Source organism: Vipera ursinii (genome assembly GCF_947247035.1).
Source record: "Vipera ursinii genome assembly, chromosome: Z".
In the NCBI taxonomy this organism is placed as follows: domain Eukaryota; kingdom Metazoa; phylum Chordata; class Lepidosauria; order Squamata; family Viperidae; genus Vipera; species Vipera ursinii.
Window position 1 is genome coordinate 28,608,644 of NC_139517.1, and position 288,358 is coordinate 28,897,001.

At 40.2% G+C, this 288,358-nt stretch overlaps 6 protein-coding genes and 1 long non-coding RNA gene across 10 annotated transcripts in view; 2 read left to right on the forward strand and 5 right to left on the reverse strand.

Moving 5' to 3' along the window:
* Positions 1–338: 338 nt before the first annotated feature.
* FBXO47 (F-box protein 47) lies at positions 339–22,580 on the reverse strand (the record flags this gene model as incomplete). Its single annotated transcript, XM_083376096.1, has 10 exons — positions 339–448; positions 1,869–2,028; positions 5,209–5,351; positions 12,417–12,563; positions 12,814–12,990; positions 13,188–13,296; positions 13,640–13,717; positions 13,824–13,900; positions 18,905–19,072; positions 22,403–22,580. 10 exons carry the CDS (start codon positions 22,578–22,580, stop codon positions 339–341), a joined length of 1,347 nt encoding a protein of 448 aa, XP_083232222.1.
* A 26,797-nt stretch (positions 22,581–49,377) lies between these two features.
* On the reverse strand, positions 49,378–125,676 carry PLXDC1 (plexin domain containing 1). Its single transcript, XM_083376230.1, has 14 exons — positions 125,519–125,676; positions 105,470–105,633; positions 88,979–89,122; positions 75,475–75,544; positions 73,052–73,174; positions 71,518–71,636; positions 71,258–71,348; positions 68,947–69,042; positions 65,426–65,507; positions 60,168–60,228; positions 57,740–57,878; positions 53,640–53,672; positions 50,668–50,831; positions 49,378–49,671 (listed from the first exon to the last, which is right to left on the reverse strand). Exons 1-14 carry the CDS (start codon positions 125,622–125,624, stop codon positions 49,561–49,563), a joined length of 1,503 nt encoding a protein of 500 aa, XP_083232356.1. The 5' UTR covers positions 125,625–125,676; the 3' UTR covers positions 49,378–49,560.
* A 12,273-nt stretch (positions 125,677–137,949) lies between these two features.
* Positions 137,950–170,965, reverse strand: ARL5C (ARF like GTPase 5C; the record flags this gene model as incomplete). 2 transcript variants are annotated; one of them, XM_083379072.1, is made up of 6 exons in its annotated part: positions 137,950–138,147; positions 140,175–140,326; positions 147,836–147,919; positions 157,216–157,363; positions 159,339–159,399; positions 170,920–170,965. In XM_083379072.1, 6 exons carry the CDS (start codon positions 170,963–170,965, stop codon positions 138,099–138,101), a joined length of 540 nt encoding a protein of 179 aa, XP_083235198.1. In that variant the 3' UTR covers positions 137,950–138,098. The 2 variants fall into 2 exon arrangements, with proteins under 2 accessions (XP_083235198.1, XP_083235197.1); XM_083379071.1 differs by lacking the exon at positions 137,950–138,147 and having other exon boundaries at positions 139,984–140,326.
* Positions 170,966–183,791: 12,826 nt separating this feature from the next.
* LOC310648719 (parathyroid hormone/parathyroid hormone-related peptide receptor-like) lies at positions 183,792–207,475 on the forward strand (the record flags this gene model as incomplete). The annotated part of the gene is given in 14 exon segments (XM_083376734.1): positions 183,792–183,869; positions 194,180–194,285; positions 194,866–194,976; positions 196,434–196,558; positions 198,500–198,594; positions 199,013–199,202; positions 200,302–200,455; positions 200,945–201,005; positions 204,012–204,078; positions 204,871–204,965; positions 205,799–205,940; positions 206,026–206,067; positions 207,087–207,240; positions 207,243–207,475. Coding segments are annotated over 14 exon segments (1,653 nt in total).
* Positions 207,476–239,161: 31,686 nt separating this feature from the next.
* On the reverse strand, positions 239,162–245,190 carry LOC310648709. Its single transcript, XR_014494132.1, has 3 exons — positions 245,174–245,190; positions 240,726–240,825; positions 239,162–239,195 (listed from the first exon to the last, which is right to left on the reverse strand). It is a non-coding gene; the product is annotated as an uncharacterized lncRNA (long non-coding RNA).
* A 4,495-nt stretch (positions 245,191–249,685) lies between these two features.
* Positions 249,686–275,345, reverse strand: DDX42 (DEAD-box helicase 42). 2 transcript variants are annotated; one of them, XM_083377240.1, is made up of 19 exons: positions 275,165–275,345; positions 274,944–274,990; positions 273,741–273,977; positions 272,672–272,822; positions 271,918–271,979; positions 271,424–271,460; positions 268,059–268,208; positions 267,397–267,501; positions 266,029–266,148; positions 264,605–264,781; positions 259,378–259,506; positions 258,970–259,069; positions 257,298–257,345; positions 255,473–255,570; positions 255,050–255,326; positions 254,114–254,340; positions 252,713–252,823; positions 252,524–252,622; positions 249,686–252,138 (listed from the first exon to the last, which is right to left on the reverse strand). In XM_083377240.1, exons 3-19 carry the CDS (start codon positions 273,959–273,961, stop codon positions 251,464–251,466), a joined length of 2,787 nt encoding a protein of 928 aa, XP_083233366.1. In that variant the 5' UTR covers positions 273,962–273,977; positions 274,944–274,990; positions 275,165–275,345; the 3' UTR covers positions 249,686–251,463. The 2 variants fall into 2 exon arrangements, with proteins under 2 accessions (XP_083233366.1, XP_083233367.1); XM_083377241.1 differs by lacking the exons at positions 271,424–271,460; positions 273,741–273,977; positions 274,944–274,990; positions 275,165–275,345 and having other exon boundaries at positions 272,672–272,744.
* A 1,649-nt stretch (positions 275,346–276,994) lies between these two features.
* CCDC47 (coiled-coil domain containing 47) overlaps positions 276,995–288,358 on the forward strand; it is a 38,167-nt gene continuing 26,803 nt past the window's right edge. Inside the window, exons 1-2 of one of the 2 annotated variants that reach the window (XM_083378179.1) lie at positions 276,995–277,095; positions 284,163–284,419. In XM_083378179.1, the coding sequence (XP_083234305.1) occupies positions 284,168–284,419 (252 nt within the window). In that variant the 5' untranslated portion in view covers positions 276,995–277,095; positions 284,163–284,167. Of the gene's footprint in view, positions 277,096–277,149; positions 277,276–284,162; positions 284,420–288,358 lie in introns of those variants that run through there. The other variant, XM_083378180.1, reaches the window with a different exon arrangement.

A 288,358-nucleotide genomic window follows, 5' to 3' on the forward strand; every position in this document is an offset into this window, starting at 1 on the left:
TGGCCAGTTTTTCCATCTTCCAGTTAAATAGAAATAAATGTCCAAAATTCCACAGTAAGTGCAAAATTAATAATAAATAAATTTAATGCTATAAGATACTATGTTTCCCTGAAAAATACGACCCACCCAGAAAATAAGCCCTAGACTGATTTTTTGGCTTGCGCCTAATATAAGCCCTACCCCCCAAATAAACCCTAGTTAGGAGCCCAATGAAATGTGTATTTAGAAGGCAGATCAGAAAGCATTCAGCCATACATGGAGATAAAAAAAGATAATGGGCAAAGTAATTTTATTTATTCATAGGATATTTTTTCCAAATTCAAAGCCAAAAAAAAAAATTACACATCGTTGTTCATGGTTAAATAAAGGATTTCTTTATGAAAATTTGCTTGTGCATTGACCAGATGGAACAGATTTAAAAAGCTGGTCTCTTCTTCATCATGCTCTCCTAAGTAAAATAAAATAAAAAAACAGATAGAACAATACATATTTTTATTTGACATATAGATGTTGCTTAGTTTGAAAATCCCAAGCTAACATATAACATTTTATTTCATCAATATATTTCATCAATTATATTGATGAAATTAATATAATCAGGAATTATGTATGAGTGACATGTTATTAAAACATGGATCATATTTACTTCTCTTGTTTAGTTATTATCTGATTCTATTTGTTTAGTCTATATTGGTTGTATTTATTGTAAATACATAAGGTTTGTTTGTATTGGAAATACATAATATTTGTTATATAAGGCATGTAATATTTCATATGCTCATAGTAATTTGTGAGTAGTCATATTATTTTTCATTTCTGAATTTTCTAATATGACATGCAGAAAAATATATGTTTATATTATACTTCAACCATATGAATATTCATCAGAATTAATCAGAACTAAAGCAATAGCAGTAGCTTTTAGACTTATATGCTGCTTCACAGTGTTTCACAGCCCTCTCTAAGCAGTTTTTACAGAGTCAGCATGTTGCCCCCAACAATCTGGGTCCTCATTTTACCGACCTTGGAAGGATGGAAGGCTGAGTCAACCCTGAGCCGGTGAGAATCGAATTGCCAAACAGCTGGCAGCTGGCAGCCAGCAGTACTGCAATACAGTGTTCTAACCACTGAGCCACCATAGCTCTTAAACTTAAAAAAAAACATAAAATCTTTTTTTTTAAAGAAATGCTTATTGACATTTCCAGAAATCCAGTTTTAATGTTATATTCTCACTGGAATTCTGATATGCAAAAATATGCATACTATAGAGTGCAGTCGTGCGTGTATTTTAAAAAGAAAATATAAGAAAGAAAATCTGTCTTGGAAGGAAACTGCACAAATCAAAGGCATTTCAGTAAATATACTAAGGCCAAATTATGTGACTACATGATTAAATTTCAACTGAAAATGAGAAATGAGATGATCTTTAGCTATTTGCTTAGATGACAGCCTCTTTCTTGTGGCATAGTGTTGGTTTTTGACAGGACCATAATACATGGAGAAAGAATTAAACCAGTGCTTCCCAAACCTTCTCTTTCAGTATCCCAAACCACTTATTTGAAAGTCCTTTTTACTCAGTGTAGATAAAATACTTTAAGTCAGTTTAAATGCCCCTGTTGATATTGAGTAATGGGTTAATGTGCTGTTATCCAAAGAAAAAGTACTTTTACCCAATTTTGGGTAATTCACCCAGGTCTGGGAAGTAGTGGATTGAACCTTTACTGTACTCCTCTTTCAGTGTGATTTTAATCCTAACCTCTTTACTCATAATATCTATGAGTATATCTAAAAGCAAAACCTAACTATATACTGCCTAGAAGATTCAGATAATCATGATTAAGGTGTGATTATAGTAATTGATTTCTTACCAGATATCACCAACTGTAGAGCATCCATGATAATTTGTGCAAAGGCATTCTCTACACTCTGCAAAAAAATGTTCTTTTCACTTGAGGTACGGAAAACGTTGCAGACTTTCTGCATCATTTTTACAGCCCACTCCATGCAATAGAGGTCCTTCTCACATACCTGGTAGAACAGAAACTTCAGCAAAATGAAATGTCCTTGATGATAAAAAACCAAACAGTTCTTTGCTCCTATCTTTGTGCTCTTCAATCCGAAATAATTCCATGGAAGTTTTGGGTTGAAAGACATACTCACAAACAGGCATATGTAAATATAGTAATGGCAGCTTTCAAAGGGCTAGAATCTTTAAAATTGTTGTTTTATTGGTTTCTGATGGTTTGACTTTTCTTTACTTGGGTTTTTTTTTTTACAAAACGTAGCTTAAATTAGATAAGGTGGTATATCTTTGCTGTTTAAGGATTCTCTGTGATTCATCCTGACTCTGTCTGACTCTATGACTTTCCAACCAGAGGCACAGTCCTGATAGTTGAGTATCCCTTCCTCCTATCAAATAGTATTATAATTGCCACCGGCAAGCACAAATAATTTCCAGGTAATTTTAAACCAATGGCATTTTATCCATGTATAAGGTAATGAATGATATGTCAAGGTAACAAATAGGTAAAGGTAAAGGTTCCTCTGCACGTGTGTGCTAGTCGTTTCTGACTCTAGGGGCCGGTGCTCATCTCCGTTTCAAAGCCGAAGAGCCAGCGCTTGTCCGAGGACGTCTCCGTGGTCATGTGGCCGGCATGACTAGACGCCAAAGGCACACGGAACACTGTTACCTTCCCACCGTAGTGGTCCCTATTTTTCTACTTGCATTTTTACGTGCTTTCGAACTGCTAGGTTGGCAGAAGCTGGGACGAGTAACAGGCGCTCACTCTGTTACGCGGCACTCGGGATTCGACCCGCCAAACTGCCGACCATCTGATCGACAAGCTTAGCGTCCTAACCCACTGAGCCACTGCGTCCCTTGAGGTAACAAATACAGTACCATAAATAGTAATATACAGTATTGCTGTTTGGTGCTTAAAATGTCAATGCTTCCTTTGGAAGAGTTAGCTTCTGCCACTTCCTGGGGTTTCATTATAGTATGGTGGTAAGCATGGTTAGGAAAAGGAAACCTGACTTCTGGAATAACAGCATTAACAGCTTGGAAGACACTAAAAGAGCCTTGGTGGAGCAGTAGGCTAATGCCTCAAGTAACACCAGCTGCCTGCAATTAGTGCAGGTTCGCATCCCACCAGGCTCAAGGTTGACTCAGCCTTCCATCCTTCCGAGGTAGGTAAAATGAGGACCCAGATTGTTGGGGGCAATTAAGCTGACTTTGTAATAATGCCACTTGGGGTGTGTGTGAAAGCCCTAATAAGCAGGCATATACATAGAATGAAGGCTATTTCTAAGCTCATTGATTTGTGCTTCTTAGATTGTAAGCCACCCTGAGTCTTCGGAGAAGGGCGGGATATAAATGGGATTAAAAAATAAAAAAAATATTTGGAGAAATGGAGACTGGAGAATTATTCTTAGTGGAGTTGTGGAGAGAAATGGGAGGAGTGTATGCCCCCTTGAGCTTCTAAGGAAAAATGGTGCACAAGCTAAGAAAACGATCTATTATCTCTGTCTCTGGTGAAATGTGGGAGGAATGTGAGTCTACTGTAGATACAGACTTAAGTAAGGGGAGAAGGCACAGTTACTAATGCTAATTGGCTTATACTTCTTTCTGTTTAGCTATGGGTCTAAAATGGCAAGTGCTGATTGACTTGAGGTGTTTTCTGAGAACTATAAACTGACAAGCAAACATATAAGTTTGTCTCATAGCTCTGATGAAAATTACATATGTTAGACCTGGATGGACTGGGGGAGACATGTAGCAAACAATGCCTGTTGATTGATTATGTGCCATCAAGCCACGTTGACTCTTAGTGACCACATAGATTTCTTTCCACAAAATGATCTGTCCCTAACCTGGTCTTTCATGTCTTCCAACAGTGCATTCATCACCTGTATAACTTAGGCTGAGTGGAGATGTGTGTGTGTTTGTGTGTAGAAAAATAGTTGCCTTCATTTAGGCATAGGAAGATAAGGTAAACAAACTAACAAATGCCAGCTTTCAAATAATTTTTTTTCATCCCAGTGTCTGAAACAAATCAGCTTAGCTTCCCAAACCAGTAGATATCAGGAGATCAGGCAAGTTCAGAGCTGATTTTGAATTATTGCAAGAAAACCTTCACAGAGAAGTGCTCTCAGCTGTTGCAGTGCATTCATTTTACTTAATATATACACAAAGAGCTTAAGTTAAAACATTTCTCTTTTCCTGTACAGTAATTAAAGCTATATGCGGTCATCCCACATGGCTCACAACCTGAGATAAAGCAGGAAGGTGGCCATATAATCTGTATCAATGTATGATGCTAATATTAATATACTGTATACCCTGATAAATATAATGCAAGCAAATGAGGATGTTTTGACACATCTGATGCCTCAAGTTAGATATACTGGTTCTGCCTGCCTGTCCATTAATTACATCAGGCCAAGAAGTTAGGTAAGCATGGCAAAATCCCAAATGTCCTATTCCTTCAAGGACTGCTGTAATGGAAGTTTAATAAAAATGCTTTCGCTATTCACATACAAATTGACATTATACAAGTAGCACTAAAATAACTGCATTTATGCACATGCTGCCATAGAAACTCTCCTAAAGCAAGGTAATTAATTTGAAGTATTTTCAGACATATATTAATTTGTCTCTTTTAAAATGTTATTCTGGTTAGTTAATTTTAGTGAATTGCCTGAAACTGCTAAGGAAGAACTGGTATCTAAGGGCAAAATTAAACAAGACATCAAATACGTCATTGTGCTGAACACGTTTAAGGCTTTAATCATGTTTAAAGAACACCGGGGAGAGGGGATCCAAATAAGAGTATACGAGAATTTAAATCCTTATTAAAAATTATTTTAACTCAAAAGAGTTATTGGCTCTGGAACTAAATTTCTTTTATTGACAGTGACAGCTTTCTCTACATGCCAAAGTATAGTTCTCCCCTATTGGAGATGGAAGATTTTCAATTAAATTGTATGGAGCAAAGAAAAAGACTAAAATAGAAAAGAAAGAAAAAAGAGTCAGGTTCTAAATACTGTTCTCTCATCCTGATTATTCTCATTCACAGCTGCTATTCTTTCACAGAAATATACAACATACATTAAATGCATTCGCTTACTTTGAGTGCATGTGGCCCATTTATAAGTCATAACACAGAGAAGAGAATACTACATAGAAAGGGAAAAATATCTGTTAATTACCAGTGCCAGGAACACCACCAGTCTTGCCAATTCAACAGCTTGGCCATTCACAGCTTTACTAGCCATAAATGGGAAGCAGATGTTGTTTCCACACAAAATAAGAAATCGAGCACTGTTTTCAAGATGCCATTCCTGAGGGATTACTATAAAAATAGAAAAAAGATTTTATACATACACAAGCACAAACATAAATCCTGCAGACACATAGAGTTCACATATGCATGTTTAACTTTTAACTTTTTTTTTTTTACATTTGAAAATATTATTTCAAAATAGCCAGAACACAAAACCAATTTATCTAATCCACAAGATAAGCAGTAAAAAAACATTCAACAAAGGTTAGCTACTTTGGATTTTCAAAGGGGTTCAGTGATAAACTATAGACCACAGGTCTGCAACCCGCGGCTCCGGAGCCGCATGCGGCTCTTTCAGCCATGTCCTGTGGCTCCCATTCCTCTGCCATGTGCAGTCCAAAAAAAAAAAGTGGGACTAAAAAAGTTCAACCAATCAATTCAAATATGCAGGGTAGGTACATATCTCGCCTTGGTTCCACTCTTCAGTCAAACCCTGTTCTGCGCATGCGCGCATGTATGCGCATGTGCACACATTTTTTGCGGCTCCCAGTTTTTCCTTTTATGAGGGAACCGGTTCCGAGTGGCTCTTTCACTGTTTCAGGTTGCTGACTCCTGCTATAGACTTTTAAGATTTAGTTTCTGTGGTTTTCAGTGGATAATACAATGAGCAAGAGTACTACGAAGACTAAAGAGTTCAACCACTTGTTCTTAAAAACCAGATGTCTCATGGCTTGTTAAAGTGGCTGGAAGGTGTCAGGTGAAGAGTTCTAGCAGTGGTTAATTCTTCTTTTGAGTGAGGGGTTTTTCTTTTATCTCTTAAGAAGGCCTTTGTCTAGCCTTTCCTGTAGAAGCCATCACTAGACCCAACCAAACTGGTGAATTTACTTCCATTATCTAACCTTCCCTTTCAGGGGGAAAGTGATCAAAAAGGTGGTTGCACAACAGCTTCAGAGGACCATGAATGAAATGGATTACCTGAATCCTTTTCGGTCAGGATTCAGACCTGGTATGGGATGCAAATTGTTTGGTTCTAATTGACGAGGACTCAGAGTGGTTAACACTGAACGAGTTTATTGAATACACAAAGTCAACTGTCAAATGTCAAATGTTGCAACCCTTTTATAGAGAAAGCGTTTGAACTGTAACCAATACAAACAGTCTGTTTTCCCGCTCCTTGGTTGTGGCGTCCAATGATTGCACCTTATTTTCCCGCTTTAAACCTTGCAAAGCTGCACAGTGTTTGCAATATCTTTCATGGCTTATTGCTAACTATTTACATACACAACACCCCTTACCCCCCAGTTGGTGTCATTTCTTTACAAAGTCCATTAGGTATTTTGGTGGCCTATGTATTCTAGAAGGGTATCTGTTACTTTGGCTGCTAGGGACCCTTCTTCCTGGTTGACTGCTTGGCTGCTGGTTACTATGCTGGTTACTACTAGACCTGGGCTCAGGGTTACTGGCTTCAGATGTACTGCCTTGTGTATTAGGTTGTGTTTGGGATTCAGTTGTCACTGGCCTACTTCGCAGGGGTATTTCCCAATCAATTGGACTGAATTGTTGTTGATGGGCATCAGGAAATATGTCATCTTGCCCAACCACTACACCACTTTCTGGCCTAATGTTATCTGTACTGTTTGCCCTAACTGAGCTTTGGTCCCCCTCAGCTGGCACACACCCACTAGATCTTTTCCTCAGCTGGTCTATGTGTCTTTTACAGACCCTATTCCCTTCCCCCTCAATGATGTATGATAGGGGACCTAAGATTTCAGTTACCACCCCAGGAATCCATTTATCCCCTTGGGCGTAGTTCCTGGCCCAAATCAAGTCCCCCACTTCAAATGTTCTGTTAGGAATGTCTAATTCAATGTTTGGTTGGAGTCGGTCGGGGTGTAGTCTGTCCAACTTGGTCAAGATTTTTCTTCCCCACCTCATTTCAGCTGGACTTTTCCCTGTAGCCGAACAAGGGGTTGTGTGTTGAGCCAACAAGAACTCAGCTAGTCTCTGATGCCAGTCACCTCGAATGATTCTTTTAAGCGCGTCCTTCGTGGTCCTCACGTTCCTTTCAGCCAATCCGTTGGTGGAGGGGTGGAAGGGTGCAGAAGTCTTATGCTTAATCGAGTTGGCCTTGAGGAAATCCTGAAATTCAATAGATGTGAATTGTGGCCCGTTATCAGACACTATTAAATCCGGCAACCCATGAGTGGCAAAGAGGCCCCTTAATGCCTGTATTGTTCTGCCTGCCGTTACTGAACTGACCGGTACTACTTCTAGCCATCTAGAGTAGCTGTCGACCACTACAAGGAACGTTAACCCCTGGAAAGGTCCAGCGAAGTCAATATGAATCCTGGACCAAGGATTCCTAGCTAGCTCCCATTTATGTGTGCGGATGTGTTGTTGTTCAGGCCTGGAACGTTGGCACAGATGGCAATTGGCAACGCATTCCTCAATGTCTTGGTCCAATCCTGGCCACCACAAGTGACTCCTAGCTAGGGCCTTCATCCTTACTATTCCAGGGTGTCCCTCATGCAATTCAAATAGAATAGCTGATTTGTGGATTCCTGGGATTACTACACGAGTTCCCCAAAGTAAGCAACCCATATGAACTGATAGTTCATCCTTCCTTCGGAAAAATGGACTGTATTTTACGTCTGGGTTGGCGTTGGGCCAACCGCTCATGACCCAGGCCATTACTCTCCTTAAGATGGGGTCCTTATTGGTTGCCTCAGCTATGTCTTTAGCAGTTAGGGGCAGATCAGGAATATCTTGTAGGGACATTACTTGTCCCACTGGGGCAGGGTCCTCCTCTGTTGTGCTAAGGGGCAATCTGCTAAGAGCGTCTGCATGACCCATGTCTTTACCTGGTCGGTATTGGAGGGAAAATGAATATGCTGAGAGGAAAATGGACCATCTCAGCATCCTGGGAGACATAATTTGGGGAGTCTGTTTATCTGTGGTAAACAGTCCCAGCAGGGGTTTGTGGTCTGTCAGTATTGTAAAGTTCCTGCCATACAGGTAGTCGTGGAACTTTTTAACTCCTGCCACTATGGCTAAAGCTTCCCGGTCAATTTGAGCATAGTTCCGCTCTGCCTTGGTTAGTGTGCGGGAGTAGTAAGCAATGGGTCTTTGCATTCCCTGGGTGTCTAAATGGCTGATTACTGCCCCAACGCCATAAGGCGAAGCATCGCACGCCAGGTAGATTGGTCTATTTTCTATAAAGTGGGTTACAGTTGAGCTACTGGAAAGGATATCTTTTAAGGTCTGGAAACTCACTTTGTGCTTGTCTTGCCAATGCCAAGGGGTCTTCTTATCTAAAAGCCTGTGCAGTGGTTCTGCAATGGCAGCCTTATGTGGCACAAAAGTGTGATAAAAATTTACCAAGCCTAGGAAGGCCTGTAGCTCAGCCTTGTTCCTTGGTTCAGGCGCCCCTTTTATTGCTTTGATTTTTTCAGGGGTAGGGTGGACTCCGCTTTTGTCAATCCTGAACCCCAAAAAATCAGTGGACTTAACCCCTATGCTACATTTTTCCTTTTTTAATTTTAATCCAGCCTTTCTAAATCTACCCAGTACCTGTTCCAGTCGCTCTACTAACATTCCTTCATCTTTTCCAGCTATTAGGACATCATCAAAGTAAGGGCATACTCCAGGTATGCCCTTTAAGGTCCTCTCCATCACTTCTTGGAAGATGCCTGGAGCAGCTGCAATCCCAAATTGCAGTCTGTGGACTCGGAACGCCCCCTTGTGGGTAACAATTGTCTGCGCCTCTGCAGCCTCCTTGGAAACAGTCAACTGTAAGTACGCATGCGCCAAGTCGAGCTTGGCGAAGATGGCGGCGTCCTGGATCGTGGCGAGGACCTGCTTCACCGTCGGGACCGGGTAAGCATGCTTTTTCATTCCAATGTTGAGGGTCGCTTTATAGTCGGCGCAGATCCTCACATCCCCATTGGGTTTGAGGGGTGTGACGATCGGCGTCTCCCATAAACCGCCCTCAACGGGTTCTAAAACTCCGAGGCCTACAAGCCGGTCGAGCTCGGCCTCGATTTTTTCTTTTAAGGCAAAAGGTACCCTCCGGGCCTTTAGCCTGATTGGATTTACTGAGGGGTCTAGGTTAAAATTAATGGGGGGCCCTTTGTACTTGCCTAGAGATCCATCGAATACGTCTGCAAATTCTTTGCAGACGGATTCGAGGGTCTTATTTCTAATCACAGAATTTATTCCCCCTATCCAAATTCCCAGGGCAGGAAACCAATTAAGCCCTATTAAGCTAGTCCTATTCCCCTCCGTAACTACCACATCTAAGACCCCCTTAAATCCCTTAAAATTAACTCTAAGGCTGGTCTTTCCCTTTACGATTATTGGACTTTTTTGGAAGTCCATTAATTGAATATTTGTTGGGCTAAGTGGAATTCTTTTTCCACTTAGTTGTTCAATTTTTTCCAGGGTTTCAGTGGAAATTATCGACACTGAAGCCCCAGAGTCGATTTCCATTCTGCAAGGAACCCCTTGCAGAAGGACTGTGATTTTTAATTTTCCGTCCGGAAAATTGTGCCCCCTTCCCTGCCTTTTCCGATTGACTCGGGCCACCTCCCCTGGGTTTGAAAATTTCGCCCGGGATCTAGGGGTCTCCTTGCCACTAGCATTGGGGGTTACCTTACCCTCTGGCCACACATCGACTTCATTCAGACGGGAGTCCCGGACGCGGTTTCTGCAGATGGCCTGGATGTGGCCGGTCTTGCCACAAGCCCTGCACTTGGCGGTGCGGAATCGGCAGGAAGCGCGGGGATGGTTGCCGCCACAGCTGCCACATCGGTTCTGGGTGTCGTTGTCGCGCGGTCTGGTTGCGGTGTCCCGCCACGGTCGTTGTGCCCCGGTCGGTGGTCTCTGCGGTGTTGCGGGTTGTTGCCGGCGGCCGGGTTCGGGCCCTTCGCTTCTAAGTTGTCTGGGTGCCATCTTCCCAAATCGCCTGGAGACTTCGGCGATCTCTTCCTCCCACTGCTGATCCACCTCCCCGCAGTCCACATAGCCCTCTTGGTTAATTTCAGGTGCTGTCGCCATGCTACTGCGGGGGGGGTCGCGATACCCGGTTGACTCATACGTTAGGAGTTCGTCGAGCACTTCCTGTAAATCGCCAGTAGGTTTGGCGATTATTCTGTTTTGTAATTGTTCATCGCGTAAGCCCAGCACAACTCTGTCCCGAATCCTAATTTCTAAATTATCGTATTTGCAACGAACTGCGGCTTCCCTGACGGCAGCGACGAATTTCTGTATGGACTCCCCCGGTCTCTGATTTCTCTTCTCGAAGATGCGCCGCCAAAAAAGTTCGGACCTTCGGGGAGTAAAGTGCACCTTTAGTTTTGCAAGGAGGTCGGCATAGGGCACGCTGGAGACTGGTTGTGGCTGGCACAGCCCGACAGCGACTCTGTAGACCGGTGTGCCGCAAATTGTCAAAAGTGCCGCCGCTTTTTTTCGGTCGTCGGTGATTCCGTTCACTAACAGGAATCCTTCGACCTGACCAATATATTCTTCCCAATCTTCGGGGAAGTTAGGGTCAAATTCCTTCAATGACCCGATTTGCGCCATTCGGAGAATTTTTTTTCCTATTCTGCCGCGGCCGCTCGGTTGACTGTGACTCGCTCAGACTTTGCCGCCTTCACGACAATTCTTCCTAATCTCTGGTCTTCTGTCAATCCCACCTTCGTCGCCAGTTGTTTGGTTCTAATTGACGAGGACTCAGAGTGGTTAACACTGAACGAGTTTATTGAATACACAAAGTCAACTGTCAAATGTCAAATGTTGCAACCCTTTTATAGAGAAAGCGTTTGAACTGTAACCAATACAAACAGTCTGTTTTCCCGCTCCTTGGTTGTGGCGTCCAATGATTGCACCTTATTTTCCCGCTTTAAACCTTGCAAAGCTGCACAGTGTTTGCAATATCTTTCATGGCTTATTGCTAACTATTTACATACACAACACAAATGGCATCACTCACACTTTTACATGACCTCTGGCAAAGGTGAGATGGGTTTGTGGATCCAGCTTGCCCTACTTGACCTCTCAGTGATTTTTTGATACCATCAACCATGGTGTCCCTCTGGAATGAGTCAGAGGATTGGGGGTCAGTGGCACAGTGTTATACTGGTTTCCCCGCTTTCTCTGGGATCAGTTCCAGTCACTGATGACTGGGGAGAGATATCCCATCCTTAACCTCTACTTTGTGGGATGCTCTGGGAATCAGTGCTCTCCTTTATTTAACATCTACAAGACACTGCTAGATGAGTTCATCCCTTATCATGGGGTGATGTACCCTCAGTACACTGATGATAGTCTCTGCCTCTGGCAAATTATGCAATGCTGTAAATCCCAGGAGGCTGTGAGGATCTACATAGGAAACAACGGGTTTCAGCTAAACTCTGGCAAGACTGAGTGGTTTTGGATTTGGTTCTCAAGACTTGCCATCTTTAATGCTGGGTGGGATTGCACTGCCCCAGAGAAAGCCAATGTGCAATCTGGGATCCTCCTTGACTCATGACTCCTGCTCAAAGAGCTTTCTGTTGTTCACCAGTTGTGCCTGTTCCTAGATTGGGAGGCTCTGCTGACAGTCACCCATGCCTTAGTCACCTCCAAACTGGATTACTGTAATGCACTCTATGTGAGGCTGCCCCTGAAGGATTTCCAGAAGCTTAATGGTGCAGAATGCCAGAACACAACATATCATACCTCTGCTCCATGAGCCGCATTGGCTGCCAATTTGCTTCTGGATCTAATTCAAAATAGATTTTAACCTTGAAGGCTCTTCATGGCATGGGGCCAGGTGTTCTGAGGGACTGCCTCTCCCTGATTACATCAACTGTCCCATTAGATCTGGGAGAAAGGACATTTGGTGGGTACCATCATTACATTTGACGGGTCCCGGGAGGTGGGTCTTTTCTTTTGTGGGGCACCGGCCTTTTGGAACATTCTCTCACCCTTCCCCCAAGTCAGGTTAGCTACATTCCTATTAATCTTCTGGAAAATCACAGTCACTATCATGTGACTTCCCACTTAGTGATCACTTCACTTAACGATAGAACTGCTGCTCCCAGTTGTGGTTGATAAAGACTGGGTGATATCTTGGATTCAAGTGTGCAAACAAACCTGCAAGCTCATCCACCAGACTGATGACATCATTTGCTGTCCACTCCTTTGCTTCTGTATCATATAATAGTTTAACAGCGTCTGCCAGCCCTTTCAAACTATTTTCATCTGTTGGGTCTTGAATCATATTCTGCCAATCAACATGTCCTGAATGATATTAAGCATAAGAGTTACTGAAGGAGACTTTGTCTTGAGATATCAGTTAGCCATACTACCTATTTCTTGAGGTTTAAAGAAAGGCAATTCTAGATTCAGAATTAGTAATAATGGCTATCTTGCTAGAAAATCATTAGCAGGATTGCAACTGATTTTTCTGCATGCTTAATATTCCACTTCCTTTCCTATTTTCAGGCTCCTAGGTGAATACTTCTGTGTTTTATTAATTACAATAGCTTACCATCCTGTGTAGATGCAGGTCCAAATATTAGGTACAGCAGCCGAGCTTGATTTACCATTGGCCATGGCTTTAAAATACAGGTCAGCCAAAATGCTGAATCACTCCGATGAGTCCAATGGTTTAGAAGTACACTGCAGCAAAATGTCCTTATCCTCAATTCCAATTTACGGAAACTTCCTAGACAAACAGGTATTATAGTCTGCATTTAGAGTTTTCTAATGTTAAAACCTGTAAATTGTGTGAAAGATAATTATTTTGGATGGCACTGCTACAAGTTTAAACTCAGTAGTCAGTATTGCTTTCTCAATTATTAGGGGTGTCACAAGACACAAAAGTCCAAATTTATAAGATGCTCACAAACATGGATTATTTACCAGGCTTGCTGCTGACAACTCTCTGCATTCTCTGAGGTAAACTAGTAAGCTCACAGAGAAAATGGTAAACTCGCTGACATTCAAATTCATCCCAACCGGCTGTTAAGGTCTGAAAACATACAGAATAAGCCAACAGAAATATAAAAAATAATATTTTAGAGTTTGAAGACAACATATGATACAACTGTTTTATTTTCCTATTTTTGTAATATGAAATTTAATGAAAGTGGTCAGTGAGAAACTACAGAAGATGATTTATCTTGCGATACAGAGACGGTCCTCCAAATAATAAGATCTGCAATGTCTTTACCCAACTTTGAACAGAATGAAACTTAGAATATACAGCTGTAAAGTTTACACAGCATGCAGTAATGGACTCTAAGGCACAAAAGCTTATGCCATAATAAATATATTTATTTTTAAAACATTACAAAGGTCTCAGTTGCTTTTACCTGTAAAAATACTCCATAACATTGTAATCCCAAACAGTGCAAAGAATCTGAGCAGCCATTGAATTTGAAACAGGAAATCTATAAACAAGCAGTAGAAAAAAGTTATCTTTTAATTTACTTATGTTATTCAATGGGATATAGAAATTAACAGATCCAATATTTTTTGGAAAACATCTATGCTTACTTCTGAAATTATTTTGTGTATGTACTTCAGTCTCTCTTTTGTAGGGAGCAGTAAAGTGCACCTTTTAAACAATAAGCCTAGAAAGAAAAATCATGCAGAGTTATTTGAAAAAAGTTTTTGTGAAGATGCTGCTCAACTATATTGAGTTAAGAATCAGGTGCCCATTTTTTTTCAAATTAGAGCATTCAGATTGGGCTGCAAACATATTGACAACTACCAGGTGACAGCAAAAACAGAATTTTTTTTATTTTTGCCATCTAAAGATTGTTTAGACTTTTGCAGCTCAAATTTAATAGCTCTATTTTTAATGGGCTATGATTAATCTTATTCATGCTTACGGTGAATATAGTGCTTATGGGCAGCTAGATAGGTTTACCAGGAGGAAGAAATCCTTCAAGTCCCACAAGATCTTGCCCAGTGTACCTTTTGCTAGTTTAAGCTTACAGTAAATACTCCATTACCAATCTATATTTCTTTTCCAGTGCGTCACGGAATATGTTCAAACAGAGACTCAACAGCCATTTTTCATCTATAATTTGGATTTCTACAATGAGCAGGGAACTTAAATTCAACAGTCTAAATGGCTCTTTCCATTTAATGATTTAAGCTCTCAGAATTTAGGTAAGGTAAAGGTAAAGGTTCCCCCGCACATGCGTGCTAGTCGTTTCCGACTCTAGGGGCCGGTGCTCATCTCCGTTTCAAAGCCGAAGAGCCAGCGCTTGTCCGAGGACGTCTCCGTGGTCATGTGGCCGGCATGACTAGACGCCAAAGGCACACAGAACGCTGTTACCTTCCCACCGTAGTGGTCCCTATTTTTCTACTTGCATTTTTACGTGCTTTCAAACTGCTAGGTTGGCAGAAGCTGGGACGAGTAACAGGCGCTCACTCTGAGCAAAAGTAATTCCACATATCTACTTTGTACAAAGTATCCTACAGATACTAAATAAACATTTGCTATGTGCATTAGAAGCTGTAATTTGATTTGTTGCCATATATTTCAGATGAATGAAAGGATTTAAATATTCAGTTTAGCTGCAGTACTTGGTTTCTGAGGTTATGTAATTTTCAGATTTTCCCTTTAGTGGTTGAAGCGAGAGGTAAAGCTCGGGGAAGGAAAACTGATGTTAGAACTTCTTCCCAGACTTCTCCAGATATTGCCAAGGCTAATGTTGCTTCATTAATGGCATGGCCCGGATTATCTGAGGGAGCACTTGCTGCCAGCGTCAATTTCCCATCATCCTGTTCACTCCCACAGGGAGGGCCTCCTCAGGGTACCGCCGGTCAAGGATTGCCGACGGGCGATCCCCAGGGGGAGGGTGTTCTCTGTGGGCGCGCCTGCCCTATGGAATCAACTGCCAACGGAACTCCGAACTGCCCCCGACCTTCATTCATTTCTCCAGGACCTAAAAACCTGGCTCTTTGAGCTATCTGGTCTGGACTGAGGGGTTTTAATGTTTTTAAATTGTGATTTTAATTTTTTGGGGCTAGACTTAATTTTATTTTATTTTAATTTTATATTGTATTGTTTTTTAATTTTGCCTTGTAAACCGCCCTGAGTCCTTCAGGAGTAGGGCGGTATATAAACCGAATTAATAAATAATAAATAATAATAAATAAAACTGGAAGCCCAAAAATGAGACAAGATATTTAAACCAATCCAATACTCTTTCATATAATCTCTCCCCATCAAGAGAACTACATGTCAACTCTAAATGAAGAAGAAGTGAGGAAAAAAATCAAAGTTCCCTGCTTAATTCTATTTAGTTTATGTTGACAGGTTCAAATGTTCATATGACAGCTTATGCTTCCTAAGGGACAGAACCAAATTGCTCCATATGAATGGTTTTATGGATCATTCTATGAAAATGAAATTTCTGATGCTTCTTTCAATTTTGATGTCTTGCACTGAAACCTGAATAGCAAAATATCTTGAAAATAAATCTTGTTTTAAAAGACCCTATGCATAACATCCAGATCTTGAAAACAAGATGATGTCATTCTTCTAGTAATAATTACAAAGATGTCCACAAAGGGGTAAAAAAAATCAAGATGTTAGCCAAAACCATGTGATCTGAGCACATTCCTTTTCTGTGTGTGCTATGTTCTGATGGTTGCGATTGCCATCTTGATTTTTTGACACCTTTGGATAAGTATTAAGCATATTCAAGTTGAAAGAAAATTGGAACTTGAAAATAACAAATCACAACTACTATTTTTTTCTTTTAAGAAAAGAGTTTTTTCAACCATTTCCCCAAGCCATTGCAAAGGAAAGAACATTTAAAAGTTGTTTAAAACACACATAGGTAAGTTGTTAAAATGGATGTGTTTCAGTATTCCAAGATTTAGAATTTGTGAAAACTTATAATCTTATAATGTTATATAATTCATAATTTTATAATATATATAAAATTGTCTAGATATTGGAAATATACCTAATGCAGAAGGGGAGAAAGGGCAAAGTAGGCTATGAGGGATAAAATTTTGGAAACATATTTTTTTTTCAGATCAGAATTGAGAATTATTGCATGATCCATTAATGGTAATTGATCCATTAATGGTAAAGGTTTTAGACAAGAGGAAGATCTAAGTCATAATAATCACTAACTCATGTTGCTATTCAAATAAGACTAAATTAAATCATGTCCTTTTATATCACTTTAAAATATTAATTTTCAATTATCTTTTGATCTCATTACAATCTACCTACCTGTATATATAACTCTTATGGTCATTTTCTTATAGATTAATTTAATAAAGAGTAAAGGTGTAAGAAGAGATTAGTGGGAAATATGCGTAAACTATATTTATAGTTAGGATTACCGTAGTTAAGTCTGCCATATTCTGTGCTTCAGAATTATCAAATGATGTTAGTATACATCTGGAAATTTGGTTTGTGTCACAACTACCATATCTAAATTACAAAACTATAAAACCAGTAGACTGCAAAGAGATTTGTCTTCATTTTTATGGCTGAGATGATATTCGGTACTGCTCATGAACTATATGCACATAATATAGCTAAAGTTAAGTTAGCACTAAACAGACATGGGACCCTTTGGGACTAATACTAATCTTCCTAGATTAGTTGTGGAGTTCTTTAACTGCTTTATTTATCTATCTATTGAAAAAAAGGTAAAGGCTTCCCCTGTCCAGTGTGTCCAACTCTAAGGGGCAGTGCTCATCTCCATTTCCTAGCTGAGGGAGCCAGTGTTATCTGAAGACGCTTCCATGGTCTTGTGGCCAGCATGACTATACACTAAGATGCACAGAAAATGTTACATTCCCATCAAAGTGATACCTATTTATCTACTCGCATTTACATACTTTCAAATTGCTAGATTGATAGGAGTTGGGGCAAGTCATAGGAGCTCACCCTATCACGCGATGCTTGGGTCTTGAATTGCCAACCTTTTAGTCAACAAAGCCCAGTGTCATAACTGGTAGGCTACCGTGCTCCCATTGTATCTATATTAAATACCAAATGCAAGCTGATAACGCTCCACTTTGTCTCCATACTGCATTACCTATATCTACTGTTCTGTGTTGATGCTATAGAAATGAAATTGAAGCACTTAATTCCTTTCAAAATCAAACTGGTAACTAATTTGCATTGAACAATAATTGTGTTCACAAAATGCACTTCTCTAAATTAACCTGTTTTGGGAGATTCCACAATATATTGAATCATACACTAACCAAACAAAAGGCTTCTCACCGTAAAATAAGCCTAAATCAATCAATCAACATAAAAAAATAAAGCTATCACTAACTGGTGAAGTATGGCATATGCAGATTCATAGGGACATTTGTTATTTATTGAATTTATTTATTTATTTATTTATTTGAATGGCCCAGTAATCCAATTTTACCTTTATCCCAAGACCCATATGGTCTTTTTTCATTCCTAGACTATAATTTAAATAGGTATAATACTTCTGCTTTCCATAGAACGTTATCAAACATCTAATCCTTGCTCTTTCAGCCAACACAATTCCATGATGTTTAAAAGAGGAAAGTAAGCATACATGTGAAATCAACCTAACCTTGTTTGTGATTGGCAATTTCCATGGTCTGTTGCATTTAAATGAGGGAAGTGAGTACTTTAGGTGGGAGGATGGGACAGAGATGCCATTAGTTATTCATTAACTGATCAGCATCCTGAAAATATTAATTCACTCTCCATGTAGATAATATATTTTGTTAGCCTGCTGAAAACCTAAGGGATAGTGTTGAAAATGAAGACTATAAATCATTATGCCAACAAGATACCTTATAGCTACAGTGAAAGCTTGGTTTTGTCAAAGTTTGGTTTTATGGAAATGCTCAGAGTGAAAAGGCTGTCACTGCAGATAAATGAAAAGAGAAGCAGGGGGAGGGTTGCAGAAAACCAGTGACAAAGACAGAATAAATTGCATGGAACAGAAGAAGAAAAAGAAGCTGTAGTAACTGGGATGATGAACCCTGGCAAAAATTCTAAAAACATCCAGAGAGATATGTTGACATAACGGTATGGAAAGATTACTTGGCAAAGGCTCCATAAATTCTGTAAAGCAATACATATTTCAGATTTCTGTTCCCATTACACGCCACTCCCCGACCTCCAAACTTAAAATGAGAGTGTTGCATGGGAGAAGATAGCTCTTCTGCTATATTTAACTATTGCAGTTCCCTTTTCCTGGTCTATTTGTCCTACAGTAGAATTCAGACATAAATTTGAAAAGATAAATATACATTTGAAATTTCACAGGGAGAAAGAGCACCAAGAGTATTACAGCAAAAAACAGAGATGGAAAGGCACGATTAAAGATTCTCATTGTTTCACATACACTATCAGTGATATTTTCACAGACTACAAATTTATCAGTTCTTAATAATACAAATACAAAAAACACAGAGCAATTGGGAGAAATTACAATTCCTTTCCTGTTATAAATGTATTTTCTAAGAAATTATTTCTTGTATTTATGATCAAGTTAATTTTTGTTCACTATATTAATCTAGACACTGATTTGACATGTACATTTTTCCATGTAGTTAGACTTCTGTTTTGGAATATCTGAAAAGGACAAGGATTTGATCACCTAATGATTTGTAGTGTTCCAGAATGAAGGATCCTGTACTGCCAGATTGTTCATGGTTATGGAAATCCTGTGGAAAAAATCTCCTATTTCCAGAAGGAGCTGAGATGTAATTAACAACACGGTTGCTGATAGTCTTTGATACCATACTCATCATGCTGATATCTATCACTGAATAAAGAAGAAAAAAGAAAAGTAATTCTTAGGTTTTATTCACTTGGTGGTTCTTTTTCTTTCATTCATCAGACAAGTTTGGGACTGCTCTTAAGCCAACATAGACACATGGTCATACACATAATTGTGTATGTATGACCTTTTCATATATATGTAGGAACTCAATTTTATTTAAAAAAAGGTTAAATCTTATGTGAATAACAAAATATTTCATGTTTTTGATATTCCCATGAGATCCCAAATAAGATTTTTTGGTGAGCCACACTCATAAAAATAGACCAGGCCAATACAAAAAAATTAAGTTAATGTAATCAAATTAATTTTATGAGTCATACTCATAAAAAGGACAGGGCCAATACAAAAAATAAATAATGTAATCAAAATGCCCCATTTACAAATGTAGTTCATCTCCATCTGTATATACCAACCATTCCCTTTCTCACAAGTTATATTCTTGTTTTCTTAATACATTTTTTTAAGAAAAAGAAATTCCCAAACACAGAAACATAGAAGAACATGCACTCCTCTCCCTTCAATAGGAGTCTATGAGCAAGTGACAAAACTTGTATCAGAATATAATCTCCAGACCTTTAGGTACTTGTGTGCAACGGTGCAACACAAATACAAAAGGACTGAGCTTGCATCATGATGTCACATTTTGTAATTTTTGTGTCACTGTGGTTAACAGCAGCCACTTAAACATCCTTACAGCAGAAACAGTTAAAAGGAAAAAAAACAGGAGGGAAAAGAGAAAAGGAAAAATGGCATTTAGAATAAAGAAAGGGAAGTGAAGTAATGGAAGGAAGTAACTTTACAAGAGGAATAATAGCCAATGGGGAAAGATAACAGGAGAGTTCTTTATTATTACAAAACAGTTAAAATTCACTAGGCAAACTACTTTTTTTAAAAATTCCATTTATATCCCGCCCTTCTCCGAAGACTCAGGGCGGCTTACAAGCCTAGCAGTAGCCTTCATTCTATGTATATGCCTGCTTATTAGGGCTTTCACACACACCCCAAGCAGCATTATTACAAAGTCAGCTTAATTGCCCCCAACAATCTGGGTCCTCATTTTACCTACCTCGGAAGGATGGAAGGCTGAGTCAACCTTGAGCCTGGTGGGATGCAAACCTGCACTAATTGCAGGCAGCTGGTGTTACTTAAGGAGGCATCAACCTACTGCTCCACCCACTGCTTCTCCCAAGCCTAATCTTCAAATGCATCCAATGCATTATTTACAGTCATCTACATTTTATGTTTGTTCAACAGTTTCCTCTGTTATCAGGTTGGGAACCAATCTCTAAAAAAAACTTGGGGAAATTGGTTAAAAACCCCCTCATATTATCATATGTAGATTTTCACACTCCATCCCTCTGTGATTCCATATTGTCTTTTTTGATGGATAGTTGAGCCAATTTAGCTCTGTCTAATTAACAAGTAAAAAAGCTTTGAAGACAATTCTCAAGTAGTGCTACTTGTTGTTGTTAGCTGCGAAGTCGTGTCCGACCCATCGCGACCCTATGGACAACATTCCTCCAGGCCTTCCTGCTACTAGAATCCAGCAATCTAAGACTGGCTGTGATAAGAAGAAATCTGAACTGGCATGTTGTTCTTTAAGGGCCTAGGAAGTGAAAATTATGTTGGCATGCACACAAAGGTCCTAAACTGAGTCAATTGGTGGCTCTGGAGTTAATTCAGATACAAGGGTTTGCTTTCTATCTCCTCACATATTACAGCTTAAGCATTTGTTCCATGTCTTCACATGGTCAAAAGCTTATTTTTAAGGCTGAGCAGTACTTGTGATTGAAAGAGTGCTATGTTCATGCTTCCACTTGGATTCACTCTGGAGATTGAAGCTGAAAGTCTACACAGCCCTACTTATTTTTCTTTCACATATTCATTTAGATTTAAGAGAGGTTAGTAATTCTTTGTTTGGTGTGAATTTTAGTTGCTGAACTTCCTAAGACAGAAGCAGGTAGCAAACAACTGATGTACCTAAAAAGAGAATAAACCTACAAAATGGTAGTGGGGGAGGGGAATGAGCTGAACCGGTGGCAGCACTGCACAAGCCTGAGCGAGAGACATCTGGAGCTGCAGGGCTGTCAGGGCTCAGCGGAAGCACCAGCATCAGCACCAGGCTCCAGCTGGAGCTCGGCACTGATCCTGGCGCTTCTGCTGAGCCCAGAAGAAGCACCGATCAGATGGAATGTTGCAGCATCTCCAGGGTCTTGTGATTTGCATTCAGATGCTTGGCGACTGATTCATATTTATGACGGTCATAATGTCCCAGGATCATGTGAAGTGACCAAAACCTGCTGCAACCACCCAGCAGAGGGGGGGGGATAAAAACCAAACACCCCCCTCACCCCACCCCCACTGCCAATCCTCAACAGAAATGCTCACAACAATGAAAACCTCAGACAGGAGGAAGAGCGCCACCAGGCAGGCAGGCAGGTGTCTTGCTCAGCTGTGGCTTAGGGGGCACTTTTTTCAGTGCCACTGTAACTTCGAACAGTCACTAAGCGAACTGTTGTAAGTTGAGGACTACCTGTACTTCATCACTTTTTTCCCTTTTTTTATGGTCAACGTGTTTTTGACACCTTGCTAGGCGATTGGTGGTACTTGGATGTTGCCTTATCCTAAAAGTGGTACAATGGGTGAAAAGGTTGAAAAGCCCTGCTCTAAAGTGTATTCTGGTTAGTCACTAACCAGTCATTCTGTGATGCAACTTTTTCACACTGATATTTATCAAAACAGTGATTGTGGAATAGCTATAAGGTAAAGGTAAAGGTTCCCCCGCACATGCGTGCTATTCGTTTCCAACTCTAGGGGCCGGTGCTCATCTCCGTTTCAAAGCCGAAGAGCCAGCGCTTGTCCGAGGACGTCTCCGTGGTCATGTGGCTGGCATGACTAGATGCCAAAGGCCCATGGAACGCTGTTACCTTCCCACCTTAGTGGTCCCTATTTTTCTACTTGCATTTTTACGTGCTTTCGAACTGCTAGGTTGGCAGAAGCTGGGACGAGTAACAGGCACTCACTCTGTTACGCGGCACTCGGGATTCGACCCGCCAAACTACCGACCATCTGATTGACCAACTCAGCATCCTAACCTACTGAGCCACCACGTCCATTTTGTGGAATAGCTATGCTTACAGTTAAAACAGCTTTCACAGATACTTTCTCTCCAGCCAAAGAGAGAGAGGTTTAAAAATCCTACGGCTTCTTGATTGTCCTTTCAGGGACTTAGAATTCCACCCTCAATTTAGATCCTAGTTCTATATGGCAATGTGGTTGCCATATTTTATATGTGGGATAGAAGTGACTCACCTGAAAGATATCCTAAAACTATTTCAAATATTTCCAAAGGAAGGGATTTAAAATCCCCAAGTGTGGACAGATATGCAAAATCTGTTTGCAGGGTATTACTAAATTTGCTGGAATGTTGATAACTACACTGATGTTTTTGATTAGGAATCAAAGTACAGCTACTTCTCGTAGATGTCATCATCTTTTCTTGGTTCGCAGATATATCCTGAAGAAAAACAATTAAAATAAAAATTATTTTAAAATAGGAAAATTAAATCAATAAAACAATAGAAGTAGGCAGGAAAGTGGCAGAATTATGCTTAGTTGATGCATAAATACAGCACATATAAATGTTATGACAATGATGCATAAAATTAATATTTTCTTGGATTCCTGCAAAAAAAAAACCCTGAAAAACAGATTTAGTATAGAGTTGGATCATTTAGTCTTAGACTTCTCATTAGAAATCTAAAACCTCAGATAATTAGAAGCAAGGGAAATATTGCTCACAAATCAATACATTCTAACTACTTAATTTGAAGAAATGATGCAAATAATAAGGAGAACACTCCTTCAATTCATAATGATAATCAGTGAAACAGCTGGGCAGCATTTTTTATTTAATCCCAAAAAATGTACATAGTGAGAGCAAACATAGCATCTCTTTAGAAGACTTTAAAGCAGCTGCGCTATCTCTCATAGACAGAGCTGCTGAGATAAAAAAATGTGGCTAGAAGACAGATGTGCTGAAGCACTTTTTGAAAATGTAATTTGAAATGTTACCAGCTCCTAGTAAACAGTAACCACCCTTAATTTGTAAAAAATCCTTCCAAATATTTTCCCCCAAAACATTTATGATTGATGAAATATTCTTCTTTTTCAATTATGTCAGTTTAAGTTTTATTTGTTTATTCGATTTCTATAGCTACCTATCTCAATCAAGTGGCATGGGGAAACTTACAATCCTAAAACTATAAACCAGGTAAAATGATTAAAAACAATAAAATAGTAAAAATGTTCAAAAATAAATATGTACAGTAGCCAAGGTAGTTAGCCAGCTAACAGTAAAGTCAACAAATGGAGACCTCAATATATTCAAAGCCTCAGGCTTGGATACATAGCCATGTTTTAGAGCCTTGTGAAAGGCCAACAGGGTTGGGGCCATTCTAATCTCTAAGAGGAGAATATTACACAAAATAGGGGCTACTGCAGAGAAGACCCATCTTCTAGTTATCGTTATATTGTTGTTGTTGTTGTTATCATTGCACAGTCAGCCAGATGTTCAGCCTGGATTTGGCATTTTTGTTTACCTATCGAGTCCTTACCAAGGACCTAGGATAGGCAGATGTGGATGTTTGATGGTATTACAAATATTGTCACAGGATGGAAGCAGTTCCTAGTAAGGCCGCCTTTTGCAATTGACTAATGGCAAATTGTTCAATGCCAATGGTGCTCCAGTTGTTTTGGGATTGCACCCAAGGCACCTATTACTATTGGTATTACCCTTGCTTGCCTTTGCCACAGTCTATTTCTATTTCTATTTGTAAGTCTTTGTATTTTGTTATCTTCTCCAGTTCTTTCTCATCTATTCTGCTGTCTCCAGGCACTGCCATGTCCACTATCCAGACTTTTTTGTCTTTCTTATCGACAATTGTTAAATCCGGGGTGTTATGTTACAGGTGCTTGTCTGTGAAGTCCCAGAGCAGTTTAACTTTATCATTTTCTATGACTTTCTCTATTTTATGATCCCACCAGTTCTTGCTTACAGGCAAATGATATTTCTTGCAGATCTTCCAATGCACCATTGTTGCTACTTTGTCATGCCGCTGCTTGTAGTCAGTCTGTGCGATCTTCTTTCAGCAGCTTACCAGGTGGTCCACTGTTTCTTCAGCTTTTTTGCATAGGTGGCACTTACTGTCTGTTGCTGTTTTCTCAATTTTGACTTTGTATGCATTTGTTCTTAAGGCTTGGTCTTGTACAGCTAGAATTAGTCCCTCGGTCTCTTTCTTCAACTTTCTTGCTCTTAGCCATTGCCAGATCTTGTTATTATCTGCTTTCCCAGCTATTTTTTAAATATACTGGCCATGTAGTGCTTTGCCTTCCCCTGCTTCTATTCTGTTCTTCATTTGGTTTTTCTTATAGGCCAGTTTGGTCTCTCCAGTAGTCAGTAAGCCTTCCTGATATACTGATTTCAGTGCATCTTCATCATTGTCCTTCAGATATTCTTCCAAAGCCATTTTTACTTCTTCAAACATCTGATGTACTTGCAGCATTCCACGCCCACCTATTTGCCTTGGTAGATAAAGTCTGTCAATGTCACTGCGTGGATGAAGGGCATGATTCATTGTCATTATTTTTCTGGTCTTCCTATCCATTGCTTTTAGTTCTGCTTGAGTCCAATCCACTATTCCAGCACTATATCTAATGACTGGAATTGAGGTGTTGATTGCCTTCACGGTATTTCCTCCATTGAGTTTGGACTTTAAGATCTTCTTCACTGTCTTGATGTATCTTGATGACTTCAGTGTACTTGATGTTGTCAGTTTGAAGGATACCCAAGTATTTGTAGTAATCTTCCTCATCCAGACTCTTAATGTTATTTTCGTGGGGCATCTTTATTCCTTCAGTTTTCACTATTTTTCCTTATTTGAGAGTAAGTGTGGCACATTTGTCCGAGCCAAACTCCATCGCAATATCTTGGCTATATATACGGATAGTGTTCAGCAGCGATTCTATGTCAGATGATGTTTTTCCATACAGCTTCAGATCATCCATATAAAGGAGGTGGGATAGTCTGGCAGATGTTTTTGATGTTTGATAGCCATGTCCTGAGTTATTCAGTATTGTTGACAGAGGAAACAGTGCAATAACAAATAATAGTGGTGATAATGAATCTCCTTGAAATATTCCTCTCTTGATATTAACCTCTCCTAGTCTTTCACCATTGACCTGCAAATGTGTCTTCCATTGTGCCATCGATCTTTGCATTAATTTTCTGTTGTTGTTGTTGTTATTATTAATATCTTCAATTCAATTCACAATCTGGGACTGATAAAAACTTAACAGTTCAAGTCCTAACCAAGGATGATGATGATGATTATATTATTATATTATATTATTAATATTATTATTATTAACAACAATATTACTATTAATCTGATAAATCTTCAATTGAATCTTAAATAAACTGATTGCAGGATGAAGGCATCTTCATTGAAGGTTATAGATGGGCTGTAATGTAACACATTGGTCTAATACACTTAAGTAGACAGATGTTCTTTGACTTACCAGTCCAGGACTGAGAGCAATAACTGATTCAAAGTTAGGTTCCACACCTAAGGGAGATCTAGATGATCCATCTCTCCATTCCAATGCAGCACTTTAACTACTAGACACACTGTCATATGTGTGTTCTGTATACATATATATGAAGTATTTTAGCTATTTAGCTGCCCCCCCCAGTGTGTGTGTGTGTGTGTGTGTGTGTGTGTGTGTGTGTGTGAGAGAGAGAGAGAGAGAGAGAGAGAGAGAGAGAGAGAGAGAGAGAGAGAGAGAGAGAGAGAGACCAGGCCACCTACCATTAAAGTCTCAGTGTCAGGTGGCTTGATCTTCTGTTTCTGTTTACCAGGTTTCATTCTGCTCATTGTTGATACCCAAAAAGCTGTTTAAAGTTTCCACCACCTTGTCAAGATTTAAAAAAGACATAAGGGAATATCATTAATTTACAGGTAATACTGAACTACAAATTTTCAAATATTATCTCCCTGCATTATATTTTGAGATGAAACCTTGCAGCTCTATATTGATTAACTCCCATTGCATGAGGTAGTCTTTTATCCCCATTTTTGTGGAATTTATCTGTTAGAATGGATGTATTGTCAAATGCTATTCCCCTCTTTGGCTCTCCAATAATTGATGAAAGATATTATAGCAAATATTGAAGATTGCTGATAAAACTGTTCAGGACAATCAATAGGAAAAGATGTCACTGTCACATTTGGTTTTTTAAAAAAGTTATTTGAGAAATGAGCTAGTCTTATAAGGTTAAAATTTGGTTATTCTGTTCATACTTAAAAGGGGCATTTTTTCATTTTCAATTTGTTTCTGTTTGGGATATACATATATATTAGAACACTTGGTTGGTATTATATATTGCAGTTCCTGCTACAGCATCATCCCAAAAATTGGTTTTTGCCTCTAAAATGAGCTTTCCTTTTTTTTTGAGAGAGACTAAATTTAGCAGTGTTCACAAACCATAGGTTATTTTTCAGCCCTACCAAGAAAATTGGGCAGGTAAAATGAGAGAAAATATCAGCATCACCAAATATAATGGAATGTATATAATATACACAAATATTTTAGCATTGTTATTTTAATCTTACTTTGAAAGCTCTCCCTCAGGGTGGAATGTGGTTCATTAATTTGTATGAGGCAAAAACACATAACTTCTGAAATAGGGGAGAGGAACATAGTGGATTATCTTAAAATTTTAATATATATTGAACCAATTTACATCCAAATTCCTCTATAATATTTTAAACAATCTGCATTTTCTAACCAGAATTATAAAAGTATGCTTCTCTGATAATTAAAGTATTATGAACTTAACAGGGTTAATTAAAATGTGAAGTTTGTTTTTTCATAGCATGTAACTCAGAATCCCCAAGCACAATCTTTAATTCAGAATTAATGAATTGTTATATAGCACTAAAAAGAAATAAAGAAGCAATATTTTCATAAAAAACCTCCTCTCCTACAACCTCGTCATTTTTATGTTATTCTGTGATTATTTGCAACACATTGGATCATTTACTTCCTCTTAGAAATACAATGAATAAAATATCACTGAGAAATTTAGACTGTTTTCCCATACATGTTAAGTATCCTCTTTTCTTGTAGAATGTTCATTTTGTTTCTATTCAAGAGATGCTCAGAATAATGAATTTCTTCTTTGAAATCATAGGCATCTCACTTTTCATCTTCAAAGGCTTCCAGAATGTTATGTGCCTAAATACAAAGGTTTTGTTAAAAAGAATGGCCTCATACTGAAAATCCTGGGATTGAATATTCACGCAACTGCGGACATTTATTTACCACAGGAACGTTATTTCTCTCAACAATAATTCATCTGAAATAGTAAAATGTGTTATTAATTCTCCTTTATATTGCGAGTTGTAAATTTCCCGCTCCCAACCCCCACCCCGCCTTCATTGAGCCTCGTACAATTGCACGGTCTTACGGAAATCTCCCGCCCTCCTACTTAGCCCCGCCCCGCTCATAAATAATAAACAGGGTCGCTCTCCTCAAGGCCCGGAGGATGTTGGCTTGTCGTGTGCTTTTGATTTAGAATGGCGGAGTTGACTGGCTGCCTTTCCCATATGAATAATAATTCATGAGAAGAAGGCTTGTTTTTCCAGAGGGCGCCAAATGGCCTCTTCCGTGCCTGCTTTCATCAAATCATGGTGTTCTTGCATTTTGAAGCAGGCGTTCCTTTCATCTTAAAAACTAGGACCAGGGAAATGAAAGTCTTCCTGCCAGACAACTAGGTCTGAAATAGCCTTCCTCAGCCGGCTTCTTCAGAGCTGCCGGACTACAGTGCCCATTGCTCAACATATCTGCACCAGTCAGAGACGGATTGGTCTTGACGTCACTTCAGGCTTCATGACAAGAAACAACTTCCTATATTTGTACTACTGCGCCGACATAATGGAGCGTTTTCCAGACATTTCATGAACACGTGGATGGAGAATAGAGATTGCATCTAATTTCTCTTTTGACCTCACCTGCTGAATTATCTGTCTTCTGGTATTCATTGCAAGTATGGAACAGATTCTTTTGTAGCAGTGAAAGTCAATTGCAAATAATCAGGAATTGTCTGTTGAAGACGCACACCCAGATTTTTCAGGCACGTTTTTCTTGGGTCCCCTAGACACCGCGCCCCCCTTCAACCCTAAAGCATGGCTTAAAGAAATATGATAAGTATTGAAAAGACTTATCTACAGTAGTACTGTATAGCACATAGAGCATTTTTGTAAGCGTTAACATTTCCACAATGATTTGTAGATGTCCTTAAAAGAACACTAGAGGTCCCTTCAAACCGAAAATAATGCTGGATTGAATAATGGATAGGAATTTGATTGCCAAATTTAGGCATAATTTTCCTGCAAATGAAAACACTTAAATCAGATGAGGACTGGATGTTGCCTTTCAGACTAAGTTAAAACAAATAACTCCAGTAATATTTCTTATCCGGTCTTCTAGGAACCCAACAGATGCACAATGTTCTTGACTGGGAGACATTCCAAAACCTTTGATTCTTATTATATTAATATCATTCTTGTGGTTGAAAACAACAGAAGAAAGCCAATCTCTGATCTTAGAAAAATATATATAGAACTTATTCACCTGAAAGCAAAGTAAAGACTCCGTTTTAGGCAAGAACTTATGCTACAATGCCAGACACCAATTGAATTTCCAAAGACTGTTCATTATTATTACTCTATAATTCTATTATTATTCTAACATAAATACACACATAGAAATTTATGCTTGTTATGTAAACAGGTTTCATAGAATTTTTGATTCTGATAAGAATTTCTACAACATCCCCCCTTTTTATTAAAATGCAGATAAATTTATAGAAGTATATTTGCATTGCTTTTTTAAAAAAAATCCATGTTATATCTTAAAACCATGGAATGTTGTTTCTGACAATTAATCATTGGGATTATTATCTGCTATGTTGATTCAGATGGTCAGATTTACTGCAGCATTTGGCTAAATTTTCAGATTATTTATTTATTTAGTTATTTTGATAATCTCCTTTTTGTGCTTATGTACTTGGCCAGTGCTGTTTAAGTGAATCTCTTAGCAATTAAGCTGGCCCATACAACTCTTGGATATTTTCCTTGTCTGTTCTTGTCCTGATTCTTTAGTTTAGAAGTTTTCAACACAAATCAGAAACATAACACAGATGCCTGGGGGGAAAAAATCCCTGAATCATAGTAAGCACATATCTTATATCACAGAAGATTAATGTTTCCCAGGTAAACATCAGTTATTCAACATTCTGTGTGAATACTTATTTCACTGCAGGCTCATTAAATGGCTGTTTACTACACAAAGAACTTCATTTTCTATGACTTCATGCAATAAAACTATCACACTATCGCAATTTCTATATGATGTATAACGTGTAAAATATAAGCTAAATGTAATTGTTTTATCAGTTATCAATTTATAACTCTTGATCAGTCCAGTACATTTGCTTGGAGAAATTTTCTCCTGTTCCTCCTCACAAAATAGCTTCAGTTTAGGAATATTGATAGCTTTCTCATAAGAATTGCCCATTTCAGATCCTTCCATAATATTTCTATAGGATGATAGAAATGGCTTGGCCATTCCAAAAAATTAATGCTCTTCTGCTTTAACTATTTTTTAATTGTAGAACTGCATGATCTACTTTCTCTTGAGCTTCAGTTCATGGTAGATGCCCTAACATTTCCCTGTACAATTTGCTGGATTAATCCAGGATGGCAAGCCATCTTGGTTTAAACAAAGCAGGCCCAAAACATGATACTGCCACCACTATGCTTTGCAGACGGGATAAAGTTCTTAAGTTGGAATGTAGTATTTGCCTTTTGCCAAACTTAAATGTTTTCAACAAGACAAAAAGTTCTATTTTGATCTCATCACTCCACAGAACGTTCTTCCAATTGTTCTCTGGTGTATCCACATGAGTTTTTGCTCACTATAGATTGGCAGTGACATTCTTTTTGGAGAGTACTGTCTTTTCTCCTTGCAACTCTGCTATGAATACCATTGTTCAGTGTTGTTCTGATGGTAGTCTCATGAATATGGACATTTCCCAACCCAAGAGAAACCTTTAGTTCCTTAGGCATTACCCTGGGATTTTTTGAGACATCTGAAGTATTAAACACTTTGCTTTGGATGTGATCTTGATTGTTTGACCTCTCCTGGAAGGTAACAATGGTGTTGCATTGCCTTCTTTGTACGTAGTGTGCCTGACAATGGACTGCTAGTATCCAAACTCTTTGGAAACAGTTTGTAATTTTTTCAATCCTAGTGAGCATCAACAATTTTTTTTGGAGGTCCTGAGAAATCTTGGTTAAAGCCATTGCAATGCACATTTTCACTTATCTATATTGTGAAGATCAGACTTTAATGGCAAATACCCAAAATTCTATTATATTCAGTGTCCCCACACTCACTGTGTACTATATACAGTATATTATAAAAATACTATATATGTTGAACTCTACTTCATGGTAATTTAACTATGCTTATCAATGAACGTTTCATAATGCTGGCAATATTCTGTTGCAATATGTTGCCCAGTTCTCTAGCTGTTTTTGAAAACCAATTTTTAATATTTCATTTCAGGGAAGGATAGCTCTATAATGGTTTTTGTCTGTATGTAGGCACTTTTTTTTTCTTTTAGAGAGCTCTGATGAAATAATATCTCTACAGCTTCCTATCAGGAGAAATGCTTTTTGCAAACTAGAATATGTGGGTTGTATGTGTATTGGTTGAGGTAGGGGAAGAGAACCAGTATCAACATCAGAAACCTTTCTGATTTTTTTTCTTTCTTGTTTGTTTTTAATGAAGAAAAGCCAAAACACTTTATTATTTGAAAAAAATACTGGTATCTGGACTGGGACATTATATTTAGTTATTAGATAGTCTGTGGTGGAGAGAATAAGCATTGCTTTGCTGGCAGTGTCTGCTTTCAGCTATTGGATTGCTTGGACTGAGCAATGATTGGCCAAGAATGCTGTAGTGAATATTTTTTTTATTAAAATATATTTCTTATACTGTCTCTATCTTACCTTAAACATTAACAGAATTCAGTCTCCCTAGATAATGGACAATCAAGCTGAAACTAAGTTAATCATATAAAAATAGCAAAAGGGAAAATAAATTACCAAATAACTTCCCAAATAAATTACCTAGACCTTAATCCACATTTCAAAGAGACTCTATAACATAGATTGAGTTAATTAAAACTGTCTCCCACTGAAACTGCACATTCATTAGGATAAACATCACAAATTCCTACTCAAATTCCATGCCCCAGAAAAAATCTGCTTTTCCATAAAAAGATATGATATCTGTACCCCATTTGTAGCCTACCTTTCAATCCTTCCTTGCCTGTGAAAGAAACCAACTCCTTTCCATGCAGCAGTTTGGCATCTTTCTTATGAAACTCCAGCTTGGGACCCTCAAACTCTCTGCACAATTTGTGCCCAATTTGGGGCCCAAAACTAACAGCCAACAGACTGAGACCAGCTGATATTGGACCATTTTGTCTGGGGGTTCTGTTCCTGCCCTTTGCCCCCTTTGGGGTCCCTGAGATTCCCTTTGCACCACAGCAGCTGCTTGAAAAGGAGATATTTGATGAGTACCTTAAATATCTGTGTTTGTGCCTAGGGACTGAGTGTGCCCCCCCCGCGTGGTCTGTCTGTCTGTCTCTCTCTCTCTCTCTCTCTCTCTGTGTGTGTGCTTCTCTACCTCTTCCACTGCAGCTGGATTTACTCTCTGACACTCAGTTACACCCAAATTCCTGCAAGCCATCCCTGGCTGTGACCAGGAAAGCAAGGGAATGTGACAAGAGTTCACAGAATTCCTGGAGGTCACGAAAGATTTAAGTGTGTGAGCAAAGTCTGTGCTCTTACCTCTGCAGTCACTAGCCTGATCTCTGAAAAAAGCCATAATTTAGAAAGGAGGGGCCCTTACTCTGCATAAGAAGAGTCCTCCCCAGCACTGTCGGTGGAAGGACCCTTACTTTTTGTAGTGTATGCCTGTAAAGCATACACGGAAATGTCAGCACAGCAGGGGGCTGGACAGCTCCAGGCTATAACCGCTTTTGGCGGGAAAGCCTGAATAGAGCGAGTCGTTGACAGCCCCAGGGCATGGTCAGCTTTGGCGGGAAGCCAGGGTTTAAATCCATTGGCCACCTGCACTGGCGGGAAGCCCAGGTTTAAATCTATTGGTCACCATTCACCTGGGCAGGTATAAAGAGACGCCAGGTAACCCCTTTGCTCCAGCTTCATTTCTGACTCAATAAAGAAATACTACCCAGCTCAAGTGTCTGCCTCTCTGTACAACCACGCGACATTGCACTGGCGACGAAGGTGGGATCCTGCACCGGACAATGCTAGCTGTGGACGGAATCCAATCAGCAGCCCCGGACCTAGACGCAGGACGACCGAGACGGCGGAATGGCACAACTGGGTCAGTATCCCCTTTTTAATAGCAACTGCCCAGAGGAGTGGGAAGCCTTCGTGGGGCAGCTCGAGTGCTACCTACGGGCAAACGGGGTGAAAGATGACCGGCAGAGAGCGGCGGCGCTACTCTGCAGCTGCGGCACGGAAACGTACCAGCTGGCGGTCGGTCTCTGCGCACCCGATGACATCCACTCAGTCGGGTACGAGTTGCTGGCAAAACTGACCGAGCACTTCAAGCCCGAGACATCCGAGATCGCCTGGCGGTATCGTTTCAAGAAGCGGGACCAGCGGCCGGGTGAGTCTGCCAAGCAATACATGGCCGCCCAGAGGCAGGCAGCTCGCCTCTAATTTTGAGAATTTAGAGATCCGGCTGCGGGATCGGATCATCTGCGGGTTGAGGGACAGGAAGCTGCCCCAGAAAATTTTTGCAAAGCAGAAGCTGACCCTGAGGGATGTCCAAGAGGAATTCCTAGCCTGGGATGCGGCTGAGGAGTCCGACGCGAGAGAAGGTGGATCCATCCACCAGTTGAGCGGTTGCGGCGACGCAGACGGGGCAGAAGTGGACGTCATCCACCGACAACAGCGACCCGTCACCTCCAACCAAGACAACGTGAGGGAGCCAAGACCAGCTGCGATGGCCGCAGGATGCCAGGAGTGCAGGTGCGGAGCAAACGGTCCCCGGTCTACCCAACTCCATGGCTACAGCGCAAATCGGCCCCGGTCTACCCAGCATTGCGGTTGCGGGCCCTGGTCTACCCAGCACAGCGGCTGCGGACAACCCCGGTCTACCCAGTGTTCCGGCTGCAGCACGAACAGCTCCCGGTCTACCCGTTGTGCCAGCTGCGGAGGACAGCATCCCCGGTCTACCTGCCGTTTCAAGTCGGCCAAGTGTCGGGCATGCGGGAAAACTGGGCACATCGCGGCGGTCTGCAGGAGCAAGCAACGGGATAGCCTGCACGAGGTGGAGGCAGAGTTCCAGTTCGCTACAGGTACCGAGGAGCGGTTGCCGGGACTGACGGTCAGCCACACGGCGGGACGGCTGGACGTTTATCTAACAGGGGCCCCTGCGGCGCTAACCCCGAAAATAAAATTGAGGGTGAAGCTGCAAGGGGTCCCCTGCACGATGGAGCTGGACTCAGGGTCAGCCGTGTCCATCATCTCCGCCAGAACATTTAAGGAGATTTGCAAGCGGAGCGGCCAACAGGTTCCCTTGAGGCCATCCAGACTGACCCTCTCTGACTTTCAAAATTCACCCATTAACGTCCGGGGGGAGGCGTTGGTGAGAGTTCAGTACAAGGGGTTCGAGGGCAAATTAAGTGTACTGGTCGTCGAAGGCCAGCGGACCAGCCTTGTAGGGTTAGGGTGGTTCAACGCGCTGGGCATCGGAATCACGGAGATTCACCAGAGGCGGAGCTGCCTTTCACTTGAAGCTGTCTGCAAGGATTTTGCGGACGTGTTCGACGGACAGCTGGGAAGGTACACAGGTCCCCCAATCTCATTTAAGTTAGACCCCCAGGTGCAACCCATAAGAATGAATGCTAGGAGGGTCCCATTCGCACTAAAGCACAAGATAGAGCGGGAGTTGGATAAGCTGGTAGACCAGGGGGTGCTAACACCAGTTGATGGTGCGGAATGGGAAACCCCCATCGTAACACCGCTCAAGGCAAACGGCGAAATTAGAATTTGCGCCGACTATAAGGGGACAATCAACTGGGCTCTGAGCGCTCATTCATACCCGGTTCCTGCGGTAAACAGCATTCTGACGTCCCTGCAAGGTGGGTCGGTGTTCGCTAAACTGGATCTTGCCCAAGCTTATCAGCAGCTGCCGGTAGACCCGGGGGCTGCTAGAGCACAAACAATCATCACACACAAGGGGGCGTTCCGGGTAGACCGGTTGCAGTTCGGGGTCAGTGTGGCTCCTGGAATATTCCAGGAGGTGATGGAAAGGACCCTCAAGGGAATACCAGGGGTTTGCCCCTATTTCGATGACGTCCTGATCGCAGCCAGCTCCGAGGACGTACTGGCAGCCCGATTGAAGGCAGTACTTGAGAGGTTCAGGGGTGCAGGGTTGAAGCTCAAAAGGGAGAAATGCAAGATTGGGGTAACTGAGACAGAGTTCCTGGGGTTCAGAATTGATGCTCAAGGCATCCACCCATCTGCATCCAAAGTCAGGGCAATCAAAGAAGCCCCTACTCCCAAAAACAAGTCTGAGTTGCAGGCATTCCTGGGCCTCCTCAATTTCTATCACGCATTCCTGCCACACAAGGCTATGATAGCAGAACCCCTACACAGGTTGCTTGACAATCAAGCACCCTGGGACTGGTCTGACAAACACGCTAACGCATTCAAAACACTGAAGAACCTGTTAGCAGGCAATGCCACAGTCACCCACTTCAGGGAGGACCAGCCAATCTACTTTGCTTGCGATGCATCCCCTTATGGGATTGGAGCAGTTGTCAGCCATTTAAGGGAGGATGGAACTCAGGCCCCCATCGCCTACTACTCCAGGACCCTGTCAGCTGCAGGGCGGAACTATGCCCAGATAGACAAGGAGGCACGCAGTGGTCGCAGGGGTAAAGAAATTTCATGACTACCTTTATGGTAGGGAATTTCTAATTTATACAGACCATAAGCCATTATTAGGGTTATTCACAACAGAGAAGCAGACACCACAGATCGTGTCACCCCGGATGTTACGCTGGTCCATATTCCTGTCCACGTACTCATGCAAACTGGTACACAGGCCGGGCAAAGAGATGGGGCACGCCGATGGCCTCAGCAGACTTCCCCTAAGGGACACTGAGCCAGACCCAGCGCCGGCTGTCCAAATACTGGCAATACAGGAACTGCCAGAATGCCCCCTCAACGCAAGGGACATAGCCACAGAGACCCCCAAGGACAAGGTTCTGAGCAGGGTACAATCATGGGTGAGCAGTGGGTGGCAGGACAAATCACCAGGGCCAGAGTTCATTGCGTACTTCTCCAGAAGGCATGAACTGTCCACACACAAGGGATGCCTCTTGTGGGGAAGTAGAGTCATCATCCCCACAAGGCTCAGAGAAAGAGTCCTCCAGTCATTACACGAAGGCCACCCAGGAATAGTAAGGAAGAAAGCCCTGGCAAGGAGCTACCTGTGGTGGCCAGGGTTGGACAAGGAGATAGAAGAACTAGTAGTGGGGTGTTACACATGCCAGAGGACACGGCCAGAACAACCACATGCACCAGTCCACAAGTGGGAAGAAACTCACTCACCATGGTCCAGGGTGCATATAGACTATGCAGGCCCATTCCAAGGTCACACATTTCTGGTAGCAGTAGACAGCCATTCTAAATGGTTGGAGGTGGTGCCTGTGGGCAACATGACCTCAGCAGGAACCATTCAAGCATTGAGGGGGATGTTTGCTACACATGGTCTGCCTGATGTAATTGTGTCAGATAATGGAACACAATTTACCTCCTTGGATTTCCAGGTGTTCCTGAGGACCTTGGGGATTAGGCACGCCACCTCGGCTCCCTTCCACCCTGCCAGTAACGGATTGGCAGAACGATTTGTGCGGACAACAAAGGATGCCCTCAAGCGTATAGTACAGGGAAATTGGAAGCAAAGACTAGCCACATTTCTCCTACACCAACATGCAACACCCTGCACCGCCACTGGCAAAAGTCCAGCAGAACTCAGATGGGGCAGACGCCTCATAAGAACATTGGACAGGCTTTACCCAGACAGGGTAGCAGCAGATGCTAGGACCCCCAACATCAAAACAAACTTCAACACAGGAGACCCTATCTGGGCTAGGAACTATAGCACAGGTCACCCATGGGTGCCAGGGGAGATATTAGAGCAAACAGGACCCCTTTCCTACAGAGTAAGGGTGGAGGGGGGGACTCCTTTGGAAAAGGTACCTGGATCAGCTGAGGAAAAGGGCTCCTGAAAGGGTTATAGAGGACACACTGGGGGCGGAGGAGGAAGAGCCAACGCAAACGCAAACACCCAGGAGGGTTACCAGAGGGGCACAGTGGCAACCCCACCCCAGGCAGGAGACTGACAGAGAAACCAGGCAGTCACCAGAACCCAGCAGAACACAAAACCTGGGCACCGCAACACACACACACACATACCCCAATCCACCACAACATTCACAACAAGGAAGAGAGCCTAGACATAGCACCACACCACCAGGTGAACCAGTCCCAAGAAGATCAAGCAGGCCACACAAGGCTCCAAGCTACCTCGCGGACTATGTGCGTTCTTAGGGGGGTGGAGAAGCAACCGAGGAATAACAATTGTAAACTCTTGTATATGTAAATTTGTGTATAGTGTAAATAAGTGTATATGGAGACAGAATGACAGAGGGTAATTCCTCACTATGGGGGAAGGGGTGTAGTGTATGCCTGTAAAGCATACACGGAAATGTCAGCACAGCAGGGGGCTGGACAGCTCCAGGCTATAACCGCTTTTGGCGGGAAAGCCTGAATAGAGCAAGTCGTTGACAGCCCCAGGGCATGGTCAGCTCTGGCGGGAAGCCAGGGTTTAAATCCATTGGCCACCTGCACTGGCGGGAAGCCCAGGTTTAAATCTATTGGTCACCATTCATAAAGAGACGCCAGGTAACCCCTTTGCTCCAGCTTCATTTCTGACTCAATAAAGAAATACTACCCAGCTCAAGTGTCCACCTCTCCGTACAACCACGCAACATTGCACTTTTACTCTTTCTTGTGAACTTTCAGTAGAAGGAGGGGCCCTTAATCCTTGGGGGGGAAAATCCTCCTGAAGGAGGTGGGAAAGGAAAAGATAGGGGAACTGCTTACCTCACTGGGAGGTCTCCTGGGATGGCTGTGCCCACCCAAGGCAGTTCAGGGATATGCATATCAGATAGGAAATGGGAAATTCTGCTTTGGAGATTTTCCCAGTTTGCCTATTGGGGAGATTCTTAGATACCCGGGATAGGAGAAAAACTTACCTGCCAAGGCAGGAATGAAAAAAAGGGGGGGCTCTTTAATCACATTTCATTCTGCAGCCTATTCTGACTGCAACTGCTAAGCCTTTCTTCCTTCTAAATCTCTAAGAAATGACTGAAATAAGCTATGGGGAATAATCTCTACGGAGATTCTCAATCATCCAGGTCATGGTTGTCCCAAAGGTGTTTTTTTCTAAAAGGCAATTGGACTTTCTTAATTTTTTTTCCTTTGAAAACATTTTGCTTCTCCTTCAAGAAGCTTCTTCAGCCAGCAAAGCAAAGTGGGAGAAATCTCTTTTCACCTTTTCCTTCCTTTTCTTATCCCTTCTCCCAAGAAATTTCAACATATAAAAAACAAGAAAAAAAGCCAGGGAAACAATTAGTCCATTAATGGGAGAAAATGGCAAGAAGGTGACAAGAAGCAGAAAGAAAGCAGAACTTCTTAACTCATGTTTTGCATCTGTCTTTACATAAAACGAAAAAACAATCCATCCTATCAAAAAAATACCCCACTGTAAAATGCAGATTAGGAATGCAAATCATAATGAGCAAGAAAATGGTAAGAGAACAGCTATCCACTCTAGATGAGTTCAGATCACCGGGACTAGACGGATTAATGCAGGGATAGGCAACCTCGGCTCTGTTATGACTCATGGACTTCAACTTCCAGAATTCCTGAGTCAGCTGACTCAGGAATTCTGGGAGTTGAAGTCCATGAGTCATAACAGAGCCGAGGTTGCCTACCCCTGGATTAATGGAATAACAGAATAACAAGTTAGAACGGACATTGGAGGTCATCCAGTCCAATTTTCTGCCTAAGCAGGGAACCCTATATCGTTTTAGACAAACAGTTATCCAATCTCTTCTTAAAAACCTCCAGTGTTGGAGCACCCACAACTTCTGAAAGAAGGTAATTCTGTAATGTCAGGGCTACCTCCAGCTTTTCCTCAGACTTTACCAAAACTCAGGAAAGGTGTATATAAATTACCCATAAACTTTGGTAGATTTGAATACAGTTTGGGAGAGTTTCTTTTAGGTTTTAGTGAAAGCAACCGCATAATGTGCTCAAACACTGTAAAGTTAGAAATTGGGAAATGAGCCTTTGTTGAGTTGTGAGTTTGCAGTTTCTTCTAATTAGTAGGTGTGATAACAAACAGCAAACAGTAAGTTAACCAGGAATTAATTGAAGAAACCAGCTAGTTAAAGTCAGGATTGATTAAATTATCCCCAGGATTAGCTTCCCCTTCTTCTGAAGGTTTCCCTTCAACATTGGCAAATTATAGACAGAAACACTTATTTGACTACAACACATAAGATTTTCAAAATAGAACTCTTGTCCCTTTTCAGAATAACAGAGTTGGAAGGGATCTTGGAAGTCTTCTAGCCCAACCCTTGCTCAAGCAGGAGATTCTTCATTATTTCAGAGAAATGATTATCTAATCTCTTAGAAAGCTCCACAACTTCTGGAGGCAAAAGCTGTTCCATTGATTGTTCCCACTGTCAGGAAATTTCTCCTTAATTTTAGGTAGGTTTTCGCTTTGATTATTTTCCATCCATTGCTTTTTGTTCTGCCTTCAGGTACTTTGAAAAATAGGTTGACATCCTCTCTTTGTGGCAGCAACTTAGATCAGGGGTCTTCAAACTTGGCCCTTTTATGACTTGTGGACTTCAACTCCCAGAATTCCTCAGCCAGGCATGCTGTCTGAGGAATTCTGGGATTTGAAGTGCACAAGTCATAAAAGGGCCAAGTTTGAAGACCCCTGCCTTAGATATTGGAACACTATCATTCACCCCTAGTCCTTCTTTTCATTAAAGTAGACATACCCAGTTCCTGCAATCATTCTTCATATCTTTTAGCCTTCAATCTCCTAATCATCTTTGTTGCTCTTCTCTGCACTTTTCTAGAGTCTCAACATTTTTTTAGATTGCAGTGACCAAATCTGGATGCAATGTTCCAAGTGTGGTCTTACCAAGACATTATATAGTGGTATCAACACTTCAAGTGATCTTGATTCAATCCCTTTATTAATGCAGCCTAGGGCTCTGTTGGCTTTTTTGGCAGCTGTAGCACACTGCTGCACCATATTTTAAGTAATTGTGCACTAGGACTTCAAGATCCCTCTCACAGTTACTACTGTTGAACCAGTTATCCCCTATTCTGTACTGTTTGTTTTTTCTTGCCTAAATGTAGAACTTTTCTCACTACTGAATTTCATTTTGTTAGATATGCAAATTTGATGAATTCCCGTTCTATCCCCTCAACTAAGTCATCGATGAAGATATTGAAGAGTACCGGTCCTAAGACAGAGCCTTGGGGTACCCCACTGCATACTTCCCTCCATATAAATGCAGTTCCATTAAGGAATACACTTTGAGTGTGGTTTGTCAGCCAGTTACAAATCCATTTGGGGTGGTGCCAGTGGTGGGATTCAGCCGGTTTGCACCACTTCAGCAGAATCGGTAGCTAATTTTTTGTTGCCTAGGCCCAGAATGGACTTCCAGAAGTGGCAACCACACAAAGAACCAGTTGTTCACATATTTGAATCCCACCATTGGGTGGTGCTGTTTATCCCACATTTTTCTTGTTGATCAAGAAGCTGGTAATGGTCTACTTGGGTTACTGAAGTCCAAGTAAATTATATCCACATCATTTTGCTGCTCCCCTGATTTTAGCAGTTTGTCAAGGAATGCAATAAGATCTGTCTGGCATGATCTATTTTTGAGAAATCCATGTTGGTTTCTGGTTCACAGATTTGTTGCTTGATTATCTTTTCCAGAATCTTTCAATATTGATATCAGGCTTATAGGTCTGTAGTTTCTTGTGGATCTTTTTTTTTGAAGATGGGAACTACATCAGCCCTTTTCCTGTTGTGATTGGAATGACTGGAATAGGCTGATGTGGTTCCCATCTTCAAAAATAAAAAAGGATCCATAAGAAACTACAGATCTTATCAGTCTGACATCAATACCTGGGAAGATTCTGGAAAAGATAATCAAGGAATGAATCTATGAACATCTAGAGGCAAGCAAAGTCATAACCAGAAACCAACATGGGTTTGTCAAAAACAGATCATGCCAGACAAATCTTATTACATTCTTTGACAATGTGACAAAATTAGTGGACCAGTGAAATGTTAAGGATATAATCTACCTGGACTTCAGTAAGACATTTTTGTTAGACTACAACCTACTACTTGATAAGATAGAAAAATGTGGATTAGAGAACTTTACAAAGCACCAGATGCTTTGTAACTAGCTGACCAATTGTACTCAGTGTGTATTCCTCAATGGAATTGCATCTACATGGAGGAAAATAAGCAGTGGGGTACCACAACCAGTATTCTTCAATATGTTCGTCAATGATTTAGAAGGGGAATTAATCATATTTGAAAATGACACCAAACTGGCAGAAATATCCAACTCTTCAGAAGATAGCTCAAGATACAAAGAGATCTTGACAGAATAAATAGTCCCTATCTAACAAAATGAAATTCAATGGTGAGAAAAGTTCTACATTTAGGAAAGAAAAAAAACAATAAATGTACAGCATAGAATAGAATAGGAGGTATCTGGTTCAACAGTAGTAACTGAGAGGGATCTTGGAGTCCTAGTGGTTTGTTGTTGTTAGTTGCAAAGTCGTGTCCGACCCATCGCGACCCTATGGACAACGTTCCTCCAGGCCTTCCTGTCCTCTACCATCTTCTGGAGTCCATTTAAGCTCATGCCTACTGCTTCAGTCCTAGTGGACAATCAGTTAAATATGAGCCAACAGCACACTGCTAGGCTGCAATAACAGAAGGATAGAATCAAGGAATGGATGGAAACTAATGAAGGAGAGAAGCAACCTGGAATGAAGGAGAAATTTCCTGATAATGAGAACAATTAATCAGTGGAACAACTTGCCTCCAGAAATTGTGGGTGCTCCATCACTGAAACTTTTAAAGAAGAAATTAGACAATCATTTATCTGAAATAATGAAGAATATCCTGCTTGAGCAAGGGTTGGGTTAGAAGACTTCCAAGATCCCTTCCAATTCTGTTATTCTGAAAAGGGACAAGAGTTCTATTTTGAAAATCTTATGTGTTTTGTCAAATAAGTCTTTCTGTCTTTCTGTTGGAAGGAAACCTTCAGAAGAAGGGGAAGCCAATCCTGGGCATAATTTAATCAATCCTGACTTTAGCTAGCTGGTTTCTTCAATTAATTCCTGGTTAACTTACTGTTTGCTGAATGTTATCACATGTGCTAATTAAAAGAGAAAACTGTAAACTCACAACGCAACAGAGGCTCATTTCCCAATTTCTAACTTTACAGTGTTTGAGCACATTATGCGTTTGCTTTCACTAGAACTCTCCCCAATTGTACCCAAATCTACCAATGTTTGTGGGTAATTTATATGCACCTTTTCTGAGCTTTGGTAAAGTTTGAGGAAAAGCTGGAGGTAGTCCTCACATTACGGAAAAGAGAAGCAGTTAAGAACAGCTGCTATAAAGAATATTAAAGTTAATGGTAGCTCTATTCTGCCTCTGTAATTGTAAAAACCTGTATTGTGATTAATGAATGACATGCACAGCTGCCATGCATAAAACTATGATTTTTATAATTGTAAAGAAAGTTAATGATTTGTATGTAGAAATGGAGATTTGAGAAAGGAATGCAATTTTTAGAAGAAATTAGAATGGTTTAGATAAGATGGAAGAAGGAAATAAGAGAAACTTTTTATATAGTCTATTAAGAAATGTGATTCAGAAGATTTGAAAGTACCATATGTTGTTTGTTAAAATGTGAGTGATTTTGCATTTCAGTGTGGATTTATCCTTAATAATGCATTTGGAACTTTAAAAGAGGTGACTAGTTGTTGCTAAATGATGTATACTAAAGTTTTCTGTTGAAGCCAAGGAAAGGAAGGTAAACAAATTTGTGAAGAGAGTCAGTTTGGTCTACTCATTAAGGAACCAGGCTAGAAAGCTGGAGATTATGACTTCAAATCTTACCTTAGGCATAAAAGCCAACTGGATGATTCTGTGCAAGTTGTTTTCTCACTCCTAGGAAGAAGGCACATTTTTGCTTTCCTATTGCCTAACCCGCTGTGTTGCCTCCAAGACAGATTTGTATTTCAACTTCTATCAATAATTCCATCATCTATCTTACACAAAAACATTCTAGCATTGTTGTCACAAAGCAGGCTAATAAGAAAAAAAATTAAGGCAATGTGACTTTTTACCTTTTACCTCTGTGTTTTACTTTAAAATTCCTAAATGGGCCACTAGAGCACATTTACTGGGTTTCATCTTTGTCTCTTAACATGGCATCTGAGTGAAAGGAGGAAGGAAAAATAGAAGTTTGGCAATATATATTAGAGCTCTATGGACAAGTCTGTCTAAAACAAGAATTTCCCCCCCTCAACTTTTGGCTCTGGAAGCAATTCAGGAAATACATACATTTTTGTGTATTCTCTCAGCTCGTTAAGTTCTCATTCTGGGAAATTATTAAGAAATGGGAAAGTATTAAATACCTTTGCAGCTCAAGTAATGGATGACCCAACTCTTGCCTTAAGGTATATGTGAATGCAAATAATCCTATCACAATGGTATCCTACTTTCTGGAATAGGGCCCTTCACGCAGGAGTTCCTATGCATTGCTACAGTTTGCTAATTCTCCTGTTATATGTTCTCTACGGTAGAAAAAAAACCCCAGCCTAATAGCATCATCTTACGTTGCATAATGTAATTAAGCCTAATAAGGCTTAAAAACCAACTGTGGCTAATTTTAATCAAATAATTTAAACTATTAAATCAATTTATGGAGACTGGTTTCCATCTCTTGCACCCAAAAGAGGTGTTATACAAGAACCTGCTTTGTTGCTGGTGGAAATAACTGAGAGCTACATAAACAGACCTGAAAAATACCTAATGACATCACTAGGAATAGATGTATGTTGAGTGTTAATAGAACTCTGGTTACCCAACAATAATGGCTAATGATTGTCTTTTGATTCAATAGACTTCAACAGGAACCTATCAGGAGAAATTGCAGTGGCTTTAGGAACAGAAGCTAAAGCAAACTAAACAGCATTGGATTTGATTAGCCTTCACCAACTAAACGGCCTGTCTGACTTTCTACTGCATCTCTTCCTTCTAATTATAACAGATGTCAAGACCAATCAACATTTCAGCTATGAGACTGCTGCCATTGAACAGCCATACAACTGACTGAATTCATACTAGGACTCATACAATATTAGGTTAGTGGAATGGGTGTGTGTGTAAAAAATTGGGTATTCATCTGTATGTTTGTCATTATTGGTATGCTTTAATATGTGTATTTATTATTGGTGTACCATGTATCACAAAAATGGGAAGACAAGACTTCAGTAAATTCCATCAGGTTAAACCCAGGGAATACTTGCTGAAAACTGGGTGTGGCAGATTGTGAGGGTAGTAACTTGTTGGGATAATTGGCCTTGTATTGACCCTTTTAAGTCATTTTTCTCCTGAAAGAATTTCTGCATAGCTTGGAGCATGCTAAGCAAGATAGCATACACTACACTATTGTTTTCTAGATGAATCCCTATTTTTATGCTTATTATTCTAAAACCTTCCTTTTTTCCATCTAACAAAGATCAGTTCCTTTTTCCCAAGCAAGCACTTTTCATAAGGAAATCTAGGTGACAGTTCACTATTGGCCAGAAAGAAATCTCGTTCATGAAAATGCGGATAAATCAAAGTATGGTTTCCCTGATAATAAAAAGTATGCAAAAGAGTGGCTGAAGTGTAGGGTTTAGTTTAATTGCATTGGAAGTTATTCACAGATATAATGAATGACAGAATGCCTATGCAATCTTATAGATTTAACACAAATCCATCCAAAAATCAGTCACAATTTTGGTTTTTTATCCTGAAACTTGAAGCAATCTGAAAAGTATTTTAGTACTTAATATTATGTATTAGTATCAACATTGCATTCCATGCAAACAGTCCATACTAAATGTTTTGCCTGAAGCTTTCCTACTTCATCTTTCCCAAAACAGAAATATACTATAAATTCAAGTATGTAGAAAGAAATTAGGTCTTGCATTGCTATGAGATAAATAATAATAACTGAAAGTAAATTTTTATATACATAGGAAATTGCTGCAAGGATTCTTTATAGATCAGATATGCTCAACACATCTAAATTTGGCAATTTCCATGAACCCAATCTCTAGCTACCTATATGTTCCAAGAGATGCATGGTCTGGCCTTACACATTATGCTAACCCATGATGTAACTAAACTACAACTGGCTGGGTTTGCATAACATCCTAAACTTAAATATTATGATCTGCAGATGACTATGGCTGAGTTCACACAACATGCTAAGCAAAAGCCAACTTTTATCATGATGTGTAAAACCAATCCCAGAATAAGTACAGACTCTTTGGTCAATATTATGATACATACACTCACATGTCGCACTAAATCAAAATGCATATTTTTGAATTTGCACACTGAATGCAAACTATAATTTGTAGATTGTGGTTTATGGCTTAGCATTTTGTGATTTATTTAATGAACTGTGATTAAACAAACTGAGTTAGTGTGATGTTTTAGCAAAGGAACAATGTATTTGATTTTACATTTTGAACTTGGAAACAGGAAATTGCCCCTCAAATAGGTTTATAAAATATCCATGTAAACCAGTATGGAATAGGGTTAAAGAAAAATGTTTTTTTTAATTGCATTCTTTTGATTGTGAGACATCTTTTCAAAAACAATTGTGTGCAATTATTTAGGCCTGTGTTATCTCTTCCTAATATATCTCTTTGCAGAATTACTATAACAGTTGTGATTAAATAATATATTTAATAATGAATTCTTTATAAATATTTTCCAAGATGTGATTTTGAGATATGTTAAATCATATTTGGTTTTTCTTGTTGCTATTTTTCTTTTATCTTTTCTTTTTAAAAATGTTCAGCAAAGATATATAAAATACTGGTAATAGCTCCAATTTCATTGTAGCACTTTCTTCAATTTTGCATTGCTGTGCATTCATTTACAACTAAAGTTTGCTCTTCAGGAAACTTCAAAACTGAGAAATGCTCAGTCTAACCTCAGAATCAGGGAGCTGTGTGCAAAGGGGCTGATGTAGGATGCATCCCTGCATGTAAAATTAGAGATGATGAACTCTCTTGTCCCACCTTCAGTTAAGGGAGCATGTCTATTGTACACATTTATTTTCAGTATGTGCAATCTCTCCATGCAATATGGATAGTATAGAGCAGGGATGTCAAACTCAATTTCATCGAGGGCTGCATCAGCATTGCGGTTGTCCTCGGGGGTGGGTGGGGGGTGGCCAGGGTGAGTATGGCCTACTGGGTGGGCATGGCTGGAGTGTGTGTGGCCTACTGGGTGGGCATGGTCAGCTCTACATCATTCATGTCAAGGGTGCCTATGGGGGCCTGGGCAGGAGTGGGACAGATCTGAGGGTCTCTGGCAGAAGGAAATGGGACCGGGGCAAGTGCCAAGGCATGGCCCACTGGAGGAGCCTCACTTTTCCTCTCAGGCCATGTGGGGGGGTGGATGGTGGTGCGGAGGTCAAATGTCCAGCCTAGCCCTCAAGAACCCGCAGCACTAAGCCCAGCCCCATTTCCCCAAGGGGGCACCCAGCTGCACTTACCTCCTCCTCAAGGCTGCTGCTGCTGTGCTTTCTCTCCTTAGCCAGGTTGCTCATGATGGGTACGAGGGCTAAGTCAAGAGGGAGGCCCAGTCCCTCTCCATGTGAGGAGACCTGGCTTTGTATCCAAAGCTTCCTTAGCAATAGGATGGGAGACCCCCCATGATAGGCCAAGAGGAGGGGGCAAGGGGATAGTGAAGGGGCAGCAGGGCAGGATTAAGGCAGGACTTTCCTCAGACCCTCCCTCTCCTTCCTTCCTTCCTTCCTTCCTTCCTTCCTTCCTTCCTTCCTTCCTTCCTTCCTTCCTTCCTTCCTTCCTTCCTTCCTTCCTAGAACACAGTGGTGGGAAAATATTTGAGATGAGGGAGGAAGAAAAATAGGCGAGAAACGCAGCTGGGGAAGTGTCACCCTTCGTGAGGAATGAAGAAATGCACCATCGCCTGGAAGTGGCCAGCACATGGCCCTCGCCTACTTCACATATCCAGCTTGGTGGGCTCTGGGGAAGGGGATGCCCTGAGCAGTGTGAGAGTCAATGTTACCTGTGCAATGCTGCCCAGCCCCCAGCCTGCCCGGTTTGGGCAGGCAGTGGGGCGCTCTCCTCACATTGCTGAGAGGCTGAGCTGGGTGGCACGAATCTGAAGCGAAGCACAATGCTGCCCAGCCCTTAGCCTGCCCAAAGTAGGCAGGGCCATGTGCTGGCCACTTCCAGGCGATGGTGCATTTCTTCATTCCTCACAAAGGGTGATACCTCCCCAGCGTGCGCCTAGGGGGCAGTCCTGACGCGGCATGGGCCAGTCCCTCGCTGTTCCCAGAGATGGCCTTGTGGAGCTAAGACTGAATGTATTTCAGCATAGATGACCACCACAAAATTTACATTGGCTCCTGGCCAGCCGGGGCCAAGGCAACGGGGGCCATTCCCTCACTGCTTCCAGGATGGCTTCGTGGGCCACATGAAACCACTTTGCGGGCCAGATCTGGCCCTCGGGCCTTGTGTTTGACATGTCTGGTATAGAGTATTTAATATATCTGGGGATAAAGTACAGCAAGTTATCTTTAACTTACATGCATGGCAAATACACGACAAATAACTCTGGCTAAGTTTCTGGTAGTCTTTAATTAAATTAACATGTAATGGATTACCTGTCCATTGTATGTTTAATTGCTGTCCCCGCCTTTTCTCTTTCCCCTGCACATAGCAACCAATAGACAAAGCATAAATGGGAAATTCAAAATTTTATGTAAGTTATACCCATATAAAATATTACCTGGAATAAAGGGAGGAGATGTGGGTTGTGGTCTACTAACTTGTATTACTGTATTGTAGCTAGACAGTGTTTCATATTGATGCTCCCTAATTCTGGTTGCAATCTGTATTAAGTTGGTGGGAGCAACAGAAGCTGACATGGGATAGATGGAGAAAAGATCTGGATTGATAGCCAATGTACATTGTATCCCCTAAATCATATTTTAAAATTAAAACAAACAGTATTTAGTAGAACAGATCTGACTATTGGAAAATACGAAAATAGTATAGACTACTTTTTGCAAATCAGGGAGAAAAAACAGAAGCCTTTCTGTAGCAATAGATGGATTAAAAATGTCTTAAACAATCAGTGTTTCTTTGCCAGCCAGCAAGGAAAATAAAGCAAGATATATATATATATATATATATTTTGCATCTGTATAAAAAGAATGAAATTTGGGAATTTCATGTGTTTATGGTGTTGACAAGCTACTGGGTTGCTTATTCTGCTATATACTGTGGTAAGTCTTTTTACCCCAGTTCTGACAGGACATTCCTGCCAATGACTGTATAAAAAGCCAGTGCACGGCAAGATAGCGCTGTTTGTACAGTAACATTCATTACTTGTAAATGGGAATTCCCTTCTTGGCAAAACCTTGGGAATGTTACAGGAAGAAACCACTACTTTGTCCAATGCTAAACCACTGGCATCAGTGCCTTACGTATAGCAGAGTCAATCTGATTCATGTTCTGAGTTTGATTCCCATCTGGCTGTAGTGTTTTTTGGAATGCATTGTTCATGGAACAACAAATTGTTTAAGGGAGAAATAGTTGTAGCACTAAGATCTATTCTATCCTTTTAGAGATGCAGTTATAATCCTGTTAAACAAGGGAAAATAGGGAAATTGAGCAAAATCTAAAGAATCACACAATTTTCAAAACTTTTTAAAAAATGAAATATCCACAATTTAAAATGAGCCTGGAAATTATCATACTTGCAGTCCTGATTCCTTTCTTCAGTGTCATTGTTAATTGAATCAGAAATTGAATTAGAAGAAAAATGAAGAAATGGAGATAAAAAAAATCTAGTAATAAATTTTGCAAATTTAGTATTTCCTTCATGAAAATAAAACAGGTCTACATCCTGTTGAGAAAATTCCCCACTTGGTTCTGCTACAGAAATCAATGACCATATTTGTCTTTTAAGTCTTTAAAAAGAATACAAAAGATAACTACGGTAAATCATAGAACAATTCATAGCAGAAGTCATATGAGTTTGCTTGGTACAGAGTTGATACATATTTTATCTTCTGACTTATTCAATATCAGGTAGAAAAAATTACTGTCGGTGGAAACACCTCTAATTAACTTCCCCACCTCCCTTTTTGGCTAATTGTATGCCACCATTGTATATAAATATGAAGGCTGCATTTCAGGCCCAGCCCAAACTGAGATGCTTCATTCAATAACTTTCATTCAGTAGCTTCATTCAATAACAATAACCATGTAACTTTGGTGACATGGCTGAGGTGTTGACAGTCAAGTCAGACCAGCTTTTCCAAAATTCTCTAATTAAAAAACCCTTCGTATCTTTGAAAGAAAATTTAGCAGGAAATCTTCAATCTTAACTAGAAGATTTCTCTTTCCTAATCTGCATTTTGGCACTGTACATTTATGGTTAGAGTGCCTACAAAAGCTGGGTTGGGCAAAGGATGTTTCTTATAGTCCATAATATCTGTGGATGGCTATACTTGGCAATATTCATGCAAGATAGTCAGGTACTATTACTTCTGCAGTGAAGTCATAACTTTTCTTGATAGGTTACCCAGCAACCCTATGCTACGTGTGCCTCTCTTTTTAATATTTTTAGGCTTGATTTATTTTGATTTTATTTATTTATTTATTTACTATGAAATTAATTTGCCGCTCATCCCATTCCAATCCTCTCTTGGGGCTTCTTTTTAATTTTGTTTGTTTTTCACTCCCCTCTTCAATTGTGTCCATCACAAAATAAAACATTAGACGGGAGACACTTGATGTTTTAAAGGTATAGGAGCAATAAAGGAGGTATACTCTTTAGCACTGATCTGCTTCAACAAAACTGTCCTTTTCCTGACCAGATGGTTCTACTTCAGTGTAAGGTGAGCGGTTTCTGAATTTCATGGTAGGCCACTGATGTGGTCTTCGCTGTAGTGCAAAAAAAAAAAAGAGAGAGAGAGAGAAGTTTCAATTTGAGGATTTAAATAAAAAAAGATCAGGAACACACACACACACACACACACACACACACACACACACACACACAAACTTCTATCTGCCTGCTTTTTATCATGGCTTACTAGTTGCAGTTCTCACCCTCCAATGTTAAATGCTGTACTACTCTTCCAAAAAAAACATTAGGAAGTATTTCTTCTCCAGTGTTATCTTTATTACAACACTATGTGGTAGACCAGGCTAACGTCCTCTAGAAAACTTCATCTGAAGCTGCACTTTCCCTGCATCCTAACTGAATACTCTTCTAGCCATTGTACAACACAAAATCTTAATCAGGGGTGCTATTAGATTTGAGGAGAGCTTCGATAAAATGCTTTCTGCAGTTACTGACATACTCTTGGCTTCCAAATTCTTTTTTCCAGATTCTTTTTTCCTTCTTTAACTTTTGAAAGAATCACAAAGTGCTGTCACTTTTTCCCCTTCTTTAATATTTCTCCATACACCTCTAACAGAGGTAGAAGGAAGGGTTAAAACAAGTCCTGTTTTAATTTAGAGTAACTTTGCGCTGTTAAGTTTGCACACCATATACCTGCACCCAGTGATTCAAACTACAAAATTGTTATTGGTCTGAAGACATAGTGAGTTTTTTCAGCAAATTGAAGTGGATGGGACACGATACAAAGCAGAGCCTTTTGGGGGCCAGTTTAAGTGATAAAGACTTTAAAATACTGGACATTCATTTTCCCTTTAAAATTCCCCAACTTTGCAAAATGAAAAAAGAAGAAGTTTGTTTTTATACTGTCCGCTCTGGAGAGATTCTGGGGCACACCAAAGGGGTGCTAATAAATTGCATATATCCTGTGGGATCTATAGTCTTTCTTTTTTTTCCTGCTCTATTTCTAAATCTTAATAAGTCCAGCTTTTTAACAAGACAAAGTATAAACAAGAAGAGACTTCTCTTAAGCTCACCTCAATGAAGAACAAAGCAGCACTTGAAGTAGGATTACTGGTGATGTAGATGCCAGCAAGAATAATAGCAGCAATCAGAAGAACTGCAAGGAGGATTCCAACAATTGTTCCTGTATGGATTTGGGTTCCCCCTTTTTTCGTAGGAACATGATCTCTCAAAACTTCTGGAAAGATTATTATAAGAAACGGGAAAAGAGACAGAGTGAGGCTTCATAATTCACCTTCCAATAGTGGCCTCCACCCTTTGGAATATCTTCTCCCCTCCCCTCCCATGAGGTATAGTGGGCTCTAATGCTGCTTATTTTTCATAAGCAAGTTAAAGCTATTCTGTTTGAATGAGATACTGATATTGTTCAAGGGCATCCTTCTCTATCTACTCTGATTTATGTTTTCTTTTTTTATGTGTTTGGTGTTTTAATCCTAGAGTCTGTTAGTAGAGGATATTAATCTTGGAAATCAATAAATTAATATGCACTTGGTGTAGTTTCTACATTGTGCAAAGTGAAGACAAAGCAAACATATTACGGTTAGCATGATGTATGAGCCCAACCACTGACTGACAATAGTTTCCTATAGTTTTAGGCAAGATTTTGTTCCACTACTAACTGGACAGAATGCCAGGGATTAAAAATGGTGTGGTTGGGATATTGGTTCCATTCTGTGCAGATATAACTCCATAATATGTGGAATTCAACTCCGGATCTTGTGTAAGTGGCCTGTCTTACTGAATTGCTATCTTAGTCATGGTGTCATTAAGCATGAAACTAACAAATTTCTCTCTTTTCTTAATGAGGTACAAATTCCATGCATTAAGAAACTGGGAGATTCAGGTTTAGGTACACCCTTAGAAATGCAAGCTGATTGACCATCTGTAGGACATCACTATCTCTTAGCCAAATGAATCTTGTTGGGCAGGCAGAGGGAATTTGAGTTTAAGTTCCTGGAGGAAAGGTGAATCTAATAAACAACATTCTAGTAGCTCATATTAATAGAACTTTTGCATTTATTCAGCTAATACAATGTAGCAATGAAATTTGAGGTATAAAATTACTGCTCTGAATAAGCTGTAGATGCGGAAAATTGCACTTGCAGCAGCAAGGCAAGACAGAAATTATTATGGGAAATATTTTCTCATATAGTAAATTTGCAAACTGTTTTAAATATAGGTATGTTTCTGTAGCTATACTTTGATTCTTTCATGGAATGAATTCAGAAATAGAACAGAAAAGGAAAAGTGGAAAAAGGAGGCAATAGGTACAATAATTGGCAAAAATATTAAAGTCTGTTACCAAAATAATATGATATTCTTTCCCAGCCTTTAAAACAATAGCATTAAAACCCAAGAAGCTAACAGGACAAATGACATAGTGTAAATAAGCTGCAGCAAGGCAGAAGCAAAAACCACAGAAGTGTGGACCATATGGTGCTATTTGGAACATTAACCATTGGTAAAATAAAAAGGATAAAGTGCAACTTTCAGAGTGTTGGGAAAGGTTAACACTACATTATATTTATCTAAAGAGGAGATTGCTAAGGTCTTGAAAGATAGCTGCCAAATCCTTTCTAAAAGAAAGTTTCTGTCATCTGTCAACTGCCCCTAACTGCTGCCAACATCCGGTCACTGATGATGATCAGATAAAACAAAACCATCAATTCAACGACATGTGTCAATAAAGGGCCTGTTTTTGGTAGAGTGAGATGACTATCTCTTGTTTGGTGATATTGATGCCATAAAAGAATAGGAAAATATTACTTATACAATCTGTGATTGTTTGTCCTTTTAATAACTCCAATAGACAGGAAGCAATTCAATTAGTTTAGGATACAATGTATTTTGATTTGAGCAAGGAAAGGGGAGCATCAGCTCCTCCTGCCACAGATTAACAAAATGTCTAGGTTACTTCCCTCCTTTGTGACGGCATCATGGATGCCTTCTCTTTTATTAAATAGAATAGAGCTGGAAGGGACCATGGAGGTCTTCTAGTTGAGCCCCCTGCTCAAGTAGGAGAACTTATACCATTTCAGACAAGTGGCTGTCAAGTCTCTTCTTAAAAATTTCCAGTGATGGAGCATCCATGATTTCTGAAGGCAAGCTGTTCCACTGGTTAATTGTTCTCACTGTTGGGAAGTTTCTCCTTAATTCCAAGTTGCTTCTCTCCTTGATCAGTTTCCAACCATTGTTTCTTCTCCTGCCTTCTGGTGCTTTGAAGAATAATTTGACCCCCTCTTTTTTCTGGCAGCCTCTCAAATACTAGAATACTGCTATCATGTCATTCCTATTTCTTCTTTTCTTTAGACTACAAGCCAAACCCAGTTCCTGCAGCCCTTCTTCATACAAAGAGCCTTGGTGGAGCAGTGGGCTAATGCCTCCTTAAGTAACACCAGCTGCCTGCAATTAGTGCAGGTTCGCGTCCCACCAGGCTCAAGGTTGACTCAGCCTTCTATCCTTCCGAGGTAGGTAAAATGAGGACCCAGATTGTTGGGGGCAATAAGCTGACTTTGTAATAATGCCGCTGGGGTGTGTGTGTGAAAGCCCTAATAAGCAGGCATATACATAGAATGAAGGCTACTGCTAAGCTTGTAAGCCGCCCTGAGTCTTCGGAGAAGGGCGGGATATAAATGGAATTAAAATAAATAAATAAAAAATAAATATACCGGTACTTTAGTCCCCAGGCTTTTGATCATCTTAGTTGCTCTTCTCTGAATTTTTTCCAGTCTCAACATCTTTTTTGTAGTATGGTGACAAAAAAATGGTTGCAGTATTTGAGAGCAGTGTGTGTTATGTCAAACTCCTAAGACATTTTTCTTCAACCAGGTAATCTCCACATGTGTTGGACTATGTCTCCAATAACTATTTTGGCTGGAGATCTTGGTAGCTCTAAATAATCTGTCTGGAGAATGTCAGATTCAAAAATCTGTCCTAGTGAGATATACTGTATTTTCACAAACTTTGGTCATAAGAAAGCACTTACCTTCTCCTGGGTTCTGGTTCAACTTTGTGTCATCTATAAGAACAAAGCAAAAAACAAAAAAAGTAAAAATGAACTAAGATAACAAACTTGTCTTGACAATTTAGATCCCTGTCTGCTGTCTGCTAACAATCCTTCCAGAAGAAAATCCAAAAGCATTATAATTTAAATTAAGTGTCTGCTTAATTAGCAGAGGCTTGTGTTCATTTTAAGGTGGTGTAGCTAAGTCACTGAATTGCTACTGAATTAGTCAATGCTTTAAATACTGCACAGTGGAAGATATAATAGGAGACGTCTGTGTGACTCAAACCTGTGTGACTCAAACTCAACTGGTGCAGAATGCGGCCGCGCGAGTCGTGATGGGGGTCTCCCGATACTCCCATGTAACACCTCTACTCCGCGAGCTGCATTGGCTTCCAGTTGCCCTTCGGGTGAGATTCAAGGTGCTGGTGATGACCTATAAAGCCCAAAATGTCTTGGGTCCGGGATATCTGAGGGAAAACCTGCTGCCGGCATCAAGCTCCCTTCGTCCAGTGCGCTCCCACAGGGAGGGTCTCCTCAGGGTGCCGCTGGTTAAAGATTGCCGGCGGGTAACACCCAGGGGTAGGGCCTTCTCAGTGGGTGCGCCTGCCCTGTGGAACCAGCTGCCTGCGGAGCTTAGGACTGTCCCCACCCTCCGTTCTTTCCGCCGGGACCTGAAGACCTGGCTCTTCGAGCTCTCTGGCCCAGGCTGAGAATATTTTTAATTTTAATTTTAACTGGGTTTTAATTTTCTCAGGGTTCTATTTAATCTCTTTTAATTTGTTTTAACATTTGTATTGACTGTTTTTTAAATGCCCTGTAAACCGCCCTGAGTCCTTCGGGAAAGGGCGGTATATAAATCTAAATAAAATAAAAAATAAAATAAAAATAAAACCCCCAAATTTTCAGGAAGAATGGACAGGCCATTGGTGTTACCCTGTTGTAGGACATTTGAGATTCTGAACAAGGCTATTGCAAGGAACAGGAAAGTTACGTACTGCCTTCCTCCTCTTAGTTATCTTTTTCATCTCCCCTCCCCCAACAGCTGGAAAAACAGCTGGAAATATTTGTGCTCCACAGAACACATTTCTGCATTTAGGGGACCCATATGGGCTGTAATTACTCCTGTTGTGTTTTATGACATTTCCTATAATTTTTTAGTTTTTATCTTGTCTTTTTATATATAATTCAAGATGGTAAACATGTTGATAATTCCTACTCTCCTTGAGAGAGTGACTCGCCCAAAGTCACCCAGCCAGCTTTCATGCCTAAGGAGAAATTAGAGTTCACAGGCTCCTGGTTTCTAGGCCAGTATCTTAACTACTACTTCTAATCAGTATATTTATCTATTTGTTTTTGAAAGGAAACAAAAACATGAATTTGTTTTTTATACATTGCTTACTGTTAAATGGCAGCCGAGGTTTTTTTTTTTATACAGTAGATAAATGCAGAAGGAGTTGCCTATAACAGTTGAACCAAAATGGAGTTGAACCAAACTAAGCTTAGTGTTGCTTTGGTGGTAATCTGCTTTCAATTCTTATTCAAGATTTGTGGAATAATAATTGAATTGAATTGAATTTATTAAATTTATATGCCACCCTTCTCCCTAAGGACTCAGGGTGGCTCACAACAATAAAAAGTTAAAAAACATAAAATACAAAATTTTTAAAAAAGAGTTAAACGATAAATGTAATAAATACATAACAATTAACCCAATGAAACCAAATTTAAAACTATAGTCAGTCCAGGCCCGATTGTTGGAACATCCATGTCTTCAGGTCACGGCGGAAGGACTGAAGGTCAGGGGCCATCTGCAGCTCCGGAGGCAACTCATTCCAGAGGGTTGGTGCGCCCACAGAGAAAGCATTGCTTAGCCGACGGAACCGTGAGGAGGCCGACTCTGTGGGAGCGAACCGGGCGATGGGAGGTTGACAATGGCAGCAGGTGGTCTCGCAAGTACCCTGGGCCTAAGCAATGTAGGGCTTTAAAGGTAATTACCAGCACCTTGAATTGCACCCGGAGGGCAACCGGAAGCCAATGCAGCTCGCACAGGAGTGGTATAACATGTGAGTATCGAGAAACTCCCATAAGCACCCGCGCGGCCGCATTTTGCACCAGCTGAAGCCTCCGGGTGCACTTCAAGGGCAGCCCCATGTAGAGAGCATTGCAGTAATCCAGGCGAGAAGTGACAAGGGCGTGGGTGACCATGCATAGGGCATCTCGGTCCAAAAAGGGGTGCAACTGGTGCACCAGGCGAACCTGTATGAAGGCCCCCCTGGTCACAGCAGTTAGATGATCCTCCAAGTTAAGCCGTGAATCCAGGAGGACACCCAAGTTGCAGGCCCTTTCTGAGTGGGGCAATACCTCCCCCCATCAAAAGTGATAGAACATGTTGGACAATACAAGATGCCGGTATCCACAGCCACTTGGTCTTGGAGGGGTTCGGCCTGAGCCTGTTCCTTCCCATCCAGACCTGCACTGCCTCCAGGCACCGGGACATCACGGCAAGGGCATCACTGGGTTGGCTCGGGGTGGGGATGAACAACTGGGTATCATCCGCATATTGGTGATACCTCACCCCAAAGCCACGGATGCTCTCACCCAGCGGCTTCATATAGATGTTAAACAGGAGGGGGGAGAGAACCGACCCCTGAGGCACCCCACAAGTGAGGGGCCTCGGGGTAGATCTCTGCCCCCCTGCCAATACAAACTGTGAGCGGCCCGAGAGGTAGGAGGAGAACCATAATAAAAGGGCATGTACCATTGAGAATGCACAAAGCTTTTCACGGGTGCACACTTTTCAGTCTATTGCACAACAGTTCCATCATTGATAATGTATTGGACTGCAGCTGTCATAATATCTCCCTAGCCTGATCTCTGGCCTCAAATGAATCCCTGAGGTCTTTCAAATTCCACAGTTTGTTTCTTTTACAAATGAAGACTTGGCACAGCTTTCTGAACACATTTGCACATACATACATATACATACAGTATGCATGCACAAGCCTTTTTACTGATAAGATATAGGTTTTGTGTAGGTATGTGTGTGTGTGGATATGCATTATGCATAAAACGTGTATGGATACATACATCAAACATTTTTTTCTTCCCTGCCACAGTTAAAAAAATGAACCAATAAATTTATAGTTTTTCCTCATTTTTTAAAGTCAATTCTGTCTCAAAAGGATTTGTCCTCTCTTTCCTTCATTGCTGAAGGACAAATATTAATGATCTTTTTGGTTTATTTTAATTAGCAAATGAAGCAGACACTATTAAGTAGCACAATTTAATCAGTACCTACCACTAATCTCAGAGGAGAACAAAATTTGGTGTAATTTAGGCACATTGCACATCTAATCCTGAGGACTAGAATGTCACTTTTAAAAAATGGGGAAAACTGAGTTAAATTGGAAAGTACAATTGGGACCTGTGATGAAATACTGCACGGCCAAGTACCCTAAATGCCATTGCAGGAGTGAGTATATAAAGGAAAAATCAAGATGGCAACCACAACCATGCAGTCTAACCCTACCTACTTTGTATGTGTATATTAAAAAGAAGCAGGAATTAGATACATGGTTGTGACTGCCATCTTGATTGTTTTCCCCTCTCCTTGCATAGGAAGGCTTACTTTATAATTCTTCCAAATTTACATATCCTAGGTGATGGTTTTCCCAAATAGCAGAAATTGTGTCTGCATATGGTGCAAGTAAGACAGTTTTGGAAGGTGAGAATTCATAGCTTTGTGAGGAGGAAAAAAAAACCCAAGCAAATCCTAAATCAATTTCAGAGAGGCTAATACATGACTTGTAGCTTTCTTTTATGGGCTGGAATAATGCTGAACAGTCTGTAAAAAAATTAAAAGAGCTGAGTGTATAGTTTCTAATTACATTAGTCTCTGATAGCCTAAACCAGGGATAGGCAACCTTGGCTCTTTTATGACTCATGGACTTCAACTCCCAGAATTCCTGAGCCAGCTGGCTCAGGAATTCTGGGAGTTGAAGTCCATGAGTTGCCTAACCCTGGCCTAAACACACAAGAATTATATGGCATGGCATGTTTTAACCCCGGATAGTGCCTACCTTCTGTAGTCAAGCTATCTATAAATTGGGAGGAGGATGTGATGGTGTCTTCTGGAAGTGGTGTAAAGGCACTATGATTGGGAGTTGAAGACATATAGTGTTCATCCTCTTCAAAATCTGCACAAGTCTTCTCCTCTGACTGAAATGACAATGCAAAAAATAATTTCACCTGAAGCCATTCCTCTCACTAATGGCAATTACACTAATCTCATTGGCTTGAGAACCCAACAGTTTCTCCTCCTCTTCCTAATGTCTTTTTCCTTTGTTGTGTCATATCTTTTAAATTATAAGTCTAAGGATTATAATACTATCAATCTTCAGAAACCGTATACCAATTTTTCCCTTTGCTGAAGAGCAAGGTAAAATATGTTTTAAATACCAACTTTAAACCTGTAAACCCCATTTTCTGTTTACATTTATCTATAATATTCTGGAAACACAGAGATATGAAGTCTTTGAGATCTAATTGTAAAGGCTTAGTCTTTCTCCCTTGCCTCACTCCCAATATAAAATGTTTTTTAACATTTGTTTTACTCTGAATATATTATTTACCCTCTGCCCCCCCCAATCTGTTCTTAGTTGTGTAGTGTCAGTGTTAACTTCTCTGTAGACTCAACATTTTACATCTTTTCAATTGGTTCTTTCACATGGTCTTTAGTTCCTAGAAATGACTGGTCATTGGTTGACAAATTATAGCCACTTTTCTAACACTGTCTTTTGTTTTTTCATCTTTCTCCAGAAATATAATCCAGAGATGTGCATGCTACCTTTTTTTTGATACTGCGTTCTATGATCAAATGCTCCGGACATCTGGAGCTGATTAAGTAAAAATATTCTTTCATTTATTCTCCCAAATAGATTTTTAGCTGAGTGGGCTATACTGTACAGTGTGTGTACAGTGTGTATACAGTGTGTATACAGTGTGTACCAAAAATCAAACCCGATATACTAATCATAATGCAGGTAGTCCTCGAATCACAAACACAGTTTAGTCAACATTTCTGCTGCTAAGAGAGATATAGTTGTTTGTCCCATTTTATGACCTTTCTTACAGTTAATTGAATCGCTGCAGTTGTTAAGTAATACAATTGTTAAATGAATTTGGCTTCCTCCTTGACTTTGCTTATCAGAAGGTCGCAAAAGGTGATCACATGACCCTGGGACACTGCAATGGTCATAAATATGAGTCAGTTTCCAATCATCCAAATTTTGATAACATGATCATGGGGTTGCTGCAAGAATCATAAGTGTGAAAAATGTCATTAGTTACATTTTTCAGTGCTATTGTAAATCAATGATTGTAAGTCTGAGACTACCTGTATGCTTTATTGTTATTTTCCTCAGAAAATGTTATTGTACTTAGGAATATTCAAAATCGTGCATCAAAAAAATAAAAAGATGTTTGGAAGAAAATGGTAATTAATTCAAATATTTAAATGTAATGTATGTAATAATAAACTGTTTATGGGGCTGAATTTTGGTACACCATATATATTTACCTATTACTTCAAAGTTTCATAATCTCTTCTTCTGTTTCTACACTATCTTTATTTTTGCTCCACTATCTTCAAACTTCTACTGGACTTGTGCAGTCAGATAGTTTTCCTTTTTTCTTTTCCTAGTTTAAATATCATGGGAATCCCTTAAACGTATCTCTACAATTTTCTTGCATAATCTGTAAGAGTCATTAGAAACTCCATCTTCCTATCTTCACGAGCCCAGCAAATATGTGTGTTAGATTGACATCTCACTTTTTCTCCAGAAAGTCAAAGTGGCATACATAGCACTCACTCCTCCAAGTTTTTCGCCATGGTCACTTGTGAAAAGGTTGAGTTGAAAGAGCATTTGGTCCACAGAGCTTCCATAACTGAGAGTGGACCTACACTCATCTAATCTCTTAGCTACTACATGTCTAGGAGTTCACATTGTTCTCATATGATTCCATGCCACCACTTATCTTTACAACGCTGGCTCAACTGAAGGAACTTCAGGTGGGAATAATATTGTTCTGCTATTTGGAGGCAGGAATTTATACTTATAATTTATATTTCAGCTTCTAAATTTCAATATACTTTAGATCCTATAAGGGAAATGCTGACGTGATAGTTTTGCCCCACTCCCTCAAGAAAGGAAGCTAAATAATGAAACATGAAATTGACAAATTTCATTCTTCTCTTCATGCAAAGAACCTTTTTTCAACCTTTCTTTTATTTCCCTTTATTGAGGAGTGGGGGTGAGGAAAGTGATTTTTGATACTTGTTCTCAACATTTCTGGTTTGATAGAAATAAAGATGAATGTGGATCATTTTCAATCTGCAGTTGAGGCTGGACAGAGAGAAGAGTGGGAATGCAGAGTTGCCTGTTGGTAAGCATTAAGCAAGGACTGAATATTTTATCTTTTACATCTTCATTATCTATAACCATTTACTTCTTGGCCGCAACCATATTCCAGCCACTCTTCATGGTATCGGTCAAACCCACTGGAGCACCTATGGAAAAAGAAAGCATAAGAGCTGACACTAAAACAAAAATGATATGGTGATGCTTGTTAGATGTTTTTACTGGCAATGTTTTTCATAAGAAATCTAGGAAAGAGTAAGATATTCTTTGTCTCCTTCTGTGGCTGTTGCTAAAGTAAGCTAAAGCTTAGCTAAGTGGAGCTGTTTATTATTCAATGTATTGTGGGAATGCAGTATATTATATGCAGAGAATCCCAGTTTAACTTACTAAGTGAACCAAACCGCTAGGTAGCACTTTCTTCATGCTTCCACTTTGCTGCATAAGGGCTGCCTGAGCAAATGTACACCTGGAAAACAACTGCAAGTGTAATGCAGGAAGAAAACATATAAGAGCACTCTCTTTCTCATGAGGAATTATACCACCACTGCGTAGACTAAGATTTGTAATATTTTCAGTTAGGTAAGCAGGAGATGAATCAAAAGTTGGAATTAAGATTGCCGGAAGAAACATCAACAACCTAAGATATGCAGATGATACCACTCTAATGGCAGAAAGTGAAGAGGAACTAAAGAGCCTCTTGTTGCGGGTGAAGAAGGAGAGTGCAAAACTTGGGTTGAAACTAAACATTAAGAAAACCAAGATCATGGCATCTGGCCCTCTCAATTCCTGGCAAATAGATGGGGAAGTAATGGAGGTAGTGACAGATTTTATTTTCCTGGGCTCCAAGATCACTGCAGATGGGGACTGTAGCCAAGAAATTAAAAGACGCTTGCTCCTCGGGAGGAAAGCAATGGCAAATCTAGACAGCACACTAAAAAGCAGAGACATCACCCTGTCAACAAAAGTGCATATAGTCAAGGCTATGGTCTTCCCAGTTGCAATGTATGGCAGTGAAAGTTGGACCATAAGAAAGTCTGAGCGCCAAAGAATTGAGGCCTTTGAACTATGGTGCTGGAGAAGACTCCTGCGAGTCCCTTGGACTGCAAGGCAATCAAACCAGTCAGTCCTAGAGGAGATCAACCCTGACTGCTCTTTAGAAGGCCAGATCCTGAAGCTAAAACTCAAATACTTTGGCCACCTAATGAGAAGGAAGGACTCACTGGAGAAGAGCCTAATGCTGGGAAAGATTGAGGGCAATAGAAGAAGGGGAAGACAGAGAATGAAGTGGCTGGATGGAGTCACTGAAGCAGTAGGCGTGAACTTAAATGGACTCCAGAAGATGGTAGAGGACAGGAAGGCCTGGAGGAACGTTGTCCATAGGGTCGCAATGGGTCGGACATGACTTCGTAACTAACAACAACAACAAGCAGGAGACTTTTGAAAGATCCAGACATGAGGGATTTAACTTGAAGAAGTCTACATCAAAGTGCCAGAATCAAGTCTTTATGATTTCTCTCATTCTCTGTCCAAATTCTTGAGGCCTAAAATTGTAGCTTCCTGAAGAGGCTGTAAGCTTTTTGCCTAAAAGTCCTGCTGGCATGTCTTGTACCAAACTACAGCTGTCCTACCTTCATAATAAAAATGCTGGAATCAGAGTAAAAATTTGAAGTCTCCATCCTCTGCATATTGAGGAAAGCCCTAGGATCATCTGGTCCAATCTATGCGGGAGAGTGAAGTGATTTTCTTAAGTATGGTTTTATCATCAGAATTCCCAGCTGGGTTTAGTACACCAGACACATGGATACCAAATAAACAGACAGAAAGCTTGCTTTAAGGAACTAGGGATTCCATTCCAGTGCAGCTGGGTTCAAAGCATGTAAATATTCCCTTAGCTACTTTGGAGTCTTGGGTCTGTACTGATAACAGCGTGTCTTGATTCCCTTGAAGAACCCTAACCCCACCACAACCAATGGGGTCGTGATTCCCAATGGAGCCAAACCCAGCCTATTTCTCCTGCATATTCATTAGACTAAGTGTGATTTGCTGCACTCTGAGGAGCTGGGGAGGCAGAAGATGTAGCAGAAAACCAGTCTCTCCCAACACACTCAAAAGTCATGAGCCACATGTTCAGATGTGGATTGTTCCTGATACAAATATGCCCAGGAAGAAAAGAACCTCATTTCTGATGCTTGCAGAGCAATCATGATTCAGGCTGTTACCTTGCAGCTCCACAATTTTAGGCAGCCTGTTGAGCATGTTGGGGAGTATCCTGTAGCAGATGTGGATATTGGTAGGATTCAGCATTTCCATCTTCATTTCTGAATGCATCAAAGAAAGTATACTTTTTTCTGGAATTTTCTTGAATTTTTCTTGGAATAATTCAAGTTCAAGTTAACGCTTGGATATGTATCATATGGGCATAAATCAAATGAATGGATCTCTCGTCTTAGTTAGTCATAGAGCACATTAATTCCTCATTTTTCAGAGTGCATTACAAAAGTATATCTAGTTTATCAGGTATACACTACTCGGGACCATATGAACAGGGCACACTATTAAGCTAGCTAAAATGTTGCTGGAAAATACTGTACTGTATAGAAAGATACTGCATTTACTACCAGAAAAAATGACTACAGGTTTGATTTGTTGCACAAATGCATTAGTGTTTTTCAGGGCTTTTTTTGTCATAGAACTCCCAGAACGGACTTCCGGCACCTTTTTGGATGGAACCTTGTAGGGTAGGCAAGGCGGGTTGTATGACGTGTGAGTTCCGGCACTTTTTTTTTTTTTACAAAAAAGCACTGTTTTTATTATTATATTTATATTATATTTATTATCATCTCTCCGGAAATTTGATTGGCCCCTACTCTGACATTCTTTCGGAAGGCGCTGAAGACTTGGTTCTGCCAGTGGGCCTGGGGATGGAGCCCATTAAATGGCTAGTATGAGTGTGTGTTGTCGCCCGGGGGGGGTCGGGCTTATTATTTTATTATCTTTATTTTTATTTTGTTTATATTGTGTTTTTATTTCCTGTAAATTGCTTCGAGTTGCCGTGAGCGAGTAGGTGACAATATAAAATTTTCCAAATAAAAAATAAAATAAAACTGGAGAACAGATATTGAGGGCCTCACTCCACAGAAAGAAAGAGACTCTCAAAATGCAGCTTTTCTTCCAAAGCACATCTAGTACTATTCTGTTTTATGGACCATAAAGAAAGAATAGGACTCAAAACTTAAGAGAGAACTTTTACAAAATGTTTTATAGGTGGCATTTAGATCCTAAAAAGCTTGCAAGTATGTATCCGAACTACCAAACTAAATGTTGGAGATGTGGTGGCGAAGACGCAACGTATTTTCATATATGGTGGACCTGCAAAAAGGTTAAAGCTTTTTGGATTAAAATCTGGTGGAATATGCAGAAGATATTTAAGCAAAGGATAAAGTTTTGTCCGCAATTGTTCTTATTGGGCATAATTACAGATACTACTGTTGTTGACACCAAGTTGATGCTGAACTTAATTACGGCAGCAAGACTTTTAGTAGGTCAATATTGGAAGAAGGAGGAACTGCCGACAATAGAAGAATGGACTCTAAAAGTTTCTGACCTGGCAGAAATGGCAAAGATTTCGGCTTATTTGAAAGACCATTCGCAACAACGTTATATTATGGAGTGGAAAAAGTGGATTGATTATATCCAGAACAAATATGGGACCAAAAAGTTTCATTTAGCATTTGTATAAGTTTTTTTATGTGATATTAGTATTGCTTGTAGTCATTTCATATGAGCTAGAGTGCGATAGACTTAATAGTTTATTGTTGTTAACATATGGTTGTTTATGATTGTTTTTACTTTTATACCTTGTATTTAGCTCTGGGAAGTCGGGAAGGGGGGAGGGGGGAAGGGCTGGGGGGAGGGTTAGGGAGGGTTAGGAAGGGTTGGGTGGAGGGAGGGGGGGAGGGATTGTTAAAGATAAAATGTATTGTAAAACTTTTCAATTAAAAAAAAAAGAAAGAATAGGAGCCTTGAAGTCAATCATTTCACTGTACAAGTATTTCTCTCCAACTTTACGACATCTGTGTGTCTGTTGATTCACGTGACACATTCACCAGCCTGTAATTTTGCTGCTATTTTCCCTCAGTGTACCATAGGCCTTCCCAAAAACCCCTGCCTCCCCTGGCTTTTTCTGCTGCTGTAGAGTTTGGGGGAGGTCTCGCATTCTGCCAAGCAAAATATATTTCAAATATATGTTAATTTCTAGATATGAATGATTTCCTCCATGAATAGATGCGAGGACAAGTCATGTCTATGAGTGATTGGAGCTGAAAAAGCAGCATAATGAAGAGGACTAAAGAAAGCAAGTTGTACGTATAGGCAAGCTGAGGCAAAAATTTAATTGCTTAGCTCTTCAGTGGAGAAGGGATTTCTGGACAAGAAATGATTGTAATGTTTTGAAAGTCATCTCAAATGTGAAGGAATGGGCAGCACCATTCCTTGCAGTTTGTTCTTTACAACATTTCCTATTTCTATCTTAGCTGCAAGATTTTGTTTTGCTGTGGGCATTGTGCACATTTTAAACAGCATATAAATAGCAACTGAGTTTCAGAAAAATTGCATCACCACGGTGTCTCACACATGAAAGAGGCTCAAGGGTCAGTCCTGCCTAGATAGTAGACTGAATGAAAACCTAAGGATTTATTCTCCATTTATCTTGTATTTCTAATTTAATAACAAGTGATAAGTTTTAAATAACTGAGGGCACCTGAGAGGGGAGGGAAACACAGAAAATGAGTGATTATGCAGAAAAGATAAGAGTGATGTCAACACATTAGGCCTTGGAGAGGATATTCTTGGAAATATGCTAGCCATAGAGTATTTTACAGGTTTTTTCCCCCTAAAAGGCTGGGAAAAGAAATTCTATAATGCAACTGGAACAGATACAAAAAAGGCAGATGGAACCATGGCTCACCAATTTATGTATTCCATTCTTGAGCTAAAATTCAATATTTTATTAACTTTATATTTAATGGCTACATATCAGCATAAATAAATTTCAAGATGTTCTCTTTCTTCTTTGGTCCTCTATTTTTGTAAATTATCAGCATAGACTTCTATATACCTTGAAACAGTTTTTTATACTTTGTAGGAAGAGGACTCATACCATCAAAAAACTTGAGTGGTATGTGGAGACTTCAGACTATTAAGTCTAGATATTAAAAGTTACCAATTTACATGTGACTGGGGTAGACTACAGAAATTCTACAAGTTAAATTTCAAGACAAGAGCCAGACAATATTAACTTTTTTTGAGAAGTGAATGTAGATTCCCCCTTGGATTTAGAAGACTTACCTCTGTAGAACATGGCACCAACTACAGTTGAAATTTAGGCCAGATGTCATACAGGCCTCACAGTTGTGAAGCTGGAGACAGGCTACAAGTAAAAAAGATGTAATGAATAAAGAGTGTTCCAATCTTTTCTTTCTAAAGATGGTTTGAAAGGTATTCTTTCTGTTCTTGTTCCCCCTCAACTTGAGTAAGGCAGACTGAGACTACAGAACTCTGTTACTTCAAGTCCTCAAGATGAAACTAGCTCAGGGTCATTCTATTCCAGCTCAGTATGCTCTCATCATAGTATTCATTAAAAATAATAGGTCAGGTTATTTTTCTTTTCTTTGTCGCATCAGTTGCTTTTGAAGCAGAAAATCACACAGTGGACTGTATTCTGACCCTGTCAGTTGATAATATGCTGTTGCTGAAAATTCCTTAGGAATGTGTGAGGAGTTTGGAAATATACAAGTTATTCTGTAATGTTTTTTCTCTCCATAAATGGCTCGCCTCCTGCTAGTGCTTGTCCTGGCATGAACCCCAGAATTCCAGAGAAATTGGGAAGGCTGCATTGTTTTCTATCTTAAAAGTAAATCTTTTTGTTTTAAATTAAGTCCTACTTTTTATATTCTTGACACAGTGTAAAAGAATTTGCAAGAACCTGGAATCACTTGAAGTTGAATTCATAATAAATATGATGTTCTTTTCCTGTCCTGGTCTAACTACACCTGAAGTCCTTCTGACAGTGATGGCTTCATTACTAAATGTGGTAAAACTTGAGTAGGCTAAATAATCCTTTACAGAGTCCAACTATTTCACTTTTAATACTGATGAAGGAATCGTTGCACTATTAGCAGTCAGGGTAATCTCCAACAAAGATTTGATAGCCACTAACTGATTTCACATCCAAAAAATAACCTTGATATAGGCATCAAGGAATGCTCTAATCTGAGATCTAAACTACTCTTAAAAGGTAAAGGTAAAGGTTCCCCCGCACATGCGTGCTAGTCGTTTCCGACTCTAGGGGCCGGTGCTCATCTCCGATTCAAAGCCGAAGAGCCAGCGCTTGTCCGAGGACGTCTCCGTGGTCATGTGGCTGGCATGACTAGACGCCAAAGGCGCACGGAACGCTGTTACCTTCCCACCGTAGTGGTCCCTATTTTTCTACTTGCATTTTTACGTGCTTTCGAACTGCTAGGTTGACAGAAGCTTGGACGAGTAACAGGCGCTCACTCTGTTACGCGGCACTCGGGATTCGACCCACCAAACTGCCGACCTTCTGATCGACAAGCTCAGCGTCCTAACCCACTGAGCCACCGCTACTCTTATGCATCCTCAAATTGTTCTAGGCATCTAGGGCTTCCATATATGTTGAAAAGTCACTTTTCTTAACTTTAATTAAGTTAAGGAATTCTGGGAACTGAAGTCCACACATCTTAAAGTTGCCAAACACTTGGTTTATAGGACTTCAAGATAATTAGATTATTGTATAACTTTGATAAATAAATAAGTGTTTCCATTGGAAACATTCGGCTTTCTATTTTTGTTATTTCCTTCTCCTTTCTCCTATTTTCCCCTGCTGGAAAGGTGTTGCCATCCCTTTGACAATGGCTTGCCTTCTAAAAGTTGTCTTGCCTTCTTACAAAAAATATGGGGAAACAGAAAGCAAAGATGGAGACAAAGTTTTTTTCTAGCTTTGGGTGCCCTCCATTGGCTGACATGGGACTGCTGGATTCAGCCCTGCACAGTTAGGGCAGTGATGACGAACCTTTTAGAGACCGAGTGCCCAAACTGCAACCCAATACCCACTTATGTATCGTCGGGTGGCGGGTGGGCGTGGCCAATTGGGTAGGTGTGGCCAAATGGGTGGGCATGGCCCATTAGTTGGGTGTGGCTGTGGTGGTAACGGCAGACTGGGTGGGACTAAAAAGTTAAATCAATCAATTCCAACTTTGCAAGATCTTTTTTTTTCCAGCAAGAAGTTGAAATTGATTGATTAACCTTTTTTTTTTGCATGTGGCAGAGGAGGCCTAAAGCGAAAAGGTTTTATAAAACCCAGCTGAAGCGCTAGGACTGGGGCGATGGCTTGTGTGCCCATGGAGAGGGCTCTGCGTGCCACCTGTGGCACGCGTGCCATAGGTTCGCCACCACGGGGTTAGGGTTAAGGAGTGAAGCTACCAGTGATATGGAAGAAGCCTAATGTTTAACTGATAATGGCCACTTAACCTAGCCTGATGATATATTTTGAACCCCAAATATGTACTGAATTAGTTCAGTAAAAATATTTGATGTGAATCTGTTTAGGATTCAAAATGCTACTTTTTATTTTGTAATAATAATATTAAAAGAAAATTGCAGTCAAGAGCCTGCATTTGGCATCAATTTTAATAATCCTCCCCTTTTTTTATAGAGAAATACTTTAATGATGATTTCACGTTGCTTGTTGACCATCCATTTCTTTTCACTTATGCTTGGATCCTGGATTTTATTTTAGTCTGTTATAATGTCTGCCAATCTGCTCTACCTTTTTCACCAAAGAAGAGAAAGTGTATGATGTATTGGAGAGGCTCTTTCTCAGCTCCAAGTGCTCTCAGCTCAGGCTCTGAGACAAGTGCCCAGAAGAGCACCCAATCAAAGGCGCAGGAAAAAACCCAGACAAGGGGAAGAGAGCTTGCAAAAGAAATAATGCGCATATTGCTAGCCAGAGACCTATCATTCGACCCAGAGTCCAAAAATTACTTTTCTCTATAGCTCTTAAACAAAAACAACCCTCCACCAATCAAAGTCTGCCTGATTCAGCAAACAAAGAAGGCGAGAAATTGCTTCCTCGGTTCTTTTTTTAACCAGAGGCAAAAAGATACCAGTTACTGTTCAGTTTGTGTTCCAGTTTTAAATTTTTCTCTTTGAACCTTGCTGAAAGCTGACATATGGCATCTTTTCAGATAGCAAATCATTCAATGATACCGTCAGCAAGTGGGAAGAGTTAGGGCTATTGTTCATGGAAAATTTTATTTACCTGAAAAGTCCGCAGGCTTCTGTAAAAATAGGGCTCAGCTTCCATGAAAATAACATCATTATGTTTACATTTGTCAAGGATTACAAACAAACATAAGCATATATTAGGTAAATGTTTGAGGGGAAATTTGAGTTGTAGCCTGGTATGCAAGAAATATGCAAGTAATGTTGTAAGACATAACATGCACCCAGCAAGATTTTTTTTTGGTGTAAAATCCAGAGCTGTCATGGCCAAAATATTTGTCCTTGTAAAAAATTGTTTAATCTGTTTGCTATTTCACCTAATGTGTTAATAACTATAGGGAAACATTGTGAGATCTTCTCCACAATGTTCTTCTTACATTTTTAATTTTTTTCTTCCTTCCTTCCTTCCTTCCTTCCTTCCTTCCTTCCTTCCTCCCTCCCTCCCTCCCTCCCTCCCTCCCTCCTTCCCATCCACCCACCCCAAGCTTGTAGATGATTACTTCCTGCCTTTGCAATGAACAATGCCTAGAGAAAGCAAGGCAATGCAATTTGCGGTGAGAACTTACTGGGTAGGGGCAAAAATTCCACAGCTGATGCACTAGTGATCTTGCTGGTATCCAGTTCCACTCTGTGGTATTCATATATGGTCCGATGCTGAGATTCTAAAATAGTTAGGGTAGAATATTAAATTAGGTCAGGACTCCACACTGTCTCTTACAGGATGTGGCCATATCACACATTTCCACCAATGTTTGCATAATTAAAAATTAAGATGAAACTAACAGAAGAGAATATATGTAGCTGATATTAAACAGACAAATGACCGAGCTCAGAGAACACCAAGGACTCTATAAGATGTAACAAGCTACCTGCTAGTTCTAAAGACTAAAGGAGCCACATTCACACAATAATCAGTGCTTGGATATAGGACACGAATTTTGGTACCTTCCAATTTTTTTAGACTGCAGTATCTATAACCCTTTAGCCCCCACTCTACAAGTAGTCCTCGACTTACAACAGTTTGTTTAGTGACCATTTGAGTTGCAATGGCACTGGAAAGTGTGACTAATGACCATTTTTCATACTTCTGACCATTGCAGTATCCCCATGGTCATGGAATCAAAATTCATGTGCTTGGCAACTGACTCATATTTATGACCGCTGCAGTGTCTGGGGTCATGTGATCACCTTTTGTGACCTTTTGACAAGCGAAGACAGTGGGGAAGCCAGTTTCACTTCACAACCATGTTATCAACTTAACAACTACAGTGATTCACTTAACAACTGTGGCAAGAAAGGTCATAAAATGTGGCAAAACTCACTTAACAACTGTCTCAGTTATCAACATAAATTTAGGGCTCAATCGTGGTCATAAGTCAAGGACTATCTCTACAGCATTTGGTGGAAGTAAAAAATATCTAGAGAGCTTTACGTTTCCTAAAACCCAAGCTATCTCACAGATTTGCTTCTGAAGTCAGACTCAACATTTGTTGGTCATTAATGGTAACAGTAGCAGAATTATTTCATTGTGGAATTATCTTGTTTGGAAAGTTTCTCTGTCTTTATTTGTAGCTCTGTACTTGGATTTGATTATAAACAAGAATTGCTGAGAACCGTGCCCTTTGTCCATTGTGTGCTTCCCAATTGTCCCTGCCAACTGAGGCAGCTAAACCAACTAGAAACCAACAAGGAAGCAAGCAACTTTCCCCGTCATCCATCCCCAGAATTTAACATGTCAATGTCTAAACAAATTAGGAATACAGAAACAATTGTTGTTCATGAACAGCAAGCTAAAATTTTCAGCAATTCTGGTTGATTCTTAGGTTTGGTAGCCGCTATTTTTATTCCTTTTAAATGGGCTGTTCTTTAAATTAGCTTTTAACCAAAACTGTTAATTGAGTGGCCTTGCAGCTGATGGAAGTCATTTCGTTGTAATCAAAGTTTTTTTTTTATCATGTTGTAGCTTGGAAATTAATATGCTCTGCCTTAAGCAGGCTTTCTGCCCAGAATGGGATCTAAGTGGTTGAATGGGCTTTACATGGTAGAAATTGCAGTAGTGAGTAACAGTGGTTCAGTAATAAAATGAACTAATAAGGGTGGATGACTCTGAGATACTTCAAGCAGAGGAAGGAAGTCTTTCCTGGATGGAGGAAGTGATTTCCTTCTTCAATCTAATCTTCTTGATACATTGAACTCATATGTTTGAATGGTATCAGTACGGAGAAGGTTGGGTTTCAACTCTAAGGCCTATTAAATTAATGCAACATAAGCCATAAACATGGTTTACAAATTATAGTGGCTAGGCTTGCATAACATTCTAAACCAAAGGGAAGCAAATCATATATAAAATATTAAACTCTAAATCATGATTAACAAATTATGATGGCTAGGTTTACATTATATGCTAAGATGAACAAACAAACCATGTTATGGTGTAATGTGATGGTCTGGTTCACTTGACAAGCTCAATTCGTTTTGGTTTGCAAATCATGGAATTATTGTTTGTGTTGTTTGAACATAGTCCATGATTAATTAGCATATCATATAAAACCAATGGATGCTTTATCAGTATTTTTCTATGAAAGCAAACATATTGAAAAAGAAAGTAATCCTATCAGGTAGAAACTACAGCAGTATTGTTTTTTGTTAGGAGGGCATTTTAATCAAGGAAATGGTTAAGTATGTGATTTCTCTATCTGCTATCTCATTCTGCTTTGTAGGTCAGACAACAGTCCCAAATGTTCATATTTTTAACAAGAATTTTGCATCTTAGAAGATAAGAGCTGGTTTAGTCAGAAACAAATTAGTGTATGTACAATACTTCTGTTTTCTGTCACCCTGTTTCTTTCCCCCTCCACTCATTGTCTGCAGACTCACCAGGGGAAGAGTTAAGGATCATAAAAGCATCTGAAAGACCAGCTTTGACAGGATGTTGTGTAGAACTAATTTCAAGCACTGACATGGGGATCTGGAGTCAGAAAAGAGAAGGCATAGAAATGTCAATTACTAGTATCAAGGAAATTCCAGAAAGCCAGTCCATTTCTGCCAATCCTTGAAGTCTCATTATTCTTGACGGCCAGGACCTTGATGAACATTTGAGAAACTCATCTTTTCTACACTAGACTGCGTACACTCACCTCCTTATAACCAAAGACAATTCTGCCACTGTTGTACAAAGCTGCCTGGAAGACGAAGCAGCCTTTGTCTTCTTTCCCTTCTAGATAAACTTGATCCCACTGGACAACAAACATGGTTCCTTTGGAAGTAGAAGAGTAAAAGAAATGAAGTACAGAGTGGGAACTAAGAACTTGAACTTAAAATCCGGGAAGGAATAGATCTGACCAATCTATATAGTGGAAGAACCTTTCCAAAACCCATTCTTTGTCCTTCTACTTGAGCAGGAATAGAAAGTATTTATTTATTTATTTTATTACATTTATATACCGCCCTTTCCCGAAGGACTCAGGGCGGTTTACAGGGTGATTAAAAAACCAAAATACAAAAGTTAAAAACAAATTTTAAAAGAAATTATATGTGTCCCTGTCTAAATAAAACCCCAGTTAAAATAAGATTAATCCTCAGCCTGGGCCAGAGAGCTCGAAGAGCCAGGTCTTCAGGTCCCGGCGGAATGAACGGAGGTCGGGGGCAGTCCTCAGCTCCACTGGCAGCTGGTTCCAAAGGGCAGGCGCCCCCACTGAGAAGGCCCTATCCCTGGGTGTTACCCACCGGCAGTCTTTTGCCGGCAGCACCCTGAGAAGACCCTCCCTGTGGGAGCGCACTGGACGAAGGGAACTTGATGCCGGCAGCAGGTGTTCCCTCAGATATCCCGGACCCAAGCCATTTAGGGCTTTATAGGTCATCACCAGAAGATTTTTTACTAAAAAAGGAAATAGCTTTCCTACTTGTTGAAATATGCTTCCAAGCATGTACAAAATGTTTTTAATAATGAGAAACCAACAGGCCATCAAGGAATCATTGAAAAATTCCCACTGAAAAAATCCTCATAGATTTGAACAATCTGTTTCTTCAGGCCCTCTTAATCAACAAAATATAAAGTAGGTGGGGAAAAAACCGAACTGAAAATACTTTATGAAAACACTAGTACAGACTATGTGGTAACCCTGGTAACAATCATCCCAGGCACTCAACCGTGTGACAGGCACATAAACTCAGATTCCAAGCACTAGCACAGATAACCGACCCTCACTTATTGCCCCACCACCACGCACCTCCTATTCCTAATTCTATACTTTTGCCTCTTTCTAAAAAACCCGCAGTATAAATCAAACGTACCTGGTACAACTGCACAGATGATCACAAAAAGGCTTTTATGAGTTAGTCATCATCAGCCAAGAACAAAACAGCTAATTAACCTGATTCCAACCATCCTCCATTATCACTCCCCAATTAATAAATCCTAAGCATGAAAAATAAAGTAAAAACATCTACGGGAGAGATTTCTGCCAGCCTTCATATATAGGTGGAAGAGGGAAAGAGGAAGGGGTGTGTGTGTGTGGGGGGGGGGAAGCTGAGACTTTCCGGAGTTTGAATTTCATTTTGCAAAATAAATGTCCAGTCCAGCATAAGTAGCAAGCTTGCATGGATGTGGGCTAGAAATGGTGATCTAGTCCTGGGAAGGTTACAGAGGAGGGAAATATCATAAGAGCTCACCATTGTCAAAGTATTTGACAGTGGAGTTGCGTGAATAGCCAGGATTGAAGTTTGCCATTAGAGGGGCAATATACTGTGTAGCTGTCAGCATTCGATGAATGACATCGCCCATGAAAATGAAACCTGCCAAAAGAACAATTGGGAGGAGCACGTCATATTCAAAGTCAAATAACCTCATCAGAGCTTTTTGTAAATGTTGGGTACAATCCATAGTTCCAAAGCTTTCTCTTTCCTACAAATCCCAGAGCCAGTGCACTGCAATGCATAATAGAAGGTAGCCAGTGGTTTAATCATTGGTCATTGGTCTCCATTTCTCATCCTAACCTCACAAGGATGTTGTGGAAAAAGGAAAACAATATGATTTATACTAGCAATCTCCAGGCTGATGCCTTTTAAACATATTGGACTGCAGCTCCCACAATCCTCATCTTCCATCTGTATTGTTGTGGGGAATGGGTGCAATTTTCTGTTCTCAGTCCAGTGGGTTGGGTTATGGTTCTGCAATCTACCAAAGCCTGATCCAGATATTTGGGTATGTAAGAGTGAAAATACTTAATCTGTTTTAACTGCCTCATAGTGGAAATGGTAAGAATTATCGAAAGCTAATGGTTGACTGTCCTTTTAATTCACCAAAAAATCAATTGATCTTCACATCACTCTGTCTAAAGGTAGGGTTGGATTACTAGTTCTCGCAAGAAGAAAGTCATCGTAATCTTTGGAGCTTGGCTGTGAGCACAACTGTGCTAATTTGATCATTGTGGTGATTCCACACAAAATGAAAAAAAAGAAAATTCAGAAATAGATTGCAGATGTCCCCAGAAGCAAGTTAGCTGAATGATGGAAATCAGAAATGGTATCAGATCAGAAGAAAGCAGGCAGGTCAAGAATAAATTATCTAAATAATTTATGTTGGTTTTAAAGTAATTGCAAGTGAGAGGCAAAGGTGACTTAGCTGGGGCCCTCCCCCATCTATGGGAAATGCTGTATTCAGAGTCTCTTCTTCATACAAGTCCAAACTATTTTACTGTGTGAAGTAAAGTATAAAATAGTATCCCTCTCTCATTCTCCATTCAGAATCTGATAAAAAGTTATTTTTACTTCAAGGCATGTTTTTATAGCACCAATAATATGCTTAGGCTGTGCAAGGGAAGGTGTGAAACACTGAGAATTCTGCTTTTCAGCGCCATCAGTAGGCCTCCAATACAAATTTCAGTGGGTACAAATATGACAAAATGTGCATTTCAGTATCACAGTACTATCTTTTGCATCTGTGTCTCAATGTCAGATTCAAATCTCATATGTACATCATGACACTGTTGCCATTTCCCCCACCCCCTTTATTCCACTCATGGAAGCCTATTTCTGTGTTTAAGCATCTAGAACTTGTAGGCAATTTTTTTACTCTATCCCTTCTGGGTATCATTGAAGGGCAGGATTCTGGCGTGATATTACTTGGTCAGTGAACTTTTATACTGTACCTCCATTCTTGCCTGCAACAAAATTCTTAACTAGTGGAGCCATATCTGTGGGATTTCTGTCAGATTTATCAGATGAGCTGAACTAAGCTGAGAAGTGTCCTGAAATCTGTGATTTATTTCCAGGTTCTGGTTGGGAGAGCCTGACAGCTTTTTGTCTACTACTCCTATCATTGCAGGAAGAGAACCACTGCTTAAGCACCCAGAAGGAACACAGTGGCTGTTGACCATATTATTCCAGTATTAGAACCAAATGGCAGCTCAGATGAACAGATTAGCCAAAGATTTGCACCAATGTGCTCAACAGGTGGGACAAAATCAACTATGGATCCCTTGCTATATCCATTGTTGCCTCCTAAATTCCTCCCTTACCCAAACATGTAATTTCCAAGATTGTATTGCTACTGTGCAAGACCAGTCTGTTTGAATGCTCTGGCATTTGGGGCAAATTATGACCTATAAGCACAAATCACATCACAAGGTTGTCTTGAGGATGAAATGGTGGGTGGTAAAGGGCAGAGAATGATGTACATCACCTTGGTCTCTTAGAAGAAGATGACATTTATAATGGTGAGGAAGAACGGTAAGCTAAGGCAAACATGAAAATAAACGAATGATCACTTCACAAAATCACATTGATGTCCCTTCTCCTTTTTCTCCCTATTTTAGGAAAGAAGGAACTAGCACCTGGGCCTGTTGCTCAGCAACAATATAGTGGTTGGAGCAAGCGTGAACCGGCACTTTCCAGTCGCCCGCCTCCACTAAGTGACTGCAGTTAAAAGCCCACAGGCTCAGTCAGGTCAAGTAGCTATAATCATTTGAGAACCACAGTCTAAACCATGTTTTCAAAATGCGCCAAAATGCATGCTGCAGCTAACTCTCCATGTCTTGTAAGCTTTTTGCAAAAACAATAACTCTTATGACCAGTGTAGTAACCAAAGTGCTCACCTCCTGTTGCTATGGTGACCTGTCGCAAGTAATGGCCATAGAAAGGGAAATCAAAAGACAGGATGATTCTCTGGAGAAGAATAATGAGGAAAACAACATTAGAACCAAGAGTTGTCTTGGGTGAATTATTCCCATATTTCCTAATGCTTTAAGATGGACAGTGTCAGTTAGGCTTATACTCACAGACACACACGCACACACACAGACAGACAGACATTGAGAGAGGGGGGGAAAGAGAGAGGAATCAATTAAAACCCGGTGACAGTGTACAAAAGATCAAATAGCAACACTTAGCTGGCTTTGGTTAATCTTGAAAAACATAAGTAGAATTAATGAAAGTGTTATATACTGGGTTCGATGATTGATGAGACGAGGTGAGTGAGTTCAGCAAGAATCATTCTTTTTTGTTGCAGGAACTGAACTGAGAAACAGGGCTCTGAATGCAGCAATTTATACCCTGGCCTCTAGATGGCGGCCAATAGGTTTAAAGCAACCTATTGCCGCCCAAGAAGCAGCCAATGGTGGCACTGGAGACGGGTTGTCTGAGAAGCTGGGAGCCGTTAGCCAGCTTCCCTGCTTAAGCAACCTTCCAGCAATTAACCCCACCTGATATTCTTAAGTAGGACAAAGCCCAATGCATTACACCCCTCCCCCCTAGAATGTACACACATTATAACAACAAAGGAATGATTACATCAATTACAAGTTTTACAGAGATACAGAAGTAGTATGCAACGTACACATTTTTCTGTACTTGCTAATACAGAGGCTCTCCTGGCTAGCAGCAATTCAATGACGCATACAACATTATAGCTCAGTTATTTTGGAACAAAATCTTGTAAATACACAGGAGGCTTGCGAACCCTCGTGGAACGCCTGGGAGAGCCAGGCACTCTCCAGTCTACCAGCTTGCCCGCCAGGTTGGGTAGACCAGGGTCCATAAGTTCAAGCGAGTCTGGCTGACTCGGAATTCTCTGGCTGGCCATTCCCAGTCGGCCCACCCCAGAGTTTAATCCTTCCACAGAGTTAGCATAGCGGCTGTAGTGTTCTGGTTGACTATCTCCATCAGGGGCACCATGTTGCACTCCTGGGCTTTGCCCCCCTACGACCACCTCCCCATTGCTCTGACTGCTTGGGACCTCAGAGCATATGGATTGATAGGCCTGGCTGCCAGTTTGCGGTCCGTGGATGGGACCTGGAACTAAGTCCTCGATTTGTGGCCGTTCTGGAAAACGCTTTCTAAGCTGATCGATATGGTGACAAACTACTTGCCCGCCCTCTAGGCCCACTTCGCATGAGAGAGGGCCCGATGTTTTGGTGATTTTCCTTGGCACCCACAAGTTCCCATGCCCATAGTTCCAGGCCCACACCCCGTCGCCCACTTGCAACCCCCTTGGGGGTCTTGGGCAAGAGGCCTCTGCTGCCACCTGGTCTGGGTGCAACCTGTCCAGTTTCGTGATTAGTCACCTCCCCCAGCACAGCTCTGCTGGGCTTTTGCCCGTTGCCATGCACGGTGTGGAATGTTGACAGAGCAAAAAGTCGGCCAATCTGTGGTGCCAGTCCCCAGTCACTATGCACTTCAGTGATTCTTTCATGGTGCGCACCATTCATTCGGCTTGCCGATGTTGCATGCCTAATGAGGTTTGCCCTCAGGAAAGCCTGAAATTCTGCCACAGTGAATTGGGCCCCATTATCAGACACTACGATATCCGGTAGCCCATCCGGTAGCCCGGTTGCAGAGTTTCCTAAGCACCTGGATGGTCCTAGCAGTAGTCATATTTGCGATTGGTATAACTTCCAGCCATTTAGAGTGGCTGTTGATCAGTATAAGAAAGAGCTGTCCCTGAAAGGGCCCAGAAAAGTCTATATGAATCCTCGACCAGTGTGTGTGTCCCACCTATGGGCAGGAGCGTGCGACATTTCAGGCCTTGACTGCTGACATGTGTAACACCTGTGTACTTGAGCTTCAATGGCTTTATCTAATCCTGGCCACCATAAATAGCTTCGTGCCAAAGCTTTCATGCGAACAATACCTGGATTTACCTTCATGAAGTGATTGCAATACCCTGTCCCTTAATGAGGTGGGAACAATGACCCTGTTCCTCCATAGAATACAACCCTTATGAGCTGAGAGCTCGTGTCTCCTTGTGAAGTAGCTCTGGAACTCCGAGCCAGGGCTTTTTTCTAGCCACCCCGTGTGGACCCAAGATAGCACTCTGCTTAGAGTTTTGTCTGCTGCCGTTTCTGCGGCTATGTCCCCCGTGTGGAGGGGAAACTCCGGCATGTCCTGAATGGACAAAACGTGGGCCGCTGGGGCCAGATCTCGCTTACTTTGAGGCAGTGGAAGCCTGCTTAGGCCATCTGCATGGCCCATATCCTTGTTGGGTTTGTGAATTAGCTTAAAGCTGTAAGCCGATAAAAAAAATGAACCATCTTAACATTCTAGGGGATAAGATGTGGGGTGTCTGTCTGTAGTGAATAACCCCAATAGCAGTTTATGGTCTGTGAAGACTGTGAAGTCCCTGCCGTATAAGTAGTCATGGAATTTTTTTACTCCAGCTACTATGGCCAATGCCTCCTTGTCAATTTGTGCGTAATTACGCTCAGCGGAGGACAGTGTCCTGGAATAAAAATTGGGACTTGAGTCCCATCGTTCTCCAAGTGACTTAGGACAGCTCCCACCCCGTATGGGGACGTGTCACATGCAAGGCATACCAGCATCAATTCCTTAAAGTGAGTCATCGTAGAACTGATGGACAGTAGAGTCTTCAATTCCTGAAAGCTTCTTTCATGAACACTAGTCCATTTCCACACAGTATTTTTGTCCAAGAGCTGGTGTAACGGCTCTGCCACTGCGGCCTTGTTAGGAAGGAACGCATGGTAAAAATTTAGGAGGCCTAGGAATCCCTGAAGCTCTCCCTTTATTTTGGGGCTGGGTGCCATCTGAATGGCTTTTACTTTTGACTCAGCAGGATTGATGCCGGCGGCATAGATACGAAAACCCAAGAACTCAGTTGAAGGGACTCCAATACTACACTTATTCTTCTTAAGCTTAAGGCCTGCTTTGTGCAGCCTTTGGAGGATGGCTCTAAGCCTCCTTGCCTGCACCTCAGTGGACTCACTGGCAATGAGCATAGATTGGCGTGAGGCAAGACCAGGAGACAGCAGGCACGTTTCTCAGACGTTTATTTAGGGGAAGCACCGGCTTAAAACACCGCCGGGACTCCTTGCTGTTTATACATAACTTGGACAAGAAATAACCAATAACATTGCGGTGTTCTCCCGCCGCGTGGCTGCGGCCAATCAGGTGTGGCGAGCTTTGACAGCCGCGAGCTGTGAAAGTGCCACGCCTCCATTCAGCTGGCAACATTTGACAGCTAGGCGCTACTGCGCATGCGCAGCCACCGGCAACCTGACAGCTGTCATTGAGCTGCACCTGCGCGGCTGCTTTGACAGCTGTCATTGTCAGCCGGTCGCCGCACCTGCGTGTTAGCGAGCAGCAGCCCGTTTGACAGCTGTCAGTGGGCTGCCGCGCTTTTCTCCTCACAGTCTGTGTGAGGAATAATAACTGTTTAATACACAACAGAGCACGTCATCAAAATAGGGGCAAACCCCCGGAATGCCCTTGAGTGTTCACTCCATAATGCCTTGAAAAATGCCAGGGGCTACGCTGACCCCAAATTGCCTGCGTTTTACTTTAAACAGCCCCCTGTGGGTTACAATTGTCTGTGCCATGGCTGTGGCCTCAACAGGAAGCTGTTGGTAGGCCTGAGCCAAATCTAATTTTGCAAAAATTGTACCACCTTGCAAGGATGCCAGGATGTGGCTTACTACTGGTACCAGGTACACATGCTGTTTGAGTGCACGATTAATTGTGCATTTGTAATCGGCACCCTTTTGGACTTCCGGTGGCGACACGACGCCGAAGACAGCCGTCTCCGGGCTGTCCGCTCCGCAGCTGTGTTTTTTTCATCGTAAACAGCGCCGATCAGCTGTTTAGGTGGATCTGAAGCCCCCTCCTCGGGAGAAGAGGAGGGGGTGAGGCCCCAGGTAGGGGTTGAGCTCTCCGGGGCTGCCTGAACTGAAAGTTTGGGCGGCTGAAGGATCGAGCCCCCCCGAAGCCTGGGTTAGCTCCGAGCTGCGCAGCATCTCTGCTCCGTGATTTTTGGGGCAGAGCCAGGCGTTAGCAACCACCCCTGCCAGAAGGAAAGACTCTTGAGTATCAAAGTGCAGGCAGAGCGGTACAGGAGGTCAAGGTGAAGTGGACTTTTATCTTTACTCTCTAGTTCAATGGATTTTATAGCTTTAAAGTGAAAGTGCGCAACAAGTGAAAGTGGGGGAAGATGGCGGCTAAAACTTCTAAAGTTCTCTGGAGTGCGGGGGCTTCCCTGGTGCAACAGACCTCGTTGCAAGCTTTGCTTCCTCCTGCACCTCCTCCGGCATTGACGCTTAAGGATTTACAAGATGCCTTTGAAAAGCATTCACAATTAATGTCAGATATGATGGATGAAAAGTTGGAAAAGCTGGAGGAAAAATTGGAGGAGAAGATGGAAGAGAAGTTTAGAGCAATGAGGGTAGACATTTTGTCTACAATTGAAAGTGTGGCTGAATGTGTGCAACGTTTGGATGAAAAAGTGGAGGATCTCAGTCAAAAGAACTCTATATTAGAAGTAAAGGTATTAGAGAATGAAAATATAAGGGACAAAATGGACGGAGAATTGAGCCTTGTTCAGTACCATCAGATGCAGTATGCTATTAGAATCAGGGGCTTAAAAGAGAATCCTAAAGATTTAAAGCAGCTGATCTCTGAGGCTTTGGAAGCGGTATTGGGCCAGCCAGCATCTGAAATTGAGGGAAGCATGGATAAAATCTTTCGTGTAAATTCATGGATTGCAAGACAGAGGAAGTTACCTAGAGATGTGGTGGTCTATTTTACAAAGAAAGCAATTAGAGATGAAGTCATTCAAGCTGCTTATGATACTAAATTTGTGGTTGCTGAGCAAGAAGTTCTGGTTTTAAAAGAGATTCCTCCAAAGATTTTAAGGAGAAGGAAAGATTTTGCATTCCTTGCACAGGAACTTAAGAAATGTGATATCAAGTTTAGATGGGAGATTCCAGTCGGAATGGTGGTGATGCACGAAGGTAAAAGACATCATCTGGTTACTGTGACTCAGGCACGTGATTTTTACAGCAATGTGTTAAAAGCAACCCCCCTATCACTTCTGGAAGCTGCAAAGGGATATGGCGAGGGAAAGCCTCAAGACGCTGAAGGTAGACAGACAGAGGAGAATGGTGCTGGAGGGGATCAAGTTACAGTCTCATCGGCTGCTGCTGGAGAGCAGAGGATGACGCGTGCCGCCCTAAGACGAGCGAGGCAAGAGCAAGACCAGCAGAAAGTTATGGAACCTCCAAAGCGTACTTACAGTGAAGCTGTGGGAGGGGCGCGGCGCAAAGAAGTTACAGGGGTCATTGCAGACGTGCTCCAAAAGCTTCGGGACGCCAAGAATGGCGATTAAATTTCTAACTTGGAATGTCAATGGATTAAATTCACCACAGAAGAGAAAGAAAGTTTTTCAATATTTAAAACAATTTAAGACTGATGTTATTTGTTTGCAAGAAACGCATATTAGGGTTATGGACCAAAAGTACTTATCGAACTCAAGATTGGGTACGCAATTTGTTGCTTCTGCAATGAATAAGAAAAATGGAGTGGTTGTCTACGTTAAGAGTACTCTAACAGCGGAACTAATTGAAGTAGATAAGCAAGGAAGATATGTTATGAATGATTTGCTGCTAGAAGGTAAAAAAACGCTTCTAGTTGGATTGTATGCTCCTAATCAACAACAAGCTGACTTTTTTTAACTTACTACACACAAAGGTTACCCAATTGGATTATAAATCTTTTATTTTTATGGGAGATTGGAATGGTGTCCTAGATGTACAGATGGACAAAGCTGGTTTTTTTAAGCGTGCCCCGAGTCATGTTAGATTGCCTAAATCTTTTTTTGAACTGAAGGATGATTTGGAATTGCGAGACATTTGGCGCGATACACATTTACATGAAAAGGATTATACTTTTTTTTCTGATAGTCATCAATCTTTTTCTAGGATTGACTTTATATTACTGACTAATGACTTTTTTTCTAGGATCAAGAAGGTAAAGATTTATGCAAGAACTATTTCTGACCATAGTCCAGTTTGGTTAGAGATCAACAAGGACATTAGAGATAGGCGCTCTTGGCGTGTAAATGAGAATTTGTTTAGAAATCAGAGAAATGTGGAAGAATGTAAACAGCAGATGAAGGATTTTTTTGAAATTAATATGAATAAGGATACCTCTATGGACATGGTTTGGGATGCTAGCAAGGCCTATATGAGAGGGGTGTTGATATATATGAACAATAAATATAGACGTACTTTGGAAGCTAGAAGGAAAGAACTGGAGAATGAAATTAGGGAAAAAGAAAAGGCCCTAATTTTGAACCCATTGGATGTGAAGATTAAGGAGGTCATTAACCTATTAAGAGGACAATTTGATAAGTTGATGGGTGACCAAGTGGCAACTAATTTACGGTTTGCTAGGCATAATACTTTTTGCAATGCTAATAAGCCAGGCAGATGGCTAGCCTACAGGTTAAGGAAAAAGCAAAGGGCTTCTAATATAGATAAAATTGAATACAAGGGAAAGGTTGTGTTTCAACAGGAACTCATCAAGGAAGCTTTTGTGGATTTTTACTCTAAACTATATGCTAAGGAGAAGATTAATGAAACAGACATTGATGTATATTTGAAGAATGCTAGCATCCCGGTTCTTACGCAAGAACAAAGGGAGGAGATTAATCAATTGATAACAGAAGAAGAAATTCTTATAGCAATTAAGGAACTGAAGGTGGATAAAGCGCCAGGCACGGATGGTCTGACTGCGGCTTATTACAAAAATCTACAATTGGAGCTGATAAAGCTGTTAAAGGAATTGTTTCAGACAATTCAGAGGGGGGGAAAGGTGCCTCTTTCTTGGAGAACTGCTTTTATTTCTTTGATTCCGAAGGAAGATCAAGATGCTACTCAAGTAAAAAATTATAGACCGATATCACTTTTAAATACAGACTACAAGATATTTGCCAAGGTGTTAGCTAATAGACTGATGAGGGTTCTGCAACAGGTGATTCATGGGGATCAAACCGGGTTTATTAGTGGTAGACAAATGAAAAATAATGTGAGGCATATAGTTGATGTGGTGGAGTTTTTGGAAAGGAACAACCAGATCCCTGCGGCGCTAATTTTTTTAGATGCTGAAAAAGCTTTTGATCAATTGAATTGGCAATTTTTGATGAAAGTTTTACATAAAATGAATTTTGGGGACAAATTTTTACAACCAATTAGGGCATTATATCAAAAACAAACTGCCCGAATAATAGTTAATAATAGTCTGACTGAAGTATGCAATATTGAGAAGGGTACAAGACAAGGGTGTCCGTTATCACCTTTATTATTTGTTTTAACATTGGAGATACTATTGATAAAAATACGGAACTCGGAAAAAATTAAGGGTATTCAAATTAGAGATCAAGATTATAGACTGAGGGCGTTTGCAGACGATCTGGTTGTTACGGTGACTCAGCCAGAAAACTCTGTTGTGGACCTGATGGAGATAATAATGCAATATGGGAAGGTTTCTGGATTTAAGGTTAATGGACAAAAAACCAAAATTTTGGCCAAAAATATGATAGTATCGCAAAAGGCCCTTTTAAAAGGACTAACTGGATTTGAGATTGTTAAAAGGGTCAAATATTTGGGGGTGTATTTGTCACCCTCTAATACAAAGTTATATAAAAATAACTATGAAAAGTTATGGGGAAAAATTCAAAAAGAATTGGAGAGCTGGGAAAAATTGCAATTGTCTTTGTTGGGAAGAATTGCAGCAGTGAAAATGAACGTCCTGCCTAAATTCTTATTTTTATTTCAAATGATACCGGTCCTTAAAAAAGATTCTAATTTGGAAGAATGGCAACGGGGTATCAATAAATTTGTCTGAGCAGGGAAAAGGCCACGAGTTAAACTTAAGATTATGCAGGATACTCGTGAAAGAGGTGGTCTTAAAATGCCTAATCTTAAATTATATTATGAAGCTGCTGCGTTGTCAGGAATAAGTGACTGGATTAATTTGACACAAGGGAGATTATTAAATCTTGAGGGCCACGACTTGTTATTTGGCTGGCATGCATATTTGTTGTATGATAAGAAGGTAGATAATGTGTTTAAAGTGCATATTTTAAGACAGGCATTGTTGAGAGTCTGGAAGAAGTATAGACATAAGTTAGATTACAAGATGCCGTTGTGGGCAATCCCAAAACACGCAATAGAAAATATAAATGTTGGCTTCAAGCATGATGTGACAACGTATAAGGAGATTTTAAGCTTGGAAAGAAAGGTCTGGTGTTTGAAGCCGTATAATCTCTTGAGAGATGAGAAGATCGTTCAAACTTGGTTTCAATATACTCAGTTACGGGCCAGGTGGAAAGAAGACCAGAAAATTGGTTTTACAATGACTGATGAAAATTTGATAAAGCAAATTAGAAATCAGGGTCCAGCACATATCAAACGGATATATCTTGCATTGATAGAAATTGACTCAGAAACAGAACTCGTTAAAGACTGTATGATAAAATGGGCTCAGAATATTCAAGAAGTTATTACAATGGACACGTGGGAAAAGATCTGGGTTAGGAACGTAAAATTCACGCAAGCCCAAAACTTAAGAGAGAACTTTTACAAAATATTTTATAGATGGCATCTAGACCCTAAAAAGCTTGCAAGTATGTATCTGAATTATCAGCCTAAATGTTGGAGGTGTGGAAGCGAAGATGCAACGTATTTTCATATATGGTGGACCTGCAAAAAGGTTAAGGCTTTCTGGATAAAAATTTGGTGGAATATGCAGAAGATTTTTAGGCAAAGGATAAAGTTTTGTCCGCAACTGTTTTTGTTGGGCATAATTAGAGAAGCTACTGTAGTGGACGTTAAGCTGATGCTGAACTTAATCACAGCAGCAAGACTTTTAATAGGTCAATATTGGAAAAAGGAGGAATTGCCGACTATAGAAGAATGGACTCTAAAAGTTTCTGACTTGGCGGAAATGGCAAAGATTTCGGCTTACCTGAAAGATCATTCGCAAGAACGTTATATTATGGAGTGGAAAAAGTGGATTGATTACATTCAGAATAAATATGGGACTAAGAAATTTCATTTAGCATTTGAGTAAGTTTCCTTTTCTGTTTCCTTTTCTTTTTATATGTAATATTAATATTGCTTGTAATCATTTTATATGAGCTAGAGGGTGATAGAATTAATAGTTTATTGTTGTTAGCATATGGATGCTTATGTTTATTCTTTGTTTTTATACCCTGTATTTAGCTCTGAGAAGTCGGGGGGGGAGGGGGGAATGGGTGGGAGGGATAGGGAGGGTTAGGTAGGGGTGGGGGGAGGGGGGGATTGTTAAAGTTAAAATGTACTGTAAAACTTTTCAATAAAAAAGTAATCGGCACCCTGTTGGCTTTTAGTGGCGTGACGATTGGGGTCTCCCATTCATCCCCATCTACTGGCTGCAGTACTCCCTGTTCTACGAGTTTATCTAACTCAGCGTCTATCTTGTGTTTAAGAGCAAATGGCACTCTACGAGGTTTAATCCTGACCACCACTGCAGTAGGATCTAGTTTAAATGTTATTGGCGGGCCCGTGTACGTCCCTAGACCTGAGTCAAACACATCTGCAAATTGCATACTGTCACTAGATTCATGACTTGCGTCCGGTTGATTCCGGTTACTTGGATGCCTAGTTCATCAAACCAGTTGAGCCTGATCAGGCTCGTTCACTGACCCCCTAATACGACAATGTCCAGGTGTCCAGAAAACCCCTTAAATTTGACGGCCAGTGTGGCCTCTCCCTTGACTGCGACTATGGCATTTTGGAAGTCGGTTAATATAATGTCAGATGGCCTCAGCTTGGCCCATCTCTTGCTGCGATTGCAGACAAAATTAAATGTCTCAACTGAAATAATGTATATGACTGAGCCCGTGTCCAGCTCCATCTTGCAAGGGACCCCTTGCAGTTCCAGCTGAAGTCTAAACTTCGGTTTAATAGGGCGGTGAGCTCCCATGCAGCAAATGCTTCTGTGGCTGGAGCAAAACCCTACACTATACTGCCCGGGGGCACTGGTACCTCTCCTAATCGGAATGTCCAACTGGCGATTCGATTGCTGGTCCCTCTGGCAACCTCTGCAGACGAACGCAATGTGGCCAGTCTTCCCACAGGCCCAGCACGTGGCTGTCCAGAACCTACAGTCCATGCGTTGGTGGCAGCCACCACATCCTGGGCACCTAAGGAGGGGATCTGCTTTGTAAGTTGCCCCTTGTTGCTTGTCGCTGTGACACTGTTGGTTGTTGTGTCTTTGTAGCTTGTCAACTTCTGTGTTGTCTTCTGGGTCTTCCCCGTGTTTGGTGTCCTCATGGTGGACGGCTTCCTCGTGCTGTGCTGTTTTGGTGGGCCGCATGGCTTGTATGGCCCCGCCGGTGGCTTCGTCTGCCATGATCTCTTTCAACACATCTGGGAACGACAGAGTCTCTTTGGCGAAGAGTTTTTGCTGTAACTCTCGATTCCAGAGACCGCAGACAAGCCAGTCTCAGAGCCTCTCCTCTACATTGGAGAACTGGCACAGGTGTGCAGCCTGCCTCAAGGCTGTGATGAATTCAGATGCTGTTTCACCTTGTTGCTGAACTCTCTGTTCAAATGCATGGCGCCAAGCGATTACCGACAGATTGGTCTGGAAATGGTCGCCAAGCCATTTCTCCAAGTCCGCGAACGTTACGGACTCGAATGGCATTGGGGCGAACAAGTCCTCCACGATACCGAACGTGGCTGGGCCACACACACACAGGAGCATAGCGGCCTTCAGACTGCCCTCGGCGACTTGATTCACGCATAGTTAGTTCTCGACCTTGGAGAGATACGAAGATCATCTTTCCAGGTGAGCTATATCAAATTCTTCCAGCTTTCCGTCCTTTGTCATTTCTGCTGGTCTTTGCGGCTGGGGCTTGACGTCTTCTTATCCTGCTCCTCCGTATGCCCAGGGACTGGTCCTCTGGGTGCATGGTCGCTAGTGTGACTGTGCTAGGCCGACCGTAGGGGGGGAAATTGCTTTTCCTGCCAGGTGCGTTCGGCCTCCCCCCTAGTGACTCTCAGCTCTGTTGGAGAAGCAGGATCCCACCTTCATTGCCAGTGTTATATACTGGGTTTGATGCTTGTTTGACGAGACGAGGCGAGTGAGTTCAGCAAGAATCATTCTTTATTTGTTGCAGGAACTGAACTGAGAAACAAGGCTGCGAATGCAGCAATTTATACCCTGGTCTCTAGGTGGCGGCCAATAGGTTTAAAGCAACCTATTGCCACCCAAGAAGCAGCCAATGGCAGCGCTGGAGACGGGTTGTCTGAGAAGCTGGGAGCCGTTAGCCAGCTTCTCTGCTTAAGCAACCTTCCAGCAATTAACCCCACATGATATTCTTAAGTAAGACAAAGCCCAATACATTACAGAAGGAGAATATTTTTAGCTCAGGGTTGAAATGAGGGGTCCTTGGTGCTCCCTGAGCTTGCTTGTTTCCTTGCAAATGTTTCATTACCCTAACTAGGTAACATCATCAGTGCTAGTAAGGAGTGCTGTTTGCTGTCAGTTTATATTCTGATGTCTTGCCTGTCTGGGTGGGTGGAGGGTGGTTACCTCCAAGGTCAACTTCAGATGAACAATCAAGTAAACAATACCTCAATCAAGAAACTGCCAAAGAGCCATTAGTAAACAGCCCAACCAAAGATTCCTAAGACCACCTCCAATCACTTAGACAGGCAAAATACCAGAATATAAACAGACAGCAAACAGCACTCCTTACTAGCACTGATGATATTACCTAGTTAGGGTACTGAAATGTTTGCAAGAAAACAAGCAAGCTCAGAGAGCACCAAGGACCCCTCATAAGTAGAACTGGACCCACAGAAAATTAATTAGGGAAACCAATCCTAAATAAATAAATCTTGGAAGAGGGCAATGGTCTTTATTTCGTTCAGTATATGGCTGAGCATCTCAAACATATGACTCTGGGTGGCTTCCAGAGAACAAAAAAACAAAAGAAAAAATATCATAAAATCCATGAGTAATGAAGAGGGAAGCTGAGATAAAACCAACTGGATACCATCAACACAACCAAGGTATGATTCAATCATATATACTATAGTTTTTATATTGACTGAACATGAACATGCCCGTAATGATAAGTCTGACTCAAAAGAGGCTTTACCTCAGGGGTATCTGCAATATATATCTGTCTCTCTATCTGATGTTTATATGTCTCATTTTTCTTCCCAGTGTGATAGTAATGTGAGTTGTAGCACAGTATATTTGGGCAAAAATTCAAAAGTGGAATAACTAAAGCATTTGGATAAAAAAGTTAAAATCACAGTGTCAGTTTAAAATTAATTTCAAACCAATTACTCAGTATTAATGTTGTAGTTATAACAAGTTACTTATATATTTTTTTGGCATTTTTGTTTTACTTGCAGTCCTCCTGGAGTTTAGGAAGACTATGATGAAGATTTTTGAGCTCTGAGGCACTTCTTTTTTAAATAATTACCTAATTTTATAAAAAAAACAACTGCTTTACGTTGTTGCAAAAGTTAAGATAAGATGATGTTCTGTATTAATTTGCTGACCACATCTACAGGTTATTGGAAATAATGCTGAAGAATAATAGTTACTAGAAAAACAATAACTACTTTTCCTCATGCTGATCCAGTATTTAAAAGAATAGAGTCTTCTGACACTGAGAAGTTCAACAAATTTATTACAATCTAAAAAAATGTTATGGATTACATCCAAGAAATGTAGATCATAATAAATTTGTGAGTATTTAACAACACAGTATAAGACTGACTGGATTCAAGTATATTATGCTTTATTTAATTCTTGAACAATAGTCAACAATCAGTCAACAGTATAATTGACTGGATTCACATAAAGACATAAATTATGGCTTACAAATCACAATGGTTGGCTAAACCAAAATCAAACCACTTTATAGCTTAAGGCATGTGTAAATCAAATCCTTATGTTACTTTTGCTCCCAGAAACACATTACGACCTCACTGGTTGGATTAAAGATGCGTGGCTATTAACCTCTTAATACTGACTTTTTTTAATCACTGGAAGTTGAAACAATTACCAAGACATTGTAATTACATATAAAATTGATTCTCTGGTCAGGCTGTTCTCTGATTTTCCTTTACTATTTTTTTATTGCTCTTGCTGTCCATTTTCTTGCTTGTCCTTCTATTCTGTACAGCAGAGAAAGAAAATGGGGCTTGCAAAACAAAATATACCTACAGAGCTCAGGTAGCAAAAGTTAAGAAAATAAGTCAACATAATGCTGGTGGATTGGCAAGATTAAGAGTAAGGATTGCTCACCGAAGCCTGTCTGTGTGTATTGGACAGGATTCCATGGATTTTGACTTGGCTCCTGTTTGCTTCAGCCACCTCGACCCAAAGTTCCTTGGCTCGATTCTCTTGGGGACCATAAATTCGGGATAAATAGTAGCTGTGATTGTCTTCCTGTGCAGAGGTAAAGAGATGGGATTATTTTAAAACAGCTTTCCCTCAGCCAGACTACCTGAACACACTGGATTCCACTTCCACAGTCTCTGAACAGTATGACTACAATAAAAGGATAACATGTAGTTAATGTCCTGCTACTTCATATTTTTCCCTAAAAGATCATCAGTTAAATATTTTATGTATCAAGTAGAAATGATATTTTTCAAGCAAAAAGCCAACTTCCTGTTTTTAAGAAACAACTGATATTATTTTAAAAAACAGATTTCTTTTTATAAAAATAGGCCGTCCCCCAGAGCTTTTATAAACATAATTTTAACAGTTATTTTGTTGCAAAACAATTGCCCGGTACATTTAACCTGAAAATTTTTATTGAACCATTCAATTGTGTATTAACATCATCGCCATTATTCTGTGTCTAAAAAGTCTAATGGAGGTATTCACTAGATCACAGGTCTGCAACCCGCGGCTCCGGAGCCACATGTGGCTCTTTCAGCCGTCTCCTGCGGCTCCCAGTCCTCTGCCATGTGCAGTCCAAAAAAAAAAGTGGGACTAAAAAAGTTCAACCAATCAATTCAAATATGCAGGGTAGGTGCATATCTCGCCTTGGCTCCACTCTTCAGTCAAATCCTGTTCTGCGCATGTGTGTATGTATGAGTATGTGCACACATTTTTTGTGGCTCCCAGTTTTTCCTTTTGTGAGGAAACTGGTTCCGAGTGGCTCTTTCACTGTTTCAGGTTGCTGACCCCTGCACTAGATAGTGAAACCATGGAATAAGGTCCAAGGTTTTAAAACAGCTTCAGAGTGATGGGTTTTGTAGTCAATACTTTTGGAGGCCACAGATTGAGGAAGTCTGACCTAGAGCTATCATTGGTAGTCCATTCCAAATTAAATGCTCAAGGACAAAAATAATAGTAAGAGAACAAATCAAAAATAGCTTTAATTTGGGTAATCTAGTCATATCTCCCAAAGAGATTTCTTTTTTAAAAAAAGTTTGGAGATATGGAACAGGACAGCAGTTCTATTTATAAAGTAATATTTAATATGGGAGAAGCTTCCCTTTCTTGTTTTAGCAAATCTTTGTTCATTGAAGGAAAGGCAAATGAAAGTCGGGTAGGGGGTGGGGATAGGAAGCTGTCTAAGCATAACAAGAAAAAATTCTATCATATTTGGCATTTGTCTTTATCTTCCTACATGTATTAATTAATTTCTATATCAAGGAGAACTGTGAACAAACAAGTAATTTTATTAAATGCATTCTCTATGTGAGCTATCCTTTATAACAGAGGTGGGGAAATATGACCCCTTTATGACTTGTGGACTTCAACTTCCAGAATTCCTGAATGAGTGTGGCTGGCTCAGGAATTCTGGGAGTTGAAGTCCACAAGTCCTAAAAGGACCATAATTATCTCACCTACTTTATAAGGATAAAATCTTTGTACCATGTATAATCCCACTATAACTTTGTATCAGTATTGCTTATGTGGTTCAAAAGATGCCATGATAATTCATGATGCAATTATGCAAATGAGGTAAGTTTGTAATTTGTATCGTTTGTGCAGTGATATCTTGATACTCATGATGATTATTGATTCCTTTCCCTCCTCTTGCAGATATCCACCCAGTGTTCCCAAGCAATTGCAATACTGAATTTTTAAAACAAATAAAATATTGACCAAACTCTTTTTGAGTGGAAATTTGATCTTTCCAGGCAAAGTCCTATACTGCAAAGTCCTATACTGCAGTTTAATGCCAGCTAAGTGTTCTTTGACTACAATTCCCATAATCACTTGCTCCTGACTATCTTTGCTGGGAGGAAATCTAAAATATTTGGAGAGTGCCAGGTTGCCTAACTATGATTATGGTTGCACAACATTGAGCCATGGTTAATTCAACTGAATTTCTCATTAGTACAATGTATTACCTACCCACACTGGTGGGGTTTTACAATAAATTAAACAAAAATGTAGCTAATTTTGGTTCTCATGTGAATATCCTCTAACCCAAAGCTGTAGAACTTGTGGTCTTCTAAAATGCACTGAATCTGGCATCCTTCCTTACTATATAATTGCTGAGATTGCTAGGCATTGTAGTTCAGCAATAACTGAAAAACTGCAAGTTCACTTCACTTCTCCACCTCCTTTAACCTTTATATACATTAATAACATAAAATGGCTATGTCACTTGATTTAGTCGGATCATTTTGTTCCGCTGCTTCTACTTCAACAGCAGATAATCTTTTGCCACAGAAAAATTAGCATTCAAGATAATAATTTGTTGAACCTTTTCTCATATAATGTAAGACATCTCTAAATATAGTTATTGTAATTCAGGTAGTTATAGTAATCCTTAGTACATCTCTCCTCAAGATTTTTAATTCATTATTTGCTAAAGACTTTTTATTCTTGTACTATTTTATAACACCTTTTTGTTTAATAGTTCCAAAAGTTAACACTACATAACCCTGCAAAAATATGCTTGGACTTTGGTACCCATTTTTTGTGCAGGTATTTTGTCTGCATAAACACTGTCCTAATCCTTATTGACTTTATGCTGCAGAAGGTTCTGGCTCCAGTTAAATAATCTTGTAGTCAAATTTTATCCTGGAATGGCACCAATAAAATAATGTGGATTTCATAGCAGTCTTGCTAATAGCAGAATTTCATCTTCATAAAGAACACCAAGATTTGACTGTTATTCTTAGCAAGATATTGGCCAGGGTTTGAACTTAATTGGTGGTCCTTCAAGACAAGAGTGCTAACGTGGAGATCTGGGCTCATTCTCTCCCGTTTTTAATTAGCAAGGTCTGTTAACAAAGCTGGAAGACAAATTGTTAAAGAAAACCAGTCAGAGAATAATTGCTTTTCTGCTACATGTAAGTTCATAGCACCTAACCACTACAAAAATGTGTTGATGTAGAAAACCTTTGCCCTTAATCTTTCAACTGCATGATCTCTTAGATGTTTTCCAGAACAAATATTTTTATGTCACAAACTGTGCCACAACTGGCCAACCTCATTTCAGCCTGATATGATGTACCAACTCAGTCATTATGGTATAGCATATGTGTCACTGCGTTTTTCTGTTTTCTCAGTAAAGCAAGGTATAGTTTGTATTTTTGCAAGCTTTATCTTATTGTAACCATGGTGAGTGTCACGTGTTCAGCCAGTTTACTACTGTGTGCGCATGCCTAAAGCAGGGGTGTCAAACTCAATTTCATTGAGGGCCGCATCAGCATTGCGGTTGCCCTCAAGGGGCCAGGTGGGTATGGCCAGGGTGGGTGTGGCCTACTGGGTGGGCGTGGCTAGAGTGGGTGTGGCCTACTGGGTGGGCATGGCCAGCTCTGCATCGTTCGCATCAAGGGTGCCTATGGGGGCCTGGGCAGGAGTGGGACAGATCTGAGGGTCTCTGGCGGAAGGAGGGTCTCTGGGCCAGGGCCGAGGCAGTGGGGGCCGTTCCCTCACTCTTTCCAGGATGGCTTCGCGGGCCACATGAAACCACTTCGCGGGCCGGATCTGGCCCCCGGGCCTTGTGTTTGACATGTCTGGCCTAAAGCAAAAGTTACTTTCTCTTTCCTCTTCTTTGTGTTCTCTGGTGAGATAAACATGTAGCCGTGAGTCTTTCTGTGTTTTTATAAGTTTTTTGTAATTAAAAAGTTTAATAGTAGAAGATATGCTTCGGGTTTTCTTTGTTTATCATGCATCAAAAATGAACCATCGATCCATCCCCTCTGATAGAGTTTTTTACTCTTCTGACATGGTAGCAGAGGATGGTTTATTTTTTTTATTGAAAAGTTTTACAATACATTTTTTAAAAAGACAAAACCCCTCCAAATCCCCTCCCCTCTCCCCAACCCTCCCCAACACCTCCCTCCCTTCCCCCTCCCCCCTCCCCGACTTCCCAGAGCTCAATACAGGGTATAAAAATACAAGCAATCATAGTCTACCTTATGCAAACAACAATAAAATATTAAATCTATCGCACTTTAACTCTTATAAAATAACTACAAGCAATATAAATATCACATCAGTACTTATTCAAATGCTAGATGAAACTTTTTAGTCCCATATTTATTCTGGATATAATCAATCCATCTTCTCCACTCCACAATATATCTCTGTTGCGATTGATCTTTCAAGTACGTTGAAATCTTTGCCATTTCCGCCAGATTGGAGACTTTTAAAGTCCATTCTTCTATAGTCGGCAGTTCTTCCTTCTTCCAATATTGCGCTACTAAAAGTCTCGCTGCCGTAATTAAGTTCAACATCTTTGTTTATTTTTGATGCTGATAATAGTTAGTTCAGCTGATTTACTGCTGTTCTCAATTTACTGAAAATGCCGATGCCAAAGGGAGACAGAAAGGAGTCTGACGAGTCTGATGAAGAACAGATTTTACTTGCTTCTGCCACGGGTCTTGGAGAAGAAGATTTAATGTCAGTTACACCGTCTTCTATTTTTACAAGCTCTAATGCAGCCGTCTCAGAAAGTTTTCACACTCACGGAGCTCATGCTGAATATGGGCAGGATGTAATGTTTTATTCTCCTTGTACCTCTGAGAAAAGTTTTTTTGAACAAATTGAGGTTTTTGAGCAAAGGCTACAACAGGCTAAAGCATATGCCTCAATGATTAAACAGCACAAGAGGGACTCTACTGTTATGCAAAGCCCAGAGTCGGCCATATTGCTTTCTTCTTCCAGGCCTTCTAAGCCACACCCACCAGTGGGTGTTATGTTAGACAAAGGGGAACAGAAAATTCAAATGGCACACAAGGCTACAGTGATGCCTGAATCTGATGTTATAGCACCATCTGCTGGTGAATTTGTTTTACAAGATAGAAATGATTTATTATATGGAATGCAAGAGCAAATTAAGAGAATGCAAAATGTGTTTTCACAGATGTCTATTTATCAATCATTGCTCCAAGGTGATGATGCTAGAATTCCTATTAATACTGCTACTAGCCAGGTTCCTGTCCCAGATAGAGCAAAGCAACAGTCAGCCCAAGTGCAGTTACCACTGGGTTCTCAAATACAAAGGCCAGTGCCAACTGCAGGCCAACTTAATGTTGCGGCTCAAGTGCCAGCGCCTCCTGCTGGCCAGAGTGGAATTGCGGCTCAAATGCAGCCACAGCCAGCACCAATACCAGCAGCAGTCCCAATGCATCTGCCCCAATTCTTGGCACAGGAGCCACCGGTGCCTCCTGCAGGTCAAGTCCGGATGGCACAACCTGCACAGCCAGTACCTCAAATGCATGTTCCTCAACAGCCACCTCCTATTGTACCACTGGCTGGTGATTCAAAATTGAAGCGGTCAGGACAAAATTACAGGGCATGGGTCAGTGAAGTTGGACTTTTGCTTTGCAGAGAAGATACTCATGGCATAGTATTTTTTTTAATCCCATTTATATCCCGCCCTTCTCTGAAGACTCAGGGCGGCTTACAATCTAAAGCACAAATCAATGTGCTTAGCAATAGCCTTCATTCTATGTATATGCCTGCTTATTATTAGGGCTTTTGCCCCCCCCAAGCGGCATTATTACAAAGTCAGGTTATTGCCCCCAACAATCTGGGTCCTCATTTTACCTACCTCAGAAGGATGGAAGGCTGAGTCAACCTTGAGCCTGGTGGGACGCGAACCTGCACTAATTGCAGGCAGCTGGTGTTACTTAAGGAGGCATTAGCCCACTGCTCCACCAAGGCTCTTGATCCTCCTGACCAGCCATGGACTCCTGATATATGGGACTTGAATAATAAAGCATGCACAACATTATTGATGTCAATGACACTGAATTGCAGCTTACGTTTTCACAAGATGCAACTGCTCAACAAATTTGGACTCAATTAGAAGCATGTTATCGGCCTATGTCATTTGAGTCTACATGTTTGCTTTTGTCCAAGTTCCATGGCTCTAAATTTAAACCTGGTGAACATATTGGAGAACACTTAACTAAAATGAAAGGAATAAGAAGAGAACTGGGTGAAAATGGCCATCCTATTGATGACTTTCAAATGATCAGCATTATTATTAACTCATTGAACTATGAATGGAAAGATGCTATTACCAAGATTAATCAAGTGCCCATTGCTCAACGCACAGTGGATCTTGTATGCAGAATTTTAACCGAAGAAGAGGCACTTATGCAAGCCGCGCCACATTTGAGAGGACCACCTGCATCAAGAGCTCCAGTGAGGCATTCCTTCAGTGAAAGAGCCTATGTTCCAAAGATGCCAAGATGCTACATCTGCAATTGGGTGGGACATTCCACCCGGGATTGTCCCCAACAATTTTCAGCGCCTGCCACATACCAGCCCAGAGGAACAGATTCCAGAGGAGGCAGAGGTGGAGGCAGATGACAAAGTCATGGTTGTGGTCCCAGGCATGATTCACAAGCTCCACTTGCCACATTGGCTTTAACCAGCGATCCACAACCTCAACCAGAGTACGACAGACGACTTCTTTGGACTTTGGACAGTGAAGCAGCTTTACATGTTACCTATAGAAAAGAGCTTTATACAGAGATGCATGAGACTAAACCTGAACTTCGTGAACTTTACTCTTTTTCAAATCATCCTGTTCAGGTCAAGGGAAAAGGAACTGTTTATATTGAAGAGCTCGATGCATACATTTCTGATGTTTATTATGTACCATCAGCTAATAGTAATTTGCTTAGTCAGAGTCACTTGTCTAGGGTGTCAAAATTCCAGGTTCATCATCTTGAAAAGGTAAGTTATGTAGTTAAAGACAGAGATATTGTTGCTGAAACCATGTTGATTGGTGGTGTTTATTACTTAAAGCCAAAATCTAAGCTGCAAGAGCAGGCAAGTATACAAGATCCAAAAAGGGGGAGTGCAGGCCCATAGAGAGATGTCCCAGAGAGAGATCCTGTTGCTTTTTCAAAGGCTCCTAAAGCTAACAGGAAGACAAATAAGACACAGGTTGCTCACGGCAAGCCTGAGGTTCCTAATAAACATGCTGATGTTGAGAATTCACTAACAGGTAAACCTTTGCATTACAGGTGTATTCATAAGTGGCATAGAAGATTGGGTCATGCCAGTTTCCGTGTTCTGAAGAAGATGCCAGAGTTCGCTAGAGGTTTGGATCTAAAGGGGTGTAAGTTGTTCTTGGACTGTGCTGTCTGCAAGAAAGCCAAATCCAAAGCAGCAGCAATTCCAAAACGCGCTACACGCCTGTCAACACGCATTTTTGATTTGGTACACACTGACATAGTGGGTCCTTTTACACCAACAATTGGTGGCAAAAGATATTTCTTGACAATTGTTGATAATTACTCTAGATATGGATATGTATTTCCTATGAGAGAAAAATCTGAGACTTTTCAGATCTTTAAAGACTTTGCCGCTTTTGTGTATACCCAATACGAAGTTAGCATCGCCAGAATTCAGAGTGATCGCAGTGCTGAATTCATGTCTCAGCGTTTTCAGGGCTGGATGCGTAAGAATGGCATACTACACCAGACCTCAGCTCCTTACACTCTGGCTGAGAATGGAGTGGCAGAACGTAGAAACGGGGTTCTGCAAACGATGCGTTGCCTACTTGAAGATGCTAATCTCAGTCTCCCATACTGGGGTGAGGTTATTAAATATGCTAATCATATCATCAACCGTACTTGGAGTAGTGTAATAAATCAGACCCCTTATTTCATGTTATATGGACACAAGCCTGATCTCACGCATGTCCATATTTTTGGTTCATACGCTATGGTGAATATTCCTTTAGCTCAAAGAAAGAAAGGGGGTCCTGCAGCAAAATGAATGAGATTTATGGATATTGATGATATTCAAAATGGAGCAAATATATTGACTCTCATCATGTAATAGTGATTTCACAATCCGCTACTTTTGAGGAAGATGCTGACTGGTCCAGGATTCATTGTAACCATGGTGAGTGTCACGTGTTCAGCCAGTTTACTACTGTGTGCGCATGCCTAAAGCAAAAGTTACTTTGTCTTTCCTCTTCTTTGTGTTCTCTGGTGAGATAAACATGTAGCCATGAGTCTTTCTGTGTTTTTATAAGTTTCTTTGTAATTAAAAAGTTTAATAGTAGAAGATATGCTTCGGGTTTTCTTTGTTTATCATGCATCAAAAATGAACCATCGATCCATCCCCTCTGATAGAGTTTTTTACTCTTCTGACAGTATGAGTATTTTTGGGTTAATTGAGTAAATAAAGTTGTTAACCAGGGTAATATGTGAATATGACCCACATTGGATTTATTTCAGTGGCTTCCTTTTACTGTTCTCTGGTCTTTAAACAACTGCGTAATATTCCTGGTCAATTCATATGCAATAATGATGGGAACATGAGTAGAATTTCCACTTTTCCATTTCTTTCCAGATACCTCAATCCTTGGGTTATCAGCTGGTTTTCGTTAGTAAATGTTGCAATGATCATACTCCTCCTAGGAAATTCTGTTTCCCAGAGCTATTAAGCTAGTTCCTCTCCAGACCTTAGTTTCTTTCAGCCAACCCTGCAGAAATTAATTGGCAATTATTCTGGATTCATGCGTTAACCTTAGCCATCGTTCGTTCAATCATATTTCACTGAATAAACTGCAGTTGGTTGCACTCACACAACACACTCAAGGTTATATCAAGGAAAATCAAGGTTATAGCAAATCTGACTATTAAAAGATAGATGGAAAGGAGGCAAATAGTCCACAAGGTGGAACAGAAAGAAAAAAATATTATTATACAACTTCCCCATACATGGTTAATTCTTAAAATTAGAGCAGTTGCTGCAGTTCTTTTGGTAATAGTTTCCTACTTGCTTGAACTAATGTTCCTTCTCTGAATGCCTTCTTGAATTTCTTGTGAGCATGCTTAAGGAGTTCATTCCAGTTTGTGGAGAGAAACCTGATGCAAACAGACCATACATTTCTTATCCAACTGCTTTGGGTACCGGCCCTCTGTCATTTTGACATGAAATGTATTCTTCAGCATCCATTGGCAACCCTTTTATTATTGTTCCTTTATTAGCAGTTCACCTATTCAGAGCTAATTCTCAAATATGAACTGGAACACGCCAGCATAAATGAAGCCCAAGGTTATGTCAGGACTATATTTTCATTTTCAAAATCTCTTGAGAGAAGCTCTTCAGAGCTACCAGCATTTGTGATGTGAACAATCAAAAGTGTATTTGTTCCACAGTTGTCACCCATGCTAGTCTATTTTCTCATTTCAGGATTCACATGTTAAGGAGCTTCCAAATGTGTTCTCAATAAAGTGAGGGAAAACAAATGAAAAGAGCAAATGCCGGGACTGGGTGGACTTGGCTGCTTCTACATCTCGGATTGTGCTCCATCATGACCTCATTACTGGATCTTTATTATGTCCCAATCCACCACCTTTATTTAGTTACAGCAAGGCTTAAGAAGAGAACAGAAACAAAACAAGCTGAAGGGAGGGAGAAGGAAGGAATTCTGAGTAAGGTTTTGTAATCTAATTGTTTTGCTGAATATTTTGGATACCTTTTTTTTTTACAGAGGTATACCTAATTAAAATCCTCTACAAAAGGGTAGGAGATAAGAGGAGCCAGGCAGACTTAGCTTTGATAAGAAGGAGGGAAAACGCTTGAGGCCCCATTCAAAATATAGTCCAGTACGGTATTTGAAAGGATCTATGTATGATGTAAGTTGGGCTAAGATTATTTATTTATTATTCGTTCATTTAGTATTAATTCATTTAGTTCATATGGCTGCTAAATCATCAAGAGATTTTGCAGGTAAGAGATTCTGAAAGAAAACATCACAGTATGTAAATAGATAAAATATATAATGTGTCAGGAACAAACCACAAATCACCAATATTTATAGTGGGTTGATCAAACATCTTTGCTCAATACCTGGGGGAAGAACTTAGTCCTCAGAACTTTCTTAAAGGCTGGTAGGTCAGGGCCAACTGAATCTCAGGGGTTTGAGGGAAATGTTTCATAGAGCAGATACTGGAACAGAGAAGACAAATCTCTTGGATCCCATGAAATGATCCTGTTGAATTGATGAGATGTGGAGTAGGCCAACCACATATCTGCTCCATGTTTTCATGACCTAACTGGCCAAGTAAGTTGCTCCACAGAGCAGTCAATTCACCCTTATGGAGCAATATACAACCATGGTGGATTCAAATAACCAGCAGCCATTTTTTAAAAATAATAATAATAATCTTCCTAGCTATTGAAAAAGAAACTGGGAAACTGTCGCAACATTAGATTCTTGTGAATAAAAATAGGTGATCAAGTGCCAGTTCAGGTAAAGTTGGGGAATGTACTGACTCTCATACTATTCTGCCCTTTACCAACCTGCCTACCTACCCCCAGAAGTGGGGATGAAAATGGAGGCAGAGATAGAGTACTTGGTGAAACTTGGTTTTTGCAATACTTCTGTCACATCTCTTTTTCAGGGGGCGGGGGGGGGGAAATCATTGCTTTATTAATCTCAATTTGTCCACAGGATCAGGAGGAGTTAGATTTGCTCTAAAATGTGAGGGCATTTCAGACTGAAACTGAGCTTGGTATTTTCACAATATAACACCTCTCTCCTTGAGGTAGCCATGAGGCTAATGGGACTGTTGGATTCTATGATTAACTATTATTTATTTACATATGTTGTCATGAACCTGAATATATTACTTGCAGTGGGATTTTGGCAATAGGAATGTAGCTGTGCTTTCCTATGCCCCCCAAATGTATATTGATTTTCTATTATAGTAAACAAATAATCACACAAACACTATATACTCAACAGACATATAAAGAAAAATGCTACCTTAAAAGGAAAAAGGAAATAAAAAGTGTTAATTCACTTCAAATAGCAGTTGGCATTGAATAAAATTAGTTATATAGAATTTGGTTAATTTCTGAAAAATACCTGGATATTGAACTAAATTAAAATATTTTTAACTTCTCTGGCATTTTTTTTTGTTAAAATAGCCAGCAGCTAGATGAGATGACTATCCCTATTCAGCAGTTGGACAGGAATATGTGAACCACTGTTTGTATTTCATTATTTTGCCACACCAGGTGCACTGAGAGAAAAGTATGTCACTCTTGTCAAGTAACATACTTTAAAGAGTTGACTGTAATAAAAAAATATCAATGTGTATGGGAATCAGATAGGGAGATAGATTTTACAAAGCAGTTCAACATTTGCTCAGCTCATGCAACAATCCAAAAATGACACATTAACACGTCTATAGATTAGCCCCCTCCAAGTATAATATCATTTTTCAATACTGACTGCAGCATGCAAGTAATAGCATATGAAAGATTTGAAAAATCGTGGTTGAGAATGATGAATATTTCAGAACTCAGTGTGAGGATGAGATGAGATCCAGGCTTTTCCCAAGAAATGATAATGAGGACGTTGTCACTTCTACAACCAAGCTGTAATGTACTCCCCCCTCCTTCCCCCACTTTTTTTTCTTCCCTCTCTACGGAGATACTCATGGCCTCTTCTAAGTCATCCGTTAATAAGTTTTGGAAAGCAGCCTTGTTCTACTTGGCTCAGTTCACCTGAAGATTCTGACATGCTGCCACCCCACCATCTCAGCAAAAGCTGCTAAACTTGGCTCTGATCTTCAGAGATCAGTTAAGGTGGTATTGTGGTATTCTTTGCCTGCAGTGCAAATTCCCTCATACTACTTCTAACTTCCAATTGGGGTCAACTAAAAGGTACTTTTGTTGTTAAATGTTTTTCTAACAAGAATCTAGTTGTGGGACAAATTCCCTAAATTTTGGAATCTATTCCTGGCTGGCAGAAATTAAGGGGACAAAAACAGCAGGCATGTATCAGATGTTTTAAAAGCATAATTTATTTTAAAAGTATTGCTTACATTCATGCACTTCCACATGTCTGTGGAGCTTAAGTGGTATATTTAAGATTATTTTATATTTTGTCCTCACAACCAGCTCAAAATCACATAGACGGCTCTATGGCTAAGTTGGGAGAACCTGCCAAATTCCATCTCAACACTCTAACCATTACATTATGTTCATCTGCATCATAGACTGAATTTATGCATGATTGTTAAGCTGTTTTGATTAAATCATACTCAGAAGTATTACACAACACAAAAAGCCATCATTCACAACACAAACCACAATTGTTGGGTTCACACAGTATACTATGCCATAAACAAGAAAAATACCTAATTTAGTGTATGAATCCAGCCACAGTGAATTCAATTTGAGTGCTACCTAATTCCCAAATTACAATATAATAGCAAAACATAAAAACTAAATATCACCCCATACAAGATAAAATGTGCCCATTCCATAACAACATGTGTAAAACACATTCCATAAAGAACTGTGTGCTCTCTAGACCAAGGCCTGAGAAGACTGTCAGCCTTTAAGTCCTCCTTAATTAGGATAAAATGTCAGGGGACACCATTCCAGAAGTCAAGTGCCATGACGGAGAATGTATGCTTCATGGGTCACATAATATGGCATGAATCAAAGTGACCTGTGAGCACTCACTCTGCTGGCCCATATCAGCTGGCAAAAAACTTGGGAGAGGGTAATCTCTCAAATAACTTGCCCCTATGCCCTGTAAAGATTTATATTAGTCGATTTATATTATAATTTTTTTATTATAGTCAAAACATTCTTAAAGACTCATCTCATCCTGGACATTCTTTTATTTGAAGTATTATCCTCTGGTAGATGGTACAGGATAATAAAAACAAAGACAAATAGGCTGAAAAATAGTTTTTATCCAGAGCTGTAAACATATTAAATATTACTGTATAGTGCAACATCCAAGTGCAATATTAGGGGCAAGACAATAGAACGTGGTGGATGTGTGTATATAATGTAAGTTTTTGTTCGATAGAATTACACACCTCCTTAGACATTCCATTCACCACATGAAGAGATCTCTAAATATTTCTCAAGCTAGATTAAGGAATATCTTGACTTTCTTGCCTCTTCCAAGGATCACACATTTAAAAATATCCTTTATTTGTTCCATTGGATCTCTTCTCCATTATCCAGCCCATGGCAGTTGTACATATTTAACTTTATTTTGTAAGAAAAATAGAATTTAATTAAAAAGACAAAGTAAGCTCACTGGCACTGAAAAGAAGTAAATAATGGAGTAAAACTACGTATATGAGGCACCATAGAGGCAGGAGAGGGATTGCCTGACATAAAGCAATCATGTGGTTTGTTTGGTTCTACTTTAGAAGATGATCTTAAGCATTATGATTTATAAAAAATGACTGTCTTACTTCAGACTATGTTACTATTGTGGGTTATTCATAGAGTTACTGAGTTGGAAGGGGCCTTGGAGATCATATAATCCAACCCTCTGCCCAAAACAGGAATCCTGAGACTATCACAGACAAAATGACTGTCCAGTCGTTGCTTGAAAACCCTCCAGTGAGGAGAATCCACAACTCTCGAAAACAGGCTGTCCTACTGCTTAAGAATATCTGCAGTCATTAAATTCTTCCTAAGTCTGAGTTTGGATCTCTCATGTTAAAGCTTCCATTCATTAAAGTCATCTTTAAGAAACAGAACCTGAAATTGCTTTAAGCAGCTCTTGGCATGTAATAACAGCAGTTGCATAGAATGTGTTTACTTTTTTCAGAAATATCTGGATACCGATCTGATGAAAGGTATGTGGTTTGCCTGGCCTTTCTGTTCAGATAGATACAATCTATGTGTCTCCAGTAGGAGTATATGACCTACCATCTTTACGTGACCAATTCTGCAAGAGCAAGTGTGCTTGAAGCATGCACGAGCAATTTAATTGTATGGAGCATTTTAACTGCTTTACATAGAGGAGCTCCACACATACTCACAGCTCTTCACATCAAATATATAATTCTAGACAGATCTTATAAACAGTACTGCATTGCAGAATTTATTTTCATTAAGAAGATGGTTTGGAAGTGGATTAAATGCATTTATTTTAAAGCTATTATTACACTTATTTTTTTAACACTCTCAGAGAGCTAAACAATTCCCAATGTGCACACATTTTTAAAACCTTCATAACAACCCTGCAGTGCAGGCTATTTATTTGTACTTATTTATTACATCAATTTATATGGCTGCCCAACTCTCTCTTGTGATTATGATAGCAAACTAACCCTACAATATCAAATGTACAGTAGAAAGTAGTAAATCATATTCACAGTCCATAACTCAATTTCCACAAATACTAAAACTCATGAAACATGCTCAGCTGACATTTTGGTCCTATGTTCTAGGGAACATTCATATATTTAATGTTTTGCAACCCACCCAACCCTGGCAGAGTCAGGACCATGTGGGGAGGGTGGGGGAGTGGGAGTTCCACAACAGAGAGCTGCCACAACAGAGAAAGCATACTTCCATACTTCCTGAGTTCTAGCAGAAGCCATTGTTTAATAGATAAGACCTGGAGATAGGCACTCTATCAGATCTGGAGGGATCAACAGAAATAGTTGAAGACAGGCAGTCCTGCAAATAAACTGTTTCTATGCCCCGAAGGGTTTGTGGGTGATAGCTTGGCACCTTGAAACCTTTTGGAAGTCAGCTAAGCTCATGAAGTAGCGGTATGACATGATGCTAAAACACCCGCAACTTCCTATACTGCTGTGTTCTGTATCAACTGCAGATTCCAAATTGTTTTTAAGAGCTGCCCTATACAGAGGGGCTGTAGTAATAGCCCACCAGGCAGTATACCAGTCCATCTGGGAGGAGAGCAAGCATGAGTGACTTCATGAGGAGTACCTCCAGACCCAAGAATTGGAGCAACTGGCACACGAGATGGATCTGTGCAAAAGCCCTGTTGGCCCTGCTGCCACCTTCTCCTTGAACCAGAGCCCTAAGTTCAGGAGGATCTTCGAATTCCACATCAGTTCTGGCTGAGGAGTACCCCATTGAGTACTAAAGATGGAAAGTCATTGGATTCAGAGGTCACCTACTTACTAAGGTTGAATTGAAGCCTGTTATTTCCCATCTAGACCCGCACAGCCTCCAGACTCCAAGAAGGAACCTTGATAATATCACTTGGTTCACATGGGATAGGAATTTACAACTGAGTATCATCAGTGCACATCAGCTTCTTTTAGATCATTAAAGGTATGGGGAGAAGTATGCAGCCCTGAAATAATACTGCAGAGCAGAGGCCTGGGGCTAGAACTCTGCTTCCTCCCCTCTCAAAGCTAACTGGAAACCAGCCCTGGTGGAAAAAAGAAAAACACTGCAACACCATCCCCCTCATTCTTAACCCCACATGACTGATGGTACTGAAAGATACTAAGAGATCAAGGAGAGCCAGAATGGATGCACCATATATTCCTATTCCTACTCCCACCAGAGGTCTTCCATAATGCAGTCAATGCTGTTTTGGTACTGCCAAGGCCCAAAACTGCCTGAAATGGGTCCAAATAATCTGCTTCCCTAAGTACAGTAGACCCCATCCCTACAAGGGTTAACTTATCACCATTTGGACCTAGCTGTATGTCATCTCTTGGGAAGCTTTAGCTGACCAGGAGGAACAAAGACTAATGTACTGGTGGCTGAGTTCACAGCCTTCAAGACCCTATCAGGACTAACAAGTTCAGACTCTTTTTAGGTAACCAAATCAGACACTGCTATGTTTGATCAACTCCACAGGGCCTGCACATCTTTCATATGGATATTGGGGTTAAGCTTTTAAAAAGGATGTGGGAGAAGCAGACTACTGCTCCAGGGAGAGAGAGAAAGTGATATTAATTAGTGATATTGAATTAGAGTGATTTTAGGAAAACAAATACCTAAACCCTACACATGGAGTGGTCCCATTCAAAACATAGTTCATTATTTGACATGATTTGATTTGATTTGATTTGATCATACAGGGTGAGAAATGTTCTATTCAAGAAACTAAAACTATCTGTTAAAAATAATCCCTGATTTTAGGTTCCTCCATATATTCCCACTTATGAACCACTGACCTCAATGGACAAAAAATAACGGAGGAAAAATGGCATTTAGATAGGATCCAATAAGAAAATGGAGAGCTAAAAAGAACATTTTATTCCCAGGTGTCTTAATTTTACATGACTTTGATAAATATGAGCTGAGTCAGGGAGGGATTAGTGTACATCTCTTTTTCTGTGTAACCTAGGTGTGGTTTTATAATGAGGATGAAGAATCTGTGGCATTCCAAATACTAATGGAGACAAAATTCTATCCCCTGCAGCCATCAGTCGAAGACAATGGTGTCTAAAGTCTTCTAGCACCTAAAGGGATCCTATCCCTCCATCTCCACACCCTTTTACAAGGAAAATTTCCTTAAAGGTTTCTGTCCAATCAAAACCTCCTGAAGATGTGAATTATTTCTTACATGAGACTCACCACAATCTGGGTTTCATTGTCTGTCAGAGTGTCAATAGTCAAACTTCTTCCTGAAAAATCTTGGCTGATCTGTGTCCTTTTATTTTCAGCTGTGGTTTCCCGAGTCTTTCGCTCCCCAATTTGAGAATGTTCTCCAATGATAGCTCCAGGCCCCTGGATCCAACCTTCAGAAAAAGAATTAAAATTATGAATTATATATACAAATAAATATATATGAGCTATTTCTAAGAGTCAGAATAGAATAGTTCCAGGATGAGTCATCTATGGCCCTGAATCTATTTTTGATGGTCACTGGAATCTTCCAACATCATGTCACTAAAATTTGACAGTCCAAAGGTACTAAGAGCTAAACTTGGTAGGACTTGATAGACTAAAAACCCTACTTTGAATTGTATCTTGAAATCTACTGAAGTCAATGCAGTACCCACAATATAAGTGCAAGGGCCTGTAGCAATGTACTCATCAGCAGGTAGGTTGCTACTGTCTTTGTCAACTGTGATTTCCAAATAATCTTCAAAGGCATCTCTGTTAAAGTACTTTGCAGAAGTCGAGTCATCACTGAGTTGCCCATCTCTTCTATTCCAGGCAGAGGTGCGGTAATGCACTGGCCAGACAAAGATGATGAATCCAGCAATAGCTGAGAGTCCGAGAGGACTCCCAAGTTGCAGATCTGCTCCTTTGGAAAGGCAACATGCACTCGAGTTAAAGTCACAATAGACAGGGAATCAGTGGTGGGATTCAAATATGTGAACAACCAGTTCTCTGCATGGATGCTGCTTCTGGAAGTCCATTCTGGGCCCCATCAGCCCAGGCCCAGAATGGACTTCTGGAAGCAGTATCCATGCACTTCCAGCTAGTTGTTCTGGGCCTGGGAGGCTTCCTCTGGGCCTCTGAGGCCCAGAACAGACTTCCAGAAGTGGCATCCACAGACTTCCAGAGTGCCATTCTGGGCCTTGCGAAAAAGGGCTAGGGCTTCAGCCGTTTTGCCAAACTCAACAAAAATTATTCTAGTGAAAATTTTTCTTTTTTTATTATTAGCTCTAATTATATGGTATTATTATTATTTTTAGTATTAGTATTGTTTAATAACTTGGATACTTTTATCTTACTTGTATTTATGTTATAGGGGAGTTAAAGCACATTATGAACTTGGTTATCTATATAGTTGGTTAATGTTAGTTAGATTATGATTATTATATTTGTAACCCTGTACTCAGCTCTGGGATGTGGGGGAGGGGGAGGGGGGGTTTAAGGGTGGGTTGGCGAGGGGATAATATTGTAATCTTTATAAAACTTTTCAATAATAAAAAAAAATTAGCTACTGGTTCTGCTGAAGCGGTGCAAACTGGCTGAATCCCACCACTGCAGGAAGGGTTCTGAAGAAAAAGCAATTCCCTCTTAGTGCTCAACTTTAGCCTGTTTTATCTCATCCAGACCCCTTCAGCCTCCAGACACCAAGTCAAAAGTTCTACTTCCATAGCCGCTTTGGCCTAGTTTTGAGGTGTCAACAACAGCAAACAGATATCCTCTCTCAGTAGTTTCTTACATAGGTATTAAAACGGAAGGGTGGGAGTAGGTTTACCAGATGTCTGAGCAAGCAAAGAGGGGGACAGACAATTGGAAAGGAGGACACACTAATTGTTAATTTACTTGGCATCCACAACAATAATTACAACAAAAAACATAATTAGGTCTACAAATATATGAAATTATTTTTCCAGCATTGGAAAGACAAGTTTCTCAATCACCAATATTTCTGAAGTTGAGAGGCATGTTCCATTTTTATGTAACTAAAATATCACTGTTTATCCATAACAAGGCAGGTTTGCAGAAAAACAATCTGAAGCAAATTGAACATTTCTGTGGCCGTTGGAAACTGGCACTGATTGATTCTTGCAGGAACTGCAGTTTACAAGTAGTCCTTGATATTCCACCACAGTTGGTACTGAGACTTCTGTTGCTAAGCAAGGAGGTTGTTAAGTGCTCGATTTGATGACCTTTTTGTCACTGTTGTTAAATGAATTATTTCAGTTAAGTGAATCACATGCCTGTTAAGCAAATCCATGACTTGTTGGAAACCAGTTGGGAAAGTTGCAAATGGAGATTACATGATCTCAAGGTGCTGCAACTATCATAAATACATGGTGTTTGCCAAGTGTCAAAATTTTGATCACATGACCAGGGGAATGCTACAGCAGTTGTAAGTATGAAGATTGGTTGTAAGTCACTTTTTCAATGATGTTGTAACTTTGAATGTCATTAAACAAATGGTTGTAAGTCAAGAACTACAATAAATGAAAGAAGGATAGATATAGTAGAAATGGAATCTTGTAGACAAAGTCTTTCATGATTGGTTACAACACTGAATGTACAAACTCCATTCCACAGTGTTGTGTTACAGCATTTTCCTGTCCTAGCCTAGCCAGCCTAGCCTAGCCTAGCCTATCCCTTTTTATTTGTTATTACACTCCTAATTTCACCCAGGGTTTACTGAGTAGATCACAAATTTAACAAAATGATTTTAAAATGTGTTAATAAAATCATTTTACAACCACAGAATATTACAAATAATTAACATGAAATTGATAAAATAGTATGGGAAATATATGGTAGAATAGGCATTTAAAATCAATGCAGCATTATTTAGGGTTGGAACATTTTTACTTTGTCACAGCAGCAAGAAATATGTATGTATGTGTGTATGTGTAAGGTTCTGTCTGTCTGTCTATCATCTATCTATCTATCTATCTATCTATCTATCTATCTATCTATCTATCTATCTATCTATCATCTATCTATCTATCTTTCTCCCAAAGAACAGAAAAACTAGGCTAATTCAGTGGATGAATCTGCTTTTGTTATAATTCAAATGCACCTATTTCAACAGGACTTCTGTTAACTATGAGTGAGTCTGGATTTGATCCAATAATTTTTTAAAAAAATACTGTGGGTACGTTCATAATCATTAGTGGAGAAAAGGTCATAATATTAATTCCTTAGAATTTATATGTAATAATAATAAAAAAGTTGGAAGGGACCTTGGAGGCCATCTAATCCAATCCCCTGCTCAGGCAGGAAACCCTATACCATTTCAGACAAATGGCTGTCCAGTCTCTTCTTAAAAACTTCCAGTGTTAGAGCATTCACAGCTTCTGGAGGCAGGTTGTTCTACTGATTAATTGTTCTACCTGTCAGAAAATTTCTCCTTAGTTCTAGGTTGCTTATCTCTTTGGTTAGTTTCCACCCATTGCTTCTTGTCCTGCTTTCAGATGCTTTGGAGAATAGCTTGACTCCCTCTTCTTTGTGGCAGCCCCTGAAATATTGGAAGACTGCTATCATGTCACCCTTAGCCCTTCTCTTCAATAGACTAGACATATCCAGTTCCAGCAACCATTCCTTATATGTTTTAGCCTCCAGTCCCCTCATCATCTTTGTTGCTCTTCTCTGTACTCTTTCTAGAGTCTCAACATCTTTTTACATTGTGGTGACCAAAACTGGATGCAGTATTTGTATTTTGTATTTTATTAAATTTGTATACCGCCCTTCTCCCGAAGGACTCAGGGCGGTGAACAGGGCATATATAAATAGAAAATACAAAAATTAAAAGAGAATTAAACAATTGCCCAAATAAAAACAGTGACAGTATAAAAACCCATTAAAAACCCTAACATCCCCCATCAGGCCAGGCCAGCTTGTTCAAATAAATGGGTCTTCAGACCGCGCCGGAAGGAGCGAAGGTCCGGTGCCGTCCGGAGTTCAACCGGCAGTTGGTTCCATAAAGCCGGAGCGCCCACAGAGAAGGCCCTCCCCCTGGGGGCCGCCAGCCGACATTTTCTGACCGGAGGCACCCTGAGGAGGCCCTCTCTGTGGGAACACACAGGGCGGAGGGAAGTTGACGCCGGCAGCAGGTGGTCCCCGAGGTACTCCGGACCCATGCCATGTAAGGACTTAAAGACCATAACCAAAACCTTGAATCTCACCCGGAAGACAACTGGTAACCAATGCAGCTCGCGGAGCAAAGGTGTAACATGGGAGTACCGGGAAACTCCCAAGACAACTCTCGCAGCCGCATTCTGTACCAGTTGGAGCCTCCGAGTGGTCTTCAAGGGAAGCCCCATGTAAAGAGCATTGCAGTAGTCCAGGCGAGAGGTCACGAGTGCATGAGTGACCGTACACAGGGCATCCCGGTCCAGATAGGGCCGCAACTGGCACACCAGGCGAACCTGGGCGAAAGCCCCCCTAGTCACGGCTACTATATGGTCTTCCAGGGTAAGCCGTGAATCTAGGAGGACTCCCAAGTTGCAAGCCCTATCCACGGGGGGTAAAAACTGGCCTTACCAAAGCATTGTAAAGTGGTATCAACACTTCACTTCAAGTGTTGGTGAAGTCTCCCATTTGCTACTAATATGTTATTGGCCCTGCTAAATGTTTTTTGTGGTCACTGGCTTATTGGATTATTTGTCCTGCCTTTTTTCATGCCAGTAACCTCTTTAAATCATCTAGGCACTAAGATGACACTGTAGTGGCAAATTTCAGAAGGGCAAATTCAATCAAAACTACCAACAAGTTAAATATTTATGCAAATCATGACAATTCTAGGTACTAAAAGACCTAAAGTACTGGAAGTAGTGTGTTTTAATATTACTTCAACACCAAAATATTTTCAGAATGAGCGTTCTTCTTTTTGGTCCAATATTCTGACTATTTTTTGTTAACAGGAACTGCATATGATAAACATCAGTCAGAAAATAGTTTTTAGAGATAGAACCTCCTTGCAGAATGCGCAAAACAATCTGATAAGTGGGAAGTGCATCTGAGAAATAGAGTTGTGGGTTTTTTTACATTCACAGTTGCCCTTAAGCAACTGATCCCAAACCTTGATGTATTAGCACAGGATCTACTTTCAAATAAACAATGTAAAGTCAACATACAAATGATAAATTCTGATAGTCCCAAAGGTGCTTTTTCAGAAGGCAACTGAACGGCACCTTTGGGAAAACCACGACCTGGATGACTAAGAATCTCCATAGATGATAAATCCTGATATATTTATAAATGCTGGATGTTATTAATTAACAAAGAAAGCCAAGGGTAACTTTCAGCTTCATTCTTCATTCCATGTTTGCTCTTTTCAATCTGCCCTGTAATAATGAGATACTATCCTACGGTAGTAATAGAGTGGCCCAAATTTGAATCCAAATACACTCATTTATATAGGGCATAACTAATCATATTTATTGCAAATAAGAATTTACTGAAAACTATTGGCCTGCATTCAATGATTGTCAGCCTTAGAAGACAGATTAAACTAAGAAACCAATACCATCTGGGTCACTATTATTTTCTTTTAACAGCTACAGTAACAGGATCTTGGGAGTATAGGAAAGGACTTATCTGAAAGGTTTTCTCAAGTTGTTCTTTTATCTGATTATTTCCTTGATAGGAAGTCTTTTTCCCATCTGCCAAATCTTTGTGGTAGGTGAGACTAGGAAATCAAAGTTATGAATGCTTACGCTACTTTTATGGATAGGGTTATAGTAACAGATGAAGCAGTAGGCGTGAGCTTAAATGGACTCCAGAAGATGGTAGAGGACAGGAAGGCCTGGAGGAACATTGTCCATAGGGTCGCGATGGGTTGGACACGACTTTGCAGCTAACAACAACAAAATAGTAACAGAATCTTGCAAGTCTAAAATTTGCTTCCCACTCCATGCCTTTATCTTTAAGAAAACTAGAGATGGTCAAGTCTGAGACATTTTTTCAAATTACATTTCTGCTTTGGACTCAATTTTCTTTTATCTGGCTATTGCCTCAATTGAGATTCTTCCTTCTATTCCTCAGTCTTGTTCTTACAGCTCTTTACACTGTAAACAGACAGTAGGATTCCTCCCAGGGTGCTCTGGTATGATTCAGATCCAGTATGTAACCATTTATATAGGGCTACCAGATCTCAGGTATAAAAATATAGCTATTCGATGGGAACAGAGAGACATTGCTACTATCTACTGTAGTGGCCATCCAGATTTTTACATTCCAGACCTGGCACTTCTAAACGAGGCATCTTCTAAAAGGAGAAAATAAAAAAATGTCATCCAGCCACACCATATTTTTCTGGGCTTGCTTTCTGGAAAAACATATGCCTGTATCAGTGTACATGTGGCCAGCTTCCCTCACAAAAGCTCCATTTAGCCTTGGCTTGCATGAATGGCCGAGGAAGCCAGATGTTTTCCAAGGATGTTTGGTATAATAAACACTGGGTGAGCGGAGATGATGGAAATCAGCCTTGGGCATATACTTTCCTGTTTGGGGTGGCTTATTTATTTATTTATGTCTTATAGAGGGAACACAAAGCATCTTGATGAGAATGAAATCAACATGTGCAACTCAAAATCTCTAGGGACATGTTGATTTTAAATAGCAAAGGTTTTAGGAGTAAAAACATGTAATTTTAGTAAGCTAAATGACAGATTGGAGAGGCTGACATTCAACTTACATAAAACTGGTGCAGGGATTTCAAAATGACCTAACATGAATATAATTTCCATGTTAAACTGAAATCCAGTTTAATGCTGTCTCTGTTAATCTGAAAGCACAGTTTTTTTAAAATATAATTTTATTAAACACAAGAATAAGACTAATACAAACTAATATAGAGGAAAAGAGAAAAGAGAAAGGGGTCAAATGAAACAAAAAACTAAAAGTATAAAAAAGAAAGCAGAAAAATAGAAAAGAAAGAAGAGATACAAAGAAACTGCTTCCAATCTTCTTTAGAAGCAGTTTTTGCATAAGTACAATAATTATAAATTGACCTCTGTCTCTAAAATCACATTATGATTCTCTTCTTTCTGTAATATACCTCATCTAATCCTCAAAACTATAACTCATATGTTCATTTTTTTTCTTTTTTTAGGGCAAAAGTCTCATAAGGGATTTTTGGCCACCAATCAACATATATATTTTTTTCTTCTGTAAGTAGAGTTTTTAGAGCAAATTATTATGGTGATAGCAATTCTCCAAGCACATTTGCAAAAATACATCTGAAATGTATTAAACAAAAGTATAAAGTTTAAATCTAATATACATATATCAGCCGAAGTTAATCCACTCCTAGTGATGACACTACAAAAAGAGCATAGAGCTTTTTTCAGACCAAGAGATACAGACCTTCTCAATGAAATAATAGAGGCCAAAATACAATAAATGGTGAAACCAGGTAGGGGAATCAACAACGGGGAAGGTGGTGGTGATGATGGCATGTTAAAAAAAATCATGATATTTTAGAAGAGCACCAGGGAAGGAGCACCATAGGCTTTGGGGAACAAGGGAATTCATGTGGCCTTGGCTCCCAAGTTGTGTACACTTTACTCCATAGGGATGCCTTAAGAAGCACTTCTCAGAATCTCTTGTGATAAGGACAGTTGACAGCACAGGAGACCCTCCCCCATGCTATACATACAAAATAGATACTTAGCCCGAGGGTCACAATACTAAACTGTTTTCATACATTGATCTAAATGCCTTTTTCATTAGAGCGTCCACTGGCCATATATCCCACTGATAGATGGCAATGACGGTAGTGGGGAGAGGCAGGGAAATTGAGAGAGCAGACCTTATCCATGACTCTTGCTGTCACAGAAACTTAATAGGAGATTAGGAGTGTAGCTCACCCACGCCTCTTCCCTAGGCACAGACCCACACTTTCTTCTCAACTTAGAGTGGAAAGTATGATGAAAGACTAATGGGTGGGCGTTTTCATGTTCCATTTATAAACATTGTTTGTAAATCTAGATTTTCCTTTTCTGTACAATTCTGTTCTGTTATTTTGGATTTTACTGAAAATAAATTGCTTTCAGGTTTTGACACTGTAAGATATGATGAGAACCAGTGGCCTCAGCATCCATAATGAAGTCATTGAATTGCAACAGTACATTCAGTACATTTTGGTCAGTCTCTTGTGATCAGCTACTGTCAGCCTTACAAGGTAGTCCAGTCAAAACCACACTCAGGAGTACAAGCTCTCGTGTTATTGTAAGATAATATTAACAGAATCTTGCAAGTCTAAAGTACAACTCTCCCTCCTTTCCTTACAATACAAAAAACTAGGGAGGGTCCCTTGTAAGATATATTTGTCATGCTCCCGCTCTTTCTGTGGGTTCAGCTTGCTCTTATCTGACTTTTTTCTAGTCTGTGATTTTTCTTCCTGTCTCCCAAGGTTATTTCCACATACCATTACAGCTACAGCCCCATTGAGCACCTGGCAAAATGCCATCCTAATTTCCTTGTGCATGCAGCGAGAGTACTCTGCTTTTCCCTCCCCCCTTGTCCTCATCAATCCATCTAACTAATTTGTTCTTTTCGCATTTATCAATACCAATACCAATTGGGCAGAGGGCAATGCCAGCAGTAGATTTAACTAAAAGATACATGCCAGTCAGGGTTTAAGTTTTAAGATTTTAAGTTTTAAAATCCTAGCACAATTAAAAGTTGTTAAAGAGTTATTTTATTATCTTCACCCCTCCTTCTATATGTAGAGCTGGCTCAAAATACATTGGAGCTGGAAACATGATCCTGATCCATCCAAGAGGATTTGAGATTGTAAATTCCACAAGCTTTCTTCTTGGCCATACAAATAAATTAAAAAATCGATTAAATAATTAAACACGTGCCCTTTCATGACACTCAGGATCTACTATCTGAGATGACTGACTGGGGAATAATGGTAGGTTTGACTGCCTCCTTAACTTTCCATGGATGAGGCAGGATAGTTGCGCTAGAAAGTAGAACATCATTTAATCCAGGGTTCTTTACTTTCAACCATTACTTTTGGACAGTTAATTAATTTTGAATTGGAATACTGTGAATAATATGAATAAATAGAACTGCACATCCTTTATCGAAGACAGTCACCATATTAGCAGATAACAATTCAGGATACATTATGTAGATTAAAATAGTTTGCATACATCATGTATCTTTTTAAAACTTAGTTTGCTATTTGTGCATGTCAGTTTTATATAGGTTAGTCTTTGGGGGGAATTCTAATAATTGAATTATTTTAAAGAAACCTTTAATCATTCAACATTTTAAAGGAAGAAGGGGGATGGCTGAAATAAATGCAGCCAGTATTATTTATTTGTTTATTTATTTATATCCCATCTTCATTTGTGTTACAAATATCTCAAGGCAACAAACATATCCAACACACTTTCCTCCTCCTATTTTCTCAACAATAAACCTGTGAGGTGGGTTGGACTGAGAGTGAGTGAACCTTTGTTTATAGTGAATGCCAAAAGTTCTCCATTGAGTTGACCTAATAGTGGATACCAAGTGCTATGAGAGATGCAGATGCCAATATAGTTTTGCGTATAAATGGGGATATTCCATGTTCCTCAATAACACCTCATGAAACATACCAGTGTAATATCCTTATTCCCACTCATGAGCTATCCTCCAAAAGGGTATGAGTAAACCCAGGACGTAGTGTGGTGGTGGTGGTGGTAGTGATAATGGTGGTGGTAATAATGGTAATAGCGGTAGTAGTGGAGGTGCTGTTGATGGTGGTGGTGGTAGTGAAGGAGGAGGAGGAGGAGGAGGAGGAGGGGAAGGAGAACACAGGCAGGATTTACCACAGATCCATTGGTTATGTTAGTTTTCCAAAATGGAGTTGCTGCTGTTCAGCAGATAAAGGAGAAATGACATAGTGCGATATCCATCGTGTTAAAATACGAGCGTCAGGCATGCATCCTGTAAAATCTGCAACAATAAATGAAGTAAAATGTGCTAGAAAGATCGTTTGCTTTGGCAGTCAATAGCTCTGCAGATGCAGGTTTCAGTTGTTCCTGTGTTTATTAGTCCAATTTTATTTTAAGAATACACACTGTTTCAAGCCTTCATTCTTTTGTTTCCGTATATTGAACTGATTTTAGCAAATAAATCCTTCCCTGTCCATCAACCCCTTTGGGAAGCAGAGATCTGGGCCAGCTTCCCTCTAGTCAATTTCATAAATCCCTTGGTCAGTTTCATCATCTGGTAGAACATTCAGCAGTTTGATTTTCCCTGCTTATATAACTGACATCCATCTTGCTTTAGTAGATTCCTATGTGTAAAACTAATACATTTTAACTTTGAAACATATTGTACTCAGCCTCATGCATGCAATTATATCCCCCCCCGGCCTGCCAAACTGTCCTAAAAGCCGTCAAAAAACAAAACAAAACTAAAACTGACTGATGATGTATGATTTCATCCGTAAGTGAAGCCGTTGTCACTGTGAAGTAATAATTCCAGTACAGATCCACTTCAAATAATGTATCACACTTTTTTTTTATCTAGGAAGATGAGGGTCAGAGACAACCCTAACCCTTTTCAACAGTTCAGGTTAAAGTTTCATTGTTCTCTTCATCTCTCTTTCCCTTGTGTATAGACTATCCAAGCAGAAACCATTATTTGGCACAGTTAGTCTATGGTTTGGCTGCTTTCCCCGTAATTTCCTGGCATGAAAATATTGAGTTGAGACACTTTATGAATCAAGCAAATACTGGAAAGGTTGTAAGAGTCCATCCTGCTGGCCAAGCACTGCTGATTTTTTCCTGTTTACATGGTTTTCTAGCTGAGATTGGGGAAGAGGCCAACAGCCGTTTGGATGGGTTTAGGATACTGTAAAGTAATTTTAGGTGATTTATCTAGGAAAACTTTGTTGTATATTTAAATATGTTCAGGCTTCTTATAACATTAATTGGATATGATGATGAGACTTCCCTGCATATTAATTTCCTGAGAAAGATGATCTGGAGGAGGCTATTACACTCATACCTTGCCTGTGGGTTTTCCAAAGAATCCAGTTGACTGTTGTGGGTAGAGAATGTGGAAGAGAATAAGTGTTTGATCCAATCAACTGTGTTCTTGCTATATTATGACTCAGGGAAATGGAGACACAAACAAGTAATTTTCCTATATCTTATTTGATCTTCAGCTCAAGAAGATCCAGCTCTCTAACAACTGTCTCATCAAGCAGCTATGTTAACTTCCAATAAGAATAGACCAGACCAGACCAGACCAGACCAGACCAGACCAGAACAGAACAGAACAGAACAGAACAGAATAGAATAGAATAGGTTCTTTATTGGCCAAGTGTGATTGGACACACAAGGAATTTGTCTCTGGTGCATATGTTTTCAGTGTACATACAAACACTAAAGTGAAATATTCATAACATACCAATAGGAGAAGGTAATAGGAAAGATGAAAAAGATGATAATAATACAGCCATACTACATAGGTAAATATCATTAGGCATAAGACAGTACTGTGGGAATTAGGTACTTAGCAGAGTGATGTCATGGGGAGAAAAAACTCTCTTTGTGTCTAGTTGGTTTGGCATGCAATGTCCTATAGTGGAGTCCTGAGGATGTAACAGGTCTGTAGATAATTAAATGAAATGAAATTAAAATGTAATTAATTAAAAACATTTAGATTTGCGAACAGCCAAAGCTAGATATGTTTTTTTAGATATGATGCAAAAAGTGTTTGTGTGCGTGTATGTGTGTGCTTGTGTATGTGTGTATATCTCTCTGTGTGTGCGCACATGTGTTTTAAATGTTGCCTGAAAACCAACCTGTTATTATAGTTTGGAAAATTTATGCTCTTTTGATATGTCCAACTGCAATGTCCATTATGCCTAGCCAACATATTTGGAAGATCATGAAGCTTCTTCCTATTGATCAATAGCAAGAAACTTCATGACATCACCATGATCTATCCCACCAACCATTTAAACCAAATGTGGCAAGTGGCTATCGGAAAGTGGGCTTTTTTGTGGTGGCCCTTGATTTTGGAATGTCTTGCAAAGTGTGATGTGCTGTTGCAAAACAACCTTACTGTCTCTGCCAAGTCAGTCCATGTTCATTTCTCCTGTCCTATTAATCCTGTTGTGGTTTTTAATTTTGTTATGGCCTTTTAAAATTCTTCCATTGTTTCAATATTTGTCTACATATTTTCTGTTTGTTGTACTTTTGCATGCTGTATGTTTGTAAAAAACAACTCAATTTATAGTTTTATAGTTTATTGTTTTTAAGCATAAATGTAATTGTAAAATTGCCTTGAGATTTATTTAAATGGGAAGAAGCACAGAACTGCATTAATTAAATAAAAATAATTGTTAATCTCTTTATCCCCATAGGTATCTTTCCATGGAGTTTGAAAGACAGACTTCTTGTGTTTTAAAAATAGTTTCACAATAATGATTTATTGTAATAAGAAATGAGAAGAATTCTTCACTTTTTAAATTGACAGTAGTTTTTATCATACAAAACACTATTCATGATTCTGAGCTTTTACACAGTTCTTTCAGATATTTAAAGGGCTTCCTATAATTTAACTGTGCTTTTTGTTAAATCTTTGAAAGATTTCTCTTATTGTCACAGATAAAGGGATCAAGTACCACAGGGAGTGGCAAACTTACTGAGTTTATGGCAAAGCCGAGATGGCAAAACTTCAATATTAGAAGGCAGTTATTTGATTCTCTGATTCCAGAGGGTATCTGGTTGTGGGTTCTTGAAGAATTCAAATGTCAAATTGGTGAAAATATGCAAGTTATCTCTAAAATCAACATCCTTTCCTGAGGACTTGCATATTTTGGCCAATGTAACTCCAGTTTTAAAAAAAAAGAAGTGATAGGGTAGAAAGGAGGAAATCATAAACTAGCTTATTTTAGCATCTCTTCTGGGAAAATTAATAAAAAGTGTTCTTGGTATTAAAGACAAGAAAGCCCCACAACACGTATAGAAGATCGGGCTTTCTAGAAGACTCCTCTTGAGATGTGAGGCTAGAGCTGAGCTAGTGCTTTCCATCCATCTTTGATTCAGCAGAAAACTAGACTGGCATGAAATTGGCTGTTTCTTTTTAATTCTAAGGCTTCTGTTTTAAAATCTCTATAAACACATGAGCTCCCTCCAAAATGTTGAATAGGGAAACCTAACAGATGTTCCCTACTCAAAAGGGGAATTTATTAATTTAACTCCATTACTATTAAATATGGTATTATAAGAGAGTTTTGAAGGGATCTTGGAGGTCATTTAGTCCAACCCACTGCTCAAATAGGAGACCTACACCTTTCTGACAAATGACTGTCCAATCTCTTCTTAAAAACTTCCAGTGTTGGAGCACCCACAACTTCTGGAAGCAAGTCATTCCACTGATTAATTGTTCTGGTGGGAAATTTTTCCTTAGTTCTAGGTTGCGTCTCTCCTTGATTAGTTTCCATCCATTGCTTCTTGTCCTGCTTTCAGGTGCCTTGGAGAATAGGTTGACCTTCTCTTCTTTGTGGCACCTCCTTAGATATTGAAACACTGCTATCATGTTACCCCCTAGTCCTTCTTTTCATTAAACTAGACATATCCTATGAAGAAGATGGCGGCTGTGTCATAGAGAAGAGAAAGAAATTGTCAGGGCAGGCTTGTAGCACAACTAGATACAGAAGAAATGTTGTCTAGGCTCATTTTGACACCCCCCCACACACTGCAGCATAAATATGCTCTGTAATCCCTTTTGAGCCATATTCTCACGATGTAGACTTTGTCTCATCCTCAGCCCATGGATGAAACACATTGAAGTTGACTCCATGTTCTGGTTTTAAAATAATGCTTTCTTCCTCTCTTATTTCAACATTGCTTTTGCTATAGACTTGCTCTAATATACTGTAGTTCATCAATGATGTAGTTGAAAACAACTTTATAGCTCAGGAAAAATGTCACTCTTGTATGGGGCTGCATTACAATTAATTTGAAAAGAAATCAAATGCCAGCTAGAAAAAGGACAAAAAATCTACCAATTTAGAGAAATAGAATATGCTCATATAGGCCACATCTTTTAGAAGCTTTGTAGCTTAGAAAAATCATCAAGTAAGGGTAAGAATTATTATATTACATATGCATGCCATAAAAAACATGGATAGAAATTTTCCATTGTTAATACTATTAAAATGTTGGGGGGAGGGGGGGTCAATGAAATTAAATGCAGGGAGATTTGGGACCATCAAAAGAGAAGTGCTTTTTAGTAAATTTACTGGCATGGCATTTGATGAGATCTTAAGGAATTTCCATAGTTCCCATTTCTAGATTATTCTTTTTCCAAGAATTTCAAGATTGCACAAATGTTTTTATTTTCATAACAATTGAAATTGCTCCTACTAATGTAGAAGGCAGCATCAGTTTAGACTACAGAAATCTGGACTTCTAAGAAAGAGACAGAAGATTGAAGATAGCTCCATAAAAAGCGGACTTGGTGACCACAGTGGAATGAAGAGGTAGTGACTGAGCCAGCTTTTTGATAATTCCTCTCTGGACAAGTAGAGGATTTGAGATCACCTAAAAGGACTCCAAACAGCTGCTCCTCACAAGGAGACTGTTTGCTCTAAGAGATGAGGGAATAATCATCTTGATCAACAACTCTGAAAGGACATTAGTTTACATATTTCTTTTTCTTATCACTTTTGGAAATTGCCTGTTAACTGTTTTCCCATTATTAGAAATCTTTGGATCAACACATTGTATAGCACCAGTGAGTTTTCTTCAATCATCAGTAAAAGAAGTACAAGTCTAAGAACTTATTTTTTTTAATAAACTTTGATTAAATGATTAAAACTTTGATTTTAGAAAATTACAAATGGACTAAAAGTGCAGATAAATTTGACGTAAAATTTTAGAATTAATTATAAAAAAAATCTTTCCACAGGGAAATATTACTGTTGTAATTAAAAATAACAATGATAAGATTCTAAAGATTGAAGCCCAGAGGGAATTAGAAAGAACTAAAGATTACAAGGAAAACATTGAATGAAACACAGTGTTTAACACTAAACTTATTGAAGGATATTTTTGAACAATGGATCCAGAAGTTAATTTTAAAAATGTCTGCCTCTATAGATAGACTGTGTTTATAAGATATTATGGATGAGCAGAAATTTCTACCTCAAAACACCAAGACTGAGTTGAAAGTGGATTTCTATAAGAATGACATGGAAAAAGATATTATTTATTTATTTATTTTATTGAATTTATATACCACCCTTTCCCGAAGGGAAAGCCTACAAAAGTAACTGGCTGAATTTCGAATAACAAACCAAGAGAGTGACCTGGATAATTTTCCAATATTGGATTTACAAAAGGGCATGCTAAAGTTTTGAAGAATTTTGTGAAAAGGGACAAAGACAAAATAAAAAGAAATCAAATTTCATAACATAATAGTGTTTGAAGGTAGTAAAGACTGAGATTTTTAGAAGTAAATGGAAGGAATATAAAGTTGGATTACTTAATCAAGCTTAAAATAGATATGTAAAATAGATATGGTAACCCTTAATGGGCTTTCACTGACATCAGAACTAAGATGACAGTGCTTATCAATTGTTTATAGATAAACAATTGGGTATGGTAATAAGAGATCATTTTGTTGTATTTCAAGAAAAGATGATAAGATTCTAATTTATTTATACATTGTGATGAAGGTGGGGAGTCGCTTCTCTATATAGCTTTTTTCTTTTTGTTTACTATATTTTTATTTTTCCCATTTTTTCATTCTTTTCTGCACTTTATTCTTTTTTCAATTTGTATTAGTTTTTATTGTTGTAATTATAATCTTTAATACATTTACTATAAAAATTAGATTAGAGAAATTCATGGAGGACTTGCTTAGAAATAGCTACTAGTCTAGGCCAAAAACCCCAAACACCATTCTCTAAATTTCTGTTGCTTGAGGGGGAATATCATCTTATGTATTATAACATAACCATATAGTTAAGCCTACAAATTAAATTTTGGGGTAATGCATAACTGGGTCTCTTAGACAAGAATTGAGCCTTATCATATCACGTCAACTATGCCATTCTGGTGGCTATATTCTGTATGTATCTGATTTGAGCTTTTTAATGATTATCTGCCACAGGTAGAATACATTCTTGCAAGAATATACCACCTGGCTAATTCTTCAGCCAAATATTACATGCCAATCTTACTTGTTCCAATTCCTTCAAGGGGGATTCACGTCATGATGATTTACATACAATATTCTAAAATCTTTACAGTTTCCATTTAAATGAAGTGAAGAAATAGATGGACAAAATGAGGCCAGAACTTCAACTGGACAGGCCAAGAAGAGAAAGTGAGAAGATACTTGTCAACTGTCACCTAGAGCTCTAAATGAAAACTTTTCAATATATCATCTATCATCTATCCCCACTCAGGACAATTAAGAGATGAAAATACAAACAAAGCAAATTTAGTAACACATAGACAGACTACTTCCTAATAGTAAAAGTGGTTTGATCATGGGATAAAGACTTTCTCAGAAAGTAGTAGACTCTTATTTTTGGGAAATATCTGAAGAGAACAGGCTCCATCTGTCAACTATATAGTTATAGGTAAAGGTAAACTATATAATTCAGAATGGCCAAAATCTGCCCAAGTGTTTCATCTTGGTAATCTCATCCCAATACCACTGTAAGGCCCATGTAAGTTCTTTTCCCAAAGCCCTTCCCCAGAGCATTCCTTCTTCTGGGCAGTAGCTGTTTCCACCCAAAATAATCTCTGCCCCATCATCTCTTTGATAAAGGTACGAGATAGGCAGTTTTAATTCCAGACAGAAGCTCATGGGAGGCACTGTTCCCACGGATGTTCAGGAATCAAATACTCAATCCTTCAGGAAAGTAAAGGATGGGTTAAGTCTACTTCTTTGCATAGGTTTGAAAGTGCCCCCTCCCCTTACAGCTCCTCCATTACAGCATCTGAATGAAAGGCAAAAGGTGAGGTTTGGTCCTGATGCAATAAAATCACCTAGCTTTCAGAAGGACGCCTGGTGATCACTCTGCCCTTGAGCAAGATCTGGTTTTCCACCTCTGCTGGAATTTCATCTTGTCTTTTAAAGTCTCTGTTAAGCAAGAAGGGGGTTCAGATAATCTCCAAAGCTTTTTCAAATTCTTGACAATCTTGATTCAACCATCTTGACTTAGTACATAAAAAATAAAGCTCATTATTCACGACAGATGTTCTTAATATACATATTAAGAATATACATATACATATACACATACACATACACATACACACACATACATACATACACACACACACACACACAAATGTAGATCTTTGGTCATTCGGGTTTTTTCCCATGTAAAATTGGAGGTATCAGGGCAACGTTTCAACGAAATCTCATCCGTCATCCTCAGGCTGGTGTCTTCAGCTTCATACTTCTGGGAGAAGTGTGTGATAGTGGCTGTTTTTTCTTTTTTAAACTGCCAGAGGGGGTGTGTTCTGTGGGTGGAGGCTTGGCTGTGTTCTGATGGGGTGGAGATGTGCTCTGATTGGGTGGGGGCTTAGCTGTGTTCTGATTGGGTGGGAGTGTGTTTTGAACGGGGGCTGTGTTCTGATTGGGTGAGGATGTGTTTTGAGTGGATGGGCTGGTCTCAGCTGCCAGCCTTAGACCTGAACTGGTGAGTTGTGCTGCTTTTGTTAGGCTCCGTGTTTGTGGTGGTTTAAAAAAAAACAACAGCCACTATCACACACTTCTTATCAATATAGTGCAAAATATTTTATAGCCTTTTAGTCTTATTGCTTATACCAGACGTGTCAAACACAAGGCCCGGGGGCCGGATCCGGCCCGCAAAGTGGTTTCATGCGGCCCGCGAAGCCATCCTGGAAACAGTGAGGGAACGGTCCCCACTGCCTTGGCCCTGGCCCAGAGACCCTCCTTCTGCCAGAGACCCTCAGATCTGTCCCACTCCTGCCCAGGCCCCCATAGGCACCCTTGATGCGAACGATGTAGAGCTGGCCACGCCCACCCAGTAGGCCATACGCACTCTAGCCATGCCCACCCAGTAGGCCACGCCCACCCAGGCCACACCCACCTGGCCCCTTGAGGGCAACCGCAATGCTGATGCGGCCCTCAATGAAATTGAGTTTGACACCCCTGGCTTATACACACTGAAGATAAGGTTTCCTTGTCAGTGAAAGCTTACAACATAACCCTATTCTTAAGGTCTGAACCAGTGGTAGGCAACTTGTGGCACTCCTGGTGCTGCTGAATGACAATTTACAATATTCCTACGAAGCACAGCCAACCATAAGGGATTCTGGGAACAGTAGTTTAGCAATGTTGAAATGGCTGTGGGTTGCTTGATCCTTTTCTAAAATAATTGTTTCTCCCTGTCTTCTGTAACTGATATTCATATCAGCTTCCTCCAGTTGTGTTGAGTTCCCAAAATTCCTAGCCAACACATCTGGAGTACACCAAGTTAATAAAAGACTGATTCAGAGGAATTCTGTAGCTGACCTTACAGTTTTATTTTGCCAAAACAGCCATTCCTTTTCCAGAGACATCATATTCTGTACCTTTAGCATGCATGCACTTTTGGGTGGGGAAAGGATGATATTGAATTAGAAAAATTAAAACAAGCACAGGTGAGTCAAGTACCTATTGAAACTTATGAACAAGAAGCAGGATACATTTTCAAGGCTAAAGTAGAAGGAAGGGCTTGTACTTTGCACAAAAATTTTTGACAGTAAGAGAAATTCATGAAGGGATGCAGTGACCTAAAAGGAAGAAGTAATTGATTCTCCCTCACTAAAGGTTTTCAAGCATAGGCTCTGTAGCCATCTTTTAAGAATATTCTACCTATGAATTTCCTTCACTGGACTGGGGTTTGGATTAGAATGATGGCCTTCAAGGTCGCATCCAATTGTATGCTTTCTTATCATCCACAGTTCAGTTTTAAAGCCATTGAAATTGATTATTTTCCTAATTGTTATCATGTGCATAAACCCAAAGTTTGCTCAAGGCAAATGATAGATTATAATAAAATGAAACTGAAATATATAGCCACTTAATGTCACCTTGCACTGTGAGATAATTGGCATATAAAACTGATACAAACAAACAAATATACAGAAATAACCAGCCAAAATGGTACATATGGCTTCTTCCCTAAAAACCTGGAGGCAAAACCTCTTCAGATGGAATGGATTCCATAACTTGGAAGTAAGATAGGAGAAAGCCTTCCATTTCTATGCATGAGCTCGCCCATATGAGCATCTCTCCACCCAATTCATCTATGCTTGGCTTCATTGCATTTCATGGGAGAGCCTTGTTTAAAAATGAGACACAACACAAGAACTGGGAAAGTACATCAGTGATTTTGTGACCCAATTAGCCTAATACAAATCAGCAACTCTGTTAAATATGTGGAAACAGTTTCTCACAAACTTGTGATCTAGAGAGAAGATTATATGAAGTGTATAACTACAGTTTGATGAACTAAGTTCACAAGGAACACATTCGGATGTACGCTCGGTGCTTGCCTCTGGGTGTGTAATATGTTACATATTTTCATATATACACAAACATAAACGTAAACCATAAGCACAATAACTCAATTCACCCAATATTATGTCGGAAATTGACTGGCTGGTTTGTGACATAGTTCAAATATTACTTCTGGTTCATAGGAACCCAGACAGTTGGGTTAATTCCATACTAACAAACAAACAGTAATTAGAAGCACTATATGAATTGTCACCCACAATTGTTCACATTCACCAAACGTTTATGTATTTGCATTGCCACAATGAATCATTCTTTTTCAATAGTCTTCCATGCATTTGTAAGTGATTGGAGGGTTTTATGGACCAATACACGGATGCCCACAGAGATCCATATATAAGTTGCCATTTGACAGGTATCTGTGCTTTTCTATGAAAATACCACTTAATTTTTGTACACTTGGTGTCCCAGCAGAGTTACACGTGTATTTTACACACCATTCTGCACTTTATTCCCATTGTTCTTTGGGCTGGCTCACACTTGATCCCTGTATGCACACCTGTCTTTACCTGTCCCTCCTTGCTGCTTCCTTTTCTCTTCATCTCATACCCCAATTTTGGTGAATGGTACTTCTCGGAGCCGCCCTTCCTCAGGTTCGCTGGACAACAGGCACCTCCAACCCTCCGCCCGTTCCTCGTTCATTCTTTGCGCACTCGCCCCGTGGAAGGTGCGGATGCGTACCTGCTCCTTTCCTTTCCGGGAGAGACGATGCCACTGCCTCCTCCTGCAGAAGCCAGAGCAGCACCAGTGCTCCCCAGGAAAGCTTCCGCGATTCGGGGTGCCCCATCACTCCACTGCACCACTTTTCCTTGGCACGAACTTTCTGGTGCGCCTGGCAAGCAGTTTCCACCCGGGCTGTTCCGCTCTCTCCTCTGCAGCCACCACCTCCGTTCGGCTGCCCACGGCGTGGGATAAGTAGCTCCCGGAAGATTCCTGCTCGGTGGCGGAAACTTGTCTGCTACAAAACACAGCATTTGGAGGTTGCTGGTGCAGCACGGAACTGTCAAAGCTCAGCTGAGCCGAGGGCGGGGGGTGGGCGAGAGAGGCAAGAGCAAGGGGGCTGGGAAGGATGGAGAGGAACCGGGGAGCCGGCCTGCCCTCTGGTGGCCATTGGTAGAATTTAGTACAAGTACAATACAGTCTCCAGAAGCGGAATGAGTGTTTTTCCTCATCCTGGCCTTATTTTGTAAATAAAGTAAAAAGTTATTTTGGTGGAGCTTCACATGGGAAACGATTTGCAAACTTGGGATTCTAAACTTCCTAAAATTATGCAAACATTAGGGTTGGAAGGGATTTGGTAGGTGATAAATTCAAACCTTTTGATTAGAGTGGGAATCTATACTGCTCAAAAAAATAAATAAAGGGAACACAAGATAAGACATCCTACTATTAAATACAGTACACTGTGTTGTTTAAGTGTTCCCTTTATTTTTTTGAGCAGTATATTATTGCTGATGTATCCACCCTGTTTGTCTATAAAACCTCTAGTAAAGGAAACTTCACCAGTTCCAAACAATTCATTTTTGAATAGTTGTTAGCATCAGGACATTTTTCTTCTGTTTGCTTGACAAAAGTAGGAATCTGCTGTGGTTAATGCATTTGCAAATAGCTGAAAAACTAAATCATGGTCTCAGAGAGAAACAGGGGTGACTTGAAAAAGTTTGCAGCATTTGAAACACTTGCGTAAAATCAAAATCAGTTATGAAGCCATATTACATCTTGTTATTGAAATACAACATAGAGCAGAACAAAAAAAAGATAATATTGTTGCAAATTTTAAAGAAGTGGTAGCTCTGGGACATTGGGAAGAACTATAGAGGGGAAAAATCAATAAAATTTACACCAAGCCAGAGTCTGAGGTAAAATTGATACAAAATGTTTTATAGATGGTATAATATATACAACGTCATCAGTGATTGCCAAAATGGGCAAATTAATCAGCACTAAATGTAGGAAACCCCATAACAAAGAAGGAACTCTACCACATGTGGTAATCATACATGTGATAATCATACAAAAAGACTCAAAAGGTATTGGAAAGAAATACACCAAAACAACCAGAAAAATCTGAAAATAAAATTTGAAATGAAAGTCTATTTACATTAGGTGTATCCCAGAGAGTACAAATGAAAAGCATCATAACTTATTAAGACATATACTGATGGAGTCAAGAATTAACTGGGCACAACACTAAAAGAAGCAAATCTTGCTGACAATATAAGATTCAAATACTAAAATTGGAGATTATATGGCAATGGAAAAATTGCCTATATATCTACATAGCAGAACTCTAATCAAATTGAAACAGGAATGGCTCCCTTATAAATGTGTGACATAGCAAGATATGTTAATCCACTTACAATATGGATTTTGAAAAAAAGGGTTTAAAATAATTAAAATGGCCTAAACAGAAATAATAATAGAAGTTTAAAATAAAGTATGAAAATAGATAAGTGGCAGTAATTGTTTCAAATGGTTTTTTAAAAAATGTTTAAATTGTTGGTTTTATTGTACACTGCCCAGATTCATATTTGTGAGATGGGCAGTCATATAGATTTGATAAATAAAGAAAAAAAGAAAGAAAGAAAAGAGGGAAAAAAGAAAGCTGCTTGAATGATTTTTCTTATAGTTGTCATTCCTCTCCCATTTTATAATTTTTTTAAAAAAAATTGTTTTCATTTTTTAACCATTATATTAAATCACATCTTTTGAATTTCTCAGATGTTCAATTACTTCCTTGTACTGTTTTGTCTACTTTTCGGGAGCATCTCTGAACAAATCTGCCCCATCTTCTGCATGGTAGCCATTTGGTCCTTGAAAGCTATTTTCTTGACTTCCAACAGTTTTCTCCAGGCTAAAATAAAAATAAAAATCAGTACCTCCAACCATTCGTCATTTGGATTTCATCTTCTTCATATATTTAATTCTTCCATACCCCATATTATCTTGCTTGTTGTCCTCTGGACTGGCTTCATTTTGTAAATGTCCTTCCTAAAATATGAAATTGTATGTAATATTGTAAATATGATCAAATGAGTGCAGAATAGAAACACTGATTTATCTTTCTTGATATTTCTGTTTTTGAAATCTAGGCCAGGGGTCCCCAACCCCCCAGGCTGCAGCCCATTACCGGACCTATTTGGAACTGGGCTTTGTGAGTGCCAGGCTAGTGCTCAAGTGTGCGTGCAGGCTCCACTCAGACTTCTCCAGCTGGGCCACCAAGCGACAAAGGTTGGGACCATTGATCTAGGGTCCTTCCTTCCTTCCTTCCTTCCTTCCTTCCTTCCTTCCTTCCTTCCTTCCTTCCTTCCTTCCTTCCTTCCTTCCTCCTACCAGGCATTTTATACTTCTTGCTCATGTTCATCATTTGATCCATCAAGATATCAAATCCTTTGACTATGAACTATCCATTATGGTTGCCCCATCCTGTACTCATATTTTAGATTTTCCTTACTCTCTTGTAAGACTTTGCATTTATCCCTATTGAAATTCATCTTGCTGGTTTCTATATTTTTCCATCTGCTCAGAATCCCTCTGAATTTTGATTCAGACCAAGAGCCTTGGTGGAGCAGCGGGCTAATGCCTTCTTAAGTAACACCAGCTGCCTGCAATTAGTGCAGGTTCGCATCCCACCAGGCTCAAGGTTGACTCAGCCTTCCATCCTTCCGAGGTAGGTAAAATGAGGACCCAGACTGTTGGGGGCAATAAGTTGACTTTGTAATAATGCCACTGGGGGGGGGGCAAAAGCCCTAATAAGCAGGCATATACACAGAACGAAGGCTATTGCTAAGCACATTGATTTGTGCTTCTTAGATTGTAAGCCTCCCTGAGTCTTCAGAGAAGGGCAGGATATAAATGGGATTAAAAAAAATCTAAGATGTTACCTCTGTCCCTAACTTTTGCTATTTGAAAAGGTGATAATCATATTCTCTAATCCCTCACCCTCTTTATTAATATGTTGAAGCCTACAGTAGTGTTTTGGTACATCACTTGACAAGTCCAACAATGTGGTGCCATCAATGTACTTTTGTTGATTTTGATCACTAAATAAACTCTGTATTAATAGAACGGTAGTATAACCCAATCCATATTTTGCCACCTTCAGTAGAATATGGTTTTGTTGAAAACTATGTTGAAGTCAAAGTAAATTATGTTCACCACATTCACATAGGTGGTTAAATGGGTCATCTATCAAAAAAGGAGACTGGGCTGATTTGGATTGATTTATTCTTGATAAATTATGCTGGTTTCTGCCAAGCAATACATTCCTTTCTAAATGCTCATAAACCAACTGTTTAATAATCTGTTCAAAATTTTTGCCCTTTATTAGTATAAAGCTGACCCAGATGTTCACCATTGTCTAATTGTATACCCTTTCCATTTTCCTATTTTTACTGCTGACTTAATGAAAAAGGTCCTTTGTGGCATTTAGTTTCCTTTGTGAGTCTAAGCTGCTTTTGGCTTTAGCTTTTCTAACTGTATTACTGAAGATATCAGCTGTTTACTTCCTTGGTGATTCCTACCATGTACGTAGCTATCCCTTTTATTCTTAGTTCAGTTGCAATTTTCCTCTGTATCCCCAATAATCTAATCTGTCTGCTCTATTTTTTTCCTATTTGGAGTGGTTTGTAGTTCTATTTTCAGAACTGATTTCTGGCTAGTTCCTAATCCTCAATTTCCTTTGTTCAAATTTCATATCTATGGGAGCCTTCCTAGCACTTCTTTAGTTTGTTGAAATTGGTCTTCCTAAATATCTGTGTATGTTCAACATACACACTTCTGTGTCTCCCATCCAAGTTGCAAACACATCAGATTTTGTTTCACTTTTAAGATTATTCATGATTTGCCAGACATTACCATGTGATCCAACAACTTTAAACTGACTTGCACTTAAAAGGCTGCTTATTGCATAAAAGCAATGTCTAACTGAAACAGAGCTTGGTGGAGCAGTGGGCTAATGCCTCCTTAAGTAACACCAGCTGCCTGCAATTAGTGCAGGTTCGAGTCCCACCAGGCTCAAGGTTGACTCAGCCTTCCATCCTTCCGAGGTAGGTAAAATGAGGATCCAGATTGTTGGAGGCAATTAAGCTGACTTTGTAATAATGCCGCTTGCGGGGTGTGTGTGAAAGCCCTAATAAGCAGGCATATACATAGAATGAAGGCTACTGCTAAGCTTGTAAGCCACCCTGAGTCTTCGGAAAAGGGCAGGATATAAATGTAATAAAAATAAATAAATAAAAACAGGCTAATTGGTTTTATTCCAAAACATAAAACCAAAACCCAACAACATTCCCATAAGGGCTCTGAGAAGTTTTGTTCCTATAATATATTGAACCATAAATAAAGTTTTAGCTTAATGTGTAATGTGACCTTGCCCATGTGATTATTGACTTCAGTGGCACCTAGTCAATGTTATCTGGCCTTGAAAAGCTAAGCAGGATTAGCCCTGCTTGGTACTTGGATGGGAAAGAACAAGATAAAATCATATACAAGTTGATCTAAACTCTGTTTGCTTCATGAATGCATCTGTACAGTTTTCTTAATAGCACTAGAGAGATTTCTGCCCAATTATATTCTAAAAAGAGAAGATTAGAGGGAGTGCTATCAGACTGTCCTGAACAACTGGAGGAGAGTTGGGATATAAATATAACAATAAAACAAAACAATACAGTAGTTTGCCATTGGCTTCTTGCAAGACACTTATTTTCTCTAAATTCCTTTGCTGATTTTCTTCAGCAAGGGAGGGAGATCTGCCATAGCCAGTGATATTTTTCAGGCTTTTCCACACATTTGCTGGACTATAGTCGAAGGAAGATCAGGAGGCAGCAGGCACAGTTAACGATTTATTTTGGACTCGGGTCCCGGGCGAGGCACCACCAGGAGTCCCTCTTATTTATACACAAACTTTGTAACGAAAAACCAATCAGCTGGCGGTGTTCTCCCGCCACGTGGCGGCAAGGTCAGCTGTGGCAGCCGCGGCTGTCAACGAGCTGTTGCTGTGGCCAGCTGGCAGCTTTGACAGCTCCGGATGTTCTGCGCATGCGTGGCCCAGGCAACTTTTACAGCTGTTAGTGAACTGCGCCTGCGCGGCACTTTGACAGCTGTCAAAGTCAGCCGCTTGCTGCGCTGGCGGGGGTGAGAGGCGGCAGCCCTTTTGACAGCTGTCAACGGGCTGCCGTGTTCTTCCTCACGAACGTGTGAGGAGAATGAACCCATGTTTCCCTCACGAACGTGTGAGGTGAATAAATAGTTTAACAGCCGATATATAACACCCCTTCCCCCTCCCCTTGAAAGTTTTTAACTTGGCTGGGTTTCGCTGCTTCTGCTTCCAGCCCATTCGTAGTCGCCTAAGTATGCTGGTGTTTTCCGCGGTCTGGTGGAGCGGTGGAGGTTCTCTCCGGGCTGATCTTCCCTTCCCCCGGCGGTGGAAGTTGTTGGGCTTGGAGGTTCGGAACTGTCAGGGACAACAGGGGTGTGCGGCGCTGGGCTTGGCGGTGATTGTGGTGGGGCTGGGTTAAGCAACGTAGTGGGGGGTGTTTGGGGAAGGTGGCTTTGCGGCACTCTGGGTCTCAGCTGGTCGGCGTGTCGTTTGATGTGCCGTCCTCCCCCTAAGTCAATTAGATAGGAGATTGGGCCGGTTTGGTTTAATACTACGCCTTGAAGCCATTTGTCGCCAGCCCCGAAGTTCCTGGCCCAGATGAGTTGACCGGGAGGGAAGGTTCTGACAGGTGGTGTGTGTTCCGATTCCGTGGCTGTCCTGTCAGGGTGCAAACGGTCCAGTTTGGTGACCAGGCAGCGACCCCAGCGGAGTTCGGCCGGTGACTTGCCGGTGGAGGAGCAAGGAGTTGAGTGTTGGGCTAGGAGGAATTGTGCCAGCTGGCAGTGCCAGTGTCTGGAGATGATTTTCTTCAGGGAGTCCTTGGTGGCCTTCACCATGACCTCTGCGAGGCCGTTTGAGGATGGGTGAAAGGGTGCAGACGTGGTGTGCCTAATCAAGTTGTCCCTGGTGAAAATCTGGAAGTCATGAGAGGTAAATTGGGGGCCGTTGTCGGACACTAGGACATCGGGTAACCCGTGGGTGGCAAAAACCCTCCTCAAACCCCTGATTATGGCTGCGGTGGTTGTGCTGGTGACGGGGATGACCTCCAGCCATTTGGAGAAACTGTCAACGATTATGAGGAAGTATTGGCCCTGGAAGGGGCCGGCATAGTCGATATGGACCCTGGACCAGGGGTTCTTAGTCACCTCCCATTTGTGGACGGGGGCATATGGCGGGGGTGGTCTGGTTTGCTGGCACATGTAGCAGGTGGCTACATGGTTTTCAATGTCGGCATCGAGCCCCGGCCACCATAGGTAGCTGCGGGCAAGCAATTTCATTTTAACCACACCTGGGTGGCCCTCGTGGAGGGATTTTAGTGCTTGATGTCTGTGGGGGGTTGGAATGATGACCCGGCTGCCCCATAGGATGCAACCTAGGTGAGCGGACAGTTCGTGCCGTCTGAGGAAATAGGGTTGGAACTCTGGCCCAGGGGAGGTGGACTGCCAGCTTGTTAAAACCGAGGTGAGAACCCTGCCAAGGACCTTGCCCTTGTTGGTCGCTGCGGCTATGTCCTTGGCGGATATAGGCAATTCCTGGATTGCCAGGATTTGGCCAGCCGGTGCAGGATCTGGCTCGAGAGTGGGCAGGGGCAGCCTGCTTAACCCATCTGCGTGACCCATTTCCCTCCCAGGTTTGTGTTCGAGTTTGAATGAATAAGCCGCTAGGAACGTGGTCCAGCGCAGCATTCTTGGGGACAAGATTTGGGGTGTTAATTTGTCCCAGATGAAGAGCCCTAGCAGTGGTTTGTGGTCAGTAAAGATCATGAAGGAGCGGCCGTATAAGTAGTCGTGAAATTTTTTCACGCTTGCCACTATTGCTAGAGCCTCTTTATCTATTTGAGCGTAGTTTCGCTCCATCCTGGAAAGGGTTCTGGAGTAATAAGCGATGGGGGATTGTGTTCCATCACTGTGCAGATGGCTGAGGACTGCGCCTATGCCGTAGGGGGAGGCGTCGCAAGCGACGCAGAGGGGCATCCTTTCCCTGTAATGGGTGACTGTGGATTTGCTGGATAGGAGTTGTTTTAGTTTCTGAAAGCTGTCGTTGTGGGACTGAGTCCAGAGCCAGGGGGCTCCTTTATCTAGCAGCCTGTGAAGTGGTTCTGCTATGGTTGCCTTCTGGGGAAGGAAGGTGTGATAAAAATTAAGGAGTCCTAAGAAGGCTTGGAGTTCAGCCTTGTTTTTGGGGGGTGGGGCTGCCCTGATAGCTTGGACCTTCGAATCAGTGGGGTGGATCCCCTTGGCATCGATTTTGTAGCCCAGGAATTCGGTGGCAGGGAGCCCTATGGAGCATTTTTCTTTTTTCAGTTTAAGGCCGGCGGCGCAGAACCTTTGCAGCACCTCCTGCAGCCTATCTGCTAGAATTTCCTCAGTCTCCCCTGCGATGAGCACGTCATCGAAGTAGGGGCAGACTCCGGGGATCCCTTTGAGGGTTTTTTCCATGGCCTCCTGGAAAATGCCAGGTGCCACAGCGATCCCAAATTGCAGGCAGTTCACCTTGAACGCCCCGCGGTGGGTGACGATGGTCTGGGCGTCAATTGTCTTTTCTGAAACTGGCAATTGCAAAAAGGCGTGAGCCAAGTCGAGTTTGGCAAAAATGATGCCCGACTGGATGGATGAGAGCACATCCCTGACAGCTGGGACTGGATAGGCGTGGGGGTTTAATGCACGGTTCAGGGTGGCTTTATAGTCCGCGCAGAGGCGGACTTCCCCATTGGGCTTAACTGGGGTAACTATGGGGATCTCCCAAGTGCCCCCTTCAGTGGGTTCTAACACCCCTAGGCCGACTAGCCTATCAAGTTCAGCTTCTATTTTAGACTTGAGGGCGAAGGGGACTCTCCTTGCCTTAATTCTAATAGGAAGGACCTCCGGGTTCAGCTTCAAGTCTATGGGAGGGCCGTTGTATTTCCCCAGAGTCCCGTCAAACATGTCCGCGTACTGGTGGCAGACAGCTTCTAATTGACGGGACTGAGATTGGTTAATTCCAATGATTTTTATGCCCAGAGCTTCGAACCAATCGAGGCCAATGAAGCTAGCTCGCCTCCCTACTGCAATTTGGGCTGTGAGTTTGCCGTGAAATTGCTTGTAGTCGACCATAAGTTTGGTTTCCCCTTTTAGTTTGATCGGGGCGCCCTGGAAGTCAGCTAAAATTTTTTTTGAGGGGCTAAGAGGAAATCGGCATCTGCATTGACGCGCTATTCCTTGCAGTGTGTCCCAGGATAAGATGGAGACTGAGGACCCTGAGTCCACCTCCATCTCGCAAGGGACTCCCTGTATGCGAATTTGGATTTTTACCTTTGGCCTGATGTAGCTGGTGATTAAGGGCACCTGGTCCGTGCTAGTGGTCAAGATAGATGACCTTAGGGTTTCCCTGGGCAATTTAGGAGGGGGAGTATTACCTTCAGGGGCGACTTCCAGATCGTTGAGGGTCTCGCGGTTCGTGCTGCGACAGGCGGAGCGGATGTGGCCGGTTTTGCCGCACCCGTGGCACTTGGCATTGCGGAATTTGCAAGAGGCTCTGGTGTGATTGCTGCTGCAGCTGGCACATTTGGTGTGGATGGTGGGGTTTTTTGTGCCCCCGGCCAGCTGTTCCGGTCTTCTGTCGCTTTCTCGGCGAGCTTGGGGGTTGCCGGGTCTCAGACGGATGGTGTCCACTTCGGATTTTTCTTCAGGTACTCCGGGGTCGGGGTTCCTAGGGTAGTCTTGGTGGACTGACCCGCTGAAGGGGTTCCCCGACGGGGTCGCGTCTTCCCTGTGGCTGTCTTCATATGCCATAATTTCGATTGTCAACTCGGCGAGGTCCATTGTGGGTTTGGTGACGATCTTCTTTTGAAGTTTTTGGTTCCGCAGACCAACGATGACCTGGTCCCTGATGCGGTCTTCAAGGTCCGGGAAGCGACAGCGGCGGGCTGCCTGGCGGACTGTAGCGATGAAGGACTTGGCTGACTTGCCCGGTCATTGGAATTGGTGGGCGAAATTCAGTCGCCAGTACAGTTCAGACCATCTTGGCGAGAAGTGCCGGTTGAGGCGGTCGACTAGTTCTGCGTAGGGCATGGTGGCCACAGGATCCGGGCTGCAGAGCCCTACGGCGACATCATAGACCGCTGGCCCGCTGAGGCAGAGAGGCGCCGCGGCCCTGGGGCAGTCTTCGAAGATTTTGTTGACGAGGAGATACCCCTCGACCTGCCCGAGATGCGATTCCCAGCCTTCTGGCTGGGAAACGTCGAACTCCCTGACGTGCCCGAGATTGGCCATGCTGTCCGGTCCACGGGTCTGCTTGTGGGTTGCGTAGGTGGAGGGCTCTCCCTAGCCAGCGAGTGACTTCAGCAATGTCGGCTGGTGGGACGGCTTCCCTCCTTCGCTCGTGGCTTCAGCTCAGTAACTTCAGCTCTAACAAGCAGACCCGTATCCCATCCTCGTCGCCAGGTCGATTGTTGTCGAAGGAAGACCAGGAGGCACAGTTAACGATTTATTTTGGACTCGGGTCCCGGCTGGGGCACCGCCGGGATTCCCTCTTATTTATACACAAAACTTTGCAACAAAAAACCAATCAGCTGGTGGTGTTCTCCTGCCACGCAGCGGCAGCCAATCAGGCAAGATTAGCTGTGGCAGCTGTCAACGAGCTGTTGCTGTCGCCAGCTGGCAGCTTTGACAGCTTTGGATGTTCTGCGCATGCGCATCCCAGGCAACTTTGACAGCTGTCAGTGAACTGCGCCTGCGCGGCACTTTGACAGCTGTCAAAGTCAGCCGCTTGCTGCGCCGGCGGGGGGGGGTGAGAGGCGGCAGCCCTTTTGACAGCTGTCAACGGGCTGCCGTGTCTTCCTCACAAACGTGTGAGGAGAATGAACCCGTGTTTCCCTCACGAACGTGTGAGGTGAATAATTAGTTTAACAGCCGATATATAACAAAGGCCATCACACAGGAAGAGGTGCAAAATAAATGACATTTAATACTTTTAATTTTTTAAGTTCAAACAGACCATATCTTGAAATATTTTAAAAAATCCCACAATCATAAAAATACATTTGGGCGTAAGAAAGACAAATAACATTTGTTTACATAGCACCAAACCTTCTAATGATAAAGCGCATATTCCTGTAACTTCATGAATTAGCATACAACCTTCAAATGAGATTTCTGATCTTTGCCGAAGATATTATAGTTTCCCAGATATTACCGATTTTCCACAGCCTGGGAATGATCATTCCAAAACAGATAGTTTGAATTATGTTGAAGAAGGTTATATTACATTTTTGCCTCCAATCTCCGTGTATCTTAATCTATACATGTAATGGGATGAGTTGACTGCATAGTGAGAGAAAAAAAAGCCACTCAACAAAAATTTATATTGGGGAATCACATTTCTGAATATTTATTTACATCAATGTTCCTCAAATATGGCTGGCTAGGGGATTCTGGGAGTTGAAGTCCATATATCTTAAGGTTTATCATGCTTGAGAAACATTGCTTTATATTAAAAGAATGCAAAGAGAAAAGAACTGTATTACAATCTTAACAGTTAATTTTATCTTTGTTTGTAGGATGCTTTTTAAAAAAAATCTTGGATGAAATTACTTTTGGAAGGTCCTTCTCTGTAGTCTGAAACTATAGAGTCAACTATGCTATACTAATTCTGCTTTACAAAAGAGCATACTAAATATGGCATTAACTGCATTTATACATAATAAACTCTACAAGGAGGAATTCTTTTGGCAGGACTTGTAACATCAGATCTCCTTTGCGCCCAGGACTGTCTGTCCTACAGATGGATAGTGAGCATTTCCAAGACCAGAAGTAGCATGTACAATTGTATTCAGGTTATATTTGAGATTAAGCTGTTATAATGTCAGAAGCTAACATTGTTCCTCTTAAAAGAAGAAAAGATAGGTTGAGAGAAAGATCTTTCTTGTTAGGGACTTTCATATTAACTTTCATATAAACTGTTTTGCTTAAACTAACTGATTTTCTTGTCTCAAAACTTGCCTTGACTTGTTTGAAAGGAATCCTCCAAAACAGCAGCCGAAAGAACTCTTTACTGATATGGGTCTCTCTCACATGCATCCACATGCACACATGCATGCACGCACGCACACACACACACTTAGAAAAAAGACAAAAAACAGGGACTTGGAAAATTCTAAAACAGCGACACAGCACTCAAATTATTTATTGGATATATAGGTAGTCCTTGACATACGACCACAATGGAGTCTGGAATCTCAGTCATAAGTTACTGTGGTCACAAAGTAATGCATAGGGCCAGAGTCAATTTTTCTGTAAAGCAAATCAGTGCAATCGTTAAGGGAATCACATAATTGTTAAGTGAACCATGTGGTGGTTAAGCAAATCTATTCTCCCACATGGGCACTTTTTGCCAGAAACCAGTAAAAACTACACAAACAGCAAAAAAAGTCACAAACTGCAATCACATGACCATGGAACACTGCAGCCGACTGTGAATACAATCTGGTTGCCAAACACCCAAAATGCAATAGTGTGACTTTGAGGGAGGCAGCAACTGCAAAGATCATTCATAAGTATCTTTTTTGTGGTCTGTCCTAACTTTGAACTGTAGGACAGATGAAATGACCACAATCCTAGGAGAAGAAGAAGAAATGAGGACATCTGTTTCAAAATTTCCTTGGCTACTTCTTCATTTGGGAAGCAGTCCAGGCATCTCACAAGGCAAAGTGAAATTCATGAAATAACATTTCCCAAAATAACATTCCACCCTCTTTCTGGTTGTTTTCACAATGATAATGCAAAACATTTTAGCACTGGGGAAAGAAAAAGCAGCACTGTCTTTTTTGCTCAACAAAAAAATGTTCCATAATCTTTTTTGCTTCATAGGACTTAACACTTCTCATGGCAGTGTCCAATTCTGACTGGAAAGGTATAAAATCAAAGACACACAGTGATGTGATGTAAACAGACTTTCCAATGTGATACAATTAGATCCAAAGTCCAGGAAGAATCTCTCTGCAGGGTGAATGCATGTCCTCCTATAACTTGACATGTGCTCAGAAAGTATTTTGAAAATACTGATGGCTTTAGCAAAGAGAAAAAAGCCATCCAAGGTCCAACAGATCCTGAGCGTTTTGCAAAGTGGAAATAAATATAAGGGTTGTTTTGCTTTTCCCCAGTCCCAAAGTAGTTTTGGCTGAGATTACTTGGCAGCAACTTGAGATATCATCCATTCTAAACCAGCAGGAAGGCTGAATGGAGAAAAAGAAATGATTAATACTGGGAAACCCAAAATTCACAATTCCTAGAAGAAAACTGATATTAACTTGGATCCTTTCAACAACAACAAAAAAACATTTTCTTCTCTTTATCGGAGAACATAGACAGGTTGCATCAATTGACTTCTTTAAAAAATTGTATTGGAGGGCACCTGACATACTGCTCCAGTTTCTGGCCTCTTTATTTTCAAAAAACTTTCTAGGTTTTGCTTGGATCTCCACTTGCATTCTAAGAAAGATATCAGCTAAGAAAAAAAAGTAGATGGTTTCAACTAGATCAGGATCTCCAACCTTGCAACTCTAAGACTTTTAGACTTTAACTCCCAGAATCCCTCAGCCAGCCATGCTGGCTGGGGAATTCTGGGAGTTGAAATCCACAAGTCTTAAAGTTTCCATGTTTGGAGATCCCTGAACCAGATGCTCAGGATATAAAAAAGATAAACTGAGGTAATGGTCAGCATCTAAAAGGCTAATGTAACTGTACTGTTTTGCCTACTGGTAAATGGATGTTTTCTGACCAGCCCCATCAACCCCTAAGCAAGAATTATGGAAGAGTACCCAAGATATGTCTAAGTGTCAAACTCACTGCGTCATGTGATGTGTTGTGACATATTGTGACTTTTTTCGCATTGCTGGAGCTGGGGTGGGCACAGCTTCCACATGAAGCAACCGGCCTGCGGGCCGGCAGTTTGACACCCCTGCTCTAAGGGGTCCAGATATGTTCTTAACTTTCAAAAGGATGTATTTCTGCATTCCTTAATTTTAAACTTGGGTTGAATCGAAAGGATAGCACATATTATGTAGAAACAACCAGAAACCAGCCTTTTCAACAGGGCACAATTAAGGCTGTCCACAGTGAAAATGATTTTCTCAATTACTTCTGGTTGATTGGACAATCTTTATGATATGAGAAAACATACGTTTTTCTTTAGAGAAATTATACATGGATATATACTGCTCAAAAAAATAAAGGGAACACAAGATAAGACATCCTACTATTAAATACAGTACATTGTGTTGTTTAAGTGTTCCCTTTATTTTTTTGAGCAGTATATTAATCAGATGCAGCTTAAGGAAATATTTTCCTCTTTTCCCCACCCCTTCCACATTCATACATTTAAAACAGTGTTGGCCATCTTCAATGTTTCTAAGAACCATTATTAAAAATCAATCAATTTAAATTAGATGAGTTATTGACCACAAACATTTCCATTCATGATGTATTTCAACCATAGAAAATAGCCTTAATCCATTTAAAAGTGTTCCAGGGCTCCCCAGTCCAGGATTGGCAAGGAGACAGAAAGCTGCGTTGTGCAAAATTGAATTTATTGGCCTGCTAAGCCAACTTACTTTCAAGTTATGTTCCTTTATCGAGAGAAAAACCTGATACCTTTTAAGATTGGCATTCATTTCACACAGCAAAGAGTTCTATAGCAGGGGTGTCAAATTTATGGTTTGACTGTTGTCCCACAACAAAGCCCACGCGGGCAAGGCAGCAGCAAAGAACAGTGAACTGCAAAGCTGCCCTGGTGGGTTTTTGAAGGTTTTGAACCATCACAGGTCTGGTGATGGCATGTAATTACCCTTCAGGTGTAGAGAGACTCTTGCTGCTGAAAGGACCATTTGTCATTGCTAGCTGGCTTCAGGAATGTGTGGGATGACATGGGGTGACAATTGCAGCCACAGGGATACAAGTTTACTGTTATAGCAGGTAGCATATTTTTGCTTTTACTGTATGTGTCATCAAGAGCATCATTTGCATTTAATTTGTAGATTATTATTAATTATAAATAATAAACCATTTTAATTATTGATGAAATTGACATAACTGATAGCTATTCGTATTTAATATTTGTTGCACATTTGAATGCAAGGCACCAATTAGCACACTTAATGTCATGTGCTCCCCACCACCCTATTTGAGTTTAAGGCCCCCATTCTAGAGGGAAAAGCCTCCAGCTGTTCCTAGTATACAGGAGGTGTAATTCTGGTTTTCTGACCCCTCTCCTGTGAGTGCGCAGCACCCTTGAATATGCCACGGGTGGTCTTTGATGGAGCTCAGGGTGAGGAACTTCGAAATCTCAGAGGTAGACATGGAGTTTTTTACATCTTGCTTGTTGGCAAATATCAACACAGCTGCATTACGCAGGTCCTGGGGAAAGAAAAAAGGGAACACGTTGTTTGTCTCCAGTTTCCATCAATTCATGACTCATTCAAAATGAGAGAAGTAACACATAAAGCTATCACATAAAGATCAGAAGAGAAGACAGTCACAAAAGTAATTCCCAGTACAATGTCTATGGCTTAGCAGACATTGGACATGGTCAATGTTTATTTGTGGATTGAACATGGTCAGTTTATTTGTAGAAGCAATTTGTGAACCCTCCTCAAAACCTGGATATGCCATTGGGCTTGAGAATCCCATGGAAGTGGGGATCCTATAAATAATTGCACTGCACTCATTTAGACTGCACTCCCTCTTGTCCTTTCATACTTTTTAATTAGTTTTAACTGATCTTAATAACGGTAGGTTGTAATTGTTAGTTTTCTTTATCCAAATTGAAGTAGCCGAAGGACCACTCGGGATGACAGGCTAATTAACTAGAGGTTTATTTAGAGCAAGGCAAAAACAGAATAACTCGTCCGGCTTTTATAGCCGGCAGATGTCAGTGAGGACCAATCAGGAACGTCCCTTTTGGCGCCGCGTCTAACCGAACCAATCCGCGCCGTCTTCTCTTGACAGCTCTTGTTTCCACATGGCTCGGTGTTTTGACAGCCGCGAGCTGTCAGTGGCTGCGCCTGCGCCGTGCGGGGAACTTTGACAGCTGTCAAAGTTCCCGCATGTTCTCCTGTCAGATTTGTTTCCCCCTCACAGTAATAACGGAATAACTGTTTAACTTATTATTAATGTTGTTTACATATATAATACACCCCTTACCCCTCCCCTGGAGCGTTTCCTCCCCCTTGTTGGTTGTTGGAGCCGGCCCACTGGTAGTCCTTTAAATATGCGGGGGCTCTTCTGTTCCTGTTGGAGCGCCTTGGGGGTGGGGCGATGTCTGGTTCAGGTGGTAGTAAGTTCTCTTGCTCCTCTTCCTCTTGGTTTGGTATCGGCAATATTTCTGCGGGGGCTTGAAGTTGGTGGTCCTCTGGTTGGGGTTCTGGGCTGTGCTGTGGTTGTCTTGGCCTGAGTTGATTGATATGTCGACGTAGATTGCCGTCAGTCTGTGTGGATATTAGATAAGAAATGGGTCCTGTTTGTTGTAGCACTGTCCCTTGGACCCATTTGTTTTTGTCTGTGTATGACCGTGCCCATATCATTTGCCCAGGTTTGAATGTGCGGGGTGGGGGGGTGATCATTTTCTGCGGTGTACGTGTCTGGATGTAGTCTGTCGAGCCGTGTTATCAGCCTCCTCCCCCATCTTAGTTCCGCAGGTGATTTGCCCGTCGTTGTGCATGGAGTTGTGTGTTGTGACATTAGGAACTGGCTGAGTCGCCGCTGCCAGTTCCCTCTTACGAATTTTTTCAAAGCTTCTTTGGTGGAGCGCACCATAATTTCAGCCATCCCGTTTGTCGATGGGTGGAACGGTGCAGACGTGACCAGTCTAATACAGTTCTTCATAGCGAACATCTGAAATTCACGAGAGGTGAATTGAGGTCCATTGTCTGAAACCATGGTGTCTGGGAGGCCGTGGGTGGCGAATATTTTCCTAAGGGCTTGTATAGTGGCTCCTGAAGTTGTTTTTCTAAGGGGAATGACTTCTAACCATTTAGAATAGCTGTCCACTACTATTAGGAAACTCTGCCCTTGGATTGGTCATGCGAAGTCTAGATGTATGCGTGACCATGGGTTTTTTGTAGTTTCCCATTTGTGAATTGGGGCTTGGGGTGGCTCGCTTCGTGTTGCTTGACAGGTGTAGCACCCTCCCACATATTTCTCTATCTCTTTATCTATGCCAGGCCACCAGACATAACTTCTGGCCAGAGCTTTCATCTTGACTATGCCTGGATGTCCTTCGTGTAAGATGTCTAATGTTTGGGCTTTGTTCCTGTTGGGTATTACCACCCTGTTCCCCCATAAAAGGCATCCCATATGTGAAGACATTTCATTTTTCCTGTTATAGAATGGCTGGAATTGAGGGTGTGGGTTTTTTGCTGGCCATCCTGTTGTTGTCCACCTGAGGATTCTGCTGAGTATTTTGTCTTTAGCTGAATTGTTAGCTATAATCTTTGCAGAGAGGGGGCAGTCAGGAAGTTGGGAGATTGCTAGAATTAGCCCCGCTGGGGCTGGGGCTGGGTCCTTGCCTTGAATTGGCAGCCTGCTGAGGCAGTCTGCGTGTCCTAATTCCTTTCCTGGTTTATGTATTAATTTATAAGAATATGCTGATAGGAAAGTGGACCAACGCAGTATTCTTGGTGAAAGAATCTGCGGTGTTGTTTTATTCCAAGTGAATATTCCTAGTAGGGGTTTGTGATCTGTGAATATGGTAAAGGGTCTCCCATAGAGGTAGTCATGGAACTTTTTTACCCCTGCAACTATTGCTAGTGCTTCTCTGTCGATTTGTGCGTAGTTCCTTTCTGCTTTTGACAGAGTGCGTGAATAAAAAGCTATGGGTCTTTGGGTGCCATCCCTGTATAGGTGACTTAATACTGCCCCTATTCCATAGGGAGATGCATCGCAAGCGATGCATATTGGTGTGTCTTCTCGGAAAAGGGTGATTGTTGAACTGTTACAAATAATTTTTTTTAATGACTGGAAGCTATTTTCATGTGTTTTGGTCCAGGACCAGGCAGTTCCCTTGTCTAGGAGCCTATGGAGAGGCTCAGCTATGGTGGCTTTGTGGGGAAGGAAAGCGTGATAGAAGTTTAATAACCCTAAAAAGGCTTGGAGTTCTTGTTTATTCTTTGGGCTGGGCGCTGTCTGAATAGCCCTTAGTTTTTCTGTGGTGGGGTGAATGCCTTGGCCGTCTATTTTGTACCCTAGGAATTCTGTGGAAGTGACTCCAATGGAGCACTTTTCGCGTTTAAGTTTGAGACCGGCTTCTCTGAGCCAGCTCAGTACAGCTGACAGTCTGTCAGCTAAGTTTGCTTCGTTTTCTCCGGCGATGAGAACATCGTCGAAATAGGGGCAGACCCCGGGTATTCCTTTCAGGGTTTTCTCCATAATACCTTGGAAGATACCCGGGGCTGCCGAAATGCCAAATTGGAGTCTTTTCACTTTAAAGGCACCGCGGTGGATGACAATTGTTTGAGCTTCCGCGGTGTCATTTGTGACAGGCAGTTGCAAGTACGCCTGCGTCAGATCAAGTTTTGCGAAAATGGCGCCAGAGCGGATGGAAGCAAATACGTCCCTTACCGCTGGCACTGGGTAAGCGTGGGGGCTGAGGGCTAGGTTGAGGGTCACCTTATAGTCTGCACATAGTCTAATTTCTCCGTTAGGTTTAACTGGGGTGACTATTGGGGTCTCCCAGCTTCCCCCTTCCGTAGGTTCTAGCACCCCTAGTCCTACGAGGCGTTCTAGTTCATTTTCTATTTTTTCTTTAAGGGCGAATGGGACCCTCCTAGCTCTTATCTTTATGGGCTGGATGGCTGGGTTTAATTGTAAGGAGATGGGGGGGCCAGTGTATTTCCCCAGAGTGCCATCAAAGACGTCTGCATACTTGTTGCAAACGGCTTCGAGGCTAGAGGGTTGGACTGTGTTTACCCCAGTAATGGCGATGCCCAGAGGGCTGAACCAGTTCAGCCCGATTAGGTTGGTGCGGTTCCCTGGAGTCACTAGAACTTCTAGGGGTCCCTTGAATTTTTTGTATTCTACAGCAACCTTAGCCTTCCCTTCCAGAGGAATGGGGTTTTTTTGGAAATCTGCTAGGTGGACCTGGGTTTTCCTAAGGGGAATTTCCCTATTGCTTCGCTGGCAGATCTCCTGATACGTTTTGAATGAAATTAAGGAGACTGCTGACCCGGAGTCCACATCCATAGGGCAGGTGACTCCCTGAATTTTTACCCTGATCCTCACTTTTGAACTCAGGCTGTGTACCTTATCAATTGTTTCCACTAGGGCTCCTGGCGTTTTCCCTATGTTGGCCTGGGTGGTTGGCCTACCTGGGGAATTGGCCTCCAGATCATGCACGTTGTCGCGGGCCTGGCTTCGGCACACCGGTTTGATGTGGCCGGTTTTTCCGCAATTGTGGCATTTTGCGTTTCTGAACTGGCAGCTTCCCTGGGCATGGTTGCCCCCGCAGCTGGCGCAGGTGGCCCGTTGCTCGTATCATGGTGGCGGGGGGGTTCTGGTTCTTCGGCGATCTGATGTGTCGCTTCTTCGCTGTTGCCTCCGTTCCATTCTGCGCTGAAGGGCCTCACCGTCTGTGAAGTCCACCAATTCGTCGCTGTCACTGAGGGTTGCGCTCTCTTGGTATACGGTCGCTGGACTCTCTGGAGTTGTGGTCGATTTCTTCTTGTGGTTATACTCGTAGGCCATTATTTCTCGGGTCAATTCGGCTAGACTCATGTCGGGTTTAGATGTCAGTTTTTTCTGAAGCCGCTCATCCCTCAACCCAATCACCACCTGGTCTCTGATGCGGTCTTCCAGGTCGGGGAAACAGCAGTTCCGCGCGGCGTGCCTGACCCCGGCGATGAAGTCATTTGCGGGTTCGTCCAGTCGCTGTTACTTCTGGGCGAATTGTACTCGCCAATACAGTTCTGAGCGTGCCGGCATATAATGTTTGTTAAGTTGGTCTACCAGGTCTGCGTAGGAGACTTCGGTGATGGGTACCGGGCTGAACAGCCCGACGGCAGCGTCGTATACAGGGGGCCCGCTGATGTACAGGAGAGCGGCGGCCTTTGCTCTGTCGTCGGTGATTTTGCTGACAAGGAGAAATCCCTCGACTTGCCCCAGGTGTGATTGCCATCTCTCCGGATGGCGGGTATCGAATTCCCTCACATGCCTGAAGTTGGCCATGTCGTCCGGTCCTAGGTCTCGCTCCATTGGAAGTTAAAACTTCCAGTGACAGCTCTGGCCGGGAACTCTCTTCCTCGGCTGTGACTTCAGCTCAGGAGCGATCCCATCCTCGTCGCCAGTGAAGTAGCCAAAGGACCACTCGGGACGACAGGCTAATTAACTAGAGGTTTATTTAGAGCAAGGCAAAAACAGAATAACTCGTCCGGCTTTTATAGCCGGCAGCTGTCAGTGAGGACCAATCAGGAACGTCCCTTTTGGCGCCGTGTCTAACCGAACCAATCCGCGCCGTCTTCTCTTGACAGCTCTTGTTTCCGCATGGCTCGGTGTTTTGACAGCCGTGAGCTGTCAGTGGCTGCGCCTGTGCCGTGCGGGGAACTTTGACAGCTGTCAAAGTTCCCGCGTGTTCTCCTGTCAGATTTGTTTCCCCCTCACAGTAATAACGGAATAACTGTTTAACTTATTATTAATGTTGTTTACATATATAATACACAAATATTCTCCAAAGCACCTGAAGGCAGGACAAGAAGCAGTGGATGGAAACTAGTCAAGGAGAGAAGCTACCTAGAACTAAGGAGAAACTTCCTGACAGTTAGAACAATTAACCAGTGGAACAACCTGCCTCCAGAGGTGGTGAATGCTCCAACACTGGAGGTTTTTAAGAAGAGACTGGACAGCCATTTGCCTGAAATGGTATAAGGTTTCCTACCTGAGCAGGGGGTTGGACTAGATGACCTCCAAGATCCCTTCCAACATTGTGGTTGTTGTTGTTGTTGTTATTACTATTATTATTACTATTATTATTATTATTATTATTATTATTATTATTATTATTATTATTATTATTATTATTATTATTATTATTATTATTATTATTGCCACCCAGAGTCACATGCAAGTGAGATGGGTGGCAATGTAAATTTAAAAGACAAATAAAAAACAAATTTAAGCATGATATGGAATCCAGTAATTGTGGTTTAATAAACCATTAATTATGGCTTAGCATCATGACTACATTCCATTATTCTACAAACCATCATTGAAATAGATTGCTGTGAAATATGAATCATGTAGCTGTAATTTAGTTTTTATTTAGCAAACCACCATTGTAATTATGGTTTATGATGATAAAATATGCGAGGCTAAACAATGTGGTTCATTTAACAAAGTTTAATGAACAAAAGCATGGTTTCCTGTGCTGTGTGCACTTAACCAGTATTTCTGGGGCAGAAACTTAGTAATCAGGCTCCTTCTAGTCTTCTTCCTAAATCTCCAACTTCTGGATCCTTTTTCTTTCAGATATCAACATCTGAAATTTCCCTGTTGCTCTCATTGAATAGCCTGTAGCTCTTACTTTCATATGCAGTATAAACCTTTCATCTGTCCAGAATGTCCTAGAATGTTCATTGTTGTTAATTGTCTGTTTTATCTTGAACAATTAAGATATTGGTAAGAATTCCCTGGTCTCAGGGCAGAAAAGACTTAAAGAAATCTTCACATTTAAAATAATTCACTGGCAATAATTGAAAATGTAGGATTACTTCAGAAGCAACAGAACAGCTTGCATTGTGACATCACAATTCATTATTTTAGTGTCATTGTAATATTAGCTATGGATGCCTAGGCTAGTGCTGTGTACTGAGAGCTCCAGGAAGATACGGGTAATCCTCGCTTAATGACCAGCCACGTAGTGACCAGTTAAAGTTCCAATGGCTCTAAAAATATTACTTATGACCCAGTTCTGAAGTTCCAGTCCCCCCCCACACACACATCTCACAGTCATGATTGTACAACAGGGGCCGGATGCATCATGCTGAAACTGTGCCCACGTCACGCGACGTTGCGGGTTTGACACCGCTGCTGTACATTGTTTTGGGCACTTGACAACTGATTCACCTTTATGGCCAGTTGCTGAACTCCACAATCACATAGCTGTGATTTACAATGATTTTTGCCAGTTTTTGACCTTTTTTGCCAGTTTCTGCACAGACAAATCCATGGATTCATTTACAGCTGTGGCATTTGCTTAATGAACACCACATTTACTTAATAATCATAGTGTTTGCTTAATGCCTGCCACAAAAAGACATAAAATTGGGTCTTGTCACCTGGGTGCCTTGATTTAAAACCATCATGACTTACAACAGAAATTCTGGGATCTGTTGTTGTAAGTCAAAGTCTATCTGTAATGATGGAAGATCTATTAGGATTCAGTTGTTGCTATTGATCAGCAGTAATCTCAGTTTCACACGTTTCAGACATGAGCTGGTTAGCAGGTGGCTTGTGAAGCAGATCCAGCTAGTGTTCTCACAGCGCTGAGGTTCTTCGGGTGATTCAGTTTGTGGCCAACAGATCTTATAATTGGACCTGGTCTATAAATATTGGAGGAGTGGTAGAATATATGGAATTAATTCAAGTACTAAATACCACTTTGATGACTTCTCATATAAATAAAAAATAAAATGTTCTGCCATAGTCTGTTCTCTGCTGACTCTCTCCTTGGAGGGAGATTTTTCCAATCAAGCACTTAGAAATGAAATTCAGCCAGTTCTAGTGCCATGGCTGGACCAGCTTGTAATTGATTCAAGCAGCATTGTAACAGCAAATATAAAAGATGCCCAGGAACATAAAAGGTACAAAACATCTGGGGAGCAACATCTGAAATCTCACACAACATATACCTCTGCATGTGGTAGCAGGCCAACTCACCTCGTGAGCTAACATCTTATACAGCTCTTCTTTTGTCACTGTCAGCCTCTCACGATCCGTGCTATCAATCACAAGGATGATAAACTGATCAAAGGAAAAAGAACCACATTTATAAACTTGATCAAGACTAAGTGAACAGAATTGAAGCAGTGGATGAGTTCATACAACACATTACAAGCATAATATATTGCAGAAATTGTGATTTGTAAACTATGTTTGTGATATAGCACATTGGGTGAGCAAAGCAATTTTATTTTACTCAATAAGCAAACCATTCCTGTGAACCTAGTTTTCAAGTTCCAGCCCTTGTATGCTCCAAACATTGGAGAAGGAGGAAATATCAGAAGGCTTGGAAGAAAGGTCCCATCACACAGGAAAACTTCAAAAGAAAGAAAAGTAAGCATTCTTGATGGCTGTAGAAAACTACCTGTGTGATGGGAGGAAGTAAAAGACCAAGCAGGAGAGGGAATGCAAATAGGACTAAACAGGAATATTTAGAACTAGAAATCTAACAGCAGCACCCTCAATGGAATGTCTTACTTGCCAACATCTAAGATTTAAGTTAATATTATATCTTAAATACATTGGTCAGGAAGCGCAGAGGTTTGATGAGTGTGTCATAAACCAAGGTTCATTATTTTGCACAACTACTAAGCTTGTCTTCATTACAGGAACAACAGAATTAAATAATCACAATACATTCCTAACATCAGATCATAATTCATGCAAGCCAGAGAATAAAATAATGTCAGGGCATTTCTGCAGAGGGAATGAGAACCAACTGAAAGAGACATGGAGCTCTCTAAACATCTTCCCAGGGGGATTTTTAAAAGGCAATTGTTGTGTACTGGGTTCGTTGTGCAGGAATGAAGACGAGGCGAGTGAGTTCAGCAAAGATCATGGTTTATTGCTTGCAGGATCTGAACTAAGGAACAGGGCTGCAGATGTAGCAATTCATACCCTGGCCTCTAGGCAGTGGCCAATAGGTTTGAAGCAACCCATTGCCGCCCTAAAGGCAACCAATAGCGGCGCTGGAGACGGGTTGTCTGAGGAGCTGGGAGCCATTAGCCAGCTTCCCTGCTCAAACAGCCTTCCAGCAATTACCACATGGTGTTCCCTTAACAAAGCAAGCCCAATACATTACAACCCTCCCCCCTAGAATGAACAAACATTATAGCAACAACAGAAAGTAATTACAGCAATACAATTTTACAAAAGGTATAACAATGGTGTGAGAAAACAAGTTTCCTCTTAGCTAATACAGGTGTTTCCTAGCTAGCAGCTCAATAAGGTACTTACAACATTATAGCTTCATTATTCAGGACAATCTTGTAGATAAGCAGGCAGTACAATAAGGTACATACAACATTATAGCTTTATTATTTCAGGACAAAATCTTGCAGATAAGCAGAAGGTTTGCGAGCCCTTGTGGAACACCTGGGGGACCGAGGCACTTCCTGGCCTACCAGCTTGCCCGCTAGGCTGGGTAGACCAGTGTCTCTCAGTTCAAGAGATTCAGGATGGCTCGGTGATCTCTGGCTGGCCTTTTCAGGTTGGCCCACCCGAGAGTCAGTTTGTTCAGCAGTTAGCACAGCGGCTGTAGAACTCAGGTTGGCTTTCTCCGTCAGGGGACCCATGTTGCACTTCCAGGCTTTCCTCCCCTACGGCCAACTCCCCGTTGCTTTGGCTGTTTGAGCCTTCAGAGTCTATGCATGGATCGGCCTGGCTGCCGGTTGATGGCCCTTGGTAAGGACTTATGACGAAGTCCTCACTTTTTGGCCTTTCTGGAAAACGCTTCCTAAAGTGATCGATATATGCGATGGACAACTTGCCCGCCCTATAGGCCCACTTCATAAGAGAGAGGGCCTGACATTTTAGTGATTTTTCCTGGCACCCACAAGTTCCCATGCCTGTAGTTTCTGGCCCACACCCCATCGCCCACTGGCAGACCCCTCAGGGGTTTGGGGTGAGAGGCTTCTGCTGCTACCCAGTCTGGGTGCAATCTGTCCAGTTTCGTGATCAGTCGCCTCCCCCAGCGCAGCTCTGCTGGGCTTTTCCCAGTAGCCGTGCATGGTGTGGAATGTTGGCAAAGCAAAAAATCGGCCAGTCTGTGGTGCCAGTCCCCAGTCGCTATATGCCTCAGCGACTCTTTTGTGGTGTGCACCATGCTTTCGGCTTGACCATTAGTAGATGAGTGAAACGGGGCCGACGTTGCATGCTTAATGAGGTTTGCTCTCAGGAACGCCTGAAATTCTGCTGCAGTAAATTGGGCCCCGTTATCGGACACTACAACGTCCGATAGCCCGTGCATGGCAAAGAGTTTCCTAAGCATCTGGATGGTCCTAGCAGTAGTCATGTTTGCAATTGGTATAACTTCTAGCCATTTAGAGGGGCTGTCGACCACTATAACAAAGAGTCTCCTCCCACCTGTGAACTGGAGCGTGTGGCATTTCAGGCCTTGATTGCTGACATGTATAACACCCATGCTGTTATGTATGCAGGCACCTGCATAGCAACAGCCACCAGGGGGCGTTGGCCTGAACGGTTTTGGCAGGAAACCCAGTTTCGGCGGGAAACCTAGGGCCAACCCCATTGGCTGTCCACTCACCTGGCTAGGTATTTAAGGAGGCCAGGTAACCCTCACTCCTCAGTACACTACACCCTTCCAATAAAGAGCTGAACATGTACTCCGGCTGGCGTCTCTTCCTTGCGTCGGACCCACTACACAATACATGCACCTGGGCCTCAATGGCTTTATCTAATCCTGGCCATCATAAATAGCTTTTAGCCAATGCTTTATGGTTCAATTTGTGGCAGTGGAAGCCTGCTCAGGCCATCTGCATCGCCCATATCTTTTCTGGGTTTGTTAATCAGCTTAAACGTATAAGCTGATGAAAAAATGGACCATCTCAGCATTCTAGGGGATAATATGTGGGGTGTCTGTCTGTCTGTAGTGAATAACCCCAAAAGCGGTTTATGGCCTGTGAAGACTGTAAAGTCCCTGCCGTATAAGTAGTCATGGAATTTTTTAACCCCAGCTAAAATGGCCAATGCCTCTTTGTCAATTTGAGCATAATTACACTCAGCAGAGGACAGTTTTCTTGAATAAAAAGCAATTTGGAACTTGAGTTCCATCTTCCTCTAAGTGACTTAAGACTGCACCCACCCCATATGGGGATGCGTCACATGCTAAGCAAACTGGTTTAGACTCCTTGAAATGAGTGATGGTGGAACTGACTGACAGAAGTGACTTCAATTCCTAAAAACTTTTTTTTGTGAATGCTATTCCACTTCCATGGAGCATTTTTATCTAAGAGTCTGTTAGGAAGGAACGCGTGGTAAAAATTGAGGAGGCCCAGGAATGCCTGCAGTTCTCCTTTTGTTTTAGGGCTAGGTGCCATCTGAATGGCTTTTACTTTAGACTCAGCAGGGTGGATGCCATCAGCATCAATGCGAAACCCCAAGAATTCAGTTTGAAGGGACACACTTATTCTTTTTAAGTTTGAGGCCTGCTTCTTGCAGCCTTTGCAAGATGGCTCTGAGCCTCCTTGCTAGCACCTCAGTGGATTCTCTGGCAATAAGCACGTCATCAAAATAGGGGAAAACCCCCAGAATGTCCTAGTATATGTTCCATGATGCCCTGAAAAATGCCCAGGGCTACACTGACCCCAAATTGCAGGCACTTTACTTTAAACGCCCCCCTGTGAGTTACAATTGTCTGTGCTGTGGCTGTGGCCTCATCAACAGGCAGTTGCTGACAGGCCTGAGCCAAATCTAATTTCGCAAAAATGATGCCACCCTGCAAGGATGCCAGGATGTGGCTTAGTACTGGAACTGGGTATGCATGTTGTTTGAGGGCCCAGTTAATTGTGCATTTATAATCTGCACAGATTCTGACTTCCCTGTTGGCTTTTAGTGGTGTTACAATAGGAGTTTCCCACTCCCCACCATCTACTGGTTGCAAGACGCCCTGTTCAACAACTTTATCTAATTCAGTGTCTATTTTGTGCTTGAGGGCAAATGGGACCCTACGAGGCTTAATCCTGACTGGCACTACATTCGAGTCTAGTTTGAATGCTATTGGTGGGCCCGTGTATGTTCCCAGAGCTGCATCAAATACATCTGCAAATTCCTCGCATACTATTGCTAGACCCACGACTTGTGTACGGTTGATTCTGGTTACTTGGATGCCTAGTGCATCAAACCAATTGAGCCCAATTAGGCTCGTTCTCTGGCCCCCTACTACAAAAAACATCCAGGTGCCCTGAAAACCCCTTAAATTTAACAGCTAGAGTGGCTTCACCCTTGACTGTGACTTTGGCATTCTGCAAATCAGTTAGTACAATGTCAGAAGGCCTCAGCTTTGCCCATCTCTTACTGTGACTACAAGTGAAATTAAATGTTTCAAGGGAAATAATAGAAATGGCAGAGCCTGTGTCCAGCTCCATCTTACAGGGGACCCCTTGCAGCTCCACCTGAAGTCTATACTTGGGCTTAATCAGGCGGCGGGACCTGGTACGGCAAACGCTTCTGCGGCTGGAGCAAAACCCCACGCTATACGGCCCCAGAGTCCCAGTACCTCTCCTGGTCGGATCTTCCGACTGGCAATTCGCAGTCTGGTCCCTCTCTGCAGATGGATGCGATGTGGCCGGTCTTCCTGCAGGCCTGGCACATGGCTGTCTGGAACCTAAAGTCCTAGCGTTGGTGGCGGCCATCACAACCTGGACATCTAAGAAAGGGATCTGCCTTGTAAATAGTCTCTTGTTGCTTGTTGCTGCGACGCTGTTGGTCGGGTTGTCTGTGTAATTTGTTGACTTCAGTGTCTTCTTTGGGGCCTTCTGTGTGTTTGGCGTCCACATGGTGGATGGCTTCTTTGCATTGTGCAGTTTTGGTGGACCGAATAGCTTGTACGGCTCTGCCAGCGGCTTCGTCCGCCATGACTTCCTTCTTTGCATCTGAAAATAATAGGACCTCTCTGGCGAAAAGCTTCTGCTGTAGCTCTCGGTTGTGGAGGCCACAGACAAGCCGGTCTTGTAGTCTCTCCTCAAGGTCGGAGAACTGGCACAGGCATGCATCCTGCCTCAAGGCTGCGAAGTACTCGGATGCGCTTTCTCCCGGTTGCTGTATTCTTTGCTTGAAGGCATAGCGCCAAGTGATCACTGACATCTTTGGCTGGAAATGTTCTCCAAGCTTCTTTTTCAACTCCGCAAAGGATACGGACTCCAACGGTGTTGGCGTGAACAGGTTCTCGGCTAAATCAAATGTTGCTGTGCCGCACACACAGAGTAGTGGGGCGGCCTTCAGTCTGTCCAGTGACCTGGTTCGCTCGAAGGTAGTTCTCAACCTGGGACAGGTATGAGGGCCACTCTTCTGGCTGCTTGATGTTGAATTCTCTCAGCTTTCCGACCTTGGGCATTCTGCTGGTCTTCGTGGCTGGTTCTCAGCGTCTTCGAATCCTGTTCCCCCATTGCCCAGGGACTGGTCCTCTGAGCGCGTGGTTGCTAGTGTGGCTGAGCTAGCCGACCATAGGGGGGGGTATTGCTTTCCCACCAGGCGTGCGCTGCCTCTCCCCTAATGACATTCAGCTTCAAAGGAGAAGCAGAATCCCACCTTCATTGTCAGTGTTGTGTACTGGGTTCATTGCGCAGGAATGAAGATGAGGTGAGTGAGTTCAGCAAAGATCATGGTTTATTGCTGGCAGGATCTGAACTAAGGAACAGGGCTGCAGATGTAGCAATTCATACCCTGGCCTCTAGGTGGCGGCCAATAGGTTTGAAGCAACCCATTGCCACCCTAGAGGCAAGCAATAGCGGCGCTGGAGACAGGTTGTCTGAGGATCTGGGAGCCGTTAGCCAGCTTCCCTGCTCAAACAGCCTTCCAGCAATTACCACGTGGTGTTCCCTTAACAAAGCAAGCCCAATACATTACAGTAATCAAAATGTACGAATAAATTTCTACTTGGCAAATGGTGTACTGTCTGGAAAGCATATAGGAAAAGGTAAGAGAAGAAAATCACATTTCATATGTAAAACTGTCAAGAATGCAGTTTTGGCACATGAAGAATGACTCACAGCTTGCCTTTGTTCTACCAAAACAGAAACTACAGTCAAGACTCACGGGTAATTCACATCCCTCACAAAATGCACACGTAAGCAATAACTTTGCATGAAATAGCAGAATATCAATACATAAGAGGAAATAGAGTGGCAGAAAGCAGCTACTAGAGAAAACCAAACATAAGATCAAAGAATATTCTTCCAACCAAGTTCCCCTGAAATTCAGTGGCAAATTTTAGATTTCTAGTTGTCTGGTTTTCACATTTGAAAACAAACATGAGAACAGGCACACAAACCTCCTTTTATATCAGGATAATGTGTGCCATACAAATGACCTTTGGAAACTAAAAAAATATCGTTAAAAAGCAAGTCCATGGAACACAGAAAAATTGCCCTAGAAACTACTTGAACAGTATTTCTAAATAGCATAATTCCATGCTAGCTTTCACCAAAGTGGTGCCTCTGAATCAGCGTTTCTCCACCTTGGCAATGTTAGGATGTACTGTATAGACTTCAACTCCCAGAATTCTCTAGCCAACATGCTGGGGAAGTCTACACATCTTACTTAGCAAGGCTGAAAACCCCTGTTGTAAGCTGATGTCTTTTGAACCTTTGACTTTGCTTTTGTTATCGACTTACAGGGAGGGGGACCGACATAGCCACAAGACTTTGGACAGTTCAATATTGGTTAATATTGGCAGGTCTTAGAGCTTTTTGGTAAGCGTTGCACTCATATAAACTTGATCCAGAACTATGAGTTGAGATTTAACCCTTATGAAGCATTGACTGAGAGTAGTGTATTAATTATATATATTTATGGTAATGGGATTTAAGTTATTTTTAAAAATACTCCACCCATGTGCAAGACTGTAATATCATTTGTGTTTTAACTTACCATAGGCGGATTATGCTTACGCAAACTTTCATTCCCAAAATTATTGCCCAAATCTTACAACCTTATGTGCTGCTTATGAAGCTAGTTGTAAACAGGAGAAGAAACAGCGGATGTACGATGGGCATTTCTGAAACAGTGTCCAGGTCTTCAATTTGACACCAGAATTTCCATTTCTAAGCAAGGCCGTTAAGTGAGACATGTCTGGGGGTTTTTTTGCAACAGTTGTTAATCACTGCAGTTGTTAAATAAATGTACAGTTGTTAAGCAAGTTCAGCTCCCCACCTCTCCCAATTGACTTTGCTTATCAGAAGCCACCTGGGAAGGTTGCAAATTGTGATCACATGACTCTGGGATGCTGCAACGATCATCTCTGGTTGCCAAATGCCCAAATTTTGATAATGTGAGCTTGGTATGTTGCAACAGTTGTAAGTGTAAGGACTGGTTATTATAAGTCACTTTTTCAGTGCTGTTGTAACTTCAAATGGTTACTTAAATGAATGGTTATTAGTCAAGGACTATCTGTACCTGGAACAAAAACTTTAAGCAGTTAGAAGTGAACTTTACATACATAATGACATGTTTATCTTTTCTGGCATAGACTTTGCCCCTTCTGTGATTAAGTACAGCCTGTATCTAGATAGCAGTATATTTCGTGCATGGTGTCCCACTAACCAATGGCCAAAGAGCAGAAGGCTTTGCAGAGTTTTCTGATGTATGTAAGATTATGGAATAATTATAATATGAGAGCTCAAGAAACACAACTCTGGCTTTGCAGAGTTTTCTGATGTATGTAAGATTATGGAATAATTATAATATGAGAGCTCAAGAAACACAACTCTGGATCGTTAGCCTTCCCACTATTCCATATTCCAGGACCAGATGGATTACACCCCAAGGTTCTCAAGGAACTGGCAGATGTTTATCTCAGAATCACTGAACTATATTTTTCAAAGATCCTGGAGCACTGGGGAACTACCAGAGGACTGGAAAAGAGCTGATGTAATTCCCATCTTCAAAAAAGGGGAAAAAATAGATCCAGAAAACTACAGACCTATCAGCCTGACCTCAATACCTGGGAAGATTCTGGAAAAGATAATCAAACAACAAATCAGTGAACACCTTGATGCAAACAAAGTCATTACTAAAAGCCAACATGGGTTTGTCAAAAACAGATTATGCCAGACAACTCTTATTGAATTCTTTGAACAAGTGACAAAATTAGTGGATCAGAGGAATGCTGTGGATATAATTTACTTGGACATCAGTAAGGCATTTGATAAAGTAGATCACAACCTACTACTTGATAAGATAGAAAAATGTGGGTTAGACAGCACCAGATGGATTCGTAGCTGGCTAACCAGCCGTACTCAGCATCTGGTCCAAAATGGAACTGCATCTACATGGAGGGAAGTGTGTAGTGGGGTGCCCCAGTGCTCTGTTCTAGGCCCAGTGCTCTTCAACATCTTTATCAACAATTTGGATGAGGGGATAGATGGGGAACTCATCAAATTTGCAGACGACACCAAGATGGCAGGAATAGCCAACATTCCAGAAGATAGGCTTAAGATACAGGAGGATCTGGACAGACTTGAACACTGGGCGCTATCTAACAAAATGAAATTCAGTGGTGAAAAAAGTAAGATTCTACATTTAGGCAAGAAAAACCAAATGTACAGGTATAGTATAGGTGGTACCTTGCTCAATAGTAGTAACTGTGAGAGGCATCTCAGAGTCCTAGTGGACAATCATTTATATATGAGCCAGCAGTGTGCTGCAGCTGCCAAAAAAGCCAACGCAGTGCTTGGCTGCATTAACAGAGGAATAGAATCAAGATCATGTGAAGTGTTAATACCATTTTACAATGCCTTGGTAAGGTCACACTTGGAATACTGCATCCAGTTTTGGTCACCACGATGTAAAAAAGATGTTGAGGCTCTAGAAAGAGTACAAAGAAGAGCAACAAAGATGATTGGGGGACTGGAGGCTAAAACATATAAGCAATGGTTGCTGGAATTGGGTATGTTTAATGAAGAAAAGGACGAGGGGGGACATGATAGCAGTGTTCCAAATCTCAGGGGCTGCCACAAAGAAGAGGGGAGTCAAGCTATTCTCCAAAGTGCCTGAAGGCAGGACAAGAAGCAATGGATGGAAACTAACCAACGAGAGAAGCAACCTAGAACTAAGGAGAAACTTCCTGGCAGATAGAACAATTAACCAGTGGAACAACTTGCCTCCAGAAGCGGTGAATGCTCCAACACTGGAGGTTTTTAAGAAGAGACTGGACAGCCATTTCTCTGAAATGCTATAAAGTTTCCTGCCTGAGCAGGGGGTTGGACTAGATGACCTCCAAGATCTCTTCCAACTGTATTATTAATTAATTAATTAATTTAACTTCCTTATATTTATTTACTAAAGTATAGCCAACCCACCTCTGTGTTGGAATAGTAGGTGTTCCAAGTTGACCGCAGGTTTTCCTGACCACCAATGTCCCACATCAGGAAATGTGTCTTGTGCTGGGTGATTTCTTCCACATTGCTTCCAATTGTAGGCGATGTATGCACAACTTCATTCATTAGGCTGATGGAAGACCAGAACCATTCGCTGCTTTGTTAGTGTCCTACCTTCCCCATACATTTCCATCTTCAGATAAAGGTCTAGGTGTTTGAGACAGTTAAGCTTCAAATTACCCAAATAACATTATGATTCTTGTTTGTTCCACAGCCAAGCCATGTCAGATGTGGAAAAACAGGTCCACATGTGAAGGTTTAATGTAACTTATTTATTGCTAAAAGCCTAGGCACAGGAATCTTCTCAACTAACAGTCAGTATCTAGTTAGAACTAGATCAGATTCAACAGCAATCAAAGGGAACTGGACCTATTTCATTCATGGCTACATAAGAACTCTATACTGATCCTTATTTTTACCCCTCTCCCTGGCTCTGCCATTCCTTCTCGTATAGCCAGAGTTTAAATTAAATTTAGCATTTTTATCCATCTACCAAGTCCTTGCCAACTATCAGGGATATTGTTGTTGTTAGCTGCGAAGTCGTGTCCGACCCATCGCGACCCCATGGACAACATTCCTCCAGGCCTTCCTGTCCTCTACCATCTTCTGGAGTCCATTTAAGCTCACGCCTATTGCTTCAGTGACTCCATCCAGCCACCTCATTCTCTGTCGTCCCCTTCTTCTCTTGCCCTCAATCTTTCCCAGCATTAGGCTCTTCTCCAGTGAGTCCTTCCTCCTCATTAGGTGGCCAAAGTATTTGAGCTTTAGCTTTAGGATCTGGCCTTCTAAAGAGCAGTCAGGGTTGATCTCCTCTAGGACTGACCGATTTGGTCGCCTTGCAATCCAAGGGACTCGCAGGAGTCTTCTCCAGCACCACAGTTCAAAGGCCTCAATTCTTCGGCGCTCAGCCTTTCTTATGGTCCAGCTTTCACTGCCATACATTGCAACTGGGAAGACCATAGCCTTGACTATACGCACTTTTGTTGACAGGGTGATGTCTCTGCTTTTTAGTGTGCTGTCTAGATTTGCCATAGCTTTCCTCCCCAGGAGGAAATTTCTTGACTACAGTCCCCATCTGCGGTGATCTTGGAGCCCAGGAAAATAAAATCTGTCACTACCTCCATTTCTTCCCCATCTATTTGCCAGGAATTGAGAGGGCCGGATGCCATGATCTTGGTTTTCTTAATGTTTAGTTTCAACCCAAGTTTTGCACTCTCCTTCTTCACCCGCAACAAGAGGCTCTTTAGTTCCTCTTCACTTTCTGCCATTAGAGTGGTATCATCAGGGCTATTACTATTATTTTAAATGGCAAAAAGTAGGTCTTATCTTTTTTTAGGATTTTCCCCCTCCAAATTGAGAAATGTGCTCATACTGTACGTGTTTCATACATGATTGATGGTTGTATCCTAAAGGCAATATATATATAAAACAGACACTCAATTGTAATCCATCTAATAGTTTTAGAATTTGAATATCTCCTAGACTACTGTGTTACAAAAGAGCCACAATTTAGTTGTAACATGCAAAGTATGTTCCAATATAGTGTTTTTGAAACTTGGCAGCTTTAAAATATGTGGATTTCAATTCTCAGAATTCCCCAAATCAGCATTTAAAAGGAACGGTTCCACTTTACAAGTCCAACTCTAGATTAAAGCAAGACAATTGGTCTTTTTGTGGCCAAAGTCACTCTTTTTTTAACATTTCTCCAAATGCTGAAAACTTTGGAGAAGACATATGCAGTAGTGACACAATGATATCACTAGAGAATAGAGGTGGGTGTTTCTTAACTTTGGAGCTTTGGCTTTCATTCTTAATAGATTTACTGTTAAGTTTGTTGCACTGTAAGAGGTTTGCTACAATTTTTTGATGGCATGACTCTGGAAAGTTTGGGAACTGCAAAGAAAAAAAAAGGTTGAAAATGTATGCAACTCACAGCATATGAGCCACCTAGTCCTGGATTAAACTCTGTTACAAAGGGAACGAAACAAGAGATTTATTTAAACTAGACACTGGATACTGAGAAAAGAGAAAGATGAGACACTCACAACTGGTAAAGGATGGTGGTTTTTCCAGCATTGTCCAGTCCAATAATTATGACTTTATGCTCTAGAAGAAGAGAAAGTACAATATGTCAGAGTTAATGTAGAAAAATATAATTGCTATTTCTTTAATTCACCTATAAACTGAATTATTACTGCAACAATGCAATTGAGGAATAGACGGAGGGAATGTTTGCTCAAGACTATCAACTGAAATAATTTGAATCTGTTATTTTCATCCATACCTAAACAAATATGCATGCAACTGATATACTTTCTATATTTCCTACCTCTTCTCAAATCCTTTGGTTGGCTTGTGGATTTATTAGGGATTCTTGAGCAATGCAGGAATAATGATCTGGCCTAGTTTAGAACTTACCATGCATTATGAACCCATTAGTTCAAGGCTTGCTTATATCAAACCACCAGTAATCCTACAAGTCTGAAACTACACCAATTAAGTTGATTTAATCACAGCTTAATATTTTTATCTCACCCTTCATCTTGCCTCACACTGGAGGAGTTTTTATTGACAAGTATATCAGACATCCCTGGCAAATATGTCCTGGAAGAACAATTCCCTTGCTAGAGGCTCCAAACTCAAGTTGAGGTAATTAGGATTCTTAGAATCTACAAATCTAGAATCACATATCCATGTGACTAAGAGTCCCATGTCTTATTTGGTACTATCTAGATCTAGGCAGGTGAAGGTTTCAAGCCAGTGCGCTAGCATGTATAGAACACGGAGAAAGTATCCTTGATAGTAATATATCCTTACTCATATCCAGTGCTTCTTTTGTAAGAAAAAAGGTGCCGGAACCCACATCTTGTTAATGTTTTATTTAAAAAATTATATATTCAATTAACATAAATTTAATTTATTGTATTTAAGGCAAATGTTCATAGTAAATTTTACACTAAAAATTTAAAAAAAATTTCAATTCACCAATGATTTTTAAAAATAAATTATTTACCTTTTGCACGTAGTCAACCACTGCACACACACACATACGTCAGTTGTGTAATGAAACGTAATGGTCACCACCTGCAGTAAGCACTCAGTGCACGACCACACAACCAATCACAAACTGAGCAGTGCCACAAGCCGAGCAGCACCATCACAACCAGTGCAGATGAAATATGCATGCATCGGACTGATTTTGCCGCCAACCTGCTCTGCTCGACAGGGCAATTCAAGTCCACATGGACCAAACATCAAAATTTCAAGTTATTTTTAAAACTTGGAAAATCTGTCGAAAAAGGTGCCAGAAAACTGTTCTGGTTCGTTCTATGACAAAAAAAGCACGGCTCATATCTATTCATCCCTTTTTTGTAATCTCTAAATATTTAACCCAGTGTTGGGTATTCTAAGATTCTAAGGTGAGAGAAGATAGGGCTCGCAACTTGGGAGTCCTCCTAGATAGGGCTCGCAACTTGGGAGTCCTCCTAGATTCACAGCTCTCTTTAGAAGATCACATAGTAGCTGTGACCAGGGGGGCCTTCGCCCAGGTTCGCCTGGTGCGCCAGTTGCGGCCCTATCTAGACCGGGATGCCCTACGTACGGTCACTCATGCGCTCGTGACCTCTCGTTTAGACTACTGCAACGCTCTCTACATGGGGATGCCCTTGAGGACCACTCGGAGGCTCCAGCTGGTACAGAATGCAGCCGCGAGAGTTGTGTTGGGAGTCTCCCGATACTCCCATGTTACACCTCTGCTCCGTGAGCTGCATTGGCTTCCAGTTGTCTTCCGGGTGAGATTCAAGGTGATGGTAATGGTCTTTAAAGCCCTACATGGCATGGGTCTGGAGTACCTTAGGGATCACCTGCTGCCGGCATCAACTTCCCTCCGCCCTGTGCACTCCCACAGAGAGGGCCTCCTCAGGGTGCCACCGGTCAGAGAATGTCGCCTGGTGGCCCCCAGGGGGAGGTCCTTCTCTGTGGGTGCACCAGAATTGTGGAACTGTTTGCCGGTTGAGCTCCGGATGGCGCCCGACCTTCGCTCCTTCCGACGCGATCTGGAGACCTACTTGTTCGAACAAGCCGGCCTGGCCTGATGGGTGATGGGTTTAGATTTTAATATTGTTTTAATGTATTTTAATTCATTGTTCTTAGTTTCTGGGCACCTGTTTAATCTCTTTTAATGTTTGCATTCTTGTATTTTTATATGTTTGCCCTGTTCACCACCCTGAGTCCTTCGGGAGAAGGGCGGTATACAAATAAAATAATAATAATAATAATAATAATAATAATAATAATAATAATAATAATAATAATTATTATTATTATTATTATTATTATTATTATTATTATTATTATTATTATTATTATTATTATTACTTGTGGTGTGGTTAAGACACCGGGCTAGAAATTGGAGGCTGGGAGTTCTAGTCCTGCCTTAGATTATAAAGCCAGTGGTGTAACCTTGAGCCAATCACTCTGTCTCAGCTCTAGAGAGAAATGGCAAACCACTTCCAAAAATGTTGACAAGAAAACTGAGGGGATTACTTGAGGTAGGTGCCTGGCGTTATGACTGATTTGAAAGCATCAAAAAGAAAGATAAAGAAATGGGAATACCAAACCTTTTAGTTCACAGACCAGTGTTGGAGCAAGATTTGTATGAGTTGCTGTTTCTTGATTGTCTAGTTCCGTGGTGGCGACCCTACGGCACGCAGAGCCCACTCTGTGGGCACACGTGCCATCACCCTAGTCCTAGGCCTTCAGCTGGGTTTTATAAAACCTTTTCGCTTTAGGCCTCCACCTCCATGTGCAAAAGAAAAAAAAGGTTCAATCAATCAATTTCAACTTCTCGTGGGGAAAAAAAGATCTTGCAAAGTTGGAATTGATTGATTGAACTTTTTAGTCCCACCCAGTCTACCGTTACCACCACAGCCATGCCCACCCAATTGGCCACGCCCACCCAGCATTCAACGATACATAAGTGGGTCTTGGGTTGCAGTTTGGTCTCTAAAAGGTTCGCCATCACTGCTCTAGTTTTTTCCTCTTGGCCCACTTAATTTTTGAACTACACTTCATCCTTATCCTAGCTGGCCTTTGTTACAAGAATTGAGGTCTGACTACATCTGAGTTTGATGGCTTCACACCCAGTAGAAGAGAATGCATTTCTCTAAGGAACTCAGGAATGATGTGCATCCTTCTCTGTTTCACATAACAAATCCTGTTGGATAGATGATGCTGAAATAACATGACTGCCCCAGGCGTGACTTCATTACTGAGCTGGATTTTGAAGTGAGCTTTACTAATCCTAATTTGATCTTTTCAATAAGCAAAAACAATAAGGAGAATATCCTGATATTGAGAAATGACATTAGTCAAGTCCTGTTTCAACTGTTTTTGATGCTACACCACATTAAGTCTATACAAGATGCTTAAATTTTTGTACAAACATTGATTGGAAACATTATGTTCATATTATATTATGAAGTTTTAAGAGTTCCTAAAATCTTATGTTTCGAGGCAGCTAATTACTTCCTCCCAAACCTTGTCAGTGGTTTTGTTCTTATTGCTGATTCAAAGGTTACAGAAAATGGCAAGTTGCAAAATCTGTATTTTTAGATCCTGTTTTGAACTTATTAGTTCATGTGGATGGAGAAGACGCTGACACTGTAGTTCGGACAAGTATTTGCTTTCTGCTAAGTTTGGCTATTCTTTCTCAATGTTTGTAAACCAAAAATCATGGTGTATTGTGTACTATTGTTATTTAAGATGGTGACTATGATCTGGGAGGGGAGACAGTTGTCAGAGAAGGAAAGTTAACCCCCTTATCATCTATAAAAGGCACTATGGCAGAAGGGAGAAAAAGCTAATGTTACTCATATTCTCCAGCACATTCCTACTTTGGTTCTTGCTTAAACCTACCGGATACCAATCTGCTGCATTCCCTTAGGAAAATTTGAATTCATTTTTCAAACTCAGTACTTAAGTGCAAAGTACTCCCTGCTTTACGTAGAACCCCTTTATTACCACAGATAAATTTACGAAGCAATAAAGGTTAAGACTCAGTCCAGTTCTTAAGAAAGTGGAGACATAGATACATACACACATATATAGGTTTTATTACAACCATTCAAAATTACAACAGCTCTCCAAAAAGGTACTGAGGACCTGGTTCTGAGGTTCATGTAACTGCATTTTGGGCAAGAGGCCCAGATTTATGCCCATTTGCAGCATTCCATGATCACATGACCACAATTTATAATGCGTTTGTTGAAACCCAACATTAACTTGTTTTTTGGCAAAAACAGCCCATAGCAAACAATGCATTTGATTAACAACCACTGTGTTCACTTAATGACTGTGGTTATTCACTTAATGGCTGCCGCAAAATAGACTATAAAATTGGGTTGGTCACATGACCCACTTTACAACCATCACAACTTACAAGCATAATGAGCAGGCTCCATTACGGTTGTACATCAAGGACTATACATGCATATCTATGAAGATAAAGAATAAAGAAGAATTGAAAAGAAATCAAATCCTGCCACAATATTTCACTGAATTAAAGTCTAGACTTTTTGAAAATGTTCTGGCAATCCTTTATGGACTTTCTGCTAACCCCAGGATTGAAAAGCTGGGATTTTATGGGTTTGTGAATAGATCAGGGATGTGATGTGGAACAAAGAAATAGCTGCTTAATCTTATAAAGCAGTGTTTCTCAACACTTGGCAACTTTAAGATGGGCTATAGTTGCTAGGACTATAGCTAGGACTATAGTCATAGTTGCCTGGGGAATGCCACACATCCTAAAGTTGCCAAGATTGAGAAACACCGCTATAAGGGACGAATACCTATAAAATGCACTTGTGACCAAGGTTGGAAGTCTCTTCTTTATGTATTTCTTTTTTTATTATATTTTTCTTTTTCCCCCATACTTTTTTCTTTTCTTCCATTCGCTCCTCCTTATCTAAGTTTAGTTCATATTAGGTTTTACTACTGTAATTAGAATTCTTGATACAAATTATATTAATAAAAGAATACAGTAGGAATTACCAATGAAAGATTTCTGGTGCAAGCTAAAAGAGCACCATTCCTGGTATGTGCTGGGAGACTCCAGGGATGTACAATGATTTTTCTTAGATATCTAAAAGGTAGGGTGCACACGCGCACGCACACACACACACACACACCCGAACACTCACTCCTCTAGGGTCTAAGACAATTTGGAACCACTAACTTGGCGTGACCAATTCACCTGTGCATGCTCACAACCACCAAGTTGTAGAAGGACAACTCAACACAGCCTATTCGGACAACTTCGGACAATGGGGACAACTTGTTGCTTGCACCTGGTTGGGCAGGTGGAGCAGGTGGGCAGAGTCCAGAGCAGCAGCAGCTGGAGACTTCCCATTTTCACACACCTCACTGCCACCACTGTGCTGAGCTCCAGGTCATTTGGAGTTCAGGCTGTTTGGTGGTGATGGTTGTTCAGTAGTAGAGGCAGTGGGAGGGTCAGGTGGCAGAGGCCAGGCATGTCCCATTTTCATACTCCTGCTGCCATTGTTGATGCTGGCAGTGCTTGGGCTGTGCAACAGCAGCAGTGGGAGGGATGGGAGCTCAGTGCAGCGATAGAGGATGTAAAAATGAGATGCACCCTGCCACCTGCCCTGCCCACTGGAACTGCCACTAAATGGCCTGAACACAGCCACCACTGCCAAATGACCCAAACTCCAAATGGCCCAGAGCTCAGCACAGTGGCAACAATGGTGGCAGCAAGGGTGTGAAAATGGGACGCTTCAGGCTTCCGCTATTGCTCTTCTGCCCACTCACTCATTCATGAGCCTGCCCGGCTCTCACTAGGGAGTGAAGCCCTGGTTGCTGCTGCTGCTAATTTGCACTCTGCCCATCCACTCTCGCCCACTGACCAGATCTCCCTCCAGTTCCCCGTGGCAACTTGTCCCTGTAGTAAATTGATCATGTTGAGTGATGACTTGGAGGCTTTGACTTAACAGAGGTGACTTGGCAATGGCGAGCTGGCAGCAGTGACCTTGCCATGCCAAGTTGGCCATACCGAGGTGTCCCATTCTGCTCCTCCATTGTTGTTGTGCAGGCTGAAATGGCTATGCTCACTGCGCTGTCTGTTCCCATATTGATGCATGCTGCTTAAGCATGGGTATCAGGAAGCTCAAATAGAATCCATACCAAAGCTAGATCAAAGCAAAATTCAGAAGCAAATATAATCATTATCATATTTGTTATTATTATTAGTACTACTATTACTACCACTACCACTATTACTGCTAGTATGGCATTCCCCCTGACCTCCAAGCAATATAACAAAGAAGAGAGAGCAGTTTGGAATGAAAAAATAATAATTACGGTAAGTTTTGGCACAGATCATGAAGTACTCTTTCATTTCATTTTATGTTAACAAAGGGGATTTTTCTTTTCTTACACTTCTCCCCAGGGGATTTTTTTTACCCAGTACTTGTCTTACAACCACAATTGTGACCAGCATTTCTATTGCTAAACAAAGAGGTTATTAAGTGAATTGCGCCCATTTTTACAACCTTTATTGCCACGGTTGTTAAAAGAATCACTGCAGTTGTTATGTGAATCATCCAGTTTCTGCCACTGATTTTGTTTCTCAGATAAGGTGGAGGAGGCAACCAGGTGATCCCTGCACACTGCAGCCACTGTAAATAGATGCCAGTTGCCTCATCTGACCGTGAGGATGCTGTGGGGGTCATAAATGCGAGGACTAGTTGAAAGTTACTTTTTTCCAGTGCCACTGCAACTTCAAACAGTCATTAAATAACTGGTTGTAAATTGAGGTTTACCTGTATATGGAAGAAATCAAAACAAAGAACTGAGCAGTGGACTTGATTTAAACACAGATTGTAGGTCAGGACATTTGAAAGACATTTTTTCCTCTCTGAGACACAGTTGTTTAAATTCATGTCAAGGTTCAGAAAAACTGTTTCAAGTTGCAGCCCTGTATATCATAACCCTTCCTTTCCTACGGTAGTCTAAGAGTTCCATATATGGGAAAATAAGATAATGAGCTTACCTTTTCGATTGGCAAGCAGCCCTATTTTTAAAAATAATCTGTTTCTTCTAAGAACAAGGCTGGCAGCGTCATTACATGAAACTTGCTTGCTTTGCAGAGTAGGAAGGAAGCTCTACTTAAATGTAAAGAAACAACACAATGGCATACTTTGTTCCCTCTAAATACAGACAAATCCCAAGATGCTCTCAAAAGAGTAGCATTAGGAAGCATTGTTTCAAATTCCATATACGGACTCAAAGAAAGTGTGTATATATAACATTAACTTATAATGTGGTTTCTTCATTTTTGGCTCATTCTATATGAACGAAGTCTTCTAATTTGTAATGTATAATTTGTAACAGAAATATACAACCTAAGGCTGATGAAAACTTTGATGCAAATTATAATTTGTATCATGATACAAAAGGAGAAATGGTTAAATACCCGGCTGCAGTTACATTAATCATATGTATTTTTTATTCAACATTAAATATAATCATGCTGGATCCAGTTCTATCTATCTTCTGGGTTTCAACCTCTGCCTAAAATAAGATAAATACATTCATCTATCTCTTAAAGCCGTATTTCTAAAAATGTGGTCCAACGACCTTGGAGTTCTCCCAGGACTCTTTCAGGGGTCGGCAAAATCAAAATTATTTGTCCATTACTGAAAATATTTTCAAAAGTTTAAAACAATCTCATACTTCTCATTATAATTTTTATTTGTTAAAAATGTTTTTCATGAATATATTTTATTTAATATCTAATTGATTCAATATTGTTATTTTTACAGCATTCAGCAAATATTCTATGAATGCATCAATTTAAATTTTTAATACAGTATATGTTGATAAATATAGCCATTCAAGAAAAAGCTCTTTTGGGATTCTCCATAACTTTTAAAAGTGGGAAGGGATCCTGCCCACAAAAAGTTTAAGGAACACTGCCTTAAAATAATTTCATAGAAAATAGAATCACAAGGCTGCAACGAACCATGGGGATCTTCTAATAATCCAACCCCTGCTCAAGGCAGCAATCTCATACCATCACAGTCATGTGGTTGAGCATTTTTTTTGAGACCTCTAGTGAGAGAGCACCTACAAGCAATGTCCAAATACAACTTCTGACTACATATGTATTATATTTTATGGCATAAGATAAGCAAGGTTGAGACTTAATGAATCTTCATTGTGAGTCCTGTCCATTTCTCCTCCCATTTGAGTAAAAGTGAAGATTCCTGTCACTTCCATTTGAACCAGATTCTCATCCTATGGTTATCAGTAGCTATGAATAGTTTGGAATTCTGGGAGTTAAAGCCTGCACATTGGGAGAGAGCTCACTTGTGGAAACCTAGTTTATTATCTGGATCAACTTTTGATGTAAGTAGCCATAATTTCAAACTAGTGATAATATTGAAATTGAAATTGGAAGCTCATTTAATTTAAACAAGCCATCATTAATGCTGATCACAGTTTTGGTCCATTGTAAATGTAGGTTAAGACTTCCAAAGCTCTCTTCTAGGCCCCATAGCAGGATGGGAAGAAAAACACACATACTCAAAGTTGATTTTGCTTGTTCCTGTTTGTGTACATTGGAATCATCTTAGCACATATGAATATGTCAAAAAAGAATAACAACAAAACATCTGCATGGTGCTTATTTAATTTTTAAAGATGGTTATTTCTTTGTAGAAATCTGCCAGACTTTAGCCATTTTTATAGTATATGAATGTATCGGGAAATCAAGAAGTTTGGTACTATATTCCAGACTGATATAACGAGAGAACCTTGGAAGTAACGAAGGAATGCCTACATATTGCAGGGCCAATACAACCAGTGCTGTATATGCAAGCTTAGACACATCAGAATCCACAAGGGACAGTATTTGGATAGCCTGTTTGGAGGTGAAACCTGGTTTTCATTCTCCATACATGTCATAGCCAGTTGGCCATATTAAAGTTTTCTTCACCAGTCTCTCAGTGACAGAAAATCACACTGTCATAATATGTAGGCTTCCATGGCCAGTATCTGTTGGACAGTACTGCATTTTAGGGTTCATGACTCTGCACCAATCAGAAATCAGCTCAGCTAAAGACCCAAGCAGGTCACCTAGCTATAAAGACAGGAGCTCAGTCAATGCTTGCTCAATACGTTGCCTCTGAAGATGCACAGTTGCCAGCGAAATGTCAGGACATCTGTAGCCCTAGACCACGGCCATTAAACCCTGAAGCACAACATTGTCCAACTTGCTGGCGTAACATTTTCCAATCCCTCCACTGGAATAATGTGGCTGGTGCTGTCCTTACTGTTGTAATGTGGGACAAAATAGTGAAACCTTTAGGTGGATTCCCCAAGTTTCATTTCCTTACCCACTCAGCATCACTGCTGGATGGTAAACAACCACCCATCGCTCTCTGAGATTCCTTCCTTCCTTCCTTCCTTCCTTCCTTCCTTCCTTCCTTCCTTCTTTCCTTCCTTCCTCCCTCCCTCCCTCCCTCCCTCCCTCCCTCCTTCCCTCTCTTCTCTCCCTCCCCAGACTCTAGCTATAGCTCTTATTGGGACTCCAGGCATGGGATGCCATGTCTAGGGTACACAAATCTAAACAACTAGTTCACATTGCAACAATAAAATAAAGAAAACTCTAGATCTAGCCTGGCACCTGGATGTTTGCAGGCCACCCTATAAAGAGCAAAGGGGACTCCAGCAGGGCCCTCATATATTGGCAGCTTTCACTGTATTTACATCTTATCATGAAAACATGATTGAGAACCAATGCTGAAGCTATATACATGTCTGCACGTACAAATGTACATATTATATTCCTGTGAGTTTCTTTCTTCCTAGAAGCAAAACTCCAAGACCAAGAAAGAAACCCCTAGTATGTATTTCAGCAATATTTAGGAGTGTAAAACCAGGATATATATAAAAGCGGCTATTATATGCACAGGGCTTTATAGTTCCAGGCTTTAAGGAATGTAAAGTATTTTGCTTAGAACATATGAGAGTTAGAACAAAGGATGGAAACTGTTCTTCCAACCAAATATTTGCCTAAGCAAACAAACCATGCCAAAGAAAGGCAGAAATTCCACATAAACATCCTCAATATTCCCACCCACTCAAAAACTTTTGCAATTTCCAGACTCCCAGAGAACAATGGAAGGGGCAAATTTTGACCAATTTATAGAAAATATTTGCAACGACCAAATTGTTATTGTCTCAGATACCAGTATATAGTAGAAACCGTAAACAGAAAGTGTGCAAACCATAAGGATTCAAAGATTTATCCCTTAGCCGATTCCTTTAAATATTATAGCAGTTTAAGCTTTCTGCTACTGCCAGCTTTAATTTCCTCTGCTTTTAACATTTTCTTCTCATCTGTTGCTGATTTACAGCCTAACTTTTCCATCACTCTCCCATTTCTATGCACACACATCCCCCCCCCATTCATTTGTTCTCACACCCAAGCACACACCCCTTGCCCTTCAACATCAGATACCCAGGCACTGCCTTCTGCCTTTATTAGCACTCCCTGAAATAACTAATATTGATGGTTCACTTACTTCCCCAAGCAAGTGCACACAGAAGACACTTTTCAGACTGACTTTCTACGTCATCTTTGATGCCCTATATACAAAATGAAAGATCATTACAAATTAAAACACAAATATCCTATTATAGACGCTGTAGTAAAAGAAGCATTAGAATTCACTACTGCTTTAGTCTTTTCCAAGAAACTTCCCTCATTGTTTCACTCTTCCTCAACACACACCATCTCTCTTTCCTGTCATTCTAAAGCACACATGTACACAAACGCTTTTCGCTACAGGCTGTGTGCTCACACAACAACTGCAAATTCTGGTTATCTGCACAAAAGATTTCCTCACCAGCTACTAGTTGATATGCTGAAAAGGTCAGGCTCCACACCCCAAATTTAGCCCTCCAACATAGCACAAAACTGTTTGAAAGAAAAAAGAAATTAAAAGAGAGAACAAAAAAGGAAATATAAACAGAGAAATTGTAAGGAAAAATAGGGAGTGAAATCGCTAAAAGAAAAGAAAGCACAATTCCGAATAAAATAATCAAAGAAGAAAGGGGACCGGGACAAGTATAAAAATTGTAACTTTAGAAACACAAAGGGTGAAAAACGGAAAATATGTAAAAAGAGAGAAAGGGAGAGAGAGAAAAATGAAAAAAAGATTTAAAAGAAGAAAAGGTTGGGAAATGAAAATGAAAATGCTGCTGGGGCAAAGTGAAAGGAAGAAAAGGTAAAACACAGAATGAAAAAAGGAATCGAATATGAAAAGAAATACAATAAATGAATTTAAAAATGAAAGACAAATGAGAAACAAAAGAAATGAGAGGCAAGGATGCCATGCGTGAAGGCATGGTCGGTGCAAAACAAGAGACAAAGTAAAAGTGGGATTTAAAGAGAAAGAGAGAGGGGAAAAGTAGGGGAAAGTTGGTGGACAACCACCTAGAAGAAGGTAAACACCATCTGACTGACAGCCACCCTTAGCATTCCGGGAATTGTGTCCTAAGAAAGGAGGAAATGCGGGCGCGCCGCGCTCAAAGACTTCTTACCGCGGCTTCCAAAAACGTTCAGGAGTTTCGCGAAAAACAGACCCATCACGAGCTTCGCAGCTTCGTCGGCGAACGCCTTCGCCCCCGCCCCGCTTTATAGACTCCGCAGGTGGCGCGTCAGAAGCGAAGTCCTCCCCCGTCGAGCTCCTCCCTCTGGCTGGAAAACTCTCTCGGGGGGGGACAGGGGGGACTCCACGGAGCCCTCGAGTGACGTCAGAATGCGTGGTGGAAACGGGATAGAAGTCGGGCAGGAGGACCTGGGGACAATACAGGGCTGGGACCGTAGGCCACATTTTCTTACTCCGAGGAACTCCGGAGGAGCGCTGTGGGAAAGGGGGAGCGGGAGCGGGAGGGAGGCAAGCGGGTGCTTGGCGCTTGGTGCTGGTTTGGCTTGGGAGCAGAACTGATGGTCTTTGAAAAGGTTCAGGAAGGGCCGCTTTAGGGATGCTGGAGCAGCTTTTGAGGCTAGTTTTAGAGTGGACAGCTGCCACTGGAGATGGTCCCATCTTCTCCACGACCACATGAGTTTCCTCTTACTTCACCCCACAATCCATGTCTGCCTCACTGACTTGTCAACTGAGCTGGGTTATTTACCCAGATTTATTAGACTTCTGGGAGACCAGTAGCCCACCTTCAGAAACGGCCTATGTGGCAGTTATCAATAATCTGGAGCATCTTTCTTCCAGCAACCTGTCACTGAATCATTTTAGAAGATGAATAAAGTTATGGTCCCACAGTCTACAATATGTCACAGGTGATGGTTCCCCATTGGCTGGTAACTTGCGACGAGTGGGGAAAACAAAGCCACAGGAATCTAGTAGTTGCTTTCCTAATTTTCCCCACAGTAAATTGATACGGATAGGGTCACTTGTAAGTCTAGTTACTGATGCAAATGGTTCTTAGCTATCGGGGAAGTGCACATATGCTTGCATATCTTTCTTCTGACTCAAAAACCAGAGAAAGAGACATTAACATGTCAGTGTGAAAGAGTCTAATCATCAGGGTAGTTAGCTTATGGTTCAGTGCTTTGCAGTCTGGATCCAGGCAATGGATAAAGCATGGTTAAATAAGCTATAGGTCAGGCTGCTGAGTCTGCCCATTTGGGAACTTAAATGCTTGGGACTCCAGCCAAGGATTTGTGAAATGTCTCTGACCAAAAAATTAGCAAGAAGGTTTCCGAAAATCCAAGAATCTTTTCCTACCTTGATTTATTATTTCTTCCCCTGCAATTGTTTTCTCTTAAAGCAGAAGCAGGTTGGCCTGGAAGGGGCAGGAAAGCGGGAAGATCTAACGCTTCCTCCCAGTATTGTAGTGGGAAGTATATTGGCCCTTTCCTAGTGTTTTATGACTACCTTCACATGCCTAATACCGGTAGCATGTGCTACTTTGAGGAGGGCTATTGAAAGTGGGGGAGTGATCTAAATAATCTGAAAACCAGCATTCCATTCCCTGTAATCCAATGGAGATATCTAATTGCAGATGCCCCTAGATAGACTATTTTGTTTAACCACAGTCTCTCAAAGGGCTATGTTCACACAATCCACATTTATTGGCCAATTGCAAGATATAAAGATCTTGTCCTTGTAAGAAACATAACTTTATTTTCCAAAACTTAAATTGCGGTTTTTAAAACCTAAAAAGACCAAGTCATTTTGATTTGACTGCCTTAGACTTGGTTATTTCTTCTTCTTCTTCTTCTTCTTCTTCTTCTTCTTCTTCTTCTTCTTCTTCTTCTTCTTCTTCTTCTTCTTCTTCTTCTTCTTATTATTATTATTATTATTATTATTATTATTATTATTATTATTATTATTATTATTAAATATTATTATATTATTTTTCTTCTAAATGTCTGATTTTTGAAGACTGAGAGGGATTAGCTTATAAATGCAAGATTGCTATTCAATGGATATTCATGGCTGAAATTCTGAATTTGAAGCTCGTTGCTTCTTTGTTCCTGGTGCTGCTGTAATATAATTTTCAGCAAAAAGTTTTTTGTTGCCTGATCAAATGCTTTGCAGTAAGGTAATGGGTACTTAAAGATAGCATGGATATATTTTTTAGGAAATTGAACATATTATTGAAAAGTAACATATCTTGGGATGGAAGGTTAAGCCCCATGATCCCACTTAAATCATCCTATCATTTCAGCCTGTTACTTAGAATCTGAGCTTTTAAAATTAAGCAATGGTATGTCCTGTCTGATTCACATCTCTGAAGGGGGTTAATGCCATTTGTAGGATGCAAAATGTTTATTTTTGGAGTTGAAATAGGTCCCTTTGCTACCTGAAAAATTAAATTTCTTAAAATGAAAAAGGGACACCTGGATTTGAAACAGGGACATCTTGATCTGCAGTCAAATGCTCTACCACTGAGCTATATCCCCATCTGTTTAGCTTGTTTGTTGCTGGCATTTTTCGCCCATTTGTCTCATTGTGTTGAAATATAGCTGGAAGATTTTTCTGTGAATTATGTTAGTTTTCATGTGAGATGAGAATGTTCTTCTCTAAAAGGAGTGACTGAACAACAAGTGTTTCATTTGTTTTGTTTTCAAGTTACTAGTTGTTAAGAATGGTTATTCATATTTTAAAATAATAAATTACATCCTCTCCACATACAACAAGCCTTAACTGTTATAATAAAAAGCCACATTAGCTGGACATTACTTGTAATCCAAGACTTAGGAAGTCAAAAGATTGAAAGAGAGCTATTTAAAATAACACACAAAAACATAGATGATAAAATAGCGCTTAAATGAAAGATAGTACCTCCAATATATAATAGATTAAAAGCTACCTTATATCTCCTTAAAGATAGGTCATTTTCAAGGACAGGAAGTTATATGCAGGATGGTACATAGATTTGGGGGGGGGGGGAAATCTGCTTACTATGCAAGAGTCTGCAGGGGTCACATCTAGGGAATATTGCTGTCCATGCCAGGGTTAACTGATCTTTTTCTTCTCCAAAAAGATGTCAGAAGCCGTAATATGGTGGAGAGCAGACCAGTGTTTCTTAATCTTGGCAGCTTGAAGAAGTGTGGACTTCAACTCCCAGAATCCCCTAGCCAGCCATGCAGGAGAGGCTAACCCACAGTCAATAGGCTATGTACACTCCACTCCTCCAGATACTTTGGATGGTACCACTGATTTTCAGAGGTACAATGTTTGCAGTACTGTTTGATGAATAAAAGGCACATGCATATATATGCATGCACAGGCACGCACGTGCACACACGCACACAGAATTGTTCAACCCCACCGATTGTAGTGTGTCTTTGGATATTCTCTTGGAGACCTATACACATATAAAAACAGCCCTTGATCCCAACCATTGAAAACAATCCATTTATTATTTTTAGTTCCATCTTTTCATTAATTGGTTACAAATCTCAGATATTTGCAAATATACTATCAAAATAGAGGGTAGAAAATACTATTTACATGGTATAAATACAGCTGTTTCAAAAACTCTGTTTCATAGTTATCTATTTTTTTTGGCATCTCCAGTCATCCTTTTTCACCTCATACTCAAATGGTTTCCTGCAAAAAGAGAAAAAGAGGAACTTTAAAAAAAATAAGATTTCAACTGCCAGTAAGTAAAAATGGTCATAAGGAACAAACCTAAATAGGCCCTGCAGTTATGTGTGATCAAATACAATATGGGCAAACCTGTGCTTGCCCATAATCTCTGCTGCACTAAGACCGTCTCTGAACGTCTATTCCCAAGTGACACAATACTCACTCTCGCTTGGGCTGCATCCGTCTGCACACCAGTCCTTCTAAACAGGGGCACACCTGGTTCATGCTGAATGCAATCCCTCCTTGTGGGACACGGCACCTCTCATCTAAAAGTAGCCTTTTCCTGCAAACCATTTCGCCGTGGAGACGGGCACAGCAGAATCCTGGAGAACAGTCTTGGTTGTGATGACAGCGGGCACCTACGAGGGGCAAGCAAGGAGGCATGAATGTGGGAACGCAGCTGATCTGGGCCAAGGGGGGAGAGAAAAGGATTTTGACCCCATTGTGTGTTGGCCATATTTCGTGTACTGTAAATTCAGTGAATTTGATTTCAGCAATGGTTTCAAACCAAAACTAGTTTAAATATTGGCACAACTTTAGCATGGATAAAATATTTTTAAACGTGAAAATTAAATAGTGTAAGAATTTGCATAGTCAAGTTAAATTTGTCATCAGAAAATGAAACAAATCTTCACACGTTTTCTCAAGCATTTTCCACTGATATTTAGCATGAATTCTAACCTCGGGAGAAAATAATAGGCAAATCACACATCCAACCTTACTTCATTAATGTTGCTTGCGGTTTGATAATATATATTTATGTTATCAAGATAAGAATGGAAATAAGAGGCCTGCTTAGCACCTGAAAGAATAAACAGACATATTTAGACCAGCCCTCTCTAACCTGATGTCTACGATTGCTGGGCATGGGAGATTAAGGAAGGCTGCATAAAAGAAAATGAAAAAGCAAAGTGTGAACAAGTAGGTAGTCCTTCAGGAGCATCTTGATTACAGTGGCATCTGCAGAATTTTATCAGATAAAGTACTTTCTGGAAGGGTGAAAAGGAAAACAGTTTGAAACCCTAATCCAAGACTGTATTGTGCACTGGGCTAAGCAATAATTTGTCTAAATATGATTTAAACATGATTGAGTTGACCCAATCTCCTAATGCCTAAATAGACAGACTATATGAGGGCTCCTTAGCCCAGGGCTTATTAGCACCACAGCAGAAGTTTACAGGCAAACTGACAGAAGAAGAAAAGCAAACTCATTTTGAAAAGCAAGCTGACCATTAAAATTTATGGGAAGGAGAACTTGGGAACTATAGTCCCAATACCTCTGGAAAGTTCCAGGTCAGAAAGGTTTAAAAAAGAGCATGGGTCTAAGAATAGCACTCTTAACATCTTACAGTAACAAGTTATTCATTTTATACCTTTTAGCCTAGGGTCTTCAGACTTCCTCTGCCACTGATGAATAGCCCACCCTTCTATGGCTTACCTTCATGACCCCGAGGTGGAGTTTGGAGGCATTTCCCAAACATACAAGTCAAATCGCTGGCACAATGGGTATCTTGGCGACAGTATTCTCCTTCTCGCTTCAGTGGCAGGCAGATCTCAAAGTGGAGGTCACAGAAGAATCCCGGTGGACAATCAATTTCAGGACTGCACACATTTGACTACGTACAAAAGAGAGGAGAAAAGGATTCAGTTACAGTGCTTTAGAATCAGCTTCATACTCATAAATGATTGGGACAAGAAATATTCACCAAAAATGTTCAGATTTAGGAAATCTATATTTGTGTCAAGACTGTGGTTTCAAACTGGTTTCAGCTCAAGTAGTTCTTAGCTCAAACTCTTAGATCAATACTGTGAAATAAAATCCAAAATTCCTTCATATGTAGCTCTCCAATTAGGCAATGCATGCTGAGATTCATGGGATTTGAAGTATAGTATACCCAAACACTAGGAATCACAAATTATGAAAAACCAGACCAAATTTAACATACTTTGTTGCTTAAAAGCAGTAATTGCCTGGATTCCGGCACAATAACCACAAATCATGTTTTACAAGTCATAATACCTGAGTACCTGCAATACATAAGCCACATGTACATGAATCAAGTGGTATTTCCTATAAAAACAAAGGTTGGTTCCTGAGGGGACAAAACAGTTGGATTGTAACTCTGTTGGGACTACAGAGTTATAAAACATGTGGAAGTTTTTGAGAACTACAGAAATAAACATTAGACAAAGTTGCACCAAAACAGGAACTTGAGCAGAACTCCTTCCTAGCTCGATATCTTCTTAGTGCCATGGTTCTAAGTCTTACAATAGCTGAGAAACTCTGGGAGTTAAAGTCCACACATCTGAAAATTGCTGTGATTGACAAACAGAGGATTGCATTACAATCCATACTATTCCCTCACTAGCATTACCAATAGCCCTGGTGGTTAAGCTGATGGAAGACACAACGCAATGCTTTTCAGGGCACTGATATTGTTCTGATCAGTGAGCAGGATGAGATGCAGGCTTCTACTTACCATTAGCTCTAGGCTGGATGAAGGCTCAGGGTCCTTAAGAGATGCTATTTCATTGGCACTGTGGCCAGGTAAAGAATAAATCCAGGCCCATATGTAGCTGTGTCCTGTGGGCAAGAAGCAGAGAAAAGCAAGCAAGCAAAGCTGGTTCTCCATCATTACAGCAGTCTTGGTTAAAGCAGTTAGCAAGGATGTAGATGATCTCTAGCATGCCTGGGAAAGTTTATATAGCCTATCCTATCTCAACCCCTGCTGTTAAAGCTGCTTGCCAATCTCATGGGGTGGGGGATGGGAGGAGGAGGAGGTAATCAGGTGTAAGAAGCTTAGCATAATGACTTAAGGGTGTCACTCCAGGAGCAAATGAAACCACAGAAATAGTTTCTATCTCCACTTTGGAAATTGCTCTGCCAGCAGCATTAAATGTGGGAAAAGAGAGTCAACATCCTAAATCAAGTATAGTTTGGGGGGGGAGAGAAGCAGGCAGACTTATAATTTACAGCTGAAATGTTGGCATCTGTCTTATAATGCCATTTTTATTTGTTAATTTATATTATGCACACAAACAGATTATTCTTCCTTCTTTCCAAACTATGCTGGTACTCCTAAACCCTTTTAATGAAAAGGCAAACAACATCCTGGTTAGACATGCAAACTCCATGCCTTCAGGGTAAACTTTTCCACTGCTGTTCTTGCACCCCAAATTCTCATCACTTGCATTTTGTAACAACTTCTTTAATTAAGGTTCAGAGGATTTTAAAAGATGCCCATAGTTCAAATCATACTTGGCTGGTCCTGGTACAGGTGATGCCTGATCATGGATTTGAAGAAGAAAGAAGTTAGTGATATATTGTGTGTTTTCTGACTATTGATTATGAAAGTCCACAGTTCAGGTCAAACCTCTCTAAATGGATATCCAATTTTCTAGAGTCTGTAAACTGTTGGTTTAGTCTGGACAGAGAAAACAAATTCCTTGAGTCAGTATATTCTCAGGGACACTTTAGTCTTATTTTAAATCAGGAGTGAGAACGCTGTATATATAATTTTCAATTGGTAAATTCTGAGTTTCAAATACAGTACAGTAGAATAATACACTACAGTACATCTGTCAACTGTACATCTGGGCTAACTAAGTGAGCTGTTCAAGTTGTTTCCCAATGTCTAGGGCTCTGGCGGTTTGGCTGGGGGAGAATAGTCTTCAACTGAATTCTAGAAAGATCAAATAGCTGCAGCTGTGGTTATTAAAATCTGACATATCCATAGACTTCCAATTTTCAGTCCGCATAAGGCTACACTTCTCCAGAGGAGATGCATAATTTGAGGGTCTTCTTGGCCTAATGACATGACTGGCAATATTTTTCCATGAATTTCTGCAAAATTCTATCCATTACTAGTTGGAAGAATTGCTAGGAACTAACATGGAATGTATGCTTGTTGTCTTTCTCTCAAGATATGGCTTCTTATGTATAGAACTTATCCTTGGATCTAATGCCAAGTATGACTCAAATCCCTAGATATACAGTATGGAACTTAAGAAGTTGGAATGAGAAGACCCAGTTTCAGATCTACCATTAGCCACAAACATTCCTGGCTGACTTTGAACCAGTCATTCTCTTCCAGCCTAGCTTATCCTGAGGCTTATTATGAAAAATTGGAAGAGCGATTGTTATGCATGTTGCTTTGAATTCCTGGAGGAAAAGCAGAACACCATTAAAAAAAATCAAATAATCCTCTTTAAGAGAAAGAAATAACTGACTTCCAGACTACTACATTAAACTCACATGAGGCAGCTATAAGCCCAGGTACAGTATGTGGCTTCTGCCTTACCTGAGTTGACAATGCATACAGCATTCTTCAGCTTATAGGGTTCACAGTGTGGAAACTGCAATGGGAAAAGTTTTGGGACTGTACAAAACTGTTGGAAATTTGCCACATATATGCTCATGAATATAGAACTATCTTCATATATGAAAAATTCCTTGTAGTTCTTGCAGTATTCCCAAATTATGGGAGCTGTCAAGTTACACAGACAAGTTATTGTTATCCCTAATCAGGCTTACTCCTTTCCTTGCCTATTCTGTGCCAGTTTAAATTATCAGGTTATGTCCTTAGCTGAGATCCATCAGTCATCATCTCCGCTCTGCTATTGGCAACGTGTCAGACACCATTTCTAGATATATTATTATTGATGGTGAGCACAATAAACAAAAGCCCTTAAAGATTATTGGATTTTTATGAAACAGGATTTCATGGGCTGTTCCGTGGAAATGCAAGTTCCATTGCTGAGGAGTGTTTGTTTTTGTATAAATGTGTGAATGTTTATCCATTTCTAAACCCCTCTCTCCACACAGCTCATCTCCTCCCAGTGATGGTTTTAGCACCTTCCTTAATGGAGTTGCAAATGGGATATTTACCTTCCTGATGTCTTTAGCATTTTCTCCCTTGGACAGTTTGGCCCAGCTGGGAAGAGGATTATGGCAGCTTTGGACAAATAAGCAAAAATAGGAGTTCTGCTTGCCTGCGACCACTCAGAGTGGATTCCTCTGGGACTTCCTGAGCATGATTTCCACAAGATTTGTACCACAGTGAAATCCGTGTGCCTATGTCTGTGGCAAGTGAATGGACACAGACACATATATTTCTTAAACAGACAGAAAGCCAGGAGTGTCTGCTGCTTTCAAAAGTAATAAATTATGTGGTCCCACTAAAAAAAAAACTGATTGGCATGAAACCAATTAAACTGTATTTAAATGAACCAGACACAAAATAAGATTCGTAATGTGTGCACAGGCACATGCATCTGATTATGGTGCTCTATCTAGAAATATTATCTCTGTAGAAATGAATTCATAAGCAAAATGTTTCTCCTCAGGACAGTTAGGAAAACAATACAATGGAGCCTTTAATTCAATAAAACTACATAACGTTGTTATTCTTGTTCTGAATTACAAAATGCTCATCTTATGCTCATCTAACTGCTAATGGCTGGGACTGCTCATTTCATACACACTATGCTAAAAATGCAGAGGCATCACATAATTCATAGTCATCTCAACAGTACTTTAATTAAGGCAGTTTTCCATGTGCCCATGACGCAATGAAGCATCAACTAATCATATGGGTTTTCACAATATGATAGGCTAAAAAAGTCTGTCTGAATTATAATTGGTTCTGTGTATCTGGTGAATCCAACATACAGTGTGGTTGCATATTCATGGTATACCAAATAAATTACAAGTGTTTGAAGTCACACAAGGTCCTTGTGAAGCCCCACACTCTTCCAATACTGAACCAGAAAAAAGTCCCCAAACTATGTTTAGGTGTGGCATGATATGTGAACCCATTATTGAGCAAGGGGCAAGTAAGATTTTCATAACAAAAGCTTGCACATCTTTCTGTCCACATATTGGTAGCCCAGGACAAGGAAAAGAGGTGCGTGTGGCCACATCCTATATAAAACACAAACAGCTGCCAGAAAGCCAGGTCAGAAAGTACAAATATTAGTCATAAACCATGATCTCCAAACTACAATGGTTAAGCCAAATCCAAATAAATTGTATTATGGTTTGAGGAGTTGCACGAACCAGGCATTTGTCCCTAATAATAAAGTAATAATTTTGAGATGTAGATTTTTCAATTTCTCTCTGAGAAGCACTTGAGATACATAAAAAAGGAAAGAAAAAGGAAGGCCGGAATTTAGTTGAATTTGAAAAACTGGCTTGCTCTACTCGACTTTTTCATTTCTTTACTTTAACTTTCAGTTCTGCACTGTTTATAATACTGTCAGCAATTCCTGTTTGTCAGATCTTGCTAATTTTACATCCAATCAATATATCCTGTTCAGGAACACTTTTTATTATGATTTTTTTACAGCATACGGTGCTAGAATTACAAACAAAGACATTAAAGATCCTTTATGAAAGAAAAAATTTGGGGAAAGGGTTTGGCTCAGTAACAGAGCCTTTCACAATAATTAAAGGTATCTGTAGTTCAAATCTGGCAATTTCCTTAAATAAGTACTTTAAACAAACCTACAATTAGTCTGAAGATGTTGCAACATTAATTACATTTTATTTAAAAAAGAAAGATGTTGACAGTTTTAGCAAAGAAGGTGGTGTGTAAACCAGTGGGTTTTTCTTTACTGTTGCCAGCATTTGTTTTATCAAATGGATGAGACCAAGATTGTACTATTCAAATTAGGCTACATGTTATTCACATTCTGACTACAGTTAACAAGATTTTAAAATTTGTTTGGAGACAAAATCTATTGAGAAAGGGAGGAATCTGTTTGCGACATTTTCCCCTCGTTAAGCTGCTTAAAATAATTGCATCTCAGGTTTACAAATAGCAGTTTGGGAATGGATTAATTAATTGATAATGTGCCATTAAGTTGGCGTTGATTCTCAGCGACCATTTAGCTAGATTTTTCCAGGATCACTGGGGAGGGAAGAGCGTTTTATTTATTCCCGAGATATCATGTATCAATATGAACTTACAGCTTGATTCCAAGGGATAAGAAGAATGTAATATTCAAAGGCCATCTTTGAAAGTTCAGTTCGAATCAAGAGCTAAAAAGAAGGATGAATCAGGTTGAATTAGTACTAGTGTAACCTGCAGAACCCAGACCAAGAGGCCCTAGTTCCTAAAGATACATTTTCTTCAAGCCAACAGTGAGGCTGTCTACTTCACAGGATAGAAACGGGGGGGGGGCCGCAAGGGGGTGGAATGTGAACTGACTTACAATATCTTGGGAATTACATGAAAGCAGTCTTGGGATCCCTGTCCAGGGCAAGACAGACCATGTTGTCTGTTTAATGGGAACAGAAAACAGAGTGGGACAGTTCCCTTGCACAAAATCCTTTTGTTGTTGTTTTTTAAGATATACATTTATGCTTTGGCTTGAACTGGTTTATACTGAAGTAAATCCAGTTTTGTGTTGGTGTGTCTGACTCCTAATTTGGTACAGGAAAGTTTGCAACCTGGACTGGGGTAATAAATGCTTAGGAATAAGGGGTTGCAATTAGGACCAACAGCCTGATTCTAAGCCAGGGCCATGGGCCACCTGAGAGAGGGGAACTGAAGGAGCTGAAGGAGAGAGAGGGAGCTCAAGCAAATCATTCTGGAATGGCTCATTTCAGTGATGGGCACATATCCCTGGAAAGAAAATCCCACTGAATTGAGTAGAATAGCTTAGTGAGAGTAAAACTCTAGGTGAATACTATAAGGTCCAAGTACATGGAAATGAAAGAAATCAGAGTGCTATTAAAGTATACTAGAGATACATTATAATAATTATCATTATTATTGTTTTCAGTGTTAATTCTGAGGTACCACACTGCCGAACACACTAGTCCAAGACCACATTTAAAACAAGGTCAGTTTAGGGACTGTGTGGATCTCTAAGTGGATGCTGTTCCAGAGGGAAGGCACTGCACAAGAGAAGATCCTCTTCCTGTAGTCTTTCAGATGACTTTGTTTAATTAATGGGGTGCAAAGCATGGCGGTTCTGTCCAACTGTACAGGATGGGTGGAAATGATAGAAGGCAGCTGTCCATCAAACAGGCAGATCCCACACCATGAAGAACTTTGTAGATGATAACTGCGATCCTGAATTGTATCCAGAAGACAGATGCTAACCAGTGAAGCTGACAAAATGGAAGTATGTTATGGCATGCCCATATTTCCCTTCATTGATGCATTTGGCACTGACTGCAGCTTCTGAGTGGTTTTGTAGAGTGGATGGCAATAGTTCACATATTTGAGTGACTGTCAGGACACAAATTACTGAAGAGGCTCAGTTAAATGCTTCATAATACTATGGTTATGCTGTATTTAATACTGTCTTTTCTGAACTTGAGCCTTCATTGGACTATATCTATCGTTGCTGTATCCTGGCTGTGGTGCCTGGAGTGATAGGCTTTGTAATCCAATGGTTTCTGGAATTTGGAAAGGGTGAAGTAAACCCCAAAAGTGTGTTTTCTAAAAGGCAACTGAACTTTCTTGTTTTTTTTTTCCTTTGAAAACATTTCACTTCTCATCCAAGAAGTTTCTTCATTTTCTGGAACTGAAGAAGCTTGTTGGATGGGAAGCGAAATGTTTTCAAAGAAAGAAACCAAGAAAGTCCAATTGCTTTGGGAAAAAGCACTAATCATGATCAGGATGATTGCTAATCTCCATTGATATTCCGCTGAAGCACACCTCCATCACATTTCACATATCAACAGGTGGAAACCTCTGCCTCTAACTCTAAACCAGAAACCCCACATAGCAATTCATTTTTTCCCCGAGTGCATATGAGAAAGAGACAGACAGTAAGTGAAGAGCTTCCGTGGACTGGAAAGTGAGAAGCCAGCTAGCCAGCCAAACACTTGCAAAGGCTGAGAAACAGCACCGAGGATTCGGCTTGGCTGGCTGGTTTTCCTTATCCAGCACAGGGAAACTCTTTAGTTGCTCTCTGTCTCTTTCTCATAGAGAAGAGGAGTGGCTGACGGGGAGAAGTCATAAATACACCCCAGATGAGCAGAGAGGGCAGACTAAGTCACCAAGCGGAGGGAACATTGAACGTAATTAAGCACCGGCCTCAGCACCGTCTATCCGTTAAATGAACGCTGATGTCCCAGAAATTTGGAGATCAGACTGTTTTTTGCTGAAGAGGTTTAATCTGTGGATGAAGAAATGAACTTGCATCCCAGTGTTGCTAGATCCACGGAACTTCATTTTGGATTTACATACTGAAAATACTTTCCCTTCCTTCAAGAAAGCATCAAACTGGACAATAAAATTTTTTCTCCCTTCTTTGGATGGCACCAGCATTCTGAGAAGGATGCAGGAATTGACCCTCTTAAGCAGCTTCCTGAGAGCTGCTTTGTGTTTCTCCTTTCTGAATGTGGTCTGTGCTTTGGTAAGCGTCTTTTCTCTCCCTTCCTCTCGTGTTGCAAGCAATAGGCAGAGACGATGGGGCTGTTTAGCATAACAGGCAGAATAGATTCCACTGAAATCCCTCTTCTTTGGGAAGAAGTCCTGTCATCTGGATTCAACTTTATTTGAGGATTATACTCCCATTTATTTCAGGGGAACTTATATGTTGCTAATTGATTTTGCCCGTTATATTACTCTGGAGAATCAGCAGGTTATTTGAATTAAACGCCTGAAGACTTGGCAAATAATTCCCTTCCCTTGGTTGGATAAATTGTTTTCTTTTGCCTTCCTCCAGAATTTTCACACAGATTTAGTGAAATGGACCGGCTATATAGAAAACATGAGTTCACTTTTGGGAGTATAGTCAGTGGAGATTTTACTTTTGCAATCATCCTGCCTCAGTTAAGAAATGTTTCAGGGAATCCAGCTCAGTATTCCCCAATTTGAGGTTCTCCAACTATTATGGGACATTAACTCCCATCACCCAGCTAGTGGGGTTAGTGTCTGGGAAAGATGAAAATTGTATTCCCAAATCAGCTAAATGGTGCTCTTTTGAGCAGCACAAATCAACACAATGTTGCTTTTCATAATAGCTCTTCTGTGCCTCCCTCCATCTTTTCTAATATTTATTTTCTTATACCACTAAATCCATTATGGAGGATTATGGAAAATCTTTCCATGTGTGTCATCCCAACCATGGTCATGATTATTTTAGTCCAGGCTGTCTGTGCTGTTTTATTAATTGTTTCTATTATTTTCCAAAATGTTGCATCTGCTGGAATCGGCAACCACAGCAAACAAAGAAGTAACCACCATAGTTTGTAAACCATAGTTATGACTGTATGAATTAATCCGGTCCATTCTAGTCTGTTCAATAAAGCACATTTAAATAAGCTAATGTGATGTGACATAACATGATATCTATCTAGCTACTGGGTGTTTTACAGTGTGGCTAAGTCATAATGTTCTTTGCTTACTGTGTTGTGTAACACAGTAATTTGTACTTTAAAAACCAAAGCTTAGGCTTGCTAATTTAAATGAACCAATAATAGAGGATGATTAACAAATTCTGGCTTATTCATATATAAACATCATCAGGAAACAAGGGACATTGTTTTAAATGAATAATTAAATAGCAGATCCCATTCTTTTATCCTCCAAACAAGGCTCTAAAAATTAATTTGCAATTAATAATTTCTGTTGGTATGGTTTGTATGGTTTTCTGAGTCTGCTACTTGCATATTGTGCATATTTGGAAATTTTCAGAACTATTGTATGAACTACATCTATGCTGCCACAGTTTGCATTATCAGAAAGATTTTATTGTTGTATGAAAATGATACTTTGTGCTCCCTGAGGCAAAAATATATGACTAGATGAGGACTAGGAAGTTCCAAATTTAAATCTTTGCCCTGCCATGCTCTACATTCAGATTCATAGATTTTGGACTTTTTAGTCATAGTTTGTTCTGTAAATTGCAAGAAATTTATATGATATAATCAGCCCAAATTTTAAAAATCACTTTGTTTATTAGAGACACCATTGGCCATAGTTGTTGAAAACTGTTGACATAGTTTCCTATCATTTTTGAGATACTCAGATAATGTAATGCACTGTAAGTCCTAATAAAAACCTAACAGTGTTTTTTTAAAGAATACCTCCCAATGCCCCCTTGAAACCAGAAAATCCTAATTTTACCCCATTGCATCCATACACAGCTGACCCCCACATTGAAAAGTGTCCACCTCTTAAGTGCTGTATGACTCTAATCATCTAGTAAATTAATGACTTTGATTCTATCATGATACCTCAGTATAATATAGCACACAAAATTGTTGTGAGGAATCAGTTTGGAGGAAGGGGTACAACCTGTAGGGAGATACCCCCTTTTTAAGTGTATGGTGAAATTCTCTCTTATTTTTCGCACTCTATATAATTTGGGGATTCTTATTAAAAAATAACCGTCACGAATAGGAGTTTTCTATCAAGGTTATTTTCCAAGATGCATCTAATCCATATTTAGTTGTATAATTTAGGATTTGTTTTATGTAGGAATTTAGTTGAGCCTGCCTAATGAACTGATAGCCTATCCAGTGCAAGACCGTACACATGGACAGGATACACTTCCAAGAATTCCTCTTCTTGGAATTCTAGAGATCATAAAAAGCCATCAGAACAGCTGGGTGACAGCAAAATTAGATCTGGCATGTGCGTGGCTACTCAGAAAATTCCTGAATGTAAGGATGGGAAAATGAAAAGGTTCCTAAAAGAAGACAATCTTCAAGGGATATAACCTTGGAGTTATCAACGTGAATGCAAGGAGACTACAGTTCACTTGATTTTCAAATCTAAATGTGTATGTATTGCAATACCACATTTACATAATCTTGTGAAGAAACCTATATGGCTATATCCATGAAGTTGTCAGGAGTTAAGCCTGACCGGAGAGACATCGAGCAGTTACCACTACTAGCTACTTCTAACTTTCCTGCATAAATCTGCCCACTTTTATTTATACAATGACCTAAATCAATGGCCATTATTTGGTTGGTTGAGTACATCTGATTACACTGATTTCCAATAAATAATGAAATTAAAATCCATGTGCACCATCTTTAGTTTCTTGGATAAAATTATTAAAATAAATATATTTTCTATATTTCTATATGTATGTTCATCCTGCTGCCTAGCTCTCCAGAACAGGCTTTGGTAGTAAATGCATTTCTCCAATCTTACATGTGTCAAAATCAAACAGTTTATTCAAGAATAAGGCCATACAATCTAAAAAGTAGGTGAATATAAATACACATATTTGTCAATTCTACAAGCAGTAAGTACAGTCATGGCCAAAATTGTTGGCACCCCAGAAATTTTTCCAGAAAATCAAGTATTTCTCACAGAAAAGTATTGCAGGAACACATGTTTTGCTATACACAGGTTTATTCCCTTTGTGTTTATTGGAACACAACAAAAAGGGAGGAAAAAAAGCAAATTGTACATAATGTCAAACAAAACTCCAAAAATGGGCCGGACAAAATTATTGGCACCCTTTCAAAATTGTGGGTAAAAAAGATTGTTTCAAGCATGTGATGCTCCTTTAAACTCACCTGGGGCAAGTAACAGGTGTGGGCAATATAAAAATCACACCTGAAAGCAGATAAAAAGGAGAGAAGTTCACTTAGTCTTTGCATTGTGTGTCTGTGTGTGCCACACTAAGCATGGACAACAGAAAGAGGAGAAGAGAACTGTCTGAGGACTTGAGAACCAAAAATGTGGACAAATACCAACAATCTCAAGGTTACAAGTCCATGTCCAGAGATCTAGATTTGCCTTTGTCCACAGTGCACAACATTATCAAGAAGTTTGCAACGCATGGCACTGTAGCGAATCTCCCTGGTCGTGGACAGAAGAGAAAAAATGATGAAAGGTTGCAACGCAGGATAGTCCGGATGGTGGATAAGCAGCCTCAAACAAGTTCCAAAGGAATGCAAGCTGTCCTGCAGGCTCAGGGAGCATCAGTGTCAGCGCAAACTATCCGTCGACATTTAAATGAAATGAAACGCTATAGCAGGAGACCCAGGAGGACCCCACTGCTGACACAGAGACATAAAAAGCAAGATTACAGTTTGCCAAAATGTACTTGAGTAAGCCAAAATCCTTCTGGGAAAACGTCTTGTGGACAGATGAGACCAAGATAGAGCTTTTTGGTAAAGCACATCATTCTACTGTTTACCAAAAACGAAATGAGGCCTACAAAGAAAAGAACACAGTACCTACAGTGAAATATGGTGGAGGTTCAATGATGTTTTGGGGTTGTTTTGCTGCCTCTGGCACTGGGTGCCTTGAATGTGTGCAAGGCATCATGAAATCTGAGGATTACCAAAGGATTTTGGGTCGCACTGTAGAGCCCAGTGTCAGAAAGCTGGGTTTGCGTCCGAGATCTTGGGGCTTCCAGCAGGACAATGACCCCAAACATACATGAAAAAGCACCCAGAAATGGATGGCAAGAAAGCGCTGGAGAGTTCTGAAGTGGCCAGCAATGAGTCCAGATCTGTATCCCATTGAACACCTGTGGAGAGATCTTAAAATTGCTGTTGGAAAAAGTTGCCCTTCCAATAAGAGAGACCTGGAGCAGTTTGCAAAGGAAGAGTGGTCCAAAATTCCTGGTGAGAGGTGTAAGAAGCTTATTGATGGTTATAGGAAGCGACTGATTTCAGTTATTTTTTCCAAAGGGTGTGCAACCAAATATTAAGTTAAGGGTGCCAATAATTTTGTCCGGCCCATTTTTGCAGTTTTGTTTGACATTATGTCCAATTTGCTTTTTTTCCTCCCTTTTTTGTTGTGTTCCAATACACACAAAGGGAATAAATCTGTGTATAGCAAAACATGTGTTCCTGCAATACTTTTCTGTGAGAAATACTTGATTTTCTGGAAAAATTTCTGGGGTGCCAACAATTTCGGCCATGACTGTATATATATATATAAGTCATAACATGGCATAAGAATGAAGTATAAAATATAAAAATACAAGGATAGAAGTATAATTGTAATTTAACAAAATGATATAAAATGCAAGAAAGTAAATGAATCACTCTCCAACCACACTAAGATGAATAGCATATAATGAAGCACAAAACTAGGAAACTTAGCTGGATACATTTGGGTTTTTATTAGATAAGAGGAGTGATAAATATTGTGAAAGTTATGTTCTCTGCCCCCAAAATGTCTTTGGAATGAGGTAGAGGAGAATCATCCTTGAGTCCCTGCAAGGGGAACAACAGAAGAGCATCTGCCTCTAAGCCATTACCTGAATTACAAATGCTGCTAGGCTCAGATTTAGCTGAAATCTTTCAGAAAAATGACTCATGTCAAACACAAGGCCCGGGGGCCAAATCTGGCCCACGAAGTGGTTTCATGTGGCCTGCGAAGCCATCCTGGAAACAGTGAGGGAACGGCCCCCACTGCCTTGGCCCTGGCCCAGAGACCCTCCTTCTGCCAGAGACCCTCAGATCTGTCCCACTCCTGCCCAGGCCCCCATAGGCACCCTTGATGCGAATGATGTAGAGCTGGCCATGCCCACCCAGTAGGCCATATGCACTCTAGCCACGCCCACCCAGTAGGCCACGCCCACCCTGGCCATACCCACCCAGCCTCCCCGAGGGCAACTGCAATGCTGATGCGGCCCTCAATGAAATTGAGTTTGACACTCCTGCATTATATGGATATACGGTAGAAGAATCTTTATACAAGCTGCAATGAGCTCACAATAAAAAGCTCATTGCCCTTCAAGACCACGAGGGGGCATTTCCTCTCTTAGGTTCACAATGGTAGTTTAAAGTTGCTTCTTTCCCTCCCCCCACCCCCGTGTTTTGTTCATCTTGCAATAAACTCTGCCACTTGCTTGATAGTTGACATAATTGACATCTGTGCCCTGAGAACTGTTATCATTTGGCTTGTCTCTCATTCACATATATACTTCAGCCATGTTATGAGCCACCACAGCAGTTGATGCTAGGATTTCCTAAATGCAAAGCATTTATTATCATTAAGTTTCCTGCTGTTTGAAAAAAATTAAAATCCAATCCACATAAGTGATATCCACAAAAATGATAAATAAACAAACAAGTATGTTGCAAGGATTTTATTTATTGATGTATTTGAAACTTACATTAATTACATTTGGGCTAATTTACAGGCATTATTAGTTCTTTGTTTACATTTGTCCCACAGGAAAAAGGGGTTGAGAGGGGGAGGAGAGGAAAGAATGAATAAAAGCAGTACCAGTTGTTAAAGTTACAATTCTTGCAAAAACTATCTAGGGTGATGGAATAGCTGCTGACTAAGGAATTAAAAGAGCAAAGTCCTGTAAAGCAGTATTTTTCAAATGTGGCAACTTTAAATTATGTGGAATTCAACTCCCAGAATTCCCCAGCCAGCATTATGGGAGCTGAAGCCCACACGTATTAATGTAGCCAAGTTTGAAAAATACTGCTCTAGAGGGACAAGAAAATAATCCTGGTACTTCTTTTCTTGAGAATTTCCAGAGGGTGGAGGAACGGTGTAACCACCCAACTCTGATCTCTAGTAGACTTGAATATAACACATACTTTTTCAGTTGCCTCAATTTCCCCTCTCTGTTTGCTCTGTTTGTCTCTGGATTGCTTGTTAACTTTAGTATGGAGTTATTAAAAGCGACACTGGACAAAAGGTGCCTTGTTCACTGGCTCAGGCTGCGATGCACCCCTGTGTAATCTGAGAGAGCAATTGGAGAATGACTGTGTGTTAAGAAGGTGAGAGGTATAAATTGACAGTGTAGGAATTACTGAGTCTGCAGCAGAAGAATTTCAGAAGCTAGCAGGGAATCTCTGACATCTCTGTCAACTGAGGGAGATCACTTTAAACATTATTTCTTCATCCATCCATCCATCCATCCATCCAGATGTCATAATTGCAATAAACACAGAATTTATAATATCATCATTACAGACTCCTTGATTTATGACCACAGAGCCCAAAGTTTCTGTTACTAAGCAAGACATTTGTTACATGAGCTTTACCCCATTTTATGACTTTCCTTGTCACAAATGTTAAGTGTATCATTGCAGTTGTTAAGTTAGTAAAATAGTGAATCTGGCTTCCTTACTGACTGACTCTGCTTGTCAGAAAGTCATAAAAGGTGACACTGCTGCCGTCATAAATATGAGTCAGCTGGCAAGCATCTGAATGTTGATCATAAGGTAAAGGTTCCCCCCGCACATGCGTGCTAGTGCTAGTCGTTTCCGACTCTAGGGGCCAGTGCTCATCTCCATTTCAAAGCTGAAGAGCAAGTGCTTGTCCAAGGACGTCTCCATGGCCATGTGGCCGGCATGACTAGACGCCAAAGACACACAGAACGCTGTTACCTTCCCACTGTAGTGGTCCCTATTTTTCTACTTGCATTTTTACATGCTTTTGAATTGCTAGGTTGGCAGAAACTGGGACGAGTAACAGGCGCTCACTCTGTTACGCAGCACTCGGGATTCGACCTGCCAAACTGCCGACCTTCTGATCGACAAGCTCAGCGTCCTAACCCACTGAGCCACCACGTCCCTTGTGTTGATCATATGACCATGTCAAAAATGGTCATAGATCACTTTTTCATTGCTGTTGTACCTTTGAACCATCACTAAACAAACTGTAGTAAGTTGAACACTGCCTGTACCATTGCTGCATTTTTATTTAATACATGCTTGTATTTTTATTTATTTATTTGTATCTCACCTTTATTGTTTTTACAAATAACTCAAGGTGGAGAAGGTGTCTAGCACACCTCCCTTTGATTTTCCTCAGAACAACCAGCCTGTGAGGAGAGTTGGGCTGAGAGGGACTGGCCTGAGGTCACACAGCTGGCTTTCCTGGATAAAGCAGCACTAGGACTCATGGTCTCCTTCTTACTAGCCAGGTGTCTTAACCATTGTTGCCGATGATCTTGAAGCAAGGTTCAGCCACTGTCCAGTCTTCTCCAACTCGGTGCCCTCCACAAGGGTTTGGGCTGCAGCTGGCTGGAATGCTGGGAACTGAAGCATCTGTGCACCTAGAGGGCAGGAGATTGGGAAAGAGCAGACTATGCTTGACCATGATTTGATGAACAAGTAACAAGTAGCTGGGTCTACACATCTTAGCTGTAAACCTTATTTTACAGATTGTGATGGAGGGAAATACACTAAGAAAACTAAAATGTAGCTTAGTAAGAACACGCAAACCCAGTGTATTTCAAAAAATGTATAATAATTAAAATGTTATCCCACACTCATCCAACCCACCCATCCCACCATGCAACTGTGGAACCCATAGATGTTATATTATATTGCATGGATGATTTCCAAGACATGAACCTGCTAATACCTCTCTCTCTGCTTTTGATTTTATAACATTTTGTTCATGTTCAATCTGAAAAGCGTGCCTTTTATTCCTAGTGCTAAACAGTCGGCAGCATTGTCCCTAATGAATCTCCTCATTAGCAGCTGGGGTTTCATCAGGGCCCTATTGCAGCTCCCCCATAAATACACCCCCTGCCCCAGCCCCCAGGGGCTATTGAAGATGAAATGGAAATCTCATTAATGGGAAAGTCTTTATCAAGATTTGCAATAGGGCCTAGGCGGATGAGCAACTTAATTGCAGCTGTTATCACAGGAGCCCACTTGAGTGAGCTCTAGTCCTGCCTTGCTTTATCTTACTTGAGCTCTCCCATTTCCTGACAGTTTTTCACAGGAAATGAGTCAGTCCTTGGCTAACACAATGCAATCTCACAGTTGTGCTCTGAATCTAGCTTTTCATGCATCTGATCCCACCAAAAAGCTTGGCTTCCCTGGACCATCCCTCATGGCTGATAATTCAGGGAGCATTTTTTATTAGCCATTCTCAGATTGCTTAAGCTGTTATGTATTTCTCTCAATTCAACCCTGTCCGTCCATCCATCCATTCATCCATCCATCCAATATCTATACTAATCTCTATTTCTTCAACCCAGATGCCTCCAGAATTGTTAGAGATCAGGTTCTCCAAAACTCAGCCAGCATGCTCCTGCAAGCAAGCCAGAAAAATAATAGATGGATCAATATAGCCATACTAATATCCATATCAATAGTCAATGATTTCTATTATTTGCTGCAGTTGTACAATGTAATCAAAAGAATTAATAGAACACAATCATGAGCAAAATTTTAATTTATATACAGATAGTCCTTGACTTACAATTCGTTTAGTGACCAAAGTGACTTTTGACCATTTTTCACACTTATGACCATTGCAGCACTCCCTTGGTCACATGAGCAAAATTCGAGCACCTGGCAACTGGCGTGTATTTATGATGGTTGCACTATTCTGGTGTCCTGTGATCACCATTTGTAACCTCCTCAGATGGCTTCCAACAAAGTCAGTGGAGGAAGCCAGATTCACTTTATGATCTCATGACTCACTTAACATTTGAAGTAATTGTATTAACAACTGTTAATTTCTGAAAGATCAGGAGTAAAGTGAACTATTGGATCAAACATGATTTTGTTATGATTTTAAGCAGTGGAGACTACAGGCATTGCAAAATGTACCCCTGAATTATATAGGCACAATCATGTTCAGAATGTCAGTGAACCATCCAGAAAATGGAGGGGGGTTCATGTATGCAGTGTGGTTTTTCTTGCCAGTGATCTAGAATGCAATGATATTTTTTAAATTCAGAAGGTGTAAAAGAGATGCAGAACTTATGTATTGGGGACCTAGTCAATGAGAAAAAACTCCTGGAAGCTGGATAGTGTACAGCAGAATTTCCCCTTTTCACTTCCCTTAGAAGTATCATCTTCAGCTGGTTCTATCTGCAGTCTTCGGACTCCTTGGATGCCAACCCATTTTCTCTATCCCATTTCATCTTCACTTTGGACTAAATATCCAAAATACAGTGATGAATGAGTGAATGAATGAAGACTGATCACTATTTAGGATTTAATTTTGTACCTCTCTCTCTCTCTCTCTCTCTCTCTCTCTCTCTCTCACACACACACACACACACACACTTTGTGTATGTGTGTGTGTGTGTGTATGTGTATGTATATATATATATATATATATATGTGTGTGTGTGTGTGTGTGTGTGTGTGTGTGTGTAAATTACTAACAAAGAATTAAAGGGAAACTGAGATGCATTTCTGACTCCTTAGTCGTCATCAGTCAGCTATACCCTTCTGAGATTCGAACCTGGGCTGATTGCATATGAGGCAGTGTTATTTGCCTCTAAGCCACAAGGTCTCTCTCGCTCTGTTAGCTTTTTTTTTTCCTGCAAGGGAAGATATGTTTCAAATGTTAACTATTTAGATTACCTTGCTAGGCCCCAAACATGGGGCAAATCTTTATTTCCTGTTTTCAGCCTATCTTGAAGGCTATCGAACAGGCAGTAGTCACACCGGACAATTCATATATTTGTGTAAATTACTAACAAAGAATTAAAGGGAAACTGAGATGCATTTCTGACTCCTTAGTCGTCATCAGTCAGCTATATATATATATCCTATAACAATTATTGTATTATATTTGGTGTAGATTTGATAACTGATGAGGTACAATATTCTCAGAACGTGCAGAGCAGACTTAATCACCCTATTTTGTTTTAGAAATAAAACTCAAATAAGTTGTATTTCTCTTTCCAAGGATTAGTTTGGTGGAATGATATTTCATGAACCTAGTTTTGGGAAAGAAGGAGCCAGATGCAAATAAATGGAGCAGGCTCCTGTGTCTTATATCTCCCTCCTTACATTTTGGCAGGTGGACACTGATGATGTTCTAACCAAAGAAGAACAGATTTATTTGCTGAATGAAGCAAAATCAATATGTCACAATCAGATGAATGGTCAGAAGGAGAAAATCCAAGGTATCAGTTTTGGTTTTATATTGTTATAAAAACATTGGCTGTATGTTCTAATGGAAATCCAATATTTGCTGCCATTATGGGAAAACTATGGATGGATGCCAGCTGTGCTCCAAATTCTATTCGGACCATTCTACCTTGCTGATAATCCTTAATTTACAACTATTTGAAGTTTATGGTGGATCTCCTTGGGGACACTTAAAACCCAGTTCCGATAGCCACCCTCCCCTCCAAGGTCATAAGTCCGCATTTTCTTCTGGATTTTGGCAAAACTGGATCATAGTGAACCATTGCTTTGCTTAATGACATTGCAAAAAAAAGTCATAAAATTAGGCCAGGTTCACTTAACAATCACACCACTTAAGAGTTCTAGTCCCAATTGTGATCATAAGTCAAGGACTACCTGTAACTCTTCAAGAACTATAATGCAACCGTCTAGCCAATTTAAGCATAGTGCTAAAATAAGAGACATATTGGCTATTGTCTGCATCATTTTAAAATCTCTTTTTACCCCTGTGTTCATGATTGTTCCTTTCTTTCCTACATCTCTTTCCCTTGACTTGTGAAACAATAACCTTGTTAGATGGTCATTGTTTACCTGAATGGGATGGAATCATTTGCTGGCCAGCAAGTCTCCCAGATAAAAAAGTGGCAGTTCTTTGTCCAGACTATATCTATGACTTCAACCATCATGGTAAGTTTGTTGTCACAGTTTCCCCACAAAAGTCTAAGATCTTTTGGCTATTTGAGGATTTTAACTGCATCTTTAAATTCAGCATCTAATTTTTTTTAAAAGTGGGTCTTACCCTGAAATTATAGAAGGCAGGAAATAAGATTTTGAATATTTTCCTGTTATGGTCCTAAAGAAAACAGCATCCCCTCAGGGTGTTTTTTGAACAATCATTTACATAGGATACCGTTTTATTTTTTAATGCAAAGAGAATGTGATACTATGGGCTAGGAGTGAGGAGACCCAGCTTCAGGTCCATCTTGTTGGAAGTTCACTGAATGGTTTGGGGTCAGCCCAACTCGTACGGTTGTTACTATGGAGAGAACTTAGAGAAATATAAATACATAATGCTATTATGAGCATTATAAAAAGACAAGACTATAAAGCTAATAAATTATTCTGGTTGCCTTCAAATACTGGAAGAAATTCGATCTATCCAACAGAGTCAAAAAGTTAAGGTGGCATTAATATCATGTAACCAGATCCCTGCCTTTCTTTAGATGACACACGTAAAAAGGGTCAGCCATCTTTACATACACACTCCTATGGCTGTTCTACATCAGTCCCCAAATGATGAAGTTAGATATGTCAGACTTCAGCTCCCATCATCCTCTAGCTAGCATAAGCTTGTGAGTCAAACATATCTATAAGGTATCTGACTGAAGCAAGGACAACATTCTTTGTTGTCTTTGCTGAAGATATATGGCACTTTCTTTTTTTACCACAGAGCAAAAGGAGTGTCAAACATATGAACGTAACTTAGACAAGATGTTGTGTTGTTTACAGAGAAGAGCAAAATGGTGCTCTTCCTTTCCATACAAGAAGTCAAGTGGATTGGAAAGTGAACTGTGCCTCTGTGCTGGGAATGAGGCAGCTTTCCTCACTATTCCTTGACTCAGATTTGGGAACATTATTGGGTTTATCATTCTTTCATATAATGGAACTAAGGGGCAGCACTTTGGCTAATGTCAACAGACAAAGCAGTGATGGAACTTCTAGAAGTTGAATAACAGATCATCAGGAAATCCCAGATTTTTGAGATAAAGAAATCTTTATCTAGCAAAACATTTCCATTTTGTTTCTAGGTGAGCCACATCGATATATCCACTGAGTCCCAAACAATTAATATTTACCTTTTATATTCATAAAAATGGACCACTGGCAAGCCTTAGTTGAACCTCCCACTTTAACTGGTTTGAAGGTTCTTTTGCAGGAGTATTTGTAGATTATAGTAGAAAAAGTTGGAATAGTGGTGCTGACAGGGCAGTCAAATTTTGCTTGTCTTTTGTGTGCGTTGTGACAACATATAGACAATAGAGGAGCTTTGCTCATACCAGCATAGCTACCATCTTGACTGTTTGTATTATCCTCTGCAGACAATCCTTTTTCCCATATCTTTTTCCTCTTGTTCTTTATTTCAGGTCATGCCTACAGATATTGCAATGATGATGGAAACTGGCAATTGGTCCCTAATATGAACAAGACCTGGGCCAATTACACAGAATGTGTCCTCTTCTTTGCCCCGGACCGGCAGGACCAAGAAAAGGTAAATGTTTGCAATTCTTTTTTTTGCAACAGAGGGAGGAGGCACAGCAGAAACCATGAAAGGAGATATTGGAGTTTTATGAGACCAGGCGTACTCCTTTATGCTTTCGGCCAGGCAAGATAAATCCAAGCAATTATTCAAGGAGGGAGGGAACTTGGCAGTGATCATGCAACACACATTAAATTATAAACCATGGTTTGCTTCCTAGCCATGTCAGTCAGATTCACACAGTCTACCAACTACTTTACACATTGGTGGACACTTTAGGAGTTTTGGGATTATGTTACGAACACTCTCCTGGAACAGCTTCTTGTGTTTAGATTATTTACTTCTTCTGTCAATTTTCTGGGTTTATGGGTATAAGTTTAAACAGAGCATGGTACTGCAGTCTCTTATCATTTTTTAGAAAAAGGCATCCTGGTCCTAATTAGGGCCTAAAATCAAACTTGGAAATAAAGATAATGTTCCATTTTAGTTTTTTAAATGAAAAATCAACATTGTTTTATATCAGGTCAGGCATGGAACTTGGCTGACATCAAGATTGGCATTGCCAGGCAGGCTGGCACCCATCACTACCATATTAGTCATTTGGAACTTACTATCCAGTATAATCTTATCCCACTCAATTAGGCAGGCCACAAATCGCTTAAAGAACGATTATATGTTTTTGTTACACTAAGATCACACTGGGTGTGGGGGGGTTATTCCTCTTTACACAATGCTTCAGACAAAAATAAAGAATAGTGGGAGGAGCTAAAAGTTCTCCCAGTCTTATTTTTACATAACATTTTTACATATGAAGCCTAACATTAAATCTCTAACACAGGGGAAACAATTGCACTTTTATGACTTTGGGGCATTGTCTCCCCTTCTGCTATAACATGGCAACATGCCTATGGACTTCCTTGCAAGGTGCCCTCCAAATTCCTTGCCAGCCTGACTTTTCCCAATAGCAAGCATTTACATTAGTGTAGCAAAATATATATGTTAAATGGGTAACAAATCAACAATCAATTGAATTCTAAGAATTCTTATCCTGCATGGTTATGCCTGGTTGGATATTTCAGAGTAACATCTTCCAACCAGCAAGTTGACAGCATCTTTATTCTCATTGGTCTAGTTACCAGATTTTTAGATCCAAAAATAAAATAGAAATAAAAAAAACCACATTCTTTTAAGAGTTAAGTACTTTATATTAAAAAAAAATCCAGGCAGAAAGCTGTGCAAACTGAATCTTAACAATTCAGCAATAAACCCAACCAAATTTTGTTAACAGAAATCTCATGCTTAAGTAATATTTTCTATAGATCTTTCTTCTCTAGAAAGAGATCTAATCAGTCACAAGTCCCTACTGATAAAGGCTTTAATTGTTTATGTTCACATGGCAAACATTTTCTAAACAGGCATTATCACTGATAGATTGAAATCTAATAACGTGTGAAAATGACTTTTACTAGGGATCCCCTCTGCACTATGGTTTCCTTTATATTTTTTGTAGAACTGAAAAAAGACTGTTTTGTTTAATGCCCACTTATTTTAGAAAAGAGCTTTTGATCAATTAAGTTACAGCATCTTGTCCTCTTTGTTGACTTGAAAGGTTAAGCACAATAAGATCCAATTATTATTTTGCTGAAAATTCTTGAGGAACTTTCTTGATAACTCGACTGGGAAATCTTTAAAAAATGCAGCAAGAGATGGCACTAGTAATAAAACTTCTATATTATTGCCATGATACTTGTGTGACTACATTACTGGAATCTCTGTGAGTGACTATAAACTGCCTTCAGCATTTACCACTGACCTGATTTGTTGGATCTTCAATATATATTATTCCATTCTGCTGTTTCTGCTGAAATGAAACACTTTTTTTGATACCAAGTTAGCATAGTGATCTTAAAGATGCAAAATTATTCAGATATATTTATGTTTTCTTTTTTCTAGGAGGTGTTTGACCGTTTGCACATCATCTATACAGTTGGCTATTCTGTCTCCTTGGCCTCCCTTGTGGTTGCTATGTGTATCCTTTGCTTCTTCAAGTAAGGAGAAAGGCCTATTCTATATTCCTATCACTGTTGCCTGATTAAAACATTGGCTTTTTCACTATTGTAAACCAATTTACTCAATGAATTAGGACCAAAACTCAGATGCAAGTCCCCTCTGGGCATTGAAGTAGAGAAATCTTGGGACTCTCTCAGTTGAACTGAATGGGTATTTCTCAAACTTGACAACTTGAAGATTTGTGGACTTCAGCTCCCAGATTTCTCCAAGCAGCATGGCTGGCTGGGGAATTCTGGGAATTGAAATCCATACATCTTCAGGTTGCCAAGGTTGAAAAATATCGAATATAGAAGGTAAAATGGGAGCGATGTTACATCACATATGTATGTGGAAGGACTAGATTAAAAATGTAACTAATGGGTAAATTAAAGCCTGCCTGTGTGTTGTGTATTAAAGGCGCCTTCACTGCAATCGGAACTATATCCATCTCCACCTTTTTGCCTCTTTCATCTGCCGAGCTGGGAGCATCTTTGTGAAAGATATAGTTTTATATTCTACCTCCCGACCAGAAGGACTGGTGAAAGGACAAGACCATGATTGGGATGCCGAAGAGCTGACTTTCACTCTGGGACTCAGAACCCAATTGGTAAATTCCATGAGTAGAGAATTCCTTGGTGACCTCTTCCCACAGTGACCTGACATTGTTTCAAGTAAATTTGCTTTGATCCTGTTTGCTAAATAAACCACAGCAGTTGGGGGTCAAAAGAAGCGTGTTCAGCTGCATCCCTGAAGCTCTGAGAGTGGGGATTGTTTTCAAAGAATGGTTCCTGGTGCCTATTCACCAGCAACCATTCTAGTAACTAGTTAAGTTACATTCCTCATGGTATAGTTTAAAAGGACAAGTCCTCATAGGTTCCATTATTCATAAAGGCAGAAAAACAACAGTAACGTGTTTCAAGCAATGTCCCCAGGTTGCACAATGAGTCCAACAAGTATGGAGTTATTGCTACTGATACCAGTAAGCAGTAAATTCAAAGTAGCACCATTAATATGGTATACAAAACATGACAACTCATAGTACAGGTAGTCCTTAACTTACAACCGCGACTGAGTCCAAAATTTCTGTTCCTGAGACATTTGTTAAGTTAATTTTGCCCCATGTTACGACCTTTCTTAACGTAGTTATTTAGTGAATAACTGCAGTTGTTAAGTGAATCTGGCTTCCTCATTACTTTGCCTGTCAAAAGGTTGCAAAAGGTGATCACATGACCCTGGGACACTGCAACCATCATAAATACGTGCCAGTTGCCAAGCATCCGAATTTTGATCACATGACCATGAGGATTCTGAAGTGGTTGTAGGTGTGAAAAATGTTCACAGATCACTTTTTTCCACGCCGTTGTAACTTTGAATGGTCACTAAGTGAACTGTTGTAAGTTGAGGACTACCTGTGTTTGTCAGAAAACCTTAACAGAAACTCTGCATTCAATACGGCAAACGCTTGGAGTAAAACGGAAAAAGACATTAGACACTTTGCATGAACTTCTTGACAGCTGCCTGACACTGAAGACAAAATGTTAGAGGAAGTAGACTTTGATCCAGTAAAAGAGTTTTAGAGTTTAAATAACTTGCACTGCATCTATATGAACAGACAGGATTCCAGGGAACTCAAGTATCACGAGCTGAAAGCAGCTACAAATTCTTAGCTGTTGCAGATGAGCTATTTTCTTTCTCCATTCCTCCAGGCAGGTTGCAAAGTAGCCGTGACGGTCTTTCTGTATTTCCTGGCTACCAACCACTATTGGATCTTGGTGGAAGGCCTCTACCTCCACAGCTTAATCTTCATGGCTTTTCTGTCCAACCAAAGCTACTTGTGGGCCCTCACCCTCATTGGATGGGGTAAGAACAGTCCAGTTCACAGGTTATCCTCTGCCGTTATCCTTAGCTTATCTAGGATTCTGCAAGTTGGATTAGCAGCTTAATGTAGAGACACTGGAGGGTGTGGGTTTACCCCCACCCGCAACCTAAAAGGCTTTTAAACTCTTGTAATTTCGGCAGCAGCAGGGAGAATCGGAAAAGCCAAAATGGCATTCACCACTGTGCAGTTGAAAGCACAACTCCTTTTGCATGGGTTAAAAGAGGTGAGGCTCTGATCCGAAGGTCATCATCATTATCTTATTTTTGAACCCTCCCCACAGGATGTCCCTGATTACTTCAGTTGTGCTCTTGATTTCCCAACTTTTTCTCTCAACTATGCCCCATGATAGAGAATGACGGGATAGGCATGGTGTTATTCTCTTATTCTGTTTTTCCCCTGGTGTCTTGTTAAGATATCACCGGAAACCCAGATATCTTTCTGCTTGCTTTTCTTTTCCTTCTTCCTTTGAGGGTCACCCGCTGTCTTTGTATCCATCTGGGCCGGTGTAAGAGCATCTCTGGCAGATACACAGTAGGTAGCTTCTACTTTGCTTACCTCTTACCCTGAAAGATTAAAAGCAAATGGGCACTGCACTATCCTCACCACAGTGGCAGGGAGGGAATAGGGCAGTGATGGCAAACCTTTTTAGAGAACGAGTGCCCAAACTGCAACCCAAAATCCACTTATTTATTGCCGGGTGGGCGTGGCTGACTGGGTGGACATGGCCGGGGTGGGCATGGCCACCTTGATGATGCTTCTGGGGAGGGACACCTGTGGGGGCCAGGCAGGGTTGGGGGATATCCAGGGGGTTTCTGGTGCTAGGGTGGTGAGCTGGAGGCTCATCCTGTGAGGTGAGACAAGGCAGGGCGGGGGTGCCAATTGCCGCAGGGCAAGGCGTCAGCCCCTGCACACAGAGGCCAGCGAGCACATGGGGGCAGATGCTGTCTGTCAGCAGCCACAGCCTGCCAGCTGTCCTGCATCATGGCAAACTCACCACAGAGCCCCATCGGCGTGGACAGAGATGGCCCCAGGATGGCCAGAAAGAAGCCTTTGCCCAGCCTGGCCCCATCCGCTAGATGGCTCTGACGGGGGTGGCAGCTGCTGCTGCTCCGACTGGCCAACCATGCAGGAATGATGGAGGAGGTGGTGGGGCAACCAGGGGTCTATAGCCGCCTCGGCTGCTCACTGGCAGCCCAATGAAGAAGTGGATCTCATGCACCGGCTGCCCCTCCACCTCCTTCTGCTTCCCTGGGCAGCCAGTGTGCAAGATCCGTTGCCTCATCGGACTGCTGAGGTGGGGCCAGCTATGGCCAGTGAGCATTCAGCCGCCTCTCCTCCACCTCCTGCTTCCTATGTGGTTGGCCGGTCAAGGAGCTCAGAGCAGCAGGAGTTGCTGCTGCTCCCATCAGAGCCACTGTGTAGACAGGGCCCACACTGGGTGAGAACTCCTTTCCAGCCATCCCGGGGCTGTCTCCACCCATGCCAATGAAGCTGCACTGCAGAAGGGAGATGGCGGCTCTGATTCTCCTCTGCCTTCCACACACACACCCAGCCCTCTGCCCAGTGCTCCTTCTATACAATCCTACATGAACACAGTGTGGATGAGAGGATCAGCCGGTGGGGGGGGTGCAGCTTTCCTCCGTGGAGGCGTCCCGGCTCTCCCAACCCCCCCTAGCCAGACCCCCTCACCTTCCCCTAGCCAGGACCTGATGACCCCCCACTCTCCTGCACCCATCCTGGCCAACCCCCAACCAGCAGCCCAGCCCAATCAAGACAGAGGGAAGGTGAGGCAGAGAACTGGCTGTCAAATGATTTGAAACCCACCACTGGTTGCTTCCAAAGGCCACTCACTCACTCTCCCACCAAAACCTGTTCCTTTTATAGGTTTCCCTCGTCCCACCCAGCTCTCGTAGCTGTTCCCAGACTCCACATGCATGGAGAGCGGGAGAGGAGCAGCCTGGCCCTGCGTCCCTCTGTCTGTGGCAATAGCACACTTGCCATAGGTTCGCCACCACGGGTCTAGGGAGTAGAGATTAAATCTCCAAATCTCAAATATACTCAAGGAATGCATCCCAGTCATTTTCCTTAGAACCCACCAGGTTTTCTGCCACTCTCATTTTTTTACACACACATATAGACTTGTGTAGATGGATGACATTTATAATTGCCATCAATGCTGGAAAACGTCTTCCAGGATCGTTTCTTTTAAATCTCTGAAGAAGACTGTGAGCTTTCCTAAAAAGTAAACTCAGTGGGTATTTCAAAAAGTCTACCTGACCAGAAAAAGAAGAGAAAGAAGGGTGGATACTAAAAAACTTTTTCTGTGATTCTGGAGGAGTTGGGAGAGAGGGTACATCATATCCTGATTAAATTGATTCTATGGAACTGATAGCAGCCATTGAGCGCAACAACCTAAAACAGAATTTTGAAATCCTGAAGGTGCCCACCAGCTTTGAGTACCTGGGCCCAGTGGTGGGATTCAACCAGTTCGCACCAGTTCAGCAGAACCGGTAGCTAATTGTTTGTTGCCCAAGCCCAGAATGGACTTCCGGAAGTGGCATCCACACAGAGAACTGGTTGGGAATGAATTTAATGGAACCCTATGAATTCTCCACCTGCCTGGTTATCCTAGGTTGGACTTTGGGGAGTGAAATTTTACAAACAAGTGGAGGGTGACAAGTTGAGGACAGCTACTTTATCCTCATTAAGACTAGGTGGTTGAGTTTAATATCTAAAAGTAGAAGACAAATAGAATAGAAATGAACAGTTCTTTAAAAGGCAAAACCTGTACCAACAGTATCTTAAATGTCTTTTTGATCCACATTTGATCCATATTTACTTTGCTAGGCATCAGTTCATAGGTTATAGGGTCATATTGGCTAGGAATATGGGAATTCTGATAACAGACCAGATAAAAGAAGCTCAGATATTAAACTAGTACAGCCCAGCTATAGTAACCATACAAGATATTAGGGCAGAAACTGTCCTAAAACTTCAGAATTCTCTTACATAAATCTGTCATGGAATCATACTAGATACATTTAGTGAATTTACTTTGTCCCAGTCTCTGGGAGAACTTTTAACTCTAAATTAATCTAAACATTATAAACTAATCAATGCAAAGTATAATACGTAAGAAATCCTTATTTAGCAGCTACGGTTGGGACTGGCAATTTGGTTATTAAGTAAAGTTGTGTAACTGTGGCTGTGTTTGTAGTCTTACTTCAGCTCTTCTTTGCTTTACAGACCTGCAAAGGTCATTAAAATGATAACTGGTAGTAAAATTATTTTTTCCATTATTGTTGTAACAGCAAATGGTCATTAAATGAAACAGTCATTAACTGAAATCTACCTGTATTAAGAACCTGGAACAAACATTCCAAAATCCAGAAATTCAAAAATGACCCAGTAATGTGATCAATATGCTGCATCACAAAATACCAAACAGTTTATTCCCGAAATTGTGTTTCAAAAGTGCCAGAGAAGGGATATCCTATAGCTAGACTTTTATGGCTGAATGCAAGCTCTTTTTGTCAGATGCTGGGACCTCAGTGCTGGAAACATGAAATGGATCTACCAGGTCCCAATCTTAGCAGCGATCATGGTAAGAAGGGCAAAGAATGGCTGGGAATTTGGTAATACATATTTCCTGTGTCTGAATTACTACTCATATTTGTAAGGGTCTAAATTAGTTTTAAAATATCACATGGCATCTTTCACAAGTATTACTTACTCTTAACTTTTAGAGCAGTCCATCAGATCTGCATTGTTTACTAAGAATTAGATCTTTCTGGAATTTTCTGTAGTCCTAATGCTCTTTGGGTTGTAAGCTGCAGTTGTATTTTTTAAGATGTAGAGTTGTTTATTTCATAATTGTTTGAGATGGGAGTTAAATAGCTATCAAAATATATTGCTATACCCTATACAGGTAGTCCCAACTTACGACCACAAGCAGGGCCGGAATTTCCATTGCTAAACAAGGCAACTGTTAAGTCGCACCTAATTTTCTAATTCTTTCTCTTTTTTTTGCCATAGGTGTTAAGTGCAGTTAAGTGCAGTTAAGTGAATCACTCAGTCAAACAAACCCAGTTTCCTCCCCCCCACCCTGACTTTGCTTGTTGGAAGCTAGTCAAGGAGATCGCAAATGGCATTCACATGACCCCTGTATGCTACAACCATTGTAAATACAGGCCAGAGGCCACACGCCAGAATTTGGATTAGGTGACTGTGGGGATGCTGCAATAGCTGTAGGTGCAAGGACCAGTTGTAAATCACTTTTTTAGTGTTGTTGTAACTTTGGTCACTAAATGATTTATAAGTCAAGGACGACTTGTGTCGAGGAATAAAGCAACTGCGTAATTCTACCACTGGCTCCATGTTTCTGTGTTGCCGGCAGGTGAACTTTTTTCTCTTCCTCAACATTGTGAGAGTACTGGCATCCAAATTATGGGAAACAAACACGGGGAAATTAGATCCACGACAACAGTACAGGTTTGTATTTGGGCACAGCCGAACTAGATTTTCTCTGTTATTTCTACAATTAACTATTATGTCAGTTCTCTTAATTGAGAATGTTAATATTAATCTTATTCTTCTGGAATACAATGATCGCCTCCATTTTAAACTATATTTTCATCACCTTTGATTGCTTAACAGCAAAGAGAAAAAAATTTAAGATCCCAGCTTCTGTGAGGTCAAGATGGCTTATCTTAAATAGGAAGCTACTGGATCTCCACCAATTCTTGCAACTTCTTTCTTTTTTAAAAAGAAATCCCCTAAAAGACCAAGCACTATTAAACAGTCCTCAATTTATGCTAACCACGGTAGAATTGGATTTAGGGCAGGATTGGGTCATCTATGGACTGGATACAGCCATCCGCTTCTCATTTCTAGCTCCCAAAGTTATGTTAAGCTGGCAAAAGTGTACTTCTTAATAAAAACGCAAACATCAGACTGAATTACTGCAGGGAGAGTTTAAAGCATCCGTTTCTCCCCTTAATGACTCCCCAGCAAGAGTGCAAATTCCAGTCTCGCCCACTCTGGTAATCCTGTATAGGTCAACAGCAATGCTTTCCTGCAGTAGGGTAAGAAGTATTGTCTTGGCTTACTACTGTAATTGTTTCTTCAAGCTTCTAGTCCTTTTTAAGGGTCAATCTTTCATTAGTCATATTACCCATCAAGCCTTTTGTTTATTTTAAACAAACTTCAGCTTCTGGGAGTTGAAATCCACAATTCTTACAGTTGCCAAGGTTGAAACACTTTTCTGGAGAACCAGAGGGTGACATGATAGCATTAAAATACTCCCTCCATCCCATTACTTTCAGAAAACTATTGAAGTCAACGCTAGTCCTAATGCCCCTCTTTGGTGTCCATTATGTGGTGTTCATGGCTACGCCTTACACTGCCGTCTCCAGCACACTTTGGCAAATACAGATGCATTATGAAATGCTCTTCAATTCTTTACAGGTGAGTTTTTATGCTTATGAATCTTGCTTTTGAAACACTCTGTCCCAACTGGTTCTGACTTGTGGTTGTCTCTGTCTCTGGTTAGGGCTTCTTCGTGGCTCTGATTTACTGCTTTTGCAATGGTGAGGTAAGAACATGGATTTTTAAGGCTAAATCTACGTAGGCACTAACATGAACATGTGTATGAAATTGGCTTTTCTCTATGGCGTTTGCATGGATTTTCAAGTGCAGCCACCAATTTATTAACTCTACCATTTTATCTGGCTTAATAATACTGCTTTGCATGGAATATTGTATTTACATTTCCCAAATGGAGTTTTGCTAAAAGCCATACGTTTTGGCCCAGCATCCTCTTTTCTGATTGACTGGCTTATTGCATGTAATTTTTATTCCAACCCAATCATTAATCCTGAGCAGCTCACAATCCTAAAATGTAAAGGGTGAAAACCTTCAGAAAGACAATTTCAGTATAAACCTAAAACTAACCATGGACCAGAAAATAGAAAACTACTTATTCTCCAAAGAGGATGGTTTAATCTCCTTTTCTGAAGAATAACAGAAATGGGACCATTCTGGTACGTGTGTGTGTGTGTGTGTGTGTGTGTGTGTGTGTGTTGAGAGACTATGTCATAGGGCACTGAAAAAAGTCTGCTCTAGATCTCTAATTACTTCACATGCTAGGAGGGGAAGCTGATGTCTCACTCTAATCCAATAGATGACCTCTCTCAACAGTATTAGGTTAAACAACATGGAGAAAAATATTTTGTGTAACCCCTGTGGCATCCCACATAGGAGTAGCTGAGGATTTGACTTCTCACCTCCCCTCAACAATCTTTGTGGCTTGGCATCCTGGGGGGGGAGGGGAACCGGGTAGTAGGTAGTAGGCCATGGCCTGGGGGATTATAACTTGGAGTAAAAATATATAATGGTTTTTTTTCCATTACCCAATTCAAAATGTAAGGCTAACTTTTCAATTGGAAAAATAAGTACACATTTTGAGTTTTAAGAAAAGGTGAAGAATTGGGAAAAGTATGGGCACCTGATAGTTTGGGCCAAAGCTGCTTCTACCGCATATTCAAAGTTGAGAACAGACATGTGTTGAATTAGCCAAGCTGCATTCATTTGATGACCGGTCTCTATCTCTAGGTGCAGGCTGAAATTAAAAAAGCTTGGTTCCGGCGGAATTTGCTACTGGATCTAAAGCAGAAGACCCGTGTCACCAGCACAGGAGGGAGTTGTTATTATGGCGGCCTAGTATCCCACGCTACCAATAGCATCAGTCTAAGTATGGCCACCTGGGGACAGCTTCTGCAACAGCCGTAGCCATGCCTTTGGTTGTCAGAAATTGGCTATTGCAGTTAGCCAGCAGTGGTGCCACACTGCAATATTTTTCTGCTTCTTCTACTCTATATAACTGCTTGAGTCAGGAGATGATGCAGAAAGCCCCTGAGGAGATAATTAAGGCTTTGGTGGATTCTCCGGGCCTAGAAGAAAACCATTCCTGTTTGAAAAAAGATTTTGAGACCATGCTATAAAAATTAAAAGCATGTCCATAGTTAGCAAGTAAATTGATAGATTGAATACTGAGCTACTCACCATTGTGATAACTATAGTTAGCTAGTTTTCTATTGATATGAAAAGATTATTTATTTATGTTGTGTGCATATAATTTTATCATGGATCTAGAGGACTGCTCAGGGAGATAGGTAATGTCTAACAAAATTGCACCTATAAAGCACATGCCATTTATTTTCAAACATTCTAATTGACAAGGCAGATCTGCCTTCTTGCCCTGCATTTGCCAGTTCATCCTCAGCAACAATAAACTGAATTATGCTTATCTATATATTCTACTAGTGGAAAGCATTTTATTCTCTCACTTGTGATATTGTAGTACTTGTATTGTTCATTTTAGGACTCCAAGATTAAACAGGGAAAATTGTTAGCTAACATTTCAACTGATTGTAAGTAGAGTACTAATTCAACCAGTATGAAGTATGAGAAAAAGTAAGTTTGTTCTTGATGTTGATTTTCATTCTTGTGTTGTCTTATAATGAGAAATAAATAATGATGTTGTCTGCTAACACTGATTTGTTATTTAATTATCAGTTGTACATCTGTGATATACAATGGGTTTTTCAAAAACATATTGTATTTTTCAACCATTTTTCCTCCCAACATGACAGTAACCATTCTTGAAGAGAACTGATTATTCTGCCAAACTACTGTGCATTGTACAATGAATAAACTATTCAGAGTTACAACAGGTCTCCGAAAAGGTACTTAAGACCGGGTTCTGAGCTTCATGTGACTGCATTTTGGGCATTTAGGAACAGGCCTGCATTTATGTCCATTTGCAGTATCCCATTGTAGGAAGTCAGCACACACACATACACACACACACACACACACACACACACACACACCCATAGAAGGAAATATTTTGGGGAATACTAAAAAAGGCAGAATATTTCCCCAAAGGATCTTAAAGGCAGAAAGCAGGCCCAGGTTTTCTTAATAGCCCCAAACAAAAACTGAGCAGGCCAGCTCTGTAGAAATGCAGATTTGATCATCCCATTCAGAAAGATTGAGGCCCTATTCAAGAGTAATACTACCTGCGGAAACAGCAACCCCTCATCCAAAAATCCAACACAGGACATAGCCATTAGCCACAGCCCCAGAGAAGCAGGACATGATCTTTAGGATATAATATGATTAACCCAGCACCATTACAATTCCAAAAGGGCACACTGAACCTCAGGTCAAAGTTCATGACACAGAAACAGGAAAAACCTCAAATACAAAGCCCAAAGGAGATACAAAAGCCCACCACTCCCAGCTCCATTTTGTCAGCTTTCCCAGAACTGTATGGTGTTGTAGTTCTGTTCTTCAATAAACTGAAGAAACGGTTGTTGATACTACTACTACAACTGCATTCCCCCTGACCTCCAAGCAATATAACAAAGAAGAGAGAGCAGTTTGGAATGAAAAAAATAATAATTAAGTTTTGGCACAGATCATGAAGTACTCTTTCATTTCATTTTATGTTAACAAAGGGGATTTTTCTTTTCTTACACGGGATTTTTTTTACCCAGTACTTGTCTTACAACCATAATTGTGACCAGCATTTCCATTGCTAAACAAAGAGGTTATTAAGTGAATTGCGCCCATTTTTACAACCTTTATTGCCACGGTTGTTAAAAGAATCACTGCAGTTGTTATGTGAATCATCCAGTTTCCACCACTGATTTTGTTTCTCAGATACTGACTGGGAAGGTGGAGGAGGCAACCAGGTGATCCCTGCACACTGCAGCCACTGTAAATAGATGCCAGTTGCCAAGCGCCCGAATTTTGATCATCTGACCGTGAGGATGCTGTGGGGGTCATAAGTGCGAGGACTAGTTGAAAGTTACTTTTTTTCCAGTGCCACTGCAACTTCAAACAGTCATTAAATAACTGGTTGTAAATTGAGGTTTACCTGTATATGGAAGAAATCAAAACAAAAAAATGAGCAGTGGACTTGATTTAAACACAGATTGTAGGTCAGGATATTTGAAAGACATTTTTTCCTCTCTGAGACACAGTTGTTTAAATTCATGTAAAGGTTCAGAAAAACTGTTTCAAGTTGCAGCCCTGTATATCATAACCCTTCCTTTCCTACGGTAGTCTAAGAGTTCCATATATGGGAAAATAAGATAATGAGCTTACCTTTTCGATTGGCAAGCAGCCCTATTTTTAAAAATAATCTGTTTCTTCTAAGAACAAGGCTGGCAGCGTCATTACATGAAACTTGCTTGCTTTGCAGAGTAGGAAGGAAGCTCTACTTAAATGTAAAGAAACAACACAATGGCATACTTTGTTCCCTCTAAATACAGACAAATCCCAAGATGCTCTTAAAAGAGTAGCATTAGCAAGCATTGTTTCAACTTCCATATATGGACTCAAAGAATATGTGTATATATAGCACTAACTTATAATGTGGTTTCTTCATTTTTGGCTCATTCTATATGAACGAAGTCTTCTAATTTGTAATTTATAATTTGTGACAGAAATATATAACCTGAGGCTGATGAAAACTTTAATGCAAATTATAATTTGTATCGTGATACAAAAGGAGAAATGGTTAAATACCCGGCTGCACTAATGTTGATCAGTTTTAGTCAGTGCTTTTTTTGTAAAAGAAAAAGGTGCCGGAACTGACACATGTCATACAACCCACCTTGCCTACCCTACAAGGTTCCATCCAAAAAAGGTGCCGGAACTCCGTTCTGAGCATTCTATGAGAAAAAAAGCCCTAGTTTTACTCCATTGTAAATGTAGGTTAAGATGTCCAAAATTCTCTTCTAGGCCCCAGAGGAGGATGGGAAGAAAAACACACATGTTTCAAAGTTGATTTTGCTTGTTCCTTTTTGTGTACATTGGACTAATCACATCTTACCATATATAAATATGTAAAAAAAAATACAACGAAACACATCTGCATGCTACTTAGCTAATTTTTAAGGACAGTTATTTCTTTGTGGAAATCTGCCAAACTTTAGGTATTCTGACTCCAACTGTTGTATAGTGATATATCCCCTTGCTGAGATCCCTGTGCCTGGCCTGTGTAAGTAAATATAATCACCGCTGACAGTCTTTATCAGATAGCTGAACCTTTTCTCATCCACGAAGATCTTTATTGCGTGCAGGAGGTTTACAGCAGACAGGATGTGGCAGATGATGAAATGGATGGTATTTCAAGGTCAAAGACAGTAATGGTCTTACCATGAGAGCAGACCACATGTAATGGTGTCCAGGAAGTGATACAATATTCAAGATTAACAAGGAGGAAATACATCACAAAATGGGAGGGATTGACTGAACAGATTAACATGAACAGAACATATTGTAGTTCCCATAATGACCACATCATGGCAGCACAATATGATAATCCCTAGAGGAAATTAACCATGTAAATCTAACTCACTATAACACAAAATTAACCAACTATGCACTGCATAATACTTTTATAGCTGATGTAACAGCACATTAGGCAATTTATAGTATATGAGTGTATTGGGAAACCCAGAGGTTTGGTTCTATATTTCAGACTGATACATAATGAGAAAACCTTGGGAGTAACAAAGGAATGCCTACATATTCATTCTCCATGTCAGCAGGGACATTCAAGTGGAGTATTGTCCCTACATATGGCACTTCCATACTCTCCTCTCAAATTACTTCCCTTTTCGCTTTATGAAAATCTTTCTATCTTAGGTCATAAGCCAGTTGGTCATATGAAAGTTTTCTTCACCAGTTTTTTAGTGACAGAAAATCACACTGGCATAATATGTAGGCTTCCATGGCCAGTATCTGTATTTTAGGGTTCATGACTCTGCACCAATCAGAAATCAGCTCAGCTAAAGACCCAAGCAGGTCACCTAGCTATAAAGACAGGAGCTCAGTCAATCCTTGCTCAATCCGTTGCCTCTGAAGATGCACAGTTGCCAGCAAAATGTCAGGACATTTGTAGCCCTAGACCACGGCCATTAAACCCTGAAGCACAACATTGCCCAACTTGCTGGCATAACATTTTCCAATCCCTCCACTGGAATAATGTGGCTGGTGCTGTCCTTACTGTTGTAATGTGGGACAAAATAGTGAAACCTTTAGGTGGATTCCCCAAGTTTCATTTCCTTACCCACCCAGCATCACTGCTGGATGGTAAACAACCACCCATCGCTCTCTGAGATTCCTTCCTTCCTTCCTCCCTCCCTCCCTCCCCAGACTCTAGCTATAGCTCTTATTGGGACTCCTGGCATGGGATGCCATGTCTAGGGTACACAAATCTAAACAAATAGTTCACATTGCAACAACAAAATATAGAAAACTCTAGATTTAGCCTGGCACCTGGATGTTTGCAGGCCCTCCTGTGTATTTTGGTATGTTGAATGCATGGGACAAAGAGCAAAGGGGACTCCAGCAGGGCCCTCATATATTGGCAGCTTTCACTGTATTTACATCTTATCATGAAAACATGATTGAGAACCAATGCTGAAGCTATATACATGTCTGCACGTACAAATGTACATATTATATTCCTGTGAATTTCTTTCTTTCTAGAGGCAAAACTCCAAGACCTACGTACCTACCTATCTATATCTATATCTATAGAGATAGAGAGATAGAGATAGATATAGAGATATATAAATAGAGATATATAGATATATATATATATATAGACATGGGACGTGGTGGCTCAGTGGGTTAGGACGCTGAGCTTGTCGATCAGAAGGTCGGCAGTTTGGCGGGTCGAATCCCGAGTGCCGCGTAGCAGAGTGAGCGCCTGTTACTCGTCCCAGCTTCTGCCAACCTAGCAGTTCGAAAGCACGTAAAAATGCAAGTAGAAAAATAGGGACCACTACGGTGGGAAGGTAACAGCGTTCCGTGCGCCTTTGGCGTCTAGTCATGCCAGCCACATGACCACGGAGATGTCCTCAGACAAGCGCTGGCTCTTCGGCTTTGAAACGGAGATGAGCACCGGCCCCTAGACTCGGAAACGACTAGCACGCATGTGCGGGGGAGCCTTTACCTTTTTATATAGACATATCAATAGATAGATATAGATAGATATAGATATATAGATATAGATATATGCATCTTCTGAATATGCAGGTTATATATATCTATACATACATTTATACACACACATATACATATACATACATACATATATCACACAAGCATCTTCTGAATATGCAGGCTGAGCAGCAAAAGTTAGACCAAAACTGGCAATAAACTAGGAGGCACAGGGCTTTATTGATCTAGGCTTTAAGAAATGTAAAGTATTTTGCTTAGAACATATAAGAGTTAGAACAAAGGATAGAAACTGTTCTTCCAACCAAATATTTGCCTAAGCAAACAAACCATTTTATAGAAAATATTTGCAACGACCAAATTGTTACTGTCTCAGATACCAGTGTATAGTAGAAACTGTAAACAAAAAGTGTGCAAACCATAAGGATTCAAAGATTTATCCCTTAGTGTGTTTCAGCAGGCCTTTTATGGGATTTTTTTCTGTTCAAATTATGTCTTTTATTGCTCTACCAGAACATTTATCATATTTCTTTATCTGTTATATTGCTTTGAACACTTTAATATTGCATACCTATTGTGAGAGTATTCAATGGGCTGAGAAATATGATAAGTAAATAAATATTGTTTGAATAAGTTACAATTAGTTGGATCATTTTACATGCTAAGCCTGGAATAAATCTGATCAGTGTGTTGTGCGAACACAACCTGAGACTCACACCTGCTATCTTGACCCCAGAAATGTCCAATCTCCTTTTTACCATTCTTGATGCCACTCAGTCCAATCTTCCTGGTTTGAAAAAAGGTCCAATGGAAAACACCCAATCTTTTCTGCCTTTTTACCACTGCTGGCGAAAAGGTTGCTCAATGTGTTCCCTGTGGCTCACTAGTTATAGACAGGTTAGTCCTTGTCCATCTGAGAATCCATTTGAAAAGTGCCTCCTGAGTAAACTCCTTTATCCAATATCACAGAAAAAGCATGCACATTTCCCTTCTGAACTAAAATAATACATACGCATTCATTTGATTTCATATTTTACATTTTTGTTTTATGTATTGCCTTGATCATATCTAGAATTATTTTATTCTTGGGTTTGATTTCTTAAAATGTTTGTCTTTATTTTTTTTAATCTGTCTTTTTATTTGTGCTACCTCAGAATAATAATGATAATTATTATAACCTATCTCAAGTATACTTTAATAGCACTCTGATTTCTTTCATTTGCATGTACTTGGACCTTATAGTATTCACCTAGAGCAGTGATGGCGAACCTTTTAGAGACCGAGTGCCCAAACTGCAACCCAAAACCCACTTATGTATCATCGGGTGCCAGGTGGCGGTGGCCCATTGGGTGGGCGTGGCTGTGGTGGTAACAGCAGACTGGGTGTGACTAAAAAGTTCAATCAATCAATTCCAACTTTGCGAGATTTTTTTTTCCTGCGAGAAGTTGAAATTGATTGATTGATTGAAACTTTTTTTTGCACATGGCGGTGGAGGCCTAAAGCGAAAAGATTTTATAAAACCCAGTTGAAGGCCCAGGACTGGGGCGATGGCACGCGTGCCCACAGAGAGGGCTCTGCATGCCACCTGTGGCATGTGTGCCATAGGTTTGCCACCGCGGACCTAGAGTTTCATTCTCACTAAGCTATTCTACTGAATTTCAGTGGGATTTTCTTTCCAGGGAAATGTGCCCATCGCTGAAACAAGCCGTTCCAGAATGATTTGCTTGAGCTCCCTCTCTCTCCTTCAGCTCCTTCAGTTCTCCTCTCTCAGGTGGCCCTGAAGCAGTAGGCATGAGCTTAAATGGACTCCAGAAGATGGTAGAGGACAGGAAGGCCTGGAGGAATGTTGTCCATAGGGTCGCGATGGGTCGGACACGACTTCGCAGCTAACAACAACAACAACAAATTCCCAAGCATTTAATACCCCACTCCAGGTTGCAAACGTTCCTGTACCAAATTAGGAGTCAGACCTACAACTTGGATGGCATGCCTTTCTATGGTTCAGGAAAAATAAAATTCACAGATACTTTCAATAACACTACATAAGAAACACACTTCTGTGAGAATGGGAAAAAATAAAAGTGAAAATCTATATGAAAATACCTGGATGGCTTTCAACAATGGAAGTGTTTGTTCACCCAAACTTCATAAACTATGACAAAATTGTGACTTATAAAGACATTTTGAATAAAGAAGGAAAATTAAAACATAGACAAGAATTAGAAGAACAGGGTATTGATTTATTGTGGTGGCCATATCTGCAAATTCAAACAAAATATGAAAAAGATGTTAAAATATCTGGGCTCTATAAAGAACAGAAAGAATTTGATAAGATATTACTGACATCAGATGAAAAATCGATTAAGAAACTTTATAAATATATGCTAAGCTTAAAGATGGAAGATGAACAAGAAACAATGATAACATGGGCAAAGAACTTTGTACATAACATAGAACTAGAAAAATGGCAAAGCCTTTGGGAAATAAATTTGAAAATAACAAAAGCGGTAGCATACAAAGAAAATTTACATAAAATGTTTTATAAATGGCAGTTAACACCTGTTAGCAAAAATGTTTAAAGATGTATCAAATAATTGTTGGAAATGTAAACAAAAAACAGACAATTGTTACCATTTTTGGTGGACATGCTTTAAAGCTAAAAGATTTTGATTAAAAATACATAGTTAGAGGAAATGACAAAAAAACATATAGAATTTAAGCCAGAATTATTTTTGTTAGGCATAATTGTAGGTAATTATGAGAAAGTGTGCATATTTAATTTTACATATATTAACTGCAGCAAGAATTGTATTTTATCAATATAAGAAACATGAAGACCTACCAGTGGAAGAAGTGTTAATTAAAAAAAACCTTGGAGTGTGCAGAAATGGATACATTGACATTGAAAATGAAAGAGAAAGAAGGTTCAGATTATTTTAGATCATGGGATATTTTTTATAATTGGCTAGAAAAAACTAAGTAAAGGAACTTAATATGTATCAAGTTCCCCCCCACCATTTCTATCCTCTGAAGTAGACTGTCACCCTCACTGTTGGCTTGAAGAAAATATATCTTTAGGAACTAGGGCCTCTTGGTCTGGGTTCTGCAGGTTACACTAGTCCTAATTCAACCTGATTTATCTTTCTTTTTAGCTCTTGATTCGAATTGAACTTTCAAAGATGGCCTTTGAATATTACATTCTTCTTGTCCCTTGGAATCAAGCTGTAAGTTCATATTGATACATGATATCTTGGGAATAAATAAAATGCTCTTCCCTCACCAGTGATCCTGGAAAAATCTAGCTAAATGGTCGCTGAGAATCAACGCCAACTTAATGGCACATTATCAATTAATTAATCCATTCCCAAACTGCTATTTGTAAACCTGAGATGCAATCATTTTAAGCAGCTTAACGAGGGGGAAATAGAGCAAACAGATTCCTCCCTTTCTCAATAGATTTTGTCTCCAAACAAATTTTAAAATCTTGTTAACTGTAGTCAGAATGTGAATAACATGTAGCCTAATTTGAATAGTACAATCTTGGTCTCATCCATTTGATAAAACAAATGCTGGCAACAGTAAAGAAAAACCCACTGGTTTACACACCACCTTCTTTGCTAAAACTGTCAACATCTTTCTTTTTTAAATAAAATGTAATTAATGTTGCAACATCTTCAGACTAATTGTAGGTTTGTTTAAAGTACTTATTTAAGGAAATTGCCAGATTTGAACTACAGATACCTTTAATTATTGTGAAAGGCTCTGTTACTGAGCCAAACCCTTTCCCCAAATTTTTTCTTTCATAAAGGATCTTTAATGTCTCTGTAATTCTAGCACCATATGCTGTAAAAAAATCATAAGAAAAAGTGTTCCTGAACAGGATATATTGATTGAATGTAAAATTAGCAAGATCTGACAAACAGGAATTGCTGACAGTATTATAAACAGCGCAGAACTGAAAGTTAAAGTAAAGAAATGAAAAAGTCAAGTAGAGCAAGCCAATTTTTCAAATTCAACTAAATTCTGGCCTTCCGTTTCCTTTCCTTTTTTCTGAATCTCAGAGAGAAATTGAAAAATCTACATCTCAAAATTATTACTTTATTATTAGGGACAAATGCTTGGTTCGTGCAACTCCTCAAACCATAATACAATTTGTTTGGATTTGGCTTAACCATTGTAGTTTGGAGATCATGGTTTATGACTAATATTTGTACTTTCTGACCTGGCTTTCTGGCACCTGTTTGTGTTTTATATAGGATGTGGCCACACGCACGTCTTTTCCTTGTCCTGGGCTACCAACATATGGACAGGAAGATGTGCAAGCTTTTGTCATGAAAATCTTACTTGCCCCTTGCTCAATAATGGGTTCACATATCATGCTACACCTAAACATAGTTTGGGGACTTTTTTCTGGTTCAGTATTGGAAGAGTGTGGGGCTTCACAAGGACCTTGTGTGACTTCAAACACTTGTAATTTATTTGGTATACCATGAATATGCAACCACACTGTATGTTGGATTCACCAGATACACAGAACCAATTATAATTCAGACAGACTTTTTTAGCCTATCATATTGTGAAAACCCATATGATTAGTTGATGGTTCATTGAGCCATGGGCACATGGAAAACTGCCTTAATTAAAGTACTGTTGAGATGACTATGAATTATGTGTCATGCCTCTGAATTCTTAACATGGTGTGTGTGAAATGAGCAGTCCCAGCCATTAACAGTTAGATGAGCATAAGACAGTTTTGTAATTCAGAACAAAAACAACATTATGTAGTTTTATTGAATTAAAGGCTCCATTGTATTGTTTTCCTAACTGTCCTGAGGAGAAACATTTTGCTTACGGTAATATGAATTCATTTCTACAGAGATAATATTTCTAGATAGAGCACCATAATCAGATGCATGTGCCTGTGCACACATTACGAATCTTATTTTGTGTCTGGTTCATTTAAATACAGTTTAATTGGTTTCATGCCAATCAGTTTTTTTTAGTGGGACCACATAATTTATTACTTTTGAAAGCAGCAGACACTCCTGGCTTTCTGTCTGTTTAAGAAATATATGTGTCTGTGTCCATGCACTTGCCACAGACATAGGCACACGGATTTCACTGTGGTACAAATCTTGTGGAAACCATGCTCAGGAAGTCCCAGAGGAATCCACTCTGAGTGGTCGCAGGCAAGCAGAACTCCTATTTTTGCTTATTTGTCCAAAGCTGCCATAATCCTCTTCCCAGCTGGGCCAAACTGTCCAAGGGAGAAAATGCTAAAGACATCAGGAAGGTAAATATCCCATTTGCAACTCCATTAAGGAAGGTGCTAAAACCATCACTGGGAGGAGATGAGCTGTGTGGAGAGAGGGGTTTAGAAATGGATAAACATTCACACATTTATACAAAAACACACACTCCTCAGCAATGGAACTTGCATTTCCACGGAACAGCCCATGAAATCCTGTTTCATAAAAATCCAATAATCTTTAAGGGCTTTTGTTTATTGTGCTCACCATCAATAATAATATATCTAGAAATGGTGTCTGACACGTTGCCAATAGCAGAGCGGAGATGATGACTGATGGATCTCAGCTAAGGACATAACCTGATAATTTAAACTGGCACAGAATAGGCAAGGAAAGGAGTAAGCCTGATTAGGGATAACAATAACTTGTCTGTGTAACTTGACAGCTCCCATAATTTGGGAATACTGCAAGAACTACAAGGAATTTTTCATATATGAAGATAGTTCTATATTCATGAGCATATATGTGGCAAATTTCCAACAGTTTTGTACAGTCCCAAAACTTTTCCCATTGCAGTTTCCACACTGTGAACCCTATAAGCTGAAGAATGCTGTATCATAGTCAACTCAGGTAAGGCAGAAGCCACATACTGTACCTGGGCTTATAGCTGCCTCATGTGAGTTTAATGTAATAGTCTGGAAGTCAGTTATTTCTTTCTCTTAAAGAGGATTATTTGATTTTTTTTAATGGTGTTCTGCTTTTCCTCCAGGAATTCAAAGCAACATGCATAACAATCGCTCTTCCAATTTTTCATAATAAGCCTCAGGATAAGCTAGGCTGGAATGACTGGTTCAAAGTTAGCCAGGAATGTTTGTGGCTAATGGTAGATCTGAAACTGGGTCTTCTCATTCCAACTTCTTAAGTTCCATACTGTATATCTAGGGATTTGAGTCATACTTGGCATTAGATCCAAGGATAAGTTCTATACATAAGAAGCCATATCTTGAGAGAAAGACAACAAGCATACATTCCATGTTAGTTCCTAGCAATTCTTCCAACTAGTAATGGATAGAATTTTGCAGAAATTCATGGAAAAATATTGCCAGTCATGTCATTAGGCCAAGAAGACCCTCAAATTATGCATCTCCTCTGGAGAAGTGTAGCCTTATGTGGACTGAAAATTGGAAATCTATGCATATGTCAGATTTTAATAACCACAGCTGCAGCTATTTGATCTTTCTAGGGTTCAGTTGAAGACTATTCTCCCCCAGCCAAACTGCCAGAGCCCTAGACATTGGGAAACAACTTGAACAGCTCACTTAGTTGGCCCAGATGTACAGTTGACAGATGTACTGTAGTGTATTATTCTACTGTACTGTATTTGAAACTCAGAATTTACCAATTGCAAATTATATATACAGCGTTCTCACTCCTGATTTAAAATAAGATTAAAGTGCCCCTGAGAATATACTGACTCAAGGAATTTGTTTTCTCTGTCCAGACTAAACCAACAGTTTACAGACTCTAGAAAATTGGATATCCATTTAGAGAGGTTTGACCTGAACTTTGGACTTTCATAATCAATAGTCAGAAACAGTGCTTTTTTGTAAAAGAAAAAGGTGCCGGAACTCACACGTCATAGAACCCGTCTTGCCTACCCTACAAGGTTCCATTCAAAAAAGGTGCTGGAACTCTGTTCTGAGCGTTCTATGACAAAAAAAGCCCTGGTCAGAAAACACACAATATATATATCACTAATTTCTTTCTTCTTCAAATCCATGATCAGGCATCACCTGTACCAGGACCAGCCAAGTATGATTTGAACTATGGGCATCTTTTAAAATCCTCTGAACCTTAATTAAAGAAGTTGTTACAAAATGCAAGTGATGGGAATTTGGAGTGCAAGAACAGCAGTGGAAAAGTTTACCCTGAAGGCATGGAGTTTGCATGTCTAACCAGGATGTTGTTTGCCATTTCATTAAAAGGGTTTAGGAGTACCAGCATAGTTTGGAAAGAAGGAAGAATAATCTGTGTGTGTGCATAATATAAATTAACAAATAAAAATGGCATTATAAGACAGATGCCAATATTTCAGCTGTAAATTATAAGTCTGTTGCTTCTCTCACCCACCCACCCCCAAACTATTCTTGATTTAGGATGTTGACTCTCTTTTCCCACATTTAATGCTGCTGGCAGAACAATTTCCAGAGTGGAGATAGAAAGTATTGCCTTTCTGCAGAGGGAGCCAGATTTCTGGGGTTTCATTTGCTCCTGGAGTGACACCCTTAAATCATTATGCTAAGCTTCTTACACCTGATTACCTCCTCCTCCTCCCATCCCCCACCCCATGAGATTGGCAAGCAGCTTTAACAGCAGGGGTTGAGATAGGATAGGCTATATAAACTTTCCCAGGCATGCTAGAGAGCATCTACATCCTTGCTAACTGCTTTAACCAAGACTGCTGTAATGATGGAGAACCAGCTTTGCTTGCTTGCTTTTCTCTGCTTCTTGCCCACAGGACACAGCTACATATGGGCCTGGATTTATTCTTTACCTGGCCACAGTGCCAATGAAATAGCATCTCTTAAGGACCCTGAGCCTTCATCCAGCCTAGAGCTAATGGTAAGTAGAAGCCTGCATCTCATCCTGCTCACTGATCAGAACAATATCAGTGCCCTGAAAAGCATTGCGTTGTGTCTTCCATCAGCTTAACCACCAGGGCTATTGGTAATGCTAGTGAGGGAATAGTATGGATTGTAATGCAATCCTCTGTTTGTCAATCACAGCAATTTTCAGATGTGTGGACTTTAACTCCCAGAGTTTCTCAGCTAGTGTAAGACTTAGAACCATGGCACTAAGAAGATATCGAGCTAGGAAGGAGTTCTGCTCAAGTTCCTGTTTTGGTGCAACTTTGTCTAATGTTTATTTCTGTAGTTCTCAAAAACTTCCACATGTTTTATAACTCTGTAGTCCCAACAGAGTTACAATCCAACTGTTTTGTCCCCTCAGGAACCAACCTTTGTTTTTATAGGAAATACCACTTGATTCATGTACATGTGGCTTATGTATTGCAGGTACTCAGGTATTATGACTTGTAAAACATGATTTGTGGTTATTGTGCTGGAATCCAGGCAATTACTGCTTTTAAGCAACAAAGTATGTTAAATTTGGTCTGGTTTTTCATAATTTGTGATTCCTAGTGTTCGGGTATACTATACTTCAAATCCCATGAATCTCAGCATGCATTGCCTAATTGGAGAGCTACATATGAAGGAATTTTGGATTTTATTTCACAGTATTGATCTAAGAGTTTGAGCTAAGAACTACTTGAGCTGAAACCAGTTTGAAACCACAGTCTTGACACAAATATAGATTTCCTAAATCTGAACATTTTTGGTGAATATTTCTTGTCCCAATCATTTATGAGTATGAAGCTGATTCTAAAGCACTGTAACTGAATCCTTTTCTCCTCTCTTTTGTACGTAGTCAAATGTGTGCAGTCCTGAAATTGATTGTCCACCGGGATTCTTCTGTGACCTCCACTTTGAGATCTGCCTGCCACTGAAGCGAGAAGGAGAATACTGTCGCCAAGATACCCATTGTGCCAGCGATTTGACTTGTATGTTTGGGAAATGCCTCCAAACTCCACCTCGGGGTCATGAAGGTAAGCCATAGAAGGGTGGGCTATTCATCAGTGGCAGAGGAAGTCTGAAGACCCTAGGCTAAAAGGTATAAAATGAATAACTTGTTACTGTAAGATGTTAAGAGTGCTATTCTTAGACCCATGCTCTTTTTTAAACCTTTCTGACCTGGAACTTTCCAGAGGTATTGGGACTATAGTTCCCAAGTTCTCCTTCCCATAAATTTTAATGGTCAGCTTGCTTTTCAAAATGAGTTTGCTTTTCTTCTTCTGTCAGTTTGCCTGTAAACTTCTGCTGTGGTGCTAATAAGCCCTGGGCTAAGGAGCCCTCATATAGTCTGTCTATTTAGGCATTAGGAGATTGGGTCAACTCAATCATGTTTAAATCATATTTAGACAAATTATTGCTTAGCCCAGTGCACAATACAGTCTTGGATTAGGGTTTCAAACTGTTTTCCTTTTCACCCTTCCAGAAAGTACTTTATCTGATAAAATTCTGCAGATGCCACTGTAATCAAGATGCTCCTTAAGGACTACCTACTTGTTCACACTTTGCTTTTTCATTTTCTTTTATGCAGCCTTCCTTAATCTCCCATGCCCAGCAATCGTAGACATCAGGTTAGAGAGGGCTGGTCTAAATATGTCTGTTTATTCTTTCAGGTGCTAAGCAGGCCTCTTATTTCCATTCTTATCTTGATAACATAAATATATATTATCAAACCGCAAGCAACATTAATGAAGTAAGGTTGGATGTGTGATTTGCCTATTATTTTCTCCCGAGGTTAGAATTCATGCTAAATATCAGTGGAAAATGCTTGAGAAAACGTGTGAAGATTTGTTTCATTTTCTGATGACAAATTTAACTTGACTATGCAAATTCTTACACTATTTAATTTTCACGTTTAAAAATATTTTATCCATGCTAAAGTTGTGCCAATATTTAAACTAGTTTTGGTTTGAAACCATTGCTGAAATCAACTTCACTGAATTTACAGTACACGAAATATGGCCAACACACAATGGGGTCAAAATCCTTTTCTCTCCCCCCTTGGCCCAGATCAGCTGCGTTCCCACATTCATGCCTCCTTGCTTGCCCCTCGTAGGTGCCCGCTGTCATCACAACCAAGACTGTTCTCCAGGATTCTGCTGTGCCCGTCTCCACGGCGAAATGGTTTGCCGGAAAAGGCTACTTTTAGATGAGAGGTGCCGTGTCCCACAAGGAGGGATTGCATTCAGCATGAACCAGGTGTGCCCCTGTTTAGAAGGACTGGTGTGCAGACGGATGCAGCCCAAGCGAGAGTGAGTATTGTGTCACTTGGGAATAGACGTTCAGAGACGGTCTTAGTGCAGCAGAGATTATGGGCAAGCACAGGTTTGCCCATATTGTATTTGATCACACATAACTGCAGGGCCTATTTAGGTTTGTTCCTTATGACCATTTTTACTTACTGGCAGTTGAAATCTTATTTTTTTTAAAGTTCCTCTTTTTCTCTTTTTGCAGGAAACCATTTGAGTATGAGGTGAAAAAGGATGACTGGAGATGCCAAAAAAAATAGATAACTATGAAACAGAGTTTTTGAAACAGCTGTATTTATACCATGTAAATAGTATTTTCTACCCTCTATTTTGATAGTATATTTGCAAATATCTGAGATTTGTAACCAATTAATGAAAAGATGGAACTAAAAATAATAAATGGATTGTTTTCAATGGTTGGGATCAAGGGCTGTTTTTTATATGTGTATAGGTCTCCAAGAGAATATCCAAAGACACACTACAATCGGTGGGGTTGAACAATTCTGTGTGTGTGTGTGTGTGTGTGTGTGTGTGTTTGTGCATGTGTGTGCCTGTGCATGCATATATATGCATGTGCCTTTTATTCATCAAACAGTACTGCAAACATTGTACCTCTGAAAATCAGTGGTACCATCCAAAGTATCTGGAGGAGTGGAGTGTACATAGCCTATTGACTGTGGGTTAGCCTCTCCTGCATGGCTGGCTGGGGGATTCTGGGAGTTGAAGTCCACACTTCTTCAAGCTGCCAAGATTAAGAAACACTGGTCTGCTCTCCACCATATTACGGCTTCTGACATCTTTTTGGAGAAGAAAAAGATCAGTTAACCCTGGCATGGACAGCAATATTCCCTAGATGTGACCCCTGCAGACTCTTGCATAGTAAGCAGATCTGCCTCCCCCCCCAAATCTATGTACCATCCTGCATATAACTTCCTGTCCTTGAAAATGACCTATCTTTAAGGAGATATAAGGTAGCTTTTAATCTATTATATATTGGATGTACTATCTTTCATTTAAGCGCTATTTTATCATCTACGTTTTTGTGTGTTATTTTAAATAGCTCTCTTTCAATCTTTTGACTTCCTAAGTCTTGGATTACAAATAATGTCCAGCTAATGTGGCTTTTTATTATAACAGTTAAGGCTTGTTGTATGTGGAGAGGATGTAATTTATTATCTTAAAATATGAATAACCATTCTTAACAACTAGTAACTTGAAAACAAAACAAATGAAACACTTGTTCAGTCACTCCTTTTAGAGAAGAACATTCTTATCTCACATGAAAACTAACATAATTCACAGAAACATCTTCCAGCTATATTTCAACACAATGAGACAAATGGGCGAAAAATGCCAGCAACAAACAAGCTAAACAGATGGGGATATAGCTCAGTGGTAGAGCATTTGACTGCAGATCAAGATGTCCCTGTTTCAAATCCAGGTGTCCCTTTTTTCATTTTAAGAAATTTAATTTTTCAGGTAGCAAAGGGACCTATTTCAACTCCAAAAATAAACATTTTGCATCCTACAAATGGCATTAACCCCCTTCAGAGATGTGAATCAGACAGGACATACCATTGCTTAATTTTAAAAGCTCAGATTCTAAGTAACAGGCTGAAATGATAGGATGATTTAAGTGGGATCATGGGGCTTAACCTTCCATCCCAAGATATGTTACTTTCAATAATATGTTCAATTTCCTAAAAAATATATCCATGCTATCTTTAAGTACCCATTACCTTACTGCAAAGCACTTGATCAGGCAACAAAAAACTTTTTGCTGAAAATTATATTACAGCAGCACCAGGAACAAAGAAGCAACGAGCTTCAAATTCAGAATTTCAGCCATGAATATCCATTGAATAGTATTTATAAGCTAATCCCTCTCAGTCTTCAAAAATCAGACATTTACAAGAAAAATAATATAATAATAATAATAATAATATTCAATAATAATAATAATAATAATAATAATAATAATAATAATAATAATAATAATAATAATAATAATAATAATAATAATAATAATAATTAGAAATAACCAAGTCTAAGGCAGTCAAATCAAAATGACTTGGTCTTTTTAGGTTTTAAAAACCGCAATTTAAGTTTTGGAAAATAAAGTTATGTTTCTTACAAGGACAAGATCTTTATATCTTGCAATTGGCCAATAAATGTGGATTGTGTGAACATAGCCCTTTGAGAGACTGTGGTTAAACAAAATAGTCTATCTAGGGGCATCTGCAATTAGATATCTCCATTGGATTACAGGGAATGGAATGCTGGTTTTCAGATTATTTAGATCACTCCCCCACTTTCAATAGCCCTCCTCAAAGTAGCACATGCTACCGGTATTAGGCATGTGAAGGTAGTCATAAAACATTAGGAAAGGGCCAATATACTTCCCACTACAATACTGGGAGGAAGCGTTAGATCTTCCCGCTTTCCTGCCCCTTCCAGGCCAAACTGCTTCTGCTTTAAGAGAAAACAATTGCAGGGGAAGAAATAATAAATCAAGGTAGGAAAAGATTCTTGGATTTTCGGAAACCTTCTTGCTAATTTTTTGGTCAGAGACATTTCACAAATCCTTGGCTGGAGTCCCAAGCATTTAAGTTCCCAAATGGGCAGACTCAGCAGCCTGACCTATAGCTTATTTAACCATGCTTTATCCATTGCCTGGATCCAGACTGCAAAGCACTGAACCATAAGCTAACTACCCTGATGATTAGACTCTTTCACACTGACATGTTAATGTCTCTTTCTCTGGTTTTTGAGTCAGAAGAAAGATATGCAAGCATATGTGCACTTCCCTGATAGCCAAGAACCATTTGCACCAGTAACTAGACTTACAAGTGACCCTATCCGTATCAATTTACTGTGGGGAAAATTAGGAAAGCAACTACTAGATTCCTGTGGCTTTGTTTTCCCCACTCGTCGCAAGTTACCAGCCAATGGGGAACCATCACCTGTGACATATTGTAGACTGTGGGACCATAACTTTATTCATCTTCTAAAATGATTCAGTGATAGGTTGCTGGAAGAAAGATGCTCCAGATTATTGATAACTGCCACATAGGCCGTTTCTGAAGGTGGGCTACTGGTCTTCCAGAAGTCTAATAAATCTGGGTAAATAACCCAACTCAGTTGACAAGTCAGTGAGGCAGACATGGATTGTGGGGTGAAGTAAGAGGAAACTCATGTGGTCGTGGAGAAGATGGGACCATCTCCAGTGGCAGCTGTCCACTCTAAAACTAGCCTCAAAAGCTGCTCCAGCATCCCTAAAGCGGCCCTTCCTGAACCTTTTCAAAGACCATCAGTTCTGCTCCCAAGCCAAACCAGCACCAAGCGCCAAGCACCCGCTTGCCTCCCTCCCGCTCCCGCTCCCCCTTTCCCACAGCGCTCCTCCGGAGTTCCTCGGAGTAAGAAAATGTGGCCTACGGTCCCAGCCCTGTATTGTCCCCAGGTCCTCCTGCCCGACTTCTATCCCGTTTCCACCACGCATTCTGACGTCACTCGAGGGCTCCGCGGAGTCCCCCCTGTCCCCCCCCCGAGAGAGTTTTCCAGCCAGAGGGAGGAGCTCGACGGGGGAGGACTTCGCTTCTGACGCGCCACCTGCGGAGTCTATAAAGCGGGGCGGGGGGCAAAGGCGTTTGCCGACGAAGCTGCGAAGCTCGTGATGGGTCTGTTTTTTGTGAAACTCCTGAACGTTTTTGGAAGCCGCGGTAAGAAGTCTTTGAGCGCGGTGCGCCCGCATTTCCTCCTTTCTTATGACACAATTCCCGGAATGCTAAGGGTGGCTGTCAGTCAGATCGTGTTTACCTTCTTCTAGTCCACAGGTCTGCAACCCGCGGCTCTGGAGCCGCATGCGGCTCTTTCAGCCATCTCCTGCGGCTCCCGGTCCTCTGCCATGTGCAGTCCCCCCCCCAAAAAAAGTGGGACAAAAAAAGTTCAACCAATCTGCTCAAATATGCAGGGTAGGTGCATATCTCGCCTTGGCTCCACTCTTCAGTCAAACCCTGTTCTGCGCATGTGTGCATGTATGCACATGCGCACACATTTTTTGCGGCTCCCAGTTTTCCTTTTGTGAGGGAACCGGTTCCGAGTGGCTCTTTCACTGTTTCAGGTTGCTGACACCTGTTCTAGTCCAAGACCACATTTAAAACAAGGTCAGTTTAGGGACTGTGTGGATGCTGTTCCAGAGGGAAGGCACTGCACAAGAGAAGATCCTCTTCCTGTAGTCCTTCAGATGACTTCGTTTAATTAATGGGGTGCAAAGCATGGCGGTTCTGTCCAACTGTACAGGATGGGTGGAAATGATAGAAGGCAGCTGTCCATCAGACAGGCAGATCCCACACCATGAAGAACTTTGTAGATGATAACTGGGATCCTGAATTGTATCCAGAAGATAGATGCTAACCAATGAAGCTGACAATATGGAAGCATGTTATGGCATGCCCATATTTCCCTTCATTGATGCATTTGGCACTGACTGCAGCTTCTGAGTGGTTTTGTAGAGTGGATGGCAATAGTTCACATATTTGAGTGACTGTCAGGACACGAATTACTGAAGAGGCTCAGTTAAATGCTTCATTATACTATGGTTACGCTGTATTTAATACTGTCTTTTCTGAACTTGAGCCTTCATTGGACTATATCTATCGTTGCTGTATCCTGGCTGTGGTGCCTGGAGTGATAGGCTTTGTAATCCAATGGTTTCTGGAATTTGGAAAGGGTGAAGTAAACCCCAAAAGTGTGTTTTCTAAAAGGCAACTGAACTTTCTTGGTTTTTTTTTCTTTGAAAACATTTCACTTCTCATCCAAGAAGTTTCTTCATTTTCTGGAACTGAAGAAGCTTGTTGGATGGGAAGCGAAATGTTTTCAAAGAAAGAAACTAAGAAAGTCCAATTGTTTTGAGAAAAAGCACTAATCATGACCAGGATGATTGCTAATCTCCATAGATATTCTGCTGAAGCACACCTCCATCATATTTCACATATCAACAGGTACAAATCTCTGCCTCTAACTCTAAACCAGAAACCCCATGTTGTGTAGTGGGTTCTGGAGAGCAGGAAGAACTCCGAGACGATGAGTACAGCATGGCAGATCTTTATTTGGTGGAAGTGACTGTACTGGGGAATAGGGGTTACCTGCCCTCCTTTTATACCTGGCCAGGTGAGCAGCTGGCCAATAGGTTTGAACGTCTGTTTCCTGCCAAAACTGGGTTCCCGCCAGTTCACCTGGATACATAACACCCCTTAAAAGACAAAACAATCCCCTCAAACAAATGGTCCCTATTGACACACATAGTCCGACAGGTACGCAGGTGGCCAATGAACCCGGGATGAACATCTTAGGGGAACTTCCCCCATGTCTTGGACGGCAGAGTCAGTGTTTGAGTCCTGGTTTACCGTTTCCGGTTGACCCACCCCAGAGTCTGACCCTGTGGCAGGGTTGTCGCTGCAGTCCTGGTCATGTTGTTGTCCCGGTCGAACAGAGCTTACTGGCAACAGTACTGGGTCAGTGATGTCCTCCTTGGGCTCGGGTTCTATTGTTTGTCAGTGGGGTTGGTGGTGATGATTTGAGCTTGATGATGGCTAGTCTTCCGGGTGGTCGCTCTGTGACCATTCAGGAACCCGTTTCCTGACCTGGTCTATGTGCCGTCTGACCTGACGACCCCCCCTCCACCCCAACTACGTAGGCTAAGGGCCCGGTTTTGTCAACCACCACCCCCAGAATCCACAAATGTCCTGACGCATAGTTCCTGGCCCAGACTAAGTCACCAGGGTGTAACTCCCTACGGGGTTTGGGTTGCTCAGTCTCCGAAGCCACTCTGTCGGGGTGCAGTCTGTCCAATTTGGTGATGAGGCGTCTGCCCCAATGGAGTTCCGCCGGGCTCTTCCCCATTGCTGTGCATGGTGTGCAGCCCAAGGAAGGCTTGCAGTTCAGCCTTGTTCTTGGGAGTGGGGGCCATCTTAATTGCCCTCACTTTGGATTCTGCAGGGTTGATCCCACTGGCATCTATTTTAAACCCCAAAAACTCAGTGGATGCCACCCCAATGCTGCATTTGTCCCTTTTTAATTTGAGACCTGCAGCACATAACCTGCTTAAAACTGCCCTGTCTTTCAGCCAGTACCTCTTCTGTGTCCCCTGCAATGAGGACATCATCAAAATAATGGCATACCCCTTGAATGCCCTTAAGATGAATGCCTTCATTACCTCCTGGAAGATGCCTGGTGCTACACTGACACCAAATTGCAGGCAGTTCACCTTGAAGTCTCCCTTGTGTGTTACAATTGTTTGCGCTTCTGCCATCTCCCTGGTAACTGGCAGCTGCTGGTATGCCTGCGTGAGATCTAGCTTAGCAAAGATGGTGCCACCTTGGAGGGAAGTGAGAACGTGGCTGACTGTTGGGACTGGGTAAACGTGCTGGTTAAGGGCCCGATTTAATGTACATTTATAGTTGGCGCAGATCCTGACCTCCCCGTTAGCTTTGAGAGGGGTGACTATGGGGGTCTCCCATTCTCCCCATTCTCCTGGCTGTAGGACTCCCTGTTCAACTAATTTGTCTAACTGCCCTTCTATAATGTGTTTAAGCATGAAGTGGGCTCTCCAGAGTTTAATCCTAATGGGGAGGATGCTGGGGTTTAGTTTAAAAGAGATGGGGGGCCCGGTGTACCTGCCTAGCTTGTTATCGAATACGTCTGCAAATTCTTTGCAGACGGACTCGATGCTGCTTCCCTGGGTCCTATAGATGCCTGAGGTCCCTATGCCTAGTGCCTCAAACCAGTCTAGTCCGACTAGACTAGTTCTCCAGCCCTCAACTACAATAATATCCAAGTGCCCTTGGAACTTCTTAAACTGCACTGAAAGGGTGGCCTCCCCCTTGATTTTTACTGGGTCGTTTTGGAAATCAGTGAGGATAATGTTTGAGGGCCTCAATTTGACCCACTGCTTGCTCCGGCTGCAAATAAGTTTAAAAGTCTCATACGAGATGACTGAGACTGCAGAGCCGGAGTCAAGCTCCATTTTACCGGGAATGCCCTGTAAATGGGCGTTCAATTTAATTTTGGGTTTAAGTGGCCATCAGGTCCCGGTTTGGCAGATGGCTCTCCAGCTTTCAAAAAACCCTATGCTGGTCGGTTTCTGGGGCCCGGTACCTTTCCATGACACATCCTCCAGCCGTAGCTCGTGGAGGCCCTTTTGGAAACGGCTACAGCAGACCGCTGCAATGTGGCCTGATTTTCTGCAGGCCCGACATGTGGCTGACTTGAACTTGCAGTTTGTCTGTGCGTGGTCTCCACCTCAGCCTGCGCATTTCGGGAAGGAAACTGTTTTCTGCTGGTTCTCCCAGCTTCCTCATTGTCGCTCCCATTGTTCTGGCCTCCTCCAAACCTGATCGATGCCGGTCTCCTCTGCTTCTCTGCTCCCACCGTACGCAGCATCTTCAAGGTGAATGGATCCTCCTGGGCTGCTGGGTCAGGGGGTCTGGACCACTTGCCCTGCACCGCTGGCCGCCTCATTGGCCAAGATCTCGTCCTGAGCATCTTGGAGGGTTAAGTTGGGCCTTGCGAACAACCTCTGTTGCAGGTGCTTGTTGCGTAGGCTGAACACGAGCCGGTTGCGCAACCTCTCATCCAGATTGGAGAACTTACAGAAGTGGGCGGCCTGCCACAAGGCCGAGATGAACTCCGACGCCGATTCGCCCAGCAGTTGACCCCTCTGGACGAACTGGAACTGCCAGGCCAGCTCGGACATCCGTGGCTTGAAATTCCCGTTCAGCTTCTCGGTGAGGTCTCGGTATGAAATGGTCTCAATCGATGTCGGCGAGCACAGGCCTATGGCCAAATTGTAAATGGCAGGCCCACTTATGCAAAACAGGGCCACCGCTTTCAGGCCGTCTTCGGTGATCTGGTTCACCTGGAGGTAATTTTTGACCTGTCCCAGGTGTGAGTCCCACCGTTTGGGGTGACGGATGTTGAATTCTCAGGGCTGGCCGATCCGTGCCATCTCTGCGTACGGCTTCCATGAATCCTGCTCCACCGATGCGGCTGCTAGCGTGGTGACTAGCCAGTCGTCGAGGGGGGGAAAGATGCCTCTTTTCTCCAGCAAGCGATGCCGTCCCCTAGTGACTTTCAGCTCTTAAGGTGAAGCAGGATCCCACCTTCGTCACCACTGTTGTGTAGTGGGTTCTGGAGAGCAGGAAGGACTCCGAGACGATGAGTACAGCATGGTAGATCTTTATTTGGTGGAAGTAACTGTACTGGGGAATAGGGGTTACCTGCCCTCCTTTTATACCTGGCCAGGTGAGCAGCCAGCCAATAGGTTTGAACCTCTGTTTCCCGCCAAAACTGGGTTCCCGCCAAAACAGTTACAGTTCAACGCCCCCTGGTGGTGACTGCTATGTAAGTGTGTATGTGTTCTCTTCACCTGAATACATAACACCCCACATAGCAATTCATTTTTTTCCCGAGTACATATGAGAAAGAGACAGACAGTAAGTGAAGAGCTTCTGTGGAAAGTGAGAAGCTAGCTAGCCAGCCAAACACTTGCAAAGGCTGAGAAACAGCACCGAGGATTCGGCTTGGCTGGCTGGTTTTCCTTTTCCAGCACAGGGAAACTCTTTAGCTTCTCTCTGTCTTTTTCTCGTAGAGAAGAGGAGTGGCTGACGGGAGAAGTCATAAATACACCCCAGATGAGCAGAGAGGGCAGACTAAGTCACCAAAGCGGAGGGAACATTGAACGTAATTAAGCACCAGCCTCAGCACCGTCTATCCGTTAAATGAATGCTGATGTCCCAGAATTTTTTTTTTTTAATTCCATTTATATCCCGCCCTTCTCCGAAGACTCAGGGCGGCTTACAAGCTTAGCAGTAGCCTTCATTCAATGTATATGCCTGCTTATTAGGGCTTTCACACACACACCCCAAGCGGCATTATTACAAAGTCAGCTTAATTGCCCCCAACAATCTGGGTCCTCATTTTACCTACCTCTGAAGGATGGAAGGCTGAGTCAACCTTGAGCCTGGTGGGATGCGAACCTGCACTAATTGCAGGCAGCTGGTGTTACTTAAGGAGGCATTAGCCCACTGCTCCACCAAGGCTCTGGAGATCAGACTGTTTTTTGCTGAAGAGGTTTAATCTGTGGATGAAGAAATGAACTTGCATCCCAGTGTTGCTAGATCCACGGAACTTCATTTTGGATTTACATACTGAAAATACTTTCCCTTCCTTCAAGAAAGCATCAAACTGGACAATAACAATTTTTCTCCCTTCTTTGGATGGCACCAGCATTCTGAGAAGGATGCAGGAATTGACCCTCTTAAGCAGCTTCCTGAGAGCTGCTTTGTGTTTCTCCTTTCTGAATGTGGTCTGTGCTTTGGTAAGCGTCTTTTCTCTCCCTTCCTCTCAAATGCTACATGAAACTTCTTAACCCTATACTTGTTCTGGATAAACTCAATCCATTTTCTCCATTCCATAATATAGCGTTCTTGCGAGTGATCTTTCAAATAGGCCGAAATCTTCGCCATCTCTGCCAGGTCGGAAACCTTTAAAGTCCACTCTTCTATGGTCGGCAGTTCCTCTTTCTTCCAATACTGACCTATCAAAAATCTTGCTGCCGTAATTAAATTCAACATCAACTTGGTGTCCACAACTGTAACATCTGTAATTATTCCCAACAAAAAAAGTTGCGGACAAAACTTTATCCTCTGTTTAAAAATCTTCTGCATGTTCCACCAGACTTTTATCCAAAAAGCCTTAACCTTTTTACAAGTCCACCATATGTGAAAATATGTTGCGTCTTCATCACCGCACCTCCAACATTTAGGCTGATAATTCGGATACATACTTGCAAGCTTTTTAGGATCTAAATGCCATCTGTAAAACATTTTGTAAAAATTCTCTCTTAGATTTTGAGCTTGTGTAAATTTTACATTTCTCACCCAAATCTTTTCCCACGTGTCCATTGTGATAACTTCCTGGATGTTTTGGGCCCATTTTATCATACAATCCTTAACAAGTTCTGTTTCTGAATCAATCTCTATCAATGCAAGATATATCCGTTTAATATGTGCTGGTCCCTGATTTCTAATTTGCTTTATCAAATTTTCATCAGTCATTGTAAAACCATTTTTCTGGTCTTCTTTCCACCTGGCCCGTAACTGAGTATATTGAAACCAGTTTTGAACAACCTCCTCTTCTCGCAAGAGGCTATATGATTTCAAACACCAGACATTTCTTTCCAAGCTTAGGATCTCCTTGTACGTAGTCACATCATGTTTGAAACCAGCATGTATATTTTCTATTGCGTGTTTTGGAATTGCCCACAATGGTATCTTGCAATCTAGCTTATGTCTATACTTCTTCCAAACTCTCAACAATGCCTGTCTTAAAATATGCACTCTAAACACATTGTCTACCTTCTTGTCATACAACAAATATGCATGCCAGCCAAACAACAAATCGTGGCCCTCAAGATTTAATAATCTCTCTTGTGTCAAATTAATCCAATCACTTATTCCTACTAATGCAGCAGCTTCATAATATAGTTTAAAATTGGGCATTTTAAGACCACCTCTCTCACGAGTATCCTGCATAATCTTAAGTTTAACTCGTGGCTTTTTCCCTGCCCAAACAAATTTATTGATACCTCGCTGCCATTCCTCCAAATTAGAATCTTTCTTAAGAATCGGTATCATTTGAAATAAAAATAAAAATTTAGGCAGGACATTCATTTTCACTGCTGCGATCCGTCCCAACAAAGACAATTGCAATTTTTCCCAACTCTCCAATTCTTTTTGAATTTTCCCCCATAGTTTTTCATAATTATTTTTATATAACTTTGTATTAGAGGGTGACAAAAGCACCCCCAAATATTTAACCCTTTTAACAATCTCAAATCCAGTTAATCCTTCTAAGAGAGCCTTTTGCGAAACTGTCATATTTTTGGCCAGAATTTTGGTTTTCTGTATATTAACTTTAAATCCAGAAACCTTCCCATATTGTGTTATTATCTCCATCAGGTCCACAACAGAGTTCTCTGGCTGGGTCACTGTAACAACCAGATCATCTGCGAATGCTCTCAATCTATAATCCTGATCTCTAATTTGTATCCCCTTAATTTTTTCCGAATTCCGTATTTTAACCAATAATATCTCTAATGTTAACACAAATAACAAGGGCAATAACGGACACCCTTGCCTTGTGCCCTTCTCAATATTACATGCTTCTGTCAGACTATTATTAACTATGATTCAGGCAGTTTGTTTTTGGTATAATGCCCTAATCGGTTATAAAAAATTTTCCCCAAAATCCATTTTGTCTAAAACTTTCAACAAAAATTGCCAATTCAATCGATCAAAAGCTTTTTCAGCATCTAGAAAAATTAGCGCCGCAGGGATCTGGTTGTTCCTTTCCAAAAACTCTAACACATCAACTATATGCCTCACATTATTTTTCATTTGCCTACCACTAATAAACCCCGTTTGGTCCCCATGAATCACCTGTTGCAGAACCCTCATCAGTCTATTAGCCAAAACCTTAGCAAATATCTTGTAATCTGTATTTAAAAGCGATATCGGTCTATAATTTTTAACTTGAGTAGCATCTTGGTCTTCCTTCGGAATCAAGGAAATAAAAGCTGTTCTCCAAGACGGTGGCACCTTTCCCCCCCTCTGGATTGTCTGGAACAGTTCCTTTAACGGTTTTATCATCTCTAATTGTAGATTTTTGTAGTAAGCCACAGTCAAACCATCCGTACCTGGTGCTTTATCCACCTTCAGTTCCTTAATTGCTGTAAAAATTTCTTCTTCTGTAATCAATTGATTAATCCCCTCTTTTTGTACTTGCGTAAGAACCGGGATGCTAGCATTCTCCAAATATATATCAATGTCTTTTTCATTAATCTTCTCCTTAGCATATAATTTAGAATAAAAATCCACAAAAGCATCCTTGATAAGGTCCTGTTGAAACACAACCCTTCCTTTATGCTCAATTTTGTCTATATTAGAAGCCCTTTGTTTTTTCCTCAATCTATAAGCTAACCATCTACCTGGTTTGTTAGCATTGCAAAAGGTATTATGCCTGGCAAACCGCAAATTGGTTGCCACTTGGTCAGCCATTAATTTATCAAATTGTCCTCTTAACAGTTTGATAGCCTCCTTAGTCTTCACATCCTCTGAATTCAAAATCAAAGCCTTTTCTTTTTCCTTTATTTCATTCTCCAGTTCTTTCCTCCTAGCTTCCACAGCACGTCTATGTTTATTATTCATGTATATCAACACCCCTCTCATGTAGGCCTTGTTAGCATCCCAAACCATATCCATAGAGGTGCCCTTATTCATATTAATTTCAAAAAAATCCTTCATCCGCTGTTTGCATTCTTCCACATTTCTCTGATTTCTAAACAAATTCTCATTTACGCGCCACGAGCGCCTGTCTCTATTCTCCTTATCAATCTCTAACCAAACTGGACTATGATCAGAGATAGTTCTTGCACAAATCTTCACCTTTTTAGTCCTCAAAAAAAATCATTAGTCAACAAAATAAAATCAATCCTAGAAAAAGATTGATGTCTGTCAGAATAAAAAGTATAATCCTTTTCCTGCAAATGTCTCTCACGCCAAATATCTCGCAGTTCCAAGTCATCCTTCATTTCAAAAAAAGATTTAGGCAGTCTAGCATGACTTGGGATGCGCTTAAAAGCTCCAGCCTTGTCCATCTGTACATCCAAAACACCATTCCAGTCCCCCATAAAAATAAAAGATTTATAATCCAACTGGGTAAGCTTTGTGTGAAGTAAACTAAAAAAGTCAGCTTGTTGTTGATTAGGAGCATATAATCCAACTAAAAGCGTCTTTTTACCTTCTAACAGCAGCTCTATCATAACGTATCTTCCATGCTTATCTGCTTCAATTAAGTCTGCTGTTAAGGCACTTTTAACATAAACAACCACTCCATTTTTCTTATTCATTGCAGAAGCAACAAATTGCGTACCCAACCTTGAGTTCGATAGATACTTTTGATCCACAACTCTAATATGCGTTTCTTGCAAACATATAACATCTATCTTGAATTGTTTTAAATATTGAAAAACTTTCTTCCTCTTCTGTGGTGAATTTAGTCCATTAACGTTTCAAGTTAAAAATTTAGTTGCCATGCATATCCTCCCAAAGCTCTTGGAGCACTGCTTTGATAGGACTATCTTCTTTAGGCCGTGCTCCTCCCACTGCTTGGCTGTAAGTACGTTGTGGAAGTTCCAAAGACTTTTGCTGGTCTTGTTCTTTTATTTTTTTTTATCGTTTTAAAGCAGCACGCGTTACCCTTTGCTCTCTAGGATCATCCAAAGAAGTTATAGCTTGATCTCCCCCAGCACCATTTTCCTCTGCTTCAGCCTCTTGATGTTCTCCTTCTCCAGATCCCTTTGCAGCTTCCAGAAGTGTTAATGGGGTTGCTTTTAAAACGTTATTGTAAAAATCACGCGCTTGCTTCACAGTAACCAGCCGGTACCTTTTACCTTCATGCATCACCATCAACCCAACTGGAATCTCCCATCTGAACCTTATATCTCGTTGCTTGAGCTCTTGCACAAGAAATGTAAAATCCTTCCTTCTCCTTAAAATCTTTGGAGGAATTTCTTTTAGAACCAAGACTTCGTGATCAGCAATCACAACTTTAGCATCATAGGCAGCTTGTATAACTTCATCTCTAATTTCCCTTTTTGCAAAGTAAACCACCACATCTCTAGGCAACTTTCTCTGTCTAGCAATCCATGAATTCACACGGAACACTTTATCCATAGCTCCTCTTATTTCAGATGCTGGCTGATTCAATACCACTTCGAGAGCCTCAGAAACCAGCTGCTTTAAATCTTCCTTAATATTCTCTTTTAAGCCTCTGATTCTAACAGCAAACTGCATCTGGTAATATTGAGCAAGACTTAATTCTCTTTCCATTTTGTCTCTTAAATCTTCATTCTCCAGTACTTTTGCTTCTAATATGGCATTCTTTTGAGTCAAATCATCCACTTTTTCATCCAAATCTTCCACACATTCCACCACTTTATGCACTGAAGACAAAATGTCTACCTTCATCACGCTGAACTTCTGTTCCATCCTCTCTTCCATTCTCTCCTCCAATTTCTCCAATTTCTCCTCCATCTGTGCAAATTTATCACCCATTGATTCCAAAATTACCTGGGCATGTTTTTCAAGAGCATCTTGTAAGTCCTTCGGTGTCAATACATCAGGAGGATGCAACGCCTGCAATGATGATTGCTGCACCGGAGAAGTTCCACCACTCCGAAGAGTTTTAGGGGGAGGTTTAGCCGCCATCTTTTACTTTCAATTGTGACGCACTTTCACTTTAAGTTTAAAAAGTCCATCAAGCTCGAGAGTAAAATAAAATAATCCTCTTCACCTTTTCCTCTTGTACCGCTCTGCCTGCTCTTTTTATTCCATAGTCCTTCCTTCAGGCAGGGGTGGTCGCAGACGCCTGGCTCTGCTCCAAGAAATCTGGAGCAGAGACGCTGGCCAGCTGGGAGCGACCCAGGCTTCGGGGGAGTTCAATCCTTCAGCCGCCCAATCTCCAAGCTCAGGCGGCCCCGGAGAACTCGACCCCTACCTGGGGCCTCACCCCCTCCTCTTCTCCCGAGGAGGGGGCTTCAAATTCGCCCGAACAGCTGATCGGCGCTGTTTCGGGCGAAAATCACACAGCTGAGCCGCGGGCAGCCCGGGAAGGCTGTCTCCGGCGCCGCGCAGCCACCGGAAGTCTTCTCTCCCTTCCTCTCGTGTTGCAAGCAATAGGCAGAGACGATGGGGCTGTTTAGCATAACAGGCAGAATAGATTCCACTGAAATCCCACTTCTTTGGGAAGAAGTCCTGTCATCTGGATTCAACTTTATTTGAGGATTATACTCCCATTTATTTCTGATTGCACTTAATTTCAATAATGAAATAAAGTCCATGTGCACTATCTTTAACTTCTTGGATAAAATTATTATAAAAATATATTTTCTATATTTTTATATGTACAGTCATCCTGCTGCCCAGCTCTCCAGAACAGGATTTGGAAGTAAATGCCAGTTTGTCCCATCTTAAATGTATCAAAATCAAACAGTTTATTCAAGAATAAGGCCATACAATCTTAAAAAGTAAGTGAATATAAAATATGCATACTGTATGTGTCAATTCTACAAGCAGTAAGTGTGTGTGTGTGTGTATCATAACAAGGCATAAGAATGAAGTATACAGTATAAAATTACAAGGATAGAAGTATAATTGTAAATTAACAAAATGATATAAAACGCAAGTAAGTAAATGTATCAGTCTTCAACCACAAGTAAGGTAAATAGCATATAATGAAGCACAAAACTGGGAAACTTAGCTGGATACATTTTGGTTTTATCAGATAAGAGGAGTGATAAATATTGTGAAACTTATGTTCTCTGCCCCCAAAATGTCTTTGGAATGAGGTAGAGGAGAATCATCCTTGAGTCCCTGCGAGGGGAACAACAAAAGAGCATCTGCCTCTAAGAGCATCTGCCTCTAAGCCATTACCTGAATTACAAATGCTGCTAGGCTCAGATTTAGCTGAAATCTCTCAAAAAGATTCTTCTAGAAGAATCTTTATGCAAGCTCAGTGAGCTCATAATAGGAAGCTAATTGCCCTTTAAGACCACAAGGCGGCATTTCCTCTTTTGGTTCACAAAGGTAGTTTAAAATGATAAATAAACAAGTATGTCGCAAGGATTTTATTTATTGATGTATTTGAAAGTTATGTTAATCACATTTGGGCTAATTTACAGGCATTATTAGTTCTTTGTTTACATTTGTCCCACAGGAAAAAGGGGTTGAGAGGGGGAGGAGAGGAAAGAATAAACAAAAGCAGTACCAGTTGTTAAAGTTACAATTCTTGCAACAAGCAACTAGGGTGATGGAATAGCTGCTGACTAAGGAATTAAAACAGCAAAGTCCTGTAAAGCACTATTTTTCAAATGTAGCAACTTTACGTTATATGGAATTCAACTCCCAGAATTCCCCAGCCAGCATTATGGGTACTGAAGCCCACTTGTATTAATGTAGCCAAGTTTGAAAAATACTGCTGTTGTAAGTTGAAGACTGCCTGTACCATTGCTGCATTTTTATTTAATACATGCTTGTATTTTTATTTATTTATTTGTATCTCACCTTTATTGTTTTTACAAATAACTCAAGGTGGAGAAGGTGTCTAGCACACCTCCCTTTGATTTTCCTCAGAACAACCAGCCTGTGAGGTGAGTTGGGCTGAGAGGGACTGGCCCGAGGTCACACAGCTGGCTTTCCTGGATAAAGCAGCACTAGGACTCATGGTCTCCTTCTTACTAGCCAGGTGTCTTAACCATTGTTGCCGATGATCTTGAAGCAAGGTTCAGCCACTGTCCAGTCTTCTCCAACTCGGTGCCCTCCACAAGGGTTTGGGCTGCAGCTGGCTGGAATGCTGGGAACTGAAGCATCTGTGCACCTAGAGGGCAGGAGGTTGGGAAAGAGCAGACTATGCTTGACCATGATTTGATGAACAAGTAACAAGTAGCTGGGTCTACACATCTTAGCTGTAAACCTTATTTTACAGATTGTGATGGAGGGAAATACACTAAGAAAACTAAAATGTAGCTTAGTAAGAACACGCAAACCCAGTGTATTTCAAAAAATGTATAATAATTAAAATGTTATCCCACACTCATCCAACCCACCCATCCCACCATGCAACTGTGGAACCCATAGATGTTATATTATATTGCATGGATGATTTCCAAGACATGAACCTGCCAATACCTCTCTCTCTCTGCTTTTGATTTTATAACATTTTGTTCATGTTCAATCTGAAAAGCGTGCCTTTTATTCCTAGTGCTAAACAGTCGGCAGCATTGTCCCTAATGAATCTCCTCATTAGCAGCTGGGGTTTCATCAGGGCCCTATTGCAGCTCCCCCTTAAATACACACCCCCCCCCGCCCCAGCCCCCAGGGGCTATGGAAGATGAAATGGAAATCTCATTAATGGGAAAGTCTTTATCAAGATTTGCAACAGGGCCTAGGCAGATGAGCAACTTAATTGTAGCTGTTATCACAGGAGCCCACTTGAGTGAGCTCTAGTCCTGCCTTGCTTTATCTTACTTGAGCTCTCCCATTTCCTGACAGTTTTTCACAGGAAATGAGTCAGTCCTTGGCTAACACAATGCAATCTCACAGTTGTGCTCTGAACCTAGCTTTTCATGCATCTGATCCCACCAAAAAGCTTGGCTTCCCTGGACCATCCCTCATGGCTGATAATTCAGGGAGCATTTTTATTAGCCATTCTCAGATTGCTTAAGCTGTTATGTATTTCTCTCAATTCAACCCTGTCCATCCGTCCATCCATCCATCCATCCATCCATCCATCCATCCATCCATCCAATATCTATACTAATCTCTATTTCTTCAACCCAGATGCCCCCAGAATTGTTAGAGATCAGGTTCTCCAAAACTCAGCCAGCATGCTCCTGCAAGCAAGCCAGAAAAATAATAGATGGATCAATATAGCCATACTAATATCCATATCAATAGTCAATGATTATTTGCTGCAGTTGTACAATGCAATCAAAAGAATTAATAGAACACAATCATGAGCAAAATTTTAATTTATATACAGGTAGTCCTTGACTTACAATTCGTTTAGTGACCAAAGTGACTTTTGACCATTTTTCACACTTATGACCATTGCAGCACTCTCTTGGTCACATGAGGAAAATTCGGGCACCTGACAACTGGCGTGTATTTATGATGGTTGCACTGTTCTGGTGTCCTGTGATCACCATTTGTAACCTCAGATGGCTTCCAACGAAGTCAGTGGAGGAAGCCAGATTCACTTTATGACCTCATGACTCACTTAACAGTTGAAGTAATTGTATTAACAACTGTTAATTTCTGAAAGATCAGGAGTAAAGTGAACTATTGGATCAAACATGATTTTGTTATGATTTTAAGCAGCGAAGACTACAGGCATTACAATACGTACCCCTGAATTATATAGGCACAATCATGTTCAGAATGTCAGTGAACCATCCAGAAAATGGAGGGGGGTTCAAGTATGCAGTGTGGTTTTTCTTGCCAGTGATCTGGAATGCAATGATATTTTTTTTAATTCAGAAGGTGTAAAAGAGTCACAGAACTTCTGTATTGGGGACCTAGCCAATGAGAGAAAACTCCTGGAAGCTGGATAGTGTACAGCAGAACTTCCCCTTTTCCCTTCCCTTAGAAGTATCATCTTCAGCTGGTTCTATCTGCAGTCTTCAGACTTCTTGGGTGCCAACCCATTTTCTCTATCCCATTTCATCTTCACTTTGGACTAAATATCCAAAATACAGTGATGAATGAGTGAATGAATGAAGACCGATCACTATTTAGGATTGAATTTTGTACGTCCCTCTCTATGTATCTGTCCTATAACAATTACTGTATTATATTTGGTGTTGATTTGATAGTCGATTTGATATCCTCAGAACTTGCAGAGCAGACCTAATCACCCTATTTTGTTTTGGAAATGAAACTCAAATAAAGTTGTATTTCTCTTTCTCAGGATTAGTTTGGTAGAATGATATTTCATGAACCTAGTTTTGGAAAAGAAGGAGCCAGATGCAAATGTGTCTTATTTCTTATCTCTCCCTCCCTATGTCTTATCTCTCCCTCCTTATCTGTTTTGCAGGTGGACACTGATGATGTTCTAACCAAAGAAGAACAGATTTATTTGCTGAATGAAGCAAAATCAATATGTCACAATCAGATAATCTGATCCCAGAGACCAAGACCTGTGCAGTTGCACTAATACCAGAAGAACCTATTGATTCCCTTCCCCTTTTGCATGATGGCAGAGATAAGTTAGAAGCAAGTAGTGGATGGGAAGAAGGCTTGTGGGTAGTAAATGATAAAGTACAACTGCCTAGACTACACAGCTAGTTTGGCCAATAGTGAGAAGAGTTCATCAGGCTACCCACGCAGGTCCAAAAGTGATGAAAAGATAGTTAGAGACAAAGTACAAAGTTTGAGAATGTAAAAAGACTGTGTAAGACAGTAATGGATCAGTGTGAAGTATGTCAGAAGAATAATCCTACATGGGGAGCCAAAATCCCACAAGGACATACTAGAATAACCTGCTATCCAGGAGAGGCTTGGCAAGTTGATTTTACAGAAATGCCTAAGAAAGTAGCAAAGAATAACCTTTTGGTTTTAACTGACATGTTCACTGGATGGCCAAAGACCATAACCCACAGTCACCCAAACAGCTAAAGAAGTTCTCAAGATCATGATAGAAATAATTATGCCAAGATTTGGAGTACCAAGAAGTATTGAATCTGACAATGGCAGACACTTTACATCCCAAGTGGTTCAGGGAGTAAGTAAACACTTAGGAATCACCTGGTATCTTCATTGCAGAATGATTTAACCAAACATTGAAAACCCATTTAGCCAAGTGATGCCAAGAGACCCATCTGCCTTGGCCATAGGTTTTGCCCATTGCTTTAACTCAAATCAAGGCATTACCTCGAGGGCAGTGGAAACTGTCACCCTTTGAGATGCTCTATGGTAGACCTTTCTCATCCCGTTCAATATCAAGGGATGAAGGAGAAATAAACATAACCCAATATTTGCAGAAACTGGCCCAGGTTTTGTCTCGTATTTCTAAACAGGTGCAGGGCACTTTAGCACCTGTGACAACAGTGCCACCATGTGTCCAGCCTGGAGAATGGGTTCAAGTGAAAGAACTTTTCCCAAGTGCAACCAGTGCCAAATGGTCAAATCCTCACCAGGTTCTTCTCAGCACACCCACAGCTGCTAAAATTGAAGGCATCAAGGTGTGGATCCACGTTTCCAGATTAAAAAAGATTCCACTCCCCAGTGGGAGTGTCAACCTATCACCGATTTGAAGCTACGTTTGCAATGAACACCAGCATCACCAGCAGATCTTTTCAAAGATCTAGACTCCTGACTTCTTGTTGTTTACTCTCGTTGCAATTTGCCTATCGCTTTGGATTATTGCTGCTTGATATACTGGAAAAGAAAACTGCATTTGGTGATTAGAAGCCAGAGTAGACTTCACCACTCTCCCATCAGACCTAGTGGTGTTAACTGCTTGATGAGTCTACTGCTTCCAACGTCTTTTGCTGTTCCCTTCCATAAGAGGCATTGCCAGATTTATTTGTCATCGAGGACTCCATATCCCATGACGTATTGCCATCAGGTGAGGAATATAACAGTGATGACTACGAACTGTGGTTCAAGCACTTTCCACCTGAAAGGGATTCTGAGGATCCTGATCCTGAACTTTATTTCCCCAACTTCTGAGCAGGACTCTACCAGCATTCTTTGTTTTCTCAACCTTGGTGTTTGGAAACCTGGCATGTCTAGAAAATCTAGAAGAGGTCTGTGCAGCTCTTCAACATCTTCATCAACGATTTGGATGAGGGGATAGATGGGGAACTCATCAAATTTGCAGACAACACCAAGCTGGCAGGAATAGCCAATACTCCAGAAGATAGGCTTAAGATACAGGAGGATCTGGACAGACTCGAACACTGGGCACTATCTAACAAAATGAAATTCAATTGTGAAAAAAGTAAGATTCTACATTTAGGCAGGAAAAATCAAATGCACAGGTATAGTATAGGTGATACCTTGCTCAATAGTAGTAACTGTGAGACAGATCTCAGAGTCCTAGTGGACAATCACTTAAATATGAGCCAGCAGTGTGCTGCAGCTGCCAAAAAAGCTAGGCTGCATTAGCAGAGGGATAGAATCAAGATCACGTGAAGTACTAATACTTTACAATGCCTTGGTAATATTGCATCCAGTTTTGGTCACCACGATGTAAAAAAGATGTCGAGACTCTATAGAAAGAGTACAGAGAAGAGCAACAAAGATGATTGGGGGACTGGAGGCTAAAACATATAGGGAACGGTTGCTGGAATTGGGTATGTGTAGTTTAATGAAGAGAAGGGTGAGGGGTGACATGATAGCAGTGTTCCAATATCTCAGGGGCTGCCACAAAGAAGAGGGAGTCAAGCTATTCTCCAAAGCACCTGAAAGCAGGACAAAAAGCAACAGATGGAAACTAGTCAAGGAGAGAAGCAACCTAGAACTAAGGAGAAATTTCCTGACAGTTAGAACAACTAACCAGTGGAACAACCTGCCTCCAGAAGTGGTGAATGCTCCAACACTGGAAGTTTTTAAGAAGAGACTGGCCAGCCATTTGTCTGAAATGGTATAGGGTTTCCTTCCTGAGCAGGGGGTTGGACTAGATGACCTCCAAGGTCCCTTCCATCTCCTTCTCCTTCTCCTTCTCCTTCTCCTCCTTCTCCTTCTCCTTCTCATTATTATTATTATTATTATTATTATTATTATTATTATTATTATTATTATTATTATTAATTATTAATTAACTTGTAGAAAGGAAAGGCCCACACTGATAAATTAAAAATCTTTGTGGTCTGCAAAGGAATGCTGGTGGGCTAATCAATGATTTGGTGACTAGAGGAGCATCTACAGTGTTGGAGCTTGTGGCCATGGTAAGCCATGGAGGCACTAGGCAACATGACTTTCAGGGCAGTGGTGGTGATTTTATTACTTTTTTAAAAAAAAGTCTGTGCTCTGTCCAAGGGTGCTTGGTAGGCTGCATGTACAGGCCTGGTCTAGAATTTATTTTGGAGCATTCAACTATCTAGAGCAGGCATGTCAAACTCATTTTGTTTGAGGCAACTTTTTATAAAAGAATTGCCATTTGTTTTAATAAAATAATTTAAATCAATTTTTCACTTTATTTCAAATTAAATGAATGAGATTTTTTTAGTACAATTGCCAAATGCAATAAACTGGTTTTAGGTATATGTTTTAAGTCCCCCATTACTATTGTGATGCACTTCCTACATACCCCCCAAGGTTCCTGTGGCTTCGACACCTTCTATAATTTCATCTCTGTTTGTGAGAATTAAATCCAATATGGCTAATCCCCTAGTACCCTTCTCTACTTTTTGGGAGAGAAAGTTGTCTGCTAGGTTTGTCAGGAATCTGTTTGATCTTCCACTTGGTGCAGAGTTTGTCTCCCAGTTGATATCAGGGTAATTAAAGTCCCCCATTACTATTGTGATGTGCTTCTTACATACCTTAGTTAGCTGACTAGTAAAAAGTTCATCTATTTCCTCTGTTTGGTTGGGTGGCCTATAGTATACACCTATGGCAATGTCATTTTTCCCCCTTTTATATTGACCCAAATACATTCAAGTTTACAGTTTTCATCATTGTTGCGCTCTATTTCTGTAGAGATAAAGTTATTTCTTATATATAGAGCAACTCCACCTCCTCTAGTCTGTTTCTTTTAAATAGTTTAAATCCCTCTAGCTGTGTGTTCCATTTGTGGGTTTCGTCCCACCATGTTTCCGTAATGGCAACAATATCATATCCGCCCTCATTTACCTGAATTTCTAGTTCATCCTTCTTACTGTTCATACCCTGCACATTGGTGTGGCAGATGTGATCTCAGAACCACTGAACTATATTTTTCAAAGATCCTGGAGCACTGGGGAACTATCAGAGGACTGGAAAAGAGCTGATGTATTTCCCATCTTCAAAAAAGGAAAAAAATAGGTCCAGGAAATTACAGATCTATCAGTCTGTCCTCAATACCTGGGAAGATTCTGGAAAAGATAATCAAACAACAAATCAGCAAGCACCTAGAGGCAAACAAAGCCGTTACTAAAAGCCAACATGGGTTTGTCAAAAACAGATCATGCCAGACAAATCTTATTGCATTCTTTGACCAAGTGACAAAATTAGTGGACCAGAGGAATGCTATGGATATTATTTACTTGGATTTCAGTAAGGCATTAGATGAAGTAGATCACAACCTACTATTTGATAAGATAGAAAAAAGTGGTTTAGACAGCATCACCACCAGATGGATTCGTAGCAGGCTGACTGGCTGTACTCAGTGTGTGGTCCTCAACGGAACTGCATCTACATGGAGGGAAATGTTTGTGGGGGGGGGGGGCCAGGGCTCTGTTCTGGGCCCAGTGCTCTTCAACATCTTCATCAAGATGGAGTGGGAGGAATCCACTCAGCCCTTCCCTTCCCTTCCCTCCCAAATGAGCAGAGAAACGTCTCGGGAAGCAGCAAGAAAAACACTCCGTTTCACAAAATGGGGTGGAGGGAATCCATTCAGCCTCTTCATCCTGGGACTGCAAGGAGGACTTGAGTGATCTCAGGAGGAAGACCGTCTTATGAAAGGCAGTTAGCACAAATTTAGCATCCAGCATGGGAAAAAATGAATGAAGGAGGAATGTTGTCATTTCCAGTCCAGACCTTGGAAGGAGAGGACCTTTACCAAAGAGTTAGAAGGAAAGGAAGAGCAAGGAAGGAAAACGAAGGAAAGGGAAGAATATTTATTAGACATACCCAATTCCAGCAACCTTTCCTTATATGTTTTAGCCTCCAGTCCCCTAATCATCTTTGTTGCTCTTCTTTGTACTCTTTCTAGAAACTCAATGCAGTGTATGCCTCTCAGCATACACAAAGGACAGCAAAGCAGGAGGCTGATGGTGCAGATCAGCAGAGGGGTTGGACAGCTCCGGGCGATAACTGCTCACTCAGGATAAGCCTAATGAGTTAAGCTGTTGACAGCCCCAGGCATGGTCAGCCTGGTGGGAAGCCAGGATCTACACCCATTGTCACCTGCACTGGCAGGAAGCCCAGGTTTGAACTGATTGGATGCCATCCACCTGGGCAGGTACAAATAGACGCCAGGCTTCCCTGTTTCCCCAGTTCGTTCTGTTCAGAATAAACTCATCTTTACCCCAGCTCTGTGTCCGTCTCCATGTGAAGCACGCGACTTTACACTCAACATCTTTTTTACATTGTGGTGAGCAAAACCAGATGCAGTATTCCAAATGTAGCCTTACCAAGGCATTATAAAATAGTATTAATACTTCACATGATCTTGATTCTATCCGTTAATGCAGCCTAGCACTGTGTTGGCTTTTTTGACAGCTGCAACATACTGCTGGCTCATATTTAAGTCACTGTCCACTAGGAATCCCAGATCCCTTTCACAGTTACTACTATTGAGCAAGATACCACTTATACTATACCTGTGCATTTAGTTTTTGTGTTTTTTTAAAAGAAAATTTTATTGGTTTTCTAGTTTTAGATTTAAATATTTAAATGTTTCCTCTCTTTTCCCCTTAGTATTTACTGTCTCATCTTTAAATTAGTACTATCCTTATTATATCAATTAAATGAAAAAATAACTTTCTTGCATTTATCAATATTTTTTAGTTTACACATATCCTAGTTATTTATTTTTACAAATTTTATTGATTTTCTAGTATTACATTCACATATTTGAAAAGTAACATGGTGGCTGAATAGTAGTAATTCAATTACATACAGATATCATTAGTACAGATTTCTGATTGCTACCATACACATTTCCTCTCTTTTCCCCTTCATATATACTATTTGTAAATTAAAAGACAAGTTTTATCCTATCAATCTGTCCCAACTGGTTATGACTTGTGGTTGTCTCTGTCTCTGGTTAGGGCTTCTTCGTGGCTCTGATTTACTGCTTTTGCAATGGTGAGGTAAGAACATGGATTTTTGCGGCTAAATCTATGTAGGCACCAACATGAACATGTGTATAAAATTGGCTTTTCTCTATGGCGTTTGCATGGATTTTCAAGTGCAGCCACCAACTTATTAACTCTACCACTTTATCTAGCTTATATCTCTCTTCTAGAAAAATAATACTGCTTTGCATGGAATATTGTATTTACATTTCCCAAATGGAGTTTTGCTAAAAGCCATACTTTTTGGCCCAGCATCCTCTTTTCTGATTGACTGGCTTATTGCATGTAATTTGTATTCCAACCCAATCATTAATCCTGAGCAGCTCACAATCCTAAAATGTAAAGGGTGAAAACCTTCACAATGTCAACATAACCCTAAAACTAACCATGGACCAAAAAAAAAAAATATTCTCCAGAGGATGGTTTGAAAGATAACAGAAAGGGGACCATTCTGACAGGTATTTGTGTGTGTGCGCGTGTTGGGAGAGTATGTCATAGGGCAGTGAAAAAGGCGGCTTTAGAACTCTGATTGCCTCACATACTGGAAGGCAGGACGTTGACGTCTCACTCTAATTCAATAGATCAGGGCTTTTCAACCAGTGGTACGGGTATCACCTGTGGTACATTGGCACCTGGCAGGTAGTACGCGACCATCCTAGAAAATTGGTTGTGAGGGAGTGGCATGAGCTGAATTGGTGGCAGCACTGCACAAGCCTGAGAGATGGCTAGAGCTGCAGGGCTGTCAGGGCCGAGTGGAAGCGCCAGGATCAGCGCTTCTTCGGGACTGTCAGGGCTCAGCGGAAGCACCAGGCTCCAGATGGAGCTTGACACTGATCCTGGCGCTTCTGCTGAGCCCAAAAGATCAGCTGGAATGTTGCAGGATCTCCAGGGTCTTGTGATTTACATTCAGATGCTTGGCAACTGAATCGTATTTATGATGGTCACAGTGTCCCAGGGTCATGTGAAGTGACCAAAACCTGCTGCAACCACCCAGCACGGGTGTGTGTGTGTGTGTGTGGAATAAAAACCAAACCCCCCACCCCCACCCCCCCTCAACAGAAACGCTCACAATGAAAACCTCGGACGAGAGGAAGAGCGTCGCCGGGCAGGCAGGCAGGCGTCTTGCTCGGCTGTGGCTTGGGGGGCACTTTTTCAGTGCCATTGTAACTTCGAACAGTCACCAAGCAAACTGTTGTAAGTCATGGTCTACCTGTACTTCATCACTTTTTTTCCTTTTTTTTGGTCATCGAGTTTTTGGTACTCATATGTTGCCATATCCTAAAAGTGGTACAATGGGTGAAAAGCCCTGCAATAGATGATCTCTTTCAACAGTATTATATTAAACATGGAGAACAATATTGATTTCTCTGTGGTGGGAGTGTTGTCCTCCCACACTATAGATATGAAAAGATTATTTACTTGACTAGCCATTTCTGACTGGTGTTGTATGCATATAATTTTATCATGGGTCAAGAGGACTGCTCAGGGAGATAGGTAATGTCTAACAAAATTGCACCTAAAAAGCACATACCATTTATTTTCAAACATTCTAATAGACAAGGCAGATCTGCCTTCTTGCCCTGCATTTGCCAGTTCACCCTCAGCAACAATAAACTGAATTATGCTTATCTATATATTCTACTAGTGGAAAGCATTTTATTCTCTCACTTGTGATATTGTAGTACTTGTATTGTTCATTTTAGGACTCCAAGATTAAACAGGGAAAATTGTTAGCTAATATTTCAGCTGATTGTAAGTAGGGAGTACTGATTCAACCAGTATGGAGTATGAGAAAAGTAAGGTTGTTCTTGATGTTCATTTTCATTCTTGTGTTATAGTGAGAAATAAATGTTGAATTCTAACACTGTTTTGTTTTTTAATTATCAATTATACATCTGTGATATACAATGGATTTTTTAAAAACATATTATATCAAAGTTTGTCCCATTCTTCAACAAATCATTCACCCAACATGACAATAAACATTCTTGGAAAGAACTGATGATTATGCTAAACTACTGTGCATTGTACAATGAATGAATCAGGCCTTTATCCAGTAGTTTATTTAACAAAATTTTTAGCAAGTACACTTTACTAGTCTACTTGTATTTGGAAATGCAGTCTTCAAGACAGTCTAAAAGAAAAACAGCTGGTAGGAAAATGTATGATTAAACCTTCTGTATGAAGCAAAGAACTTCAGTTAATGGAACAAGGAGTATATCACAAAAGCCAGCCAGTATCTCTTAAGGATCTCAGTTTGATTTCTGTATTATTTTCTAATATCAGTTAGAACAATCAAGTATTTTGAACCTTCAAAACTCATTTGGGATAAAAGGATAGCTAAACTAAAGACCATCCAAGACAATTCTACTAGTAATAAAACATTTATTAGAAGAAAACATGGAAAGTAAAAGACATGGCATGTCACAGAATCTTAACACAGTTTCAGATATATCTTCATAAAAATGCAAAGCAAGAACATATTTCAACAAACAAGATTATTTTCCTATTACTCTGGGAAAAAAAAGTTTAAGAACATGCAATTAAAAATATCAAGCAAAACATTTCGCCATCAACTTTCCAGAGGTGTATGACAGTCATTTTGAAAAAAAGTTTTGCACAGGTCCTCATGCCTGCTGCTTTAAAAATCAATCCCAAATTTACAAAGTTTAAGCTTGCCCCCCGCCAATCATGGAAACTTGATACTATACATAAAAGGTGCCTCTCCACCACACTCCTGAATCTAATGTTGGGGTAGGAAGGAATAACTTTGCAAACACCCACAAAGTAGCGAACAGAAGATCCTAAATGAATATTGCTGAGGACAAAATTAATCCTACTTGCTTCCTACGTTTTCATTGCTGCATGCATGGTCTGTCTTTTCTATTCAAGGTCAATGTAGCTTCAAGAATCTACACTTGTTAACAAGCCGATATAAGTAAAACCTGTATCATTCCGAGATACAGAGGCTTCAATCTAGTAAATATCTGCTACAATTACCAGTTTTGTTGTGCACTTTAATCTCTACTTCTGCAAACTTTCAAAATATAGATGACAGGATGTTGCATAGATTAACATGGAGATTTCCATTAGTCCCAGGAAATGTGTTTTATTCTACACACTATTGTAATTGTAATGAATCAGAGGAGTCAAATTCCAGCCAAAGACACTGTCTTATCTAGTTTACAAAGGGGAAAGTGGCATTATTGCCTACCTATCTGCGGTGTAGTCTTTCCACATTTAAGAAGTAATTCTAATTCTCTCTCCTTTATCTACAAGCATGCAGATACTATTCAAAGTGAATATAAAAGAGTTATCTGGATCTGTTGCCTCCTTAACTGCTGAAACTACAACTGACAAAACATACATACATACAAACAAAAGGAAATCAAACCTGCAGAAATTCAAAATGAAAGGGATTTAATCAGTGCTTTCATCAGATGAAAAGTAGAGTAGCTGAAGGACTGATACAAGCCATAATGAAGGAGATTTTCCATGCATGATCCAAGATGTTGGTGTAAGAGGGCTAATTCCATTTTCTTCCATCCTCGATTTCTGCCAGAGTGATCATCACAACTTTACAATGTCTGCTGGTTTATCAGTTTGATTTACTCTCAAGCAGTCCGTGAAATGGGCATGTGTGTGAAATTAACAAAAACGGAACTAAGGATCTATGCCTGGGCATAAGACAGCCACTATAGCCAGAAGAAAAATGTGTAAAAGCATTCTTGTTATAGAAATTAAAAAGGTGGCTGGGTAGGTACACCGCCTAAACAAGTCACCTTCTGTCAAGTCTATAATGAGGAAAATAAAATATACCTTACCCATTTATTCCTATGCTTAGAAGTATTTAGTTAAAAAAAAAATACAAATTCTTCCAAAGGATAATCAGTGTTGTGAAACCACTCTGGATGGACGGATTTTTCAAAGGCAGGGCACAAAGAAATTATATTTAAAAGGGAACTTTCTTTTGACCAAAGCAAAAAATCGATGTGGCGTTAAAGGGAAGTGGTTAACATTGGATGCACTGCGTCAGGCTTCCTTGGGAAATGCTATTGTCCACTCTTATCCTTTCAAATAGCCACTTCTGGTACAGAGATCTTTCTTAGAAACACCTTGCCACTTGAGGGGAAGTGCAGAGGTCTAGCTATCCCACCGGCTTTTCTTGCGCTTGGGGGGTTCAGGAACTGCAAAACCATCTGTCTTGCTGTTGTCTCGGTTGATGCTTTCTTTCTTGCTCTCATTATTCCTATTTTCAATATTTCTGTTTTCATTGTTGTTCCGGTCATTGTTGTTCCGACTGTCTCCATTATTTCTGCTGTCTCCATGGCGACTATTACTGCTGCTCCCACCTCCAGAATGCCGGCCTTCACTATGTCTATGGCTATCCCCATGGCGGTTTTCTCCATGACGGTAGCCTTCTCCATGGCGCTGGCCATCACTATGGCGACTGCTGCTATCTCCATGGCGCTGGCTGTCACTATGACGACTGCTACCCCGATTGTCATTGTATCTTTCCCTGCCTCCATTGTTGCCTTCTCTGTTGTTGATGGCATTTGCGCTATTGTAACCCTGAATGCCTGCACTTGGAAAGCTGGAGACACTGTTTAAGTGTCCAGAACTTGTGAAACCTGGGATACCTTTTGCTAAACCTGATACTACCATGGGACTGTCAGGTTTTGCTGAGTTCTGCTGGGCTGAATTTGTTGGCACAGAGTTTAAGCTGCCTGCACTGGTCCAACCACTGGCACCTGCTGAAGAACTGCCCGTCTTCTGGTTGCTAAAGCTGGCAGCAACGAAATGGCTCTTATACTGGGACTACAAGAGAAAAAACATTATAGTAAATATAATAATATTTATAAAATTTCTCAGAGCAACATGGGCCTCTTCTTTAAGCATCAATTAAAACTGGGAGCTGAATGGGATGAGCTTCTGCTTAATAATCAGAAATTATTGATTAGCACTGCTTTCTTGACTTAAGGAACTTAAGGGGAGGAAATTGTTAGGTGGCCTTTAGTCCCCCTTGCAGCCTTCATGTGATAACTTGAATTAGCTGGATTTCACAGATAACCTGGTACAAATAGGAGGCACTGGGTTTCAAAGACTAATGGCCACATTGGACTAAAAGTCTTGGTTGAAAAGGTGGCAGCAGCACTAGAATGAGGGCAATGTGATCTTAACTTAGGGTTCTTTTCATACTAACCTGAAATGCTGCTTTCATTGCAGATAACCTGTCCCCCATTGCTCCTGAGGATGGCTTATATGCTTCATAGTTGACCATTACACTGTTGTTTCCCCGATCCTACAATACAGAGTTGCATTGTTCAATTGAGGCAGAAGTCTTAGGCATGCTTAGTAGAAGTATGTTTGATATCTAGGCATCAATGCTTACCACGTTCTCTGATCCTAAGCCAGGCCGCTCACGATATCCCAAGCCACCACCACCAATATTTAGCTTCTTGCCCTTCCCTCCCTTGAAACGTGATTTCCGGAACCATGCATTCTGGGAGAGAAAATTGTGACATTAATAAAAAATGCTGGGTTTCCAATATGTCAGCATTATTGTTTTAGATATTCCAGTTACCCTGGCAAGTAAGAAAGTGAAAGCAGAACTACAGATGCTCTTTGCATTATGTAAGTCCTGACTTTTATAAATTCAGTTTTGTATAAACATTTCAATAGAACACATTTAATAGTTTCTTTATACATTTCCATGACTCTATTCTTAGGACCTTGCTTTAGAATGGTTTTCCCTCTGCATTGGTTCTCTAATCAGTTTTCTCTTCTGCTGACACATCACTACATGGCTACCAGTAAACAAATCAGTGAGTCAGGCTTATAATTGCTTCTCATCACTTCACTTGGCTCATAAGAAAAATGACAAATGAACCTCTGTGAAGAGTCTCATGTGACAATATGCTGGCTTTCTTTCTTATAGCTTTCTTCCTCTCTTCTACCTGTTCCTGTTAATGCATATATGTGAGCTACAGAGCAAGAACCAGTTAATTACTAAAGCTGCAATGCCTATCTAGCAATCTCCTTCCTCATCAATCCCCAAAATGCCACTGGTACTTACTGTATGTGTATGTATACATGTATATATGTCTGTCTGTCTGTCTGTATGAATGTATGTATGTGTATTTATATGTATACATGTCTGTCTGTATGTGTACTTATATGTATATCAATGGTTTCAAGAACAGGATAGTTATGCAAGCTGGGGAGTATCTAAAATTAAATTAAATACAGCTCCCATGGTAAATAAAAAATATTAAAATTATTATATATCATAAATGTAATCATACCACATATAAATAAATAGTCTCTCATTTTATCTTATTAAAAATTATAACTAATTATAACTTGGTGGCAACTCTTCCACAGTATTCCAAGTTTTCAAATGGACATGGTAGCCAATAGCCTTAGGTTATGTATCACTATTTCTACAACTGTGTCAGTCAATAAAGTCAATGTTGATCAATGTTCTAATTCAGGGGTCCCTGACCATTGGGGATGGGCCGTGCAAGTGGTGGGCGACTGCATTAAAGCTCCATTTGTGGCAGGCATGTGTGCAAAATTATCCTCCCCCTGGGTTGCTACCAGTCTGTGGAGCCAGAAAAGCTGAGGATAGCTATTCTAACTTTTTCCCTAAGTTTTGTCTGGCTTAGACCAAAAATATACTAAAATTTCAAGCAAACTTACTCCATATTACTTCAAACTTACAACCTATATTTATTAATATAGTTACTGTACTCACAACTGTGCTTCAAAACACAAAAAGAATTTTTTTTACCTGCATAGCTAAATCCAAAAGTTCTTTTGAAACATGCTGATTGGCCCCTTCCAAATTGCGAACAAGATCTCCAGCAAAGTTGCTATCCTTCTGAGTCAACAAGGTGTAGGCCACACCCTTTTCCCCTGCTCGACCAGTACGACCAATCCGATGAGTATGAGTATCAATATCACGAGCCACATCATAATTGATCACAGTCTTAATGGAAGGAATATCCAGACCACGAGCTAGATAAAAACACTTCAGTTATGAGGCTGGAGGCCAAGAATGCAATTCTTAAACACTATAGATACTTGTCTTTTAAAAAAAACACTATTCATTCTGCCCTTTCCAGTGCAGTCAGTCTTTCATCTATTTTCAAAGGCCCTTATTCTATTTCACCACTTTCAATTTTAGAAAGGTTTCCCAGCTATGCTTTTCTATGCAAGTCACCTACAGATCTATGCATTAAGTATAAAATTATGTGAAGATCTGGAGAAAAAAGGGGGAACATATACATTTTTATACTCCTCTTTTCAGACTCACATCTCTAATTACAGATCTAAAAGGAGTATTTTTCCTAAGCTTGGAATAATGAGACTGAACTGAAATTCAAATTCTGCTGATCCGGGGATGGAAGGGGAGGTAAGAAACATTCATTATAGATTTAATTCCTAACCCCTAACCCATGCTACCATTGAACTGGAAAAACAGCATTTTTGTATCCTTGCTATCACTTCAGGACTAACTCTTATGAACATTTTAGTTTGAAACAACATATTTAAAGAGTGACACCCACCCACCCCGCTTCAATCTCTTTCACAGAAATATGTTTTTTAATGCCTTTACAATATACATAACATATAAAGCAAAGAAGCCACACTGGTTGTGGGGAGGGATAAAAGGATGCTTAAGAAACAATTTCTATGTATTTTAAATCTGGCCTTGCAGTTTTACCAGCCACATCTGTAGCAACCAGAACTGGAAAGGTCCCTTTCTTGAAATCTGAGATGACTTTGTTCCTTTCACTCTGGTCCATGTCACCATGCAGGAGCCCTAGATTATGCCCCTCCTGTTTAAGGTTGTTGGCCAATTCTTCTGCATTTGCCTTCTTGGTGACAAAAAGGAGGACACTCCCTGAAGAAGTAAATTCCACTAGACGACTAGTCAGCCAGTTCCATTTATTTGGACCAGAGCTGAGGATCTCTACAATTTGAGTGATATCTTCGTTTGCCTGTTTGGGGAAGCAAGGTGAACAGAGACTATTAGAATTTAGCAATATAAAGCAAATATTTTAATCAAGACCAAAATAGGGGAATATGCAAGCTTAAGACTTACCTTTTTATTCATTCAAATAATTATTTTAGAAGGGGAATTTACCTCGCCAATATCTCCTTGCACCACTCGAATTGGATCAACCAGAATATCCCTGGCCAGTTTCTCAATCTTCTTCCGAAAAGTTGCACTGAACAGAAGAGCTGTTAAGTCAGAAATGCAGTGCTGATTATAGCCAAAGAGATACCAGAACATAAGTTCTCCACTAAAGCAAGTCCCTTGGAATATAGACATAATGGTTGGATTCACAGGCTACATCAAGAATATAATTTATTATAGGAACTGTTGTTTACAAATCAAATAGCTAGTTTAACACATTTCTAAACAAAACCCAAATGTGTGCAGCACAATGTGCGAACCAATACCCACACAATGATGCATGTAATTCTGCACATATTCAGAGACATAAAACAATTCTTCTTTGGTATCCATTAGCAGTCATAAGAAAATTTATCATATGTAATACTCCTCATTCAAATCAATGCTGGTAGTTTCTTACTGAATTAAGTGAGTAACCAAATTAAAATATTAAATGGAATGTAGCCTGAAACACAAAAATAGACAGTTTATTTTAAGAATGATAGTGGTTTCCTATCATTTTGATGCAGGAAATACAGAAACACTTTTGTATTTCTGAGAACAGACTTAATTATTGCAACAGACTATTGCAACGCTCTCTACATGGGGCTGCCCTTGAGGACCACTCGGAGGCTTCAACTGGTGCAGAATGCAGCCGCGCGAGTTGCAATGGGGGTTTCCCGATACTCCCATGTAACACCTCTACTCCGTGAGCTGCATTGGCTTCCGGTTGCCCTCCGGGTGAGATTCAAGGTGCTGGTGATGACCTATAAAGCCCTAAATGGCTTGGGTCCGGGATATTTGAGGGAATACCTGCTGCCAGCATTAAGTTCCCTTCGTCCAGTGCGCTCGCACAGGGAGGGTCTTCTCAGGGTGCCGGCGGTAAAAGATTGCCGGCGGATAACACCCAGGGGGAGGGCCTTCTCTGTGGGTGCGCCTGCCCTCTGGAACCAGCTGCCCGCGGAGCTCAGGACTGCCCCTGACCTGCGTTCATTCTGCCGAGACCTGAAGACTTGGCTCTTTGAGCTCTCTGGCCCAGGCTGAGAATTTTAACTGGGGTTCTATTTTCAGGGATAATTTAATCTTTTTAATAGTCTTTTAACTTTTGTATTTTGTATTGATATGATTTTAAAATGCCCTGTAAACCGGCCTGAGTCCTTCGAGAAAGGGCGGTATATAAATCTAATAAAATAAAATAAATAAATAAATATTGAAAAATGAAATGTAAAAAAAGAACTTCCCTAAAAGATGAAAGGAGAATGAAAACTTCAACAGGACTGACCTTGATGAAATGGCTCTGTATATTGTGTAACATTATACTATGTGTTGCAACCTTCAGCTCTTCCCCAAAACATTGAAAACAGCAGCCAGAGACCATCAAAAGTTTGCTGCTCTGGCTATAAAACTCTAAAACTGAGTACTCTATTTATGATCTATTTTACCTAGAACAATTCCTAATCTTTGCTATTCAAGATGGTTGCTAGTTGCGTATTTTCCTTGCTCAAATGTGTGGAGAGGGAGAAATAGATTTCCTTGTCTAAAACCCATTCAGACAAATCTTTAAACGACAGGGAAAAAATTAAATCAGAGGAAGATGGGGAAATCAGATATAAGAAAATCAGATATAAAATATAAGTGTTTTCCCTTGCATAACTGAAATCTGATATCTAGCCTATCCTGTTCCATTCATAAATCTGAATATGGTTGATTGATTAAATTAATATTAACAGAGAAGTCTAATCCCCCCAAATTATTATTTTTTTAATCTTGCATTAGGAAAGCCCATACTCACTTTGTCTTTCAGGGCGGACATGGCTGGCAATTGATCGAACTTGATATTCTGAAGAAAAAGGAATGAGCTATAGTAAAAAGCATCACCCTTTGAACCATACTAATATAGTGTAAATAAAAAACAAGATTTGGCAAGGATATAGTTTGTGAGAGACAATACAGGTAGACCTTAATTTACAACAGTTCATTTAGTGACCATTCAAATTTACAAAGGCACTGAAAAAAGTGATTTATGACCATTTTGCACACTTATGACCGTTTCAGTATCCCATGGTCATATGATCAAAATTCAGATATTTGGCAACTGACTCATATTTATGATGGTTTCAGTGTCCTGGGGTCATGCAATCAATTTCTGCAACCTTCTTATAAGCAGTCAGTGGGGAAGCCAGATTCACTAACAATTGTGTTACTAATGTAACAACTGCAGTTGTAAAATGGGACAAAATTCACTTAACAAATATTTAGCCAAACCACAGAAATTTTGGACTCAATTGTGATCATAAGTTGAGCACTACCTGTATACATGTAGTTCTTGACTTAAGACTACATCGGAACCCAGAATTTCCATTGTAAGTTATAACGGTCATAGGTTAAGACATTTAAATGACCAGACCTGATTTTATGACTTTTTTTGTAGTGTTCATTAAGTGAATTCCCTGGTCATTAAATGAATAAATGTATTGCTATGCATGCTTTTTGCCAGAAACTGCAGAATGCTGTGACCAGCCGTAGAGGTGAGTTGATTGCCAAATGCTGAAATGCAGTCATGTGACCTTGGGGTATTGTGTGTAGTTGTTAGAACTCTGGAATTGAATCATAAGTAGCTTTGGAGGTGGTTCCTCATTAACTTCAAATGATCACTAAGCAACCATTTGTTAAGCAAGAATAAACCTCCAGACTAAAGAACATTTGCAAAGAATAGAAAGCAATATCATTTAGACTGCTAAGCATCCAGCTGAATGAATAAAGGTTTTATACAAGGTCTGAATGAAGGGATTTGGATCTCAGAATTCTAAGTTAACTTTTCTGTTTTTACAACATAGAACAACTCAGTAAACTCTGTCTTAAATGGATGCTGATATATTTGAGTAAATAAACAATGAACATTTTAATGACAATTAACTGGGGTTAATTAATTTCTGAGCTTTTATGTGGTATCTTCAAAGTTACTACCATCAAGAAAAAAATGGAAGACCAAAAATTCTTTTTTTCTTCTGATTATAACATGCTTTTATAGTGCCCTGTCATGCAAGAAATATTCTCAATTAATCATAGAGTTTATGACAGAACACACAACATAGCTTGATATTAGTATTCATATACATAAGATATATGTTTTGTTTTTTTATTACTCATATTTTTGGTAACCTTCACTAGGTGAAACTATTTCTTTTCTGCATGGTTACTGCATTCCCACATGCAAAAAACCTTTCAACAATTATTTCAGCTATTACCAAAATATCTATTCTTTTTTTGTAAAACTGAAGCTAGTTAGCTAGTCTACTGGGCAAATAATAAAACAAAGCATTGGTCTTTACAATAATTTTGCAAGTGATTATCAAACCAAACACTTCTAGAAGACAATAGGTAACAGTAACAATAAAGTAAAGTAAAGTAATACAGTAACTGTTTATTAACTATGGTAATAGGTGCTATTACTGATTACATACCAAAACCCATATCAAACATCCTGTCAGCTTCATCAAACACAAGGTAAGTGACTCTCTGAAGGTTTGTGGCTTTCTTCTTTACATGATCAATCAAACGACCCTGTGTGGAAACATTTAACATACACCTTAAGTCTGAAACCAAAATAAATACCAATGTGATTCAAACTACGAAAAACATTTGAAATGGGCATCACTGTTCCAAGTCTCCTTATCCCTGGAAGTCTCCAAGTCTCTGTATCCCTGTCCCTCATCATTTGGATTTTTTAAAAAATCCTGCTAGTGAGCACTGAGTTGGGATTAAGCAAATGAAAAATAAAAAAATTTCAGAAAATTATTTTGTTCAAAAGCAGAAAAAGCAAGAACATTCTGTTCCTCACTGCGACACAACCACACTGGTGAAATACTTACCGGAGTGCAGACAACAATTTCTGCTCCTTCCTGAAGTGCCTTGGCCTGCTCCCACATGCTTCCTCCACCATATACAGCTACAGATCGCAGATTGTAAGCTTTTCCAAAACGCTTGCATTCAGCATGGATCTAAAACCATACAGGTTCACATCACGTTAAGAATGAAGTAATGAAGAACTGAGAATTTTTTTTAAAAAAAATGACTTTAAAAAGTCTTCCTATTCATTAGCACAGTAGTGGCATTTGTTTGGTAGAAAGGGCTCTTTTTAACATTTTGGTGGCCTCAAAGTATATGGAGCTTTGGCATTTCCTTATGTAATTATTATCTACCTATTTTACGAATATAGCTTTCATTTGGTTCCCACCTAAAATGATGCAAAACTTCATGAGATTTAATTATTTAGAAAACGTGCATGTCTGCTTATATTAAGCAAACAACTCTGGATAGGTAAACAAAATTAATGTATAACAAAATGGAAAATAAAGTGAAAAGCAAATACAATAAATACAAGAGCCAAGGAATCTCAAAAAATATTCATAACTTCAAGTGGGCATGTAGCATCATTATAACTTTCCCTAACACCTGAAAGAAAAGATATTTTTCTTTTTTTTATTAAAGTTTTACAAAAACAAAATTTTACAATATATCCCCAAATCCCCCCTAGTCCAAACCCGCCCACTTCCCCCCCACACACACACCTGAAAGAAAAGATAGATTTTTCTGAAGGGCCAAATGATTTGAGGCCATCTAGATCTTGGGGGAGAGGGTGCCAAAAGGAGGAGACTCAATTTTGGTTTCATCTGTCCACGTTTGAAGTTTGCAAAAGAGCACCTGGATGTTCCACAGCACTACTGGCAAAATATACTGTGGACAGATGAAACCAAAATTGAGTTGTTTGGGAAAAACACACGACACTATGTGTGGAGAAAAAAAGGCACAGCACACCAACATCAAAACCTCATCCCCACTGTAAAACATGGCGGAGGGAGCATCATGGTTTGGGGCTGCTTTGCTGCCTCAGGGCCTGGACGGATTGTTGTCATTGATGGGAAAATGAATTCCAGAGTTTATCAGGACATTTTGCAGGAAAACGTACGACCATCTGTCCGCCAACTGAACCTCCGCAGAGGATGGGTGATGCAACAGGACAATGACCCAAAGCATACAAGTAATTCAACAAAACAATGGCTTCAACAGAACAGAATACGCCTTCTGGAGTGGCCCAGTAAGAGTCCTGACCTCAACCCGATTGAAATGCTGTGGCATGACCTTAAGAGAGCGATTCACACCAGACATCCCAAGAATATTGCTACACTGAAACAGTTTTGTGCAGAGGAGTGGTCCAAAATTACTCCAGATCGTTGTGCAGGTCTGATCTGCAACTACAGGAAATGTTTGGTTGAAGTTATTGCTGCCAAAGGAGGGTCAACCAGTTATTAAGTCCAAAGGTTCACATACTTTTTCCACCCTGCACTGTGAATGTTTCCATCTTATCTTCAATTAAAACATGACAACAGCTAATGTTTGTGTAGTATTATTTTAAGCAGACTGTGTTTTTCTATTGTTGTGACTTACATGACGTTTAGAGCGCATTTTATGGCCAATTCATGCAAAACTCCACGTAATCCCAAAGGGTTCACATACTTTTTCTTGCAACTGTAGATATGATGAGTTCTCGGAGAAATGTAGGGAACATTTGAAAGATTTTTTTGCTTTGAATATGCATAAAGGTACTTCGATTGAAATGGTTTGGGATGCTAGTAAAGCTTATATGAGAGGGGTTTTGATTTATATGCATAATAGACATAGGCGTAAGCAGATGCAAAAACGTAAAGAGTTGGAAGAAGAAATTAAGTTGAATGAGAAAGCTCTTATTTTGAACCCATTAGATAAGAGTAAGGGATTCAATAAATTTGCTGAAAAAGCAATGTTAATGGCGGATCAGGTTGCAACTAACTTGTGGTATGCAAAACATAATACTTTTTATAATGCAAATAAACCTGGTAGGTGGCTAGCTTATCAATTAAGGAAAAAACAGAAATTACGTACTATAGAGAAAATAGAATATAAGGGTAAAGAGGTTTATCAACAAAATTTGATTAAAAAGGGTTTTTTAGATTTTTATGCAAATTTATATGCTAGTGAGAATATACAAGCTTTAGATATAGAAAAGTATTTACAGGAAGCACATATTCCTACGCTCTCAAATGAGCAACGGGAGGAGATGAATCGATTAATCACTTCTGAGGAAATTATTTCCGTAATTAAACAGTTAAAATTGGGTAAGGCTCCTGGTACAGATGGGTTATCAGCAACTTATTATAAATTATTATTTGCAAAGATGGTAGAACTGTTAAAGGAATTATTTAACAATATCCAGGCTGGAAGGGTGGTGCCTCAGTCCTGGAGAAGGGCTTTTATATCGCTGATTCCAAAGGAGGAGCAAGATCCCACCCAACCAAAGAATTATAGACCTATATCGCTTTTAAATATAGATTATAAAATCTTTGCAAAAATATTGGCAAATAGATTAATGCAGGTTTTGAAACAAATGATTCATAGTGATCATTCTGGATTTATAACTGGAAGATATATGAAATATAATGTAAGACAAATTGTAAATTGAATACAGTATTTGGATAAGAACAACCAAGTCCCTGCGGCACTGATATTTTTAGATGCTGAAAAAGCATTTGATCAATTGAATTGGCAATTTTTATTGAAAGTTGTTGATAAGATGAATTTTGGGGATAAATTTTTGCAATCTATTAAGGCTATATATCAACAACAATCGGCACAAATTATAATTAATGGGGGATTAACAGATGCATTTAAAATTGAAAAAGGTACAAGACAGGGATACCCCCTTTCACCATTGTTGTTTTAACATTGGAGATTTTATTGATTAAAATTCGTGTATCAACTAAAATAAGGGGAATAAAAATAAAGCAGAATGATTATAGGTTAAGAGCATTTGCGGATGAGTTGGTTGTAACACTATCTCAACCGACTCAATCGGTTACAGATTTAATGGAAATTATAACTCAATATGGGAAAGTTTCTGGTTTTAAGATAAATAATTATAAGAGTAAAATATTATCTAAAAATATGACAATGAATGAAAAAGGAATGTTAGTAAAACTAACAGGTTTTGAAATAGTGAAAAAGGTTAAATATTTGGGAGTATATATTTCAGCTTCAAATGTGAAATTATATAAGAACAACTATGAGATATGGCAAAAAGTACAAAAGGAGTTATAGTTGGAAAAAATTTCAATTATCTCTTTGGGGAGAATTGCAGCTGTTAAAATGAATGTTCTTCCAAAGTTTCTTTTTTTGTTTCAAATGATACCTATATTGAAAAAGGATGCCAATTTGGATGAGTGGCAGAAGGGTATTAATAAATTTATTTGGGCAGGGAAAAGACCGAGAGTTAAATTTAAGATCTTACAAGATGTACGGGAAAGAGGAGGACTTAAAGTGCCTAATTTGAAATTATATTATGATGCAGTTGTTTTATCAGCGGTTAGTGACTGGCTTAATTTAACAAATGAAAGATTACTTTACCTTGAGGGATGGGACTTATTATATATGGGTGGCATGCATATTTAGTTTATGATAAAAAAAGTGGATAAGGCATTTAAATCTCATATTTTAAGAAGCGCCTTATTGCACGTATGGAAAAAATATTATTATAAGTTAAATTATAAAATACCAATTTGGGGGATTCCCGGGCATGCGATAGAGGGTGTATCTGTGGGTGTGAGCTTGGATATGACTTCATATAAGGAATTACTTAGATGGATAGGGAATGGTTGGCAATTAAAATCATTAGGTGAGTTAAAACAAGAAAATATCATACAGTCTTGGTTTCAATATACTCAATTGCAAACGAGGTGGAAGATAGATCAGAAAATTAGTATTAAATTAACTGATGAAAATTTGGTAAAACAAATTAAAGATCAAAACCGAGCGCATATAAAGAGAATATATAATGCTTTAATAGAATTGGATTCTGAAACAGAATTAGTTAAAGATTGTATGATAAAGTGGGCTCAAAATATTCAAGAACCAATTTCATTGGATACATGGGAGGTAATTTGGGTTAGAAATGTGAAATTTACCCAGGCTCAAAATTTAAGAGAAAACTTTTATAAAATGTTTTATAGATGGCATTTGGATCCCAAAAAATTGTCCTGCATGTATCCTAACTCGCAGCCCAAATGTTGGAGATGTGGTAGTTTGGATGCTACCTATTATCATATATGGTGGACTTGTAGAAATGTTAAAGCTTTTTGGATTAAAATTTGGTGGAATATTCAAAAGATTTTTAAGAGAAAGATAAAATTTTCTCCACAATTGTTTTCTTTTGGGTATTGTTATAGATTGTGATACTAAAGAAACAAATTTGATGTTGAATTTGATAACAGCAGCAAGGCTCTTGGTAGGTCAATATTGGAAGAAAGATAGTTTGTCTACTATAGAAGATTGGTCACTTAAGGTGTCAAATTTGGCAGAAATGGCTAAGATTTCTGCTTATTTGAAGGATCATTCACAAGAAAGATACATTTCGGTCCGGAGAAGATGGATAGATTATATTCAGAACAAATATGGGACTAAAAAGTTTCATCTAGCTTATGAATGAATTATAGAATGATATTATTAATATTAGTATGTTTTCATTGTATTTTTATTAGTTTTTATTATATTTTATTATTTTTATTATTAGTATTGTTTAATAATATGGATACTATCTTGTTTTTATGTTATTATTAGGGTTATTTTTATCTTGTTTGTGTTCATGTTAAAGGGGAGTTAAAGTGTGTTAGGAACTTGGTTACATATATAGTTGGTTAATGTTATTTAGATTTTGATTGTTATTTTTGTAACCCTGTATTCAGTTCTGGGAAGTGGGGGAGGGGAGGGGGGTGGGTTTGTATTGTAACTTTTATAAAACTTTTTAATAAAAAAAATACTAAACCAAGCTGATATTAAAATCACTAAATGATTTTTCTGAGTTGGTAGTTTTGATCAAAATGAATAACTAAGACAGGATTGTTGCTAGAGACAGCAATAGATATCTGATTATAACCCCTTCAGTATAATCTTCAATAGATACAATGAATACTATATACTGTAATTTTAGAAAATTCTTAAACATTACTCCCCCTTCCCTAAATATTTATTTTCCCACATTTCCCCCCACAAAGATTCAAACTTACTTACCTGTTGGCACAATTCTCTAGTGGGACACACAATTACAGCAATGGGACCATCACCTGGCTCCAGCTCCTTCTGATCCATGATATGGATTAACATGGGCCAAATGAAAGCTGCAGTTTTTCCACTGCCGGTTTTTGCAATGCCAATCATATCTCTGCCACTGAGTGCCACTGGAATACCCTACAGACAAAGAGGAACAAAACTCCTCTTTTATTTCAAACTCAACAATCCTTCAAAATACAGCAGGTGATTCTGAAATTAGTTTGGAAAATGTCCACTGAAACAAGGATGGGGAACTTCATGCCTTCAAATTTTGCTGAACTACAAACTGAATTGCAGGCTTTATAGTCAATAAGGGATAGGGAAAACCAGATTTCAGCAATAACTGGATAGCTTTAGGTTTATTTATTTATTTATTTAATACTATTTCTATACCGCCCTTCTCCCGAAGGACTCAGGGCGGTGAACAGGGCAAGAATAAAAATACAGATTACAAAAGTTAAAACAAGATTAAATAAATGCCCACATACTAAAATACATCTTTAAAACTCAAAAAATAACCATAACAACCCCCCCCAATCCCTACACCAGGCCAGGCCAGGCCAGTTCCTTATTATTTCATCAGGGAAAACCACAATTAAACCTACAATACACCTAATCACACTGTACACTGCCCAATATGTTTCCAGTACTCAAGGCTGGTCTAGAAACCAGGAGACTGTGAACTCTAATCCTGCCTTAGGCACGAAAGCCAACTGGATGACTCTGGCCCAGACAATCATCTCAGTCCCATCTCACAAGGCCACTGTTGTAAGGAAAACAGGAGGAGGAAAAAATATTATGTATGTCTGCCACCTTATAAAAATAAAGGGAGTTAAAAGTCCAATTAATTAATCAATCAGTCAATCAGCCAATCAATCAATCAATTAAAGGAAACAATGACTTATAGTCCTGTATCAAATTCTAAGTTGTACTTTATTTCTGTATTTAACAAAATAAATTATTCTTTTGGTTAAGTTCTGCAGATTTGTGAGCTCTAGAGAATTCAATAAGAATAGCTAACTTCTAAAAATGTTCTAAATCAGGGGTCCCCAATCCCCAATCCATGGACTGATATAGGTCCATAGCCTGTTGGGAACAGGGCCTTGCAAGCAGTGGGCAAGTGTGCGAAGCTCCATTTGTACATAAACAGGATTAGGTAGCACATGTGAAACCATCCCCCTCTGTAGCCAGACTTGGAAAGGCTGGGGACCGCTGTTCTAAATAGTTTCTAATTTCGTTGGAATGTTCACATATAGAAGCCATTCTTTTTTATTTTAAAGATGAAGATTGGTTTTCAGGCTCTATATCTCTAAGTCCATTATGTTTGATAACCAACTGACAGTCTCTCCCTGCTCTCGCAAAAACTATGAAACAATGATACTCACCTGACATTGGATAGGAGTGGGTTGAGTGTATTCTGATTTTCTGATTTGGTGCATAAGTTGCTCATCAAAACCAAAGTGAGCAAAACTACTTCCTGGCCTTGGAGGAGCAGCACCAGAGACCTAGGAAAAGATAAGTTAATTAGACATGCCAAAGTTTAACTGCCTGTATCATTCATTTAAGAAAATCATTTAATACTATATGCATGTTGGTGTGGAGCAGAAATGGGCTACTTACCCAAGTAGGAGGTTACTGGAAGGGATAGGGTGAAACAGTTTGAACAACTGGTCTGGCTTGACGGGGGATTATGGGTTTTAATTTGTCGTTTTAGATTTGTATTACGGTTTTTAACTGGGGATGGGTTTAATCTTTTTTAATTTTTGTATTGTCTTTTTTATATACTGGTATGCCCTGTGAACCGCCCTGAGTCCCTACCAAGGAGAAGGGCGGTATACAAATTAAATAAAACTTGAAAACTTAAATAAACTTGAAAAACTTGTTCCCAACAAATAAATCGGAAGAGGCTTTCCAGTATTTGCTGATGTTACTGGAAGGGGTAAGATTGAATTTTTTTACACTTTTTTCTTCTGGGACTCTGGGAGAAAGAGTGTTCTCTTTCCCATCTTAAATTTCCTAATCACATCTCAAATGAGCTAAAAATTGTACTATTAATTTCATCCATTTTGTCTCTGAATTTCAGCAGTACCATTTGGGGGTACTTTAACAATATGTATAAGAGTGGCTTGCTTCAGAGGCTTCCTGTTCCTATATGATTCTTGGTTTTGGAGAAAAAAAGAGGATCAATATTGCATCGCTGACATATAGCTATTTTGTTTCCAAATATTGATGCTACCACCAGGACACAGAGGAAAGGATGCTGCGGATCACAGGTGATATATAAAAAGTTATACAGGAAGGGAATTAGTTATCCTCAAACCCCTATGCCTGTTACTTGATGCATCATAAGAAAAAGTAAACAGCTAGAAGAGTTAAAAAAAGAGCTAGTAATGGGCCAGAAACTGAGAAGCAGCCCAGGAAGCATTTCAGAGAATCTAGAAAGATGCCTTTTTCCAATTCTAAAGTACAAAGAAAAGTGCTACATGAACTAAACAAATACTGAATAGGAAACAGGTGACAAATTGTCAAAACCAAAACATTTACCTATCAATTCCCTAGAGCCCTAAAGTTTTCTTTCTTTTTTTCCCAACATTATGGCCCCCTTTTCTCTCATGTCATATTTTCTTCTCCAAACTCTTTTCTTTTGGAAAGCACTCCCTGGTCCGCTGCAATACTGCTGTAAGATCCAGCATCTGTTTAGCACACAATAAAATGTTGAACAAGAAAAAATACGATTCTCGTTTTCACCTTACCCGGAGATTTAACTTATGGCGCAACTCCACTACTTGTTGTGGGGTGAGACTGGTGATTTCTTCGTGCTCATCGTAGAAGTTTTTCTCAAATGGTGGGTATTCAATCTGCAAGCCAATTACTCTTTATTAGTGAGGCATGCCATCTGAAGAGGTAAAACTGCTGCTAACTGCTGTAAATATTATGGTCTTTCAATCCCAAGAATGTTACAGAACATTTGAAACACTGGAGCACGAAACTGACAGTCAAAGAAAGGAAAACAAGAACTGCAATAAAGCTCTTTTGTCAAAATAAAATCCTTTACTTTATCATTTCAGCTATTAATAGTTAATCTTTCAGAAACACTACAGTACAATAGAGAAGAAACTGAACACCTTAGACTAAGGGTCCCCAATCCCCAGGTCATGGACCAGTACTGGTCCTTGGCCTGTTAAGAACCAGGCCATACAACTGGTGGGCAACTGAGCAAATGAAAAACCATCACCCCACCCTGAAAAACTGTCTTCCAAAAAACTGGTCCTTAGTGCCAAAAAAGGTTAGGCGGGGGGGGGCTACTGCATTAAAGGATGTGTTTTCTTCCTATTTTGCTTTCTTCAATATTATTGTTGACTTATTATTTAGCTTAGCAATGATACAATTTTACTAAAAGAATACATTTCATCACCTCTGAATGATCAATAGGTGGTAGAGGATCAATAATTTTTTTAGATGGTGCTATTGGATTGCCATCACTATCATACTCCAAGTTATCTTCCTCCTCTTCTGGAACCACACCAGCAGTGGGGTTTTCAGCCATATAGCGGAAATAAGCTTCCTGCAGCAAAACAGAAAAGTGTAACTGCATACAGATGCCAAGAGGGAAGAAATTCAGTTTATTGCTAACAACATTAAGGTGATAGTTTACGTAGGAGTCTATTTGAATTGCATTTTTAGCACATAAATTATCTAGTGAAACTACAATGACTGACGAATATGAACAATATTCTAAGTCTTTTTGTAATGTACACAATTCAGAAGAACCTAGTAGATCTCCACAAAAGTTCAGATAAAACCACAAAGAACATTATTCCAAATACTGAGATGACTTTAGTATGTGATTTCTAAAGAACATAATAACACATTATATTAAACTCTTTTCTGGATCTGGCTGTGATTACAGGAAGTCCTCACTTAACAATGGAACTTTGGGCTGGCAACTATGTCCCTAAGTAATGCTGTGCAACATTACAAGGGTAGTTGCGGCAGTCCCAGCTGATGTCACTATGTAAATCTCGTGTAATTGAAGCAGTTTCATAACCACAATTTGTGACATCCTGATGGCTTTCCCACTAACTTTACTCAGCAGAAAATGGCAGTAAAAGTTGCAAATGGTGATCATGTGACCCTGCAATGTTATAATTGTAAGCCAACTGCCAAGCACCCCAACTGCAATCACATGTGGGGATGCTTCAGCAGCCACAATTATGTGGACCCGTCAATGCTGTTAATTCAAATAGTCACTAATGAGTGGTCATTCAACAAGAACTACCAAAAGAATGTCCCTGCACATATTTTTTTCTCTTTTTTATTTCACATTTTGCCTTGCAGGCTCTGAAGCAAAATTATAAACAGTTTCTTCAAGTCTGTAGTTACCTATATACAAATCAAGGAGCTAAGTTTAAAATGGAAGAGCAAAACCTTTTCATTTGGCCTATCAGTGCATTCTAAGTTACTAACAAAGTGGGCCAGGAGAATGGTCACTTAATTCTTGAGTTATTGTGAACTAGCAACATGCTAGTACACACTGGTTAATATCACTGCTTACTTCCGCAAGATAGAATGGCCTTGTCTCTGGTTTTATTTACTACTACAACACATGATCTCTCTAAACAAGGCAAAATCAAAAGTCAAGAATAAACCACTGATTATGATTTTATCTTGTTAGAAGAATTAGCTGGATTCTTCCCTCTACGAAGAACACCATTATCACTGGTTATCCTGTCAGTAGGATTTAGAAGTCTGTTTTAAACCAGCATTTTTCCTCCTTTCATTTACAGTTATTTTTATCGCTTAGAAGTTCTGGAAGATTTTTATTCTGAAATTTTTAATTTTGTTAAAAATCATCAAGCCACAGATTCTATTCACAAAGCACAGGTAGAGCCAACCTGGTCTCATAAACTATTTCCACCAGGCAAAGACAAGTAGAAGCAAGGATTCAGCATGCACAAGAACACTGTTAAGTCAGTGTACAAAAGAATTCTAAATGAAGCTATTCCTTTTGTCAACATGTTTTCTTCTATCCAAACTACAAAGCTCCCTATAAAAGAAGTGTTTTAATGTGCGGTTTTACAAGTTTTCTTGCTCTTCTCTTATTCTTTTACTCATTAGAAAGATGATGTATGCAAAAAAAAAACAACAACAACCCAAAATCCAAGAATCAGTATGAGAAAAACTATACTTGGATGCCCAAGATGTACCTTGATTCAAAGTGCTTCAGAAGAACTCCATGTTTTTTAAATGTCTTGTACCGACACAATGAAGTATCATTTCATCTACTTTACCTCTATTTAAATAAAATAAATTTATAAGTGAAATTTAAAAATACTTTCCAGAAGACAAAAGTTCAAAATAAAGTTTTGGTAGCAAGTTCATGTATTATGGGATGAGATAAACTTCTGAAAGCACTTTCTTTAGGATCTATTCATAATTTCAATTTTAAAGATAAAATAAAATAAAGGAAGATCTTCCCTTCTCTCAAAAGAAAATATTAATTTACATTCAGAGGAACTACCTATCAAGATCCTTAAAAAAAATCAGAATTAAGTTTTTCATATGTACATTTAACCAATTGTATTAACTGACTGATTTAACTACTTTTACAATATCAATATTCCAGTTTTATTTCCTGTCTTTAAAAAACTGGGAGAGATGTACATAAGTATTCTATGCATGTTGTAAGAACCTTGAAGCAAATAAGAAGATATGGGAGGGCATTAGGACATATTTCTATTTATAAGTTAAAATTTTGTTTGCAAAAAAATTCTGTATTTCTCTATTCTGAACAAGCTATATCAATTCAGTGATATGCAGGCAGTTATTACACATACAAGTAGTCCTTGACTAACAATTAATAGTTTAATTCAAAGTTACAATAGATATCCAAAAAGCTTTCAATCTGTCCTCAAGGTTACCACTGCTAACCCTGTCACAATATTGCATTTTGGGAGCTCGGCAACAAAAAAGTTGCACCATTCTGCAGTCATGTGACCATGATTTGCAACATTTTGTAATGCTGTATTTGCTTAACCATATGGTTGGCTTAATGAACACAGTAACTTCCTTTACAATCATTGTAAAAACAACTATAAAAGCAAGTCTGGTCCAGTGGGGTCTCAACTAAAAAACACAAAGACTTGTGACTGAGTTTGCACTTTGGTAATGGGTAATGGTAACTTATCTATAAATGGAATGGACTTTTTTTGATCATCAAACAAGGTAGAATTGTGTTTTTTAAATTCTATGCTGAACCATTTTTTTCCTAATCTCAAACTGTGCTTTAGACTTGCTGTCATAACTTACTTTTGAAGAAATAATGAATTGAGTATGCTCCTGGCTGAAAGAAGGCAACAAGACCTCCCAGACAGGTAACAAGTGGACTCCATTGGAATGGATAATTACACTATACTTACCATTGGGATATGGAGATGATTGTCCACTCATTATAGAAGCAACAAGGAACCACTTTTATACAAATGAAGAAAGTGGATAGATTGGGTATCAAAGACATACTACTAACTTGTTACCAGTACACATGAAGCTCTTATGTAGTATACTAATAAGTTACACTGCAGTCTAAAATATTAAATTAGATGTTCTAGTGTGAAAATTAAAAGAGAATCACCTCTCTAATGGCTTCTACTTACACCTTCTCAGCTGTGATATATATGGTGAAAAGCATCCTTTTATACTAAGACAGTTTTTTAACATTGATTTGTACAAGGGATCCAATTTCATTTTTACATAGATAGAAAGATTTTGTAGAAAACTCACTTGATCATCTTCTTCTTCAATATCATCACGTATACCCCTGGAAAAATAAGCAGAGAAACAAAACTTCCCTGCAAATGTTCCACATACCCAGCTCCATATATTCAGCCTGATGAGTGCCAAAATGACTTAATATAGAAACATTCAGCTGCAATAAAAACACATTTCTTATAACAACCCCAACCCCCCAGGACTTGCCAAATTCTGACAAGTCGATTGGTATTTCCAATTAATCAAATATGAGAAGTGTTTACAGAATTTTACACCTGAAAAGGACTAGAAAGTCACATTTTGCTTCTGCCATAAGTCATAATTAATCATACATTAGCCCTGTACAATTTAACAATCAAAATCCAAACATAAACGCGAGAATTTCAGCAAAGCTGAACTATCTTGGCATGAAAATATTATCTAACTAGAAATAATACGATACCATGCTTAAACACTGTTAATGAACTTTTGTTTATTTCAACAGGAATATGATATATGAAACTTACTTTGAATTCTTTCTTTCCTTATCTTTATCTTCTAATCTTTTCATATCTCTAGCAGCTTGATCCTAATCAATCACAAAATGAACATGATTTTAGAATGTAGCATATTTGATATCAACTTCCATCAAAATTCCTCCTACTTAGAAATTCATGGAGCTGTAAGCAAGTAAATACAGAATCCTCAGCTTAAGTCAATTCATTCGGCAAGAGTTCAAACTTACCATGGTGCTGAATACATGAACTTATGACATCACACTTAAGGACTGCACTGCTTACCAATGGCAGTCTTGGTCCCAATTGCTATCATAACCAGAGGACTGCCTGTACGTTGTTTGAAAAACCAAGTACAGATTTTTACACTGAACTTGAAAACTAATTTCAATGGTAGCAAAAACTGAACGCCTTTTTTTGAGTCAGTTGTGATTGACAAGACTTGACAAAAACAAGTCTCAGATTTAAAGAAAAGCTCATGAAGCATGCTCTTTTCTATGCTAGCAACCCAAAATATTTTTATAGCTGAAAAGATAGCAATTGCTTTTATTCTGATTTGCTTTTTCTTTTATTTCTGTAATATTAGCTGGGCAATCCGTTGAAAAGTAAGTACATTCAAGAATAAATGAAAAAGTGCTTAAATAAGATTAATAATATTTTTATTCCTTGTTTTTGAAGATCAGACTTAAAGTCTAAGTTGCTTTTCTCAATAGCAAATTTTGATGTCAGGCAATCTTTGTAAAAATTAAAGGAAACAGTAACGTACTTCCACTTCAGCCATGAATGCCTCCAATGGGTCATCCTCACTATCTGAGTCACCTGCTTTAGAATGGAATTGCTGACGAGTAGGAGAGTTTTCAGCAGGAATGTATGGCAAGTCAACATTATTGGAATCTTCCTCCTCATCTTCAAAGTACCTAATCATTAAAAGAAAGAGAAAAAAGGGAAATCCTTAATAAGGAATCCAGTTATCAAAAATCCAGCAGCATAAGACAGAAAATCTTGATTTCCAGTTTACTTTATCTTAAAATATATTATATGATTACGAGTTAAGTAAGTACCACTTCCTAATTCTCCATTTATATGAGCTGCCTTTAGTTCAGGCTGCATTCAAGACTTTGTGCCCTAGTGTAGCTTAACTATAATAAAAATAAAACAAGTTACCGTAATTAGGTCATACTGATTTTACTGGCTATAATAAAAAAGGCTACATCCCTCATTGGTGCTGTGTTTGAGATACTGTTAGGTAACTCAACCATACTTTGGGAAGTATGTCTACTACACCGTGTTTCCCCAAAAGTAAAGCCTACTCCAAAAATAAGCCCTAGTTTTGGGGTGAGGTGCACACCTAAAAATCAAGCTAGGGTGAGGGTGGAGATTACCATTGCAGCCAGGTCTCTCATGGATCAACACTTGCCTTGCCAGACCACTTCTGCAGCTGAAGGAGCAGCTTCATTCTGCATCTGAGAATGAAGCTTGGGCCTGAATTTCGCTGTCAGAGGCCTTTCCGGAAGGTCTCTGCAGCCGGGAACTGAGCCATGGAATCCATAACTTGGTCTCAGCTGCACAAGCCTTCCGGAAAGGCCTCTGATGGCGAAATGCAAGCCAGAGCTCCATTCTCAGCTGAAGAATGAAGCTGCTCCTTCAGATGCAAAAAAATTGGGGCAGTTGGGCAAGACTGTCAGCGACACTGCTGCAAAGTGAATGGAAAAGACACCCCGTCCCCCCCAAAAAATAAGACCTGGTGCCTCTTTTTGAGGAAAAAAAATAAAAATAAGACTGGGTCTTATTTTCAGGAAAACATGGTAGATATATGTGCAAAAATAAGAGCTTACGCATTCTCTTCATCAAAATTTGCTCGTTTAGATCCAATCTTGTAAAAGGATGGCAGCTGAGGTGGTGTTGTCTTCCCAAACCCAGCAGAAGAACCAGTGGCTCCAAAAGCACTATGGGATTGCTGTGGCAGCTTGGGCTCCTCCTTCTTTCCAGGTGATATTGAAAAGCCACCAAAACCAAAGCCTCTCTTAGTGCCAGGTCCACCTTTGTTCCAATTCATGATGTCGGTAATGTATCTAATGAAAGATAAAATCAAATGTTTACATAATATGAATTACATAGAAAAGACGGATAGGCAAATAAGTTATTTACTTTTAACAATTACCAGCATACTTTAGAAAATTCTTTCAAAATAAATATCATTATATTTATTACAGGAAATCACTTTTCACAATTGAAAATAGGCAAATTAAAGCTTAATTTAATGGAAATATTTTGTTTACTAAAGCAAGGAATCTACTTTTATTAAGTAGATTAACATAGTGGCTTATTACCAGTTACTGTAACTAAAATCAGACACTGGAGCAACAATCCTTTTGAGAGGTATGGGGAAGAAATGTTCTACTAAAGAGGAAGTAAGATCTCTTTTTTTTGGTACTTTCCTTTTCAATTGATTCTGTATACAATAAAGTAAAATAATTTTGCCACCCTTTTATTCATTCAGGTGAATGAAGAAGTTGGATTCATTGCAGCCTAGACCTCACCTGAGCTACTTGTTTCTTTCTTATACCCTGACAAACTGCAACAGAGTAGTGGCTATTCTAAACATTTTTCCACCATAATTGTTTTTTAATATGCAGTGATCCCTTATCTGCTCCTCATCTTCTAAGTATCTAATCATTCAAAGAAAGAGATTTTTTTCCCTCCTACTCTCATTCCAACTCAAGGTTTCTCAATCTTAAATAATTGATATTTATCATATAATAAATTATGCCCTGCTTATTAAAATCTAATTGCTAATATAAAAAATTGGCAGCTATGTCAATTTTATTTATTAATAAACAAATAAATCATAGACTAAGACACTCACTATACTGCTTAGCATAAATCTACAAATCTCCAATCATTTGTTTTCAGGAATAAGTGTTTTTCTTTAAGTTAGCCAAAATGTAGGTAAGATCATTTTTTTTAAATAGTCGAACATTCATTAGCTTCTCAAATTTACTCTCTTCCAAACTGATTTTATACTTTCTCTTACTCACCTCAAGACGGGCCACAGGCCGAGCAGAAGACGCAAAAAAGAGGTTACCTGGTGGAAGAAAATGTGAAAACGATGAACTCCAAATGTTTACGTGCCCTGACTAGGCCTCAGCCCCGCCCCCTCACTTTCCTCTTTAACCAACGGCCAAACCCCAGGACGATCTAAGCTCTCCTCAGGCCCTTTCCTTTGCCTCTTTTCTCTGCTTCTGTTCTATTTACCTACCGTTTATTACTCAGGTATTTGGGGATCCTTCTTCCCTCCTTTCTTTTGCTCGATTGCTCTAATGTGCAAACGAGGAGGTAGACGTTGCCTGCTGAAATGACCGTGACGTACAGACGTCACGCACATAATAGACCGACACTCTGGTCTTGAAGGGCCCTTGCACATAAACCTCGTCCTCAAACCGTGGGCCTTTTCTCTGCCCTGCGCTCCTTGATGACGCCTGATACCAGTCATAAACTACGAAAGAGCGGAACGTAGAGCTTGAACGTATAGAGTAGCATAACGCACGCCTTTATTTCTCCGAATCTGTAAAAATACAATTTTGCCTTTTTTTTCACTCTTAGACTCTATATACTGTACTTCTTTTTGAATCGAGATCATTTCTTGAAAAAATATGAAATGGCAAAAATGCAAGACAAGATGAATTCAATTGAACTGTGACTTGGCAGTGAGCCTATAAAAGTGGAGAAAACTTAAATACTAAGTACTAGATAAATTAAATACTAAAATTGTTTGTCCTTTGTGAATGATACATTTCTTTTTTGAGTGAACACGCTGCTTTCCTAACGCACCCCACTAGAAAGAAAAAATTGCAGCTGGAGTAACAGAAATCCCATCTTTGAAAGTAAGTTCTGAATTTTGAAAACTCTAGCTTTGGGTGTTTCACAGTAAAATTCTGAAATCCCTTATGATCATGACAGCAACAGAAACCTTTACGTGGTATATCTTTGCAGGCTGGCAGTACCCATCCTATCTTTGATGAATTAAGGTATACCTGGCTACTTTTAAATGGGCAACCACTAGAAAACCTCTCAAGTCAAAAAAGTTCCTCCAAATAAGATAATGGCAAACAACTTCTACCTTGTTCTCAGGAGAACCTCATAGTCTAAGTGCGTCCCATGTGTTAGTAAAGTCACCCAGTTTGAAGATATCTTACATCTCCAGCATGCACTTGTACTATGGTATTAAACAATTTTAGTTGAAGCTTCAGTTCTTAAATATATGAAGAACCATACATACTACTGATAAACCTTACAATTGTTTTGAATTCTGGAATGCTTCAGGTCATAAAATGGAAAATCAGTGATAGCACAACCCAAGAGTGCATGTTTAATTGCATGCAGTATACATTATAAAACAGATAATTCATTTTCAGTATGTTTTAGCCAGATATCTGTTTAGGGAAAGTGCTAGTAGAATGAGCAGAGATACCATATGTTGAACCTCAAACTATAATAAAGTTTAATTGAGGTCAGTTTCCTCAAAGCATCTGGAGTTAGTGATAATTACTCTCAGGTACAAGCATCAGCCTAACAAACGCACTGTTGTCCTTCAGTTGACATGAACACTTATCCTGAAAGATTATGCTAGAATGATTGTATATAGTGCCACAAAACAGTTCCAATTTATTTTACCAAAAATATGTCTGCGTTAGGAAAGCTCAACAGTTGATAACCTAAAATGTCATAGTATGGGAGAATTAATCTCCGTTTCTAAATACAAATGGGACGGGGAGAAATAGATTTAGCCCAGCTTCTAAAATTCAATATAAAAAGCGCTAAGTACGCCGCGCGCAGCATTGCTTTAAACCTAAATCACTGCCTTACGCCCGTAGAAAATATAAAGCATATTTTTCCAGAACAAGGAAAGTCTCAGTTCTTCTTCTCTCTCTCTTCTAATTGCCTAAATCATCAAAACGCAACGAAGGTTGCCAAGACCTGAAAGCAGCCAGGTATACATTTAAGGAATGTCCGCTCGCTTCAGCAACTTTTCTCATCTTTCAACTGCAAGGCGCATGCGCTGACTTACGCAAGTGTCGTACTTTACGGCGAAGAACGGCAGGGCGAAAAAAGCCACCCTGTTGGGATCATTCAACCTAGCCGAGGAGCGAGTTGGTCTTGTGGACGTTGAGAGACTAACCCTGGTCTGAGGTATCGAGCGGAAGGGCTGGAGGACTAAGAGATACTGGGGGAGGGAGTTCTCTCTTGTAGGGCTAAATAGTAAGCTAAATAGTAATGCTGTTCCTCAATCAGGAAAGGCGTGGACACGGCCCGTCCTGGGAGAGGAAAAACAGCCCCAAATTGGCTGTACACGAGGGTTGCTTCTCACAGGTGCGTGCCTGGACCTGGAATTGGTCCCGAAGCTAGCTTTCCCCAGCTCGTTCCCTCCAGATAACCTGAACTGCACTTTTAGCAATCTCAGCCACCGTGAATGGCTGAAGGTGATTTAGTCTGGTTGGAACAGGCTCAGTTGGAGATCTGGCTAATCATTTGCACTGCTTTTGAGGTTCCTTTTGGGTATCTAGGCCAGCCCTGTGAACGCCTTTCACACATATATCTTGCTAAACTGAAATAATAAAAATGGAAACTGTTAGAAAAACTGGTTAGTATAGATGGGCAGGAAATTGTGTGTATATAAAGCTAAAAAGAAGTCTGTCAAATTTCCGCTCCTGTAGTACAATAGTAATCCCAATCTGCTCTACAAATGTGGGGGGGGGGGGGGTTTAGCCCTCAGTGATAATAAAGTTAGAAACACTGAGATGTCTGATCTGTCATGCACTCAGAAATTTTATGCTGCTTTCTTGGAATTTAACATTGGTAATTTTAGAGTGTGTTAAACTACACCTTCCATAAATCCATTAACTATATTGAGGTTAGGCAGGTTAGGCAGCTTAATCTTTCCAAGAGTTATAGACCTTTGTTAACATGGTTAGTGATAAAGAATTGTGGAAGTTGTATTTCAGCAACTAGAAAGTAATCAATACTATCATTAGATCTTTGATCACAGAAAGAATTATGGAAATTGCAATCAACATGCTGTGAAGGTTGAATTATTTAAATAATACATTATCTATTCAAGTCAAGCATACAGTAGTGTCAGGACTACTGGGAAACTACAACATGTTGCTTTTTTAATATAATCTGTTACTCATACTTGAAACAGTGGCCATTGGGTAAGTATAATGCTCTGCAATAGCTTACCTGCATGTGTAAGTTATTGCACCAGTAGAATGATATGATTCTTAGCTCAGATCCCAGTTCAAAATACACGTTGGTTACAAAGGTCAATGAGTTTCCTCTCCATTTTCTTATTATTTCTTATATCATTATGTTATATTGGTCAGTGGTTCAAGAAATAGGTTTTATAATTACAAGAAGAATGTTAAAACAAGGATTTGTGAATTACTTTTTCAGTGATAAAGCTAAGACATATGCAAAATTTTAAACAGATAATTTAATTCACCTAATTATTTTTATTTTTTTCAATTTCACATTTTTCCTTATTATAATGACAAATGGCCACATAATACAATCGGTGTTTGGATTGACTGGGTGAGGAGGAAAAAGGTTGATATCCAATTGTATACAGATAGTCCTTAGCTACAACTGGTTATTTAAAAACCATTCAAAGTTACAAAACACCCATTGGGGAAAATGGATTTGCTTAAAGATTATGGTATTCACTCAATAACTGTTGTAAAAAACAGTGGTAAATTCAAATCCAGTCCCATGGTACCTTGATTTATGACTGTAATTCGGGCTCAATTGCAGTTGTAAGTCAAGGATTACCTGTATCTCAATCCTAGCATACCCACACACAAAAAAAATCTGTCAGTCTGGAGCTGGAGCCTGGTTAGAAAGGACCAGTCTGAGGTTAACTCTAGCAAGACCAAGTGGCTTTGGGAATCAAATAGATCTGGAGATCCTTCCTTTTAAAGTTCTGAATGGAGTTGAACAGACATGGCTACGAGGACCTTTGCATCCATGTTGTGTGCCAAATGGCCTCATTATTTGATGAAGAGATCCTGTTCATAATTGTGCTTTAGTGACCTTGCATTTAGGTATTGCAATGCACATTATATGGGGCTTTATTTACTTGTTTGTTTGTTTCGATTTATATACTGCCCTTTTCCCCGAAGGACTCAGGGCGGTTTACAGGGCAAATTAAAACAGTGCAATGTACAAATTAAAATAAAATTAACTTTACTTGAAGACCACTCAGAGCTCCATCTAGTCCCGAATTCAGCAGTGTGGGTATGCTTGTTGCATGAACTGCACTGGTTGCCAGTGAGATTCCAATGCCATTAAAGATTTTTTGTGATCACTTGACAAATTCTTAATAGCACACAGTCTGGATATTTGCATGATCATTTGTATCCAATTATCTCTGCTGTTCCAACAAAACTCAAAGGGTTGGCATGTTCAAGGCCTCATCAATTAAACAGTATCATCTCATGGGATTAGGGGACATGTTTTCTTAGTTGCTAGGGATTCTCTGTTACCATGCCTTCTTTACTGTACAATATTCCCCTTGAAATTTGGATGGTCCAAGCCCTGATGGCCTGGAAGAAAGATCCTTTGAAGGCACTGGCCAGGATGTTATGCAAGCCAATAATGTTTTGAATGTAAATTGCATTCAGTGTGCTAATTTAATTATTTAATTTATATTTAATTTAAAAAATATCTGTTAATTGTCCACAGTTGCATGACAAGCAAGTAGCCATGCAAATTGAAATAAATTGTGTTTTTGAAGTTCAAGCAAAATAGGTTTGCATTATTTACATTCAATATGAGATAAGTAGTTTGGGTTTGGCATGGATATACTTGTTAATCTGTGTTTATTTACATAAGCCATGATTTTTTTAAAAATGCTGGTAGACATGTATAGTAAGCATCTCTACACCAGATATGAAGCATCTTCCTTGCCTCAGGGCACATCAAACTAATATTCAACAGTCAGATTCAGGGTAGGAATCCTTTTGTTGTTAAAGCATGAGATTTAAAAAGTGTGGAGTCACTGCTAATGTATTACCTGCAGCTCCATTATATTAGTTAATTCTGAACTACTTTCTGCCCACCCCCTATTCACATATTACCACAGTATTAAAATTTGGGTGCTGATGTCTGATAAATTCAATCCCAAACTTGAGAAACTAGGCCTGAGATGTCAATTTTAAAAAAAAACTGTTTCATTAAATGCATATAGTTGTCTGACTCTCTTTCATTTTAAATTGTTTAAATTGTTCATATCCTGAAGGCTTACATGTAAAAGAATTTTAATTCTCCTTCATTGCTCAAAAGATAACTCTGGTAATGTTTTATTACTACAACCAGCTGTTTAATGGAGGGGGAGTTTGTGTCCTTTCAAGGCAGATTAGAGGTGAATAAATAAACAAGCATCATTTAAACCCCAGATCAGACAGACAATTCTTTCAGTGATCCATAGGACTAACTAATCCTGCTTATTTTTTTCCATAAGGCAATTGTACAGAAAATAGGGAATTTGAGATGTGAACTATTTTATTTTATTTGTAGCATATCTGCTATTTCTGTATTAATAATACTAAAATAATAATAATAATAATAATAATAATAATAATAATAATAATAATAATAATAAAATAAAGTTGGAAGGGACCTTGGAGGTCATCTAGTCCAACCCCCTGCTCAGGCAGGAAACCTTATACCATTTCAGGCAAATGGCTGTCCAGTCTCTTCTTAAAAACCTCCAGTGTTGGAGCATTCACCACCTCTGGAGGCAGGTTGTTCCACTGGTTAATTGTTCTAACTGTCAGGAAGTTTCTCCTTAGTTCTAGGTTGCTTCTCTCCTTGACTAGTTTCCATCTGTTGCTTCTTGTCCTGCTTTCAGGTGCTTTGGAGAATAGCTTGATTCCCTCTTCTTTGTGGTAGCCCCTGAGATATTGGAACACTGCTATCATGTCACCCCTCACCCTTCTCTTCATTAAACTACACATACCCAATTCCAGCAACCGTTCCCTATATGTTTTAGCCTCCAGTCCCCCAATCATCTTTGTTGCTCTTCTCTGTACCCTTTCTAGAGTCTTGACATCTTTTTTACATCGTGATGACCAAAACTGGATGCAGTATTCCAGGTGTGGCCTTACCAAAGCATTGTAAAGTGGTATTAGTACTTCACTTGATCTTGATTCTATCCCTCTGTTAATGCAGCCTAGCACTGTGTTGGCTTTTTTGGCAGCTGCAGCACACTGCTGGCTCATATTGAAGTGATTGTCTACTAAGACAATCACCCCACTACACACTTCCTTCCATGTAGATGCGGTTCCATTGAGGACCACACGCTGAGTACGGCCTGTCAGCCAGCTATGAATCCATCTGGTGGTAATGCTATCTAACCCACATTTTTCTATCTTATCAAGTAGTAGGTTGTGATCTACTTTATCGAATGCCTTACTGAAGTCCAAGTAAATTATATCTACAGCATTCCTCTGGTCCACTAGTTTTGTCACTTGGTCAAAGAATGTAATAAGATTTGTCTGGCATGATCTGTTTTTGACAAACCCATGTTGACTTTTAGTGATGACTTTGTTTGCATCAAGGTGTTCGCTGATTTGTTGTTTGATTATCTTTTCCAGAATCTTCCCAGGTATTGAGGTCAGGCTGATAGGTCTGTAGTTTCCTGGATCTATTTTTTTCCCTTTTTTGAAGATGGGAACTACATCAGCTCTCTTCCAGTCCTCTGGTAGTTTCCCAGTGCTCCAGGATCTTTGAAAAATATAGTTCAGTGGTTCTGAGATCACGTCTGCCAGTTCCTTGAGAACCTTGGGGTGTAATCCATCTGGTCCTGGTGATTTGAACTCGTCTAGGCTGGACAGGTGCTCACTTACCATTTTCTTGCCTGTCTTAACTTGTGTTTCTATTCTGGTTTGGGTAGGTTGGACTGTTTTTTCCCTTTGTGTAAAGACAGATGCAAAAAACCAATTAAATAGTTCTGCTTTCTCCCTATTGCTTGTCACCTTCTTGCCACTTTCCCCCACTAATGGACCAATCATTTCCTTAACTTTTTTCTTGTTTTTTATATGTTGAAAGAAGCATTTTTTGTTATTTTTGACTTTGGTCGCAAGCCTTAGTTCATTTTGAGCCTTAGCTTTCCTCGCTTCATCTTTGCAGGCACGGGCTATTTGCTGATATTCTGACTTAGTTATGTGCCCCTCTTTCCACTTCTTATACTTGTCCTTTATATCTTTCAATTTATCAGAGAGTTCTTTATGCAGCCATGCTGGTTTCTTTTGAGCTGTTGTTTTTCTTCTTTGTTGGTATTGTGCTAGACTGGGCATTTATTATCTCACTTTTCAAAATTTCCCAAGCTTCTTGAGTTGTTTTCCCCTTTAGGATTCTCATCCATGGAAATCTTCCCATGGTCTCTCTAAGTTTATTGAAATTAGCTCTTTTAACGTCCAAGACTCTAGTTTGGCTGTGTTCTATTGCTTGTGCCTCCAGAATGTTGAATTCCAATATTGCATGATCACTTCCCCCCAAGGTTCCTGTGGCTTCGACACCATCTATAATTTCATCTCTGTTTGTGAGAATTAAATCCAATATGGCTAATCCCCTAGTACCCTTCTCTACTTTTTGGGAGAGAAAGTTGTCTGCTAGGTTTGTCAGGAATCTGTTTGATCTTCCACTTGGTGCAGAGTTTGTCTCCCAGTTGATATCAGGGTAATTAAAGTCCCCCATTACTATTGTGATGTGCTTCTTACATATCTTAGTTAGCTGACTAGCAAAAAGTTCATCTATTTCCTCTGCTTGGTTGGGCGGCCTATAGTATACACCTATGGCAATGTCATTTTTCCCCCTTTTATATTGACCCAAATGCTTTCAAGTTTACAGTTTTCGTCATTGTTGTGCTCTATTTCTGTAGAGATAAAGTTATTTCTTATATATAGAGCAACTCCTCCTCCTCTTTTGTTTAGTCTGTTTCTTTTAAATAGTTTAAATCCCTCTAGCTGTGTGTTCCATTTGTAGGTTTCGTCCCACCATGTTTCCGTAATGGCAACAATATCATATCTGCCCTCATTTACCTGAATTTCTAGTTCACCCTGCTTACTGTTCATACTCTGTGCATTGGTTTATAGACATTTGAGTCCTTTATGACTGACCCTGTGTTTACTTGCTGCATAACTTGTGTGGTGCCTGGCTTCCCCTATTTTCTTAGATTGCCGGGGACAGTGATGTTCTCTATCAATTGACTCACTATCCGCATTATTTAGTTTAAATGTTCCTCCAAAAAAGCTGTGATTTTATTGCCAAGTAACTCAGTCCCTTTCTTGGATGGATGCAGACCATCTCTTTTATACATTTTTTCATTGGACCAGCTACAGACATCATGACTAATATGAGTATTATGCAGTTTGATCTAGTAGTTAAGCTTCAGGTTAGAAACTCCTGACTATAAATTCTAGTCTCACTTTAGGCATGAAAGTCAGCTGGGTGACTTTGAGCCTGTGGGAAAGGATATGTCCACTGTCTTGAGTTATGTACAAAAATAATAAAGGCAGGATTTTAAAAAAATCTATATTAAAAAATCTAAATCTAAACAAATGTCTCAAAATATCGCCATTCAGCATGGGAAAGATGCCCAGAACTATAATTCAACATTTGGAAAGTCACATCTTGCCCTATTTATTACGGAAAGATTGTGGTCCTTTCATATAATGAAGTAAATTCAGGATGGCTACAATAAAGTATTTATTCTGTGAAGTGCACTATTATTGAGGTTTATTTCCACAATTTGTTACAATTCCTGTTAATCTTGTTTAATCTAAATTGCTTTAGAAAAAAAGATTTGCAGAAAAGATCTCCATGGAATAATGGCTTATTTTTTGGGAAAAAGTAGTAATCTGCAACATTTTCTTCTGGTTGCTAATAATAAATAACAAATTCATTGGAAATTCACTTTGCTATCAATCCAGCCCACATACCATGGTTTTTATGGAGAAAACAAATGGAAGAAGGAGTACTAGGTGCATGTGGAGAAAATTTTTGTTATTAATTTATTATTATTACATTGGGTATTACACATTTGAAAGTGCTGAGCAAGATGAGACCTAATTACTGATTGTGATACAGTACTCTTTTTCTAGTTTTCTAGTTCCATTTTTACAAGAAAATAAATATTTTGAACTTTAAAGTTTTGGGGCCTTTGCTATTTTTTATTTATTGAGCATTTTCTTCCCCAGCAACAATGAGAAGTTGGTGGTTTTTCATGGCTACTTTCTTTATCCTATGGGGTCTTTCTTTGGCCAAATTTGAGGAGTTCGATGACGACGACTTAGTAGAATATGATGATAATGATTTTGCTGAGTTTGAAGATGTGATTGAAGCCACAGAATCTCCCCACCGGATTGTTACAGCAGAAGAGGAGGAGGAGGAGGAAGCCACAGTAGAACTTGAAGGACAAGATGAAGGCCTTGATTTTGAGGATGGTGATGGACAGGTGATGTGAGATGACGGATTTATCTTTTTTGATGCAAAGGGATAATAAGTGTAAGACGGACTAATAGGAAATCCAATTATACTGTGTATTTTCTTTAGTTTGGGTATATCTGTGGACAGGTTTCTAATATAATTTATATTTTTAAAAAAACATGAGCCATTCTATAAAGCTTTACATGCTTAAGACTAAGTAAGACAGACAATGAAAACAAGATAGTATCAATGTTAATTGGCCAGTTTCATTGGCAAAATAAGTTTTTGGTTTCAAAAAAATCAGCAAGGAAGTTGGAGAGTGTCACAGAATGCTGGAGCTATAACAGGAGTGAATCTATAGTTTGTGTAGTCTCATCTGATATATACATAATTATTGTAATCAAAGAAATCAGTTCCACATGATACATACATAATTATTGTAATCTAAGGAATTCTGGAACATCAGATAGCTCCAAATATCTATAAATCAGGAGTGAGAGAAATACTTATAGACAGAAGCTGCGTGTACACACACACACACACACACACACACACAAACATATATACATACAGTCATGGCCGAAATTGTTGGCACCCCAGAAATTTTTCCAGAAAATCAAGTATTTCTCACAGAAAAGTATTGCAGGAACACATGTTTTGCTATACACAGGTTTATTCCCTTTGTGTGTATTGGAACACAACAAAAAAAGGGAGGAAAAAAAGCAAATTGGACATAATGTCAAACAAAACTCCAAAAATGGGCCGGACAAAATTATTAGCACCCTTAATTTAATATTACCAATATTACACCCTTTGGAAAAAATAACTGAAATCAGTCGCTTCCTATAACCATCAATAAGCTTCTTACACCTCTCACCCGGAATTTTGGACCACTCTTCTTTTGCAAACTGCTCCAGGTCTCTCTTATTGGAAGGGCGCCTTTTCCCAACAGCAATTTTAAGATCTCTCCACAGGTGTTCAATGGGATTCAGATCTGGACTCATTGCTGGCCACTTCAGAACTCTCCAGCGCTTTCTTGCCATCCATTTCTGGGTGCTTTTTGACGTATGTTTGGGGTCATTGTCCTGCTGGAAGACCCAAGATCTCGGACGCAAACCCAGCTTTCTGACACTGGGCTCTACAGTGCGACCCAAAATCCTTTGGTAATCCTCAGATTTCATGATGCCTTGCACACATTCAAGGCACCCAGAGGCAGCAAAACAACCCCAAAACATCATTGAACCTCCACCATATTTCACTGTAGGTACTGTGTTCTTTTCTTTGTAGGCCTCATTTCATTTTTGGTAAACAGTAGAATGATGTGCTTTACCAAAAAGCTCTATCTTGGTCTCATCTGTCCACAAGACGTTTTCCCAGAAGGATTTTGGCTTACTCAAGTACATTTTGGCAAACTAATCTTGCTTTTTTATGTCTCTGTGTCAGCAGTGGGGTCCTCCTGGGTCTCCTGCCATAGCGTTTCATTTCATTTAAATGTCGACGGATAGTTCGCGCTGACACTGATGCTCCCTGAGCCTGCAGGACAGCTTGCATTCCTTTGGAACTTGTTTGGGGCTGCTTATCCACCATCCGGACTATCCTGCGTTGCAACCTTTCATCAATTTCTCTCTTCCGTCCACGACCAGGGAGATTAGCTACAGTGCCATGGGTTGCAAACTTCTTGATAATGTTGCGCACTGTGGACAAAGGCTAATCTAGATCTCTGGAGATGGACTTGTAACCTTGAGATTGTTGATATTTGTCCACATTTTTGGTTCTCAAGTCCTCAGACAGTTCTCTCCTCTTTCTGTTGTCCATGCTTAGCGTGGCACACACAGACACACAATGCAAAGACTAAGTGAGCTTCTCTCCTTTTTATCTGCTTTCAGGTGTGATTTTTATATTGCCCACACCTGTTACTTGCCCCAGGTGAGTTTAAAGGAGCATCACATGCTTGAAACAATCTTGTTTACCCACAATTTTGAAAGGGCGCCAATAATTTTGTCCGGCCCATTTTTGGAGTTTTGTTTGACATTATGTCCAATTTGCTTTTTTTCCTCCCTTTTTTGTTTTGTTCCAATACACACAAAGGGAATAAACCTGTGTATAGCAAAACATGTGTTCCTGCAATACTTTTCTGTGAGAAATACTTGATTTTCTGGAAAAATTTCTGGGGTGCCAACAATTTCGGCCATGACTGTACATATACACACATACACACACACATATGTATATATACACATATACATATATACATACACATACATTATACACACACACACACACACACACACACATATATCTCTGCTGAATTCTAATGGTACAATCTTGAAGGTTGGAGACCATATGTAAGTTGTGGGTTGATATATCTTATATATAAATATAGTATAACCTATAATTAAAATCTGTTTGGATCTTGCCTGCAATTTGGAAAGTATTCCATATTGCTGTTATAATCCTTGCCATGCATGTCAAACTGCCGGCCCACAGGCCGGATGCATCGTCCTGAAACCGTGCCCACCCCATTGCCGGCAATGGGGAAAAAGTTGCGATATGTCTCACTATGTCACGAGACATCGCGAGTTTGACATTCCTGCCATAGACGTTTCCATGATTACAGAGCAATCCTATACATGATCAATTTATAAACTGCAGATTTGTATTTCCTTTTTTGTATTGCAGTTGAATTTACTAGGCCAGAGCTTCATGTACTGTATATCATATTCAAACAGCTGAGAGCAGGTGCTGAACTATGTACAACTTTCCAACATGTAATTTATGATCTTTCAATAGTCTGAAATTCAGAAACAAAATAGCTAATTTTGGCTATGCAGCTTTTCACTGTTGGGACCTTTTGTTTGTTTGGTTTCAAAAATGATGGAGGTAATGAATACAAGAAGCTTCAGGGAGCTGAGCTGATCCTATTTTCATTCTTAATACCCTCCAGCCCCATACCTGAAATAGCAGAGTTTCATCATTTTTTTGCCAAATTTTGGAGGCATGATTTAGTGGTAGGTAGTAATTGGAAGCACATAAGGATGGAAATGAGAGTGGTTTACCTTCCATTCCTCCATTACAATGTAAGCAAAGAGTCAAGAAACATTTGGCCAGGCCTCTTCTGATATGATCCCACAGAACTGAGTTTCAGCATTCAAATTTCTGAATAACTGCCCATGTTTAAGTAGGAAATTATAATTAGCATTCTAGTTTTCTTGCATGGGCATTCATATTGATGAGATTCATATTCTGCTGCATTTGTAGTCTACTTTTGTGCATAGCACTCTTTGATTAGTTTCACCCATGTGATTGAATCCCAAAAGTGCTTTTTCCAAAAGGTAACTGGACTTTCTTGGATTTTTTTTCTTTAAAAACATTTTGCTTATCCAAGAAGCTTCTTCAGTTCTAACTGACTGGAGGGGAATAGAAGGATTTATATTCTTTGCAGTCACCTGGTCACTAGCACTCTAATCGTTAGTGGTAGCTCTTTGAGAGTCATTGAAGCCTCTTGGGAATTTATCTGTATCCTAAGATTCATGTGAATCAGAGTGTAAATGCGTATGGAAGCTTCTTGGGACTGCTGAAAGGACTGCATTGTAAAAAGGAGATAGGTGGTGTGGTATCTCTCCCCCTCTGTTGAGGTGGGGGGAGCTGTTCAGTTTTAACATACATAACCTTTTTGATCCCTCTTTCAAACAAGTGGTTCCCTCTATCCACAATGTGAACACGTCAATATTGTGGACAGAAACATTAGGTTCATACAGGAAGATATTAAAGAAAATAGTATGGCCTTCTTAGACTGTGCAGTATATATAAAGGAAGACAAAAGCCTCAATTCTGAAGTATACACAAAACCTACACACAGTGATCAATATTTACATTTTCATTCTTACCATCCACTAGAGTAATCAGGAGGTTAAACCACTGGATTGAAGGTTTGCCTACCATCAAAGAGAGAAAAGAGAAGGAACAA

Excerpts from the sequence above, each read along its gene's own strand:
- PLXDC1 (XM_083376230.1), bottom strand. The coding sequence starts at position 125,624 with ATGGGGCACCCCGAATCGCGGAAGCTTTCCTGGGGAGCACTGGTGCTG. Across the intron at positions 60,229-65,425 it reads TGGTGCCATGTTCTACAGAG|GTGCTCCAGTGGGTTTGACC; the intron begins GTAAGTCTTCTA and ends CTTTTTCCATAG. Across the intron at positions 53,673-57,739 it reads AGATAGCTTGACTACAGAAG|ATGACACAAAGTTGAACCAG; the intron begins GTAGGCACTATC and ends TTGTTCTTATAG.
- DDX42 (XM_083377240.1), bottom strand. The coding sequence starts at position 273,961 with ATGAATTGGAACAAAGGTGGACCTGGCACTAAGAGAGGCTTTGGTTTT. Across the intron at positions 259,507-264,604 it reads CTAGAGAATTGTGCCAACAG|ATCCATGCTGAATGCAAGCG; the intron begins GTAAGTAAGTTT and ends GTATGGTTTTAG. Across the intron at positions 252,623-252,712 it reads GCTTAGGATCAGAGAACGTG|GATCGGGGAAACAACAGTGT; the intron begins GTAAGCATTGAT and ends TCTGTATTGTAG.